This window comes from Diabrotica undecimpunctata, chromosome 6, assembly GCF_040954645.1.
Source record: "Diabrotica undecimpunctata isolate CICGRU chromosome 6, icDiaUnde3, whole genome shotgun sequence".
Lineage (NCBI taxonomy): Eukaryota > Metazoa > Arthropoda > Insecta > Coleoptera > Chrysomelidae > Diabrotica > Diabrotica undecimpunctata.
In genome coordinates, this window is record NC_092808.1 from 147,360,381 (window position 1) to 147,648,738 (window position 288,358).

At 33.4% G+C, this 288,358-nt stretch overlaps 2 protein-coding genes and 1 long non-coding RNA gene across 3 annotated transcripts; all 3 read left to right on the forward strand.

Moving 5' to 3' along the window:
* Positions 1-19,749: 19,749 nt before the first annotated feature.
* On the forward strand, positions 19,750-22,461 carry LOC140442895 (uncharacterized). The gene is made up of 2 exons (XR_011951170.1): positions 19,750-19,876; positions 22,249-22,461. It is a non-coding gene; the product is annotated as an uncharacterized lncRNA (long non-coding RNA).
* Positions 22,462-33,386: 10,925 nt separating this feature from the next.
* flz (transmembrane serine protease filzig) lies at positions 33,387-196,379 on the forward strand. The gene is made up of 5 exons (XM_072535710.1): positions 33,387-33,673; positions 143,057-145,054; positions 152,696-153,067; positions 174,279-174,514; positions 182,845-196,379. The coding sequence occupies exons 1-5, from the start codon at positions 33,586-33,588 to the stop codon at positions 183,013-183,015; spliced, it is 2,865 nt and encodes a 954-aa protein (XP_072391811.1). The 5' UTR covers positions 33,387-33,585; the 3' UTR covers positions 183,016-196,379.
* A 9,965-nt stretch (positions 196,380-206,344) lies between these two features.
* On the forward strand, positions 206,345-283,813 carry spab (space blanket). The gene is made up of 5 exons (XM_072535711.1): positions 206,345-206,498; positions 227,177-227,324; positions 261,257-261,389; positions 267,825-268,066; positions 282,160-283,813. The coding sequence occupies exons 2-5, from the start codon at positions 227,184-227,186 to the stop codon at positions 282,292-282,294; spliced, it is 651 nt and encodes a 216-aa protein (XP_072391812.1). The 5' UTR covers positions 206,345-206,498; positions 227,177-227,183; the 3' UTR covers positions 282,295-283,813.
* Positions 283,814-288,358: the final 4,545 nt, after the last annotated feature.

Below are 288,358 nucleotides of genomic sequence, written 5' to 3' on the forward strand. Positions count from 1 at the left end.
TATTTGTACTCAAAGTCATCACTTTTTTTTAACTGAAATGTCCTCGATAGTCTTTTTAATAGAAATCACTTTTCAATAATAACTTTTATGTACTTAAATGGATTGAAATGTTCCTGTTTATATCTTGAAAAAGACAAACCGTTATCTGTTGCATTTCTTCTGAAGCTGAACTTATATAGCAAACGCCTACAAGTTATACAAGTAAGACATAACCATGATGGAAAAAATATTGTGGTCAGGCAGTACGCCAAGTAAAAAAGCATTAAATAAGTGCCAAAAAACTCGAAATAATGAAGATTGTAAATAATTTAAAAAACTGAAAGATACAGCAAAAGACGTTTATTTCTTTCTTTATTTTACTTCTTTAATAATGAAAATCTCTATATACCTAAATAAGGCGAAAACATCAAGTTCGTTCGGAAAAATATTCCCATGAGATTTTTTTGTACCACATAAAAAATCGAATTAGATGTTTTACTGGTCGTTATTGAGTATCCTCATACAAGTATCAAAAACGTTTTAAGAGAGCAAAACAGTACTTATGGATCTGTTTAAAAAATTTTCTAGAGATACCACATCCAGCGATATCCAGAATTGACTGCGAATAATTTTAAATGGACGCAACAACAAATAATTGTACAAAGAAATTTTTCGACTTTGTTTTTTTTTTGAAGATAAAGAAACGCTTCAGAAAAACATATGTGTCAGTCGGCATATTTTTTACGATGACAACAAATCTGTAACGATAAGACTTCCAAAGAGAATTGAAGTACTATTGTAAAAATAATACCTCAATCAACCATGGGAGCTTATCGTCTATACCTTGCCTAGCTCAGTATCTCAAGGGTGAGTTCGTCTTGTCTTAAACTAGGGATTGAACCTGAGTTCTCAGTTGATAGCAAATAAGACAAATTTTAACCAAACATATTTATTTAAATGAATAAAAAACAATAATTAACCCTGCCAAAGCTTAACAGTTAATAAGTGTTACATATTGCTTCGATGGGCTGCTTGTGTGTTCTAGCTGTTGGGTCCTCCAATTAGAATTTGTGGCTTCTGGAGAGCTGCAGTCACACGTGTCTGTATGTCCTGACCAATTGTTGAAATCCAAATATGCCAATAAAACCAATAAAATTTTGATATGTCCAATAAATCCAATAAACCAATTAAATGTCCAGTAAACTGTCCAGTAAACCAATAAATTGTCCAGTAAACCAATAAAGTTTTGATACGTCCAATAAACTAAAAGATAAGGAACAACTTGCATTAGAAACACATCAAAAAGAAAGGTTTAACTTCCTTGCCATCTTACAAAATTACACTTAAACAAATAGCGTATGGCAAGGATAAAATGAAATATGAATGTTACTACGTAGTTAAATTCTGTTAAAGAGTCCTAATGCATATATCAGAAAAAAATGTGCTTTCGAAAGAAAGTAAGGTTACAAATATTGGAAATGTGGTCAGAATTATAGAATAAATATCGCAATGAAAGTACTTACCCCAAGAGAATTTGTAGACCATAAAAATGAGTCTTATAATAATTTTTGCCTTCTTTTATAAATTTCAAAAAGAGGCAAAAAATAATCCCACTACAGAAAAGTTGTTTTGACAGAAAGTGGGAGACTGAATGAAATTAGCACAGATGTCATAGAATGTTGCTATAGATATCATAAAACTAGCTTGTCAGTCAACACGGAACAGAATAGTCTGCCGAACAAAAGTGAGGGGGCGAATATTTATTCTATGGGACAGAAAGAGAGAGAAAATAAAGACAGAGGAAGAAAAGAAAAAACATAGGGCGCCAACTACTTTTATAAATAAAAAATAGTAAAAATTAAACTGAAGATAAAGAAATTAATAAATTAATAAACAAATTAAAATGAAATAATTATTTAAATATAAATTAATAGAGATGTGACGTTTATAACGTTACAAATCCGTACCAGATAATTACGAAAAGTCAAGCCAGGTGATCTTTAAACGTTTGGGGTGGTATCTTCGGTAATTATGCAAGAGGCCCCTTTCTTCTTTGAGCAAACAGTAAAAGGAGGGGTTTACTTAGTGTTTTTAGTAAAACACTGAACTATTTTACTCACAAACATGCCACTTAACGTCCGTCAAGAATTATGATATTTACATGGGGGAGCTCCTTCTCATCATTATCAAAACACACTTATCCAAGGCGAATTTATTGAGCAGTTTCATAACAGATTGATAGAAAGAGATGGACCAATTCATTGGCCAGCTAGATCACCAAAATTAAGTAAAATCGACTTCTTTTTCTGGGTCTATATTAAAGATCTGTTAAAGATAAAAAAGTGTTTCGCTAAAAAACATTTTCAAATAAGTGTTATGGGAGACCCTGTATACTTTTCGCTAATTTTAAAATGTGAATCTAAAAGAAAAACCCCAATTTTTGTATACTAACGTATATCTTGTATATCTTTTTATATCTTTTTTATTTTACTTTCTTAATAATAAAAAACTCTAGATGTTTCCACTTGCTAGTTTTAGGAGAACTTTTGAAAGATATTAAGAACCTTAAATAAGATAAAATTTGATTTTATTCTAGTAGCTTTATTTACCGAAACTTAATTTTGTTGTTTTATCTTCATTGCATTACACTCTCGAAATTGAATATTAAACCTGGTGCTTATCGCTGACAACTTTAATTTTTCCATAAATGCATTCTCATCGACGTTCTATTTATTATACTCTCAGTTATACCCTCGAGCGTCAGTGTTCTTTGAACGTATTGCCGCTTTTATAGAAGCTGCGCCTTTTATTGGCTATGTAAAAGGTGGAGTTTTTGTCCTTTTTGGACTATTACTAAAGAGGAATTTAAATTGGCGTGGGCGTGCTTTAGCGTTAAATCAAATATAAAACGATCGTATTATCCTGATTCTCGAAAGTAAAATTATCTGACTGGTTTTTATTTACATATTTATACTTATAAATCGAAAAATGTTAACCTATTAAGGGTTTTTTCTTTGCGAATACTACAATATCTAATTTACTCAAAGCACAACGGAACTTTTGTTTTTTTTTTCTTCTTTATAGAGAGAGGGTCTGGAGTCTTCAAAAGACTTCTCTCTGACCTTAGTGCAGGATTCGTTCTTCGTACTCCCGGCGATAGTTCCCGACGTACTTTAAAATGCCCTCTCGTCGCCGAGTCTACTCCGAACGCCTATCTGCTAAACCAGACCCTCCTCTGTAATCCAGCGATCCGGAAGTGACATGGCCGCTGTAAGGCCGGCATCATATTCGCAGGTCCATATTCGCAGCCTTTCAGATCACCTCCCTCACGTGCTCTCCCTATTTTCCATTCTAGTGCAATGTTACTCCTAGGCACTTTACTTGTTTCTTGGGTGTTAGACATGCTCCCGCACATTGTAATTCAACACTTTGCCTGTTCCTTTTTCCCTTTAGAATGATGGCTTCGGTTTTCTCTGTCGCAAGTTTCAGTCCGTGCTGCGTCATCAATTTTTTTAAGACGCGGCCTGCGTTCCGAACCAGGTATTTGAGATCTGGCTCATCCTGGGCCACTACCAGTATATGCGAAGGGGGTTGTACCCTCTCCGTATTCACAGTGCATAACCCCGTCATATGCCAGGTTCCATAGCGTCGGACCCATGACAGATCCCTGAGGGACCCCGATCGTCACGTCCACGATCGTGCCCTTTTCCACAATAATTCTTCTCTCGGACAGATACTCCGCTACCACATGCATCAGGTAACCAGGACATTCCCTCTCCTCCATTGCCTTCATTATCTCATTCCACTGCAGAGTATTGAATGCATTCTTCACATCAAACAACAGCAGGGCCGTCCAGCGATGGCCGTCCCCTCTGTTGCGCAATGCGTCGAGTACACTTATGATTGCATCAATCATGCTTTTCCCTTTACGAAAACTAAATTGCCTCCGAGATAAACCACCTGACCTCTCAATCATGTCATCTATGCGTACTCGCAGCATCCTTTCATACAGCTAACTGATGCATGGGAGAAGACAGATGGGACGATACTTTTCCCTAGCCTTGGGGAGCAGTATTAACCTCGATGTCTCCCAAGGCTCAGGAAAGGTTTGTGCTTCCAGCAGTGCATTCATGTGCTCCAGAAGCTCCGCCCGTCCTAGACCCTTCACCGCCTCAGGTGGTATCTGAAACACAACGAAACTAGATCAGTCAAGTGCACCTCCCAGCTCTATACACAAACAGGGATATTTTAAAGTTGAAACTTTCACCGAAGGTAACCCCAGAAGTAATAATTCTGATATGCCTGACCCTACAATAAATATTAAAAAATCAAAAAAGAAGCAAAGTTGATAAAAACAGTTGCTATCATCAAGTCCTCGTAGACACTTTGGCTCAGGACCAGCAATTTCATGTGGAGTCGTACGTTGCCATGTTATCAAATTCACTGGTAACTTTAACATCCTAATATTTAAGACTAAATAATGTTAGCTAAATTGTAACCTATAACTTTTAACGGGTTTTTACCCAGATATTTAGTGGCTCAAACCAGGTACTCCTAGACACTGATGATGGAATATGGATTCCGGAAACGTTTTGTCTTTATGACATAGCCCGATTGGGTTTTTTAATTTATATACCTTTTATAAAGGATTTTAACAATTTTTTAAATTTCTCTAGCGTTTCTATTTCTTTCTCAACGTTGATGTTTATTTCATTTTTCTTTTCAGCGTTCTTCAGTTGTGAGATGTCTATTTTTCGTGACATTTTTTTTCTTTTAATTTTAACAAACCTTTGTAGTATAAAATTTATTACAACTGAATTGTGATCGCTATGAATGTCAGCTCCAGGATATGTTTTAGTAGATTTTATGTACTTCTTAAAGTTGTTATCGAATAAAATGAAGTGTATAGCCTTCTAGAATGTTGTTTGAAGAAGGTGTTGGCTACTAATAGGTTGTTCTCTACGCAGAATTGTACCAGTCTATCTCCCCTATTCTTTCTGGTACCGAGACTGTGTACTCCTATGTTGTCTCCTTCGTCACCACGACCAATTTTGGCGTTAAACTCACCCATAATCATCGTTATCTCGCCTTTTTTTGTCAGTCGCATTATTTTGTCTATATTGTTATAAAAGTTTTCAATCTCTTCCTCTAATTTTTCACTTGTTGGAGCATAGACCTAAATAACATTTTGGTTTCTATAGCTGGTTCTTGATTTTAACATTGCTATTCTATTATTTAGAGGGATGAAATCTATTACTGACTGCGCAATTTTATCCGCTACTAATATAGCCGTTTCATATTGATGTTCTGTTGTTGTTTTGTCCTGACCCAGGCCATCTTACTTCACTTAGTTTTCTAGTTTCTCAGACATAAATAAGATGTGCACGTTCCAGGTGGTAATGCGTACTATCTTGTCATATATTTAGATTCTTTGTCCAATTCGTTGGACTTCAAAAGTAGTTGACCATTTCCTAGCTACACTTCAACTTTTACGTCAATAGGAATGTTCACAAATTTTTAAATATTGTTAAATTCAATTAAATTCAATAGATTATAAAATATATAAAAATATAGTAAACATGAAATTGTTTAAAAATATATTTTTTAAGATAAATCAATTCTTAATTTTAATTTTGATGGAGGTGATAATGAAGCCAAATAAGTGGTGTTTGCTACAAAGAGAAGGAAAAACTAGAAAAGGCAGTTATTATGCAAGTTAGAAAAAATAATTAATGTAAATATCTGTACGTCAGAAGGAATCAACACTATGTTCATTTTTAAAACTTTACAGGTGAGCAGTTTTAAACTTTTTTTCACCAAAAAGTATTATTGCTGCAGCTATTTATTGAGATATCGAAACAATATTCTAATACAACATTCTGTTTATTGTTATTTACATAATACATTTGTTATAATTAAAAACAAATTTGTTCCTGTGTTTTTAAACCCTTTTAAAGGACATGGTGTTGTATCCATCTAATAAAGTTATTGTACTGTAAGAATTAGTATGGGGTATTCAATAACAACTACAATCCTATTTGACTTTTACTGACAAAATTTATTTAACCATACAATTTACCTTTACAAATACAAATATGTATGTAAAAATGGCATTTTAGGTACAAACCACTCAGCCATCCTCAAGTAAGTCTCCTTCTGGATAGTCACTATTAGTATTACTAGTAGGTATGCTTTAAGTTTTGATAAAAATCATGGCAAAATGTAGGAATATTTGACAGTAATGCCAATAGATCGTTATACTTTTGTTGTGATATAAGTATTGGACTTTGTGATACCAGTTGCAAATCTTTTGGCAATGTAAGGTGTCGCCTTCGAAACCTAACAAGGTCAATCTCCTGGTTTTCGTCATGAAAATTACTTTCTAAAAACATAGTTATAATGCTGTTTTGTTTAACTTGCAGTTAAACACAGTTTGACAGAAGAACTTGTTGTTTGTTAATGTCTCTTTTCTATTAATCAAAGGCGCATTTTAAGATGTTTTGACATCATACAAAGACCTTAAATTTTAAAATTCTTCTAGTTCCATAGTATGTACGGTATATTTCATTGAGGTTTGTCTGACTAACTGCTGCCAGGCTCAGGGCGTGTAAATAGAAATATTAAGTTTTTTCTCTTTCGCTCTATCAGCGCATTGACACGTCCTCCATGTGGGTATTACTCTTTAGTAGAAACTTCTGGATGATAATTTTTACTTTTTTAAACAAGTATTAATGCTAACATTTTTATTCTAGCCGTAACATTTGTAAGACCGTAGTATGATTTCTTCTATGTTACTGTCAGGAATGACGGTATCTGCCCATTTTAGTAATGCAGATCTTATTTCATTTCCACTACGAATAGTTTATCAGAACTTTTCTCTATATCAGACTGATCTTCGTTATCACAACTCAAGGCATCTCTAATAATATGCTCTTCATTTAAAACATCATTGATTGGTGTATTATTTGATTCTGAAATTAAACAAGGCGTATAATATTGGTTGTAAAAGATTTAATAATATTGCTTATTATAGTCTAAGGTTGGTATCAAATCACTACATTATCCTTTTGAGGTTATGTTTTTTTAATAATTTAAAAATAATGAGCAAAAAGGTAGTTTACCTGTAAATGCAGTAGAAGAATTCGCAGAACTTTTTAGTAGGTACTTCAAGAATCTTTCTCCTACGAGAATTATGGTTCATTGTTCTTATTATTAGTAACAAACCACTGTAAACACACCATAAATAGCAAAAGTATTATTATTAGATCACTAACAGTCTACCTCTCATCATAGAGATATGCGCGGCGGTAATTTACATGCGTAGAGGGACAAAACATTCCACCAAGTCCACATGGTGTTTTATCCCTCTAAGTAAAAATGGACTTAGTGTTCTTTTAAAGGTCACTTTCTTTATCAGCAAATGGTTTAGGACCTAGTGCTCTATTTCTTTAAATAAAGTTATAAAAGTTAATTATTAGCCTGTAAAATTGTCAAAATTGAAAAAATGGACATAGTGTTGTAAAGTATCCCTCCGAGATACAGATATAACAACCTGTGGTTTGACAATTTTATGTGAATATGGTGTTAAATTGTTTGGAACTGTAATAAAAATCTTCTCAGAATTGTTTTTAGATGTATTTAGACACCCAGGAACAAAACACCACTTAATTGGCTTCATTATCAGTGATTAAATACTTAAAGAACTGGTCACACTTCGTAAATACGTATACAAAACAAGTTCTCGATACGACTGCTGACGTCAGACACCGTAGCCTCGCTGCGAGGAGCCGTTTTTCTAGCCTCCATCAGAATTGAAATTAAGAATTGATTTATCTTAAGAAATATATATTTTTAAACAATTTTATGTTTGCTATGTTTTTATATATGTTATAACCTATTGAATTTAACAATATTTAAAAATTAGTGAACATCCCTATTCATTCGATCTGAAAAAATTGGTCGCCAAATGCGTGAGTGGCTATAGGTACTATTTAGCATCATGCGAATATGTAAATATATATATTTACCACTTCGCATAAAACTAAACCTTAGGTACTCTTAAAATACACGATAATAAAAATCAGCCGGTCTTGCATGTACCTAATACTCCATTTTTAATAACCTTAAACTACACAGTTGTCATGGCACAACTGTTTATTATTCGGTAAAAATATTATTCCATGCTAATAACAGCTTAAATCTTTTCGTTAATTTTGGTGCACCTTTTTTCCTGTTTATCTTCGTAACCAATTAAAGAATTAAGTGATACAACCACTAAGTTTCTTTCTGATATACATCCATATAAATACTCACGTTACAACTTGTTAAACAGTTTCTTGACATCTTGCAAATCAATAGAAAGTAAAATAAATATTTCCTTACATTGTAATAACGCCCATCGGTAGAATTAAGCGAGAAAATGTCGGGAATATTTCTAAGATCGTTGATTTTACTCACGTTCTAGAAAGAGAGTTGCCCATTAAGCCGTAGTAAAAATATTAAAGATAAAGTGCACTTTCTCACTTAATCGGGGTAAAAAACGGTTGTCAAAAAATAGACAACAAAGGTCAATTTCTCTACTTTCACTCCGCGCAACTCAACTTAACTCCGACAATACGTTTGTGTAATTGAAGCAGATGGCATGCCACAGATACACAAAGAGATATTTAATGTATCTGTTAAGTGCATCCAGCTATAGATTGTTTCTCCGATATCTTACCAAAAATATATACAATCAAACATTTAACATGTTATTCTACCGGTGTTGGCTAAGAAATTATAATATAAATATGAAAATATTTTTCTACGGAATTGTTTCTATTTGGTAAATAAAAAAAATATATATATATATATATATATATTTAGGGATTCTACAGTATTCACTGCCTTCCCTCGCTCAACCGTTTCCGTCTCTCTCTGTTGTTCCATTCTCCATCGTTTAGTCCTCTCTTACTCATGGCGTCGTCTACTTCGTTCCTCCAGGATTTTCGGGGTCGTCCTCTTTTCCTCCTTCCTATGGGGCTCCATTCGGTTATTCTCTTTATCCATCTGCTGTCGCTAGTTCTTCTTACATGTCCATACCACTTTAATCTTTTTTGTTCTATATATGTTATTATGTCTGTTTCTATTGATGTTCTTTGCTTTATTTCGTCATTACTTCTCCTATCCATTCTTGTTACTCTGCAGCATCTTCGCAGTCATTCCATCTCTGTTGCTACTATCTTACTGCTTGTTTTCTTGTTTATGATCCAATTTTCAGCCCCGTATGTCATAATACTTCGCACTAATGTTTTATAAATCTGTGTTTTCATCTTCATATTTAGGTGCTTATCCCATTAATATGATTCTTGTTCGAATTTTATTGAACACTTTATTTTCTTTATACGGAGTTTTCGTGTATGGGATTTCAAATGACTCTAATTATATATCTTAATTATGATAATTTTAATTTCTTTTAACTTTGTGGATTTTTCTTCCCAACATTTAGTCCAATTACATATCAGCTTTTGTTTAAAGTACGGATTGAGATCTTCTGCTAATGGTTTTATTATCGGTCTGATATTTGGGGAATTTGCTATTTCTCTAGCATTTTTATCAGCTAGTTCGTTTCCTTTAATGCCTATATGTGATGGTACCCACACGAAGACTAATGTTTTGTTTTCCAGCTGCTGCATCTTGTTTTTAGTCAATTTAGCAATCGGGTTGCAAGTGTACATTTTTGATAGTATATGAAGGAAATTGATTGAGTCAGTAATAATAAGAAATTTATCTATATTTATCTTTATTTTTAAGGAACAAGTGATGAACAAGATTTTGGTTCTGAGGAATTAGTAATATCTGGTGTATCTTCTGGGCTATGTGTTGCAATTTCCGATAAATTTCGTTTGGAGGTCGTAGGTTTAGTTATCGGAGTTGTTTGAACTTCAAAAGAAGCGGGTACGTCGGGATTGGGCTCATTAAATGTAGGAGTAATTGGTGTTTCTTCACATGTCATTTCAGGGTTAGTAGTATTTGATATAGACTCACTTAAATTATTGCTGTCTAAGAAATGGTTTAGAGAGGAACTTTGTTGTTGTGATCTAGTATATGAAGAAGTTGAAGTTTGGAGTTGGAGGCCGGCACATTGATATGCAAAATGACCTGGTTGATTGCACTTACAGCATAATGAATCTGTTGTAAGAAATATGCGATATTTTAAGTCATCATGATTAATTTTTAATGTATCGGGAATTTGGAAACTATCTTCTGGAGGAGATATGTACACCTGCCTTCGAAAACCAAGTTTTACCATTTAATAACCATGGAAATGGACCAACAAGGCCTACAAGCTATGTGCTGTATACAGAATTTGTGCGATTTATGGAATATGACAAATGTGGTCCCATATAAGTCAAAAACGTTATTTACAACTTTGGGATAATACTTATTGATAAAAACAGGTTTTTCAACAACAGAAAAATCAAATAATGTAAAACAACCAATAAAAACAGTTATTTAAGTTCTATGTAATTCATTAAAACAAACTATACACAGAAAAGGTTCCTGGTCACAACTTTTGCAAAAGGTGTGACCTTTTTAGTTTTGTTCATAGCGTACTGACGGCCGTGTTGCTCACGATTTTATTTGTAGCAGTTCTTGCAGATCTTCCTTCGTTGATGTTTACTTCCGTCTGCCTTCTGTTCAAGCTGATGGTGATTATTTGACACTTTTCGTGGTACTGTGGTGGTTTCATTATAAGTAACTAGATGTTTCACTATTTGTTTTTTAAAATCTGTCACCGACATGTTATTATTTGTTAAAAGCTTATATATTGAAAAAGAATTTATAACTGATGTAGTTATAATACATAATAATTCAAACCCCACTTTTTTAAACTATTTTACGATTTTCTAAGGGGGTTGAAATACGCTACCATTTGGTCAGATAAGTCTACTGCCGCTTTGCTTTTATTGCAATCTATTACCACCTTGGGTTTCAGTTTAGTTTGCTCAAGATACAAGATACTTCGACCATTTCATTGCCGTGTTTATAAAAAGCATGTAAATATTTCTTTTGTCTTTACACTAGTAGTGGTCACTCCATCATTATTTTCCATAAAAGCAATCTGCCCTTTATTAAATTTTGCAGCTGCTACTTCTTGGGGTAAATATTTTTGATTTTTTCGGTTCTTATCAGGTGTGTATAGACGGACAACATTTTTTTTCTAGAGTTAAACTTGTATACCAATTGACGGTTATCAGCGTTTTTACGTGATGTACTAAATCCTCCATAAGATACAGTACAATGCTTTCTGGAGTGACGTTAGAACTATTCTCTTTCTCTGCATATACTTTGAAATTGTAAGTATATCCAGATCCAAAACTTACTTGAAAAATTTTTACACCGTATTTGTGTCTTTTTGTCTTGACTATTTAACCCAAGCGTCCCCTAAAGGGTAATAGGGTTTTATCGATGCAGACATATTCTTCCGGCACGTATAAAGACTTAAAATTTGCAGTCAAAATGTGGCTTATACAGTTTATCACTTGTATCTGCCAATAAATTGTCATTAAAGTGAAACATCCTTAACAGCATCTCGAATCGATTTCTAGACATTACATTCTTTGCAAAATTATTATGGAACAGGTTATCGTTACTCCAATAGTCTGCGATTTTCGGCATTTTCACTAAACCCATCCAGGCAACCAGTCCTAAAAATTTTCTAATTTCAATATTTGCAGCATCAAGAAAGTCTCCAGGCGTACCATTTGCCAACATTGCAGTCACTTCATCATTTACTCCTGGCGGAATAGAAAAAGGTGCTATTAGCTTATAATTACCTACTACTGGACCCCAATTTGGTTCTATATTCGGTACTGGATCTTGACAACGTTGTAGATCTAAGTTCAGTTCTGGATCGAGTATTGAATTTAATTTCGGTCCTGGAACGATACTACCTTAAAGATTAGGATTAGGTTGTTCTGACGATATGACGAGTAGGTTGTGAATCTAATTTTTTTTCTCTGTAAAAACTTTCGTACATTTTCCACCGTTTCTTCTGAATCTGACGAATCTGATTTTTCCTCTGAACTACACAGGTACTCACTATCAGGAGTTTCGAATGGTTCATCATCGTCATCGGAAAGTTCTCCATAATTCACGCGCTGTCAAAGGTTTAGAACGTTAAAACATCTAAAATTACACAATATATTGTAAAAATATTGTATTTTAAACATTATTTAATACTTACAGCAATTTATTCTTTCAATTTATTAAAATGAAAAACAATAAACAAGAACAATACACAATGCGCATTCGTTTATTTATGTTATTATACCGTATTTACTAGTATACTGTATTTACTAAATGGGATCACATTAGTTGACACTATGTACTATCCATTATGGCGACGGGCAGGACCATAATATTATAATTATAAAATTATAATATTAAAGCCATGCTAAAGTCACTTTAAACTAATATAAAAAATCACACAAAAAAGTTTAAAATATTTATAAAATGAAATTTTTTATTCACCAATATTTGAAATTAACACTTTGACAGAAAGTACTATCCAATATGGCGGAAGTGAAACCATCTACTTCACCTTATGTAATATTCCCTCTCTTACAGATATCTGGGCGAACAGAAGCATTAATACGGTTCACTGGGTCGCGTTGTCCCTATGGGACCAACACATTTGTTATATGGTGGCTCATAGGCGCACTTAAAAAAAAGAATGGTTGGCTCACGGAGGCATTGATTTAGAAAATATAGTCGGCAGCGAACGTGTTAATTAAGATAAGTGAACTGAACTGAAATGTAAGTTGAACTTGACATGCTATAATTGGGGTCCAAATTGATAATACCCGATGAAATATTTGATTTTATATCTGGATTTTTTTTATCTTATAATTTTATTCTCATATTTTTCAAAACGCTGTTACTTTTAAGCACTTTATAAAGTAGTTTTAATCTTTTTAGACGTATTATGACATGAAAACATTTGAAGACGCACATGCACAATTATCAATTGTAAGAACCCCCTCGTACACAGCAGCTAATTTCGCCATCGCACGAGTTATTATGAGTATTACTGAAAGTAATCAAAAATATGACATACATACCATGCCAAAGTAATTTGTTGATCGTTCCCCTTTATCAACACTGATCGCAGATGGCTCACAAAGAACAACTTCTGAATATTAATTATGTTTATAAAATCTTTTATTGCCGTTACAGAAACCTATTTTGGAAGATATAAATTTTTGACGCGATGCGTTTCCTTTTTGGTGAATTAAGAATAAAACAACTTAGCCGATTGGTGCTTGAAACAAGATGAGTTTGTTATTGAACGTAATTCTTAACATAAACACGTTTGCATTTGCACCCCACAGTCACTTTTACAAAAATTCACGTAAACGTAATGAGTTTTGAGTGCTGTAATGGGTAGAATACTTTTAAAATTGAATTTAATGCAAATAAAAAAAATGGACAAAAATCCAAAAAATTTATTTAAAAAGATAGGTGAGAAAAAAGTCTGCAGCTGCACCCCGCACCGGCTTACGAGGGTTAAAGTAAGCGATTTACATAAAAATCCCAAGAGTAACTTTTGTCTTAAAACAACCGAAAATATTTAAGAAAAAAGTGGTTTCGAAGAGAAAAATGCAATTTTTTATAATTTGTTTAAATTTTTATAAATATATTGCCAGGGAACATTTTCGATAAACTTTTTAAAATGGCATATTGGCATCATAATCATCATCATCATCATCATCATCAATGGCGCTACAACTCTTCGTGAGTCTTTGCCGCGTTTTCTATTGCCTTCCATGTTTGTCGGTCATGTGCCAGTAATTCCCATTGTCGCACTCCCATTTTCTCTAGATCTTCTTTGACTTTATCTTTCCACCTTTTTCTAGGCCGCCCTAGAGACCTTCTTCCCTCTGGTCTTTCCCAGAACACATTGTTTATAAGGCGATTGTCGTTACTGCGTATCACATGCCCTGCCCATCTGAGTCTATTGGCCTTTATATATTTGACTAGATTTTCTTTTCCGAATAGAGACTCTAGCTCGTTATTGTATCTGCCCCTCCATTCGTTTGTCACGCTGTCTCTGCAAGGGCCATATAACATTCGAAGAATTTTACTTTCCCACACCAGCAATTTATTTATTTCTCTTTTTGTTAGCGTCCATGTTTTGCTTCCAAAAGCGGCTGCTGGTCGTATTATGGTATTATATATCCGGATTTTTGTATCTCGCGAAAGAAGTTTTCTGCCATTATTCTCGTTTCAACTTCTCGCTCTAATTTGTTGTCATTTGTGATTGTTGCTCCTAGATATTTAAATTCTTTAACCACTTCGAAGTTGTGATCATTTATAGTAATATTTTGCCTTATTCGCCGTCGTTCTTGTTTTGAGACGACCATGTATTTTGTTTTGTCTTCATTTATTTTTAGACCGATGTTTAATGCAGCTTCTTCAAAACTCGAGAAAATCTCTTTAATTTCTAATGTTGATTGTGCTACTGCGTCTACGTCATCGGCAAAGGCGAGTATGATTTTTGCTCCCCGAGCAGTTATGTCTTATGTATTTTTCCCCCTATTCTAACTTGTGCAAAAGAGTTACTTACACACATTTGTGTTACCGCAGCTAGTTTCTTGGGTACGCCGAGCTCGATCATTGCCTTCCATAATGTTGCACGATTAATTGAATCATAAGCCTGTTTGAAGTCTATAAAAATCTGATGCACGTCGTGATTATATTCCCAATACTTTTCAAGCATTTGTCTTATTGTAAATATTTAATCAATAGTCGAACTGACAGGCCTGAAACCACACTGGTAGTCACCAACTATTTCTTCGACATATGGTACTAATCTTTTTAATAATATCCAAGCCAATATTTTATATGTAGTGTTGATTAGTGAGATTCCTCTGTAATTCATGCATGATTCCTTTTTTCCTTTCTTGTGCATTGGTACAATAATACTACCACACCATTCTTTCGGCAATATTTCTTGTTGCCAGGCTATGTCTATTAATTGATGGATTTTACTTATGAGTTCATGACCACCTGTTTTAATTAGCCTGGCATGAATATTGTCCAGACCAGGGGATTTATCGTTTTTAAGCGTTTTTATGGCATGCGTAATTTCTTCCATGCTTGGTGGGGGTATTTCTAATTCATTGATATTGATACTCATGTTCTCCGTTGTTTCCACCATTTTCATTGTTTTCATGAGGGAAATTTTGGATATTCAGGAGCTTTTCAAAATATTCAGCCCATCTTTCTATTATTTTGTTTTCGGCAAAATAATGTTTTCGGCATAATCATGATACAAAGAAAAGATAGATACAAAGAAAAAAACTGAAAAAATTAATTGTTTAAAAAATTAGATGGTTTATTTAACAATGTTTTTATTTATATAATGCATATTAGTAATATACGCAAAATGTACGTACAAAATAAAAAAAACAGGTGTGGCAGTCCAGTGGGGCTGCCGGTGGAAGTTACACTTCTATACACACATGTTACAAATTTATTTGGGAGTCAATCTGCACAATCATTACATATGTAATTCTATAGGTAAGACATAGCAGAAAGAGAAACAGAATTAATAACAACTTACTAACAATGAAGGATTGAATCAATATTTTGATGAAAATGTATATTTTTATTTTCATATATGTATGAAAGGATTTGAATGCAAAAATTTTTTTACACATACTCTGCAGTAAAATTCATTTTTTATTTTGTTATTAATATAATAATACAATACAAATTAAACTGCAATATTTATAAGTATTTAAAAATGACAATAATATATATAAAAAAAATACACTACAATACAGTGCAACATAATTCCATATAATAATACAATACAAATTAAAATGAAATATCCATAAGTATTTAAAAATGTAATAATACAATAATGTAATAATATTAATAAAAGAGTCCTCTCCGATTGGGAATCGAACCCCGGTCTCCCGCATGACAGGCAGGGATACTGACTACTATACTACCGAGGACACAACACAGAAGTATTTCAAAATTGACAGTTGTGGATCATATAGTGATTTATTGAGATTATTATTTTAAAATACAAAAGACTAATATAATTATGAACATTTAATAAATAATACAAAACGTATTACATAAATAATAATATTAATAAATATTTTATTATATGTATGTTATATGTATATATATATATATATATATATATATATCTTTATATAATATATATATATATATATATATATATATATATATATATAATATTAAATTATATATACAAAAGGAACATTTTTATATTCGAGAGAGGAAGAGAGAGAAAATATATCTTCTGTCTCTCTCTTACTCATTATCTTACATATGTAATGGTTTCACAGATTCACTCCCATACAAATTTTTAACGTGGAGCGCGCGTATAGAAGTATAACTTCAAAAAAAAGGAAACGTCAGAATCAATAAACAAAAACCAGAGATTTTTTTTCAAATTTGTCATATTAAAGCCTTAAGGTATGGTATTTCATATATACATTCAGGGATTCTACAGTATTCACTGCCTTTCCTTACTCACCATTTTGCATCTCTCCCTATTGTCCCATTCTCCATCGTTTAGACCTCTATTACTCATGGTGTCGTCTACTTCGTTCCTCCAGGATCTTCGGGGTCGTCCTCTTTTCCTCCTACCTATGAGGCTCCATTTGGTTATTCTCTGTATCCATCTGCTGTTGCTAGTTCTTCTTACATGTCCATACCACTTTAGTCTTTTTTGTTCTATATATGTTTCTATTGATGTTCTTTGCTTTATTTCGCGATTACTTCTCCTATCCATTATTGTTACTCTGCATCATCTTCGCAGACATTCCATCTCTGTTGCTTATATATTACTGCTGTTTTTCTTGTTTATAATCCAATTTTTAACCCCATATGTCATAATACTTCGCACTAATGTTTTATAAATCTGTGTTTTTGTCTTCATATTTGGGTGTCTATCCCACCATACTGAGTTAAGTTGTCGGATTGCTGTTCTTGTTTGTCCTAATCTTTGCTTAATTTCTTTCTCTGTTGTAGCCTTTTTCGTGATTATAAACCCCAAGTATTTGAATTTATCCTTTCCTTTGATTGTTACGTTGTCATCAATCTGTAGATCTTCTATGTCTTCTTCACTTGTAGATAGGTACCTACTCTGCTTTTACGAGGTTAAAATCTAGGCCAGCTTTGGTATATTCTTCTTGTAGTTTCTTCATCATGTAACTAAGGTCTTCTTGGTCTTGATCTGTGCAATAACTACTTGATCGTCTGCAAAGCCTAACGTATATAGGTATTTAGTTCGTACCAGTACTCCCATGCCTTCGCATTTTCTTTTCCATGTAGTCAAGGCTTTCTCTAAGTATATTTTGAATAGGGTTGGAGATGTGAAACAACACTGCATGAGCCCCTTTGTTGTAGTAAAATCTTGTTCTCATCTTAATGGACACTTTATTTTCTTTATACGGAGCTTTCATGTATGGTATTTCAAATGACGCTAATTATATTAATTTGTTAAAACATTTTTAAAAACATAATTTTCCTGTAGACAAATTGGTAAAAATGATTGTAATTGTAATCTTTGTTCTTCATAAAATTGTCTTTGATATTCTCGATCATTTTATAACGGAATTCTATCTTGTCTTCTGTGTCTTTCGTTGTATCATCAATTTCTTGGACTTTATATCGAACCTTATGTTGAATATTTATTTTACTTTGCTAGATTTTAGTTTTTTTTGCAGTTTTTTTCCGCGTAGTTCCTTTAATTTGGTTCTATACACACGTCAGATTGAATTTCAACACCTGAGTTGGTTTTAACACTGTTGAAACTATTTCGATATCTTCCGTTATCGTTTCTTATGGTAACGTCTTCTCTATTGTCTTTAGGTGATTCCCACGTATACAGGAATCTATTTTTTAGGTGGTAGAATGTGTTTAGCAGGGTCAAGTTGTATTCAGGTGTAAATATACTCATTGTTTCTTCTCGTTGATTTCTCTCTCCCAATCCATGAAAACCAATATGTTTTTTTTGTTACCTATTTTATCGTTGAAATATCATCATTCTGCCTCTACAAACCTATGTAAACCTAGCCTACTCAAGCCTTCTGCTCGCATTGAAATGTATCTTTTATAATGTTGCTTATGTGTTTGTAAAATTCTACAATTTCCTTATCACTGTGACCTACTGTGTACGCAGTTATACGGTGTTTGTGTGTGTTCACTGGTAATATATTTATTTGGTACATTCTATCGTAAGCTGGTATTCAGTTTCTGATTCGTTTTGTTCAATAAACTAAACCTAACCTAATCTTCAAAACAAAGTTGTGATTTATGTAAAGTTGGTTAACTAGCTAAATATATTTAATGATCATTTTTTTTTAAATTATTAAAATCTGTGAAAATGTAATTATCGTCGTTACTTTAATCTCGCAATTAACTTTAAAGAGTACTTGCTGACAGGTTCGGAAAGAATGCTGTTAATAGCTTCTCGAGCCCGGCCCTTCGAGGACAACTAAAATAACTACGTTGAGATTTCGGTAATTGATTGCAGAGTAATTTACTGCTTGGTGGTTCAACTTTTAAGATTCTCTGTTCATTTCGCTTTAAAGAATAATTGTTTTAATTTAGGAAATGTTCTTTTAATTAGAATCAAATATATATAAAATAGTAGCATTATTCTTGGCTTTTAGTCATGTATGTATTTAATATTATATAAATTTTATTTTTGTATGCGTCTGAAACTAACTTATCATATTTATATGCTAAATAAATTTTTTAATATTTTATTTGAACATTTTTTGAAGACAGTACCAATTTTGCCATGTCAGTTAGTATATATGGCCTATAAGGACAAATTCGTTAAACTTCTCCTGCTCGAATCTAATCTGTATCAATAGAGTGTTATGACTTCATTTCAGCATCCCTGCTTCATCAGACATTCGGGCTGACACAAATTCAAACTCGGAAAGTCCAACGAATGTTTCCTAAATCTTGACCACTGCAGTGGTTAGCGTACAGAGATGCCATCTATTTTGTATCAGCGTCAAAGTATCTGACGAAGCTGGGATGCTGAAATGACGTTATAACACTTTATTGTTACCGATTAGAGCACGGGAAATTTAACGAATTTCTCCTCATAGGCCATATATTTGTCTATTCAATTCAACAAAGCAGTAGCAGCTTTTGCTAAAAGATTTAATCGTTTATTTCGTTTAGCCCAGAGGACAAATAACGATACTATTAAATCGTTTTCGTTCATGGACACTAATGTAGAGGGCAACTCTGTACGCTAACCACTGCAGTGGTAGAGATTTAGAGAGACATTCGTTGGACTTTCCGAGTTTGAATTTGTATGAGCCCGAGTGTCTGACGAAGCAGGGATGCTGAGCTGAAACGATGTTATAACATCGTTATAACTCTGTTAATATTGATTCTAGCACGGAAAGTTTAACGAATTTGTCTAGGCTATATATTTGGCAATTCAATTTAACAAAGCAGCGACAGCAGCTTTTGCTAAGAGATTTAATTTTTTGCATGTATATATATATATATATATATATATATATATATATATATATATATATATATATATACAATTCTCTCGCCTCCCACATACAATTAGCCTTTTTATTATTTCTGTTTATATCATAAATATTATGTCCATAATTTTTATCTTAATTAAGAAAATGATTTATGAGTACTCAAAGTACTTATAAATACTTCGTTTAAACGTACTGCTTTATACTAAATATATAAGTTTTAGTTTGTCGTTATATATTAAAAATGAATTTAATATTCTTATTGTTTTCTATGATCGTTGTTAGTGCCGAAATTGGTAATGTACAAAAAACGTATAAAAAACACGAATTGAACGAAGAAGGTAAATTTTCCATTATTTTTAGTTTCATTTTTTCTTTGGCAAATATTTAGCATCACTGTTTTGATAGGAAAACTGATTATTGCAGTAGTGATTAATAATATGTACTCTTATTTTAATGTTACTTAGTCTTTATTATTTAATTTATATACAGTTATTCTTACACTAAAACTAATTTATATTATTACAATTTATTAGAAGTTTATTTCACAACATCGATACGCGTTTTATATTTAAAACTAAATCCAATAAATACATTTAGCGTATTTATATACTGTCCTATATATACGGTCCTGTTTTAAGAAACTTTTATTTGCTGAACTAGAAACAAAGGAACCCTTTCATGACGTCACGCAGATACCTGCTACTCGTATCTAGAGAATACTGGACTGTTTAAGGTTAGAACTACCCTGAAAGTTACAACTAAAATTTTGCAAGACCGAATAAATTACCTTATAAACTGCAGATAAAACAGATTACAGAAAAAGTATTAGAATACAATAGACACGTATTCCTATGTTTAAATGAAGTAAAGAATGTCTTCATCAAGGTGACGTCACCGTCGCCTCCATCAAAATGTAGACTTCACCTTGGCCACCTTCCTGGTCTAGAATCGGCCTAAAATTGTGTACTAGAATACCAAAACGAATCACAGGAAACTTGCTGAGCAACCTAATAAGAAGTAATGGTATCAGAACAAGATGTAATGTACACGGTATAAACGAGCGGACACTAAAGAGAAAAAAGAATGGAACAATGACATCAGTAGAATGGCGGACACCAGAGTCGTTGAAATCTTCTTCTTCTTCTTGCAGTACCATCTCCTATCGGAGGTTGGCTACCATCACAGCAATCTTTACTTTGTTGGCTGCAGCTCTGAACAACTGTATTGAACTGCACCAATACCACTCCCTTAAATTTGGCAACCAGGAAATCCTCCTACGTCCAACATTTCTCTTTCCCGAAAATTTTCCTTGGATTATGAGTCTAAGCAGAGAGTACTTTTCTCCTCTCATTATGTGGACCAGATATTCCAGTTTTTTCGTTTGTATGGTTTTATGACTTCGCATTCCTTCCCCATCTTCAGCAGAACATCTTGATTTGTTACTCTTTCTGTCCATGGTATTTTCCACATTCTCCTGTAACACCACATCTCGAATGCCTCCATGTTTTTGATGTTTATCTTTTTCAGTGTCCAGGCTTCCATGCCGAACAGCAGAACGGAGAAAACATAGCAGCTTAACATTCTCGTTCTTAAGTTTATATTTATGTCCCGGATGCATAGGAACTTTTTTAATTTTGACAAATGATTGTCTCGCCATCTCTATTCGCCACTTGATTTCTCTTGTATGGTCATTAGTGTCAGTGAAGCAAACCCCTAAATATTTGTAGGACGTTGTCGTTGAAATAGCAAAGGCGAAATCATCAAATGCTAGAAGAAGGATCGTAAGGGTGCGCCAGAGATGAAGTGGCAATGAAAAAAATAAAGGAAGAAGAAGATAACCTCGCAGACTTTGTTGCTTTAGAATGTAACTTTTTAGCTTCCCAAACTTATTGTGTTCTATGAAAAAGACAGTCGAGATTTGATTTCACGTACAAAGAGTCTATGTATCTGTTTATACGTATTTCGCTTTAATAAAGCTCATCAGAACAGCTATTCATAGGCGTTCTCAACGTGAAAAATAAATCTTTTCTGTCTTTAAGAAGCAACAATAAAATGGCTTCGAAACGGACGCAATAGCGACATCTGATATTAAATCCGTAAAATAGTTTCGAAACACAATTCAGATTTCTGCCTTAATCTGAGCCTTCTAAAAATTGCAAGGCATAGCAGACGTTGATAAAGATGTTAATAGAGACCTGGGGAATCTAGCGAAATACGTATAAACAGATACATAGACGCTTTGTACGTGAAATCAAATCTCGACTGTCTTTTTCATTTTATTCGGATCTACTATGTATGAGTACAAGAAACCAATTCGCTAAAGATTTCTGCTTAGTTGAGGAGACATGTCGTGGAATGCAAATTTTAGATTCCCCATGTCTCTATTAACATCTTTATCAACGTCTGCTATGCCTTGCAATTTTTAGAAGGCTCAGATTAAGGCAGAAATCTGAATTGTGTTTCGAAACTATTTTACGGATTATTGTGTTCTATTTATATGCTTGGTTTATCCGTTTTCGTACGTTAATTTTTAACGACGAACAAATTGTTGGTCTCACCCTTCAACATTGCTCCTTAATTCAAGTTGTGACCGGCAGTGATAATCAATAGGCTACTTGATGCATTTGTTAAGGAATGTAAGATGTGTTATTAGAATTACGGTGTATTACAAATATAAAGTTTGATTAAAATTGTTTCTTGCTTGTTACAGACTGCTTTAAAAACGTCGAAGAAAAGACTTGCAAAAGTATAAGTATCGTTTGGAAATGGGACGTCTCTCAGAATTATTGTGTACGTGCCGCTTATGGAGGATGTCATCCTACCAATAACAATTTTGACACTTTCCACCAATGTATGGATGTAGCTAAATCAGTTTGTGAATTTATTAATATAAAAATAAAGCTTCGATAATAATGGATTTTAACCCATGGATAATATCATCTGTGAAAAACAAAGATACTTTTACATCTTTCTCCGACTAATTAATTAGATATGCTCAATTAAAGTATATAAAAATTATTTAGGCAAGCGAAAGTGGCGTTCCCAAAGAGTGATTGTCAACTGACCGGAATAGGAACTCAGACATTACTAAAAACCACAGGAAATTATCTACGATTAATTGCGGTGAATTAAATAAAAGAGTGTACAAAAAGTTTACAATTACTTTTAAATACAACGCAAATTGCAATTGAAATCTTTTCATTGCATTTTTTTTGAATTTATTGCTTTCACTGTTCTGATTTTCTGCAATTTCCAAGTTAAAAGAACAATATAGTCTGAAACGGAAGTAAAAGTATAATATGGTGAAACCGAAATACTAAAAGATAATATTTGCAATATTATTTCCACAAAATTCAATACTACTGAAAACATCAAACATTTTTCAATTAAAATAATATGCAGAGAGGACCGAAAGTCTTCTTCTTTAGGTGCCGTTTTCTTAGCGAAGTCTTCCCTATTTTGGGCTTTCCTTATTAAACTTTGAAAGTCTAATCCTGTCCAATCTTTGATGTTGCGCAGCCAGGTCATTTGTAATAATATTGGTAATAAGCTGAAGGAAGTTATACCTGCCGTGTCTAAATATGTGTCCAAGATAAGACGTTTTACGCTTCTTGACAATTTCTGTGAGTTCACGTTCTCTATTCATAAAACTTCTTCATTTCTAACGCGGTCGGTCCATGAAATTTTCAGCATACGACGAAATACCCACATCTCAAAGCTCTTTAAACATCGTAACGAGCTGGCTGTTAACGTCCAAGCTTCCACGCCGTGTAATAGTCACCGAAAGTCTGAAAACATATAATCATCTCTTATAACATAAGCGATAGAGTGCAAGTGTGACTCACAACAATTCCGATTAGTCGCTTTCCTTTTATTGCATCAATCGCGGCTGTTTACGTTAACTCACTAAATGAGATTACGGATATTTAAAGTTTAAATTTTCTACGGTTAGTATGTCGTGCTTTATAGTCGCGTTGTCAGAAGGAAATTAAAAGGAAAATTGGAAAAACCTCTGACAGGAAAAATATTTCTGATGAAAGTTACAAAATTATTTTTTTTTCTTCTCCTTCCTCTTTATAAGCAATTTTGCTTGTTTATTGGAGGATTATTACCTCTATGAAAGGTTGTTACAACATCTTTTGAGCGGTTCACCGATACTTATTTTGCCGATTGGTGACTTATCTCTTGCTATTTTGACGACACGGGTCTCCTCCATTCTGCTTACGTGTTATTCCACTTTTTTTTTTATTTTGTGTCCATTTATTTATACACTGTATGTTACATTTTTTTCTAATGTCTTCACTCTCTTTCGATCTCTCAACGTATTTCCTGTAATTCTTCTCAGTATTCATCTCTGCCGTTTCTAGTAGCTTTTGCGTTGTGCCTGTGTCGGGTCTTGTTTCTGAGGCATATGTCATTATTGATCTTACACTGACTTTGGAAATTCTTGATTTCATCTCAGTGTTAATGTGTCTGTTTCGCCATATAATGTTATTAAGGCATCCTGCCAGTCTATTTGCTTTTTGTACTTGATCTCTCACTTCTTTGTCCAGGTCTCCATAGCTATAGAGTATTTTTATGTATGAGAGAGTAATAAAACAATAAATTATGTATGCAAATCCCTAAACTGTTGATACGGGTGACTCAATGAAAAACAGATATTTGTCAACAAGTTTACAGAAGTATATAGGAAAACAATTTTAAATTGAGTATGACCACCAGGTATAAAGGTTGGAGCAGAATAGAATACAATAGTTGTGAGGGTTACTAATCCCTAAATAAGGTTGCCAGTCTTGGAGTGATGGAGGTTAACAGGTACTAACAGGTATGAATTTGCAAGAAATGTAAGATGTTTATTTTATTGGTTATATATAACCAATAAAAGTTTAATAAGTACCTACCTATTTGCAAAATAAAGTTTAATTCTTTAGATAAAATAAAACGTTTTATTTTATCTGAAATGAGTGCATTCCACGAAGTAAGGGTTTCAACAATCAACCATTTAATTCTTTAATTCCAGGAATCTACGACAGTAATTGACTAGATAATTACCTTCTAAACTTATTCCACAGAAAATGTGATAGTGGGTTTTTCCATTTTATAGGAAGGTCCAAGTGGCGTATTCAAAATTCTTAACAGTTCACTAAAAGTAGGTACTTCAGTTGCAAGGTGCAGTTTATTGTGTATACTAGTGTTATGGAAAATTTGGAAGTGCCGTGTAAACGCCGAAATATTGGTCCTCTAACAGTTAATGAAAAAACATTAATATTTAATTGTTTTAAATCATTTACAGACAAACGTTTATGTGAAAGTGTTGATGAGACTGTTGAGTTAGTTAGCAGTACACTTGGTGTTGGGAAATCTACGATTTACAGAGTTATTAAAGAAGAGAAATGTGGTAGTTTTCAAATGCCACGTAATGCTCCAGGGAAACCAAAATTTCAAATAGAATATCATTTTAAAGAAGGGCTTTGACGGAAAGTGCATGAATTCTTCTTTAGACAAGAATTTTTAACATTGGATAAAGTTCTTGTCTCAGTTCGAGATGATAAGGATTACCCAGAAATGAGTCGAAGTACGTTATGGAAACTTTTAAAAGAAATAGGCTTCCGCTGGAAAAAGAATCCCAGAAAGTCTATATTATTAGAAAGAAGCGATATTGTCATATGGAGAAGACATTTTCTAAGAACCATAAAGGAAATGAGAAACCAAAAAAGAAAAATATTTTATCTTGATGAAACATGGATCAACGAGGGTCATACACCAAATAAATTTTGGCAGGATGAAACTGTTACAAGTCAAAGGCACGGTTTTGTAAATATCTTATCTACTGGTTTAAACCCACCATCAGGAAAGGGACGCAGGCTGATAATAGTACACATTGGCAGTTCAGACGGTTTTGTTGAAGGTGGTTTATTAACTTTTGAATCAACTCGTACCGGTGACTACCATGAAGACATGAACGCTGATGTCTTTCAAGAATGGTTCGAACAAATGATAGATCTTCTTCCTAAGAACTGTGTAATAGTAATGGATAATGCAAGTTATTACTCCAGACTTATAGAAGGACTGCCCACAACCAAGTGGTTAAAAAAAGACTTGCAGAATTGGCTGAGTTCAAAAAATATTACGTACCATCCCGGATCTATAAGAAAGGAACTTTATTCGTTGTGTGCCCTTCATAAAGAAAAATTAAAAAAATACGAAATTGATGAAATTGCCAAAAATCGTGGAATGACAGTACTTAGATTCCCACCATATCATTGTGAATTAAACCCGATTGAACTGGTATGGGCACAGATAAAGAGTGAAGTTTCAAGAAAAAATACCACTTTTAAAATTCATGATGTTAAACAGTTGTTTTTGGAGGCCGTAAATAATGTAAAACCTGAAAACTGGGAAAAGGCAGTAAATCACACTATTAAAGAAGAGGAAAAAATGTGGAAGCTGGACAATATTACTGATAAAATGATCGAGCCAGTTATTATAAATCTTGGTTCTGAAAGTTCATCTTCTGAATCTGATTTGGATTTGTAACAAGTAGCTGTAAGTTTTATATTAATATTTTTATTCATCTATTTAACATACCTTAGACGGTTTTAAAAACTCTTTTTCTCTTTTGTAATTTTTAAAAATTAAAAAAAATGTGAATTTTTTAAAACCTTTTTTAATGTAGGCCAGTCAGTTCTAATATAGTGTGTGATAATAGAGGTCACTTTTGTTTACATACACATAACACTTTATAACACTGAAATAATTCATTTATTTTTTACAATTATTCAAAGTAATTTTTCAATTAATCTTGAGCACGCCCATGGAGTGGTCGGAGCTACCAGTTAAAATTATGCTAATTACTCTCTCGTTTATAAAAATAAACTATAGACAGTGTAATTCCCTGGTAATTTATTTCCATTACTTCTATTCTGTTCAATACTGATGTCATCAATGTCTATTTTACATCTGGTCGGTTCTTTGTTGACTACTATTGTTTTAGTTTTCTGAGATAAGATTGACATATTAAATTCTTTTACTCTTATGTTAAATCTGTGGACCAGTGTTTGCAGACTATCTTCATCTTGGGCTATCAATATTGCGTCGTCTGCGTAACAGAGTATTTTCTTTTCTTTGTTTCCCATTCTGTATCCTTTTTCTTTGTTAGCGCTCTTAATGATTTCATCCATGATCAAATTAAAGAGCATAGTGCTCAATGAATCCCCTTGTCTTATTCCGTGCCTATTTTTATAGGTTTTGTAAGTTGTCCATCTATTCTGACTTCCATTTTGTTGTTTTGTTAAATGTTTTTGATAGTTTTTATAATATTTAGGGGAGCTTCTCTATTATACAGAAGACGGATTACATCTTTGAGTCTTATTCTGTCAAACGTTTTCTTTAGGTAAATCAGACACAAAAATTAGTTGTTCCCTATTCCTCAAGTAAGTTAGGGACCTATTCAAAGAAATGCCTAGAATTCCGTAGAAATTTAGTTATTTTATCAAAATGTCGTGATTTACACAATCAAAATCTTTGGCATAGTCACAAAAAACATAGTATAAAGCAGTATAAAGATTATTGTTTAGTGCTTGATAGACCTCATGTAGTATAGAGAACATATAGTCCGGTAAAATAAGGATGCAACCTCGGAATGAAAGATAATAAGCTGAAAATTTGCATACGTCTTTATTTTGATGGTATAAAACTTACCTCAAAAGTCTCATATAATCACGTGTCAGCGACTTAAGATATTTAAGGTCAAAGGTCACGAAAATGAGTTTTCTGCAAATATCTCGTTTCCCTTACACTTTATGACATTTAAGGTGGTAAGAAACATTGTAGAATGGAAAATTCTCTTAAATTTTTGTCTCAAGTACTTTTATGTACCTTCAACCCTTCTTAAGATAGAGCGCAAAGAGTGGGGGACCGCTTACCTGTGTATACGGTAACGCGAAGTCAGCCAGTAGGATTCAATAAATAATAAGTTATATAGTTAATTATTCACTTAAAATACTATTATTATCATTAAATTTTTATTATTTATTATTTAATAAACTATATTTATAGATATTAATTAAAAAATATATATTTTTTATATAATATTTATTTTATTTACGAACTCCGTTTTGATGAAACAATGAATGTGCCTATCAGCCAAGAACAATTTTTATCGAACACATCTAATAAAAAAATCTTTATAGACATGCTTATCGACAAATTAAATGCTGTTAATATCACTACAAAACAAGCCAGAGATGATCAAGCGGAAAAAATCCTACCTAACCGTTGGGTTTTTGAGGATTCTTTGTTAAGAGTACTAAACTTGGTATATACTGCTTCATGGTCAGAGAGTCCTGCATTAATAATTGTAGAACGTACATCAGGGAGTGAGACATCTGATACAATTTAATCAATTATGGTATATGTTGTTTTAGTAATTCTTGTAAAAGAATTAACGTGCATTGTAAAACCCTACGATTCAAAGATATTGTCGAAGGATAATTGGGTAGCACAAGCAACAGCGTAATTAATATTCAAGTCAACCCATAAAATCTTTCTGCTTTTATTGGACAGGTCATCTAACAAATTTAGCAGGTTCTGAAAAAATAGTTCCGTGGAAGAATCAGTTTGTAGTAGTAGTGAGTTATTAAAGGTTTGACTATATCATGCGTTTTCTTTTCTTCAAGAAACCTGCTGACTCGCTGTACCCCAATTTGGTTTATTGTTACCCATAGCCTGATTCACTGTTCACACGGACAGGGGCACACAGAACCACATGTCGCATTGAACACAATATAGTGTAACCAGAACCAACCATCTGGTTAGATCATGTTTAACTTAAGACAGTAGAAGTTCGTACCTTATAGCATTTGTCATCTAAGTTTCAGACATATATGCTTATTCTTTCCTGAGTTATACCACCCCAAATAAACAGTGGTTCACTGTAACCCAAGCTCCCCTATTTTTAAGTAAAAACATTTTCAATACAAATTGAACGTTTGTGTGAACATCATAAAATTAGCATACAACAAAAATCTTGAAAACCCTAAATTTTCATAATATTTGTCCATCAAAACATACACGCGAACATGTCAAATAGCTCAAAATCACTCCACTTATATAAAGAAACAAAATCTGTACTGTAATTATTCGGTTAACTTAAAGATGTAAAGGTTCGTGTTTGATTTTCTAATTGTCTGGTGCCGTCAAAACGACCGTAAAAACCGTACTACTACAAAAAAGTTTACAAGAATGGTTATGCTATCAAAAATCTTATTAAAAATTAAGTAGTTGCTTACTTAAAAAAAGTACATTGTATATTTCCATACAATTTAACTATGTTACACTATTTTTTTGATATATCGTAACAGGTGTATCAACTCTACGTACTTATCACTGTCAATAAGAGAGATGGAAAGTACCGGTTACTTCGAAGACTTAAATTCTTAGATTATATAAAGAAGTAAGTATTTTTGTGAAGCATTTACCGACCTACAGTTCCAATCCTTAGGATTAAAGGTTCCCTTGCCGCGTTCGCAAATTTTGTAAAATACTGCACTACGTATCTCATATTTCTGTCCACTATAACGATACAAATACAATATCAATTTGTGTCGATCAATTAAAAATGGTTCCATTTAAACCATTGTTAATATTAAAGAATGAGTTTTCTCCTTGAATTCTAATGCACGAGTTTACGTTTTGCTTGTTAGTTTTGTCAAGTTAACTAACTTAGGTGGCATCCCAAATTATACCATTGCATTATATAGTACAGGTCTGAATCCTCAATGTACTGCAAATATTCTTGATAAATTTTCCTGAACGTTTACTTTATTCAGTATTTTGTTTAGGGTCATGTTGACTAGTTTTATTTGTTTTGGGAAATGAAAGCATTTCCTTGCATTCTACGCTAGCTTTGTAGGTCAGTAGATAATATTCGCAGTCCAAAATTATTGTAATAACTATTATGTAATGATGGTGTAAGTGTGAATAATTAATCGATTGTTGATTTATTGATCTTCTTCTTCTTCTAATGGCGCTACAACCCTTTGTGAGTCTTGGACTGCTTAAAAATTTTCTTCCATTCTGCCCTGTCAGATACTTTCCTTCGCCACTGTCTGATGTTCATAGTTTTAAGATCCTTCTCTACGTCGTCTATCCATCTTTTACGAGGCCTTCCTCTTGTTCTGTTTCCTTGGGGCTTCCATCTCTGGACTACTTTTATAGCTCGATTATCTGGCATTCTTTCTAGGTGACCAAGCCAAACTAGTCTTCGTGACTTTACAAATCTAACAATCTGCGCTCTGCAATAGTTCATTCAGCTCGTGGTTCTTTATAATTCTGCACGAAAGTATCTTCCTTAGTATTTTGCGTTCAAATATTCTCAGTTGATTTTCATCAGTGGTTGAGAGGGTCCACGTTTTACATCCATATGTGACCACTGGTCTAATTACTGTTTTATAGATTCTAAGCTTAGACTCACGATTCAGTAACTTACTTTTCATTAAGTCTTTGTATGCATAAAAGCACTTTCTTGAGTGATGTTGTTGTTGTCATTTATTATTGAGCCTAGGTAGGGAAAAGTGGAGGCATATTTGTAGGTATGGTTACCTACCTTCAGATTCTCATGTTGATTCGATTTTGTGCTCTCCATATATTTTGTTTTGCTTTCATTTATATATAGACCAAACGTAGCAGTTTCTCTTTTCAGTTCTATAACTTTTTCGCTTTATATCCTTTTGTTGCGGCTTATTATGGCACTATTTATTGATCTATATTCTTTATTTATGTTGATCTGATATTTTTTAGGTATATCCAAAAGATGATTCCTCTTTAGTTGTGGCATATACTTTTTTTAAATATCGAACAACTTACAGAGTTTATTTATTCTTCAAATAATTCATCATAATTTTTTTATATGTCGTATTAGTGTAGTACCTTATATAGTTTTTATCCTCCATCATTTAAGATTTTTGCCGTGAGGTCATTTCTCCCGGACTTTGATTGTTTCTTTATACTTTTATTATTCTTTATATTTTTTAATTGCTGGGTTCCTTTACATGCTATTTATCAAGTGTGTATACTAATTATCTTGAGGGTTGTAATGTTTCACATCCACCTTTAGTTTTCTGTGAATTCAGTAAATACCCAAAATATTTAGCCCATTTTAATTTAGCCTCTTTTCTTTTGTTAATTCAAATTAAATGTATACCAGAAAAAATTATTGGTATAATTTAAAGAGAATCATTTAAAAGACACCAGACGTGAAGGACGACAGAAAATACATAAAGAAAAGTGGAATTTTTGTCATTTGCTAGACTGCACAGGTTCAATGGACTGATCATATTGGATGACGATACTTGGTCAATAATATAAAATATATAGAAAATATAAAGAAAATATATAGAAAATATATAGAAAATATAAAATATTTAGGAAAGTGAAGTGGCAGCAGAGGCTCAAAACCTTCTTAATGTAAAAACCTGGAGGCGAGTGGTGTAGGATCCCTAATGTTGAATGAAGAAATTATAAAACGCCAAGATAACGTTTAGACTGTGGCACTGACATTGTCAAGTATTTAGTCTCTATTGTAAAGTGTGTTAAGTGTGTTACGATGTTATTACAGCTCCCCTGGTTCGTCATACTCTCGGGCGGATACAAAATTAAAGACAGAAAGGCTAACAACTAATGTCTTCCCCTTATTTCCCATTTCAAGTGGTAAGCGTACAAAGGTGCCATTTATTGTGATGGCCATAAATAAATGAAAATAAATTAACAATACGGTTTTGTGTTGCGCTATACAAAGTGCAAAAGTTCATATATTTTAGCAAAAGAGTGCTATAAACTTGTGTATATTACATATCCTCTAAAGAAACACCATCTTTTTTACTAAAACAAAAGTAATTTTGAGTGTACCATTTCTTCGATTTCCAATATATTCTAATTTGCATATATGTTTTGTTATTGCCTCCATAACACTTATAAAATATATGTTTTGGTTAAGTTAGGTTAGGTTAGGTTAGGTTGGGTTAGCTTAGGTTAAACACACTAACTTTTATTGCATGGACGGGCATGAACGTTCAACAATAATTACTAAGCGTGGTGCTCGAGAACATTTTGATTTAGTGATCGCAAACCCCCATGGATTGCACCAGAGAACTTTTATTTTAAATTTTAAATCCGATTTACTTCCTCGTTACAAAAATTCAAAGTTGTTTTGTGTTATACAAGGTATTTAAAAAGTTATCACCAAATGTCAATGAAAGACGTAACAAGTTGAACTTCATGTATAAGAAAAGAGGTACAAAAACGTCAACCTGTTGTAGTTATATTTTTAAATGATTGTCAAAATCCATTAAAATAATTGATTATGCTTTAAATCTTACACAGGGTAAGTCAAAACACAAATTCATTATTTGCTCAGTATTTTTACAGGCAGCACTTGTCTCTACACTTAATAATAATTTTGGAGATATTTTACAATAGTTGGATATTTAGAACTGCAAAATACCTCAATACTTGAGGAGCAAAATATTAAACTAATGTTTCGTGTCTCTCATGGCATATAAATGTCAAACCTGGACTCCAGCCAAGGTAAACATAAACAAACTAGCCACAACAGAAAGGACAATAGAAAGGGTAATGTTGGGTATACTACTATTAGATGGAAAGAGTGATGGCTGCGTAAGATCAAAATCAAAAGTTAATGTAATCATAACAAAAATTGCCAAACTCACATGAAGCTTTGCAGACTACATTGTCAGACAAAAAGGTAAAAGCTAGAACGACTAACAGTACAACACTGGAGACTTTACATAGGTAGACGAGCAGGAAAAATACTTCAGATGAGATGTGTAGCTAGTACCAAAAAATATAGCCGGAACATATTGCAAGTATGTTGCTTAGGTTAGAGATTGATGGAAGAAATTGGGGGAGGCCTATGTCCAAAAATGGACCATAGAAGGCTAAGAACAAAAAGAGTCATTTCTTTTTACTTTAATATTAACAAACATTTTAAAGCATTACACAAGAAATTTAAAAGTTAAGTAAAGAAATTGTTATTTTCAGTATTGGTGTTCGAAATAAATTCCCACTCAGACCTATTTGTAGTACGATGAGTTTTCCTTTTAGTAAAATGTCAAAATTTTTATTAAATATTATTCAACGTGTTTATGGAATTCGCGTTTTCAATCTTTTTCATGTATCTTACCAAGATAAGGGATAAGATGTTCACAGAAAAAATAGGGATATTTGTAAGGATAATGAGGGAACTAGAAAATTTTTTAATGATTTAATTGTACACACAGGAATCAAAGGAAAGAAGGTACTTATGCTGGTACTCTAGGTTCCCCGTCATGATTTTAACAGTAGTGTAATTTTACGATCACACCAAACAGGGATCATATTACAAGAAATAAATTATCTACCGATATTTGAGAAAAGTACCGTCGTTTTAATATTTACCAATAAATTTGTAGGTTAATCATTAGTAATTAGTAAGATAATTTTAATCAAACAACAAAATCTTTATAATATACACTATAAATTAAAATTTAAAATAACATACAACTCCTAAAACTAGTTATTCAAAATTAAAATTTGAATTTATGGAATGAAACAAATATTTGTGGTTTTTGTTAATTATTTCTAATAATATAACAACCTCAAAACAATATTATTAACTGCAATCGTTAATACACAAAAACCCGGTAAGTGGTTATTTGTAAAGAACTGCGCCCAACTCTCATCGATAGGTACCATCATTCTTAGGCCCGCTACGGTGTCCCAGTGACCCACTTTCCTGGTCCCGATGGTCTACAGACAGCCAAAGCATGTCTTCAGTCTGCATTGGTTCTTCTTTCGTTAGGTCGTACCCGCTGTACCACTCGTACGATCGACGTTGAAGACATCGCTGAAATAGGATTAGTACTACCGCCTGAAGGAGTACTACCGGCGACGAAACGCTTATTTTTTTTTAAATACGGAAATGTGCTCGAAACGGAGCTAATTTTTAGTGTTTGTTGGTAATAGGGATTTAGTTGTTGGAACTTTTAAAATGAAACTTGACGTTGTAGTGAGTTTGTGTCTGTTGGGATACTTTTTTAAGGATGTAGGAAGTGCTCAGGTCAGACAAAATAAAATAGGTATGTTGGTTTTATTACTATTGTTAATTGCCACATAATATGTTATTAAATCTACAATAATCGTTCGGAAAATTATTTATATTTCAGGAAATTATATTAGGTAGTGTTATTATTTACTAGATTTATAAAAAAAAATTAGAGTGTATTTTATGATAATTTAAAAAATATATTATATATAACAGCATTATAGGCCCTAAAAGCCCTCGGCTTCAATAATCTTGATTAGTTTTTCCACTTTTTACTGTCACTTACTTGTACTTTTCAGTCTCTTGTTCCCTTTTCTTCTATGTTGGTTGGTACAGCATCAAACCACTTCCTTCATGGTCTTTCTTTTCTTTTCTTCTCTTGTTCTTCTGCTTGCAGCACTATTAGGACGTTTCTTTCTTTTGTCAGTTGTAAAACATGACCCAACCATTTAACTCACGGTGCTTTGATTTTCTGCTTTATTTTGAGTCTTTTAAAAATTTGCAATAGCTTCTGGTTTGTTCTTATACGCCATTCTCTATTAGCCTTCTTTATCCCACCAAAAACTTTGCTCAAAATTTTCCTCTTTTTTTTCTTTTTCTTGGTTCAATAGCCAAGTTTTACATGCATATATGTTCTCACTATTGCTTCATAAGTTCTAATCTTAGCGGCCCTGGTTACGTTTTTTGCCTTCAACAGTGTGTTTAATAATTCTACTACTTTACTGCCTTTCAACAACCGCTTATCTACTTCTCTTTCTTCGCCTTCTATATTTGTAACTGTTACTCTAGGTTCCCCGTCGTGATTCTTCCCAATCTCTTCTTTTTATTTCTTCCTCCAATCTTTTTACTACATCTTTATTTTAAAACTGCTCTACCTGATATTTTTCCATTGTTTTACTTTTCTTGGTTGTTTGGGAATGTCTTGTATAACTGTGGCTATTGTCAATATATGGTTACTGTCAGCATCTGCTCGCCTGTAGCTTTTATAATCCGTCACTGACCTATTGTGTTTTCTGTCAACAAGAACATGGTCTCTTTGGTTTCCTGTTTTGCCATCAGAAGAGATCCAAGTTATTTTATATATCTTTATGTTATTATTTTATATATCAAATTGTATATTTTTTATCTTAAGGTTATGCTTAATTGAAAATTCGTTACTATCTTTATGTAGAGTTTTACCACCTGTTTTATTTATATGAACGTTCTTCTCTTCCTACTTTCGCATTCATATCTCCCACGAATCTTTTTGAATCATATTTTGGTACTTTTTCAATTAGCTCACCAAGTTGTTTATAAAACCCATTTTTTATTTTTATATCTTTCTCTTCTAAAACCATATAAAGTAATGACTAGAGACAGACTAACAATATATACAAGACAAACCATAGAGGATTACCGGTACGGTTTTGTAAAAGGAAGATCCACGATACATACGCTAAAACAAGTGATAGAGAAAACATACAAGTACGACGGAGAAATACATATACTTTTCCTAGACTTTGAACAGGCGTTTGACAAACTAAACAGAAGAAAAATGATCCAAGACTCACAAGAGAGTAATCCAAATAAAATTATAAAAAGGGTTGAAATGATAGAATGAAGGAGATGCGCTCTCAACGGTACTACAATTTATTCTATAACTAGACAAGATAATAAAAAAGCTGTAAAACGCAGAAACTATAAACAAGAATGCAGTACAAATATTAGGATAGGCGGACGATATATCCATAATAGCAAAAGATAAAAAGGCTTAAAGAAAACCTTCCAAGAAATAGAAATAAAAGCCAAACTTAGAGGACTGGAAATAAATGAAAATAAAACAAAATACATGAACGTAAGCAATAAAAAAAAACACAAATGACAACACTGACAATATATACACACAGTTTCGAAGAGGTTAAAATATTTAAATATTTGAAAAAGAAGAAGAAGAGCAATTGAATGTTTTTGAGAGGAGGATTATCAGAAAAATACTGGGACCAAAGAGGCAAAACGAAGAGGATGCGACACAATGGTTGAATCACGCAATACAAGAATGGATGGTTAAGAGAACATAGAGTAATAAAAGCACAAAGAATTAGATGGTATGGATACATAATGAGAAGAGAGAAGAGCAATCCGTTAAGAGTTATAACGGAATGGATACTACCAGGTAAAAGAACAGGAGGCAGACCTAAACTGAGATGGAGACAACAAGTGGAAGAAGACTTAATAAGTATGACAATTAGAAATATGAAAAGGACAATAAAAGAGAGAGAAGAATGCAGAAAAATAGTGGAAACAGCGAAGCCACACCAGAAAGTAATATATATATATATACAGTCGGAAAAATGAAAGATTACCCACAAACAATTATATCAATCACTTATTTTGTATTTGCTGTCTTTTTCTATAACAAACATTTGTTATTTATAGAAAAAGACAGCAAATACAAAATAAGTGATTGATATGATCATTCATGGGTAATCTTTCATTTTTCCTGCTGTAAATATATATGTTACGAGCAATGTCCGAAATTGGACAATCCTAGCATTGTACGGAAAATCTTGTCCACTTCTAGCATTGTACCCCTTTACTGTACAATCTCCGGAATAGACATAATCGTCGGACTTTGTACAAAAGAATTGCTGTACAATGTTCGAATTTCAATAAGTAGCAATTCGTCAAAGTTTGGGAGAATATGACTACTACTATTATATATAGTATAGTGATGTACCTATCTCTTGAAGCTTTAAAATGTTTCACTCACATTATTACTCTATTGCAGAACAAATTCTTATTATTCAGATTTTAGTTTGACACAGCCTTTTATTACATTGATTCGCAAAAGAAGAACTCTATACATAAATAGAAAATATAAAAATATCAAATAATTAACAAGAAATATTCTATTTTTGATTTGGTATGTCGCTTATCAATAATAAATCGATTCGAATCGATGAACGTTTCGATAATCATTTTTAATTTTGATCATTTCGGACATTGTACAGTTTGGGGGTACAATGCTAGAAGTGGACAATAATTTTCGTACAATGCTAGGACTGTCCAATTTCGGGCTTTGCTCGTAACATATATATATTTATATGCACTGGAACATGGATTTAAAATTTATATCCACGGCATGGCAATTGTTCTTTTTAGGGTGCTTGTCCGTTCCGAACACTGGCGGTCATTCGGGCTGTTGGTTGCTGGGCGGAATATCTGTATTGAGGTCTTATTATACCATGCCCTCAGGTTAGCAAGCCAGGATATTCTTCTTCATCCTGCAGCCCTTGTTCCTTTAATTTCAACTTGCAAAATGCATTGGAGTAGCTCATATCTGCTTTGATTTCTCATTATATGTCCCAAGTACTGCAGCTTACGGCCCTTTACGATATTGCCCAAATCCTCGGTTGTGTTCATCCTCCGTAGTACTTCTTCATTGGTAACTTTGTCTGTCCGTGGTATCTTCAAGATCATTCTGTATAACCCTATCTCAAAAGCCTGAAATTTTATAGAGTTTTCACCTTTAATTTCCACGTTTCTACTCCGTACCGAAGCACTAAGTACAGGCAACATTTCTTCTTCTTCTTCTTCAGCCTTCATTCATCCATTGTTGGACATAGGCCTCCTCCAATTGTTTCCACAATTCCCTATCTTTTGCAATTCTCATCCACTGCTTTCCAGCTACAGCTGTTATATCGTCTATCCATCTCTTTTTGGGTCTTCCCACGCTTCTTTTTGTTTCTCGAGGTCTCCAGAATGTCACTTTATGAGACCATCTGTTGGTGTCTTGTCTTGCTACATGTGCTACCCATTGCCATCTCAATGTCGCTATTTTTTCCATGATGTCGGTTACTTTAGTTCTTCGACGTATTTCAGTGTTAGGAATTTTGTCTCTGAGGCTTATATTTAACATGGCCCTCTCCATGGCCCGTTGAGTTACTCTTAATTGTTCTGCCATTTTTCTTGTTATTGCCATAGTTTCCAATCCATAAGTTGCAACTGGTAGTATGCAACATTTAAGGAGCCTTATTTTTGGCTTTAGGGTGAGGTCATGGCTCTTTAACACAGAGCTTATAGTAAAGAATGCACTTTTTGCCTTTCTAATGCGACATTTAATCTCTTGGGTATTTTCCCATTATAGTTCCCAACTAGTTGTATTATGAGACACGCTCAATTCTCATTTGGTTCACATACAGATTTACTCCAGTTATGTTTTGATTGCTGACGATCATCAGCTTGGTTTTGCCGGTGTTTATATCCAGTCTATATGTTTTATTTGTTTCCGTTATTTTGTTCATTAAGTTTTGCAGCCCTTCTATGGTATTGGAGAACACTATTGTATCATCTGCATATCGCATATACCTTCATCAATATCTTTTAGAGCCTCTTCAAAAATGTGCTCCGAGTACACATTGAATATCAGTGGTGAAATTATGCATCCATGTCTCACTCCCCTTAAGATTTTGACCTGATCTGTATATTCTCCATCTATTCGGAGCACCGCTGATTGATTCCAATACAGGTTAGCTATTATTTTTTAGGTCTCTTCCGTCAATCCCTGATCTCTTCAGCACTGCCATCATTTGTTCATGCCTGACTCTATCGAGCGCCTTCTTGTAGTCAATCAGGCATGCAAAAACATCACAGCTAACATCTCTACATTTCTGAAACAATACCTGCACGTTAAATAAAGCTTTCCTCGTACCAACGGCATTCACAAATCCAAACTGATTGGGCGCAATTTGTTCCTCGCATTTCCGGTAAATTCTTTTGTGGATGACTTTTAAAAACGGCTCAGCAGATGGCTCATTAGGCTTATGGCAATTTGTTTAGGCAGAAATACCTTCGTAAAAAGCATTTCGCAATACTTCCTACTGGAGAACAATGTAAAATAAAAATAAAATAAATAACAAAATAAAGTAAAAATTAAAAAATAAAATAAAAGAGTTTTGTATTCTGTATATAGTCATGTCTTATTTTTTTTCTTGATTTTATCTCCTCTGTATGTGTTTTGTATAAAACTTAAGAGGTCGCTGGTTAAATAATATTAGATAAATAATTATAAAGTAAAAATGTAATATTTTGTTTGTGAATAAATTAGAGACAAGTAGCAAACACAACTGTCAGTAAATTATGAAATTAACTAGTCTTACTCATTATTGGTGTTTGTACAAAGAATATCGACTTACCCTTTGAAATATTGATGGATTCTTAGCCAAGGAGATCTCGTTGGTACGTCGGGACGCCCGCCGACGCGGCTCTATGGCACGAGAGCCGACAAACTTGGTGTGTTTCGTTCGCTGTCTTGGGATGAAGTGTTGAGATTGCAGGTCAGAAAAGAATCTTTTGGCCGTTGGGTGGAAGAGGATACATCAATAAATCACCCTATTGTATTGTGCTTTTGAATGCGATAATTTAAGTTAATTGAGACCGTAATACGAAACCGTACACACGTGTGCATATTTGTGACACAGAATACAAAAGAGAAGTCAAATTCTCCGCACTTATAACATAATACATGAGACAACCAGTTTAGCAATTTTACGAAATAACAGGAAACAATATATTCTACTAAAGTCGTTAGAATACATAGCATTATATTAGATCACATTACAGTACCGTAACAGAAAAATATTAAATGTAAAAATAAGAAAGAAATAGTAAGTACATACTTTCCCAAACAGTATGTTTTCTAAGTCTAATATTATTTTGATGTTAAGTTTTTGAACTTTAAATCTCATTTATCAAATATCTTGGCTAGTATCCATTTTTGTAATGTTTTATTTAATATTATTTTTATTTAAATGATAGTATAAATCTTTTCGTGTAAGTATAAGAAGTAAATATGTGTGTTTCTTTCTTATTGTATTTATGGAAAAAAATGTAATTATACATAAAAAATTTTTCGAATCGTCAATTAGAAAAAACTAATAAAAAATCCTACAGCGAGTTTTAAAATAATTTTCTTTTATTATTAGGTGTACTATCTTACGTAACAAAACTGCGGCAATATGCAGGCGATTTGCGAAAAGGTATTTCAGTATAAATATCATTAACACCCACATCTGGTTAATATTCATCGATTGTATTACTAGGAATTTTAATATTTCCGTAAGTCTTGCATTTTTAAGATTAGGTTTTTATTTTGTAAATGTATTTAAAACAACAAGAAGGGTGGTATTGTTAATTAAACTCGTAAAAAATTAAACTTATATGGTTTAAAATATACAAACAATCAATTGGCACAACGCATAAATTATTATCAACACAACAGAGAAATTACTTTTCTTTCTGGCAAGAATTCTGATCGTCTAAGCAGGAGATGTGCACCTCGCGACTTTAGGTTAAGTTCTACCCTCGCCCGAGTTAGCCACTATTTACAAAGATCGATCGTGAGAAGAGCCTATGGAAATATTTGTGGCATTCGAATCGCATCCCGTTTGAGATGTAATAAAATAAAAACTTTTTAAGTTAATCGTTAAAAGGCTATTTACTCGAACGTTTTAGGCTACATTATTGATTCTCCTACACAGATAGTTAATAAGTAGGTATATCGTATGCAAGTGCTTTTCAGATTGCAATTTTGATAAATATGAATAAGTATGTGGGAAATTTAAAGAAGATAAACTTGTAAAAAATAAGTTACTAAAGCCATATAATAAAGATATTAAGAATAATCAAAAAATATTTAAGAAAACACTAAATACTTTTCCAAACAGCAGCTCCCCTGTCTTCTTCCAATTTCTCCTATTTTTATTAGGCTCTAATTAAAAATATTACTAAACTTTGTATGTGTATCGTATATTAATCATATATTTTGAAAACAGTGATTTTGTTTTACAAGTTTCTCTCTTCTCTATGTTGAGTTAATTGTGTCTTGTTACATATACACGTAATTAACCTATAGTAGCTATTAACATTCTATTATGCTTTTAAAAAGCTTCTTGTAACATCCTTGAATGTAGCTATAATTCGATCTAAATGTAATAAACGTAATTAGCTCTACATATTGTGGTAAGTACGCAATTTATGTTATGAATTGTCTAGTAAGGAAGAAGAACGATCTTGTATGCATAAGTTAGCGAAAACTTGGTCTATAATAAATAAAATAGCCTATTAGGAATAAATAAAGTAAACTAGACAGAGTAGATAACAAAATGTTTTGCATAAATTACTTAGAATTACTGAAAATTTCATCTGAACACAGATTAAACTATATAAAATTGTGAATCAACGTATTTAAATAATTTTCAAATAAAATATATTGCTTCTGGATCTTTAAAACGTCTTTAACATTTTCTCGCATAATTAATTACAGCAAAATATGTATGTAAAATATACTATGTAAATATTAAAGGCTATAGCGGGATAAGATGGTCAAAAGTGCCACCTCACCGATCAGCACCGCGACTTGTGCTTTCAATAAAGCATATAAAATCATACAAATTTTTAGCTTCCCAGAGCCCATAGAACCTATTAAATCTAAAAAAAAGCATTTTTCAACTTTTTTTTTCTGGACGCAATTTTGCTTAAAAAATCTGAAAAAATTCATAAATATATATCTTTTACATACAAAATAGCCTGATTTTTTTCAAATTTTTATATTGAGCTCAAGAAAAATTATTGAAATTTTCAATAATTTCTTAGGTTATGTTAATAATTTTTGGCTAACTTTTAAATAGTAATTTTTTATGTATTTTTTTTTTTCGTTCTTTTAAATGGTCAATGCAGAATTTTCAATTTCTGAGCGGAAAGCATCGAAAAATAAAAAAAAACGTTTTTTACTCATTTATTTGCACATAACCTCACTCAGTTGATAATTCAACATTTTTCCTCCGCATTATCACATTCTTTTGTAAAAGTCCCCATTTAACTCTTTCATAAAGATAAAATTCGAAAATACCACGTTTTTTATCCTTTTCGCACTTCTTTTACCTTACCTCAAAATCAAATAGTTAGATGTATGCTTTTCCATCTATTTTCTTACGGGCTATGAATCATCATTGTTAAAATAATCATTTTTAACTTATAAATTCTCAAATTGCGAAAAAATCGTGTTTTTATAATATTTTCCCACTTTATTGGCTCATAACCTTAAAATCTAGTAGCTAAATGATCGAATTTCCGCGTATTTTTGATCGCACCCTTCAATTTTGTTATACTACTTGTCTTTTTTTTCTTAAATAGTCAAAACTCGAAAAAAACCTATAGCTTTATGATTGACCCTTCCTCAACAATTGTTTTTATCGCTTTTAATCGCATATCACTTTTGGTGCATAAGCCTTAGATGATAATCCATATTGCCTACATATTATAGTCTATTGTCAAATGTTTATCAAAATAAATAAATATTTGTATGAAGTCATGTTTTTATATGCTTTATTGAAAGCACAAGTCTCGCTGCTGATCGGTGAGGGGGGCACTTTTGATCATCTTATCCCGCTATAGCCTTTACCAGTTGGTATATATACTTCATTAACTATTATGCACGTACTCGGAACCGCGGCACATCTGCAGTATAAAAAATCTTCGCTAACATCCCATAGAACTTTTATTTGGACCTGGTACATCCACATGAAAGGAGAGAACAGAAATATGAATAATTACAGACACATTTTAGTAAACAGCATACTCAGAAGATTGTAAGAGTAGAATATTAAGAGACCTAATAGAGTCCGAATAAAGTCAATATGAAGATGAATAACAAGGAGGATTTAAAGTTTGTTGCTCCTCATCGTCATCAAGGTAAGTTTCTGTCAAACAAACAAAAATATCTCTATAACCTTCAAACTTGGAACATGAATCGTAAGAAGTTTGTACCAGGTAAACTGGATAACGCTTTATCAGAAATGTGTAGAATTAGAATTAACATACGGGGTCTTGGCGATATAGAATGGCCAGAATAATGAGATTATTGTTACACAAAAAATGGAACAATGTATTATTCCGGTAGCAACAACTCAAAACGCAGAGAGTTCTTGTCTAGAAACGCTGTCGTACGTCTTCTTAAGATCGATAAATATCAAGCTTTTTTTTCTTTTATAATTACCTCCCTTTTCTTCCCACCGTATCTCTGTATTTCTGTATCAACTGTCTCAAGGCAAACAAGGCACCCATTGTACTCCTTTTAGCATAAATCCAAACTGCTATTCCCTTATTAATTCCAAACTTCGCTCTACAGTTCTCTCAACCCCCACAATTGAATATAAAGAAGATACTGAAGATGAAGATGATAAAGACAAAACAAGATCAACGGCAGGCGAAGAGAATTTAACGTCGACTAGCAAAAATGGAACTATATTGCAAAATGCTCCTTTCCTTTTCCAATACGGAACAGATAGAAAAATTTCAGAATGCTGTCAGTAAACCATAGAAAATAATTTTCAAGCCCATCACCGAAGAAGAATTGGACACTTTTCTGGGATATTTGGATATGTGGACCATGCTCAACAGTAATTTGAAAAAAAGGTATTAACAAACTCTTAAAATGTATACCTTTAGATAAACAGCTATTTTCATATAAAGGGCATACAAAATCTACTCAATACATTCGCCTAAAGCCTGTAAAATATGGTACTAAGATATTTTGAGCATGTGACGAACAAAATGCTTACTTATTACAAGGACAGTTATATACTAGAAAGCCATCAGGTGGCAAATGGCAAGTAAATGTTGATATAAACATGGTTTTGAATTTGGTGAATCGATACAAAGGATCTGGTAGGAACGTAACCTCGGACAATTTTTGCACTACACTGCAATTCAAATTCAAACACTGAATTCTTGGGATATGAGTACAGAGTTGGGGTAGGTGGTATAGTGTAAAAAAACAAGTGGTTCCTACCACTAAATATGCAACATTTAAAAACTCAAAGCGTTTATTCGAGTAATTTTGCATATACAAAAGAGGTTACAATTTTCTCTTATGTTTTCAAAAAGCATAAATCGGTGATATGAAAACTCAAGACTTTAAAAGTATCAAACAGATTTTCTGCGTCTGCGTCTGCATCAAACAGACGAGTTGATATAATGCTTAAGATGTCGAAATATACCACTAAGCGAGAAACCCAATTACATCCTAGATGTGGTAGCTTTGGTCACATATGTAATGTATGGATCATAATCCTAAACTAAAAAAAAGTTACGTGTGGCTAATGTTTCTAAAAGAACTGGAAAATCAACTTACATTGCACGTTTCAGACCCGCGCTACCATTTCAAAAGTATTAGGAAATTACTTTACCAAAATAGCTATAAAAGCGTGTGTTGGACATCAACTGTTGCTACCGACAATACCAAAAGTTCAAAAAGGATCCCCACGTAGTGCATCTCGACAAGCCATCGTACTTATGAGCTATTACCTACACATGCCGCGAGAAGATCATAAACAGCGAAAGAAAAGAAAAAGTTGCAAAATCTGTACAAAGCCGGTGTGTGACGAACATTCAATTGAGAAATTGATGAACATTTAATAACCAGACCAATGGGTAATTGTGCATTAAAATTTTATTATTTACAATAAAAAAATAATAGTTCACATAAATTTGTTTGATTACAATGCAATATATACCTAAGTACACCGACCTGTACCTTTTCAGTAATTCTGGTCACTACAAAATATAATTTTTTATTAAGTTTTTTATTTGGACTCCAAAGTGGAGTCCAAAGTTTAATTGAAAAAGTTAATTGAAAAATTGAAAAAGTTTAAAAATATTTATTCAAATTTTTTGTACACTATTTTGATTTATTTTGAAATCAGTCCCTCGGATTTTTTTAAAAGCAAAATAAGTAGAAAGAAAATAACAATATAAGTGTACCTTCCCAGTAATTTAAAGGTTAATAAATTTAAACAATTCTTTTTAGCAGAAATCATTATCCTTAAAAATATAAGTTAGATGGTATTTGAAGAAAAAAAAAGAAACATTATTTATTATCTGGATATCTTGTGTGTGATGTTCTGATGTTTTTTAATAATTGTATTTATAATTTACTACATCAAAGCCCACCAGAGGAACCACCAACGATTCTTGAAGTTAAAGATGCAGTTAAAATACTAGCCAGAAACAAATCACCTGGAATAGATAATCTCCCAGCTGAACTATATAAAGAAGGTGGTCATGATACCATAATGGCATTACAGCAGCTTATAAAAGAAATATGGATACAGAAATCCCTCCCCAATAATTGGAATGTGAAAATACTTTGCACCATACACAAAAAAGTATCATTGAATGCTATAACCACAGAGGAATTGCACTTTTAAATGCAGTGTATATAATATTTTAAACAGTACCATGTCACCGTATGGCACCATATAAAGAACGGATAGTAGGAAAATACCAGTCTGGTTTCAGAAGTGGTGAATCGACAATTCATCAGAATGCAACCCTGAAACAAATTTTAGAAAAATCACTGGAATACGGCATTGATACTCATCACATATTTATAGACTACAAAGCAGCCTACGACTCTGTGAATAAAAAAGAAATGTTCAAAGCAATGAAAGAGCTAGGAATACCAAATCAGTTGGTAAATTTAACAAAACTAACTCCTGAAACAGTTGAATGTAAAATACGAATTCAGGGGGAACTGTCTGGACCTTTTAAAACAAATAACGGGCTGCGCCAAGGAGACCCTCTCTTTTGTATACTGCCTAATCTGCATCTGGAAAAAGTAATACGTGTGTTACAAATCACAACCGCTGGTTCAATATCTAATAAATCAGTGCAAATCCTGGCCTATGCTGATGATATAAATATTGTTGGAAGAAAGGAAAACGGTGTACGAGAGGCGTATGTAGCATTAAAAGAATCAGCTACCAAAAGCAGTAAACGAATTTGTATACCTGGGAGCGTTCATTAACACTGAAAGTAATACTCTAATCTATCTAATTAACCTTCTTCGGTCCACCTTTGGACATAGGCCTACCCAATCCTTTTCTATTCTTCTCTGTCTGTCGCTGTAGTCATCCACCTAGAGCCCACGTGCTTCTTGATATCATCTGTCCATCTCATTTGGGGCCTTCCTCTGTTTCGTTTATATTCCCACGGTCTCCAACTTATAAGAATTTTGTTCCATCGGTCTTCTTTTTGTCTTATATTGTGTCCGGTAAATCTCCATTTCAATTTTGCTTTATCTCCATTTAAACTTCTTGTCTAACATACCTCACTTTTGTTTTCTCTCTTATCCACTCGTTTCTCTTTTTATCCTTACTGGTCTTATGTGCAACATTTGTCTTTCCATTGCTCTTTGGGTTTTTATGATTTTGTCCATATTTGCTTTTGTAAATGTCCACGTTTGGGAACCATAAGTGAGAACAGGGAGTACGCATTGATTGTATACTTTGGTCTTAAGATGCTGTGGATCTTTTGTTTTCAAGAATGTAGCCTAGTTTGCCAAATGCCGTCCATGCCAGAAAATAATACTACCGCAGATGAACAGCAGAATTTGCATGGCCAACAGATGCTATTTTGGGCTAAATTTTCTTCTTAAATCTGAAATTATATCGAGAAGTACAAAAACAAAACTCTACAAAACAATAATACGCCCAGTCCTAACATATGTACCTAAGTACCATAAGTAATGAAAACATGTTAGGATGTTTCGAAAGAAAAGTATTAAGGCGAATCTATTGAGCAGTTAATGACAATGGAGTGTGAAGAAGACGATTCAACTTCGTAAAACATATTAAGATAAGACATCTGAGGTGGATATGACATGTAATGCGGATAAAGACCCAAGCTTGTTGAGTACTTGCAACCTATTGCCATACAAAAATATCGGTACCAGGAGCAGAGAAAATTTTTTATTTTTATTTTTATTTCTTATTTTCATTCATCATTTTTATTTTTATTTTTTTTATATTTTCGGCTATTTAACACAGTACAGCATACACAAAGTTTCGAATCTGTATATAGATTACATTTTTGCTGTGACAGGGGTGAGAAATCTAAGGTGTAAATCTTAATTTGAACCAGAGATATGTAAGAGAGGGGATATGACATACGGTGAAGTAGATGGGTTCACTTGCATCATATTGTATAGTACTGTCTGTCAAAGTGTTAATTTCAAATAGTGAGGAATGAAAAATTTCATTTTATAAATATTTTAAACTTTTTTGTGTGATTTTTTATATTAGTTCTTTAGCAGTGACTTTAGCATGGCTTTAATATTATAATTATATAATTATATTATTATGGACCTTCCCGTCGACATCAAAAATGTCTCATGAGCTTGTAGTCTATATATATATGTATCACGTTTATACCCTATTAATTAAATATAAAATGATTTATACTCTCGGGTAGATCGTAAATTTCTCGCAGAACAAATTTATTCCTTGAGAATAGCAAGAATGTAATTCTTTTGCCAAAAATCAATTACTTGATGAATTGTGAAAGTTGTATTTCTATTGTTTCTGAAACACATATTGCCTTTTTGCCAAAAAGTCCATTTTTCTTTTTCTTTATAGTTACGGCAATATCTATTAAAAAATCAAATAACTGGTTTCGTTTTCGACCTAATTTATTTGAGATTTCAATAAATTGAACATTGGTTGTGGTAGAAATAATTAATTTAGTTCTTTAGTTCTTCAGTCGCTTCTAGTCTGTCAAAAAGTAACTAACTTCACAAAAAAATAATTACTTAATTTACTAGCACTAGACAATGCGGACTGGGAATAGCGAACCGACTATACTGCAAATATCACCAGAACAACAAGAGCAAGTTGGGTTACAAAATAACCATCGAGCAAAAAGACAAAAGAGGGAATCTAATCGTTATGAACAGGAGACCAAAAAAGTGGTCTCATAGTGGCATATATTAAAATTTTTTCATATCTCTAATGGTTATCTTTCTATTTAGAAGAAAAGGGCAATTTTAGAATATTACAAAAATGCGTTATTCGTCTTTAACTCCATTTTATTTAACTAATCATTCTATGTCGGTAAAACTTCCATAATTTATTAGCAATACATAAATAAAGAAAACTGAATAAGGTTCATTATTAATTTTAGTTAGGGTGGTAATTAGGGGATTGTTTCCGCTCACTTTCTCACTGAAAAAAAAATAGGGACTGACATTCTTTCCATCATAAGTCATTAAATTTTTGTGTTAAAGACTTTGTTTTAAAGATTGGTCTTTTTAAATACTTTAAATTAGTTTCTATAAATTATCATCGAAAAATGAATACTTTTTCCGTCATATGACTTTGAAAATTTAAAATTTTGCATTCGGCGAAGAAGAGCTAACCTATAATAAAATTACTAAAAGGGTCTTTTAGTAATAAATACTCATACGTATTCAAAACGATACAAATTAATAATCCCAAGACAGAGTTAACTAAAAATACAAGTCCGTAATAGGTTATATAGGTTATAAATTCAATAAATTCTATATACTACACATTTATATCCTTACTAATCCCCAATGAAGCTTCCAAACTGAGCAAATTGGTCTTCGTTAACCCTTTCGAGTCTGACGGGACGTATGTATCCCAGTCATGAAATCATCAAGTCTGTTAGACTAAATTTAAACCAATTTTTATCGTAACCGACTTTTTAAGAACTTTATAACAATTTTAAAAGAATAATTTGTGAGGGAGTCAACATTGCGAACCGTTTTCGCATTGTATTTTCCCGTGATGTTGATCTACAGAATGTGTTTATGCAGTTATGTTGATGATTACCTCAGGAAAGGTTGTGCGCTGTTACTGTTGTTGCGAATTTGTTTTTGTGAGTGGAGCTACCTACAAAAAAAGGTGAATAGGTTGTAGAATAGGAGTAGAAAGATATTGACGCAGAACGAGCTAGAGGAGGAGGTAGCCGCCATTTTTGCCAGCGATACAGAATCAGAAGTTGATCCTTTAGACACTAGTGAAGACTGCAATCCATCAGGATGCATAGAAGAAGTAGAACAAGAGCGTCACAAAATAAGTAACGAAAGTGATAAAGAAAGCGGTAGTGACGAAAATGATGAAGAGGGCGAAGGTACGTACCAACCAGGTATTTGGTTTTATAACGATGGAACTTTTTTACCGCGTATTTCGGTTCCATGGCGCCATAGCTTGCAGATGGTAAGATACTAAAGACTTTTTAGCAGTAAGCGATTGCTTTGGAGATAAGCAAGTAGAAGTGAAATGAAAAATGAAAAACGGCTCTAAAATAAATGTGCAATATGCTGAACTTCTCGACATGTACAATAAGAAAATGGGCAGCGTCGACCTGGATCATATTTTGGGCTTGTATGACTTTGATCAGAACTCTCCCAAATGGTGGAAATAGTATTTTTTCACTTTCTGACGATGGCTGTTGTAAATTCTTATGTACTACACAATAATCTAAAAAGGAAAGAAAAAATATCATTTCAACTTTTTCTAATTAGTGTAGCTGAGGGACTTATTTTATTTGGATGAAGCCATGCTGTTGTTAAAAGAAAACGTCTCCACTTGGACGTCCTCCGGCAAAGAAACGAAAAAAATGTTCAACGTGGGAGATCATTTACCTATTGAAGGAAAGACGTCAACTTTTCATTTTCATTAAATACTGATCTTAGTTTTAATCCTTTTGTTATCAAAATATGAGATTTTATTTGTATTTTCGATTTTTCTTTACTAAAATAAAGTCATAATTTGGTGTCTAATGGGTTATTATAGTTCCACATATATGTTCCAAAAAAGTCTGACTGGGACATACGTGTCCCAAACAAAATGCCGGATTTCAAGCATAAAATGAATCTCAATCACTTTTATTTTTGCATAATTATACATTTTAAATAAATTTCATACCGATCCTGAAAAAAAATCTGACTCGAAAGTGTTAAGACTAACTGAACGATCAGCTTTTTATTCATCTACTTTTGTTAGCTTTTTATTACAATTTGATTGATTCTTAGATTCTGAAATCTCATTAGATTTCATTTAAGCGTAGTCTAATAGAATATTATTAGTTTAACAATACTTCTTACCAAGCTTAAAACAAAACCTACCTTTTAATGCAGGAAACTATTGATTTGAATATACAACCAATAAATATTTCATAGCGTGCAATAAATATACAGCTAATCTTTTTACTGTATGTTACATATCATTCCTACAACTAAATGTGAAAGATATTTGAATTAGCATAATACGGAAAATAATCGATATGTTAGATGACATACTTGCTCTACTTTTAACTTTTGACCTGTCGGCGATAGTAGCTATTCATGTTTGCTTTCACATTCTCTATAAGTCTTGTCTACAAGCACCTATTTGCAATTAAAACTTTAATTACAACTTAGATAACTGCAATTAGCTGGCAACGTTGTGTAGAAATAGAGCTTGATATATGCTTTTTTTTCATGCTGAAAGGTAATGTTGTAGAATTATGACAGTTTTTAAGATTGGTCGATATAAATACATATATATATATATATATATATATATATATATATATATATATATATATATATATATATATATATATAGTATATATAACGACCCTAAGAATACACTTCTTTGGCAGGTAACTTTCGGGAAAGCGTCAGGTGAAGGATTGGCTAAAGATGGTATAAGCCGGTTTGTTGTAGAACTTTATTCTAAATGTGAAATTTTCGGTGATAGACTGTCACCTTCATCAGCACCTAAATGGAAAGCTTATTTAGTACAAATGGTGGAAGTTAACATCTAAAACTTACATTGAAAATAGTTAGTTGTAGTGTAGTCCTTGTAGTGAACATTGTCTTAAAATATGTTAAAAAACATTTAAAATTTTTAAATAAAAACATTACAACATAAAAGGGTATTTTTACAATTACAACACAAAAACATCTAAAAAAAAAAAACAATTATGCGATAGTTGTGACCGTGCGATAACGTTAGCGATAACAATAGCGTTTTCAAAAGTCTTTATTAGAGAACTCGTTATTTTTCTTATTACTTCATACAGATGTGTAAATGATTGTTTGATGTAATAAGCTTTGAATGTTTTAATTACTTCCTGATCTATCGGTCCAAGTAAGCTGGTTGTATTAGCTGGTAAAAATTCATCTGTCACACGTAGGTCAAAACTAGCTACAATTAGTTAGTGACACTAGATGTCTCTAGTAGCATACTCTGGTAATTATTTTTTCTATAACTGCCAGAGTAGTCGGTACGTTTTGATTTGGTTCGAGTCTTCTTACAAACTCTCTCCGATGACGGGTAGACCCAGAAACACGTGTTAGGGAGTGGTAAGAGACTCAAATTAAATCCAAACGCAAACATTTTCGTATATTTATCGTCCATACTAGACGCAATGAGTACAAGAATGATGGTAATTTATATAAGTAAACTGTTGATGCATAGTGGAATATAAATATTCCCAGCATCGCTCTTAATGGCTTGATTAAGCGTGAGTATACAATTTACTTTAATTGTTATCGACACATTTAACTTTAACTATTTTTATTATCCTATAATAATCACATACCTATATCTGTCAATTAAAGAAACAAGTATTTATAATGCATTATTTTGTATTCAACTATTCATATCCATTTATTAGTGAAATTAATTAACTACATCTACACAGTGCTGAATACGGCTCTGATTAGAATGAATCATTATATCGAGAATCTAATAACAACACTTGTCTGAGAGTTTTGGCAATACTGATCTTCATAAGCTCAATGCATAGCTCAATGTTATTTTCTTAACTTGAAATCAAGTAAAGTAGGATTTGATTATTTATACTACAACAAGAAATTAACTTAATAAAATAAGATACTTTGTAAGATTGGTAAATACAAAAAAAAATTAAAGAATGAATCGTAAGGATAAAAATATTATAAAATAAAATTTCAGTCTGAAATGAAACAGAATTTTGATATCCAGATTGAAATAATAATACAATGACGGAAATGAAAAACGACCTTACCTTATGCAAAACATAGTTTGTTTGGAAAGACTTTTATTAAACACAGTTAATTTAAAAAAATATTATTCTATTCTAGGTAACCGCGTAATGTCCACAGCAGCGTCATCCTACGCTCTTTTTTCCTTTCGTGCTATTTGAGTAGAATCAAAAGCAAAATAAGTGGGTGTCTTTTCGTGGGAGACCAACATTTAAAAGAAAATTTTGCAGGGATTATTATATCCTTATTTATGATTTGAAAACAATTATAACAAAATGTTTAAAAAAAAGTTCAAAGGATAACCCCACATACAAATGAGCAAAAATCTCGTATTATGTAGTAGAAAGAAAAAAAAATTAAACGTCCTAAATCTCCTAAATGAATATTTTCTTGTGGAATCTCAATACAATTTACTATTTTTACTGGAAATAAGCCAAAATTTTACTTAAAAATATGTTTATTTTAACGCTTCCTTTTCCACTTCGGAAATCATTCTCAAAACACAAAATCTTTTTAAAAGATGCACCCAAATTTGAAATGATTATCTATTATAACCACTGTTGTGTATGTAGTTGTTACATCTTATTGAAACTGTTGTGTATGTAATGGTATATTGATGTATTTTACAAATTAAGAATGGATATAAAATTGCTGACTGTACTTAAAGTAGCAGATCGATTCATTGACATACGTCAAAGTCAAAGTGTCATATCTTAAAAATATAAGCAATACAAAAAGCGGTTTAGTAGATAGACTTAAGTCAGAACACCGAATAACTAGAAATAGCAACAGATGACCGTTTGCAGTCTTTTGCACTTTAATAAATATGTAGCGGTATTGGTCATTGTAGATCGGAGTACGGCCCATTTATGAGCTTTTCTGTCCTAAGACTGGTCCATTGTATTACCCCTATCATACGGACTAGGCCTATAAGGCGCATTAATTACCTCGAGGCCTCATGGAAAACGACAAGTCTCTTTAAGAGTAACTCCCATATTTGGCTCGGTTGCATAAGTGCCGAACTCAGGATTCGCCACCTCTAAGAGGCCAATACCTGGCACGGGCACTTTCATAGGACGTGTGAGGAGTTTTCCTTCTCCTCATTACAGAGACGGCACCGAGGACCATCCACCAGTCCAAGCAGATGAAGGTGGCGGCTAAGTCTACAAAGGCCGGTACGCCTACTGATCACCAGAGAGTATCTTCTACGGTTTATGGTCTAAAAGAAGATGTTGGGCTATAAGACGGGAAGACTACCCCGACCAGTACTGAAGAGTACTCCAATTACAGGTTTGGGTCCCACCGGTAGAGTGGATGATCCCTGTCTTGACAGAGCGTAAGCCCGTTCGTTCCCTTCCATGCCTGTATGTCCCGGTCCCTAGACAAATGTAACTCTATTGGTCTGCGCAACATCAGCAAGTGTACTTAAGAACCAGCTTAGAGCTGACTTTGCACGCTTCCAAAGTCCTTAGCGCTGCTTGACTGTTAGAGCATACATAGATTGTCCTGCCTTAGCAAGCCCTATCTATTATCTCCTAAGCACAGAGCAGGATCGCAAAGATCTCGGCTTAAAAGGCTAATACTTGGGAGCCGAGAGCCTGGCAAAATTCTAATCTGATTCCGCTTCCATGTACTCCAGCACCTACCTTCTTGTCAATTCTGGACCCATGCGTGAACAGGTGAGCCCGCTTCGACGGTTCAGCGCAGGCTCTTGTTCCATCCACTCATCCCGGTTAGGAAATTGAAGCAAGAAAAAATATGAGAACTCAAATTGGGAGGTCATGCTGTCCTATACCATAGAGCTACAATCGAGGACCTACATCCAACTATCCATACAACAAATGAATAGATACAAATAATCTAAAAATATATCTAAAATATCGTTATCATCATTAGCTCGACAACTACTACTAACTCTTCATCTTCTTTTTAAACATATCTCTAAATAACAGAACCCATATTTTTTTAAAGAGTTATTGTTGCTCATTATTGTATATTAATTTTCTATTTATTTTACTAGGTCTAAATTGATTGGCGTTGCAAGTAAACAACCAATAATCTTAAATAAATATTGTTTGTTGTTTAAAACTTGCCTATTGACCTGTTTTTTAAATACCTTAATTTGTTACGCAGTGTGGTTTGCAAATATGTGTTATCACATCATCTCCGCAAAGATTTAGAAAATTAGCCAATAAAATACCGTTGGTTCTGTATAACGTTTACAGTTCTACCTACTTATAATTGAATACAGAATTGAGTGATAATAATTTCTGCTTGTTGTTAATCAGTTTGTATTCAATAATTACAGATATTATACCATATTGTTATCATAAAACAAGAATGAAATATAATTGATGCTCTTTGAAAACTATTTGCAATGAATTTTAAATGAAAAAAATATGAAATGTATCTAAAGGAGTATTAACAGGGAGCAAACTGAACAAATTTATGATTCATGGAACAGTGTGGACCTTAAATAAAGTTTATGAAGAGAATAGTTTTCAAAAAATTAAAAATTTAATTTACCAAGTCTGGATTTTTTATTATTGGCGACAGGAGAGTAAAGAAACATGTTTTTCTGACAAAAAAAGTTTGTTAGTTAAACATTACAAAAATTTCAATATTAAATTCACATTAACCCTTTTGACTCCCTTGTAACAACACGTCCCATCAGAAATTTAAAAAATTCTATTGAGTAATTGTGTACTACTCTGTGTCTAATTCATGGGCAACCCACCATTGGGCTAACCTAAATTTCTCATTGATAAAACGAAGGCGTGTCTGCTTACTATAAAGTATTTGTGATTTCAAACAAAATTACGGCAAAAGGTGAGTTGTTCATGATTGTATTTATAAGTAAACCTCTGTAGAATCACTGAAATTAATCATATTAACAGAAACAAATCAGCTGCCTGCTATTTTGTCGGAGAGCGCCAATTAAAGTCAGACCGAAGTGTTTGTAGAGATCTTCCACAAGCTTCACAAAAGTACAATATCTTTCCGTAGTTACGTTACGTCTAGAGTTTTGAATCGGAGAGAGCAATATTTTTACTATTCCCTGTGGACCCCTAGATGCTGGTGTGCTGCCTTCATATTTTCCTCCATACGCAACAAGTTGAACAATCTGCAAGTAATCGTATAAAAACACCATATTTACCAGGCTTTTCCTTCATGAAAACTTTGAACGGACATGACGAACGTTTTCTGTCAGTTCTGATGGTTTATCGTCAAATCTTAAAATTTTTTGTCACTTCTCAAAAATATGAAATGTATCTGAAAAAATTGAAATGTTTCGACTAATCGGGACAATATACGATGATTTGCCGAATTTTTTAGACCACAAATAGTGATAATCTAGGTAGGTGTCATAATTAGCTTCCTTTAAAATGAAAATACCAAGTTAAAATATCGGTATCATCTGTTTTTGGCATGTTTTACGTTCAGCTTCTTTACTAATATGCCGCACAAGATTTTGCTTTATTTCCCGAGTAAAGAATTTTTTGTAATGACTGCAATATATTTTCTACTCTGCCTTCGTATCCAAGTCCTGGTTGCTCACGAAAAATGTTTGATAGAGCTCGCCGCAAAGGGCATGTTGAGTTGGCTAAGTAGATTCTTTCTGACTTTGATTTACAAGTGGCGTGTCACAGTTTTCATTAATTGTGTCAAAACTGGAACTATCCTCAGTTAAATTTTCAATGTCGTCGTCTTCTGAGTCACTGTTGCCGGAACTCATAACTGATCGAACCTCAAAATCAAACAAGTTTGCCACCACTACTTCTAATTATTTTTGCATTAAATATTTATTTATGACCCTAACACGGCAGAGGCGGTTTAAATACTGCAAAATATAATTTCAACATAACTGTTTACTCGTATTTACGACGTTGTCAGCCGTAATCTACCGAGCAGCCAGATAAATGTCAGCTCCATAATCGACCAAGGGGTGGTTATTTATTGGAAGGGTGGAAATTACATAATATATTGGAGCTATGCAGTAAGTCATATCATGATATTTATATTTGTGGGGATCTAAACATTGATTATCTTGTCATGTCTAATAATAAGTAATCTTTTAATGAGTTTTTAGTTAGTTATAATCTGAGAGTCACATCTGAGGCTCCTACAAGAGTTTTCGTAGATAAAGTAGGTAAAACATCATCTACAAAATTGGATTACATATTGACAAATATCGAACCACATCTTTATAAATCAAATGTGTTCGAGGGTCACTTCAGTGACCATAAAGTATTTTCACTTAGTGTAAATTTGCAAGCCAATAAAGTATCGAAAAAAAATAAAAAACCCATCAGTTACAGGGATATGTCAGATGAAAATATGCGGATGTTTAAAGCAGGGATTTCTTCTACAGTTTTTGATGAAGTTTATTCACAATTGAATGCTGAATATGCCACAAATTCATTTGTTAGCATTTTAGATTACAATCTAAATTTATATTGTCCAATAAAAACACGGTATAAAGCACACAAAACAAATAAGGCTACATGGGTAACAAATGAGGTAAGACACGCTAGTGAAAAACTAAAAAATCTACACTGGATAGCAAAAAATATAGGGAGTCTCGAGTCTCAAGATACCTATAAACAGGCAAAAAAAGAATATAATTCTCTATTAATAAATACTAAAAAAAACTTTCATAGTGACTTAATTAATCAATCTTACAATATACCAAAAACAATTTGGAATTTAGTAAACAGTGAAACTGGTAGGCAAAAGAACAGGTCTGATATTATTCTACATTATGGTAATAAAATTATTACCAAGTCTTGTGATATTGCTAATTCATTTGCCTTATATTTTGCTACAATTACAGAATACAATCTTCAAACTTATTTTGGCACATCGTTACCTTCTTCTTGTACTACCTCAAAAATGTGTAACAAAACATTTTTCTTTTTACCCGTAACTCCAATTGAAATAAAAAATACAATCATTCAACTAAAAAATAAGCCTAGTACTGGTATTGATAACATATCTGTAAAAATAATAAAACTGATAAGTGATCATATATCGATTCCTTTAACCCATTTAGTTAATCTCTCAATAGCAACCAGCCAATTTCCATCCATATTTAAAATGGCAAAAGTTATTCCAATCTTCAAAAAGAATGACCCTCATGATATTTCAAATTATAGACCAGTATCTGTCCTTAGCATAATTTCAAAAGTAATAGAGAAGGTTGTATACAACAGAATGTTAAATTTTATAGAAGAATACAATTTATTAACTCCAACCCAACACGGCTTTAGATCAAAAAAGTCAACACTCATGACTGCATGCAGCTTGTTTGAGCGTATTTATGATGAATTAGATAGTAGAAACCACGTGGCAGGACTATTTTTTGATCTATCACGTGCTTTTGACTGCTTAGACATAACATTTATTCGCAATAAATTATATAACGTTGGTTTTAGAGGGATATTTCTAGAATGGATAATAAATTTCTTAAGTGACAGGAAAAGTGTTGTTAAGATGAAAGAATCAAGCTCAGAACCATACACGACAAATAAAGGAGTACCACAGGGATCCGTGCTGGGACCATTATTATTCCTAATTTTTATTAATGACCTACCAGATCACATAAGGGCACTTATAATATCAATGTTTGCTGATGATACCTCGTTAATAGTCTCTGCACGTACACTAGAGGAATTAAAAATGACAATGAAGACTGTTGTTGACTGCTTTATACGCTGGTGTAATACCAACAGACTAATATTAAACATTGACAAGACGCAAATTATTTATTTTCATTCATACAACTCATCTAAATATGACTATATCTTAACCATCCACGATAGAAACAATATGTTATCTTCCACTCACTCTACAAAGTTTTTGGGTGTATTCATTGATTGTAATCTCAAATGGTCAGAGCAAGTGAATTCAGTGAACATGAAATTGAATAAAGCTTTTTATGCTATATCTAGAATTAAAAACACACTACCCATCTCGGCATTAATGAACGTTTATTATAGCCTTGCTTACAGCCACATGTGCTACAATGTAATTTTGTGGGGGAACTCAGTAGATAGTAACAAAGTGTATATTATCCAAAAAAAAATTATCCGTAAAATTTTTAATTTGGATTATCAACAGTCTTGTAAACCAGTTTTTATTAAACATCAAATTTTAACTTTCTACTGCCTATATATCTATAAATGTTTACTTTATGTCAAAGAGGAAATCAATTCATTTCCAGTAAATTCAGACAATCACTACTACAATACAAGAAGTGCTGAATCTTTACGAGTTCCTAAACACAGAACATCCAAATTTCAAAATTGCTTCAGATATATGGGACTGACCTTATACAATCATTTGCCAAAAACTGTGAAAGAAATACCACTTATCTCTAAATTTAAAAAAAATGTTAAAGATTTACTCTTAAGAAAAGCATATTATTCTATAAATGAATATCTTGAGGACAAACTGCAATAGCTTCATATTTTACTTGTAAAAATGTTATTTTATATATTTTTGTTTTGTCAATTTTTTTTTACACTGTGAATATTGTATTATACACATTAATGTTTTTTATACCAAATTCTGTAGTGACGTATCCTATACATTTATTTTGAATGTCTTAAAGGATCAATAAGGATGACTATGACTATGACTATGACTATCAATATTCCTAATTCAAATTGAAAAGAAAAAAGAAAAAAAAAGTTACTACTTATAAATATTTTGTTGTTATAAAGTTGGAAAATAAATAATATTAATAATATGTATACCTGTCATGACTAAAGCTTTATAATAGAGCACATTTGAAAATTGTATTTATTGTACTTCTTGAACAGATTCCAAATTTATTTTTTCTTCTTCAAGTACTTGATTAAATTTAAAACGGGTTCTTGTGCTTGTAAGGTGAGAGTTTTTCTAGGCATATTCTAAAAAAAGTTCAATAAAATATTTTCGTTTTGTTATTTCTTTCACTTTTGTGGAAACTTAAAACTATTCCTTAACTGTGTGAATGAGGTTAACTTAGTATGTAAATTAATGGCAAAATAAAATATACTTACCATAACATTTTAAACTCCTACATAAAATTAGTTGTGAAATCAACTGATTTGTAATAAAGATAACTTCTAAATGCAAAAACACGACAAAAAAACAGTAAAAAATCCAACAAACTGACCCCACAAGTAAAAAAAAAAACCAGAAACATCATAAATTGTACCTAACCATCCCCAAGCGTCTTTTTTGTCTCTTTTCGATGTACTGAGTCTAGAGCGTTCATGAAAGTAACATGTGTCTTTACTTAATAACAGACGGTAGCCGGTTTGTCTTTAGTGTTATGCATGAAAACAACAAGCATGGCCAACTATCAACCTCAAATCCATTTTGAGGATAGACTCCTTAACTAATAATAAACACCCAAAATACTTAGGTGTTACACTTGACAGAACGCTAAACTTTAAAGAGCATCTTACTAAGACTGCTGCAAAACTCCGAACTCGTAACAACATCCTGCAAAAGCTCTGCGGCACTACATGGGGCTCCTCAGCACCCACACTTAGAGCGACAGCATTAGGACTGATATACCCCGTAGCAGAATACTGTGCACCAGTATGGATAAACAGTCCACATACTCACCGTGTTGATGTCCAACTCAACCAAGCCATGCGAACTATATCGGGCGCAATCAAGGCCACGCCCACTTACTGGTTACCAGCTTTGAGTCATATAGCTCCACCACCCATCCGCCGGGAACATGCCCTTGTCAGAGAATTTATAAAAATCAATACTGATCCTGAGCTCCGCTCACATGTTGGAACTTCCGCCAGAGACATAAATAGGCTCCGTTCAAGACACCCGCTTCTAAAAACAGCGAAAAGGCTAGTAGATCAAAACTTTAATGTAACTGAACGGTGGAGAGAACAATGGGAGAATAACGCTGCACCAGCTAACTGGAACATGCCATGTATTACAAGCAAACCTGAGGGCTTCAACCAACCGAGACGAATTTGGACCACACTCAATAGAATAAGGACGAACTGTGGCAGATGTTCCGACTCAGTTTTTAGATGGGGAAAAAAACAATCACCAAATTGCGACTGCGGCTCCGAAAGGCAAGCAGTAAAACACTTGGTGGAGGAAGATGAATTTGGACCACACTCAATAGAATAAGGACGAACTGTGGCAGATGTTCCGCCTAACTTTTTAGATGGGAAAAAAAAACAAATTGCGACTGCGGCGCCGAAAGGCAAACAATAAAACACATGGTGGAGGAATGCCCGATTAGATCCTATAACGGCAACCCTTCGGATTTCCTGGCTGCTACAAAAGAGTCAATCGAATATATTTATAATCTAGATGTTTGTTTGTAGAATATTATTTTTGTATTTACTGTTGTTTGTAATTTATATAATTTATATAATTTATATATATTTAAATATGTATTTGTTAAAGAACGTTTTTTTAAAAACAATTTTGGATAGTTTTCGCTATCATTTGTAGGGATCAAATGAGTTGCACATTTCATTTAATAAACATCACGACAACTAACCTCAATTAGTGTAAGATGCAAAATAATTCTTTTCTGTATTTTGTACTAATTTTGTTTATTGTAGCACCCTGATGATGCAAATAAAGATTTGCGAAAGCTTGGTTAACTAAAAAAAGAGTACTTCTTTGTCCTATCTTCCGCTGCACACCCAAATATTTGAGTTTTGTATATATATATATATATATATATATATATATATATATATATATATATATATATATATAAATACAGAATACTATATAATATATAATATTGTATAATTAGATTTATTTAATTATTTATATGTAATTATTGGATTGTTAATGTATCAAATACACAATGCACACACGACGCCCGTGCTCGACCATTTTTGGTTTTAACGGGTAGTACCAGATGTTTATTATTTGATGTGTAAATAACATACTTAAATTATTGTTCTTTTTATACAATGTATATGAAAAATTAATAAACATTATTATTATTATTATTATTATATATGAACCTGTGATGTAGCCATACGCTAAATAAATGCATGGAAGACAATGATGCTAGACATCATTGTCTTCCATGCATTTTGGCCTTTTCGGTTTTATTCAAAACTGAAATATTATATGTTTTCCTCTTAGTAGTTTCTATTACGTAACTAAAAAGAGCAAAGTTACTCCTCTTGCGAAATTATTAAATTACCAAATATAAAATATGCAATTAAAAAGAAGTGTCTATGACGTGTAAAACTGATATTTTTCATAATTGCATAGGACGAAACCAGTATTGAGTTACGAAAGAAATAACTTTTTCATTTTTGACGTGAGCTTCACAACAGCGCATCCAAATGCGAGAGGAAATTGTAGCCTTAGTGCTGCCGACGCTCAGGTGTGCACGTTAACCTCTAAGCGGGAAAATCAATATCGTACGTTGTGGAAAGCCCGAATGAAAAACTTGAAAGCGTGTGTGAAATGCTAGTTGCATACAGCTTTTTTGGTCTAGTGGAGAACAATGGGTAGAAAAAGCGAGAAAATACGTGGTAATTTATCCAAAACGTGAATAGATACATTACAGTTTTTATGCTGTACTGAATTAAAACAGATCACAATAGTTTTTAACATAAAACTTAAAAAAAAACACTGTTTGTCCTATTTGTCTGGATAATTGGACCAACCAAAGGCAACGAAAAAAAAATATAATACTAAAAGTATAACCCAAACAAAAAGAGTAAAGGGGCGGCTTTAATTTTATTTAATTTTGTTGCAGAATGTATTAGGTTTATTTCAGTGACACTATATACCAATTTATAATCCCAAGAAGAAATATCTGCTAATTAGGAAAAACTCACTAAAAATCGCCTATTGTAGCCTCTGCTTTTCAACGTTTACTTCAAAAGAATTTTCAGAAATACACTTTCTGAACAAGAAGGAATAATTGTGAACGGTGAAGTCATCAATAATTTAAGATATGCGGATGACACAGTACTCCTAGCATCTACTCAAAAAGATCTGCAAACATTACTTGACAGTGTCGTTGAAAGCTATAAGGAAGCAGGTCTGGATCTGAAAATACGACAAACTAAAATACTCGCAATAAGTAAACAACACAATATAAAACCGTCTATATATGTAAATAGTATCAAACTTAAGAAATTGTAATGCAGAGGGTCACGTTTACATTAGATCCAGAATTAAGCAGACCAAAGCTACTTTTAGAAGTACAGGATGTCTCGTGATAGATTTAAGATTTGAAATTATTCTGGCGCCGGCCGTGCGCTGAGTAGGAGAAAGCTGACGGTGTAGATAGGTTGCGCGAGCATGCGGATTTCAGTTATATAGCATAGCATGATCGTTCTGATTCTTATACCGTGGCGCGTCGACGTTTTTGTGTACATTTCAATATCAGACGTTTAGCCGATGCACCGTCGGCAGCTTTGGTGAACAGCTTCTGTCATAAATCACCAGCTGGTAGACCCAGAACCACGAGAACGCCAGACAATATGGATAGGGTACGGCACGACGCGCTGTAAATCGCCATCCAAGGCGGTCAGTTTGTAAACATGCGCAATAATTGACGCGCGCTAGTGTTCAACGAATATTACGGAAGGACATAAACTTCCACATCTATAAAATTCAGCTTTGTCAGTTTTGAACCGGACGACCATTTAAAATGGAAAACTTTTGCTTAGACAATGATGAACAATTTTTGGAATGAAGGTGGTATCGAAAACATTATTTTTAGTGATGAAGCCCATTTCCATCTTAATTGAGAAGTGAGGTTATTTCCATTAAAGAAGATATTCCGTCTCCTCTACGATCCCCAGACCTGACCCTCTTAGATTTTTTGATTTTTTCTATGGGGTTTTTCTAAAGAGTATCGTCTACACTGATCCAGTATCAGAAACGATCCAGCAACTGAAAGACCGCATTATTAATGCAGCCTGCTAAGAAGAAGAAGGCCAGCATTTAAACGATCAATAAGTCCGCATTTTCAACATATCTAACAAGTGTATTAAAATTGTTCTACAATAATTTGAACGTTTGTTTTATTCCTTTAAAACCTCAAATCCATTATGAGGCACTCAAGGTATTATATAACAGATATCTAAAATTCTTTATGGTGTCTTGGGCTACGTAAAAAGTGATCTAAATCTCCTTGAAGCCTTCGAAATGTGCTGCTAAAGAAGAATTTTAAAAGTCCAACTTGCCAAAGTGATAAATATAATTTATTGATCTAATAAATTTTTTTGTAAACGATTTCCGATATAAATCCCAAAAAATCAATTTTTTTAATTCTAAAATTGTGCTATATTATCAAATATTAATAAATTAACATTATATAAATTTATGAGAGCAAGGTGTGGCTGGTGGAAAGATTGGATGAGCATGGGAGAAAAATTTGGTATTGAGGAGAGATAGCTGAATTTTTGTGGACACTACTAAGAACTGCGGAAAGGAGTAAACAAGCATTATCTACTGGAAATGGAAAAGTTTGGGAACATTCGATGGCTGTTCAAATTAAGATGTGGAAATCTATATTTGAATGATCGACCTGGCAATATTGATGAAAGAAGGTGTTGCTCAATGTGTAACACGAAGAAGAGGGAAGATGTGATACATTTTTTAGGAAAATGTTCGGTGTTAAGACAGATTAGGGTAAAGTGGATGGGTAAAAATGAACTTAGTAGAGTAGAAGTAGTTACTATGATGAGACATGGACGGCTGAGTTGGCAGCCTATTGTAGGGAGGTATGGCCGTATAGGTATGAGTTAGTAAGCCTATTTAATTACCAAATCTATAAGCATGATGTTAGTTCAATAGTGTGAAAATATTAAATGTCTTGTCTATCTTGACTATCTTGTTATCCAGATTTAGCTATAGGGCTTATACTCCCTCCAAGGGGAAACTTCACTTATTCCAGATATGTAAGGTATCAAAAGGATTGAGCTCTGGTGGCACTCTTTCCATGTTATCGAGCCCTAGGTGACTTGGTATGCAGGAGTATCTCCCAAAAATTTTCGTACACATCTGGACGTTGCGAAGAGTACAGCTTTCTGCATAGCCTTGTAGAGATCTTCATTTAGACCCAGCTGTTTTACGTTCTCTAGGATGTTTTTGGGAATAAAATCAGTAGTAGATAGAATAATAGGTACTGTGTGGGCACTTTCCATTATCCATTGTCTCCTGATTTGTATTTCTAGATCTCTGTACTTGGCGATCTTTTCGTTGTATTTAACACTTAAATTATTGGTGTTTTGTATCGCCACATTAATAAGTGTTGTTTACCTATACCACACCAATAAGTTAACCTAGTAAGTTTATTAACTAATATAAGATCCGGTCTACTATGTGCCACTGGTTGGTCTGTGAGCACAGTGCGGCCACACTATAGCTTGTAGTTGTCATTTTCAAGCATTCTGTTAGGGACGTATTGATAATAAGGAAGATGGTCGGTTTGAAGAAGTCCCAGTTTGTCAGCTAATTCTTCGTGGATAATCTTTCCTACTGAGTCATGGCGTTCTTTATAATCAGTACTGACAAATGCCTGGCAGCCACTGGTAAGATGTTGGATGGTTTATTGGGGTTGACATCCATATCGACATTTGTCATTTTGGACTTGATGATCTTTAACAACATATTTCAGGTAATTTAGTTGGAATAACCTGATCCTGAATGACAAGTAGGAAACCCTCAGACTCAAGAAACATCTTTCCTGATACCAACCAATAGTTCGGCGCTGTATTGTCGACATATTCTTGGCTAATCTAATTGAGATGTCGCCCATGCAAAGATTCATTTATCCAGGTGCGCATTTTTTTTGCTTAGTCAGATATTTTATGCGCATTTCTTGTTTCCTCAATTTAAGCGGCGTTGTATCATCTACTGCGCAAATTGCTCGATATAAAGTAGATGTCTCAGTCTGTACCTGAAAATAAGTTCTTAAATTAGCAACTTGTTTATCCAGTTGCTCACCTATGTCCATAAGTCTTCTTCCCCCTTGATACCGCGGTAATGTTCTCAGTGTAATACTCTCGACTGCATTGCGTGGATGGTGTTTTTGCGCCTTTGTGAGAAGTGTTCTTACTTTCCGCTGAAGACCCTCTATATCCGTTTTTGACCACTGTATAATACCAAATGAGTAGCTCAGCGTGGAACACACGTACGTATTTAATGCCTTAAACTAATTTTTACTATTAAGATATGACCGATTTAGTTATCTTACTCTTCGCACGAACGTTCGAACTTCGCTCCGAAGTTAGTTTTTATTTGTTTATGCAGCCATTTTAACCCATTGTCTCGATATTTTGACCATCTTGCATATCGAAATTATTAGTGCTATGCTATTGCTATTATTATTGTTATACAAACAGCTTTTACTCCATCTAAGGGACAAATTCACTCATTTCAAATGCAAGCTATACTTTACTGATATACATTATTATTGCTTAGTCTGGTGCGAAGACTTACTCAGTAGGAAATACATATTTAGTTTATTACTATAACGTTTTTATGAATATTTATTTAATTTATTATTTATTAATTTTAATGACCTTGTTAGATAGAATTAGCCGGAATGTGTGTAATTTTTTGTATATTAGAGAATAATATTTGCCAACCCTTCTGATGGCATGTGCCAAGCAGAACAAATGTCGCTAAAAAAGAATATTGTATTGTATTTTTTTAATGAGAAATAAAAAGGCATTAGTGATTGATTGATTGATAAATTTATTCAAAGGCCCCTAAAAAGAAACGTGTAGTATATTTAAGTGAACAGACCTGCTCAGTTTGCCTGCCTTTTAAATACTGTGTTCTAATAATTAAGAAAATAAAATTTTATTTTCCAAGGTTCGTTATCCTTACGGATCGGGTCGCTAACCTGCAAAATCACGTTTTTTATATCAACTTGGCTGGCGCTTTTGGTTATTTTATATGACATTATTAAATTCGTACCGGGTTGTGTCTATACTCTCTAAATAAATATTATTTTAATGATTCTGTCGCTGTTCCTTCTATACAAATTATACGCCAAATCAGAAAATAACAAAAGATACCTAAAGGAGATTTTTGATGAATTAAGCAACCGATTTATGTATGTCGGCGATTTATTTCTAAACATTAAATTAATTAAGATACTTTGTTACATCAATCAGGAACATCAGACAACTATCACATGGGAGTAGTTTCTATACGATAACTAACTTATTGGTTCACCGATTTAAGAAAATGCCCGATATTCTGGGTTTTTTTGCATAAGTCTATAAAAATGAACCAAATAAACTAAAATATTGAAACTATTTTGAATAGAGAATATGCCAGAAAAACAGATACTCTATCAAAGGAAATAAATATGATACAATTAAACTAAACAAAATTAGATTTAAAAAATATTGATAATTCTATATTTATCTATAAACTTAATTCTTAATCACATTTACTTTTAGAGCGTTAAGTGTTGGTTCGTAAAATATGAAAAAACACGCCTTATCAAAACCTCTATCTTTGACTTTTCGTAAGAGGCGACTAACTGAAGCAGCTAACCGCTGTCTTTACCCAACGTTTCATCTTAACCTTAACCAATTATCGTACCAGTGTCGGAGGTATTGTTTTGGCCGTGTTTACGTAGAGGGGGTCCATTTGAGCGGGGTGTGTGTGCCGTATATGTATATGCCACGAACCCTGCACGCAAACTGCGTAAATGCGCCTCATACTGCGTAAATGCGCCTCATATACTCAAAATTTTTCCCACTCGTCAACCTGTCTTATTTGCGTAGCGAGTAATTCACCGAATGATTGCCGGTATAAGCAATCTCTCACTTACTAACTAACGGTTTCGGGGGGATGAGTTGGTAAGTGGTAGGGCATTCTTTTGTCCTGTGGTTGAAAAATCGACCTTGAAGTCTGATGATTTAGTCAACGGCATAAGGATGGAAAAGCACAAGTATGGCAAACACCCAATTTCAAGTCCACAGCGATACGCCCTAGTCAATCAATTATTATAGCAATGCTCAATACTAAAATTAATTCCAAAGTATGTTCTCCATGCAGAAGTGCAAAAAGAATATCAAGATCTTCACATGGAATGTCAAAACCTTATACAAAGCAGAAAAAATTTATCATACAATATAGCTGATGAAGAGAATGCATATTGAAATCATGGGAATAGTAGAAATAAGATTCTGCGAGATTCTGCAGAACAGAAGTGGAAGATCACAAGGAGGTATACAAGGTATAGGACTCTGGAAAAGTTAATGGATCACATGAATATGGAGTCGGAGTAATCGTATCCCCCAAGGTTTCCAAATACAATACTAATTTCAAACCAATATCAGAGATAGTATTGTTACTACAAGTACAAACAAACCTCATTAATATAAACAGTATCTAAGTTTAAGCTCCCAATACAGACAAAGGAGACGAAACCGAATCATACAAAAAATTCCACAATAAGAAGTTTTCACCATTATGGAAGATTTAATTGCCTAGCTTTAAGCTGGATATAGGACACAGTACATGGCACATGGACTTGGAGTTAAAAGCGGAAGAGACGACCTCCAAGAAAATTCACAGAAGACTCAGAACTATTTAGTTGTCACCAACACATTCCACTACTTAACACTTAGTACACATGAAAATCTCATTAAGGCAGACCCAGAGAATCAAATAGACTACATTTTAGTAAAGAGAAGATAGTATATCAAATATAATGGGTGTGTTTTTAGAGGTATATAACTTTGAAATGGAATAAAACAAAGATAATTTTTTAAATTGACATTAAATTGACCTTATTCAAAAGATAATTCTTTGGCATTATAATTTAAATATGATTTCTGGTATATGACCGCCACGACTGGCTCTGACATAGTCTAATCTAGGGTCTAATTTTCGATGACTTTTTCTAACATTTGTGGCCGTATATCGGCAATAACGCTGCGAATGTTGTTTTCCAAGTGGTCAATCGTTTTAGGCTTATCGGCGTAGATATGCGACTTTACACAGAAAATAGTCTGGCGGTGTTAAATCGCACGATCTTGGAGGCCAATTCATGGGCCCGAAACGTGAAACTATTCGGTTACCAAACGTTCCATTCATAAATCAATTGTGGCAAGAGCTGTGTGATATTTTGCGCCGTCTTGTTGAAACCAGAGCTCCTGCACATTATGGCTCTATAGCGGTTAACATCGACTGTAACTTTTTGGCCAGCATCATTTTTGAAGGAGTATGGACCAATATTTCCAACAGCCCACAAAGCAAACCAAAAGTCAGTTTTTCTGGATGTAGTGACATCTGAACATACACTTGAGGATTATATTTACTCCAAATGCAGCAGTTTTGTTTGTTGACATAGCCATTCAACCAAAAGTGAGGTTCATTGCTGAACAAAATTCGCTTATGAAAATTAGGATCAACGGCCATCTCGTTTTGGGACCATTAACAGAATCTATTCCTTGCCAGGTGATCGTGTAGCTTTAATTCTTGCAGGAGTTGAATTTTGCAAGCACGCAAACCAAGATCTTTCCGCAAAATCTTCCATAAAGTTGATGGATACATATCCAACTGCTGTGCACGATGGCGGATAGACTGATTCGGGTCTTCCTCTATGCTACGCTCTATATCAGCAACAACTTCTTCTGTACACACTGTACGACATCTTTGTGAATGCGTATTATCATTTAGGGTAAACGTGGTGCAAAAACGTTTCATGGTTAATTGAATTAATTGCTCTGATAGACGATTAAGATGACCATATAATAGACGTAGTGCGTCATACGTATTTTGAACAGAAACAGAATTTTAAAATTAAATTTGCACAATTTGGAAGCGTTCTTTAGGCGTCAGTGTATTCATGCTAAAATGTGAAATCAAACTAAACATAAATCTCATGACAGATGTCAAAATAGCCGTCAGTTAAAAAAGTGTTGCCAACTTACATTTTTATACTTTACATACATTTATATATACAGTAAAAGCCAAATAAAGTTGCGTGCACGTCACTAAGGTCGTAATTTTATTGTATGTGTGGCTACATTTCTATAGAAAAGTGTAGGTTACTTTAGTTTGCTAAACAATCATTTCTAGACATAACCCGATCAAAAAAAAAAAATAATGTATATACAATGTATCTTTTTTGGATTTAGACGTCCCTCATTGTAAAATTTTTTGTTAAAATGTTCATGAAGAAACCACCAATTATTGACATAGTATTAGTCACTACCAGGAATATTGTTATGTTACCGCGTCGTTTGTTGAGTTTTCAATCAGTGCTCTGTGACTTTTGTACAGCTAAATAGTCGATGCAAAGAACTTGTGGCTTCATGAGTTAACTATTTTGAAGAAGAACGGAATAATAATGGCCCTTTGTTACTCCTAAACGCTGTGCAAGAAGTAATATGCGAATAAAATATCATTACTTTACTTTACAAAAATTTGTATTATTTTAGCATGTACCTGCTGCTTTAAAAATCAGTTTAAGGAAAGTAAGCAGCAAATGTCAAATGCAGAAAAAAGGTAAACAGTTCGAGTCACCAAAGAAAAAGCGTGGCACTAATAAACGAGTAACAAATAAAACAACTTTAAATACAAGCTCTATTCGTGATACCATTTACAATATGTACCAGAAAAGTAAGTACGAGTATGATTATAACAAATATACATTTAACATAATTTTATTTCTGTATGCTTTTAGAACAGCACGTAACGGTTTAATCATTGTAGTCCCAACTGAAAGATAAAAAATTATTTAATGGTAGTACCACTTCTTTAGAAAGATTGCTCAAAGAACTTGGGTTTAAGTGGATGAAGGATACTCCACGACGAGGACTTATGGAATTACCTAACGTTGTTTGTAAAAGAGTACAATTCTTGAGAACTTATAAAGAAGCGAAGGATGAAGGTACATACCAATTCGTGTTTCTCGATGAAACTTGGATATTTCAAAATGATATCATTGGTCATTCTTGGCAAAATGAAAATATAAAGAGTGTTAAAATCACTAAAAAGCGAAAGGTTTGTTATATTAACATAAGTTGTTATAATAATGTTATATGAACATTTAAATAATATCATTACAGATATATTATACTCCATGCTAGAAATGAAACCAGATTTATAGAGGGTGCTGAAGCAATATTTTGTTCAAAAACTCAACTTTGTGATTATCATAGGAAAATGAACCAGTAAATTTTTTGAAATGATTTGAATATCAGTTGCTGCAAAACTTAGAGAATCCTTCTCTAATTGTACTTGATAATGCACCTATCACAGTATGTTGTTACATAAAACTCCGAATACAGGATGGTCAAAAAGTGCTATTGAGGAGTGGTTTGACAGAAAAAAACATTCCCTATGTTCAAAACAGAACTGTTGCACATCGTTTCTCAGTAAATATACAGATATAATCTTTCATATAAATGTCATTTATTTTAAACATTTTTTAGAAATAAACCACAAACCAAGTATATAGTGGACGATATGGCAGAACGGTATGGACACAAAGTTTTACGTCTTTCTCCTTACCATTGTATATTTAACCCTATTGAATTAATTTGGGACATAGCAAAAAATTATTACAATAGGCACATTGGTAGAGATGGCAACAGCGCTAACAACTGCGTAAACATTTGGTATAAGGCACTTTACATGATTACTCCTGATATGTGGAAAAAAACGAAATATTTACATGGTATGAGAGAAAAAGAATATTTGATCGTCAAGAAATTAGTCCAATAGTAATAAATGTTAATAGTGGAGAGAGTGACACTAATGTGGAATCAGATTTAGAAAATGTTTAGTTCGTTGATGTTGTTTTTTTTAATGTCATGTTTTGTCTTTGAAAATACGTTCAATATTAAAAAATATTCTATTTTATTGCTTGTGGTTTTATTTTGATTATATTTATTGTTTGGTAACTCAGTAATAACCTTACCACTTTTATTGTGGAATTCTTTACTTTGTGAAATCTATTCATGAATGTAATTAACAAAAAACAAATGAAAGAAAAACACTCATTTTCAAATTCTATTTAATATAGTGTGAAATTTGCTACCTTCACCTTTTTTGTTTACTTCAGTTCTTATCTGTTAATTTTCATACTTCATGACCCATCTGACAACGCTGCAAATGTTCAAAATGATGACGTGAACTCAACTTTATTTGGCTTTTACTGTAATTGACATTTTTCCATGTTGAAATGGCCAATTTCGGGGTTGAAATTTAATATCTATTTGTTTCCTAGAATTTTTAACTTGTCAATTGCGTCAAGATTGTTTTTTAGTTAATCAGCTGAATCGTTGTCTGTTTACTTAATCCGAAAGCCGTGTAATTTATCAGAATGGATTCTAGATAACAAAGAATCACTGGGACCGCCTTCAGTTCTTAGTATTAAAGATGAGGTTAAATTAAAAATCCATAGATAAATTATAAAAAAATATTCTTTTGCCGCAACTCATACCTGTGCAAACCGAATGGCTTCATACTTAGTAGAACAGTTCAAAAAGGAATATAAATTTAAAACCCTAAAGGAAATAGCCGTAGAAGCTCGGTTTATTTTGTGTTGTCAGAAAAGCGGAAGGAGTCTCTTTATATGTTGCCAAGGGATCCATGATGCAGATTGAAGTGAGTTGTTATTTTATACATTTAGGAGTTAAACTAAACGAAGCTTGCTTAATGAATAATATAGGTACAATAAGGATTAGCCGGGGAGGTAATAACATTAATTTCCTGCTGCACTGCTGAGGGTGGTTATATGCGACCGGTGCATTTCTAATGAAAATAATAAAAATTTAAAGATAGCGTATTTTTACCATCATAGCCCTCTATGCAGATATCTGCATATATAATTACCTATTTTATGTAGTTTCAACACACTTCATTCCAGAAAAGCTTAATATTAGAAGAACATCCCCTAATTCATCGCTTACTCCAATCCTGATGCTTTAGTTTTTGTAAATCTATTTTTGTAGCAATACTTTTTTTTTCTAGAAGACTTTTAAAAGGTTAGGTTATCTCTTCCGGTATTTACCTAAAACTTTAGAAACTTAAAGGATACAATAACCTTTCTAGACTAGAAAAATTAGAAAAAAAAAGAATTTAAGAAGAAAAAAAAGATTCCTAATTATTAATGGGACTAGAAGACAAGTTTTTTGTAAAACTTACTTAAGTACATTTGGTATTAAAAAATGGACTGTACGCCACTGGCTTTACTTTAAAGAAAATAGTGATAAAATACTCCTGCTTCTAATATTACTTACTCAAAATCTACAGAGACTGCTTCAAATCGGCACACAAAAGATAAAGATTTCGTTAAAAGTTTTTTCAATTCTCTACCAAAGATGCCGTTCCATTATTGCAGACAAACAACAAAAAGGAAGTACTTAGAGCCTATCGTAACCTCACTTTCGCAATTGTACTCGAACTGTTTATCGAAAGCAACAAGAGAATTTGAAAAAAGTCAGTAGATTTACTTTTGAATCAATTTTTAAAAAAGAGAATTTGTCACTGTTTAATCCGATGAAAGATCAGTGCGATTTATGTTGTGCTCATAAAAGTGAAAACATTTCTAAAGCTGAGTATAATATACATATACAAAATAAAGAAAGAGCATCTTCAGGCCACTAAATTAGATCCGATGACCAAAGCCAATGCATTTTATTATAAAAAAAGTTAAATTTACATAACTTTACTACGTATAACCTACACACCCATGACGGTTTGTTACTGGTTCGACGAAACAGCCACAGAATTGGTATCCTCTTCATTTACTTCTTGCATTATACATAATTTGGAAAACGCTTGGCAAGAAAAACAGTTACCAGTTATCCTTTGGTCGGATGGCTGTAACTATCAAAACAGAAATATGTTTTGTCGATAATTCGTAAAGTTCTATTTTATATACTATTTAGTTTGTTTACTATTAATATTGGCTATAAGTACGTGTGCTTGGTTGTATAGTAATTTTCAGCCACTTCTAGTCCGTCAAAAAGTAACTAACTTCTCAAAAAAATAATTACTAAATTCACTAGACAGTTCGGACTGGGAATAGCGAACCGACTATATTAGTAGTTAGGATAAAAAAACAAAAAAAATCGCTCACTGTCTAAACAAAACCATGTCTTCTACAAAACATCGAAAGTCTTATGCTGATTTGTCCAAAAACTTAATAAACCCAAATTAAACTGTATAAAAGGCCCGTCAGGCCTTTTATACCAGCCATCAAGCATAGGCCCCTCAGGCAGATCGTATGCTGATCTACACGCGAATTCCGAGCACCGACGTCATGTGCGGCATACATGGGCTTGGTGGCCGGCCCCTACTCGGATGCTCAGCCGGCGAGGAGAACAAAATTTATTTTGCCAAATCGGCGGCTAAGTGTACGGAGTAAATAGGGAGAAGAGCCGATATGTGTGCTACCCCTACAGTTAGGTGGCTTAACCACAGTCAATAAAAACAGAGGGTGTCCCATTACCCAGGGCACCCAAAGTAATTTTTAGATCATAAGCCTCCTCATGTAAGTCACACGCTGAGGAGGGGTGCAGGAAAAGCCTGAAAATCGGATAGGTACCACTTCAATAGCGAAGTGTGACCGGTTTGATCCTCGGACATGTGGGTCAGACTTTTACAATGGTATACACATGTTCCTTAGGGGCAGGGTTGATCACATGTGTGTGTGTGTGTGTGTGTGTGTGTGTGTGTGTGTGTGTGTGTGTGTGTGTGTATGTGTTGCGTTGCCATGATGTAAATGTGTTTATAACTAAAACATCATTTAAATTTATCAACAGATATGTATTAATTTACAAAGTTAACATTTTTTAAAGAGGTTTCCATTGATGTATACCTGGTAACTTCAATGGTGATAGACTTTTTAGTCTAATATATATATATATATATATATATATATATATATATATACATATATATATATATATATATATATATATATATATATATATATATATATATATATATATATATATATATTATATACCTTTAATAAAGGCTTTTTTAAATAAAAGTTTTTATGATTCATGATATACACACAACAACGCAATTTTAGTCGCAAAAATTCCCCCACGGTCTAAAAGTTTTCCGCCTAAATTTCAGTCGTTGATAAACTGCTAATTATTTACTTAGATTCAAACACACAACGATCTTAATTGAAAACTACGATATACGCTGTTTGGGTTGAGTAAAATAAACATTTTTAAATTTTGTTGAATAATTTCAAGAGATCCTAGAAGTATAAAATTGTTTCTCCAATTTGAAATTTTAAAACGCAATAGTTTTAAGTGAGTATTGAGAACTGTTTAGATTATTAAGATATACAGGGTCGCATAAAAGTTATTGCTTTCTGAATTAAATCAAATCAAAGGAATTTTAAAATGGGAAAATTAAAGTTTATGAACCGTTACAACCTTCATCGGTCTGAGAGAAAAACATATAAATATTTTATTATATTTTAAGATTAATAACTTAAAGTAATTTTTTTAATTTTATTTCAGGTATGCATGGACTTTGGAAAATATTGGCATAAGTATATAAATTTTGCACTGTAACTGTAAGTATGTCCTATAACATATTTTTCGTAATCTAGTTATATAAATTTTGCTATTTCTTTAATTTTTATATCTTTACTAACTGCTTTTACAGCCTAGAAAGAAGAAAAAAGTACAAATTCTGAAAAAATGTCGTCCTTATGTCGTAGTGGCTGTTAGTGTTCAGCCAGCTCCTATAGTTTTATAAAGTTCTATATTGAAAGATCAATGCTTTAATTAAGCTTGAGAAATCGACTAAGAAACGAGGAATTTTGCAGACGAACCGAAGCTGAAAGCAGTATCAAACGTATTACAAGGGAAACATGTATATTGCGAGACATGCAATAATAAAAGATGGCAGGTGGACAAAAAAATTGCTTGAGTTAAGACCACGGGCAGACAAGCAAAGCCAGGGAAGACCTCCAACGCGATGGACCGACGACGTCAAAAGAATTGTGACCAATTTGATAACAGAGATGCAGAACAGATAGGAACAAAAATTTGTACCCGTAAAAATCATTGGTTTGACGATGAATGCAAGAATGCAATAAAAAATAAAGCCTACAGAAAGATGCTTACCAGACATAGAGAAGAGAAGAAAGGAGGATATACAAAAAAACCACTTAAATAAGAAACGTTAATAAATAGAAAACCTCAACAGAGATAAAGAATTCAGAGCATTCTATACGAAAGTTAAAATCAACAAAACTAATTCAAGGCAACCACAAGACAACGCAAAATGGCGACTCATTAACAACAAGGAATAGATGGTGAAATAATTTAACCAGGCACTTAATATACAGGAAGAAGAAAAAAAACTGGAAGACGAAAGAGATGAGGTAAGGGGCATAGACGAGAAGGAAGAGGAACTACCAACGATTCTTGAAGTTCAAGATGCAGTTAAAAAACTAGCCAGAAACAATCATCCGAAATAGAATTATCTCCCAGCTGAACTATATAAAGACAGTGATCATTATATGATAATGGCATTACAGCAGCTTGTAAAAGAAATATGAACACAGAAGTCTCTCCCCAATGATTGGAATATTGGAATACTTTGCACCATACACAACGAGATATCTTTGAATGCTCTAACCACAGGTGAATTACACTTCTGAATGCAGTGTATTAAAAATGTTCTAAAGTACTATGTCACCATATGAAGAATGGATAGTAGGAAAACACCAGGCTAGTTTTAGAGGTGGTAAATCGACAATTCATCGTAGCAACCCTAAAACAAATTTTAAAGCAATGAAGGAGCTAGGAATATTAAATAAGTGGGTATATTTAACAAAACTAACAACCACTGGTTCAATATATAATAAATCACTGCAAATCCTGGCATATGCTGATGATGCCAATATTGTTGGGATAACGGAAAACACTGTACGAGAGGCGTATGTAATGCGGATGGAACAAAATGACCCAGCTAGAAAAACGCTCCTTGATAGACTCATTGGTCAGAGAAAAAGAGGAAGACCCAGCACAAGGTTCCTTGATAACATCGAGGAAGACATGAGAAATATGGGAATACGTGCTTGGCCCAGGAAAGTGATGGATAGGGACGACGAGAGAAATTCTTGGAGAGGATAGGACCCCTCACTTTATACTGCAGGGTTGTAAAGCTAGACTGATGATGATAATGACGCAGAACAGAAATAGATTGAAATATCTAATGCACAAATCAGAGCTGATTTGTAATAATTAAAAAAAAAAGAAAGGGCGATATAAATATAAAACAGGCTGAAAAAGAAAAGTGGCGGGAATCACTTAAGATCCGTCAAGAGTAGAACATTAAAAAGTAGACCATCCCGAACAGAGTTGGGTAATGGCCTAATAGATCAGTTACTGAGGGTTTTTACCTCCGAATTCTTTATAACTGAATCGATTCATTTGAAATTTTGTGTGTTGGTAAATAATTACTCAAGGAACAAAAGTTATATAGTGCCGATGTGCGCTTCCACCCTGGGGGTGTTTGCCACCCCTTTTCGAGGGTGGAAATTTTTTTAATCAAAATAACCACGCTATTCGATAGAAGGACAAATTTCAAACAAAAAATGTAGTAAACATTTTTTCGCTAGATCAATACTTTTTGAGTTATTCGCTGTTGAAAAGTGTCATTTTTCGTTAAAAAAGACATGTTTTTCAAAGGTTTTTTAAGAATAGCTCTGAAACTAAGAGTTTTATTAAAAAAGTGTAACGACTAAAATTAAAGCTCATAAAAAAAAGATTGGCTTTTTCAATATTAACTGAGTTATGGTTGTTCAAAGAAGGTTTGTTTTTGTTTTTGTCTTTCAATACGAGTATTTAACGTTAAATAACGAAAAACGTGTACATTTTTCGACGAAAACTCATATAATATTTTTAAAAGAGCTTGAAAAGACCTCTAAAATGAGTGGTGGTAAAAGTCCTTTGCAGTAACTGTACGTGAGATAGGATCAAAAAAACGATGGGTTTCTCAAATTTTTGTAAAAAAAACGCAATAAAACTAACGTCATGTTCACTAGGATTGAAATAAATTGTTTTCCTTATAGAATTCACTTTATTTTAGTGTTGTTTGTATGATCCAAAAGTTAAGCTACTTTAGAATACCCAGTTTTTGAAAAAAGTATGATTACATTTTTTTTTGTAAATATTAAAAAAAAAATCTTATTTTTATAATAACTTCAAAACTATAAGAGAATGACAGAATACAAAAAAATAGGTTTTTTTTCAACAAAAATTTTCATTTTTTAATTTTTTTTGTAGCTTAAAAAATAGCGGAGATATAGTTGGTTGAAGTTTGCTTTATAGCGCATGAACCACTGGTCTCCGACCCTTTTACCCTTCACCCTTTAAACATGAAGGACTTTAGAATGTTTTAACATTCCTATACTTATAGCCCGTTAAATTACCTGTAAAATCGTTTTTTTATGCATGTTGTACATGCTGTGGTGACAATTGCCAAAATTGTCCTCCAGTAAACGAAGACCAATTGGACCTTGAAAATTATGATTCCGATGATGAATAGATATTCATTTATTTTATACCTCGTTTTATATAAATATTATTTATTTTTAGTTTTTTGGAAAATCAAAAAGTTGTAATATATTATAAACTAATTTTTTTCTATTTATGTCCATGTCTAAGTTAAGGATTTAAGGATTTTATTTTCATCAAAAGGGGTGCTTGTAATGGGTGAAATCGTTAAAAACATTTTTTAATTCATTTTTGACAAAGAGGATGGTTGTAAGGGTTGAAATGTTGAAATTATAATAAAAAGTTATTTTATATGCAAAAAATTAATTTCCGTTAAATAAAATGCACTCAAGAAATGTTTCAAACCGATAAAAATATTTTTTAATTCATTTTTGTCATAAGGGTGGTTGTAAGGGTTGAAAATTTCCAATAAATAAAATATTATTGTATAGCTAGGGTATTAATTTTTATTTGTATTTAAATACATAATTGAAATGTCTCAAGCTGCTACGACTTTTTTTTTTCATATTATTTTTATAAAAAGTATTAGCTTTTAAAGGTTTTTAAAGGGTTTTAAGGGTTGAAAATTGTGAATAATTAGATTTAAGTGCATAAAATAATTAAATCCGTGTTTTTCCCAGTATCTTCAATAAGGGGTAGTTTTCTCCCCTTAAAAACTAAAAGCGCACCTAGAGCGTATACAACTTTTGAAGTGGAGGGTAAGATAAGCTTAATTTGAAATTTTTAAAGAAATCGATGCAGTTATAAAAAATTCGGAGGTATTACCATATTTTAAGCCTCAGTAACTGGAGTATAAGTAGTAGAAGGAAAATTTCAGTAATTCCACATATTCAAAATAAAGTAATAATGTACGCAATTAAGGTAGTTTCGAAATTAGTACAAGTTTCTTAAAACTTGCAGCAAATTAAAAGCATCCCACATGTTTATCTTCTAAAATTTTTACCAATCCAGTAATAACATTTCCATCTATTAGCGATAATGATTTAACAGCCTTGTCTAGGTCAAACCAAAATTGTCTATTGTGGGCATAAAAAACTAATGAGTATAATTTCCCAAGTATAAAAGTAAGAGTTCCCGTTACAGTTTCAAACAATACTGTTAAAATAAAATAATGAACTCGAAGCGTAATTTCGTGGAATTAATATGTAATTTCTCTCCATTACAGTTAATAACAGAAAAGCGTACTTTTTCAATTAACCCGGATCCGAACAAAATTTAACTAGAAGACAACATCTCATAGACAAAATTAATAGAAAGCTTCGTTGAATCAAATGGGTTAACAATGGTCTTATGTATTTAAAAAACCAAATTATTACCAACGATACTTCTTATACTTACTTAACGATGGGAACTAGGCTATCAATGACGAGAAAAATCGTTGTTTCTTTTTAATAGGTCTATTTAATTGCGATATCGATGTAGCAGTTTGTTTAAACATTCAACTTTGCTTTGACTTGAGGTAAATGGACAGGAAGCAATTGATTTTGCTACATCTTTTAAGTTTTTTTACCCACTAATGCCCACTATAAACATAATATTGAACAGAAAGTCTTAACTACTTGCAATGACTGTTGAAGACTAATCGAGAATTGCTTTTTCCTTTTGTACATTATTTATCTTTTACTAATTTGTTCATTTTTCGTATTAAACTTTTAATGTTTTTTGTCATGTAAATTTAAAATAGGTTTTTATACTGTAGTTCTTAATAATTGATAGCACAGCATTCTCAATGTATATTTAAAAAAATTGAAGGAGTTTTGAAGAGTGAACTGTTTAATGAAAATGTTTTCTCATTTATTTGCTACTTCCGGTTATATCGGAAGTTGCTTATAACTACGTTTTTTACGTACTCACTGATTTAGGTCTAGTATTTTCTTTTTATTTTATATCTAATTAAAACAAAATGGTTTAATTTTAAGAGAAGTTTATTTAGGAACGATACAAACAGGGCCGCCGCTAAAGTATTTGCCGCCCGTGTGCAACAATATTTGCCACCCCCCTTCCAACACTTTAGACATACATACTATTATTTAAAGAAATGTGCAGAAGATGCATAATATAACAATAATAATTTGTAAATAGATAAATACTTACTTGAAATTTAGACTAATCTCCATGATCCAACGTCCATATATTATCCTAATGTATATCCTAATATCCCATCCTAATATCCTAATTTAAACGTCCAATATCCTAATTTAATAACCATATGATCCAACATCCAGAATATGTATATCCTAATATCCTAATTTAAACGTCCATTTAATTAAAATAAACCGTGAACAGAAACATAAACACATAAAAAAACTAAAAACGCACTTTTCGGGCTTTCGTCTCGGAAAACTTTTTGACAATATCTTTAATGTCCAATGTCGCACACACTTCATGTTCTATAGATAACATTGCAGAAAGCAGAAACACATCTTACTACAATTGTTATTTGTTCTACGTGCGCCCCAATGTTTTTTCTCCATTTCATATAATTTTTAATGAGCAGAGTCAACTGTTAATCCTTTTTTTAATGTTGTAGATAGTTCAAACAGTTTTTGAGAATATTTTATATGAGCTACACCGGATTTATGCCTTTTTAAAATAATAGCTAAATGTTGCCAGTCACTTACCCCATTAATTCCACTAAGTAATTGTCGGCTGCTTTCATCACAACAAAACAGTTTACAAGGTGCACAAAAAACACTATTTAGTGATAATGAGTAAAGTAACCACGGGCGATGAATTTGGTCTTGATTAGGTAATGTCCGATAATAATAAGTATCTGAAAATTTCCTATTATTTGTATCTCTGAGGAAGTTAATTGTTGTAATTTGCTGAGGAAAATTTTCAACAACAAATTGAACTTCACTTGGATTCATATTTGCAGGCCATTTTCCGGGATCATCTGAAACCAAGTATATGCTGGAGTTTCCTACACTGCAATCCAGATTAACTGGAATATTAATTGTTCTGTCTTGGTTGGTGGTTTCAGGTTCAGGCGTTTCAGCATCAGCACTCGCACTATCGCTATTATTGTCATCAAATCATCCATCTCTATCCGCAGGAATATTCAATTGTTTGGTACTTTTTTCTATGGTTTGGACTTCGCTTGAAGTTGAAGGTCCTAAATTTATATCCGAGTCTTCTATATTTTCATGTATGTTTTTCATCAAAAATGATTCCAGTGCACCGCTAAGTTTTTTTTCTTCTCAGTTTTTGCCTCTTTTATTTTTCTATATTAAAAACCTGAAAGTCGTTTTATTTATTTTTTCGGACATTTTGAAATTATCTCTTAAGAACGAAGCCGGGTGAATTTAACAAAATAAATCCAAAAACACTGCAAATAAGTTGTCCAAATAATGTTTCTCTAAATAATATGTAGCCGTAACGCGTATACGAATAAAATTGGTCTGATTTCGACGTTACTTCGAAAAACAGTACCTACTGTGCAAAAGAAATGGGTACACTACTATATTTTACAAACAAAATCGTTTATCAAAAGCGTGTCTAAATTCATCAAATTCTCAACTAAGACTGAACATAAGACATAATAACCCATCTATAAACATAACCATAGGAACAATATCATAACAGCGTATACGAATAAAATTGCTCTGATTTCGACGTTACTTCGAAAAACAGTACCTACTGTGCAAAAGAAACGGGTACACTACTATATTTTACAAACAATATCGTTTATCAAAATCGTGTCTAAATTCATCGAATTCTCAACTAAGACTGAACATAAGACATAATAACCCATCTATAAACATAACCATAGGAACAATATCATAACAGCGTATACGAATAAAATTGCTCTGATTTCGACGTTACTTCGAAAAACAGTACCTACTGTGCAAAAGAAACGGGTACACTACTATATTTTACAAACAATATCGTTTATCAAAATCGTGTCTAAATTCATCGAATTCTCAACTAAGACTGAACATAAGACATAATAACCCATCTATAAACATAACCATAGGAACAATATTATAACAGAAACTTTACAACCACTTGCCTAAATTCTTGTTAAGTATCTACTTGTGAAATCTCAAATAACTGAAGTCCGAAAGCCGCCAGCCGCTTTGAATTGAAAAGTATTCCTGAAACTGCTTTATGAATGTACCTGCAAAAGGGCGGCAGTTCATACAATAAATAATATTTTCTGACATTTTTTTTAGATTAGGATGAAAAAAAAGAAGTATACATGATAAATGAAACGCATTTAAGTATTATCACGTACAGAATAATTATTATTGTTTGGAATATTAGAGTTAACAGAATTATCTGAATCATTACTATTTAATTATTTTCGTTTTAAAAAAGTATTACCATCAGTGAACTGCTTTTGGCCGCCCCTATTGTTGGCCGCCCGTGTGCGATGCACACTTGGCACACATGGTAGCGGCGGCCCTGGATACAAATAAAAAAACATTGAAATATTAATAATCTAAACATAAACAACATAAAATAGATGACACAGAACAGAATCTTGTAATAATATGTACAAGATAAACCTGTGCATATAATAAACATTACAAATATAGAAACGATAACCCTCTATTGATGTACACATTCCATACACATTTTTATTATTTGATGCTCTCCACAAAAGGCACTCCCACACTTGTAACATTTGGTAGTTGTCATTCGTTTCTTTGCTGTAGAGCATAAACTACAGTAGGTCCGTTTTCCTTTCCCTTGGAGACCTCGGCGGTCTTCAGCAACATGCATTAAATTCAAAAGCATGGAAAGACTCTCTTTGAGACTTCTTGATAAAGTTGGTACTGTTTGGGGTCTTATTTCTTGCCACGGCTTCTTTAATTGTTCATGAAGTTTCAGCATAAAATTTAATCTTGATAATGGCTCCTCTATGTTTTTAGTTGCATTGTGATGGTAGATTACGAAAGCGTTTACTCCTGCAATATTCATCATATTGTAAAATATGCATAGCGGCCACCTTCTAGTCTTCCTATTACAGCAAATGTTCTGAGACATTTGGTCAAACGTATTTACAGCCCCTTTAGTTGAATTATATGTATGGATTATTTTGGGTTTTGTTGTTTCATGATTAATGTTTCCAGAAAATTGCATGGTTGAAAGTAAAAGTACTGTCTTATTTTATAATATGATAATAAAGTCATGTTTTCATCGTACACAAACATACTTGAACCGCACTTCAAAGTTTTGTTATCGAGCAATTCAGGAGATATTTCTCCTTTATTTTTCCGGAGTGTTCCGACCATTGTCAAATTGTAAGAGGAAGATACTAATTTATTCGCAAGAAGGATGCTGGAAAACCAGTTATGCATTGTCACATTACGTCTACTTCCATGTAAAGGTCTCGTTAGGCTTGTGACAAAATGTTCTGCTAAAGGAATGCCGTTGGTTACAGTAGATTTACTTAGATACGGTGTTGCATTTATTACATATTTCATAGCCACATCGCAAATCATAAGTATTTTTATGCCGTATTTACTAGGTTTGTTTGGCATATACGTGCGAAATGGACACCTGGCTCTTTCTACTTTCTTTTTTATATTATTCTCTTGTCAAGAAGTTATCAAATCGTAAAGAATTGATAAAAAAGTTAAACCTTTCTTTACTCATCGTTGCTTTATATCTATGGCCACAATAAGTTCTATCAAACAAAACTTCAGCTGAGAGGTGATTATTTTTTAAAGCCGCAGATAAAAATAAAAAACCTAACAGTGCTTTCAGTTCAGGCAATGTCGTTTCTAAAACAGTAGCTTTTTGTCTGGTACTTCTCTCGTAACTCCGACTACTACTCTCGTAACTAACGGACTACGGCTGGCAACTCGAGTTGCCAGCCGTAGTCCGTTTGAAGAGGTTTACTCTCCGGACACTGGAACTCACTTAAGCATGGGTGTATGTTACCTGAAGTAAAATCTAATTAAAATATTAAACATCATATAATATTATCAACATCATGTACAATCTTTGTTAACACATTTCATTTTAAAGGGTTTTTACCCAAATATTTTGGTGGCTCAGGCATGGTAACCTGTATTTTAACCTGATGATGGAACAGTTGTTCCGAAAACGTTCGTGCTTGTAATGTTGCCCTTTTAAGGGTTTTTATAAAATAAAATATACCCACATACAAAAACTAACCTCTTTTTTTTATAAAAATTTTAGTCCAAAGAATGATCATCTTTGCTGGAATAACATGGGTCATCAGAACAGTCTGAGGAAATCAATATTTCTATAAGATTATTTAAAACTCATCTTTTTACTGCTTCTTATATTACATTAATAACGTCATCTTACCAGTTTTGAGTTTTTTCATTAAGTTCCACACCAATTAACAGCATTTAATCTTCAGTGGTAGCGCGGTAAATGCAGCACTTTTATCCAACGACTTTATTAGTACCAACTTTTTTAAAACTTAAAATTCAATCTGAAATTACTTTTAAAAGTTCCTTTTTTAATATTTGTTAATAGATTGATGAAAGTATTTCTGTTAATTGCGAATGGTAAGTGGCAATGTCTATTAGGATTAGAGCATTTTCTAAACTCGATTCGAAATATTTTTCAAAAAGCATCTGCTTTTGTCTCTTTATGGTAGCCTTTGGTTTATATTGACTGAGAATCCAGTAAACCACCTTTAACAAACCCTTCACAGCATCCAATTTGTGTTAATATTAGTCGAAGACCTTTGGCGGTACGAATTTTTGGTCCTTCTATGAAAGTTTGACGACTGGCTTAAATATTTTGGAACGCCATACTTTACGAAGTGAATATTCTTCACTGAGTCTATTTTGTTAGTAATTACATTTTGACGCCATTTTTTACAACACAGTTATGAAGCATTAACGGCTCAAAGCAATCTACAGTTGCTATGTCATGTTATGAGAAACAAGTTGAGAAATAGTCTATCTTAGTTGGTTTTACAAGAAAAAAAAGTAAGTGATAAAATCTCGTCAAAAGTAAGTTGAACAGAAACTAAATTTTAAACTCTAAAAGCTTTTATTTTAGATAATGAAATTAATGTTTGAAACTAAAGTTTTATATAACCTGGGCTTTGTTAATAGTTATAAAATGCACAGAGGCAAATGCGGTGCTGCTCAGTTTTGATAATATTAATGGGAAAAGTTTGGGATTAGTGGTAGGTAACAAGAAAATGTTAGGTTTGGTTCAGAATAATTATTCTGAATATGATAATGTTTAGAAATTGCATTCAAGTGTGCGTATAAATACACCAAAAATGTATAAGTAACACAAAGTTTGATTTTCATATATATATAAATTTTAATTGGATTTTAAAAAGTGACATGTCGTTATTATGACTAATTAGTCGCTAATGAATTCATTTTAATTTCAATGTAATATGAGTTCTCTATAATAAAGTAATCAAACAACAGTTGAAAATTGGACTAATTTAATGGAAGTTTTTAACATAAAAGTCAATATAAAATATAAAAGTCCAATGGGCTCTTGACCTGATAATCCCTATTTATCGCTCGAACAGCGCATATAAATATTGGCGATTTTCAGGTCAGCAGGGTCAGTCCCTCACGGCCTCTCCGAGAGCTTAGTGCTCTTAGGGCGCTGCTTCCTGCTGTTCCAATTATACTCTGTGGCTGAGATATTATTCAACTACAATCTGATGTTTTATTTCGACCTATATTTTTGTCATGTAAGAAATATCTTGTCTTTTTCAAGACAAGCCTTCAGAAGACCACGACCTGATGCTTTATTTCGACTTGGTGTACCTTTGTCATGTAAGAAATATCTTGTCTTATTCAAGACAAGCCATCAGAAGATAAATATTTACAAGTCCATACCCAGTAAATGGACTTGGGTAGAGGAGCTCTCGATTGCGATATTCGAAGCCCTCTACAGAGCACCCGGAGATAACAGAAGGTGGTTAGACCCTTATTTGTTCACCCGAGGTGACAATTTGCACGGACTATTGTAGAATAATAAAATCACAAAACAAAATAAAAGAAGAATATTGACTCGTTTATTAACTTTTATTGACCTGGCTTTACTCACAGTTGTTATGCATTGCTGCCACTTTGTTCTCTTTTTTCGGCAACCATAATGTTTACCATAGTTGGGTTATTTTTACATTATATTCTTTTTTTAATTGGCTTAGTGTTCACCCACGCTGCCTGCTGTATATCTATGTTTAATTTCTCTGTTTTTTGGCCAAGATCTTCAAATGTTTTGAAGCTAACGTTCAGTTATAGTCTCTTTTCTAAATCCTGTACGAAGCCTATCCAATCCGTCGTTTTGTTGGGCAATGTTAGGTTCTCTTCCTTCATAATTATTCTATCGCTTACTGTCATTATTAATGAGCAGTGATATAATACTATATCTAGTCCCTGTCAAAGATTTTATACAAAAGAACCTAAAAGAGGATGTCAAAATAGAATCTGCAATGAAGCTAAAAAAACAATATATGTCTGGTACAAATGAAAGATTATGGCGAAAAAATTAAGGTAATCAAAGAAAAAAGCAAACTCAGATTTCTTACTGGAAAAAAGATCTTCATTAAAGATGACCTGACCGAAAAGGAAAGACACATGAGGCAGGAAATTGTAATTAAAAGCAAGAAATGAAGAGCTGAAGGTAAAAACGTGAAGATAGGGTACAAAAAACTAAGTGTGAATGGCATAAAATGGGAATGAGCAAGAAATGGTACTTTCTAGACCATTCCTCCCATTCCATTTCTCCAAACGAGAAAATTCTAGAAACATGGACCCAAAAAACGGCATATAGTAGTGGAAAAAGAAAAAGACGGGCCCATTATACCAACGGACCCTAGCGATGAACAGGAATTTGAACATAAACAGCAAAACAAAAAATATGAATACGTACCTAAATATTGTAACATGGAATGTACGAGGAGTATTCGAGGAGAGAACATTAATTAACGTAATAGAAGAACTTAAAAAATATAAAATAGACATCATAGCAATACAAGAAACACATTTGACTGAAAATAACATTGAAAAGATTTGTCCATATACGTTTTGTAAAAGTGGAGAATAATAGGAATTTTGGGTGTGGGTTTTCTGGTATATGAAGATGTGAAGCAGGTAAAACGATTCGTAGTAAAATCTGCCAGAATTTGTGCAATTAGAATTAAAGGAAAAGGGGACATAATAACGCTGATAAATATACACGCTCCAACATAAGAAAATGCAGTAGAAGTGAAAGATGAATTTTATGAAGAATTAGAGTCATTGTCTAAAGAAATACCCAGACAAGATATTAAAATTATTATTGGGGAACACTCATGCAAAGGTGGGAAGATATATATAAAAAAATAACAGGGGGTGAAAGTAAACATATAAATACAAATGATAATGGCCAAAGATTGATTACATTTGCAATTGAAAACAATGCAAATAATGAGGTTGCATTTCAGGAGAAGAAAAATATATAAAGAAACGGGGAAAATTCAGGAATCAAATGAAACTAATCAAATAGACCACATCTTAATACAAGAGAGGTAAAATATATTAAAACTGGATATCAGGGAAGAACGATGAATGTGAAAGTAAGCAAGGAAACCTGATAGTGGACGAAAACTAAATATGTGAAAGGTGGAAAGAATATTTTGAAGAAATGCTTAATGACGGAGTGAATACTGAAGAGAATTGTAATGTTCCTAAACCTCTAAACTAAAACTAAATAGTAATAGAAAAAATACCAAAGACCACAACAGAAGAAATTAAAGAAATAAGAAAAAATATGAAAAATTAAAAAAGCCCCTGGTAGAGCGGCATTGTGGCAGCGAACTTAAAATAGGGAGGAGAAGCTTTTATAAACCAACTTAGTAAGCTAATACTAGAAGTGTGGGATGCCGAAGAGAATGGAATAAGTCGATTATAACTCCCATACACAAAAAGGGATATAGAACTGAATGCGCGAACTATAGAGGAATATCCTTATTAAAAGTAATATATAAAGTGCTGGCCATACTAATTAAAAAACGATTAGAAATATATGTAGGGAAGAATCTAGGAGAATACCAGTTAGGATTTTGGAAAGGAAGATCAACAACCGATCAAATTTTATGCTAAAAAAAATCCTAACTATACAAAAATGATCTATGAATACAACATTTCAGCACAAGTACTTTTCATTGATTATAGAGCCGCCTACGATACAATGGACAGAAACAAATTACTAGAAATGCTAAAAGAATTCCAAGTGCCAGAAAAAATAGTAAGAATGGTAAAAATAACAATTAGACAAAAGTGTTCGCCAGGAAGACCCAAGACCGAAAAATTGTAAGGGGTAGTGGGATAAATAGGTCTGGCACTATTTTATACAAGGAGCAACAATGCTCAGCATACGCTGATGATTTGGTTCTCATTGCAAGAAATGGACAAGAACTGGCAAAAATAGCAAAAAGACTAATTCAGGAAAGTTCTAAAATGGGACTGAAAGTTAATATTAATAAATCGAAGTACATGGAAATCTCGAACAAAAAAGTAATAAACGCCAGGGGATCCTTTAAATTGTAGGTGGAGGATGGATCAGTTGTAGAATTCGAGAACGTGGATGAATATATGTACTTAGGTACTCTTATTGATCAGACATGTTATTAAGAAACTGAAATCAACCTGAGACTGACCAAGAGCAACATGTGTGTTGGAGCCATGAGCAAAATATTTAAGGCCAAAGATATATCTCGTAATACAAAAATAAGAGTATACAAAACTCTAATTATCTGAGGGCAAAGAAAAGAGAGGAAGACCAAGAAAGAAGTGGAGAGATGTAGTAATGGAAGATTTCAGAGGGATGGGAATCAGAGATTGAAAGCTGATAGCTAAGAACAAAAAACGATGGAAATTATCCCTGCTTAAAAGACCTGTTAATGCTGTATATACATACATCTAGTCTCTGTTTTATTTTAATATAACTGATTTTTGCGACTTTTTTTTAAGATGGATATTTTGTGAGATTTAAAAATAAAACAATTGTAGTGAAATCCAATTTTATTCATTATTTAAGCAAATAATACAATATTTTACGCTTTTAAATATAAAATACTCTTCTTAAAGTGTTTCTGTAATGTTTCTATTATCTAAATATTTCGTAGAACTACTCGCCACTGTATTTAAAACCAGCTATATATTCTACTGATTACCACTTTTTTTATTACGAACATTTTTTGTAATATCTGTATTCATGTTAATAATTTTTTATCCTGTTTTGATTTATTTCTATAATTCGTATTTCTTTTAGTTGAATCTTCTATACCTAATTTATTCAAACTACAAAGTTGTGAATTTCTCATAAGCACAATATTTCAAGTAATTTACTTGTTTCTGCGAATTCAAAATGAGTTATACTTCAACTTACACTTACTCTTAGTAATTTGCTTTAGCTCAAAGCACATCAAATGCATGCAGACGAGTATGTTTGTATAACTCCAATTGCAAACAGCTACCTCCCAGTATTAAAGGGTACAAAGGCGGAACAACCACGCGATTACTTAAAGAGAACAAATGGATGAAATCTCGGGGGAATTTGCGAAATCATGCCAAAGTATTTATCAAAGAAATTACGTTCATTAAGTTGATGCGTTTCGGCTTCATTTGTTTACTGATTACATCAAAAAAAAGTTTTGCCTTAATTGAAACTCCCTGAACCATAATAATAATTAATTGCCATTCGGCTATAGGTTTATCTTAATAAAATAACCATTGCATCGATTTGATTAGAAAATTATGGAGGGGGTTGGCAGGTTTTTTTCATAAAAATATACAGTGCTTTAGTAAAAAAAGTGTATGGCTTTTCGGAAGCTCCAAATTTTCTGATAAGGATTGTGTGCAAGAAAATTACAGCAATATGACTTTTAATTAGCATATATTCCAAGTTATGCTGTATCCTGCCGAGTCCTGGACTCTTTAGGAAAGTCAGGACTCATGTATATGCTTCGGAAGATGAAGATGTAAGTGAGTATAAAAGATAGTTCGAAAAATGTTATACTTTACACTCAAGCTGATTTAGATGATCTTGTTTGAGATTTTAATCTTTCAAAAGATTCAGACGAACTGCTCGCTTCAAGACTAAAATCGAGAAATTTGATATTAGCAGAGACAAAAATATAAATTTAAGGGAAAGAAAAGTTTTTTACAAAAGAAGACTATTTAGTGTACGGACATGGTATTAAAGACCTCATAAAATTTTTCCAAAAAGATTTAAGCAATGCAAATGATTGGTGGCTTCTGATACATACTTTAAGAGAAGATACTTAAAGCAGTTTTGCTTTATAATAGTAATGCAGCTGTTCATATTGGCCACTTCACGATAGTTTAGTTTTTTTCGAAGCTTCGAAGTAGTTGCTTTTAGAACAAATTCAGTACGGTTCACACAAATGGCTGATTTGTGGAGAAATATTAAATCCTTTGGTCGGGAATATCAAATACCCTTGTTTTCTTTGTCTTTGGGAGAGTTAATCGGATAAAGAAAAGTAAACAAAAAGATAATAGTGGGTAATTGGTTCAAACGACGGTCTACATGAAAGTCTTGTTGACTTAAATAAAGTACTTATACCACCTCTTCATGTAAAATAAGGTGTAATAAAACAATTCACAAAAGCTCTTGTTAAAGACGGTACGTTTTACGAACATCTTCGATTTGAATTTCCGATTTTATCTGCAGCTAAAGTTAAAGGTGTTTTTAAGGAAAATATGACAATTACAGAAAAGGAACCATGCGTTAGTTTTAAACAAGTTATCCACAATTCTTTTAAAAACTAGAATGAGCTTGAAATTACATTTTTGTTTTCTCATTTAAATTATTTCGAAGAAAATGAAAAAGATGGAAGAGCGATTTCACCAAGACTTTTCTCGCAAAAAATTCGTCATTTTCAAGGTCGTTTGGATAAATGAATTATGCTTTATCAGGTACTAATGGTCACTTAAGAGAAATGACGTTTTAGTTGAACATAGACGTAAGACACTCAAACGATCGTTTGAGTTCAAGCGAGATAGACTTTATAAAAAACAAAGTATACCTAAATGTATACCTATTTTTATTATTTGCCCATACCCATTTGAAAAACATAGACTTATAGTTGAAGGTAATATGCGTAGGTATTATTTTAGGATAAAAAAATTACCGGGTCTATATAACTTCAAAATGGCTTCTTCTTCTTCAAGTGCCATCTCCGCGGCGGAGGCCGGCAATCATCATAGCTATTCGGACTTTTCTCTCAGGTTGCGCAGCCATGACATTCTACGCCTCCCTGTGCTTCTCCTTCCTTGGATCTTTCTCTGCATAATCAGTTGGAGCAAGGTGTATTTCTCTCCACGTGTAATATGTCCGAGATATTCCAATTTTCTTGTTTTAATTATATTCTATTTCTTTATTCATCCTTCTCAGAACCTCTTTGTTTGTGACGTGTTCTGTCCACGATATTTTCAGAATTCTTCTATACACCCACAGCTCGAATGATTCCAGTTTTCTCATTGATGTCGCATTCAAGGTCCAAGATTCCGTTCCATAAAATAAAGTCGAAAAATTATAGCATTTGTGGAGTTAATCATTGTTCCCAGATATGCATATTTGTCCACTATTTTTGCAATTTTAGGTTAGGATATTCCAGAAACCAGAGCTAATGTGGCAATTTGAAGCTTAGATTCGTATTAGGTGCACCAAAAACCTTTGGAAAAGTATATTTCGTTTTCTGAATGGTGGGCTTATCGGCTTGTGTATTAAAGGCAGAAATATTAAGATGTACTGGCCATGTCAAGAAAAAAGAACTCTAGTATCTCTGAGTTAGGAAGGGAATTCGAAAGAAAAACGACCAAGCGCTAAGCAGATCAAGTATACAGTGATATTGCTGCAGATTTGTAGGCTCTAAATATTGAACAGACTGAGAACTTATAATGCACCGTTTCAAGGGAAGACATCTTGTTAAGTCAGCGAAGATTTACCTCAGGTTGTAGTGTTAGAGAGAAGAAAAAATAAGTACTTTTCAGATGTTTGTACAAGCTTTCTTTTGTGTTTTTATATATGTTGCTTTCAGGAGCATAATATACTATCCTATTAAAGAGCTTATTCTCTAGTTTAATTTCTATGCAAACTGTCGTTTCTGAGGTGTTGAAATTATATAATTTTCTATTTACTAATAGGGCAAAGCAAACATGGCAGTAGCAAAATATAAATTGGAAGCGTGGAAGCGCTAAATCAACGATCAACTTGATACCATGGAAGGAAAAGTCAAGATTTATAAAATAGCCAAACATAGATTAAAGAAAGAAGAAGATTTTAATTAGATTAGATATCCGAAATGAAAGTAATAAAATACTAATTCACGAAATGGATGTCAAAAATAGATGAAAAAAGTACTTTGGGGAGATGGAAACAGTAACACCAATGGTGACCAAAATAACAAACGAAGAAGTGATTCAAACAATTCAAAAAATAAAGAAAGTAAAAGCAGTTTGACCAGATGATACCCCTGGGGAAGTATGGAAAGCTTTAGGGGAGACAGGGACAAATTAGTTCTTCTTCTACGGCACTACAGCCCAAATTGAGCCTAAGCCTCCTTTATTTTTTGCCTCCACTCTTGCTTGTCTGTGGCTGATCTTCTCCAAGCACGGACTACTAAAAGGGCTTGTGCGTCTCTGTTTACTGTGTCTTCCCAGCGCTTTCTTGGCTTTCCAACCGGTCTCTTTCTGATAGTGGTGCTTCCTTATAAAGTTGATAAAGCTCGTTGTTGTATCGACTTCTGAAGATTCCGTTTTCCCTCACAGGTCCTAGTATTCTTCTCAGTACTTTTCTTTCGAATGCATTGAGTTGGTTTTGGATGTTTCTTTCATGACCCATTCTTCACTGCCATAACATGCTATTGATCTAATTAAGGTTTTATAGATTCTCATCTTTGTATTTCAGTGGACTTTTTAGACCAAAATATATGGGAGAAGGCAAAATAAGCTCTGTTTGCTTGCGTTATTATCTTGCGTATTTCTCCATATTCTGATCCGTCGGCATATATTTCTACTCCCAGGTATGTAAACTTTCCATGTATAATGTTTTGTGGGACTATATTTCTTCTTGTCTCTATCGTTATTTTTGTTTTTTGTGTGTTAATTTTCCGACCTAGCATTTTTGTTTGCGTTTTTAACTTTGCGTATGTTTCCTGTGCTCCTGTTGATGTTCTACCCATAAAATTAATATTATCGGCATAAGCGGCCAAAGAAACCGTTCGGTTGGTCAGTAGGTTTCCTTGTCCAGTTTGCATTTGCCTAACCGCATACTACAGTGCCAGATTAACCCATACTCCAGTGCCAGTTAAAGTTAGGGCCAGCACATCTCCCTGCTTTAATCCCTGCGAATTGGTTAACAATTATATTTAATAGAATGATGGAAGTTGGACAAATGCCAGACGAATGGGGAAGCAGTGTATTAGTACCTGTCTACAAAAACAAGGTAGATGTACAAACAATCTACAAACTACAGAGCCATTAAACTAGTAAGTCGCACCATGAAAATATAGGAGAGAGTAAGTGATATACGGATACATGAAGATACCGAAATATCCGATAATCAATTTGGCTTTATGCAAAGCAGATCAACAACAGATGCAAATTTCATTATGACAGTTAATGGAAAAATACAGGAATAAAGAAACAAACGCTTATATGACATTCATCTATCTTGAGAAAGCATATGATAGAGTTCTTCGGGACACTCAATAAGAAAGAAATCCCTGCTGAATCTGCAAATATTGTGAAAGACATCAATGAAGAAGTAACAACTAGTATTAGGAAAGGTGTGAGAGGGACTGATAAATTTCATGTGAAAGTAGGATTGCACCAAGGTTTGGTGCTTAGTCCTTATTTATTTTTATTAGTTCTGGATCAAATAACAATGAAAATACAGGATAATAGTCCGTGGTCCTTAATGTATACTGATGATGGAACAGTGGAGACAAGCTCTTAAGGCAAAAGGTTTTAAACTTAGTATGACAAAAACAGGGTATTTGTAATGTTTATTTAAAGATGGAGTTAGTACAGATAGAATGATATATTTAGATGTAGAACGATTATGAAAAGTAATAGTTTTAAGTACCTAGGATTGGTGTTACAGAGTAATGGAATAATAGATGAAGATACATGCAGTAGAATTAGGGTTGTATGGATGAAGTGAAAGGAAGCGAGTGTTGTGTCATGTGACAGAAAAATTCCAATGAAGTTGAAGGGAAAATTCTATATAACAGCAATAGGACCAGCTATGATGTACAGAACTGAATGTTGGGTATATTAGGAATAAACATATTAGGGGAAGTCTAGGGGTGGCAACAATTATTGCCAAGATGAGAGAGTATAGGTTAAGATGGTTTGGTCGTCATCATCATCAGCCGTTTTGAGTCCACTGCTGGACATATGCCTCCCGTAAATAATTCCAATGCATTCTATCTTGAGCACCCTGAATCCAGTTATGCTGAATGCACTTGATGTCATCTGACCACCTTGTTGGAGGACGTCCTCGATTACGATAAGCATCGTGTCTAGGTCTCCATTCCTAGATCCCGCCTAGTTCGATTTCAATGTTGTAATCCTTGATGGTTTGGTCATGTTCAGTGTAAAGACGTTATTTACTCGATACGAAGAATTGCTAATCTGCGGGTTTCTGGAAGTACTAGGAGAGGAATGCCAAAAAAGATCTGGGGGCAGACGCTTAGGCAGGACATGTTGGTAAAGGGTAATAATATTGATATGAACCAAGATAGAAACTTATGGAGAAATGTAATTAGGGAAACCTATCCCACATCGGGATAAAGGCAAAGAGAATTATGACTGATAGGGCAAATTCTTATTTGACTGTGGTTTTTGGGGCCAGAATAATGTAGACCATCAAATAATTATCTAACGACATTTGACAAAACAACAAACTCCTTTTTTAAATTAAATTTATTTTAACATCTTTTTTTTTTAAATATGTTACCAAAATCGTAAATAAATAAAACAACAAGCGAAAAGATCCAATATGTACTCAACCCACAATCAATATTTGGTCATTAGAGAGAAATTTTTTAACGGTTATCCAGATTAACATTCATACATGATTCATAACTGGTCTATGTTAAAAGCTAGACCGCTCGACCGAAAAACGATCTTTACCATGTTTAGTCAGTATGGAAAAGTTGACACACATATTTCGATGCATTTACGATTTGCTTTCATGCATTTTAATGCAGTTGTTGTGGGCGAATTTTCGACTGATTTATTTGTGAAATATTCCGTGTATTTTTATTTCTACTTCGATAATTTATGCATATATACATAAATGTGTGGACAACAAGTCTGAATAAAACCAAATTCTATAAAACAAAATAAATACATTTTTGTTTAGTTGATAATTTGTTTTTTATGTTTAATGAAAAATGTTATTTAGTTTACATAATTTTATTCTAGGTAATATAAAAACTATTCCATTATCTGCAATAAACAAAATAATCATAGTGGACTCATTTGTCCAATTGGTCCCTGTAAGACTTATGCTGTGATATCAAATGACCTTGTGCAACCGTTTGTAGTTTTGATGTACCTTCTAGCGGTATCATGTGTTTTTTTTAAATAGCCATTATTTTAGAACTCCAAAGCCAAATACCTTTTGGGTTGGAGTCAAAAGCCCGTTTATAAGCTACAAATGCAGCGTATACTTTGCGTTCTTTCAGTCTGAGTTGCAGTCGTACAACAGAAGTGAAGGTGAATACATTCAATGCAACCACTTGATCCCCTGAATCCTAAATGACACTCGTTCTTCTTCTTAAAATTCCATCTCCTATCGGAGGTTGGATATCATAACGGCTATGGTCACTTTGTTGGCTGCTGCTCTGAAAAGTTGTAGTGAACTACAGTTAAACCATTCTCTAAGGTTCTTCAGCCAGGAGATGCGTCTTCTTCCTATGCTTCTTCTTCCTTGGATCCTTCCTTGCATAATAATTCTCAGCAGCTCATATTTTTCTCCTCTGGTTATGTGACCCAAATATTCTAGTTTTCTTCTTTTTATGCTGTTCATAATTTCTAACTCCTTATTTAGACGTCGTAGTACCTCAGCATTGGTAATCCTTTGAACCCACTGAATTTTTAATACTCTTCTATAACGACACATTTCGAACGCTACTATTTTTCTTTTGTGTTGTTTCTTCAATGCCCAAGCTTCCATTCCATATAGTAAGATAGAAAATATGTAACATCTTAGAGCCCTCAATCTGAGATGCAACTGAAGGTCTCTGTTGGTAAGCATTGTCTTCATTTTCACAAATGCTTGCCTTGCAGTTTCAATTCGGACTTTGATTTCTCTGCTTTGGTCATTTTTGTCATCAACCCAGGTTCCCAGATATTTATATGTCTCTACTTTTTCTATTTGGGTTTGCTCTATCATTAATCTTTCATTTCCATGTTGCGTTTTTGAGACAATCATAAATTTAGTTTTTCTCTTATTTATTTTTAGTCCGTATCTAATGCAATAATCGTTAATTCTATTTACCAATTCTTGTAGCGATTCCAGGGTGTCTGCCATTATAACGATGTCATCAGCGAATCTTATATTATTTACTATTCTTCCGTTTACAGAGATTCCATCACCCAGATCCGCTATCGCTTCCTGGAACATGGCTTCACTGTACACGTTAAACAGTAATGGTGACAGAACACAGCCCTGTCTAACTCCTCTCTTTATATCTATATTTTCGGACTTTTGTTTTTCTATCTTTATATTGGCCTTTTGATTCCAATACAGATTGATAATGATTCGTAAGTCTCGTCTGTCTATATGTTTGTTTCTCAGTACTTCTATTAGTTTTTCATGTCGGACCCTGTCGAATGCCTTCTCGAAGTCGATGAAACAGGAATAAATATCTAGGTTCATATCAAAGCATCTTTGAGAGAGGACATTAAAAGCAAACAATGCCTCTCTCGTTCCCAGTCCCTTGCGGAACCCGAACCCCTATATATGGATGAGTATCATCCATATCATCTTCTAGTTTTCTATATATTCTTCCATGAATCACCTTTAGAAATATTTTGAGGGTATGGCTTATTAGTGATATTGTCCTAGAGTCTGAACAATCTTTGGCATATACTGTTTTTGGTATTGCTACAAAGGTGGACACCAACCATTCCTATGGGATTTTTCCAGTTTTATATACTTCAATAAATAGGTCCAGAAGTACAGGTAGAGTGTCATCGTCTAGACATTTCAGTAGTTTCGCAGGTATTTCGTCTGGACCTACAGTTTTTCCGTTTTTTGCGTTTCGTATTGCTTGTTCGATTTTCTCTATTATGATCTCTGGCCCCGTTTCGCTGTCGATTTCTTCCGGTTCTTGTCGATTATCCTCAAACAGATCTGTTATGTATGTCTTCCATTTTTTTTAATTTCTCTTTAATTTCTATAATGATTTTTCCATTTGCGTCTTTCAGAAGGGCATCTTTCTTTTTTCTCAGTGTATTTGTCATTTCCTTTATTTTCTTATGCATGTTAAAGCTATCATACTGTTTAGCATATGCCTCTATTTCACTGCATTGATTAGCAAGCCAGGTGGATTTGGCCTCTTTTATTTTCTTTCCTATCAATCTCTGTAGTTCCTTGTATTTTGCTTTACTCCTGCCTTTATGTTTCCTTCTTTCCTCCATTAGATCTAAGATTTCTGAAGTCATCCATCTCTGTTTTTTTCTTATTTTTGTCTGCAGTAGCTTTTCTCCTGCTTTTATTAAAGTTTCCTGTACCATGTTCCATTTGTCATTAATATCTGTTGTTTTTATCACGTCTTGTTTGATTTTCTTTAAGTTATCATTTATTTCTTGTTTTAAGCTCTGACAGTATAGGTTCTTCTTTTATCTTTGAGACATCAAACCGTGGTATATTTGTTTGTTTTTGGATCTTCTTCAATTTTATCTGCATCACGCCTACTAATGGATTATGGTCTGAGTTTATGTCAGCTCCGGGGTATGTTCTCAGAGACTTTATAGCGTTTTTATATCTAGATTTTATTAAAATGTAATCTATCTGGTTTCGAACAATGTCTTCTGAATCCGCAGGTGATTTCCAAGTATGAAGTCTTCTTTTAGGTAATTTAAAATTTGTATTCATTATTACCATCTCCTCGCTTTGGCAGAATTCGACAAGTCTGTCCCCTCTTTCATTTCTTTCTCCCAAGCCAAATTACCCCACACATCCGTCCACTTTTCCTTTTCCAACCTTGGCGTTGACATCTCCCATCACCAACAATATATCATCTTTTTTTGTGGATCTTATGATTTCGTTCAATTGCGTGTAGAACCTCTCTATCTCGGTCTCATCTTTGTCGGCAGTAGGTGCATATATTTGTACAATGTTTATCTTTTTAGAGAATGTCTGCAATTGAATCATCATCAATCTCTCTGAGTAGGGAGTAAAACCAACTACTGATTTATTTGTCGCTTTGTCTACAAGAATGGCAACTCCATATCGATGTCTTGGATCATTGTTACCAACGTAATACATCATGCCGTTGTTTGTGGTTAGTTTTCCTGAATCGGGCCATTGAACATCGCTGATACCGAATATATTTATCTTAAGGCGATCCATTTCAGCTATTAGATTGTCCAGCTTACCTGGTTGATATAACCTCTTCACGTTCCATGTGGCTAGTCTTAGGGTTCGTCCTTTTTCTATTTTCTCTAAACCAATGCTTTTCTTGGTTTCCTTCTGATTGAAATGACACTTGGGAAGAACATTATTTTTTTAACCCAATGTCTGAGTCTATTTAACAAAATATTTAAATATTTTTTATTTAACACAATTAAATAACACAATACCTCTATAGTTTGCTGGACCATCTTCTTTTTTAAATATTATGGTAAAAATGACTTCATTCCAATTATACGAGGTAATGGTCCTTTAGCATATTCTATTAAATATGCCCGGTAAGTATAGTATCCAAGTATTTGGAAGATTTTTAAAAAATTCATAAGAAATTTGGTGAGTTGCAGCGATTTACGATTGGGACAGTTATTTAAAACTCTAGTATTTCGTCAGTGGTTATAATAGCGTCAAAAATGGAAATATGACATGGTAGATATATTCGAATAAAATTGTTCCCATACGTCTACATCAAGAAAATAATATTGTGATTTTTCCGAATTTTTTTATTCCTGGCCAAAATGTTTTTGAATTTCTGCTGTTTGCAACTTAAGAATATAAATTATGAAATATGTTTTTTCATTTTAATTACTAGTCTATAGGTTTTTTGATAATTGAAAAATTTGTTTTGTAGGGGTCGCAGAAGTTATTTACTTTAGCAATTTTAAGACTTTGTTTCATATTATTTTTAGCTGATGTATACTGCCTGATACATGACAAAAAAGATTTTTCTTTACAAAGTTCTAATTGCGAAACGGTTTCTTTATTTGCCGATATCAATGTGGCGATTTCAATTGTGGCTTATTTCTATAATAATAGAGTTTTTAATATGTTAAGATTTGTCATGCACTTGGTTTTGAGATCTTTTAATGGCATTTCCAAGCAAGTTTACTGTCAAATGTGAATCCTAAAATACGTAGACTCTTTACTGCTGGTAGGCAAGTACCATTTATGGTAATTTTACGATTTATAGTACTGGCTGTCCTGCGAGAAAACTTAATGATTTTTATCTTCTTAACAGAAAGGTTAAATCCGCTTACTGAAGTCCATTCAGTCCATTCATCCTATTTGGTCAGTAGCATTCTGAAGCAGTTTGCAAGTGGCAACAGTGTCTTGGACTCCGCAGAAAATTATTAAATCAGCTGTATAGAGTGCAAACTTGACTGGAATCTAATTTTTTACATATATTGTTTAAAACAAGTATAAAGAGTGTAAGACTTAATACCGACAATTGGGGAACGCCATCAGTTTGTTTGAAAATCCTAGAGATTTTTGCCATTTTCTCTTACGTTAAGGGTTCTATTTGTTAGAAATTAATTAATATATGAAGATATATTTCCAGATATACTGTACTCCTCGAGTTTAGCTATAATAAGAGGCCTATACAGGATACCTAATGCTTTTTCGATATCAAACGAAACAGCTATTATGTCTTGTTTGCACTAGAAGGCGTTGATGATTGATATTTGGAGGACTGCTACATTGTCTGCTGTACTTCGATGTGATCTAAAACCTGGTTGTGCCAAATTTATTATTTTATATTTTTCTAGGTACCACAGGAGTCTTTTATTGATCATTTTGTCCATAAGTTTGCACATGCACATATGCATGTGAATACTGGGTACTGGGTGAGTACTAAATTTGGATTTAAACTAGAGTATTTTCTGTAGTTTCATTGTCCAAGGTGAAAGCTTTACATAATGACTTTAACTCTTTTTTTTTATTTAAAAAATGTATAATATAAAGTATACATTACCAAATTATAATAAAACACAATTTGCAAGAGAGCTCATCTCCTGTGCAGAATGCAAAAAAATGTCCGCAGTAAATACTTGCAAATGGGCTAAATTATGTACAAGTATTAATTAAGTGCAAGAAAATGAGATGTTTATGACTTATGAGAATTAAGTTTTTGGTGACACGAATCATTGACTGGTCTATCAAAGAGAGAAATTCAACAGACACTGACAGTAACATAGTGGAGACCGCGAAGAAAATTTGCATGGTCTAAAACGTTGAGGCCATCCGTCGTGCTCTGAGGGTCACCTGCCGTTAAAAACTTTCCCGCTTTCATCCTAACAGATGAAGTCACGTACTAGGTCAAGGAATTGTCACGTCCGAGATTAGCCCAGCCGGAAAGGGAAGTTCGATTTCGGTTCGCGACAGCGTCATCGGAGTCGAGTGCCAATGCCAAGCCGGTCTTGTCTCTGCTACCGCCGGTGCCCCGCCATCGCAGCGATGCTATGCCGATGCGGTGAGGTCGCTTCTTTCCTGCAAGCGAATGCAGCAGCAGGTCAGAGAATGCCGCGTATCGAATCGAACAAATAACAACTCGAAGCAACAATAGGAAAGTCGAAACAACCAGATTAAGTAAAGAATTTATATAAGAATCACGGGTTACGATAAACAATTTGGAAAGATAGTTTTAAATTATAGTCTAAAAATTCATAAATTGAATATTCTGAATTAGTTTTTAAAACACATTTTAAAATAAATAAACTATTTTATTTTCCTATTCGTTGCAACAACAGTTCAAAAAGGGCAATAAAAAATCATCCTATTGAATAAAATGAGTTGCTTACACTTTTCTGGTTAATTCCTTCATTTTCCTCTTGCTAACAAGTGAATATTCGATTGGTTAATGCAGATATGTTACATATAAGTATAAAAGTTATACTATTTACTCGAGAAACAAGGCATTTTTACTGGGCGAGATTTTTCAACTGAAACATCTGGGGGAAGTCCCTCATTTCAGTCTTGGTCTACCATTTTATTACGTAACGTTAAATGGGTATACTCGTTTCAATCACTCGAAAGTATGTCCAGCTATCGTGTTTACTACTGAACTGAACTGTACACTGAACCTTTAAAAATCATACGAACAAGCTGTATTTTGCCAAGAATATTAATTTTGGGGCCCCAAAACAGATGCAAAAAATTTTACCACTTTTACCCTCGGGGTTTCTCCTAAAATCCCCCTCGTAGAGGTGGGAAACGGAAAAAAATCGATTTACCAAGAATCTATGCCATAGAAAAAATATTTCAAATGAAAAATGGAGCTAAATATAAATAAACTAAAATAAACAAAAATGTTTACAGAATTTTGTCTGTAGAATAAACCGTTCTCTCAGAAACAAAGCTTAGACCGATCGGCAATTTTTAATGTCCAAGCGCGAAATTAATGTTTAATAAAATTTGTATCAGCTCGACGGTAAAAATTCGATATCTTTTAATTCAAGTGTCCTGTTGACAGAAATCAAATCAATCATTTTGGTCAGACGGAGGTAGTCACTTTCAGAGTCGGCAAATGGCTTGTCGACACTATACTTTGATAATCGTTTTTTATGGGAAGGCCCTGCCACTGTATCTAAACAGACGTCGTCTTGATTCTCATCTTTTATATCTGGAACAAAATTCATGATATAGTTTTTAACTTTCGTCACTATAATCTATCCAATACAAAATATTCATAATCCAACTACTTACTACTTCTTGCCATCCGAACTATTCGCCTTCCTCAGTTGTTCATTTTATTTTTATATTTCGAACACTACATGCCGGTTTAACAATGACGTATCTTTTTCTTTGTGCCGTCTTCCGATAGGAGGTTGGATATCATCATCACTATCTTTACTTTATCTACTACTGCTCTGAAGAGTTCTATAGAACTGCATTTAAACCAGCCCTTAAATTCTTCAACCATAACACTCTTCTTCTTGAAGTGGGAGTAAGTCTCTAAGTTCTAAGGTCTTTGTATAGGACAAATATTGTATCTTTGGTAAAATTTACAAATTTTAAACACAATTGCTGATATCGTTTGTCAAATACGCTGATTTTGAAAGTTTATTGAAACCTTTTGCTTATTTGTTTAATTCGTCTCGGGTTGGTACTCTTTTTAAATTATTCCTTAACTTGATATACAACATTCTACCTATCCATTTTACACAGAACTCTCACATTTTGCCATTTAAAATACTTAACATCCTTAGTCACATTCTTAAGTGTTCTTATTCATAATCTGTGCCTCCATCTATGTTTTATTGGTGATCCTTTTGTTCGTCTTAATTTTTATCGGTGATTTTCTCCTCCGTCCAGGTTTTAACCCGAAGTCCTGATTCTCTGCTAATTTGCAACTACTGACTAATACCTCGTGATTTTTGTCTAATAGTACCAGACTGCCCGATCTCAAAGTCAAGACCAATAAAAAGATGATCAGTAATTATTACAGTGAAAGATATGCCCTCAGAAACTCAGAGAATATTCCAACATTCTGCCCATAACTTGATGAAGTCATCACACTGAACCAGCAGAGTGGAGAATCCAGCAAACTACCCCAACTTAACTTTCTGACGTGATTCTAGCTAAGCCAGTCATCGAATCATAGGTGACTCTGTGGCCAGCGTTATAAACATGTAGTGGAACATCAATATATGTGAACCTTTAACAAAATCAGAGAAGAACATAATAGAAAATAAAGAGAAGAGGAAAAGTTGGATGAATGACAATATACTTCTACTGGAAGAAAGAAGAAAATCAAAGACTAACAAAAGAATCTACAAAAATATTTAGAGACAAATAAGAACCAAAATACGAATGTCCAAAGAAAATTGGTTAAAAACACAGTGTGAAGAGATAGAGTTGTTGAACCCAGATGTGTTTGACGTACAATAAATTGTACACAATAAACATGATTTGACTTAAACATATGTGCGAATTTTTCCTCTTGCTAACAGCTTAAATACTTTCATTAAGTCTTAATCAACCATAAGGTCCAAGGAATTGCTCGTTTTGTGATGTCTGATGATAATTTTGTGATAAAGTTTATAAGTTGTATAATAATGGCTGAAGAAGGAGTACGATGTGCTAAGTAACTAAACATTTGTTAAATGTATGCAGAATTTTTTTTTTTTGTATTTTGGGAGTAAAAAACACATATATGTTTCTATTTAGATTAAAAAATTAGTTAAATCGTTATTTTGTAATTAGTGTTAGGATATTTGATTTTAATGCACAAAATGTTGTATGCCAGGCAAATACCATACTACTTCCTTTTAAAAGCTTTTCATTGGAGGATGTTAGAGAATAATGACAATTTATCAGCAAATGTAGACACTCTTACTTTGGTGCCTTTAGTGAATACATGTGGTCTCCTAACAGACGAAGACTCTGGTGTTGAAAGTATAAGGTCGATGAATAATTTACGTGACGAAAAATATATACAGATTATGGAGTCGCAACTAGCGTTTTTTTAGAATATTCTGTTGAGCAAAGAGAACTATTGCCAAATAAAAAGTTTAATCTTGTTTTTGAGTACTGTTTTACCTCTATTCTCCTTATGGAAAAATTGACGGAGAGATTTTTAGCCACTGACACGATTACAGAATATGGTTTAGAAGAAGTACAATGACAATATTCGAAAATTATGGGAAAAGAAAACAGAGGATATATAACTACAGAAATATTTATAGTACAATGACATGACAATAATTTAGTAACGCTTTGTTTAAACTCTGTAGAACTGCAACCAATTCTTCTTATAAAGCGGCTCCCAGAATAAGAAAATAATCCAGATATAAAACAAAATAGACAATTTGCCTTTAAAATACTGATATAACTTTATCATTTCAGGTAGACCAAGCCCATCTCGTACATGTCATAATCATCATCATCAGCCTCTCTTAATCCACTGCTGGACATAGGCCTCCCCTGTTTGTCTCCAAAGTGTTCTATCTTGTGCTTGCTGTATCCAGTCTTTTGTTGTCTTTCGTAAGTCGTCTTGCCATCGTGTTGGTGGTCTTCCTCTGCTACGTTTATCAGCTCTTGGTCTCCATTCAACTAGTTTGCGAGTCCATCTTCCGTCCTTCATTCTGGCAACGTGTCCAGCCCATTTCCATTTTAAGTTACAGCTTCTTTCAATGACGTCTATGACTTTGGTCTTAGCTCGTAGATCTTCGTTTCTAATCCTGTCTCGTAGAGTGGCCCCTATCATTGATCGCTCCATTCTTCTCTGCGCTACTTTTAGTTTTTGTGCGTTTTCTTTGTGAGCGATAATGTTTCTGCAGCATATGCATATTCGACAATGCATATTCTGAACTCATAAAGCTATTTAACACCGACAGTACTCAACAACTAACAAAAATATTCAATGTATACTAGCACTGTTGCTATGTAACATATGCTCTGAGGAAATCTTTCAAGAAGCAGTAGAGGGTGTTGAAGCCGGATTTCGAATTAACGGAGAATGTATCAATACCATCAGATCCGCGGATAACACGGTGGTATTCGCTGACAGTTATGAAGCCCTCCAGAAGTGACTGAATAACATCACAGAAGTGAGTCAGAGATATGGACTCTCACTGAACATTAAAAACACATAATGTATGATGAACTCTAAGAAGGAACAGCAAATTGAACGAATCAATATGAATGGTGAATCAATAGAAAGAGTAAAAACATAAACCTCCTTGGTACTAACGTCAATCAAAATTGGGACCATTTTCTAGAAATCAAATGGGGCAAGATCTGCATTTTGGAAAATAGCTAAGCTATTCAAATGCCATGCCAAAATCAGTTTACTACGATGTTCTATCTTTCCTATACTATGTGAAGCCGCTAAGAACTTCCAACTTTTCTTAACGGCTTTTTTTTTCTTTGCCAACATTAATATCACCAACTGATATTTCCAACTTTTTTATTAAAAACTAAAACAAATTTACAATGCTATGTATTCCGCCATTCTAACCTCTCTTCTTGCTGCTACAACCTTCCTCCCCTTGTACATTGCTCATACGGGTGAGTCCATTCGTCTTACAGGTTGCAACTACACATTGTTGCCAGACTGACCTCCTAAACCTTTGGTTATACAAAATTAAAAATCCCAAACACTATGGACTAATAAAATTGAGGCTTTTGAAATGTGGCTTTATGTCGAATACTGAAGATATCCTATACCAGCACGTTTTATTAAGAATGCAACAAGGAAAAGAGTTATTAAACATAATAGATACAGCCAAAACAGCAAAATGGGTTGCTGTATTAATTCTAGGACCAGGAAGGCCAAAATCTTCGTATGTGGTTCAACAAATCTTTTCAGAGCAGCAGTTTGAAAAATATAGATTGCTATGATGATAAACAGATAGGCACTACAAGAAGAAGAAGTGGATCATCACTGATATTTCTTTTCAGGTTCATTATTTTTATAAATATAAACAATCCACTTATTGTAACTGATGCATTTAAGATTACAAATAACGTTACAAAAAAAAGGAAATCTTTGTTTTCTACAAATTATGTATTTTTATGATGAGCAAAAAAAACATAATTTACATAAATCCAGACAAAAAAATCCGTCGCAAAAACACTGGTTTAATTTATTATTCATTTTCACATTTACTTGAACATTAAAGAGACGAATCTAGTTGATATACTTTCCTTGGATTCATTATGTAGAGCACAACATTATTATTCATTGTTGTTTCACGTAACAGTTTCAATGAAAGTAAGACAATGTCATGACGGACACATTTCAGATTTAAATAAAGTCGTATCAACACAGCGGTTCCCAAAGTGTGGGTCGCGACCCTGTGGAGGTCACAATAAATAATTGTGAGAAAAAATGTAATCCAATAGAAAGACATAATTTAATCTAATATAAAACATTTTTTTATTGTAATTAATTTGAATATATGACCAATAAAGAGCACCACGTAAGAATTTAATAGAATAATCATAATAAATAATAAACAATCAAAATTAACATAAATATAGGAGTAAATGAGTTTAGAACAAATAAAAAATATATAAACTTATTGGATTAAATAGATTATATGTGGAACAGCGAATATAAATTTGTTCTTCTTCTTCTTCTTCGCGCGACTAGGATTACTCCTGTTTGTCTGCCTCTTATTCTGTTTCAGTCGTTGTTGACTGTCCACTTTCCACCTTTTTGGCGGCCTTTCAACGGGTCTTCTGCTATACGGCTTGTTGTTTTTACAGATCTTCCCTAATCTATCTGGTCCCATTCGATTTACATGTTCGTTCCAGTTTTTTTTTTGTCCTTGTCTCCGCTGCATATGTTAGGATTGGTCTTACTGTTGTCTTGTATACTTTCATTTTGCTTTCCGTGGTCAGATATTTGTTTCTCCATATGGTTTCTCGGAGGCAACCACTTACTCTTGCCGCTTTTGATGCTTACCTTGTGGTCTCTGTTATTATATCCCTGTCACTAGTAATCTCTACTCCTAGGTAATTGAATTTCATTACTTGTTCTACAATTTTGCCGTCTATTTCTAGTTTGCATCTACGCGGCTCTTTACTGATCACTATACGTTTAGTTTTTTCTACTGATATTCTCATATTAAGGTTGTTGCTGTGATACTGAAGGTGTGGAGCTGCCTTTATAGGTTATCTTCGTTATTAGCAATTAGTACTGCATCATCGGCATAGCACAGTATTATGATTTTATGCGCCCCCATGTGGTATCCGTGTCGTTTTCTTACTTCGTGAATGATTTGATTCATCACCATATTAAATAGCAATGGGCTGAGCGAGTCTCCTTGGCGGATTCCTTCCTTTTAGTTATATGCATTCTGTTTCCCTTGTTGGCATTATAACTCTGGTCTTGTTGTTCTTGTTAATTTCATTAATTGTCCTTATTATCTGATGGTCTATTTGTTCAGCTTGTAATAAATTTAAGATGTCATTTCGCTTCACCCTGTCAAAAGCACTTTTTAAATCTACAAAGCACATGTATGCTGGTTTTCCATGTTCAATAGACTATAATTTTTCTGATAATAAAAATTGCGTCTATTGTGCTGCGGTTCCTCCGGAAGCCTTGTTGTTCATCTGCCATGTTCGCTTTTTCCTCGATTTTATCTTTTATGGCTGCCGTTAATAATTTTAATGTACTATTCATCAGACTAATGCCTCTATAATTTTCAGGATTTCTCGAGTCTCCCTTTTTAAGTATCGGTAGCAGGAGACTTTCCTTCCATTCCGCTGGTACTACTCCGGTATTTATTATATCGACGAATAATTTTTGGAGCCATTTGCGCAGTGTTGTTCTTCCATATTTTAGCAGTTCATTGTTTATTTTATCAGGACCAGGTGCTTTTCTGTTTTTTAATTTTTTTATTCGTTCTTGTAGCTTTTCTTCTGATATTAGTACACTATCGTGAGTTTCGTTAATGATTATTTCTCTGTTCTCTTCTTCTCCTTCTCTATATAATTTCGTAAAATGCTCAGGCCATTGTTCCTCCGTAATATTATCTATGCGTACAAATTCATTCATTTTTGTTTTTTGTCTCCTTATCATCTTCCACACCTTTTTCTGGGATCCATAGAGGTCCTATTCCATATCTTTGGTAAATTTCTCCCAGTGTTCTTTTTTGATGTTATCTATTTCTTGGATAAATTTGTTTATACTGGTTTTTCTTATGCAATTTAAAAAGATTCAAAATTAGTCTAGAGAAATAATATATTCCTATGACTTTTACCCGGTCAGCATCTGACAGGTTTTTTTTGTGGATTATGGACCTGGATAACTAGAACCTCTGTATTTCCAGCAGTGGGTTCGGTAGACTTTTTAAATAGATTTAAGGCCAAAAATGCAGATTTTAAGAACTTTCATCTACCAGTCAAAAGTAAAGGATTCTGAACTGATATTGAGGTACTTATTTAATAAAACACGTTTAAAGATTTAAAATCGCGAGTTACAAATATTTATTTACTCATTTGTTGCTTAGAAAACTATATAAAACGTAAACAAAATCAGTTTTGGGTTTTACTGCTGAAATATTAAGATCGTCATAGATTCTTTGGTTGGTTGCGAAGCACGGTGCATCAAAAATTGCTCTTAAGATTTTTGAATGGCATCTTTTCGTTATAGCAATAGTGGTTACCACTGCAGCCTCACAGCACTATGTTGTGTGTCGATATTGGTTTGATAACTGTTTTGTAAACTAAAATTTTATGATTTATTGACAGCTTAGAGTTTTTTTTTTTTCAATTAAGCAATTAACTTCTTTTTGTCTTAGTTCTATTTGTTTTCTTTTTTTGTTGATGTGTTCCTTCCAATGCAGGGTTTGGTCCAGGTGTAACCCAAGGTATTTGGCTGTTTTAGTCCTGGGTATTTCCTTATTGTTGATATATATATATATATATATATATATATATATATATATATATATATATATATATATATATATATATATATATATATAGATGTGTTTTTCGTTATAAACTTATCTGCGTTGACTTGCTTTCATTTATGTTTATTTTCCGTAGTTCCAGCCAGTTTTCAAGCTCATACAAATAGTCTTGAAGTTGTTGAGTAGCTATGTTGATATGTTCATGACTTGTGGGTGCTACTGTGTCATCTGGAAATATGCCAGTTGTTACGGTATTTGAAGTTAGTAGATCAGACGTACATAATAAATATATTAGAGGTCCCAGGACGCTGTCTTGCGGAATTCCCGCCTTAATGGGATGCATTTTGGATATTTTTCAATTTACTTTTTTTCAGAACTGTTGGCTTTCCGTATATGATGTACCTACGTATTCGAAAGAATAGTGGTAACATTTATTTAATTTTATTAAGAAGTCCTTTATGCCAAATCTTATCAAAAGTATCTAGTGATACCATTGGGCACTATTCTCCTAGTAACTTGAAAATTGTTAATAACAGTCTGATAGGTCGATAGGAAGAGACTTCACTAGGATCCTTTTCTGGTTTTGGGATTAAAAGTATTTCTGCAATTTTTAGATTGTTTGGCCGATAATATTAGACCTTAATATTACCTTAAATAATATATATGTAAGGATTACTATACCCTTTTTCGGCAATTCTTTCAAAATTCTTTTTTTAATTTTTTTTTGGCGTTCGTGGTCTAATTGGCTTTACTGACGGTTATTCTAAATTTACATAATTAAGAATTCTTCGTCATTGTTGTGTGGTTAGAATACTGGAACTAAATGATCAGCAAATAATTCTGATTTCTCTTTTTCGCTTCTTGCCCATTGGTTCTGTGTCTGCGGTTTTTTGTACTGCTGGTGATATTGTTTTAAATGAAACGACTGATATGTTTTTGTGCACTTCTTCTTCTTCTTCAGCCTTAAATAATCCAACTTTGGGCATAGGCCTCCCCCAAATCAATCCAGTGTCTTCTATTTTGCGCCACTTGCTTCCAGTTGTGTCCTACGATCTTCTTAATGTCATCAGCTCATCTCATTTGTGGTCTTCCTCTGCTTCTCTTGTTTTGTACACACCTAATCCTGGATAACTTGGCATATAATGAACTTTGAAGTTTTTATTTGTATATCTAAGGCAGTAAAAATATTCCTTTTCTGGGTATGGGTCTAAGTAGAAATAAATGAGTTGATTCTATTATTATTAAGTATATTAAGCATAAAAATGATAAATTGCGCATACCAAAATCCATCAAATAACCAAAATTACCTGTCCTACCAAAAAGTTTGGGAATCACTGAAACAGAAGACAAGAACATGTATCTAAAAGTAATTATACAAACTTAACATATGAAAAGTTGTCTAATTATGTTTCTAATGGGTAAGTACCAGTAGAAAGTATGTGACATTTACAATTTGGAGAATTTAGGTAAAATATGTAAATGTTTAAATCGACTAGAACTACTTTTTTGGTTAATTCAGACGTATAATTTAACAATGACGATAAACGATGTCTTTTTCTCCGTTTGTTCGTAAATTATTCCTAAACAATAATAATGCTATACAAACTACGTGTTTTATTGTGGTTGGTAGTTTATGATCGACAATAGGACTCTTACTATATGGGCATAAAAAATGTTTTGATTTTAATCTTCAATTGGTTTATAACTTTAGTCAAAATATCGATTGCCCTTTATCAGGGGTATGATGACACAATACTGTCGGACTTCAACTACATACATTTATTATTAATTTCACAATATATAGGTTTACTTAAAATACACATTAATAAGCAATAGTCACAGACCGACATGATTTTTCGGTGTTTTGAGTTTGACATGTGTCCTTAGCTAATACGGATCCGCTGATTCTGAATGTGAATTAGGTTTAAGCTCATCACGTCCAAATTTTTCACAAAATTGAAAAAATCTTGTGAGATATTATACACTAGCGCAAACAAGTACCTTATTGATACTTCGTAAATTGCAATAAAATTTATTTCTTTAAAATACTTATATTTCAAAAGAAAATATTTAAATACATTGTGTTAATTTCATTTGTAGATCATAAATAGAGTTAGTTAGCGTCACTTGTTTGTAACATCGAGTGGTATTTTGTTTTATGAGTGTTTATTACGCCATAATGTCATCAAGAAGGTGTAAGAACAGTCCTAATATATTTTGTTACGTGCGTGGTCAGGCGAAACCTTGGGCTCCACACAAAGTGTGCTTTCAGTGTGTCGAACTACTGAGAAAATGGACAAAAGGTACACGCAACTCTTTACATTTAGCATTCCTATGGTACGAAGACGACTACTACTTTTGCTTCTGCGATATAAATGGTTTCAATTTAAAAAATAAACACAAAATTCAATGTCCTGATTTACCTTCTGCTAAAAGATCTATATCTCATAGACCAGGAATATCTATTCCTCAACCTTTTCTTCACACCATCCAACGACAACCATCAGATAAAAGTTTAGACGAAAAAACCGATGAAGACGAATTCAATTTCAAACGGAAAAGTTTATCCAAGCTGAACTAAATGACTTAGAATCTATTGGCTCCAGGTACCACATTTTCGTGGTACAGGCATCGTGAAAAAGAGCTAGCGAAATATTTTTCTCAAGAGGGCTCACTGGTGTATTGTCATAATATTCCTGAAGTAGTCATGAAACTGGGAGCTGACAATACAGCTTCCATATCATGGCTGATATTTATTGATTATTTTAATATAAGTCTGACTGGTGTCTTGTTGTACAATGGTAATACTTCCTCAGTGCCTCAGTGCCAGTTACCCCCTCTGTGCAGTTCAAAGGAACATATAAGAATCTTAAGCTGTTGCTAAATAAAATAAAGTATAGCAAATTTTGTTGGCAACTCTGTGGAAATCTCAAAATAATATCCATGCTTCTGAGTCAGCAGTCTAGATTCACAAAGCATCACATGTTTTTTGTGCGGGTGGGACAGTCGAGCATGAAATTTACATTACGTTAAGAAAGAGTGGCCACTCAGAGAAAAACTTGTACAGGGACAAAAAAATGTGCAAAATGATACAGTACTTGACCAAAAATTAGTTCTTTTGCCTCTTCTTCATATAAAGTTAGCATTGATGAAGCAGTTTGTCAAAGCTTTAAATAAACAGGGTGACTGTTTTAAATATCTATGCTACAAATTGCTTGCACTTTCTGAAGCTAAACTTAAAGAAAAAATTTTTGTAGACCCTCAAATTCAAACCATTAAATCGGACAGATTGTTCCAGAATATAATAACGAAGGATGAATCTGAAGCATGGAGTTCTTTCGTAGAGGTCATAAACGGTTTCCTTGGAAACAACAAGTCACCCAACTATAAAGAAATTGTAGCCAACATGGTCGAAAATTATAAAAAAACTTGGATGCAATATGAGCGACAAACTTCATTTTCTGGATTCCCACGTTGACTATTTTCCCGAAAATCTTGGAGCTGTCAGAGAGGAGCAGGGAGAGAGCAGGTTCCATCAAGATATAAAGGAGATGGAGAGACGCTACCAAGGAAGATGGGATATAAGAATGATGGCTGATTGCTGCTAGACCTTGAAGAGAGACTCAATAAAAAAAATAAATTAAAAGATCACAAAACGTAGTTTTTATGGAAAAAGAGAACGGTTTTATTAAAAAAACCAAATATTTTCTAACATAGGTTATACTGAATATCTATTTTAAAAAACAACTCGTTTTTTCAGTGTAATTTTGTTTAAATAAAGTTCAATAAATATTTTCTCATTATTTTTGGCAGTTTCTATGAAAAATTTCAAACACATTTTTCTTGAAAACCTGACGTGCTGGAAAAAAACTAAGTACATATTCGTGATCAGTACATCCCATTTACTATAGGACACCCATTAAACCTAAAATACTTTTTCATGAAAAAAAAATGTGTAATGTTTTACAAAATTTAAATAATATATTTTTAGTTTCAAAATTTGATTAAGTAATCTTTAATAATACAGAAAGGCTTTGTTCATTATTTCGAAATATACCATACGAAATTTAAATGATTCAAATTTGATTATATGCAAGTTTGTGATAATACACAAACTGGCATAGTATACATTTATTCAATATAGAGTATTCTTCTTGGACAGTACAGATCTGTTGGATGAAGGCGTGGCAGATGAATAATATTTATTAGCCTTGTTCTGTAATACCGTTAAAGGATGAAGCTGTTTTTAATTATTATTACCCCATATAATGGTAAAATAAGACAGATGTGAGTTTATTAGAGAATAATACATCATTTTACAATAACGGAAACTTAAAAGTTTAGCAATTCTTCCTAGCATGCATGCTGCTGGAGTTTTTTTATTATATGTCTATCTATAACAATCCAATATACGTCATCATCTCCTTTTTACTAAATTTAAATGTTCCCTAAAGTTCAACTACATTTCCTTATGTGCATCTACATATAAAATTATTATATAACTACAGTCATTCATATTAAGTGAAAGTTTGTGATACTTAAGCCACTCATCTATTTCTCTTCAGTTCTCTTCTACATCAATTTTATAATCAGGAAAAGTGTTGATCCCAATATAGACCTTTGAACCAAACGTAAGCCATACCGGTTATTCCATATTGTTTAAGCACTAAAATAAGTATGCGATGGTCAACTGCATCGAAAGCTTTTTGCAAATCAAATGATACACACAACTTAACCCTTTGTCTAATTTGTTGTATACGTCTGTAATTGGGTTAGTAGCAACAGAAACTGTTTGAATAATATCCAAAACCATATTACCTGTTAAACCTGTAGCTGGATGAATCAAAGAATTGTACAATTTGTTTATTTACACATGATTTTAAAATCTTTGACACGGCTGTTAAAAGAGGTGTTAGCCCATGACTTACAGGTCGCTTTGAGTCCCCTCCTTTATACAATGGTATCACTTTAGCCATTTTCGTAAAGTTTGGGATTCATTCAGTGATCAAAGAGAGGGTAACTAATTTAGTTATATTCGGTAGCAGCTTCTCGGAAATTCACTAATAATATTTACATTAAAGAAATCGCAGGCTTATGATTTTCCTTTTTTTAGTTTTCTTGTGACATTTCTAATATGATTTTCCGAAACATTTTGTTATTTGAATATGTATTATCCTGGCTCTATATTTACTGAAGGTGATGAAGATGGTACGTTATTTGCTAAAGATTTTCTTATATTTATGCAAAGTATTGATTGCTCAGAATTGTATTGATTGATTGTCAGCGCTATTGAATGTTGAATTATGATATTTTAACTCATGTCTTTTTTGTATGGTTTGACTTGTGGATACTATGATTTAATGTTAACCTTATTTTTCTGCTGATGTTTTGTGCCTCTGATAATTTAATATTGTTCTGAAGCTATTTTCTTAGGGCATGTTAAAGTAATTACTATTTAAATGGGAATAAGCCTCAATTAAAGGTAAAAATACGTTTATTGACGTTTCAATTTCCACTTCGGAAGTGGAAATTAAAATGTCAATAAACGTACTTTAACCTTTAATTGTATCTTGTTCCCATTTAAATAGTAATTACTTTTGATAATTTATTTGAGAAACTCTCGTTTTGAAACAAGGTTATGTAATGTAATATTAAACTAAGGTGCCCTGTTTTATCAAAAACGGTTTTTGATTGTTTTTATTTTAATTTATTTAAGTAAATTCTTATAAAAATTTAAAAGGAAAATTCCTAGTGGTTGGCTCTAACCATAATTAAAAAAAAACTAACAAGGAAAGAAAAACTTATTTTTAGTAAAATCCTATAAATATTTTTTTATTAAAATTTTTAAAAATTATCCCAAATCTATTTTCAGAACGTTTTTGATCCTATCAGATCATCATCAGTGATAATACATAAAGAGGTCAGATGACCCTTAAAATACACAATTTAAGTAACTAACATTATAATTCTTAAGACACTAGGTCGATGATAAAAAACTATATTTTTTAAGGCAGCGTATAATTTTCCAGCTCGAAAAAGGCGCCCTTACGCCCTGAGATGTAAAAACCAGCTAGAGTTGGTTTAGTTTTCTTTAGTTTCCATTTTTAATTTGGGTTCCATAAATCTCCAGAAATAATCTGGCAGTTTTCTTGTAGTACACTCTAGTTTTCCAACTTGAGAGAATTAAATTTATTACTTGAGAAAACCATTGATTTTACAATCTTCTGAAAACATTTTTGAAATTTGATTATTTTATTTCGTTTCAGTGATACAATTTCAATTTCTCACTTTTTGCAAATTGACTACATTTGACTGTATTTTCTTTCATTACGCCGAATTTCCTAGCAAAACTGTCGTGGTACTAATTTCTCATGCAAATACTACAAATCACAGCACAGCATAATAACTGATATTTTCTAATTGAAACAATATTTTTCTGTAGAATACATTTTGCAATGTTAACTTTAACTTATCCTCTCCAACACTCATTCGGTACATATTTATTAACAGCACATAGTAAACAATATTAAATTACAAACGCGAATACGAATGCAATGTAAATGTTTATTTCACTAAATAAATAACATTAATTAAAACAATCACGAGCTTCTCGCCAGTTAATACATGAACATTTTCGCTTATAATTAACTGGAGTCTACGAAAGTTCGCTCGTCTGCATTTGTCAGTTATATAATATTATATAATGCATTATTCTACTGTAAACAAAGCCTATTAAAGTCATATACAGTTTGATTTAATGCGTTTTCAAACTAACGTGTTGAGATAAATGCAGTTAATTAGATTTTAACAAGTTTGCTAATTATCTGTCATGAAACATACGGCTTTTGTTTCATTCCTGTGCAAATATACGACGATTTGATACATGAAAATGCGTTACGCGAAAACTGTTACGGTATATTACAAACTGACGAAAGAATTGAAGTAAAATTCTTTTATCCACTATAATTTTCATACAAATAAAGCAAAATTGTTGTCTACAGTCTACACTGGTCCTTAAAACCTGATTTAATTAAACTCAGATCGCTGTCCTATTAAAATATAATTACTTAAGATCAATTTTTTATACTTAGTTCTTCTAAAATCGTTCAAGCAACTTCTTCTTCTTAACATGCCATACACCAAAGTGCGTAGGCGACTATCTCATTACTAGAATTCTGTTCTTGGCGGCGTGACACAGCTCGCCTGTATTGTGTATTCCTGTCCATTCTTTAATATTTCTTAACCAGGATAATTGTTTGCGGCCGGCTCCTCTCCTACCTTCGATCTTCCCTTGTAGGATTAACTGTGGTATTTCATATTTTCCTCCTCACAATATGTGCCCAAGGTAACCAATCTTGCGTTTTTTAATTAATTTAAAGAGTTCTCTTTCCACGCCGGCTCTCTTAAGGACGTCATCGTTTCGAACTCTATCCACCCAAGGTATGCGCATCATTCTTCTTAATGACCACATTTCAAATGCTTCAAGTTTGTTGATAGATGTTTTTTTCAAAGTCCACGTTTCCATGCCATAAAGCAAGATGGACCATACGTAGCACTTGACCATTCTGTAGCGTATTTCGAAATGTAGGTTTTGATTACATAGGAGCGGTCTGAATTTCACAAAAGCTTGTCTTGCCATTTGTATTCGGGTTTTTATCTCTTGTTGTGGATCCAATTGGTCATTGATTGTGGTGCCAAGGTATTTAAAAGTTTTCACGCGTTTTATGCGATCGTCACCTATGCATATTATCGGGTTTTCTGGAGGGTTTCTGCTAATGACCATATATTTCGTTTTCAAAATGTTGATTTTGAGGCCATATTTTTTGCCTATGCTATTTACCCTATCAAGTAATAACTGCTGATCTTCGAATTTATCAGTTAAAATCACTGTGTCGTCCGCATAGCGTAGGTTGCTAATTGGTATGCCGTTCACCTTAATACCTAATTCCGTGTCTTCTAATGCTTCCGCAAATATATTTTCAACATATAAATTAAAAAGCATCGGAGAGAGTATGCAGCCTTGGCGGACACCTTTCCGGATTTCAAATTCATCCGTATATTGGTCTTGATCAATCCTCACCTTTGCCATTTGGTTCCAGTATAGATTCTGAATAATTCTGATCTCCTTCTGGTCAATGTTGGCCCTATGTAGTAGTTCCATCATGATATCATGTTTAACATTGTCAAATGCCTTCTCGTAGTCGATGAAGGTGAGGTAGACATCTTTTCGTTGATCTAAACAGTTTTGTATTAAAGTGTTCAAACATAAAATTGCCTCTCTTGTTCCTAGTCCTCCCTTAAAACCGAATTGTGTTGACCCGCTAAGTTCTTCTAGTATCTTGTACATTCTTGAGTGTAATATCCTAAGGAAGAGTTTCAGCAAGTGACTCATTAAACTGATTAAGCGGTGTTTGCTGTTTGTAATGTAAGCTGTTTTTGGGATCATCACAAAGGATGACTGCAGCCATTCTCGCGGAATGTAACCAGTATCATAAATTCTATTGAACAGCTTTACCAAGATTTCGATATTCTCCTCGTCTAGTAGTTTTATTGCTTCTATATTAATTTCATCTGGACCTGTTGCTTTATGCATCTTTGTGGTTCTAACTGCATATTCTATTTCACTTTGCATTATTGATGGCCCTGATAAGTTTTCGGAAGGAAGTTTGCGCGTTGGTTGTGTTGGTCTTTCGTCATTAAAAAGTCTTTCTGCGTATTCTTTCCACGCCATTGCTATCTTCTCTTCTGACTCTATGTATTCGTTTCTGTCGTTGCGTATTCTTGTTCTGTGGTGGCTTTGGTGTATATTCGATATTTCTTTGATCTTCTTATATAGTCCAAAACTATCTCCTTTTTCCTGCAATTGTTCTATTTCGTTGCACCTTTCCACCATCCAACGTTCTTTTGCTTTCTTAATTTTCTGGCGAATTTCTTTGTGTATCTGTTTGTATTTGTCTTGATTACGTTCTTGTTTATGTTGCCTTCGCTTTTCCATTAGATCCATAATTTCGTCCGTCATCCTTTCGTTATGCTTTCTCTTCCTGATCTGTGTTTTAACTTCCCTGTTTACTGCCTGTTCAAGCAACTAGATAACATGATTTCCGTGCTAATATTTCGCCGTTTATAAAATTTCCTGTTCTAATAATTTAAAAATATTTAGCAAAATATGTAGTTCACTAAGATAATGGAGGGTTCTTGGTCAACAGTTAGAAAATAAAAGAAATGATATCAGCTACTTCATCCTTCATCCTAGTAAAGCAGACAACCTGATTATACTTGGTGATTTAAATATAAATTTTAAAATTGAATCTGACCCTTTTTTGATATTCAAAATCTATTAACATTTTTGGTCTGAAAGTAACTATAGCTGATTATACTAGAATCATATCCCAGTCCAGTAGTTGCATCGACAACATTATGACAAAATTTTCTGAGTGGGCGTATTTGAACCTTGTTTTTCTGACCATCGAGCTCAATTTTTATTTATTGACTCTGAGCATTAAGTTGTTGACACTTATCAAACATTTCAACGGTTTATTACTTCTTCTGGTTTACAAGTTGCGCTAGTTAGTACAAATATGGCCTTTTTCTATGATATTAATAATGATCCTGATTTTTTGACAGTCTTTCTTACCGAAACTTAGAACAATTTAATATTAAAGTATTTTCCACTAAAAAAAAATACAACAAACTGCTGAAAAAACACCCGTGTAATGGTTTAATAACGAATTAAGGTCTTGCAGATCTAATCTTTCTCTTATTAAACACATTGCAGATGCCACCAAGGATCCCGATTTGCCCAAACTATATAAACAAGAAAAATTTAAATATAACTGGCAATTACAAATTGCTAGAAACTCAGCTGACTGTAATTTTATTACTAATTCCAATAATAAACCTAGAGACTCCTCGAAAATAGTAAATTTCGAAAAAAACAACAAAACATCCAGTTCGGTACAACCTGATCTACCTCCAGACGATATAAATCATTTTTTTAGTACAATTGCAGAGAATCTAATTACATCTCTTCCTACTATTAATGTAAATGTCCTCTTCAATTATAGAAATTATCCTTGTCCGAGCAAGTCCTTACTTTTTCGCACCATTGTGGAAGAAGAGGTTTCTCAAATAATAAAGTATCTTAGTCATTCTAATTGTAGGGACTTTCACAAAATTAATAGCAAAATTTTAAAAGAAACTTACCAAATAATGTTAACACCTTTCACTATCTTAATAATTTAATTCTATCAACTAAAGTATTTCCAGAAGTACTAAAATACTTAAAAGTACTACCAATCTACAAAAAAGGTGATTCCTCAAAAACTGACAATTACAGACCCATAAGCACTATTTCTACTTTTGTGAAAGTTATTAAAAAGGTTATCAAACAACAATTTTATTCCTATTTTGAGTCAAATAATTACTTTAGGAACTCACAATATGGATTCAGAAGTGCTCGTTCTACTACAAACGCGGAATTTAATGTTGTGAGCGAGGTGATTGGGGGGCTTATCGGTTGGGCTTATAAATTGATAGGGATATGAATTTTCCTTTGCGACTTGTCGAAGGCTTTTGATTGCGTTTCACACAACATTGTGCTTCACAAATTAAATTGCTCTTAACCTTATAACTTCTTATCTATGTGGCAGACACCAGGTGGTAGTGTCTAAAGCTCATCTTTCCTATTTTCTATCCATAAAACATGGAGTCCCCAAGGTTCGGTCTTAGGACCTCTTTTGTTTAATATTTATGTCAATGATTTGCCTAAATTCATATCTCCGTACAAAACCATAAAATTTGCAGACGATATGAATGTCTCATGAGGAAGGTTCTACTAAATCTAGCTCATGGTTTGCTGCAAATAAACTAAAAGTTAACTTTTACTGACAGAGTTACAAATGAGGAGATCCTCAGAAGAATGAATAAGAACCGAGAGGTACTAACAACCATAAAATCTCGAAAGTTACAATTCTTCGGACATATGCGAAATAAATCTAGATATGCTCTCCTTTAAACCATCCTACAAGGAAAAATATTTGGAAAACGAGGTCCAGGAAGAAGAAGAACATATTGGTTAAATAACCTCAGAATCTGGTTCAATACAACATCTGTGTAGCTTTCCCGCGCTGCTGCAGATAAGATAAACATGACTGCCAACATTTGTAATGGATAGGCACATCAAGAAGAATAACACTGTGCCATCAAAAAGGCATTACTGGGATATAAAAGACGATCTTAGTAATAAACTTGTGACCGAGATTTGATGAAATTCAAAAATATATTCATTTTGCCAATAACACACTGACAAATGAATTAGACAAGAATGTGGACAATACGCCCACTTATGGACAAACTGAAGAAAATGTGTTTGGATAATCTGGTATTTAAATATTAATGATGGCTACCTGATCAATTTTGATTTATATCAAGGGAACAATCCTTGTGGAAATAAATCTTATGAATCTCTTTTTGGAAAATATTCTGCTCCTTTAGTACATTTTTTGGAAGATTTACCGGAAAATAAAAGGCATGGCATGGCACGGACGATAAAAGAATGGCATAACGCAACGACAGTTGCGTTATGCCATTCATTTTGACAATTTGTTTACTAATTATAGTTTGTTTGCTTATCTGAAGTACCTAGGATATTCTGCAATTGGAACAATTCGTGATAATCGGTTGGGTAATGCCCAACGGTTGGGTAATGGATAATGGGAAGAAGAGTTATGCAAATCAAATTAATGAAAGAATGCGAATAATAGAACAAAATGATGATATCGAAGAGATGGTCAATGATATTAAAGGAACGATTCTGACAGTAAACAGGGAAGTTAAAACACAGATCAGGAAGAGAAAGCATAACGAATGGATGACGGACGAAATTATGCATCTAATGGAAAAGCGAAGGCAGCATAAACAACAACGTAATCAAGACAAATACAAACAGATACACAAAGAAATTCGCCAGAAAATTAAGAAAGCAAAAGAACGTTGGATGGTGGAAAGGTGCAACGAAATAGAACAATTGCAGGAAAAAGGAGATAGTTTTGGACTACATAAGAAGATCAAAGAAATATCGAATATACACAAAAGCCACCACAGAACAAGAATACGCAACGACAGAAACGAATACATAGAGTCAGAAGAAGAGATAGCAATAGCGTGGAAAGAATACGCAGAAAGACTTTTTAATGACGAAAGACCAACACAACCAACGCGCAAACTTCCTTCCGAAAACTTATCAGGGCCATCAATAATGCGAAGTGAAATAGAATATGCAGTTAGAACCACAAAGATGCATAAAGCAACAGGTCCAGATGAAATTAATATAGAAGCAATAAAACTACTAGACGAGGAGAATATCGAAATCTTGGTAAAGCTGTTCAATACAATTTATGATACTGGTTACATTCCGCGAGAATGGCTGCAGTCATCCTTTGTGATGATCCCAAAAACAGCTAATGCCACAAAATGCAATGAACACCGCTTAATCAGTTTATTGAGTCACTTGCTGAAACTCTTCCTTAGGATATTACACTCAAGAATGTACAAGATACTAGAAGAACTTAGCGGGTCAACACAATTCGGTTTTAAGGGAGGACTAGGAACAAGAGAGGCAATTTTATGTTTGAACACTTTAATAAAAAACTGTTTAGATCAACGAAAATATGTCTACCTCACCTTCATCGACTACGAGAAGGCATTTGACAATGTTAAACATGATATCATGATGGAACTACTACATAGGGCCAACATTGATCAGAAGGAGATCAGAATTATTCAGAATCTATACTGGAACCAAATGGCAAAGGTGAGGATTGATCAAGACCAATATACGGATGAATTTGAAATCCGGAAAGGTGTCCGCCAAGGCTGCATACTCTCTCCGATGCTTTTTAATTTATATGTTGAAAATATATTTGCGGAAGCATTAGAAGACACGGAATTAGGAATTAAGGTGAACGGCATACCAATTAGCAACCTACGCTATGCGGATGACACAGTGATTATAACTGATAAATTAGAAGATCAGCAGTTATTACTTGATGGGGTGAATAGCATAGGTAAAAAATATGGCCTCAAAATCAACATTTTGAAAACGAAATATATGGTCATTAGCAGAAACCCTCCAAAAAAACCGCTAATATGCATAGGCGACGATCGCATAAAACGCGTGAAAACTTTTAAATACCTTGGCACCACAATCAATGACCAATCGGATCCACAACAAGGGATAAAAACCCGAATACAAATGGCAAGACAAGCTTTTGTGAAATTCAGACCGCTCCTATGTAATCAAAACCTAAATTTCGAAATACGCTACAGAATAGTCAAGTGCTACATAAGGTCCATCTTGCTTTATGGCATGGAAACGTGGACTTTGAAAAAAACATCTATCAACAAACTTGAAGCATTTGAAATGTGGTCATTAAGAAGAATGATGCGCATACCTTCGGTGGATAGAGTTCGAAACGATGACGTCCTTAAGAGAGCCGGCGTGGAAAGAGAACTCTTTAAATTAATTAAAAAACGCAAGATTGGTTACCTTGGGCACATATTGAGAGGAGCAAAATATGAAATACCACAGTTAATCCTACAAGGGAAGATCGAAGGTAGGAGAGGAGCCGGCCGCAAACAATTATCCTGGTTAAGAAATATTAAAGAATGGACAGGAATACACAATACAGGCGAGCTGTGTCACGCCGCCAAGAACAGAATTCTAGTAATGAGATAGTCGCCTACGCACTTTGGTGTATGGCATGTTAAGAAGAAGAAGGTTAGGTAATACGTGTCCACTGACAAATAAAGCATCATTTTCTAAAAAATCCAAGGGTACCTCAGAACATATAATACATAAAGACGACGGAATACTATAAGTTCGATGGATGGATAATTTAGTAGTGACTGTTGCTTTAACTTCTTCAGGTGTTTTACCAACTTCGTTAGTAAAGAGATAACCTATGCAGTAACATCGTCACGTTACGATAAACCGTCCAAATTGTATATCTAAGCACAATGAAAATATGGGCGGAACTGATCTTCAGGATCAATGTGTGGCCAACTACAGAATAGGTGTTAGGGGAAAGAAGTAGTACTGACCCACATTTACTTGGATCAAAGATATCGCACTAAACAATGCCTGGATTACCTACAGAAAAAAAATTATTTGTACTATATTCGGGAGGACATAATCCATACAATGTGTTTTTATAAGTTCCCAGTGATACAATATCTTATTTTTTTCTAATTAAAATTTGACAAAAAATCATATGTTTCCTTCTAACTTTAGGTCAAAGAGACTTGTAATAAAAATTGCAGAAAAATTTATAAAAGAAAAGTTAATCTGGGCGTTAATGGGTTAATTAATGACATTTTTTATTATATTGCTTATAAGTTTACAATACTTTGCACTTTTCAACTGGGAACTAAAATATAGTCTACTTAATTAACGTTTTTGATGCATAGATAAACATTTTTAACACTAGTACAATGATATGCTGGTTATTATTAATTACCTTATCTTATTGCGCTCAAAATTCACACATATAATATATCTCTAACATATCTCTGAACCAATTCACATGTTCGACTTAAAAATCATATCCACACACTTCATCATAAATATACACACAGCCCAACATGAGAAAAATACACTTACCTACATCTTTCTCGCATTTTGTCATGAACTTCCGCATGGCAGATGTACCGTTCGAAATGAAATGTAGAAAAATACCATCGGAAACATACAAAACATTCTTCGGCTCGATAAAGCTTTTTCCTCGCAAATATTTTGTAAAAAGTATCGCACCGACATAGGAGATGGAATGTACTTCCGTTCGTATTTATTGCATTTTGCAATAAGAAAATTATTGAAGAGGTTCGCAGGCTAGATTAGATATAAGCGAAATCGGATTATTGAAGGAAATGTTTTCCTTTAGGAAACAAGCTTAAATAGAATTTACTTAGTTTTAAATATAAATCTGTAGATAAGACATAGTACATTACGTTTACAAAACTCGTGGAAAATTTACATTTATTTTCTGCAATATCCTGCCACAATAATAAAAATCAACAAAACTGTCATCGAAATGGAATATTACTGTTATAATGTAATAATATACAAAGTTTTCTCGAAATACCTCATCAAATGGATTAACCGATTCGAAAAATTTATGGGTAAAGAAATCTCTTATTATTCTGAGACCTAATGTCCAATTAAATGGACATTTACGTATTATATATTTTTTTAGCAAGAACTAAATTTAAAGCGCCTAGTCCCACGGTCCATCATAATGTACATACTAGTGAACCTGTGAACAGTGCGCCATATTGCTGAGAGCACATTTTAACTTTATTAACGTGTTAATCGCAACTGACAAACATGGAGGGCAAATGTAGAAAAACAACTGATGGTCTAACTTTATTAGGTAGCTAATTTTAGTTAGAAGTAGCTAATTTTATGAGGTTTTTTTATTTTACAAAATAGTCGCATCAACCTCTGAGGTTATTAGCGCCATAATATACATATACATAAGATAATTTATTTACAAATGTTAGATTTTGTTGAATACATTGATATCTTTAAGGAATTTTATGATCAATCCAGGATATTCTAAACATGCGGCGGTATACCCACATTTCAAAAGCGTTTAGTTTATTTTTATCCTCTTTCTTTAAGGTCCACGTTTCGGATGCATATGTCGCTATTGGAAAAATGAGCGCCCTTACCAGCCTTAGTTTTGTGTGTATTGTTATACTAGAATTTTTCCAAATTGCTACCAGTTTCATCGTAGCTGTTCTAGCAATAGTCAACCTTCTACGGATCTCTCTGTCACACCCTCCGTCATTTGTTATTAGAGACCCCAGGTATATGAAATATTTACTACTTCAAAGCTCTCAATTTCTTTAACGTGTTGAAGATTATTCCGAGCTCTGTCTACTATCATGATCTTTGTCTTACTTCTATTTAACTGTAGTACATATGTTTTGCTTTCTTCCTCCAGACGTCTCAATATGTCTTCCATTTCTTTTTGATTTGCCGCTATTATTAACGTGTCATCTGCACAGTTCAAGTTATTGATTTTTTGACCTAATACTGATATTCCGCCCTTTCATCCGTCCGTTTCGCTTAATGTGTTTGCTGTAGATATTAAACAGAGTTGGAGATTATGCAGCGCCAGGAGATTTTCTAATTTTTCAACTTTTTGATTGCCTATTCTACCTCTGACTTTAGAATGTTTGGTTCTCTCTCTGCAGTGAACTCATCGTGATTTGCATTCTGGGGGTCAACTGCATATAGACTTTGACAATATTTTCTCCATACCTCTGCAATCCCTTTCTCGTCATTTATGATATGTTGGTTTTGATCCATTATTGTTTGTGTGATTGGTTTAAATTCCCTGGATAGATATCGGACTTTGTTATATAGCCCATGGGACTCATACCGGTTTGCATGTCTCTCTAGTTCTTCGCATTCTTCATTTATATGTTTATTTTTATCATCCCTACATGCTCTTTTAATTTCTCTATTTAACCTTGCTAATTCTTTTTTATTGCTGTCGTTTTGATATATGAGAGATTTGATTCTCCTTCGCTCTTCGAGAAGTTGCAGCGTTCTGTCTGTCATCCAGTGATTTCTTTTGATGATCTTTTTTTCGGTTCTGATTCTTTCTACAGAGGTTTCTATGGCATTTCTGAAATATTTCCACATTTCTCATGGGTTGTCTTGTATGTTCAACAATACTAGTTTCCTTTAATGTATCTCTAAATGTTTTCGGATTTGAAATCTCCAGCCTGTTTTGATTTTGGTGCGGCATTGTTCTTTTTAGGTTCATCTTGAAGCAAGCCCATAACAATTTATGCTCGGATCCACATTCAGCACACATGCTTAACACTTAGTGCGATATTACAGTTTTCACATAAAGTGGGATTAGTGTGACCAATTATGTGTCCTTGGGTAAGTCGGGTACGTCCTAGACGAAGTCGAGTAACAATGACTTAGTGAGTTCTGTTGAGAATTCGAGACTTCCACGGTTTTACAAACGTTTTTACTTCGCCAAGTTTTGAAGTTGAACTGCCCCACTGGTTTTACCACAGATTTTCGACTTTCACTTTAATAAATGATTTTAAATCGTTTAGAACTACATCTCTCACTTCACTCGCGGTTTCACTGTTCCTAGCTTGTTGGGCTCTACGATCCGCTTCTTCATTTCCTTGAAGGCCAATGTATAAAAGAACCAATAGGAGTTGTACAGTATAGTTATTGTTTTGAATGGTAGCTAGTTCTTTTTTGATTAGGAGAGCAATTGGATGCTTCGTGTACAGTTGGTTAATGGTATTGATGTAACTGAGGGAATCGATAATTATAAGAGCATTGGATATATTACTGGAGTTAATATAAACGAGAGCTTGATAGATGGCGTATAGCTCGCCGGTATGTATACAGCTTAAGGATGATAGTTTATACTCAAGTGTATTATTTGAAGTAACGACAGCTGCCCCAACTCCAGTACATGTTTTAGAAGCGTCTGTGTATATATGATAGGATTTAGAATATTTTGTTAGTTTGTTGATGAAAGTATTTTTTATTAAGGAGTGTGGAGTATCGTTCTTTCTGAAGATATTTAAGAATGTATCGGATTGAGGCATGCGTAATGTCCAAGGAGGAGGAATTTTTATGAAGTTTGAATAGGTATTTGGTATCGGAATTTGTAAAGTTCTAAGGGTTTGTCTAACTCTTTCATAGAATGGCGGTTTCATGTTCCCATTTTCAGTATATAGGTTTTTAGAACGATCAGTAAATATGTTACTTCTAGATGGATTGTTTGGATTAGAATTAGCAGCAAATGCGTATGTAAGAGATAAGTGCTTCCTTCTATATTTAACTTATGGCTCTATTTTATTAGGTTATTACCCTGTAACGATAAGACTACCAAAGAGAATTGAAGTAATATTGTAAAAATAATACCTCAATCAACCATGGGAGCTTATCGTCTATACCTTGCCTAGCTCAGTAGCTCAGGGGTGAGTTCGTCTTTTCTTAAACTAGAGATTGAACCTGAGTTCTTAGTTGATAGCAAATAAGACAAATTTTAACCAAACATATTTATTAAAAAGAATAAAAAAACAATAATTAACCCTACCAAAGCTTAACAGTTAATAAGTGCTACTTATTGCTTCGATGGTTGCTTGTGTGTTTTAGCTGTTAGGTCCTCCAATTAAAAGTTGTGGTTTCTGGAGAGCTGCAGTCACATGTGGTTGTATTTCCTGATTAGGTGGTTAAATCCAAAAAAGTCAATAAATTTGTCAATATTGTTAAGTCCAATAAAGCCAATAAAACCAATAAGTCATGTCGATATGCCAATAAACTAAAATAAAAGGAACAGCTTGCATTAGAGACACATCAAAAAGAAAGGTTTAACTTCCTTGCCATCTTACAAAATTACAATTGAACAAATAGCGTATGGCAAGGATAAAATCAAATATAATTGTTACTACTTACTTAAATTCTGGTAAAGAGTCCTAATGCATATATCAGAAGAAAAATGTGATTTCGAAAGAAAGTAAGGTTACAAATATTGGAAATGCGGTCAGAATTATAGAATAAATATCACAATGAAAGTACTTATCCCAAGAGAATTTGTAGATCATAAAATGAGTATTATAATAATTTTTGTCTTCTTTTATAAATTTCAAAAAGAGGCAAAAAATAATCCCACCACCTTAGAAAAGTTGTTATGACAGAAAGTGGGAAACTAAATGAAGTTAGAACAGATGTCATAGGATGTTGCTATAGATATCATGAAACTAGCTTGTCTGTCAACACGGAACAGAATAGTCTGCCGGACAAAAAGAGAGAGGACGAATATTTATTCTACGCGACAGAAAGAGAGAAAAAATAAAGACAGGGGAAGAAAAGAAAAACAGAGGGCGCCAACTACTTTTTAAATAAAAAATAGTAAACATTAAACTGAAGATAAAGAAATTAATAAATTAATAAAGAAATTAAAATGAAATAATTATTTAAATATAAATTAATAGAGATGTGACGTTTATAATGTTACAACCCTAAATGTTGCTTCGTCCAATAACATACGATATTATAAATATATTTATGTGATGTAGTTGTCTTAGCAAACCATTTTGAGTTTTTATTATATTAAACAGGTATGTCTATTTTTATGGACATCGGAACCTTAGACATACATAAAATATTATGTATTATTAAGCTTAAAACATCATTAAATTAATTTAAAACTACAATTGTAGCTTTAATTTCCAAATAAAACAGTAGAAAATTTAGAATCGAAATACATGGAAAAAATATGGGTGTTTTTGTCCCTCAGCATGTAGACTTTATTGGAACTGTCGATATAGTGCACGAGAGGCAGAATTGGAAAGTTGAAAGCTACGTCGTTATGTATTTTGATGATTCAGATTTTGAGAATATTTTTAATTGTACAAATATAAAATTTTTGCAAGAAAAAAACATTGAACGTTACTCTAACTAAAGTAAAAAACTTTTTTGAAATATCTATTCTAATGTCCTGTCTAAAGTATCCACAAATTAAAATGTTTTGGGCTAAGACTAACAAAAGTCAACAGCATTACACAACCCATGACACGTGATAGATATTTTCAAATCAGAAGCAATTTAAAAGTAGTTATTGACACTGATGTGCCTCAAAATCAAAGAAACGCTGACAAATTATTTAAGATTTGGCCTTTAGTTGAAAGACTACGAAGAGGTTGCTTAACACTTCCAAGATACAGTGAGGTTGTTGTAGAGGAACAAATGATCCCTTTTACGGGTGTGTGTAAAATGAAACAATTTGTTCGACGTAAACTTAATCCAGAAGTATTAAAAAATTTTGTCTACGCCACTCCCAAAGGATTATTATTAGACTTCGATATTTATCACGGGAAAAACACATTTCTGCAGAATAATGATGATGTTAAGAAGTTAGGTGTTGGTCCATCCGCAGTTTTTAAGTTATCTAAAACATTATTAAAAGGAACACATGTATTCATTGATAGATATTTCACCACTTTAAGTTTACTTGAGTACATGTTAAACAAAAATATTTTTTTAATTGGTAAAATAATGAGATTCGGAATACCCAAATGTATTCATGTAACATCGGATAAGTAGATCAGTACGATCAGTTATTATCAAATGGGAGCTAGAAGTAAGAAATGGACAGTCAAAACCATTTTCCGCTTATTTGACCTTGCGATTGCCAATTTTTGAAGTCTATACAGAGATGACCATAAGCAACTTGGTGATGCTAATAAAACCATTATGAAGTTCCTGGAGTTTAAAATAGCTGTTTCTGATTTGCCCCTTAAAAGTAACATTTCTGAAAATTCTGATTTTGGGAACATTTCAACACTGGTAACTAGAAACAGTTGCAAACCTAGAACATTACTTTAAACGTCTACTAAGAGAAACATACAACATATTCCTGCAATGGCATCCGAGTTAAAAAATTCTGTTAGATGTAAGCTTTCAGGTTGTAAGGGTAAAACAAAAGTTTATTGTGAGATGTGACATATTTTTATGTTTAACGGGAAATCACAATTCCTTTAAACAATTTCATTTATAATAATTTGGTATTAATGCGATCCTGATGTTCTTTTGAATGGACATGTTTTTTTTTCACATTTAGCAAAAAAATAAAAATTTAAAAAAATGTTCTTATACATCTTTAAATGTGTTCTTATACTAAAAATCATCCGAATTCTATTATTTATCAAAAAAAACCAAAAAGATTAGGTCACGTCTCAGGAGAGAAATCAATCCTAGAAATGCCCTGGATACGAAATAATAATCGAAAATTACAAAACATTTCCGAAAAAACACTAAAGGCAGCATTGACACGAGTATTTAATGCAATTTTAATCCACAATAACTTCCCTAACCAACGGAAAGTTGCGAAAATTCTCATGATACTAAAACCTGGAAAATCTGCCAATAAGTTGACACCCTAAAGGCCTGTTAATCTTCTAACAACGATCTTTTAAGTATTTGCAAAGCTTCTCATGGAACGCAACATTAATTTGGTTTCCGCAGCAGATATGGAATCATAGAACAAGTTCATCGCCCTGACAAGGGCTCAAGCAAATAATTTCAACTAAGTATTTGCTACTATTGCATGCTATTGTTACCAAAATCACAATATTTTCACTACTACGATGACCTTGGCATTAAAATTGCCTTAAACGATATTAATATCCTCTTTCGTTTTACATTTTATGGGTTCTTGTTGACTATTCTAGTACATATTTTAGCTTTTCTGTGCTTAGTACACAAATCTGGATAATAATAATATTTTCTTCGTTTATTGTTACCCTCACACCATTAAAATTATTTAAATTAATATTTTTTTTGAGTACTACAAGATTCTGTTGATAGTTTTTATTGCTCCAGGGTTGGACCATCGTATGTTTATCGTACCAACCTAGTATTTGTATATTGTATTTGTATATTACAAGCAGTTCGCTAGCTTGATATGATTGTTTCATTTGGTTTTGTTTTCTTTATTGATCATTCTATAGATTCTTATCACATCCTCAAAAGTTAACTTCTGCCGTGGACCAAGAGTCATTGTTATTGTTGTAAGCCGATTTTTTTTGAAAAAAAGAACTGAGGTAGTACTCTCTTGCCTTCTTCATGTTTGTCAGGATTTTCTCCATTAGCCGGAGTGTTAGAGCCAAGCGTCAAAAGCTTGCCTTTCTCTCATTCTCTTAACATTGCCCAGAAGATACCATGTGGGAATCAGACTTACTAGCAAACGCACCGTTCAACATTAATCCCAATTTCATGGTCACGTATTTCCTTGTAAGACGTATAACCACAGAAGTCTGTTTCTATTCCTTTACTATGTTCCTATTATTTTTAAAGATTTATTCAAATCAAGAAACGGGGTGTAATTTTTTTGAGTTAAATCAATGTTATATTGTGCGTGCAAAGATGCCATTTTTCAATTATTCAATTATTAAAAGATATTTATGATTCGTGGGATATTCTTTTCATTGTGTTATTAGATATTCCCTACATTTCATAAGATATCGTATTGGTACAAATAGAATTTAATCAGAGATAAGTAGTTGATAAATTTGTTTACCCACCACCAAAGTACTAATAATAGACAGTCACTTTTAACATAATGTATTTTTTAAGTAATGAGATCTAATACACGTGTTTCTCACTTATCCATCATAATAACGACCAGAAAAAAAACCAAAAACAACAAAGTGTAAAGGTGCAGTGAACTGTATCGCCTAGACTAAATAAAACATCACGTTTATGCTGGTAATGCACCGTTTAACGAAATTACTTTCCTTTTCGATGCAGCTCTTGACAACCATCATTTACGTTGTTATACAACTAGGTATATAGTTCTTCCGCGACTTACTGTTTCTACTTACCTATGTTCCAAGGGCGTACCGTACCGATCACAATAATAACAAAACTGTTTTTATTAAAAGAAGAAAAATTTATTTTTTAATTTTATGGATTAAATGGACAGAAATATTGTGTAATATTTACAGCTTGGAGAACATGAAAAATGTATAAACACTATGCATATATCTAACTAGTGATTAAACAATTTTCTGTGTTATGACAGAGAAAAACAGTTATGATAGAGAAAGATCTACTTCAGGAATAGCAAAGCTTCCATCGCGAGCCCATAGTTTGTCCCTAAATACCTTTCTCCCCGAGGAACCATGTCACACATTATAAAATTCTCATCTACACTTTCTTTTCCTTCCCATTCTACCCAACAAGGATATGAAAAAAAACAAGATGTAACAAATCTGTAAGTTAAGGTGGAAGCTATCTTACTAAAAACTGAATGGTTTCACGTTACGTGGTCGCTAACGATGCTCTTGAGACACTGGACGCATTAAATATCAGCCTTGTTCCTCTATAAGGGGCTCTACAGGAACCGACCAACGGTCCTCACCTACTCGTGGGAATAAATATGAATACTCACCAACATGCAAGGCAAGCATTCTTCTTCTGCTAGTGCCTATCCTCTACGGATGTTGGCTACCACAATGGCCCATCGTATTTTATTAGCAGCTGTTCGAAATAGGTCTGTGGTGGTCATATCTGTCCACTGTCTCAAATTCTTAAGCCAGGATATTCGGCGGCGTCCTGGTCCTCTATTTCCTTCTATTTTCCCTAAAATGGCAAGCATGGTAATGCCAAAATATCACAGCATCGCATATATAATGCTCGGTCACTCTCCACCGAGGTAAGATTCGAAGAAATGAAGAAAGAACTATCAAAAGTGAATTGGAATATTGTGGATATCAGTGAAGTTAAAAAAAAAGGGAGAGAGTCTTATCACACTCCCATCAGGCCATTTATGGTATTACAAAGGAGAAGAGGAATCGATAGTCGAAAGTCAGAAATGATAGAGACAAAAAACTGTTAACTTTTCTTTTGGGAAACAATCTCTATCCAATGAGCAGCTTCTTTAAAAAGAAAAAACACAGAAGATGAAAACATAAGGAACGAAATCAATTATTTCTTAAAAAACAAAAAGAACTTATACAGTTTATTACAAGTACAAGGTTATTAAGAATGAAAATCACGATATCGATCAAGAAAGACAAATCTTCTTCTTCTTCTCCTTCTTCTTCATAAGCAATTCTGTTTGTTCATTGGCGGATTAATACCTCTATGGAAGGTTGTCACTCCATCTTTTGCACGGTCGTCCGATACTTCTTGTGCCGATTGGTGACTTATCTCTTGCTATTTTGACGGCAGGGGTCTCCTCCGTTATCTGGTTATTCCATTCTTTTTTTCTATTTATGTGACCATTCATTTATACACTGTACGTTAGATTTTCTTCTAATGTCTTCACTGTTTTTTCGATCTCTCAGCGTATTTCCTGTAATTCTTCTCAGTACTCTCATCTCTGCCGTTTCCAGTAGCCTTTGCGTTGTGGCTGTGTCGGGTCTTGTTTCTGAGGCATAAGTTATTATTGGTCTTACACTAGCTTTATAAATTTTTGACTTCACCTTAGTGCTAATGTATATGTTTCGCAATATAGTGTTATTACCAGTATTTGCTCTTTCTACTTGATCTCTCTATTCTTTGTTCAGGTCTCCATAGCTGGGCAGTGTAATTCCCTGAGAAAAAAAGAAAGATTAACATGATAAATAAGAAACAACCAAAAAAATGGACAAAACCAACTAATATTCAGGAGTTCGAAAAATATACTGATAATTTATTTAAAGGCACAACAACAACAAACATCAATATATCGAAAAAACAAATAGTCAATACAATGCAACAGGCTCAAACTAAATATTCTCCAACGAACAAAAAGGATGAAAAACTAAGTCAACCCACAAAAGCCCATAAAGAACCAAGGCGGCAGATGAATGAAGATAATATTATAAGCAAAGAAGCGCTAAATAAAATAAGACGATCACAAATGCGATCAGAAAAGACATAAGAAACTACCAAATAGAAACAATTAAACAAGCAATAGAGCAAAATAAGGACATGAAAGTTTTGAGAAGGGGCATGCAAAAGGGAAAAATAGAAATTAACAAACTAAGAAACAAAGCTCGAGAAGAAACTACGAACAGAGATGAAATATGAACAATAGTCGAAGAGTTCTACACAGAGCTATACAGACCAAGAGGAAAGAATATCAATAAGCAACCTTCAATTACAGAAAAACTACTGGGGTCTTAAACCAAGAATCAGATTTAATGCCCGATGTAAGAAAATCGAAAATTAAAGAGGCCCTGAAGAAATAAATCGAACCCAGGCGAAGACGGAATAGTGTCATAAACACTAAAAATTGGAGGAGATATAACAATTGAAAAAATTAAACTAGGTTTATTTCAATATCTGTCTTAACAACGCCAGTATTTCAACAGACTGTAACAACGCTACTATGATTCCATTATATAAAGTAGGAGACAAAGTAAATTTAGAAAATTTTAGACCAATTAGTTGTTACTTACGCAAATAGAAGTTAAAAAAATGGAAAGAAAATTAGAGACATATCAACTAAGAGAACGGGCAGTATTCCGAAGAAGTTATGGAACTAATTACCATCTACAAAGCATAAAAACTCGAATAGAGAAAGTAGTAGAATACAATAAACCTCTAATGCTAATATTGATCGATTTTAAAAAAGCTTTTACCACAGTTAAGTTAAGCAAAATACTACAAGGGCTTAAAGAATGCAGGCTTCTTATGGATACAAAAAATCATTATAAAATATATACCTGCAGGCTATATATAACAACCACTGTCAAATTAGATAGTAATAGTAATCGCGTAAAACTAGAGCGGAGGTTAGACAAGGAGACCCAATGTCTTACAATTTGCCAAATAACCTGACAGCACTCCTCAACAAAAGTTTAGTTCCGAACAATTTATTAGGTTACTTAAAATGTATAAATATGTTACACAAAATTTAACTTAATTAATTGTTACAAATGTTCAATTGTTCACAAATTGTAATTAATTGTTACAATGATTGATTGTTACAAATGTTAAATTTAATATTATTACAAATGTTACAAGAATGTCGCTAATAACCTTTGGGTGGATGCGACTTTGTTTCTTTAAATAAAAAAAATCTAAATGGCGAAGTTTTGTTTGTATTATATATAAGAACTAAAATTACTATATCTATATATTCCTTGTGTACTCGGTTTAGAAGATCCATTTAAATAATAAAATGGCTTTGATGCAATTCAAAATAATTACGCGCAATAAAATAGTTTTTTATCGATGATACATTATCATCATTAGTGATTAACACTCTTTGGTATTTATTTGAATTAGATCTTCCGCTTAACAAATAAGTGAGGATAACTGTTTCAAATTAACTTGATTGAGGTGAAAATGGCGAACACATATCCCGTTTCTTATTTTTGTACAGTGGCGTGGATGTCAATTTTAATAATAAATCACATTATTAGATATGGAAATACATTCTTTTACCGATATTTGACAACACGTGATAGATTTTTTTATCAGAATGACCAGAAAATAAATAAAAAAGACATATATGAAGATCCTAGTCAAACAATGTGTTCAACCACTTTTCAACTCTTTCATAAAGAAATCAGGATATATTGTTTACTTATTTGCAGATTTTGCATAAATGTAGAAAATAACTACACCAAGGAAAATAGTATTTTTTATTATTTTATTATTATGTTTAAAATCTTAAAGATGTTGCCTGTGTTAATTCATTTCAAATAGGTAAAAAGAAATAAGAATAAGACTTATTCACATTCTATTTATTCTAGCACCAACGACCGGTTTCGCATACTATAATTTGCTATGCATCTTCAGGTCAACGGTACATGGTAAACTAAATCCTGAAATTATAATAACCCGTATTAGGATGCTCTCTGGTAAAGAATATACAGCACTTATGCCAATATTATATGTGTGTTATAATTAAATATGATTTTAAAATTAATTGAATAAAACAAAATAAAACTTAAGTTAAAAAACTATCTAGTTAAATTGAAATTAAATAAATAAATATTACTTACATGCCAATACAAGGATTAATCCTTGTATATTAAATTTTCCATCACTTTCATGACAGAGTTTTGAAGGTTCTTCTGTAATCTTTTGATTTGTTGATCCTTATATATATCGTGGCCATCACGATCAGCTCGCACCCATCTACAGCATTATTATTAAATTGGTTTCTTCATCCTCTAGATCTAGTATTTTTTCGTAAGTAAGGCTATTTTTAATTTCTGATTCGTTTATAGTGGTTGTATACCTGTTGCGTTTGTTATGTTCTGTATTGTAAAAGGGCTTTCTTCTTTTCTTCACATTTTGTCTTCACTTCCTCTCTAACCCATGGTGTTTTCTTTTTTGATATGTTAGTGTTCGTTACTTTACTCTCTCCAAGTGATTTTGCTGATGCGTTAATTATATTATTTTTAAGTATGTCCTCGATGTTATCGTTTTCTAATATTTCAATCCCAGCTATCTTCTCTGATATTATTTTCCTGTATAAGTATTCCGTGGATTCCGTATTTGGTCCTTCGACTTTAATTTTTGTTTGTGTTGGCGCTGCTCTCTTGGGTGTGAAGTATTTCATGATGAATCTTATTTTACATAATACTACGCTATGGTCGCTACCTACATACCTACATCTGCTGATTAACTCAGCATCTTACGTCGATTATTCTCGATGCCCGGATAAAATGTGGAGGGTCATTGTCAAGGTTAGCAACCTACCATTCGTAACAACAAATACTGCCCAAAGAAACAATGTACAGTCTCTACATCAATCATATCAGCAAATTTACCTATAAATGAAATTTGAGCAGCTCTGGGTCAGGGATAAATTTTCTCTATTGACTCCCACCTTTTGTCTTTAAAAACGATGTTCGTATGTCTCAGATGAATGTATTGTTCTATTAGAGGGTGTATCAGTTCCTTCTTATTATCATAGGCTCTTACTTACAGTACAGTGTAGAGACCTAGAAAAGATGCCTGTAGAGATAGAGAGCATTCTTCAACAACATATCTAAATGATGATAAACTATTTGAATCGTAATAAAACTTAAAACTTAAGGAAAGTGTGCTTACCCATGCCCTTATGTATATAGCCTGACTGTAGAATATTCTTACTACTATACACAAAATTCTTTAGATTCAAGGACAATAACGGTGTATAATAAAGTGATTCATAATATGCGAATACAATTATTCTCTTACGTTTTCATCTGACTTAATGATAATTATTTACATTCCAGATTTCATTTTAATCGTAAATGTTGTTGTTTGTTTGGGTTTATATGATTGCGGACACTAAATCCATTCGCCATAATCGTAAATGATTCACTCATTTAAATTCCGTAGTATTTAATTATATTGGTGAAAGTTGGCATATTTGGTGTGATGAAAAAGTGATGACGCTTTATTATTCAAATTTTGGTACAAATTATACCCCATATGATTATTATTTTACTTTGTACTATTGCTCTTTTACTTCTACCAATGGTTAGATATATTTTTTAAATTAAGTACCATTTTACTTTTATAATTTTACATTCATAGACTGCATAAACGTGGCTTTTTATCGGGAATCTAAAAGTGAACAGCAGGAGCTAAGGACACTTTATACATATGTTGCACAGTATATTCTTAATAGCTCTCTATGAAAATAATAAAAATTATAATTATAAATAGTTATTATAGTAATAATGAACACCTGGTTTAAGCTACACCCAAGGAAACTGTACACCTGGAAATCTCCACAGGATTCTGTGGGAAGAATTGTAAGAAATCAGATTAATGACATGCTAGTAAATAAGAGGTATAGGAACAGTTGTCCATCTGTCAAAACACATCCGGGAGAAGACATTATTTCTGATCATGTACCAGTTGTAGGTAATTTCTAAGTCAGAATGTAGAAGGTGACAAGTAAGTCGATGAAGCAGAAGCAGAAGTATGATGTTAGAAAACTGAAAGATCCCAATGTTCGACTGAAGGTGAGTGAAAACCTCAATGCAAAGGTGCTAAAATGCAGAAATACAGGAACTATAGAGGAAAGTCTGACCATTATACAAGAAACAGTAAGAGAAATAAAAGAACAACACCTGAAGAAAGATACAGAGAAAAGGGAATCGTGGATGACCAATGAAATATTTGAACTTATGGATCAGAAACAAAAAACCCAAAGAAAATTTCCAAGAATATAAGATAATAAATACTATCGTCTGAACAAAAATAAGAGAAGCCAAAGAAAAACAAAAAACAGAACAATGTCAAGAAATAGAGGAGTATCAGAGAGTCGATATGATAATTTCAATGTTCATCGAAAGGTGAAGGAAATAGCTGGAAAGTTCTGAAAACGCAACAGTGGAAAAATAACAGATGATGAAATCAATCTTGCCATAACCAAAGCAAATAAAAAGAAAGTATGGGAAGAATACTTGGAGAAACTTTTCCATGACCTTAGAACAATACAAGAACCCACCATTGAAGAAAATTCAGGTCCCGAAATCCTTCCAGAAGAAATAACGGCAGTCGTGAGACAAATGAAGGATGGAAAGGCACCGTTACTTGATCAAATTTCTGCAGAACTGTTAAAGCTATTAGATGCAGAACAAATAAAAATAATAACTGAAATATTTAATAAAATATACAAGGCAGGAAAAATACCAGTAGAGTGGCTCAAATCGGAGTTCCGATTTCATTGCCCAAAAAAAACAGGAGCAAAAGTTTTTGAAGATTATAGGACCATAAGCCTAATAAGCCATCTGCTGAAGCTATTTTTAAAAGTCATCCACAAAAGAATTTACCGGAAATGCGAGGAACAAATTGCGCCCAATCAGTTTGGGTTTATGAAGGCCGTTAGTACGAGGGAAGCTTGATTTATTGTGCAGGTATTGTTTTAGAAATGTAGAGATGTCAGCTGTAATGTTTTTGCATGCCTGATTGACTACAAAAAGACTTTCGATAGAGTCAGGCATGAACAAATGATGGAAGTACTGAAGAGGACAGGGATTGACGAAAAAGACTTAAAAATAATAGCTAACCTGTATTGGAATCAATAAGCGGTGGTCCGAGTAGATGGAGAATATACAGATCAGGTTAAAATCTTAAGGGGAGTGAGGCAGGTGTGCATAATTTCACCACTGATATTCAATATGTACTCAGAGGACATTTTTGAAGAGGCTCTAAAAGATATTGATGAAGGCATCTCAATAAATGGAGTAATTTATTTAAATCGCTCTAAATGAGACAAATATCAGTCAGTTTATAAAACATTTACGATGCTGATGGCAAATGTGGAATACAATATTATTTGAAAAACAATATTGAGAAAGTTCAAAAGAGAAACAGAAAAATATTTAATTAATTTTTTAATTGAAAGCCAACACACCGGTAAAAATAAACATCAGGAATTGAATTCATACAGAAAATTCGATAATTCCCCCAGTTCCATTTATCCGCGCTAATCAGGAAAAGGGTTAAAGTCAATTACACACCAGTCCAATGATTAAAACAAAAATTCCATTACCGGAGTACACGATGTTCGCTTTTAATAACGTTCTTCCTGTCATTTTTTAAAGATTTTCTTGATCAAAAATGTTTTAATATTTTTTAAAATTGATAAAAAATCTTTCAGATGGGAAAAATATGTTTTGACTGTATATTACTTTGTATCATTTTAAATTTAAGGAAATGATAATTTGACTGGGGAAGACTAGAAAAGAATAAAGAGCTTATATTCATACTGCGTTTTTTTACGCGTAGGGATCTATGAAGTGAGTAACACCGAGATGCAGCCTCCGTTTCTTTCGGTACTCTCATCAATCAGACGACTAGATTTTCACAATGAATTAAACGCGATTTGTTTGTTAAACCCACTTGAATATTATCATCCAAGTTTTATTCTAATGTAAAAGGGCCGCTAAACTAATTTTTTTAAGTCAAAAACAATAGAAAAGCCAAATAGTGTCGCTAAATACCAGTCTCCGGTATTTAGCCACGTTCAATATACAGTATAGCCAAAAATAAACAGTACTAAACTTATTATTAGTAATTATTTTATGGTTTTCAAAAATACATATTATTGACACTTTATAACATGTTCTAAATGAGCTCCTCCTCTCTCAAGACAGACTTCATACCGATATTCCAGATTTCTCGTAATGTTATGTTATAAAGGTTGTCTCAAGCCCGCGAAGAAGGTTCTAACGGCATCCTTTAACTCATTGATGGTTTGTGGTGCCCGTTTAAAACCGGCAGTTTTAGCCATGCCTCAAATGTATGCGTCTGAAGATGTTAATTCTGGAGAATGTGCAGAATAGGGAAGTCAGTAAATCGTGAAATGAATTTGTTTGGAAAATGTCCCTGACGAAATTGACGAACTGCGACAGCAGTATGGCAAGTTGACCCAACTTGCTGGAAAAATTGGTCTCGAAATGCCAAATTACGTGCACGATAAAATTAACGTAAATCATGGATAAAGTGTGTTAAAATTTGTATCTACCTCTGTTGATTAAGTGTGACTTGCCTACTATTTTCTTCGATAAAGTATAAACCAATGATTCCGTGTCCCGAAAGTGCACACCAGACACTCACTTTTGCGCTATTTAAAGGAACTTCTTCAACTCCATCTGGTCTGGCAAAGCCCAGAAATCGATTTGTGCGACGATTTACAGGGCCTGACAAATGAAAATGTGCTTCGTCGGAAAACCATACCTTTTTCAAAAATTCAGGATTTTCATACTATAATGTAAGAATTCTGGCACAATATTCCACTCTACAGTGATAATTCCTGGAATGTAATTGTTGTACCTGAATCACATACGAAAATGCACCCAGCTCCTTCAGGATTCTTTGAAAGGAAGTTCGTTTTAAGTCAAGATGCAACGCTGTTCTTGTTTGGATGGCTTTCGGATTTTCCAAGATTCACTCAAAAACACGTTCATGTTTATCGTTGTTGTTAAATGTCCTGGAACGCCCTGAGTTTCCCTTTCGTTGGCACAATACATTACCCGTATTTCTAAACTTTTCCACAACCTTCAAAATTACACCAAACCTAATATGGTCCAAAAATGAAAAAAATCCGTTTTACTTTCCCACATTTTCTGTTTGCGTGTATTTGGTCTTGACAAATCGTCAAGGGAAACAACAAACGTAGTCCTGAGATATTTAAGAATTTAAATATCTATTGCAGGGAAAAAACTAACATAGTCAACATAAAACATGAGAATAACCTACACAGTCCATAAAATCCGTTATTACTCTCACGCAGGTCATCGCTGGTGTGTTTATTAGGTGTTGTTTCGACACGTTTATTCGAGCTTGTTCGTAAGAAAGTGTAAAAACATCTTTAAGAAACACTGGAAAGGCGCAGATCGATAGAAGGGGAAAGCCTAGCAATAAACCTTGACATACCTGAGACCGTATGTCTCAGGACTTGCAACTTCATGTAGAGTCATATGTCGCCATGTTACCAATCCAACGGTAACTTTACCATCTTAATTGTAAATTAGACATAATGTAAACTAAATTTCATTTAGTAATTTTTAAAGGGTTTTTACCCACATATTTAATGGCTACATCCATGTATTAACTAGACACTGATGATGGAATACTTATTCCGAAAACGTTTTGTCAATTTAACATAGCCCAACTGGGTTTTTTATATACCTTTTTATAAAGGATTTTATTCAAAAAAAGTTTCTTAACGAATAACTAAGAAATTACAATACGTCTAGGTACAAGCAACAAAGTATTTTGTATTTTTATATATATTTGAGTATCACATGCAGCAACTTAAACTTATTCGTAAACTAGTTCGTAAGGTTTTATTATGCAATTTGCTGTTTAGTTAAATTTTGCAATGGATTGTTTTAGTTTGTGATATTGACGATTTACGTAATTTTAGTAAATTTTAATTGTTATTGTTATTTTTTGACTTTTTGTAAGCTTTGTCCATTATATTGTACAATTTTCAGTGACAATAAAGCATAATTCTGCTCTATACTATAATATTTTTAATATATTAATATAATAAATAATAAGATAATATTAAAATACTTAAAAAAAATAACAACACTATTTTACTTATTAAAGAAAACAGATCACTATTTTCGCATTACTTACTCTTCATAAACCTTTACAGTAATTTATGTAAAAGGCTCATCTTCTTTGCTCTATTTGCTTGACAAAAATACCCTCGCAATTTTTCCGTTCACAGCGCGTTGCGTAATTATCGTTGTTTAGCAAGTCATTCATAACCATAATATGTGATAGTATAATAGAGATGCTCATCTATCTACTAAAATGAACATATAGATTAATGGTTAACAAAAGATAAAGTGGAGTGCATAATGAAATGTCAGAAACCATAAACAATTTTATATGAATACATGTTTGCTGAAAGGTTGAGTCGTATCGATACAGACGTTGGCGTTGTTACAATCTGCGAGTACAGGGTGTTCTATTTACATAGTCAACCCGTAATACAGGGTGTTTTTGTGGAAAAGTAACATACTTCAACTGTGAAAACTTGGGCGATCTCATACCTATGGGTCCTATTTTATCAAAAAATGGAAAATGATATTCTTAATTTAATTAAGAATAATCCAAAAGTAAGTACCTAACGAATTAGTCATACTTTGCAAATGCTTGCCTGTCTGGCAAAGAATAATCTCCATCCTTACCATATGCAGGAAATACAAAGATTGATACCTTGAGATGAAATACTCTCTAGTATTTGAGAATTGCTTTTAGTAGATCATCAGAATTCTAAGGATTATAAACAGATGTTTATTCACGAATAAAACAAAATTCACGAGAGATGGGGTACACAATCCTAGGAACTGACACATTTGGGTCGAGCCCAAAGTCACTTGCAGCATAAATTTTCTGTATGGTGTGGCATATTTGATAACAAATTAATAAGACCATATATTTTACCTCCCCCTCCTAACCGGTGAAGTGTATTTTGATTTTTTTTTTAAATTTTTACCAGTAAAGGAAATGGTCTGAATATGAGCCCTGCATATAATGTGGGCCCCCAAAAATTCTCTTGTACCATTGGTGCTATCCAGTATCGGGACTCGTAACTCTCATATACGACTTTGTCACGATCTGGACTTAATTTCATTTTGTACCCTCTTTTGTTCGGTCAGGTGTAGCAGATCTTCGTTTCTGATGGTTTTAGGCCAGAATATACGAACAATTCTTCGTAGACATTTGTTAACAAAGACCTGCAGTTTGTCTGTGAGGGTGTTTGTCACTTTCCAGGTTTCACATCCGTAGAGTAGAACAGACATGACATTTGATCGGAATATTCGGATCTTTGTCCTTGTAGTATACTCGCCAGATCTCCAAACAGGGTTGAGCGTGCTGAAAGCTTGTTGGGCTTTTCGTATCCTCATACGAGTATCGTCTTCTGTACCTCCGTTTTCCGTTATGACACTTCCAAGATACGTAAAGTTTTCCACATTTTCAATCTGCATATTGTCGATAGTAAATAGCGTGTTGGTTTTACTAATATTGATTTTCAAACCTATTTTATTGGCTTCAGTGGAAAGTGTTTCCAATTGGTAAGCCAGATCTTGGAACCTTTGACCTAATAGGCAGATATCGTCCGCGTATTCTAGATCGCTTAGGCGTGTGGTTAACGTCCATTGTATCCCTGTTGTGTCGGAGTCTAGTTTGGAGAGAACATAGTCTATAGCTATGTTAAAAAGAAACGGAGAAAGCACGCATAACTGTCTAACTCCAGTAAGTACGTCGAATTCGTCACTGTTGATTCCATTGTGTGTCACGCTGCATTTCGCATCAGTATATAGTGACTTTATAATAGAAATTATTTTTTGCGGGATGTTTCTTAGCTCTAAAATTTTCCATACAGCAGCGCGAGACAAGCTATCAAAGGCACGTTCAAAATCTGTTCTATTCAACCGATTGTTCCATTATTACCCTCACAGTATTAATGTGGTCTATGCAGGAGGATTCTGGTCTAAAGCCTGCTTGATTAGCTCGAAACTCAACCTTGTTTGTTATTCTTTTCAGTATGATGGTCGTGAAAATTTTATTTATGACAGTAAGCAAGGTTATTCCTCTCCAATTTTTGCACAGTGTGAGGTTACCTTTTTATGGAAGCTTGATAATGTTACCTTTTTTCCAGCCCGCTGGAATGTGGTTTATTTCCCACACCTCTCGGATTATGGGGAGCAAAAGTTCAGCAGTTAGATGCGGATCAGCTTTAAGTATTTCAGCAGCAATGTTATCGATTCCCGGTGACTTGTTGTTTCTCAGAGATTTGATAGCTGCTATTATCTCCGTTTTGGAAGAGGCCTCGCAAGAAATATGCAAGTCTATATTCTGCGGGTTTTCGACAATTTCGTCTGCGAGAAACTTGGGTAGTATCTGCCATTTTAGCTCCTTATGGAAAGTGCATGAAAAAAACTGAAAAAAAATTGGACAAACAATTTTATTCCATAAGCGGGTTCCACACTGTATATTTACAGAATGATTTTTCAAGACAAAAGGTAAAATATACGGTATGAACAAAATGATATAAACGTCGTAATAAATAAGTAGATATATACCTTTTAAATAAACAATACTAACATAAGTATTGAAATAAGTATTGAAAGCAGAATTTATTAGATTTAGTTTAATATGTTTTTTACATTATCCAAATATATCGTGTAAATATTTGATAGAAGTAAATTTTCATTTACACTTTCTACTGGAATTTAATATAAATATTTAATATAAATAATATTTCTTGTTTCAGGTGCAAGAAAGTTGTTTGGAGGTTACCGAATCACACCTAGATATTGCAAGCCGAGCCGTCCACCAGCAGAACCTTTGGGAGGTCCAAATATATGTATGTTTAACCACGAATGTAGACAAAAGAATGGCCTAGTAGTTGGTGCGTGCATGGACGGTTTTCTCTTTGGAGCTTGCTGTCAACTTCCGCCGGGAGTTTCTGTGGGAGAATTTGTGGAAGAAGAAGGTGTTTCTCCATATATAGTAGAAAATGGTATTTCTACTAGAAGACCCATTACGACCCCTTTAGATATAACTTCACTTGGAGTTTCACAAATAGCCGAATCTTTACTCCACCCGGGAGTGCTTCCCACTGCTATGGATAATGAAGTGGTTCAAGTCAGTAATAATCAGCACTTCTCTACTGCTGGTGTGACACATCCAGAAGCCCCAGATACTTTGTTAGTTAATCACTTAGAGAACGAAATTGACCCTGATTACTTTAGGCCTACCAGCCAACCTATCGACGAAAAAAGAACAACTCTTAAAAATGACGACTATCAAAATACTCCTATCATAGCTATATCGATATCGAATGCACCTTTAGAGTACACCACTATTTCTGGTTTTAGCAAACCAATCTTTAGACCAAAACCAATCAAGCCTAATGATAATAATTACGTTAGAATTCCTACTATCAATCACAATGCTCCAAAACCAAACAAAACACAAGAGTATGATTCCATTGTAAACATATTACAAGTTATCAATGGTAATACTACACGAAGGCCGACTCTGGCTACGCGAAGACCACCAAGCGAAGTTGTAATTACTTCTAGGAAACCACCTTCTACTTCCTATGTTTTTAGTACCACCCTCCCACCAAGACGTACACAACCCACCAAAAAGAAATCTACTACAAAATCTACTAATATGCCTAACTCTTCTTTCTTTACTTCCACCAAAACAACATATGCCTATTCACCTACTGCATTCGTTACATCCATTAAACCTCCTTCTACATCATATGTGTACAGCTCTACTCCATCAAGACGGCCTCCGCCATCAACTATGACTTCACACATCGTTGGTCCAACCTTTAGTGTTAGCTCAAGACCAGTTTCAAGTACATTCTCAACACCAGCTCCTACAATAATAGTTTTAGGACCAGTAACCGATGAAATTAGCTCAGAATTTACTAATCCAAGTACATACCAGCAGCAACAGTACCCTGTTACTTTACAACGACCTACTGCATTGCCACAACGAAAACCACCTACTGGTAAACCAGTTCACCACGTCACTATAAATCAGCATGTCACGCAAAATATTTATAGTACAACGGAAAGACCCCTGCTTAATTCCTTCGGTTCTAGTGAAAGACCCTCTCCAACTATTTTGATTACTCCAAAACCTAGTTCGTCCTTCAGGCCACAAGATTATTCAGACACTATTGAAGTGGGAACTATACCTTCAGCGCCAGATGATGATAATATTAATTTCCCACCTGTAAGAAACCCCAACCTAAATATGTCCAACATTCACCCATTGAGCGAAAACGATATCACGACACCGGTATTTATAGAGGATGAAGCACTAAACGCCAATGTAGAATCATTCGTAAATAAAATAATAGAAGGCTTACAAGAACCTTTCCACGGACTAAAAGATGTTGTTTATAACCGACGAAATTCTACGATCTTATCAGTAGGCACTACTACAAAAAGTACCACAAAAAAACCTTTGAAGCAAGGAAATGTCACTAAAAAACCAGTAATTACGACGCTAAGACCAGCAGCTACTACTTTAAGACCAGTAAATACAAGACTCACAACTTCGTCGAGACCTGGAACTACTACAAAGAGGACTGGTAATAGAAAAACTACACCAATAGTTACAACTAAAAAACCAATCACCACTATTAAGAAAACTAAACCAACCAAGAAGCCTTTAACAACCACTCCAACGTTTATTGAACATTCTACGGACAACGTAGTCATTGATAGTGAAGATTACAGAACACGTGAGTACCTATTTACTATTTTTTTTTATTTTATTACATTTTTAGGGTACATAAATTGACATTTTTTATCTTAACTTAAATTTGAATGTCGTTGTTCGAGAAAGGGTTGCCACAGGTGGGTGAGGGTTGCGTGGATTGAGGTTAGAAGAATGTTTAAAAAGGAAATGTGAGAAGTACATCTCCGTTTATAAGCTGCACTGCAGGGAGAATGAAGTTCTACATTGAACTGTTACTGTTGGAGACTTTATAGAATGTGGTATTTGATGAGTTTCTTTTAGAGAGTTGAAGTACTACTTAGGAGTTCATTATCTTCTAATTTTAGGAGCTTAGAGTAATTTGTTTAGTACGATGAGAATGGATCTCTATTATGATAAATCGAGTAAGTTTTTGTCCTTGGTGGTGGAAGGGCGTTCGTAGAAGCTCTTTTGCTCAGATATTTGTGCCGTTTATGGTTCTCAGGAAGTATTTTTTGCCAAGAGACTGGATTCAGTTTTGGATTATGCGGATATTAGTTAATTTGTAGATTCATGCTGATGGATGATCAAATCTTTTTTTTTTATGGAATTTCTCAGGATTTTACTTTAGGTATTCATATTGGTGTTATTGGCGTTTAATAAGCATTGCGTGGAGGTGCGCCATATATTTAGGGTTTTTTATCTGTTTCCCAACTGAGGGCCTTAGAAAATCCAATCTCTTCGTAAAGGGCACTGATGATCTGAATTTAAGTCTTTCTCTGGATCTTGATCTGTATCTTGGTCTTGTTTATTAACTTCATGATAGTTTTTTAACGATTTGGAGTATCTGAACAATATTACCTGTTCTAAATTTAAAAAAAATGTTTTTTATGCGCCTGTTATGAACGCCATCTGGCTCAGAAGCTATTCAACTTTCTGATGGTTTCTTCGTCTACTGGGGCAATTCATCATCATAAGTGGCTCGAAAATCGGTTGTGGATATTGGCCTGCTCACAAGAAAGGCGATACTCCTGTCGATACCTGGCAACATTCCTCCATCTTCAGATTCTTAGAATCTGTAGGTCTTCTTCCACATCATCAATCTATCTCCTTCGTGGTCGTCCTCTACTTCTTGTGTTTTCTGGTTGAAAATGTTAATATCTTCATGTATTCGTGATCTGACATCCTAGTCAGTCTATGTGTTCAACTGATCTAAGTCTCTGCACTTTTACGAATTTCACAATATGTGGATCGGTGTATAATTGATATAGTTCAAAGTTGTATCTTCGACACCATAGCCCATTTTCCATACCAAGAAGTCTTTCGTCATTTTGAGATAAGGTCCACGTGTCAGCCCCATATATCAAAACCGGTCTTATTAAAGTCTTGTATATATTGAGCTTTACTGTACGCTTTATATTTTTATTTTTTAAATGTTTCTGGAGAGAAATATAAATGAAAAGAAAACAAATATACCAACAAACATACATTTGGGAAATGTACCGATAGAAAGGGTTGATAAATACAAATACCTAGGAACCTGGATTTCAGACAATAATGATCAAACAACCGAAATAAGAGCCAGAATAGAAATAGCAAGAAATGCGTTTGTAAAAATGAAAACAATTCTCTGCAACAATAACCTTAGATTAGAACTGAGAGTAAGAGCCCTGAGATGCTACGTGTTTTCGATACTGCAATATGGACTTGAAAGCTGGACATTAAAGCAAGAGCACATAAATAAGTTACAGTCCTTTGAAATGTGTTGTCACAGGAGGATGCTTAGAATAGCATGTACACAGAAAAAAACTAATACGGAAGTATTGCGAGAAATGGGCAAAGAATGCGAAATAATAAACACAACAAAAATAAGTAAGTTACAATATCTAGGACACGTAATGAGGGGACAGCGATATGAACTGCTAAGGCTGATAATACAGGGAAAGATAAGGGGAGGAAGGAGTATATGAAGAAGGAGAGTGTCATGGTTGAAGAATTTAAGGGACTGGTTTAAATGCAGTTCTATAGAACTATTCAGAGCAGCAGTAGATAGAGTAAACATAGTGATGATGATATCCAACCTCCGATCGGGAGACGGCACTTAAAGAAGAAGAAGGAGACCGTGAATAGTTCTGTTTGCTATTGCTATGCGTCTTTTTATTTCGTCCCTTGTCGTGTTTTTTTGCGTTTACTAGCGATCCAAGATATGTGAATTCTTTAACTTGCTCAAAGGTATGGTTGTTAATCTAAATTCTCTGTTGGATATTTCGGGGGTTTTTAGAAACTAACATATATTTGGTTTTTTCCTCGTTTACCACAAGTCCTAATTCACTTGCCGCGTCCTCAAGCCTTGTAAACCACTACACTATCTCTCTCATACTTCTACCCACTATAACTATGTATATCGTCAGCGAATGCGAGAATTTTCGTCGATCTATTAAAAATAGTTCCATTCATTCCAATATTTAACTGTCTCATTGCCTTTTTCAAGGCAATATTTAAGAGAAGACACGCCAGCGAATTTCCCTGTCCTAAACCATTAATAATGGTGGAAGAACGTACAGTTTCCTCCTTCAATTCTAACGCATGCGCTTACGTTTTGCATTTTGGTTGGGTCAACTTAACTAACTTAGGTGGGATTCCAAAGTCTATCATTGGATTATATAATGCAGTTCTTTTCACATTCTCATAGGGTACTTTGAAGTCGACGAAGAGATGGTGTGTATCTATGTTATATCGTGGTGACTTTTGTAAAATCTGCCTATGTGCTTGAATTTGATTTATAGTTGACTTTCCAGCGGTAAATTCGCATTGATATTGATCAACAATATTCTTTGTAAAATGTTTAAAACTTTCAAACAATAATTTGCCAAAGATTTTATACGCAGATGCTAACAGAGTAATGCCTCTATAGTTCTTACACTCCAGTTGATCACCCTTTTTATGCAAAGGACATATTATTTACTTTTGGTACCAATTCATTCTGTCATATAAGTACTATTAGTTTATGGATTACTGCAAAACGTAGATTACCACGTACAGATTTTATCGACTCCTGGGGCTTTATTGTCTTTCAGTTTTAGGATGGCATTTGACACTTCTTCTCTTGTTGGGTCTTCACTGTGTAGTTGACGTTGTAGATTTTGTTGATTGTCTATGTTGTAACCCCCTTCAATATCGTTTATATTTAGAAGTTCGCTAAAATGTTGTGCCCATCTGTTAAGAACTGAGTTTTTTTCATGTAGAATTTCACCGTTGATGTCGTTACAAGTTTTTGATCGTGGTTTAAATTCTCGACAACTATTATTTAATGATTTGTAGTATTTCCTCGTTTCATTGTTACCGAATAAACTTTGTATCTCATTGAGAGTGTTATGTTCGTATTTCCTTTTCTTTTGTCGATGGATACGTTTTTCCTCTCTTCTAAGACGTCTATACTCTTCTTTTTTTTCTCCATGTATAACCTGCGTCGATGGTTTTTTGCCTATCCTGAGGCAATTATCAGGTAATAATTCACACCTATGTAGTAGATATGGTAATAGAGTTTATCTTTTTATGTCTGTTTGGTATTAGTTTTAAATCGCTGATCAAAATATAGGCTTTCTGGTGTTTAAGAAGTGGGCTAGAGAGAGCGTCTTTGTCGACCTTTTTTGAATATTGCTTAAGATATTATTTACTAGTAAATGTAAGTGAGTTTTCTGCTTGCTTATTTAGCGAGAATATATTGTTAAAGAAACGCATTCACAATTCAGATAATAAAGTATGATTGAGTATGACTAGGTCTTTTCTATGTGTTTAATTACTTTTGTTATCCTTAAATGCAACAGGTACCGAGGTATGCAAAACGCTTCAGTCATATTTGATTTTTAGAGTATTTTATGGATCTAATGTTTATAAAATCTAATGTTTGTAAAAGTTTAAAAGAAATTATCACCAAATCTCTTTTTGTTTGCCTAAATCCGTTTTTATTTCCACCATGGTGGTTATTTTTCACCATGATTCTCTTTTTGGGTTTCCAAATTTCTGTCGCCTTTTTAATTTTTTTGTTAAGTGCTTTGAAGTTGTACTCTTTTTGTAATTGTTCTACTACACTGCAGTCTCCTGTAGCCATACTTTCTTTGCTATTTCAACTTTTTGTCAATATTTCTGTTTAGCTTCTTTTCCATTATGTTTATTTTTTTATTTCTGTTTCAAAGTTTTTCTTTTTAAAAGAAAAGACAGTTAAGATTTGATATTACGTATAGTACCTCTGTATATTCGCTGATACGTATTTTATCCTAGCAGGATTCATCAGAGCGCCTGGTAGGATGAAATGCGTGTTTTCTTTTATTTTGGTTTACTCTTTATGAGTACAATAAACCAGTTTACTAAAGAATTTTGCTTAGATAAGGAAATATGTTGTGGGATGCAACTTTTAGATTCCCGTTTTTAGATGTCTTTCTTACATTTTTACTACAATTAATGTTGGTGTACAATAATTGTACATCCATATCTCCCACTCAGCTGACGGTTTTTATAATCTTTATATTATTCCTAGTCTTTTTAATTTCTATAAATAAGAAAATCTAAAACAAGTACAACAGAAATGTCTAAGGAATATTTTTTCCTCGTGTACACAACATTCTGATAATAAATATTTTTAAAAACTGTTCCTGTTAAAATTCCTGATTCGGCGTAATATATTTTCACTTTGTCAAAATTTAAAAAGATAATTTAATTTGAATTCTTAATAATATAATAAAAAATGTATACCATGCAAATTTAAACAAATTTTTGAATAATAATCTGTATGTTCTCTAGCAACATTAATTACAGCTTGACACCCTCTTGACATACTTACAATAAGTGAATTATTAATTTCCTTGTGAGATAATAAATTCTGAGTTGTACAAGAAGGATGAGGACTTTGAAGAGTATGAGTAATATGCAGATGAGGAGCAATCTGTCTTTCGAACATATCCCAAATATACTGGATGGTATAAAGATCTGTATCATGTTATGCAGTAAATCGGTTCCGGTATAGTAGCAATGGAAAATAAAAGGAAAAGAGTTTTTAATATTATATTGATCAAGTTTCATTGAAATTGCCTTGTACAAAGACGGAAACATTTGATTGTGGAAAATATTCAATTTTAGACTATAACTTCTGTACACGATCTTCCACTACGAAAAACCTGTTGTTCATATGCAAAACTTATTCTCTGATTTATTAGTACGTAATTGTAAAATTTTAGTTGTACCTAAGTTTTAGCTTAGTATTTAACAAGTTTATATCTCTGTAGTTTTCTGGCTGTTTTTTATCTCCTTTTTGACTAGTAGAATTAGTTCGCTTGTTCTCCATTCTTCTGGTATTTTATTGTGTTTTAATATTTTATTAAATAATGTTATTAAATTGTTCTGTCACTGCTGCTTCACAATATTTTAGTAATTCGTTTTAAAATAAATCCCATCTTTACCTGCTGCTTTTCTGTTCTTCAGGTTCTCACGTATTTTCAGAACTTCCTGTACATTTATATTAAGTTCTTCATTTGTGGTAATTTCTGGTGTTTCCGGTTCTAGTGTCGTTTGTTCTTCCTCTGCATAGAGCTTTTTTAGGTTCTCAATCCACGTATCCTTTTCTAGGTGTTTTGGTTCTATTGGTTCCTTTACCTCGGTTCTTTGACTTCTTATGAAGCGCCGTATTTCCTTTTGCAGACCGTAAAAATCATATTCCATTTCTTTCGAAAACCGTTCCCAGTAATCATTTCTTATTTTTCTTACAAGTGCATGTGTTTCGTTTCTAATTGTCTTTGTCTTGTATTTCAGGTAAGCTTTTTTCTTTTCTTTACATTTTTCTTTCACTTCTTTACAAAACCATGAAGTTCTTCGCCTTGGTAACGATTTATTTTTATTTATAATTCTTTCACCAAAAACTTCCTTGGCCGATTTTATCAAAAGCCGAGGCTAAAATATTACAAATTTCTGTGTCTGATTGACCTAAAGAAAGCGTTTGGTAGAGTAAGTCTTAAATATGTAATCCATCTTCTATATAATAGAGAAGTTCCTCTAAATATTATAAAAACTATCGAAAACATCTACCAAAACAACAAAATGGAAGTAGGAATAGATGGACAACTTACAGAACCTATAGAAATGGGCAGCGAAATAAGACAGAGGGTTAACAAAGGAGAAGGATACAGAATAGGAAACAAAAAATACTTTGTTACGCAGACGCAATATTGATATCCCAAGATGAAGACAGTCTGCAAAGACTGGTCCACAGATTTAACATAAGAGCAAAAGAATTTAATATGACAATCGTACCTTAGAAAACTAAAACAATAGTAGTCAGCAAAGAATCAACTAGATGTAAAATACAAATTGATGGCATTAGTATTGAACAAATAATGGAAATAAAATGCCTGGGAATTACACTGTCTAGCTATGGAGACCTGGAAAAAAAAGTGAGAGATCAAGTACAAAAAGCAAATAGACTGGTAGGATGCCATAATAACACTATATAGCGAAACAGCCACATTAACACTGAGATATAGTCAAGAATTTATAAAGCCATTGTAAGACCAATAATGATATATGCCTCAGAAATAAGACCCGACGCAGCTATAACGCAAAAGCTACTGGAAACAACAGAGATGAGAGTACTGAGAAGAATTACAAGGAATACGCTGAAAGATCGAAAGTGGACACAAAGTAGAAAAAAAGAATGGAATAACCACATAAGCAGAATGGAGGAGAACCGTGTCGTCAAAATAGTAAGAGATAAGTCATTAATCAAAAAAAGAAGTATCGGACTTACTTAATAGTAAGAGATAAGTCATTAATCAAAAAAAGAAGTATCGGACGACCGTGCAAAAGATGGAGATGGATTAATCTGCCAATAAACAAGCAGACTTGCTTATAAAGAGGAAGAAGAAGAAGAAGAAGACTATAACTTGAAGACCTAGTCCACAAGCTTCCTCTTGTGGACTAGGTCCACTGCGAACTCCTACTTTTTATAAACTATATAAAAACAAAACCTAGTTTCATTTTTAAGTAATACAGAACTATCCTTTTGTAAACCCTTCTTCCCTTGTCATTTTTTATCGTTGAAAAACTCTTATAAAATTACTCGTCACATTTATCCAAAAGAATTTGGAAAATTTGAAAAAAAAAGTAGTAGTTGGAGTTGAAAATGTTGAAAAATCTTACCAAAACGTCTACTCTTTGGTGGAATGGGGTATTGAGCATATTATGAGCTGAATGCAGTATCATGCATCAGAAAGCAATATTATGCAGAATCGTTCTCATAACGTATCTTTTGCTCCGGAATTTAATCCAATGTGAAAGAAATCATACCAGCTATGTTGTGAATTAGGACTGAACAGTAGTAGTGGACTCTTCTGAACATTTTACTGGATGATTTTTTTTTCTTTGGTCAGGCATGTTACCTTCATCTACGTTTTAGCAGCGTGTACAAAGTAGTTTGATCTTGTAGACTGTTTTATAATCGTGTATAAAACATACAACGATTGAAACTGCATAGAATGTTATTTTTTGAATAAAAGTTGTCAGTTTCTTATTAAAAAAGAGAGGTGTGTAAGTATTCTTTATATATTTTATCTGTTTAGCAGACCTATAATGTAATGGTAGAACCAGAATGTTGTTTTCTCATACTGAACCAGATTTTTATCGAACTTCCACTTTTCAGAATGTGGTATCCGTCCATTAGTCCGGGCAGCCAAAATCGTTGGAGGAAAAGGAGCGCAGTTCGGAGAATTTCCTTGGCAAGTATTGGTTAGAGAATCCACCTGGTTGGGACTATTTACCAAAAATAAGTGCGGAGGCGTACTAATTAGTCACAAGTATGTCATGACTGCTGCCCATTGCCAGCCAGGATTCTTGGCATCGCTCGTAGCGGTTTTCGGAGAGTTCGATATATCTGGAGATTTGGAGAAGAAGAGGCCCATTAGCAGAAATGTCAAGAGGGTGATAGTACACAGACAATATGATGCACAGACGTTTGAAAATGACTTGGCCTTACTGGAACTCGAACAACCGGTGCAATTTGACCAGCACATACGTAAGTAGAATAATATAATTCTTTTATATATCCGGCAAAGATTCTAAGCTTTTTATAATCAAACACAAACGCATTTAAGAAAAACCAATAAGAAAATATTATTAAACTAATTTAAACGTCACTAATATTGCAATTCGATTTAAAAATATTTTGTTGCTTGGGAGGTGTTGACCAAAATATAAAAACAATATTTTTTTTCACTTTTTAACAACTGTTTGAAAAAAAAAAGAAGTATTAACTCAAATATTTTATATTAAGTATTCATTTTTCACATAATATGATCTGGTTTAATTATTATGTTGTAACTATTTAAGATATACTTTTATATTTTTAACTTTCTCTCTATAAAATTGGCGTTGTCACATATTTTCAAGTTCAAGTACACTTGAGGTTAATTGTCTTTTGGAGGCACAAACATTTTAAAATATCAAATTTCTTGAACTAATTATTATCTAAATTATTGTCTTTAAAAGTGCTATATAAATATTTCATTTTCTTCTTCTTAGAGTGCCATATCCCTACGGAACGTCGGCGACTACCATGCTTATAATATTTTTATACTGATCTCGGTCTTGCGCTACGTGTAGCAATCGGTCCGCTGTCAAACCTGTCCACTGCCGCAAATTCCTCAACCAAGAGAGTTTCTTCCGTCCTATCCATTTCTTTCCTTCGATTTTACCGTTGAGAATTAGCCGAAGGAACTCATATCTTGGTCCTCTGATTATATGTCCAAGATATTCTAGTTTACTCCTCTTAATAATATTTAATAGAGTTCGTTGATGTCCCATTCTTCGAAGAACTTCTTCGTTTCTGGTTCTGCTAGTCCATGGAATTTTTAGTATCCTTCGATACAACCACATCTCAAACGCCTCAATTTTATTCATGATATCGGCGTTTAAAGTCCAAGTTTCACATCCATACAAAAGTACAGACCACACGTAACATCTTGTAAACTTTTCACGGATTTCCAAATTTAATGAGTTATTCTATAATAAAGGCTTGAATTTTTGAAATGAATTTTTTGCCTGTTCAATTCTACATCGAATTTCGAAGGATGGATCCAGATTTTGGGTAATCCAACATCCAAAGTATTTGAATCTCTGAACTCTCTGCAGCGGTTGTTGGTTTAATATCAGTTGGGTTGCGCCGATATCCACTTTACTGGTCACCATGTATTTAGTTTTATCGATATTTATCGACAGTCCCCAATTTGTGCATTCCATATCAACTCTATTGATTAGCTCCTGCAGATCGTAGATGTTTTCAGCTAGAATCGTCGGCGTACCGTATATTGTTAATTATTTCTCCTCCTATGATAATTCCTTTTAGATCTTTTAAAGCTTCCCTAAATAGATTCTCAGAATACACGTTAAAGAGGGTGAGAGACAGTACACATTTGACAAATAAGTTTGATGTCTTTCTCATCTAGTTGGATGCTCTGCAAGGCGGTAATTAGTCTGGTATGCTGAACGCGATCAAAAGCCTTTTTAAAATCAATCAAGCACATATATACGGGTTTTCTTACCTCCCAACATCGTTGAAGGAGTGTTTGCATAGAAAATAGTGCTTCTCTAGTTCCAAGGCATCTCCGGAACCCGAACTGCTCTTGACTAATTATTTCTTCGCACTTGTTAATTCGATTTAGAAGAATATGCAATAGTATTTTAACACCATGGCTCATTAAACTAATGAGTCTACAATCGCTACATTTCTTAACGTTTGGTTTCTTAGGTAGAGGAATAAAGATCAATTTTAACCAGTCAGATGGAATTTCACTGGTATCATATATTTGATTGAAAAGTACAGTGAGTTCTTTTATATTGTCATTTCAGAGTAATTTTAGCCATTCGCTGTATATTTGTTCTGGTCCACTGGCTTTGTTCTTTTTGGCTTGGTGTATGGCTTTTTCCACTTCAGCTTTTAAGATTGATGGTCCTGTATTTTCACTTAAGTTAGGTAGTGATCCTCGATCATCCTAAAATAATGCTTTAATGTAGTTTTCCCATTCCTCCATTACTTCGTCTTCTAGGGATAGTGCACGACCTTCATTATTCGTTAATGTTATGGGTGTATTTCTTTTGTGTACTGTAACTTCTTTTATTTTCTTATGTGTGTTAAATTCGTCATGTTTTCGTTGCAATTCTTCTAGTTCCTTACATTTTGCTCGCATCCATAACTCTTTGGCTTCCCTGATTTTTCTTCAAATCAGATTATGCTTTCGTTTATACTCTGAGTTATTTCTATTTTTAAGCTGTCTTCTTTCGTCCATCATTTCGATTATTTCATCTTTCATCCACGCTTGCTTTTTATAATGGGTGACAGTTCCACTTTGCGTTGCTGTATCGATGATACCAGTCTTTATGTTATCCCATCTTTCTTCGACTGTTGGTACATTGTATACTTGTGTGATGTTGTCTCGAATTTTTTCGTTCATTGTCTGCTGAAAGTGATGTTTAAATTCTTCTTCTTTTAGTTTTTGTCTATCGCATTTCTTTGTAATGGAAGGATTTTTGATTGTCTTTAATTTTAAAAGGCTCTTCAGACAGTAAATAACATGGATTCAACAAGAGAGCTCTAAAGCACGAAGCTCTTTCACCTAGTTTGGTGTTCAGTGTTAGATGGGAGAGCAAAGTAAAATGCTTAAATGTTTCATACAAAATGAGAGGACACCACTGGAGAAACCTTAAAATATTATCGTCTCTTAATCTTATAGTTGCAGATAAACTGAGTAAAGGTATAATTGGCAAATACGAACTTGGTAAAAACAACGTGGGAGCTCGAAACCGGATTTAAATTGTAAAGACGACTACGGCAAGAAATAAGGACAAGAAAAAAATACCCAAAACCCAGACGGGAGTTACTACATGGAACATTAGATCGCTTAACATAAAAGAACAAGAAATAATCCAAGTGCTGAATGAGATATTTGTTACCTATTTGCTAACAGTGAAGATAATTAACCACCAACACCAGCGAAAAAATAAATATTACACAGGAAGGAGAGGTAAAGAAACCATTAAAGAAATTACAAAATAGAAAATCACCAGCAGATGACAAAATTTAGAACGAACTCCTACAGCATGGAGGACCAGATCTAACCAAACAATTATTAAAACGAATCCAAAAAATAATAGAACAAAACAGAATACCACAAGAATAGAGATTAAGCATCCTCTCTTCAAAAAAAAAACACCAAAAATAACTACCAAAGTGACTACCAAAATAAAATACCAAATAAGATTAATGAAATTATAATACTAGCAGAATAACAACAAGGTTTTAGGTCAAGAAGATCATGCAGCGACGCTATATTTATATTGAGACAAGAGAGATGCAGAGAAATTATTAAAATACAACAAACTGGCATATTTGTGTTTCGTGGACCTTAAGAAGGCATTTGACAGGGTCAAATTGAAGCACGTTATTACCCATTTATTGTACGCAAGAGGAGTAATCAAACCAAAATGTCTACCAGAACAATACAATAAAAGTAAAAGTAGTAGAAGAACTAATTGGCCCAATTGAAACTGGGAATGGGGTAAGACCTTCTTGAGTTCTCTGTTGTCCGTGATCATGGATGAAATAAAAAAAAAAAGTAAGAGGATACCAAATAGGGAACAAACAACATAAAATAATCTGCTATGCAGACGACACAATACTACTCTCTCAATCGACGTAATGAAGATGATTTACAACGTATGCTGCACCAATTTAATATAACCACCAACAAATTTAACATGTTAATTTCTCCAAAAAGGACAAAATGTATGGTTATAAAAGTATATTCGTTTACCAAATTCTCATCTATAAACATGATATTCGCCGTCTCATTCGTTAAGAGGCTATTAAATATAATTTATTACCTTAAGCCAAACAGATTTTCATGTTACAGATCCAAACTTGCCAGCATTTTAAATTCAAATTGTATGGTGTTGATTTTTAAGTTATTATATTGTGTTATATTTATGTTATAGTTATTGTTAAATTATTCATAATAACATATCATTCATATGATACAAATCAGTAAGACCCTGTTTGGCTCTCACGTGCTTCTATTGACAATTGGGAATTTGTAAAATGAATAGGGTTTTAACAGTAAATTTACTATGATGTAAATTGGTGCTAGGGGGTCACATAATATAACAAGCGATGAAGTGTAAATATCTAGGCATCACATTATCTAACTAAGGACCGCTCGAAAGCTAGCAGGGCCGATGGAACGACAAACTACTAGAGACACATTGAAAAATAGGCAGTCATGTCTACACAAAAAGAAAAAGAAGATTATTCTAAACGAAGACGTTTGAAAATATCCAAGGCATTTATTAAATCTCTATTGTTCCGTAAATATTTTACACAAAAAACTGTGTCCCATATAGCTGTCGTTTCTATTGCTTTGTTTACATAGTGCGATATTCACACCTATACATTTTCTAGTTTATTACAGTAAAAAAGAAAGATTCGTCTTCGCTGGCACTGCAAACAGCTGTGACAAACAACTCAATAAATTTTAAGATGTCATGAAACAAGACTACTTTAAATAAATACCTGCACTTCCTGTTTGTTTAGTCATAAACAAGCGAATAAATGTATAATCGATAAACAGATAATCATAGAAAGTTGAACTCAATAGCCAATAACGATCACGGCATCATAGCTGAATCATCTGGATTCGCAAAAGTTTACAGTCTTTAAATTGTGACCTACAATCTCTACTTTCACTCGACAAATTCAAGTTTGATTCGGATTCGCATCAATAGTTGTGGCTATCAATGGTGTATAAATGACTTGAGGTATTTAGTGTACGTTTCTGCTGTATTAGGTTGAAGTTCATTGGCGTGTCAAGGCCATTTTTGTTCTACAAGGTGGTGACAAATTTGAGAAAAAAAAAACAGTAAAGTAATGAAATTTTGTTTTAAGACGTAATTTATGATTTAAATCTTGCGATAAGAAAAGTGGTACTGAAACTATTTTATATAAATACTATATTTAAAATGATAAACAACAATTTTAATTATGCCTAATATTTAAAGTTTCAACATCCACTCCTAAAATCATTATCTTCTTCTTCTTCTTCCTCTTTATAAGCAATTCTGCTTGTTCATTAGTGGATTAATACCTCTATGGAAGGTTGCCACTCCATCTTTGCATCCTATTTGCTTTTTGTACTTGATCTCTCACTTCTTTGTCCAGGTACCCATAGCTGGACAGTGTAATTCCCAGGTTTTTATTTCCATTACTTGTTCAATACTAATGCCATTAATTTCTATTTTACATCTGGTTGGTTCTTTGCTGATTACTATTGTTTTAGTTTTCTGAGATGAGATTGTCATATTAATGCTAATATATAATTATTCTTTTGCTCTTATGTTAAATCTGTGGACCAGTCTTTGCAGACTACATATCTTCATCTTGGGCTATCAATACAGCGTTGTCTGCATAACAGAGTATTTTTATTTCTTTATTTCCCATTCTGTATCCTCTTTTTTTGTTAATGCTTTGATGGTTTCATCCATGATTAAATTAAAGAGCATGGGGCTCAATGAATCCCCTTGTCTTATTTCGCTGTCTATTTCTATAGGTTCTGTAAGTTTTCCGTCTATTCTGACTTCCATTTTGTTGTTTAGTAGAGGTTTTCGATAGTTTTTATAATGTTTAGGGGAACTCCTCTCATCATCATCCAGCCTCAAGAGTCCACTGCTGAACATAGGCCTCTTCCTCATGTTTCCAACCCCGTCTATCTTGCGCCGCTCTTATCCAGTTTTTATTGAGTCTTCTTAAATCGTCAGTCCATCTTGTAGGTGGTCGACCGACGCTTCTCTTGTCTTCCCTTGGCCTCCATTCCAATAACCTCTTTGTCCATCGCTCATCTGTCATTCTGGCTATGTATCCTTCGGTTCTTCTCCTAATGTCTTCGTTGGTTATTCTGTCTCGCAGAGTTATTCCTAACATTTACTGCTCCATTCTTCTCTGCGTGACTCTTAGTTTGGTAGCTGCTGCTTTTGTTAAGGTAAGTGTTTCTGCTCCGTACGTCAAGACTGGGAGGACGCACTGATCAAATACCTTTCTCTTTAGGCATGTGGGCAGCTCACTTTTAAAAGTTTCTCTCAGTTTTCCAAATGCTGCCCACCCAAGGCCGATTCTTCTCTTCAGTTCATGAGTCTGGTTATCCCTGCCAATCATAATTTCATGTCCCAGGTATTTATATCTATCTACGAGTTCTATTTCTTTCCCACCAATACTGATGTTCTGGTTGGGTACCAAACTTCTCTACTATACAGAAGATGGATTACATCTTTGAGTATAATCTGACTCCAAGATGTAATGCACATTTTTCTGATAGCCACAATTTCTTTAGTTTAAGTTTCATGTCTGCTAAAACAAGGTTGTGATCACTTGCTATATCTGCCCCTGGGTAAGCTAGAGTCGATACTATGGCGTTAAAGAAACTTTGGCGCTATGGTGTTACATTAGAATAGCAACAAAATGAATTAATAAACCTAATATCCAATATATTGACGTTTATTTTAAAATATCCTAATTAGTAATCCCAGGTTTTAAAATTTTTAAAATGCTGAATTACATATTATATTTAATATTTAATTTTCAAATAAAATAAATACTGTAATATCTGTAAAAAACTTCATAGTCATCCTTTAAGAAAATCTAAAAGAACATTACCGTCATTTAAACTAAACCATGACAGCTTTCCCATTTCCACCCTACGTGCTTTGAAATATGATTTGTATTAACCTCTACACAGCTCATAACGTTAGTCCGTAAAATATATTTTCCTACACCACATACAGTATAAAAAGGAAAAGGAGTCTATATATTGCGCCCATATCGTGTTTTAAAAGCTTTCTCTACAAAAACTTTCAGGTATTTGTAGGGATTTGTGGACATAAAATATATATAGAAAATGGGGATGAGGTCTTATTTTATTACAGGGATTTGAATACATCGAAATCTTTTACAACATAAATATATATATATATATAGATCTAGCGGTTAATGTGGGCCCCGTACTAAAACGGTATTATACTAACTCCAGGAGAATATACACCGTGTATATTATTATCTGGGTAGCGCTTTATGTAGACTCCGACCATCACGTAGGATTAAATGAACTCCGTAATAGGGTAAAACACTTTTGGGATCCGTATGTATTCTTCCCCGTACACAACTAAACTCCTCCGATGTTGCCAATAATTTGATTAGTCGTAGATTTTTAAATTTTACAGCAGGTACGTTTTGGAACTTGAAATTTATTTAAATATCAATCAATTTAGTCATCCCGAAATTTCACAAATACTTGGTTAATGTAGTTAAATATTTTATGGTGGTAATTTATATTACTTGCTTTAATTATTTTTAAACTTAAGTTAGTGTCTGTTATAAGCTTGGAAAAGGCAATTTTTATGTATTAGTATTTTTTTAATGCATTGACACTGAAAAATTTATTATATAAATGTACGTTCCGATGTTTCGATTGCTACGTTTTATGATGTACAATATTTGTTTCATAAAGTAGTAAAATTTAAATTATAATAATTTGTAAATCAATCTTAAAATTATAATTTTTTACTGTCTAATTTCAATATTTCAATTTTTAAATGTAGGGAATTCAATATCTTACTATAATACTTTAGTATGTAACTTGTAACAGATACTAAAATAATAAGGAGGCATAACACCTAATTTCGCTTTTAACTATAAATGTATCGTATTAACGTAACGTAGCAATCAGTAGTGAGTCATTACTCAGATAAAATATTTCGGTGACTTTATGGTAATTTGATTATAGCCAACATATCTATTACAATTATTACATATAATATGTTCGGTTGTTTTAAAAAATACTTTGTCGCTTGTATATTTTGTATCTTTCGTGATCAGGCATACGAGTATTTTATTTTTAATTTAGAAGTAAATGTATATATAATATTCTTTTTTCTGTCACTTATTTTAAATATGGTTCACTTATATTCTTCTTGCTTATTTATTTTTATTCGTAATACTTATAACGTACGTAATAACGTACCCGTTGTTGCAAAAAGCAACAACGGGTACGAAAGATATCAGGTATCAGGGGTGGTATTTGTCAATCTAAATGCCGCCTACGACACATTAAATTAGAGGACATTTCTCCAAAAACTGTATGAAAAACTGTAAACATCGTTTTATGCGCGTATATCTACAGCACAGAAGATTTTTCGTATCATTCAATGGTAATATGGAGAACGCAGACAAACGGTCTCGCTTGGGGTAGCGTAATGGCACCTACACTGTATTACATTTACACAAATGATCAACAGATACCAGTAGATACTAGGATTTTCATGTAGACCATACATTGCACAACCAAAAACTTTTGTTGCTGGAGTGGAGAAAAATCTAATAGATGCCTTAAATATAATAAAAATGAACTACGATTTAATTTTAAGCCAAACCCCGAAAATCTTAGAAACGCTCCTTCAATTTTCCCAACACAGGCGCTTTCACAAAACTGAACATCCAATAGTGTGATGAAATCCTTGAACTCTGAATTTCCTATAAATACCTTGTAGATAGTTTATATCGCACGTTGTCAATCACAGAATCTTGTTTAAAACTAAAAGGCAAACTAAGGACCAGAAATAGTATGCTCCACAAGCTTGTCAGCTAAAAATGGGGCGCATATCCTTTCACCCTTAAAACGTATATGCTTGCACTTTTCTTCTTGCTTAACTGTCTTTTTCCTTTTATTCCGATATACTCTGTACGAGTACTAGAAACCAATTCGTTAAGGATTTTTGCTTAGTTGAGGAGATATGTTGTGGAATGCAATTTTTAGATTCCCCATGTCTCTAATAACAGTTTTATCAACGTCTGTTTTTCCTTGCAATTCTTAGAATGCACAGATTAAAGCAAAATACTGAATTTGGTTTCAAAAATTAGTTTACGTTTTTTAACCAAGTTTGACATCTTGGCGTCTATGCATGTGTCCGATCTACCTTAAGCGATTTATTTTCCTAAACAATATATTTATAAGAGCTTTCTTTATTTAGTATGTGTTCTTATTCTATACGGATTTGTAGCAATATGATAATATTTAGAGTTCTTCCTTATTTGTTTTAGTCATTGTCCATGATTCGCATTCATGTATTAAAATAGGTCTTAAGTGAATTATTCTCTGTATTGAATTGCTTTCTTCTGTTGATTCGCTTGTATTTGGTTTTTATTTTGTTGATTTTAAGTAAAACATTTTTCGTGCTCTCTTCACTTTGTTGAAGATGTCGTTTGCGGAGAGAGAGTCTTATAAGATCAATATCATTAGCAGATACTAGGACTGCTTTGTACCTTGAGCCATTAATGAATTGCATTTTAAATAGACGTTATTTCTATTTTAGTAAGCTGTTCATTAAATTTTTAAATATTTGAATCGAGAATCTGTATTTTATTCAACTGTTTTATAACACAGAGTTTCTTGGAGCCTATCTTTATCTCTGTTTTTTTTTTTTTTGTTTAGCGTATCATTATTTTTTTTCCTATGCCGTCCCCATTAACGGAGGTCGGCGACCACATTTCTAAAAGTATCTCTGTCTTTTGCAACGTGGAATAATTCGTCTACAGTCATCTTTGTCCAGTTACGAATATTTCGCAGCAATGACTTCCTCTTTCTACCTATTCCCTTTTTGCCATAGACTCTACCCTGGATGATGGTCTACAGAAGACTTTATATTCCTTAGTATGTGTTCCAGGTATGCAGTCCTGCGTACTTTTATTGTTCTCAACAATTTTGTGTCTCGACCCATCCTTCTCAACACTTCCTCATTGGTGACCCTGGCAGTCCATGGAATTCTCAACATTCTCCGGTATATCTAAAATTCAAAGGCTTGAAGCTTCCTAACTATTTGCGCTCTTACCGTCCATATTTCTACTCCGTACAATAGTTGAGACCAGACGTAACATTCAACAAACCTCAGTCTCAGCGCAGTATTAAGATTTTTGTCACAGAACAATTGCTTGAATTTTAAGAACGCTGCCCTTGCCATTTCTATTCGTACCCTGATTTCTTAGTCTGAATCTAATTCTTTGTTGATGTAAGCTCCCAGATATTTATATTTTTACTCCCGCATCATTATTAAAAGAATTTTGCTGAATATCGATCTAGGGAATCCGGTGGTATGTACATGATGTTTCCATAACCAACGTTCGAAAATTTGTCTTACTGTAAAGTCATGAGGATTTTACTAGGAAATATAGTGCTGTTTAATAATAATAAATTTCAAGCAACAATTCCTATATGCACTAACTTGGTACTGATATCTCTGCTCCCCGATACCAGGTAGCAGTCCCGAAAACATTATAACTGCTACACTCATGCTTCCAATTATCCAACGATTAGCCAGTCCAGGACTATACGCCTTATTATGGTACTGATATTGCTGCTGTCCCTCATAAGTAAATATAATATGCAAGAAAGGTTTTGGAAATTTAATAAGATTTTGTATGTTAGAATATTATTTCTCCGAGAAAGTGAAAAATATCTATTTGCTATCCGGATTTAATTCATAGATTAAATATTAGAATGCTACAAAATAATGCTATTAGCAACAAAAAACGGTCTGATAGTAAGTAATGAGAAAACTAAATAAATTTCTTTAACATACAAGAGAGAGGACGTAGAGTAGGGCATAACGTAACAATAAACCCATATAATTTTGAAAGAATGCAGCGTTTTAGGTATCGTAGATAACGCTGTCACATAAGAAATAAAATGGAATATTCAGGTAGCTAACTGATGTAAATATAACCCACATAACACTTTTAAACCCAGAAGTCTAATACAAATCCCTAAAATCAGGATACATAAAACAGTGATTAAACCAGTGCTATTGACTTAAATGTGACGAGAACGCTGACAAAACAATGTAAGTAAAACTTAGGTATTAATTAGATCAGGATTACTAGAAAAGCCATCAGAATTATTTTCCAACTTACAAAGGTCCGAATACTAACCAATACCGAACCGGAACTAATGCCAAGGTCTAACAGATATATAAAGATAGCAACGTCATACAAGAGACTAAATCTCAACGCCAAAGTTACGCTGGCTACATCCAAAGGCTTTCTAATAACTGCATTGCCAAGTTAAACTGGGAGAATGCCCCGAGAGAAAAAATGCCCTTAGGATGTCCACGAATCAACAGGGGAGGTAACATATGGTCAGATTTAGGAATAATGGAACTACCTACCGACCCATCATATTTATTAACACATGCCTGTACAACCAACTGCTATCCAACCTACAATCAATACTTATCTGTTGGCAACTATCAAATCCATTAAATGTAGTCAAACGAAGTAGGCTTAAAAAAGTTATCTTAGGAAAGGCACTAAAGAAATATTGATACATATTTTTAAAATGTTATTTACGTGGCTAAGTTTTCAATAGGAATGAGGAGACAAAAAGCAGAAAAGCCAATAGAACCTTGTTGCGTTCTGACTATACTATGACGATAACCTTTACAATATAAACAATACTTGAGGCAACTGTTTGTCTCAATTTTGTCATTCAGAATAATTATGTCTGTATTTTTTAATTTGCTAATTTCCATAGATTCTAATTTCCATAGAATCTAAATATATCTTAAGGCCTTTATTTTAAATATACTTTTTTAGTAATGAAAATACGTAGATAGAACCTGGAATATACATTTAACCTTTAATCTCTGGGATAAATCCATCTCCTAAACAATGGCGCCGATATATTTAGTTAAAATTCTGTGCACTTATTTTAACCGTTTATGTCCTTATCATTCATATATGAGTTGTGACCGATATTACAAACTCATTTACTTTTCACAAAGAGACTCCATATTAACTATACTTATTACTATACAAATCTGATTCGAAATATCGTCAAAAAGTAACAATGTGTAAAATTATTTTTAATGAAAAGTTAATTAGCCATTTCATATGGGGTTCAAAAGAAAAGCGTTTACGAAAATTTGAGTACAAATAAGACCACCGTAATCAGTTGTACCCTGGGTAATGAATAATTAATTAATCGGCTAATCAGAATCACCCGGTCAATATGATTTTTGTCAATTCGGTCCTTTTTAGGACCAACTATTCTAATTATGTCTATAAATATTAAGGACATATCTACAGATAAAGACACTCTACTTTACTTAAGCTTATCAGACATATGCGCTTAACACAAATGTGACGTATTTCTACTGCAGGAAGCAAATAGAGGGCTAAACCTAGGGTATTTGGTATTAAGCTGATCGCTGAAAATAACGAAATAAACATAATAAATGCCGGCAAAGAAAAACATAAAATGAGAGAGGACAAACAAGTCAGCTGAGGAAACCTTTCAACGATGTTGAGTTTGGATCCACTATCCACGTATATTATGAACAATACTACGGCTCCTGACTGAGGATCTAAGCACAAAACTAATTATAAAATTTGGACAAAAATAAAACAACAATGGCTAATATACAAAGTGTGTAGACAAGCAAAGCAAAGACAAAGTTGTGGCCTTGCTTAAACCTGACAAAAACCCCAACGACCACAAAAGCTATCGGCCAATATATCTATTTATTTTTTCAGCTATACAAAATACTTCTGCATATGATCCTTAATATAAACCGATATTAGAAGAAAAACTTCAATTTAAAAATAAAAGTGGCTATATATGACAGGATAGATCATGTTCGTTACACATACTAAATCTTGCCCAACACAGCGAAGACGCATATGAAAAATATCAGACATGAGGAGTGGTATTTGTTAATCTAAATTCTGCTTACGACACCTTAAATTAAAGCACATTTCTCCAAAATCTATGTGATATCCCCTTAGGTAATAAACTCACTTGTATTATCCGCGTATGCCTACACAACAGAAAATTTTCCGTATCACTCAATGATAAGAATAGAAGATGAAGATGGAGAACGTAGTAGAACGGTCTCCTTTGGGGTACCGTAATGGCACCTACACTGTATAATATTTACACAACCCATACCAGTAAATACTAGGACTTTTATTTTGTAGATGATACATCTATTGTTGCACAACCAAAAAAATTTTGTTGCTGAAGTGGAGAAAAATCTAAATATCATATCTTAAACACAATAAAAATAGATTATAAATTAATTTTAAGCCAAACCCTGGAAAAAGTCAGGCGGGCTCCTTCAAAGTCCCTAACAGAGACGCTTTTACAAATTTGAACATATACCTGAACCAATAGTGTCATGAAATCCTTAAACACACTTTGTAATTCACAGAACTTTGTTTAAAACTAAATGGAAAACTAGAACCAGAAAAATAATATTCTTCGCGAACTTGTCAGCTAAAAATGGGAAGCACATCCTTTCACTCTTAAAACGTAGACGCTTGAACTCTATGCTTCTGCTGCCGAATATACCTTGCTTGTATGGGTGATATCAATACATACTTAACACGTAGATTTAGCTATAAATTAGTCAGCCAAATTCAGCGGATATTAAGACTCACATCCATACATAAGCTCTACAATATCGTAGTTATCAATCCACATAATATCCGAAGATAAGTAGCTAGAGAACAAAAGAAACAATGTCTAGATTCGTAACATCCACTCCACGAATAACAACCCATTTTATGACTAGAATCGAGGAAAAACTAGCTAGACCAACACATCTGCAAGACATACAAAAAAAAATAAGCTGCTTCTCGCCATCTCAACCCTCGAAAGGAACTTCCTTATGGTAGTTATCTTCCTTAAATCTGCAATGAGGACTCTTGCCTTCAAACACCGGTTAACCTGTGTGAATCTGGGGTGATACAAGATTCATTACACTTTCTTATTTGACTTTGCCATTCCAATAGCTCTGTTTTGAAGGGACAAGGTTTATTTATTTGAACTAAACATGTAAAGTACAGTCAGTAAGCTATTACTTATATTGATCATTGCAAATTTGACACTAACTACACTTATATTGACTACATATTACCCCTAAATAGGAGATAAAACATTCAGTATGTAATATGGGTGTAAGTATGTAATATGGGTGAAGTGGTATAATTGTTGTTAGATAAATTAAGCATTCTTCTATTTTTTGTGCACTACTATCCATTTTTACAAAAAAATATTTATTTTAGCACTTCAATATTTATTTTGAGATAACTTTCTATCCAGAATTATCTGTAGTACACAGATAAAACAAGAAATAAAATAATAAAAAATCTGTATAAAAAATATCATAAAACAATGGATAAAATAAAAGAAGTTCTTATCTATCGAATTCTTAAATAAAACGTATGAAGACATACTCACGTTAACAAAATACATTAGGAAATTTCCGCATGTGAAAAAAATCCAATTTGGTAACAAAATCCTTTTGTATCTATAAAGCTATTTTTAGAAAAGCACGTACCTACCAAAAACAGGTAGTTAATAGTATTCATATCTGTTACACATTGTAATGCGTTTGAATGATAACAAAAATAAGGAGTCCATATAAACCGTTCAGACTATACGCGAGAAGTATACAGCTTAATGGCAGAGTTGCCAAACTATCAGAGCTTACTTAAACCGATATACCTATGGTTCCAGTATACAATGAAAAAGATCTGAACGACCCCTATAAGATATACACGTGAACTAAGCAATATACATTCATGATACAGGGGTACTTAAGGGCTCCACAAAATTTTTAAAAATTATGAAACTATACATGTTGACGAATCGACAGAGCCAATATTATGGAATGGTCAAGTGAGCTCCGTATATCGGTGTCGACTTGACCACGGAGCTCACTTAAACCTGAATTTTAACATGGGCAGAGTCCACTTTATGCCGTAGATATATATATATATATATATATATATATATATATATATATATATATATATATATATATATATATATATATAGAAAAGAAATTTAATCTTTGCAGATTAGTTAAATAGTAAACTCTTAAATATTGGGGAAATCTGCAAGAAATACTCTAATGTGTATCAATTGTTTCGCCGAACGTTTTCGCCAAAGAGAATTAATTTGGCTTCTTCAGGGCTGAAAGAGAATAAATTATAATTAGCTACCATATATTATCTATTAAAACATTATTGATCTTACCGTAACTTAGAATTGTAGAGTTAGAATATTAAAAAACTTTGCTAGTAACATAGTGGTGTTTTTTGTTACTATGTGCAAAAAAAAAAAAAGTTTTTTATAAGGATTGAAATGTATGGTAGCTTCGAACTTGACACGTAAAGGCTTACCCAAGGTTAATCGAAAAACCCAATGTAACTACATTTAAAAGGAGAAATGTAGTTACTCCTTTTAAATGAAGTTACATTGGGTTTTTCGATTAACCTTGGGTAAGCCTTTACGTGTCAAGTTCGAAGCTACCATACATTTCAATCCTTATAAAAAACTTTTTTTTTGCACATAGTAACAAAAAACACCACTATGTTACTAGCAAAGTTTTTTAATATTCTAACTCTACAATTCTAAGTTACGGTAAGATCAATAATGTTTTAATAGATAATATATGGTAGCTAATTATAATTTATTCTCTTTCAGCCCTGAAGAAGCCAAATTAATTCTCTTTGGCGAAAACATTCGGCGAAACAATTGATACACATTAGAGTATTTCTTGCAGATTTCCCCAATATTTAAGAGTTTACTATATATATATATATATATATATATATATATATATATATATATATATATATATATATATATATATATATATATATATATATATATATATATATATATATTATATTATATTATATATAATATATATATATATATATATATATTATTTTCGAACGTATTGTGTTAAAATGAATTTATAGTATCAGCAATCGGTCTATAGGAAATAAAACTCTATTTGTTCATGTCTCAATATTTCGTCACGATTTTGTGACTTCTTCAGGAGAAAACTGTAAATTTGTTAGAATAATAGGTAAACAAAGTGAATATTTTAATACTTACAACTATAAGACTAAAAAATTTTAAATTTTGTTAACATATCTAGGGAAATGACATTTTTGTTTGATTTTAATTTATTTAGGAGTTATGGTAACCGCAATAGGAGTTATAAATAAACAATTATTATGACAGTATTATCCGTATTATAAGGTGGAAAGATGGAATTAATAGTAGAGAATTGAGAAAGAATCAGGAACATGGTAAATTGATCTACAAAATCAAATTGATGGTACATAGTCAGTTATTGTAATACTGATATTTAGAAATGGAAAAAAATTGTGGGTAGAGTTACTAGAAGATTACTGAGTTTGTTTTTAAAGGTTAAGATCTATCATATCATATATTGTTTAGTATGTTGCAGTACATATTACTTAAATGGTTGGTGTCTGTCTTATAATTAATAGATTCAGGAGTTTCATGTGTGCCATTTCAAGGAAAAGTCGATTTTTATAATTATCAACTTATTCCAAGATGTTTACATTATTAAAGTTAAAGTTATGTCCTGTCTTTAACTGGTGGTCCACTAAGGCACCAGAGTTTTTTCGTATGTTACAGTCACTTTTCTGTTGAGTTACACGTTGTTTAAGCCACTGTTAACTTTGACCAATATAACAACTTTGACATTTACTGCCATTTTTTCTGTAAATTATATTACTCATTAGTGAATTTGGAGTTTTAACTTTATGTAATATCAGAAAGGAACAAAATGTCTGTCGAGTGGACAAACAAAAATGAAATTAAAACCAATAGGAATACAAAGGAATAAAACTAATAGAACTAGAACAAATGTGTTTACCAAAGCAAGAATCAAATTGCAGGGAGTAACGCCGGAAGAATTTGACACCATTAATGGGGTGAAACAGGATGAATCAATGTCTTCCACACTCTTTAATCTCGTTTTAGAATACGCGAGGAGAAAATCAAAATTGAACCAAAAGAATATAATACTGAATGAAATTCAAATAATTGCATATGCACATGATATAAGACTAGTAGCAGAAAAAAAGAGGACCTAATAAGAGCCATAAATTAAGCCTATTAAGCCTAATAAGTGAGGCTAGTGATTCATGGAGATAAAATTAGGCATGAGATTGGACAGGGAGGCGGAAAGGGCTTCTCTAATAACCAGAAATCACCAACTGGAAGAAGTAACCAACTGTAACTACCTAGGAGTGGCAATAGGACATGGAGAAGTAAAGAGAATAATCTAGAGAAAAAAAATACATAACTTTCTAGATTCAATAAATATTAGTCAACAGACAAAAATCAGATCATACAATACACTGATCAGATCACTAATTACATAAGCAATGAAAAAGACGACATTGCACAAAAAAGAACGAAAACGATTTGAAAATATTGAAAAGAAAAATAATGAGATCAATCCTTGGACAAAACATAGCTAATGAAGAAGAAAATAAGAAGTAGTAGATTAAACAGAGAAATAGAACAAGAAATGGAAGGCAATGCAAGGAATATATAAAAACAAGGCAACTAGAATGAGTGGGACACATAATGAGAAGAACACCAAAAGAAGTGATCAAAAGAATTACAAGATAAATATTGCATTCAATATGGATCCCATTGGGACCAAGAAATAGATAAAGACCCAGAAAGAGATGGTGGGACCAGATAGAAGAGGACATAAACACAATGAACGTAACAGAGTGGAAGACAAAATGTAGAAATAGAAAAGAAAGGAAACAAATAAACACCGTTGCAAAAACACAGCTCCAAAGATTAATACATATCTGCAATAAAACAGCCAAGAAATACAATATGATAATATCAGCAAAAAAACAAATGTATGACAATATCTTAATACCCACTACGATGTAAAATCAAAATTGATGGGAAAATAATAAAGCAGGAAGCAAGGTTTGGATATCTGGGAATAGATATAACTAGTTATGGAGATGTTGAAGAAAAAGCACGTCAACAAAGCATAAAAGCAAGTAAAGCTACGGGATCTCTTAATGACATAATATGGAAGAACAAACACACCTAAGACAAAACACAGGTCGCCGTGTATAATAACATACACGGCGGAGACAAGACCTGACACATCTAAAACAAGACGACTACTAGAAACAACTGAGGTGAAAATACTCCGACGAATATCAGGGAAAAGTCTGTTGAATCGGGAGAGAAGCGAAAACATAAGAAGAGCATGCAATATAGAAGACATAAATGGATGGGTGACAAAACGGAAACAGGAGTGGAACGAACACATTAGTAGAATGGCAGAGGATAGGATAGTACGAATAGCATGAGATAAGTCACCAAATGGATGAAGAAGTATTGGTAGATCAAGAAAAAGATGGTGCGATAATTTAAACAATTTAGGAAGCTAATATTGAAGAAGAAACAGGCTTTAAAACCTACATACAAGAATGAAGAAGAAGAATAAGAAACAAAAACATAGTAATTTATAAGAAATATAGTAAAAAGGAGTAATCCCCCTCAAAAAAGGATTGATATATGCCTCTGGCATTGCCACGTTCCGCCAGGATTGAACGGTTGTGATGATGTTAATGATATGTCATAGGAGCACGATCAGTCCTTGTATTATAATGTTTTTACCAGTGAGATGGAAAACATTCTTGGTCTTGGAGTATGTATTTAGCTATCCATGACCCGACGAGATCAAGACGAGATCGAAATGCCGTCATAGTACAATAGTGTACCTAAAAAACCAGAATATAATAATATACAGGGTGGTCCGTAAGTAATTGTACAAACAGAAACCGTAGATTCTGAACTTTAAAAAATTACGATTTAAGCCAAATTGCTTTAGTAAAATGTTGCGTTTGTAAATATTTTTGGACAAAAATTTACAGTTGGATGCTTTTGAGAAGGATAAATTATAATTTTATACTTACTTTAATTTACCTAATAGAGGGCGCCACATATGCCACATGTGTGGCATAAATCTGCGCTTAACTTATTTGCTCTTTAAGTTAGCTTTATTTGTGTTAAAAAATATTAAACATACATTACTTTTACAAAAAAAAGGTATACTTGTTAGTAACCTGAAAATTCAACCGTTTTCGAGATAAATGCATTTTATAAGTCAGCTGCATAATAATTCTTAGTTTGATATTTGTGCGGTAAAGTACTGAATACCTGTAGATCAGCATAATTCATAGTTTATTCTTATTAAGACAACTCAACGATGATAATGTAACATCACAAAATGCTTTATTATGGGTGCTAAATGTTTTATTGGAGAAAAGATATTTCATCTTCTTCTTTAGGTGTCGTCTCCGTATTCAGACGTTGGCCGTCATCATGTTTACAATTTCCCTTTGCGATCGCTACTTAAGTTTCTATAATGGCGTTGTATTACTTTTTCTCTATTGTAAAATGTTAAAAACCCAAAATATGTAGTTTATGCAAGATGGTACACCACCACATTCTAGAGAGAAGGCAGTTAGAACATGCTTAAATACAACTTTTCTGAACGTTGGATTGGTCGTGGTAGTCATATTCCTTGGCAATGTGGTGAGATATTGATATAATTATTTAATTCATAAAAAATCCGAAAAGAATACTTATTATAGTTTATTCGTCTTCCGGGTTTGGACCGTGTCATTTGTGAGTGACCCAAAAGTGGGTTCATCTCAGTGAGATGAACCCACTTTTGAGTCACTCACAAATGACACGGTCCAAACCGGAAAGACGAATAAACTATAATTCTGACTCTGGCCGTGGAAGCCTACGATTTCAGAATACTTATTGTTCATTACGTAAATTGTTTACCCATTTTTATTAGGACAAAAGGACAAATAGAAACTAGAGCACAGGTATTGAATAACACATACGTCTGCTGTTTCATAATACTTTTGTTACAAATCTAATCTGAAACACTCAGCATTTTTACAAAAGCATCATCGTTGTCCTAATAACCGATATTGTTATAAATGTAACAATAAACACACAGGCAATTTAATTCAGCATAATATTAGTTCGTTAGTAAATCATAATAGTCCATTTGTTCGAGATGTAATTATAGTTACTCGTAAGCTGTAACCTAATCATATAAATAAGTAATGTCATCGATAGGTTATTCCGTGTGTGTATAAGTAACCAATGAATGAGATACATCACAGTTTAATAAATTAATTAACTTCTGCGACAAATAAGATGTAGTTCCATAATATATCATAAGATTTGGATATGTATCCAAAATAATACGTTTATCCATTATACATTATAGCCACCACCTAGCTCCGAATTTAATCCGCTTGATTTTGGTGTATGGGGCGCATTAAAACAACGTGTCTATAAGAATCCCATAAACATTCACAACCAACTATGGGAAGAAATAAATACTGCAGCAGTTCCTTTAGAACCAATGATGATATTTAATATGAGACCATCTTTTATGGAATATATTGACAAATGAATTAAAGAAAATGGTGGACATATCGAACATTTACTTTGACAAAAAATGTTATGTTATTTAGTTTACCTATTTCTTAATTTGGTTTGTAAACAAAATGTTTTGATTATGACTTTAATTTAATATAAAACGTAAAATGTTTGATGTAAAATCCTATTATTCTGTTATTTTGTCAAATCCTATTATTAATTATCCTGCTGATATATTTATTTTATTTAATATTTGGTTAACTATTAACTTTAGTTAAAGGTATTTTATACCAAAATTCAGAAGTATTAATGATTTTGTATATTTTTTCTTCGTTGCCTGAAGTAATTGCCTTAGATCAGAATTATGCAGCTGATTTTTAAAATGTGATTATCTCGAAAACTGTTGAGTTTTACAGTTATTAACAAGTATACCTTTTTTTTGTTAAAATATTGTATCTTTAATATTTGTTATTCCAAATACAGGTAACTTAAAGAGCAAAAAATTAAGTGCAAATTTATGCCACATATATGGCATAAATGGCGCCCTCTATCAGTTACATCAAAGTGTGCATCAAATTATAATTTCTCATATCTAAAAGTACCCAGCTATAAATTTTTATGAATAAATGTTTACAAACATGAAAGTTATAGCGAAAAATATAATTTTAAATTTGCACTTTAACACCCTGTATCTTTCTTAATATCAACATTTTATTAAAGCAATTTGGCTTAAATCGTAATATTTTAAAGTGTAGAATCTACTGTTTCTTTTTGTACAATTACTTACAGACCACCCTGTATAATACAAATATTGCTAACTGTGCTATGTGCGAATTTATTTTTGCTTTTTTTTAGTTCCGATATGTCTTCCCAGAGACAACGAAGATTTCGTAGGACGCATGGCTACAGTTACAGGCTGGGGCCGTCTTAAATATGGAGGTGGAGTACCATCTGTGCTCCAAGAAGTTCAAGTTCCTATTATGGAGAATCCTGTATGTCAAGAGATGTTCAGGACAGCAGGACATTCGAAGGTTATACTTGATTCGTTCCTGTGTGCAGGGTATGCAAATGGACAGAAAGATTCTTGCGAGGTTAGTAAAATGATTATCGCTTCTTAGAGAAGATCAGGTAAGTAAAGCTAGAGATACATTGATAAATTAGGTATATCTTTAGGTTTTCGTCTAAAAATAATTTTGAATAGTTTATATACAAAGTGGACCACGGAAGATTCAGGTTTTTTCTAATGTCAAAAAATCGTTTGGAACCGTCACTTTTTACTTCTAGGGATCTATTTTATAAGATATCATTCCTCTTTTTCAACTTCCCAAGCAGGGGTGGCTTTCATCCCTAAAAACTTAAATAGAACTAGAAGTATCGTGTGGTCTGTCATTTTACAGGTTATTTATTTTCTTTTAAATAAAACATTGTATTTTTATTTTTAATGTTCTTGAAGAAAAGGCCACAGAAATTAAGGCGAGAATAGAACGAGCTAGAGCAGCATTTAGCAATATGAAAAAGCTCCTCATAAGCAGGGATTTGTCTCTGCCCCTAAAACTACGTAAGTACGACAGTAAGCGAGGGCCAGGCAGGAGAAGGCACTCGTGGCGCCAAAATCTGAGGAAGTGGTTCGGGCTCACATCGGTCGAACTATTCAGAAGCGCCGCAAACAAGATCAGAATTGCCATGTTAATAGCCAACGTTCGCAACGGACAGGGCACTTGAAGAAGAAGAAGAATGTTCTTGAGAAATTATTTCTTAATATGTGGAATCCAAAAAAAATGATAAAAAATTATAACATCTGGAACTGCTGCAAAAACTACAACTGAAAATACTAGGTAAATATCTGGTTAATCAGTAAAACCTCTTTTAAAATGTATTTAAATGTTATCTCACAGATACAACAGAATGCGTAGGAGCCCCTTTCTGTTGAAAAAATAAGTTTTTTTCACGATGTCTTGCTCTATTCAATAAACAACAAAATTTTGATTTCAAATTGTCTCATTGTCCACAACATGATTTCTATATGTATTTTGGACCGTAACATAAAAATATTTTACTTAAAACAATATTAACAATTTCTTTTCTTTATGCTTTCGAGTACGCTGAACACGATTGCGGTATTAGTTTTTTAAATAACGCACTAACTTATTTGAATTTACCGGCAATGCAAATTGGATTAAGTATGTATTTGATTAAATTTGAAATTTTGTAACAATTGTATACAATTCCTTGTTATTCAATATGGTGATGAATCAAATAATTCACGAAGTAAGAAAACGACACGGATACCACATGGGAGCACATAAAATGACTATACTATGCTATGCCGATGATGCAGTACTAATTGCTGATAACGAAGATAACCTACAAAGGCAGCTCCACACCTTCAATATCACAGCAAACAAACTTAATATGAGAATATCAGTAGAAAAAACTAAATATATAGTGATCATTAAAGAGCCGCGTAGATGCAAACTAGAAATAGATGGCAAAATTGTAGAACAAGTAATGAAATTCAATTACCTAGGAGTAGAAATCACTAGTGACAGGGATATAAGAACAGAGGCCACAGGGCAAGCATTAAAAGCGGCAAGAGTAAGTGGTTGCCTCCGAGAAACCATATGGAGAAACAAATATCTGACCATGGAAAGCAAAATGAAAGTATACAAGACAACAGTAAGACCAATCCTAACATATGCAGCGGAGACAAGAACCGATACAAGAAAGACGAAACAACACATCAACAATATCGAAATGAAATTATTAAGATCAATAGCGGGCATATCATTAGGAGACAGACAAACCAACAGAAGTATATGCGAACAATGCAAAATTCAAAATATTAACAGGTGGATAAAAACAAGAAAAAAAAACTGGAACGAACATGTAAACCGAATGGGACCAGATAGATTAGCGATAACGATAACGATAGATTATCTGTAAAAACAACAAGCCGTATAGCAGAAGACGCGTTGGAAAGCCGCCAAAAAGGTGGAAAGATAATGTACAGTCAACAACGACTGAAACAGAATAAGAGGCAGCCAAACAGGAGTAATCCTAGTCGCGCGAAGAAGAAGAAGAAGAAGATTCCTACAATCAAAAATAATGAGACAAGTTGAAATACAATAACGGTGTGCTTTCGCAGAAAGTATAAAAATAAAAAATTCCACATCCTTATTTGATAAAAAAATATAACGAGAACATGGGATGCACTGAGAAGATGGATCAAAATGACTCATATTCTGGAACAAGCATAAGATCTAAGAAAAATGGTACTGGGCACTCTTCATATGAAAATTGGACGTATCTGTACAGAATGCTTGGCTTCTGTATAGAAAAATGAGGGAAACTATTGAAGGCCAACGTGAATTAGATTTGTTGGAATTTTGTCGAAATATAGCAAATGCGTTGCCAAAAGTATGTTTTGAATGTTATAAAATTACGCTATTCACTAATTCACCTCTAAAAAAAAACCTAAAAATAATGACCAAACTACAGTCTCTTGATAATACTTTCGTTGTATTCAGAATTTCCTTCAATCATTCCCGTTACCGGATTCGAAAAACATTCTTTGAACTCCCTATGGGACTGAAATAGATTCGGCATTAAAAAATGCATAAGGGAGCACAATTCCATGAGATTGTTCTGCAAAGGTGTACCGATCAACAGCAGACGCTGTTGAGTTTGAAAATTTAATAACAGCTGCCATCGTTGCGACTTGAAATTCTTGATGTTTTGGGCCTCGTCCAGTATCAGATATTTCCACTTTTTCCTCCTAAAACTCTGGTGGTCTTGAATGACTAGCTTGTACGAAGTAATGCATATGTGAAAAGCATAGAGTGAAATAGTACATTGACACTAAAAAATACAACTAAAATGTATTACCTATATTGGCACTGACCACCCCTATTCTCGATTAGACAACGATTTTTATAAATAAGATTTTAGATTAGCCATGAGCTCTTCATTACCTGTATTTCATAAAATAATTTGAGCAAAAAAAGTGTGAAATTATGACCAAAAACCCAGAGTATGGTAAAGATCTGTAGATGATAAAACATTAACTACTACCATTTCTGGATGATTTAATTACATAGGAGGTTATAAGATATGTAACCAAGCTCTACAGGAAACTAACCCACACCAATAAATATTTAAATTATCACTCAAACCACAACATAAATATCAAAAAGGAAATAATCAAATTATTATATAATAGAGGTTAAAATACTTTATCCAACGAAAATACATTTCAGGAAGAAAATACCTCCTAACAAATATCTTTTCAAAAAAAAATGATTGTCCATTCTCACTGATAAATAACCAATTTCACAAGATTTAAGAAAGAAAACAACAAATCACTAAAAACGATCTGAAAATGCTCACAAGAAGGGATTTGAAGATAACAACAATACCATGTTCAGAAAAATTAATAAGGGTAGGAAATATAAATAACATTAAAACAACCAACACACTGAGACCTATTATTTCCAAAATCAAACCGCAGGAGAGATCAAAAATTGCAAAAACTGCATTTATGAAATACCATGTGAATGCAACAATATTTATCTGGAAAAAATCTCGAGGCCACTAAGTGTCAGAATATATGAGCACAAACCGTAATATCAAAAAAGAAACTTTGTACCGAGTACAATGGACAAATGTCAACAATGTTAAGTAAACTAATTGTATAAGAGCAAAAGTGTTTTATATTTTTTTTCTTTCTTTTAATATTTATATCTTAAATTTACTTGCTATTCTGGTCGCATTTTTTACCAGTTGTTAAGTTTTGTATCAGCTATACTTTTTTATTCTCCACATATTAATAATTAATTTCTCGAAAACTGGTCATCCAAACCAAAAATACAAGATTTCGATCAAAAATTAAATAATCAAACTTTAAAATGACATATCACACGATACACATTTATATTTAACACTTTAGGGATGAAGGCCACTCCCGTTTTGTGGGTTGAAATTTGGTAGTGATTATAAATATACAAAATAATTCCCTCTAAAAATAAAAATTGGCCTCTCCGAGATCTTGTGTGTATAGTCAGTAAAATCTAAAATCTAATTTTGTGATGAATGGTTTTAAAGATTTACAAAAAGTAATGGTGGAAAGACATAAATTTTAATTATTTAATACATATTTACATTTATCCTGCTTTCACACAACTGTCTAGGAAAACTTAAAGATCATTTCCCTAAGTTTAGCTAACTGTTTGGATATATCTATGGTGGTTAATCAATAAGGATATTGCTAGGCAATAATTTACATTTCTACCACAAATAAAACCCTTATTTTATTTACTTTACGGCGCTACAGCTAAGGTATGCCCGGGCTTCATTATGTATCTGTCATTAACCGGATCGATGTTGAACTACTGTTTGGTATCTTTTGACTTCCAGCTTCATAAAATGTTCAGCTAAAAGAAAAATAAGGTCTTACTTGATGTATTCTGATTTTTGAAGATCCTCGTTAAAGCTTTTTAACCGATCGTATCATAATATTCCTCTATCATACATCATGATCACTTTATCATACATGAGGTATATATCTATCTAACTAGCCTTCTTTGGTCCATCTTTGGACATAGGTCTCCCCAATCCTTTTCCATTCTTCTTTGTCTGTCGCTATAGTCATCCACCTAGAGCCCACGTGCTTCTTGATATCATCTGCCCATCTCATTTGGGCCTTCCTCTGCTTCGTTTATATTCCCACGGTCTCCAACTTATAAGAATTTTGTTCCATCGGTCTTCTTTTTGTTTATATTGTGTCCTGCAAATCTCCATTTCAATTTTGCAACTTCTTATCTAACATCCCTCACTTTTGTTTTCTCTCTTATCCACTCGTTTCTCTATTTATCCATTAATCTTATGTGCAACATTTGTCTTTCAATTGCTCTTTATGTTTTTATGATTTTGTCCATGTTTGCTTTTGCAAATGTCCACGTTTGGGAACCATAAGCCAGAACAAGGAGTACACATTGATTGTATACTTTGGTCTTAAGATGCTGTGGATATCTTTTGTTTTTAAGAATGTAGCTTAGTTTGCCAAATGCCGCCCATGCCAGTCTAACTCGTCTTTTTATCTCTGCTGTTTGGTTTTCTTTGTTAAGTTTAATAATTTGACCCAGATATATATAATCCTGAACTTGTTCTATTTTATCTTGTCCGATCCTCATTGTGATGTCTTCATCTGTATTTGTTATGATTTTGGTCTTGTTGTAATTCATATTAAGGCCTATCTTTTCAGCTTCTACGTGCAGTTCTTTCATCATTTTAAATAATTTTTCTTTTTTATCGGTTATCAATGCGATGTCATCAGCGTACCTTAGATGGTTCAAGCGTTGTCCACAAATTTTTATACATTTTTCTTCCCATTCTAATCTTTTAAAAATATCTTCCAGAGCTTGATTGAAAAGTTTCGGTGATATTGTGTAACCCTGTCTGACGCCTCTATTTATTTGTATTGATTTTGTTCCTGCATATACTTTAATTGTTTTTTTGGCTTCCTTATATATATTGCCTATTAGTTCCGTATATCTGTGGTCAATTCTGCTGTTAAAGAACTTTTCACTGACCAATGTTCGACACTGTCGAAAGCCTTTTCGAAATCTATGAACGCTATATATAGAGGAATGTGGTATTCATTTGCTCTTTCTATAAGTATTTTCGTACTTAGTAAATGGTCACTTGTGCTGAATCCCTTTCTAAAACCAGCTTGTTCTTTCGACAGCTATCCGTCGAATTTTGTTGTCAATCTATTTTGTCGTCAATACATGAGGTAATATATTTAAAATCAAATTTATTATCACGCTTTCGGAATACCTGGATACTGTATATAAAACTGGGGCAATGTTTGAACCCATGTACCTCCAAAAATCTATTTTATGTGGCTTTTTTATTTGTCTTTTATAAAATCCGGTTATCTTTGGACCCATATTATCAGCAGCTCTTTTAGTGGCAGTAAAACCTTTATTTAGGGCGGATAAGATCCTGAACTAATCTCTATAATGTGCTACTTGGGTTATCCCAAACTGGTCTTAGACTCTTTTGCAGTGTAAAATTGAAATATGTGTCACAAAAGATTCCTTCCTGTCTCAGTCCAATTTTAAGTAGGAATGGTTTCGATATCCGGTTACCTACTCCCGCAACACTTTTGGTATCTCCTTATTAAATTATTTGATACACTAAGTTAGATCTGCGTATTTAAAATTTTTTACATCATATTCATACCACTTCTCTTTTGTTCCACAGACAAGATCTTACCGATCGTGGATGTTTTACATTTAAAACCATATTGATCGTCTTCCGAGACTGATTCAGCGATATGATTAAATAAAATTCCTTTGCAAACATACAGAGTATCATTTTTCATGCATACATATTCATATTCATATTTTAGATCATCTGGTATTTCTCATCTAAACTGGTTGGTTGGATTTCCTCTGTTCTGTAATAAAATAAAGGATGGCTCAAATGGAATCCCTATATTATTTCCTTTCAGAATAATAACAGAGTCATTTTTGGTAATGGCTCATTTCTTAGTATATTAAAAGTACAATATTGCTTTTGCCTGATCATTGTTTAAGCAGGAAAAGAACTGATCAATATTAAATTGTAAAGTAAACCAAAGACCTGATACCACATAGCTAAAAGTGCGTACAAAAGTTAGATATTTGGTTCAAAACAGATTCAGTATTAGAAATAACCAACTATATATAAGTCCAATGAAATATCACTAGCATTACCCTTTATAGATTTTGAAAAGTCTTTCGATTCTATATATCACAAGGCAGTAATAGAAGCTTCTACTAAGACAAAATACAAACATTAGTAAATTGAAAATTTACTAATGTTTGTATTTTGAGAACGATTTCCGAAGTGGAAATTGAAACGTTAATAAACGTGCTTTAACCTTTAATTGTGGCTTATTCCCATTTAAATAGTAATTACTTTAATATGCCACAAGAAAATAGCTTCAGAACAAAGAGAAAACCGAGGTCACACAGAATTAAATCTGTAAAATGGCATTAGGCAGGACATTTAGCGCGAAAAACTGACCATAGATGGTCCACTAGAATTACACTGTGGTTTCCAAGAGGCGTGAAGAGACCAAAAACACGTCCAAGTTTAAGATGGGACTATGCATGGACGTATTATGACATAAGGAAACAAGCCGGTACAATATGGCGCAGAAAAGCGAATATTAAAGCCTTAAAGGAAGCTACAGACACACATGCAAGCTTGTCCAGCACGCTTGTTCAATCAAACACGCTTGAGTGTCTGTAGGGAACTGTGGTGCAAGCTTTGTGATTGTACAAGCGGCTTGAGGATTGAAAGGATCCTAATTATGCATGCTTGAATTAAGCGCGCTTTTCAAGCGCGCAAGATTTTCAAGCTTAAACAAGTTGGCATCCGTTGTGTTGTGTTGTGAGGCAGCATTTGAGTAATTTTCGTCATAACTAGTGATCGCAAAAAGGTTAACCATGAATCATTGGAAGAGTTTATTCAAGAATACCAAAATCATCCTTTGGTACGTTAAATCCAAAGATGTTCATAACAAAGAAAAGAGGGATGCAGCATACAAAAATCTATTAGAAAAATCTAGGTTAATTGAAGTTAATGCCGAAAGGGATGCAGTTGTTAAAAAAATAAACTCCTTCCGGACTAATTATAGAAGAGAAAAGAAAAAAGTTGAAGATGAAGGACTCACTAATAGTTGAATACTTCAGGTCTTCATAACTCCTACCAGTCACAAGAAATCTTTCATGTGGTGGTATGGCTTTTCTCATGATCGTATCCTACTTTTGAATCAAAGGTGATACAAGAAACAAAAAGTTTAAATACGTCTGTTCATCCATTCTAAGATAATTGTGCCAGTCACGCGAATATATTTTCAATTCACTTAGTAAGCTAATGTGAGAATAAGTTTTTCTTTTTATCAACCATTGTTTACACTACATCGCACGCTTTTTTATTCGGAATTTTTTTTTCACAAGCACAAAAGCGGCCAAAGCGAGCATATCGTCGTCCGAGCTCGACATATTTTATTAAAATTCCTATTTTTTTATCAAGCATGCTTGTGTGGTGCCAAAGGCAAATTGTGCATACTTGTACAAAATGTTTGAACAAGTATGCTGGACAAATTTGCAGTTGTGTTTGTAGCCGCCGTTAGACAATTATGGGCAGAAATAAAGAACGACTATATAAGGAAGCCTGCATCATAATCGGTAGGATACGCTGGGAATGATGATGATAATATAATTCCTAATCTTTCTTTTAAATATCTTTTAAAATGTTTTTGATTGCCTTTCTTTTTAGGTTTTGTTTACAGAGCTGTATTTAGTCTACAATAATAAAGGATATGTCCTCCGATGTTGTTTCGTGACATTGTAATTTTGTTTTATTTTAGGGTGATTCTGGTGGACCTTTAGTACTCCAACGACCGGACGGAAGATACCAACTAGCCGGCACAGTTTCTCACGGAATCAAATGCGCAGCGCCCTACTTGCCAGGAGTGTATATGAGAACACAATTCTTCAAACCTTGGATAACGTCTATAACAGGTGTTACAGCGCCGTAGGTTAGAACAAAGTGATTTTAGGAAAAAAATTGTACATCTCGTTAATGTAATGTTGATGAAACTTTTTGACCATTGCTTTGGTGATTAAAGTCCTGATTTATTTTTGTACAGGGTGTAGCATATAAAACACCACAGTTTTTATAATCAAAACGTTTTTAGATCACAACGGATTATAAATTAAAGTAATTTTCGACGGAGCCACAAACACTACAAGAGTTAAGTCTATTCTTGCCAAAAAATTATACGAAAAAGATATAAGGCAAAAATGTTCCAAGAAAGAGATATAAAAATAAAGTTGGTCAAATAATTGGAAGAAAAAAAAATGTTGCAAAAATCTAGCTTATCAGTAATTGAAGTTATTTTGACATGTTGCACTCTGACATACATTTTTGGTAGCTAGTCATAACAATATTTAAAAGTATTTTTGTATAATTATGGACTTTTGTCATTTCATTTGTCCGCTATGAAAGTAATCAAGTAGGTACAGAACTTGTATTAATTATTTCACTGACTGGCACAAAATTAGCGTCCAAAACATTTTCTTAATTTTTATGTTAGTTGATAAAATATTACTTTTAATTTACTTAATGATTTTTATACATTTTTTATGCAAAACAACCAATCTTCACCCTGGCAAAATTGCCGTAAATCGTAATTTTTTACCGTGAATATACATATTTGTAAAACCTGGAGCCACAAAATTCGTTACCCATGAACTTTGATCGCTCAAAATTAGTTTTTTGTTGCTAGTTTTTTGGTTGTTATTAAAATACACTTGTTATTAAAGAAAAATATTTGGAGATTGGCTACTTTGCAACTAACAAGTGGATATTGGCTATTTTGAAATGAACAGACCAGGAGAGTGGTTATTTTGTAGCACAAAAACAAATGTTTAATAACAGTATATAATACATTAAAATAATTATTAATACCAAAATTCTATATTCTTAAGACTTCTTCGTCGTTGTCATTATCGAGTGGTTTGCAATAAAAGTCGTCTTCTTCAGGGACGCTTGGAACATTTTCGTAATGTAGGACGTTTTTGAAATAAGCCAGCTTCGGATCATTTTACCATTCTTCGCCGTCGTCACTTTCCATTAGCTTATATCCTTCAATTTCTCTTTGCTAATGTTGGCCAAGTTTCCGACTCCTATTTCATTTGAATTTATGTTAATGGTTGATCTTTTTTTTTTAAATACTTCTAAACAAACCGATGCTTGAGTTGTAGCTTTCGTCCCCTTTAACCGATACGACGTTATTTTGTTTTCTTGATCTTGCCAAACAAATCCTTTTTATTTTCGATATCTGAAAGTGCCAACTCAGTGCTGCAGTGCCTGCAGTGCTTTGAATGTAGACAGTGCTTCGGTTTTTTCATCGTAGAACTTGAAATCAAGCAAAGTTGTACTTTCAGATATTATTTTAAAATAGTTCTTAGGTGTCGAAATAACTTGCATTTTTTTAAGTTTTTTCTCGATTGTCCCAAACACCCTTCCCGACGGCAAGAATGAATGGGATACACTATTTTAATATAGTGTAGATGTTAAAGAACATAGATATATTTGAGATGTACTGCTGGAGACGAATGCTGAGAATACCATGGGTGGCCCGAAGAACAAATGAATCCATACTGGACCAGCTAAACATAAAGAAAAGACTAAGAACACAAATATCAGAACAAATAATAAGCTATTTTGGACATGTGCTTCGAAGAAATGGTCTTGAAAACTTACCATCCAGGGAAAAGTAGAAGGCAAAAGAAATAGAGGTAGATCTCCCACACGATACACGGACCATATTGTTGCTACCATTGGCGCTCCATTGTCAGAATGTGCTATAATGTCAGAAGATAGAAAAACGTGGAGGAACATTGGGAAATTTAGCTAATAGCTTCATGATATTACGATACCTGCATCAGGTTAACGACTAAGAAGAAGAAGAAGATTTTAATATATTTTATGTTTTTTGGAGCTTGTATTAGCCAAGGACTTGCCATGGATAAAATTATTTGGTTCTTATTCTGGCCTCCACATCCGTCACACATTAATCTTACGACACTTATATCTTTTAAATCGGTATTAGACAGTCTGGGATACATTGAGGAAGCCACTTGATTAGAGCCCTTGCCGTACTTATCCTCTGACTATACATAGCTAAAATAATTTTCTGTCGTTAATGGGGCGTTAGAATGTCCCACTACGATTGTCAAGTTATGTACATATAGCCGTCTGCTGTAGTATGATGCTTGATCCGGGACTTTAGGCAGCGGAAGGTTTTTTTGCAAGTCGAAGAATAAAGTCAATAATGCAGGCATAGATTCCTTCAATAATGCAAAAAAGAAATTCGAAAATATCATTTTTTACCTGTGTCTCTGGTTTGGCTTGAGCATTATAAATTTTCCAAAGTTTATTAATACTCAAATCACCTGATGCATACTGCATACAGTAATGCGACTCCATGCATTTTATACTTTTAATAAATTCGATCACGCTCCTCAGTTTCTCTTTATATAAATGCGTTTTTTTGTCTCCTCCCCTTTTCTCGTATGGAAGATTACTTTCTCCTCTAAAATTGTTCATTATAGTTCGGAGTCGGCCCCTTGTGATCTTCAAGGCATGAGTAAAACTCTTTTGGCAAATGGGTAACTTGCCATGTGGACCTTTTATGAAACACTTGCATGTAGTCGTCTTATTACGATTGACTCCAGTTTTTGGGCGACGTCTACAAATAATTTAAATTCACATTCTATTTTAGATATCTAGTAATTATATGTAAATCATTTTTTGAATATAAAAAACAATAAAAATTATACACGTTCCCTGCTTTTTAACAAAACTGCAAAGCATGTTGCACTTGCGACAGATGACATTTTTTTCTTCTATATAGATCTAAAAATATACTAACCTTAGCCGTTTTCTCCCATTTCTCGCCCGTTTTTCTGGCTGCGCGACTCTTTTTCTACCCTTTGTAGACGTTAATACTTCTGGTGTTATCTCCATTTATTATTAAATTGCAAAAACTTTAGAGAATAATGTTCCTTTTCTTAGCTTTGACACTAGTATGACCGCCATCTTAAAAATCATCGACCACCTGATACAATCTAGCGCCCTGATTGATGCAGAGGGATATTGCTTGTTTTGAAACCTACACGACCTTGGATAATGGTAGTTTTGGAACAACAACCAATGTTCTCCATTTAATTTCAATGGGAGTTTGGTAGTTATGTTACGAAATTTATGCATTAGCTGAATGCGTCTTTTTACAAGGAATCCAGTGGCGTATTCAGGTCAGATTGTCCAAAAATTGAAGATTGTATATTTTGCAAGTAGAGGTCTCAAATATAATGAATATGCATACAGATAAAACAAATTAAGATATCGTTATTTAATAAATTATGCAAAAATATGATATAAATAAATAAAAATTGGAATCGGTTAGTACAATTAAACCTAGAGCTAAGATTAATACTATTACAGGAATTAACCTCACCAGTCTTCCAGGTTGAACCACGTTGATTATCATTGCGCCGAGCTTTCTCAGGGCTTCCGAGGTCTCAGTCTCCCGAGTCCCCAGACACTACTACACTAATCACTTATCAAAGCATTACTGGTGCTGGGACTGCTGGGAGTAGAGGACAGGTCATTCATACCATCGATGGTGACGTGGCTTGGGTGGAGGTTATCGTGGGGGCCAGCGTGGGGATTGGGGCGAACATTTCATACAGTAGGATTTTGGTTGACGGGTGTAGCGGATGGTATTTTCTTTATGAGAGGTTTCCAAGTCGAAGGTAACCGTATGCCGTCATCTCTTTTATTAAGACAATTTGGCCTTTTTTCAATTTCTATGGCTTGTCGGATAATTTTTGGTTTATAGAAGCGGATGGGGGCTATGGTTCTGGAGTTTTAAAAATCAATTTTGTGACCTGTATGAAGATGGTGTTGACCTAGAGCTAAAATTGAGTCGGAATTGCGAACAGAAATGGAATGTTCATAAATCCTATTTTGGATTCTACAATTTGTTTGGCCTATATAGGTTCGGGGGCAGTCTGCACAAGGAATTTGTTAAATTTCGTGTTGTTTATTTGGAATTTTGTCTTTGATTAATCGGTCAGGAGACGAAAGTTTTTGTTGGGGGGTAAATATTGTCTTTATTCCTCTTAATTTTAGAATTTTGTCGATTTTGTCAGTGACACCTTTGATGTAAGGAAGAAAGCTTTCGTATGATGGGGCCTGAGTTTTTGGGTTGAGATTGAGTTGGATATTGACGTCTGTAGATGCTCCTATTGATGTGATTTTCACGGTAACCGTTTTGTATGAGGGCTTGCTTTAAACTAAAGAGTTCAACGGGTCTACTTGCATCATTGCAAAGGCGTATTGATCTGGAGACAAGCGTATTAATAACTGAATTAATTTGTGAAGGGGGATGATGAGAGTTTGTATGCAAGTAACGATTGGTATGGGTAGGTTTTCGATAAATAGGGTGATGAAAACCTTGGAATCGGTTTTTGCTTTATGATAACCTCGAGAAACGGTAGGGATGAATCAGTTTCTACCTCCATTGTGAACTGGAATCTGAATCTGAAAAAATACCAAAGCATCCCTGCCATGGGGTCAAATGACGAATGTGTCATCAACATATCTTAGCCAACATGTAGGTTTGAGCATTAATGTGGATAGTGTTCGGGTCTGGAGTTTTTTAATACTATTCACATTTTTAACAATTAATTTTATTATATTTCTTAAATTCTGTAAACAAGAAGAATAATTATAACAAATATATCGGCATATTGAAAAGAAATTATTTAAATGTTTGAATATCTTTAGATTACCATGGGTCCCAAAAAAGTTTCATTAACATTACGGTTGGTTTCAATAACAAAAGAAATTGTTTATTGCCATCAAATTTTAACACACCAGCGTAGTTCGCTTAAAAACAGTTTTAGTTTACTCGATTTAAATCTATCTGTAGATATCTTAGACGTACAAACTTTTTTATTGGAGTACTAAATAAATAGGAAAAATTTTCATTGTTACAATGAAAATCTGGTCGTTATCATTGTTGCTACAGTCCTATTTACTTATAGAATCGCATATTTAAACAACATGTATTAAAGGGATGAAAACAATATTAAAATATAAATATACATTTGATATTGATGTTTAGACAGGGTATCCAATTTATTACATCGAGTCTTATTGCGAAATATTCTTCGATGGTCATGGAAAACTTTCGAGAATGGAGAACTTACTAAAGATAGTTTGTTGTATGGGTTTTCTCTCATGACCTTGTAATAATCGGAAGAAAGTATTTTATCCAACATTGACAAGTTTCAATATGTAAGCGATTATGTGCGAATTGTGATTAGATTATATTATATGTATATGGTGATATACATTTGAATTGATCAAGATGGAATACGAAATAAATATGCAGTTTTGGCTTAATCTTTCGCCGATTCTTTTAACAGCTGTTTATCTTAAAATCTTGATTTTATTTTGTTGATTGTGTTGATATATTGTGTTGATATGTGAATTAACTCCAATTTAAAATGAATGAATACATTTATTTTGATGTTTTGATTCTCAAACCACTCTTTTGTAATTATCTATTTTAAGAACGATACATGAAGTGAAAATGAAAACGTCAAAAGATAAAAGTAATAAAAGTGAAATTGAAATGTAAAAGAGTTCCAATGTTATACATAGTTTTTCATGTACCATTTTATTGTTAAGATGTAAACAGCATCCTCTATTTTAGCTATCATCAGGAAAAGTCTTCATTTATAAACTATTCTTTCTTAACTTAGTTGAAAAGGAACCAATAATTTTCTTCTTTTACTTGTTTTATCATCTAGATTCACGCTCAAAAAATTTTGAGCAAAAAAAATTGTGCTGCGATATTCTTTAATATAGCACAAGTCTTTGATAAGCCTGACCTTTTGTATAAAATGTTATATCTTAACTATTTACTATCCTTAAATTTCAGCTCAAAGTTCGTTGTTTTCTGGTTAAACACAAAATCAAAATCTAAAGTTTTACAACGCAGCGTTCTAGAATCAATGCTTTACCTATTATACAGTATAGATTTAACTATACAATAAAAAATAGACTAGGACAAACAAGAGACTGTATACGAAAATTGAACCCGGTACTATGGGATAAGAACATCAGCATGAAAACAAAGAAAAAAATATGTAATACCATGACAAGAAGTATCCTCACTTATGGGTGTGAAAATTGGACAATAAATAAGAAAACCAAAAACAAAATAAGAGCAACAGAGATGGAATTCCTAAGGAGAAGCTGCAGAGTAACAAGAAGAGATAGAATAAATAACATGGAGATTAAGAGGAGAATGGGAATGAACTCCGACATAATAGACTACATCGAACAGAAGAGGTTAACCTGGTACGGACATGTCAGAAGAGCAGACCAAAATCGGTGGATAAATAGAATAACAGAGTGGAGCCCGATAGGAAGAAAAAAGAGAGGCAGATCCCGAAGATCTTTCAGAGATGAAGTGGACGAAGCAATGAGTAGAAGAAACCTACAGGAAGGAGACTGGCTAAACAGGAAAAATTGAAGAAAACGGTTGAGTGAAGGAATACAGTGAAAACTGTGGAAATCCTTGTATATATATATATATATATATATATATATATATATATATATATATATATATATATATATATATATATATATATAGATTTAACTGTGAGTGATACGGGACTATCAGCAAAATTTGCAATCAAAACTATCATCCTACTATCCCATAAGACTAAAAATACCGCTTTAAAAATATCGCTTCAGGATAATATGCATAAAATAAAATAGAAGCAGTGGCGCATTAAAGCTAAATAACCAAATCCATTCAAGTGATTCACGAAGCGAAAACAAAATCGTCCATGTATTACAATCAACAAAATTGAACTGCCGAATCAAAATACAGTAAAATACCTATAAATATATCTCAACATGTCTCAGTTGGAGAAATCACATATTTCCTAAATGAAAGCAACGGCCCATAAACTCTACTTTACTGGCTAATTAGGCTTAAATCCAAGTTAATGTGAAGAACAAACAGTTCGCCTACAAAATGATATTGACTTATATGAAATTATGGGATTCAGTTGTTCATGGTTTGTTCCTGGCTTTATTATTGGATAATACCTCCATATAAACTCCGTTAAATCAAACATAAAATACTATTATGTAAAATACACTAAACTTTTAATAGTCGTGTCACCTTTTTTAATGTCAACGCTTTTTAAATGCATGTATGTATTTCCAGATAGCAGTTGAGGTCTGCATGGCAGCTGCAGTTTTTATTTAATGATGATGATGATAATGATGAATTGTTATTAAACGAATTAGTTAAATTCCAAAATGCATATACGATTTATAAAGTTCAAAAGAGACACTGGATATTGGTGAAATATCAAATATACAGTTATTGACTTACCTCAACGAAGATTTAACGATGTAAATGAATTTACGGTCTCCTTAAACAGATGAGAGATTTGCATAAAACAGATTCTCACTTCTGCATTAAATTATTGACAATGACAGAAGTCACGAATTGCCAACTGACAAATAATTTGTTGATACTTTTGAATAGAGTATGGACATTTTATATATGTCTATAGCATAAAATAGAATAAAGTCTAGAATCAAAATAAGTGGAATAAGAATTAAAAATAGACTAAATAGGGTTTTAATTGAGAGAAGAGTTGAGCGTCAACTATTTTTAGAATAAAAATGGTAAAAAAAAATAGAGAGTTAACAAATGAACAAAATCAAAAGAAGAATTGTTTTAAAAAAAATAACAAACCTGTGACGTTTATATCGCTACAGATTCACAAAGCAAAAATAGAAAGTCTAAGAAATATAAGTAGAAAGGAAGCTCCTTAGCTGAGAAACATGAAGCTCATAACTTGTTTGCGTATAGCAGAAGCACAAGTCGTAAAACAATGAAACTTGTCTCAAATACGGATTTAGATGAGGCTGTATAGTTTACTTAAAAAAGATTCCAGGGAGAACCGATTTCTGATCTGATTCTGTGTGAAAAAGCGGTTCAATCCAACGAAAAACCCGAAAGGCTTTCAAATTTTCAAGCAAGCACAGGCTGGTTAAAATAATTTATGTTAATACATTCATGAGCTTCAAATACGAGGATAAAAACTGTGCTGATTCATTAACCGCAGATTTATTCTAAATTAAATTAAGGGAGTTACTGAAGGAAGAAAATTATGCCCACCACAACATTTACAATGCAGACGAAACTGGTTTCAATGGGAAAGCTTTGCAATTGGATATAAACTAAACAATGATCATATCACTGCCTTAGCTTGTGCTAATACGACTGGCAGCCACTGATTGTCCATGCTTGTCATTGGTAAAAGCAAGAAACCACGTTGTTTTAAAAACATTAATATGCCCATAGTTTACACTTCGAAAAATAATGCTTGGATGGATAGTACAATTTTCATGATATGGTTTGTAGAAACTTTAATATCTTCCGTTACGGCTCATCAATTAAAAAGTGGCAAAAGAGAGAAACCATTATTGCTTCTTGATAACGCCCCAACTTATCGATGTAACGCTACCTAGCCGCTCCTAAACGGGTAGACTTGTTTCGGACTGCACTTTTATATCTAATTCTTATTTGTCGTTAAAGATATAAATATGTCTTTTATTCACCTGTGGATAAATATGTGTGGCTATATAAATACAGTTCGATTATCCCAAATAACCGTTTTTCTGAACACCCATGTCCTTCAATTAGTTCGGATAATTGACGCTCTACTGTAAGTTTCTTTATAAGTATAAAAGCACAGCTCAATCATAGATTTTAAGTTCCTTAGCTTCTCATTCTACTTGTACTATTTTAAATTTTAATTATCTTGAACTTTGGGAACGGATTTTTGAAAAGCTTAACTAATTATTCACTTGGTTTTGGTCCCATTGTGTTATTAAATAGGTTGGTTTTAGGACGAGATTTCTTTTGGGTCCTTAGCTAAATAAACTTTGAACACTGAGTTAACATTAAAATGTATTTTAATTTACTATTTTACTCTATTATTTAACAATTAACTTTTGTTTATGATCACGACTAGAAAACGTAATCACGAATACTTGGTACTGACCCACGCTAATGTTGTCAAGCAATACTTAAAGTAATGACAATACTTCTACCTATGTACTGTATTTATACCTATAAATATCCAAATACCTGGACTCCTCAACGTCAGCTTAATGTTTATATTTATGTACAGCGGCCATTGTCGACGGCCAACCCAGATCAATGGATATTAAATATTTATCTTTATATTAAATATGAATTATTTATATTATATTTTAAGACTATTTTTGGGGTTATTTATTAAAGTTGAATTACTTTAATCATCATCATCATAATCATGCAACCTCTTCTGTCCACTGCTGGACATAGGTCTCTCCCATTTTTCGCCACTGCACAGAACCGTGAAGAGTGGCGAATTACTTTAATAAATAGTATTAATCAAACATCTTATTCTAAAAGTTACTAGTCTTTGTTAAAATCGCAAGTTTGTCTGTATTTAAATCGTTGACCAGCTTAATCTAAACTTCATTCAAATATACTTTATGGAATTGTGCCTCCAATAACTTAAAGGCACTGACAGCTATTTGTGCAAAAGTTACTGTTCTAGTTAAACTTCGACTTCCAAAGTTTATTTCTTGACCACAATTCGTCTAATAGAATACAAATTGTAGGTTAGTTTACCAGTTATGTGCTAACTGCAGGCTTTTAATTAAATATATATTTGTACTTATCTTAAAGTCTGACAGTTTAGCTATTTTACTATGGTTAATATAAGTTTCAAATTACATCGATGACATTAATTTCATTATCGTTTATTGGGTCTAGAATTTTTGTGAGAATTTTTCTGTTCAATATGAAAACTGTTGTTACGTTTGTTTAGAAGTAACTATGTCTAAACCTATAGCTAAAAAATATAAATATTACTTTCTAAATAATGATTTTTGTTTTTCGTGTCAGACGATTACTTTTAAGGCTTTTGTTGCAAGCAATATTTATTTTATCTTCTTCTTCTTATTCTTTCACTTTATAAGCAATTCTACTAGTTCATTGGCGGGTTCTTCTTATTATGTAATGTTGTCAGTCTAACTCTTGCGCTGTCATCCGTAACTTCTTTTACCGACTGCTGATTTATCTCTTATTATTTTGACCACAAAGGTTTCCCCAATTCTGCTATGAAGGTATTCCATTCTTTTTGTCTGTTTAGTGTCCAGTCTCCCAATATCTCCGCTTTTCTGGAGACTCTGTAGCTGGGAAAAATTTATTAAGAAACAAGAATACATGAAATACATTAGAAAAAACATTAGAAAAATACAATTAGTACTATTAGAAAAATGTTCAATGAGCACAGCACTACACAGCACTACCGACAGCTTCCAGCGACTAGTGATGGTGACATCATCTCCTTCTCCTGCAGTTGCCATCCTCAGTCGATGTACCAACTCCTTTGGCGGGTTCATCTTCTTCTTAGTCATCCGATTCCCATCTGCTATATACTGCGGTGTTTCGTAGTCGAGTGTACCTGGACCTACGAGGTGACTCAGACCACATCTTTGTCGGGAGGCAGTGACTGGGCCTACTCCGTGGGCTTCCGTAGCTTCTGGGGCTTCCGACTTCGAAGAATCCTGGCTCGTCTAAGGTATTCGGTACATTGAAGGCATCAGGTCTGCAAAAGGTCTCGATGGCAGAATGTTAGAATTAGCACTCTAACATCCGATAGTTCTCCACACTGTCTTATTGAATCCAGCATAAGGTGGATTCATCAGTGTGTCTTTAGTGTAACTGGGTGTGGGATCGTGGATTGTTGGGCGCCATGTCGTCTCGCCGTGGCATCTACGGTTTTGATAGCACATACGCACGCTTTCTCGAAATTTTCCATTACTATTTTACATAAATATGGCTGAATTTTGTTTATGCAGCGTTGAATTTTCTTCTTCAATGCACGGGTAGTTGTAGGCTTATTGGGATATACATTTGACTTTAAATAACCCCATAAAAACCAATCTAATGGTGTTAAGTCACACGATCAAGGGGGCTAATTTTGATCACCAAACCGAGAAATTAAACGTCCAGGACATGTCTCATGCAGTAATTCAATTGTTTCATGGACTGTATGTCATGTGGCACCATCTTGTCTACATCAGTATCATCTAATTTAGAAAGCAAGAACTCTCTTATCATGTTACGATATCAAGCACCAGTAACAGTCACTGTTTGACCAGCTTCATTTTCAAAGAAGTATGGTCCAATGATGCGTCCAGCCCAAAATCCTCACCAAACAGGAACATGTTGTGGATGAATATTTTTTCGACAGTCACGTGTGAGTTATAAGAACCCCAAATGCGGCAATTTTGACGATTAACAAAGCCATCAAGGTGAAAATGAGCTTCATCTCTTGGGATGATTTTGCTCGAAAAATCAGCATATACTTGTTGATGTTCAATAATCCATTCAAAGAACTCTCTTCGCTTTATAGTCATTAAGCTTCAGTTCTTGTGCCAATTGAACTTTGTAAGCATGAAGATGCAGATCTTTAGTGAGTAAACGCTATAGGGAGCTTCCTGAAATTTGTAATTCTTGTTCACAACGTCGAATTGATATTCCTGGACTTTCACTAACACTCTCACACACTGCTTCTATATCGACAATTGAGTGGCTTGTTTTTGGAAGACTAGTGTGTTTAGCACCACTAATTAATCCAGTCTCTCTAAATTTTTAAATTACTCTCTTCATAGTTACCGAAGCTTGATGACCGAATAAAAGCTTGATGTTAACGATCCATTTTTACTAACCCTGATGTGTCAGCTGTCAAACTGTTTTTTTTTTATTGGTAACGCTTTACTGCACAAATAACGGCAAATTCAAATCATTTTCGAATTTTGGGACACCTTTTATATTATGTGGTCTAAATTGTCTGAATGTCAATATGAAAAAGTCAAATAAAATTAAATTACAAGTAGAATTTTTTTACCAAGTAACACAAACAAAATTCGTTTAATTTGTTAATGATTGGTATTTTTAGAATGATTTCCGAAGTTGAGATGTTATCTTGGTCATTATTTCTAAATTTTTTGGTACCGCTTGTGGAGTATGAGTGTTATAACATAGCAGTCTGCTGTTTCTTTTGTAGCTTAGGTACACAATGTTTTACTCAAGGTACTCATTTTTTTAGGCTAAGTTGACTCGGATCCTCCAGATTTGTTAAAAATTGTCTAACGTATGTTTTCGCTAATGTTAGATATGAAATCCAGACCTTCTGCGTTATAGACATTCTAGCATTTCAGCAAGTCACTTTCAGTATCAGAATGTTGCTCTGAATATTTGCCAAATATTCTGCTCTTACGCCAAATGTTATTTCAGAATCGTTATCAGCGAGACCGGTAATAATGGGCCTGTTTGGGGGCGCCAAAATGAGCTTTTTTGTGCTAGTACCTATTATACAAAATAGTGGAATAGAAAAATTAATTTTTTCAATGTGTTTTCAATTGCAGTCATAAAACAACTTTGTATTTATCTCAAATGCTTTTATTTTCTTCAAATTTTTTTGAAGTTGTTTAAAGGTTTTGTGTCAGCAGTTAGAAGCGTAAAAGAATGATTTGTAGTAAAAGTAAACATTTTACATAAAATTTAGCTTATCAGGAGCTTTGTCAGTTTATAATTTACTACTCTATGTGTTAAGTAATACAGAAGAATTTGTCAGTTTACTGTACAGTTAAAAGAACATTATCTAATGTGGCATTCAATTAACACAAAACAATTGCCAAAAGATTAAATAAATATAGTTTTGCAGGCAAGCACCTTATACCGTAGTACTGGGACTTTTTTTCGTATACATTTGAGGGAAGTATACAGGTGGAAACTTTTTAAATTCTTTGGTGTACATCACTTAGACTGTAATAGGGTCGCTAACTATTAAGCTTGCTCTTGAATGATATTGCGTGCAGATTTGGACGCTGCATATGTTAAATCACAGAAAAATGCGACGACTGTGTCACTTTATACTTTAAGTGGGACTTTCACGGACTCCACAATGAAAGTTATAGGGAAAATAAAACTATTCGACAACATAAATAATTTTAAAGTAGCTAATCTCTATTCTTTTCATAAATTCTATAACAATATTCGTAAAATTGTAGTCAAAATCTATAAAGTATTTTTATATTGAGTAAACTAAAACAGTTTTTCCAAATTTTTTGTTTCTATTTGTTGTTATTGTGTCTGTTTGTAATTATGTATGTATGTAATATTTATTGCAAATGTTTGTAGAAATAAATTATATTTTATTGTTACATCTTTGGCCTTTCCTTTCGTATTTGGTTGACTGAAACGATTATTTGACCATAGTTTAAACATTCCACGCTCTGGCAATAATTAGAACCATAAAACAAATAGGAAAACCCAAACTACTAGTTCATATAAACATATTGATACCTGCATTGCTGGAAAACACCAAACTCTAGTCCTTCATTAGCAGTAAAACAAAGGGGGAAATAACAAAAATTCAGCAAAAACATAAAATATTATGGACTATAAAGTAAGAGATCGTCATGAAACGTGGACATAATTTCTAGAACATGAAATTCCATGGTTTAATACTGAAATTGGAATAACCTATAAACAAATATAAACTATTAGTATTTTGCTAAACCTGAAAATAAACAAAAATTATTATACAGTGTGGAAACCACTTATGGAATAAAATTGTTTGTGTCCTTATTTTAGTAAATAATAAAAAACGTTGAGATACCTTAACTTTTAAATTTAAATGTACAGGGTGATCCACGCAAGTCTGGCATAGTCCATAATCTGTATTGTAAATGAAACACCCTGTATATTTTTATGTTTTATAAGCTCCTTAAGAACCTGATCTCAACGAACTATATCATGTAGGCTCTATTATGAATAATACAAGGTGACATTTTGAAATTAAGTATAATTTTTTTCAAGACAATTAATTCATAGAATACCCGAGGTACTTGATTGGATTACATTAAAATAAATGCTCAAAAATGTTCTCCACCTTGTTGTTGGCAATAACACAGTCTCCTATAAAACTCGTTGCGAACTTTGTTTAAAGTTTGAGGTGAAATATTCCGTATTTCTGTAGTTATCCTTTCTTTGAGGTCTTCAATGCTAGTTGGTTGTGTTACATATACTTTGTTCCTGAGATAACCCCACAGAAAAAAATCCAAAGGCGTAAGATCTGGCGACCTAGCTGGCCTCTCAATGGTACCCTTTCATCCAATTCATTTATTGAAGAAGATTTAATTCAAGTAATTTCTCACCATTAAAGCATAATGTGGTATTGCGCCATCCTGCTGGAACCAGGCAGTTTCATGCGGTAGGGTCGGATCTATTGGATTGGGATATAAGTTAGCCAACTGAGGAAGAACATCGTCTCAGCATGCTTAAATATTTTTCCGTTGTCAAATTACCATCTACCAACATAGGACCAGTAATATGATCTCCTATAATACCTGCCCAAACATTCTACTGTTGAGGATACTGAGTGTATGTCTCACACATCCAATGAGGATTCTCCGCTGACCAATATCTACAGTTTTGTCGGTTTACCTCTCCGTTCAATGTAAATGTTGATTCATTAGAAAAAAGAATTGTGCCAAGAGCTATTTCATTTGTGTTAATTGTGTCCATCATTCTTTCGCAAAAATCCATTATACGGTCTGGATCGTCTTCTGTTAGCTCCTGCTCAAAAGTCAATTTATATGGTTGAATTTTTTCTTCATGGAGATAACTTAGGAGAGTTATGTGACTCACATTATTTTGACGTGCAATTTGACGTGAACTTGAGGTTGGATTCTCTGCGACACTTAACAAAATATCCACTTTCACCTCATCTTCAGTGAAGTTCGGTTTTCTTTTTAATGGTTTCACATGTCCAAGTTCTCTGAATTGTGCATAAATTTTAGACACAGTACCTTGTGCAATATTAGGCAACTGAGGATACCTCTGATTAAATAAGTTTGCTACTTCAACTTGATTTCTACAATTCTCTCCGTTACCGATCATCATTAAAATTTCAATTCGGTGGGTCTCAGTTAAACATTTTATTTTTATTTCTGCAAGAAGTTAGATTTTAATAAGGAATTTATTATTTTAATGTAAAATGTCAACACACCAACAACTGATTGATAACAATCCGCATTATTTACCGATTTAGTTTAATGAGCAGACTATCTAGACAGTTTTTACCTATTCATGACAAAAAGTGTTAACACGGTTACTAAACAGAAATTTTCTCCAATATACTGACACTTAGAGCAAAAGTGTATTGTCTGTATTAAGCCAATTTAAAATAATACCATAAGACGTGATAAATTATTCATTTCAAAATTTCACATTGTATTATTCATTATAGACCCTACATGATATAATTCGTTGAAATCAGGCTGTTAAGAATCTTTTAAAAACATAAAAATATACAGGGTGTTTCATTAAAAATAAGGATTATGGACTATGCTACACTTGCGTGGATCACCCTGTACATTTAAAATTTTTAAAAGCGTACATTTAAATTTAAAAGTTAACGTGTCCCAGAGTTTTTTATTATTTTTTTATAATAAGGACACAAACAATTTTATTCCATAAGTGGTTTTCACACTGTATATATTTCAGACTTTACAGACAAACGTTGACTTTCAGACAACGTTTACCACAGATTACCAAAACAATAAAAAAAGTGAAAACTTTTAAAAGTGTTGTATTTTTAACACATTAAAACATAAATCAAATATAGAGACGTGCCTAAATAAAGAAGAATAAAAAACGTGTATGATCTTTCATCTTCAGTATCACACTACAACTAATTAAAATTAATGTAATAATAACACTAATTTACTAATGTATAACACTAATGGATTTGAAATAACTTTCCAATCCCCGAATTGTACAGGTTCATCATCTTCCTTCTCGTCTGTAGTTGAATAATCACGTTCTGAACTTATCCATCCATCATCCATCATCCAGAACCTTCGTAATCGAAATCTAGGTCGGATTCAGAATCGCTGCTCTGAGACATTATCAACACCTACTTCTCTGACAACACAAACTCAACTGGTAAGGTAAGTAGTAAACAGCAGCACAGTAACCTCACTTCCCACACAATCCCAGCAGTCAAACATCCAAACAACCAATCAAATTAACTAAATCTAATCTCCTTCTAGACATCACCCACTTTTAGGCGTGGTTTCTTCACTTTTAGATTCGAATAAGGTAATTAGGACGGAACAAAAATACCTTAAATATGATGCAGGCGGTGGCATCGCCGTTTATGGCGAACCAAAACTCATGATGCACCCGTGTGCATCACCGTACTGAGCGGACAGTCAAGCATGATGCACGAGGGGTGCATCACCGTACCAAAGGTGATGCAAATTGTCCACTGCCTTCCTGAAAATTTTCCACTGCAATTGTCTTCAACATTTTTTTTCTACTTTCTTGACGTGGTTCACATAATTATGAAACTGCTCTTTAGATACGCATTGATAAGCTTCTTTATCAACCGTTCTACGGTTTTTTTTTTAATTGACGTTGTTTGAAGTCAAATACCTTTTCACTTGACTTCATACCATTTTAATCGGGTTCAGCTCGCAATTGTGAGGCAACTGACTAAAAATCTTAATGCCATATGTTTCCGCAATTGTTCCAATTTTGTATTTGTCATACTCGTCTCTAAATGCGGCAGCACTATCGAGTAATTCACGTTTTAGGTAATCTTCCTCGAAGAAAATGTTCTTTTCGATTAGCCAATCCTTGATTTGCCTTTTGTTTCACAATTTTTTCGGAAAATCAAATTTGCGGGAGTGTTATGACGCATTATCCAAAACGACCACGTTTTCTTTGTCTTTCGGCAAGTTTAGAATTACCGTCTTCTCAAACCATTCTTTAGACAGATCCCCGTTCATTTCGTTGTGGTAATCAGCGGTTCCCTTCTTGGCCAAGAAAGTTAATTAGATCCATGTCATAAAAGTAGTTCCGCTTCCAGCATGAAGAAGAATAAACCCAGGACCTCTTTGGATTGGAGCTTTCAGTCTCGTGGATTCTTGATAGTTGTGTCTCTCCATTCAATATTGGCTGAAGTACAGACGTTTGTACAAGACTCATCGGTATAAACAAGGTTTATATTTATCCTCCTTCCTAAAGGCTTTTATCTGTCTTAGGTACTTATGTCTCCAGGATATATCATTTTTTCCCTCATTATGTAATATCGACCTCTTTTACCATATTTAAAACCCATGTCATTTAGTAGCCTACAAAATGTGGTTTTTGAAAAAACTGGTAGGTCTTTATCATCCTTTACACTGTTCATTATGCTGTTGACGATTGGTGGTATGTTTTCCAAAAAAAAATCTTGGACAATTTTTCTTATTCGCTTATTCGAGATTTCACTCCCTCATCATAAATATGCTCACTTGAATTGGACTGGAAACTTTTTTCTTTCTTTTTTGTACCGGTTTCACTGCTTGTGAAAATAGAAATAGAAATAAGCTTTTATAGTTTTTGCCAACAAGTTTTTGGTCTAATGGCCAGAACCCAAATCGACAAAAAGACATGTTTGCTTTGCAATAGGGATTAAAACGGATTCGCTTCTTCTAATGACCTTATAATGATTGTTATTTCTCAAAGAATGTGTTTACATTGGAAGCTATTGGAAATTCATAAATATAGATAAGCTATCGACAATGAATTTTGGTCGGACCAAGCGCCAGATATTCAAAATATAAGTGTACTTATACAAGTATACTTGTACCAAGTTGTTTGCCAAGGTTAAATTACTTTTATATCAAATAACCATTGTAAAGATGGCGGAAGTGATTGTGGAAGGTGTTCTAATGGTTGCTGATATGTTGATACATGAGCATGAAATCCAGAAAAAAGAAAAAATGCCTCATTTCTAGCATCCTTATTTTGCTTCCTTAGCTTCGTATGACTCCATGAATCTAACACCTTTTCTTTCAGACCATTTTCTTTTTGTGTCTACTTCTCGTTTTAGATTTTTAGATACCGACTCCGTTTTAATTTTACAATACCACACTACTTGGATCCAAGGATGTTGGCCAGCTTCCTACTTGGATGGAACCTATTGATACAAGTGCACTTGGATCGTGTTAACCCGCCTTTATCCTTCTGATTTTCTGGTTAAAATAAGAAATTGTGCAACACAATAGTGTTATGTACGATTTGATACATGTTTGTAAGAGCTAAAATATTCTCGTGTATTGTATTACAGAGTTTGATATTATTTTCTTTTTATTAATAATATAATACCAAGATATTTAAAAAAACAAAACATCGTTCAGTACCTCTTTTTTTCGTTTCCTTTTTTGCAGCCAGCTATTTACCAAAATGATTGATTAGCTGCCTTCATAAAATGTAGCAATTATTACGGTAAAAAACGAAGGAAAAACATACACATTTCATGTTTCATTAAACTCTTCTTAGGATGTAGGTTCATAGCTCTTATAACTTACAGCACGCTGACCTTTTGCTACTCTACGTTAACACTTTTCCTAGTCTTGTATTATTTTTAGTTTACATTATATAATTATCTTTCGAAATATTGACTAAAAGGTCTTCAACCTGTTAGATTACAGGAGTATGTACGCTCATGTAAGCATATTTTTCTAATCAATCCCATTACTTTCGTCTGAATTACTTTTATTTATAAATAGCGTCTATATTATGAATAAAAAACGGTTATTGGGTAAATATATCGGGAATATCTGCGTAATTGCAGGCAAAAAGGTCAACACACTTGACCGTCGGATTTTCCACGCTTATTTTACTTTGTAGCATCTCAACATATTTTTTTTTCATTGATGTCATCACAGGTAATCACTATTTTCTCAACTGGTTTGTCATTGTTGACGTACTTTTTATTTAGAACGGTTTATTACTTCTTTTTAAAGAAAATTTTTATCGAAAAAACACCCAGGGCCCTACTGGGAACTAAAAATTTGGCTGAAAGCATTTCTAAATGTACTTTTAAGTGCCCAATTCCAAATAAAAATCCAGCCGAATGCAGATTTTACCATCTCATTCTGCTATAACCTTTTAAAGGAAACTGCAAAACTTCCTAAACTCCTCAAGAAATAACAAAATGGAAAATATAGTTTGCATACATAAATGATTTTCAATTAATAAACCGCAATAATGGAACTAAAATGACAAACAAAAGTCCACGAGAAGACAAAAGAAATATTCACATTGCAATCTCTTTTATTAAAGCATCTAATTGTTTAGCAATGTCCCGGAGTCCCTTTGTGCTTTTCAATTATTTCCAGATAATTACGTAGACAAAAATGATGTGACTTTCCTACAAAACACGGAAGAAAAACATCTATCTCAGAAAAGTTATATAACAGACAGTCAAGGCAAAATAACAATTTAGGTTTAATAAATACTTTTTGTCGACTGCTCGGGTAAAAATGTAATATAAGGTATCATAATGGAGTGGATTATGGAGGTTTTTAAGGGTAGCGCCCTTTAATCAACCTGTGTTTTTCCACAATAAAAAAGTTTTCTAGTTGTCTACAGATGCGGACCAGTTTTAATTTGATTACACAACGAAAATTCCTAAGATTTCATACAACATAAAATTTTTAAGAATTATTCGATAAACTTAAACATATAATCAATTGAACTAAAATCAATTTTGTTTCCAGTAAATAAAGAAATTTGCATTCGGGATTTACATTCCCAATCCATTCATCTTTATATAATTCTTGAAATACCTCAATTTTGTAGTGTTAACATAAATTCTTATGTACCTAATACACGAAATACTGATGATGTGAATACCTAGGAGAAGGGTGAACAAAGTGGCCATGCTAAGGAATATTTTTTTTTTATCTTAAAGAAAATAAATAAGAAGTATACTATATATTAACATACGATGTCCTATATACTTAGCTACATAAGGCAATTTTAATTTTCAGTTTATCTCTGTAAATTTTTTAGATACATATTTTTACCCTAACCCTACCAAATGGCCTCTTTGCCTGCGGAGTGGAACAAACTGGCCATGAGGTGGCCACTTTGCCCGATGTAAAATACAAAATTTAAACTGAATTTGTATACTAAATGAAAGTGTATTTTCAAAATAAAATATTATTGCCATCGTAGAAAAAGAAAGTTTCACACTGAGTTTATTTACAAACGTCACAAATAAAGTCATTGCCTTCTTCGCACCCAGCACAAGCTTCATGTGCTCATCTTAAACAGCCCGAACACTTTATCCATCCTTCATTTTCTCTTAACTTGGAATATAAATCCCCGCAGAAAAGGCAATCAGTATCACTCACGTCACTGTTTGAATCATTAAATATAGCACGCTGGGGCTGATTTTGATTTCGTTTTCTGCTTTCCTTTAAATTTTTCTTTGCTTCCTTCATTCCTCTTGTTACTCTGCTTTCCGTTTTTTCAGTTCCATCTTTATTTTCTTAAGCCTTTCCTTTTCTTCTTTTTTTGCTTTTGCGGCTACTAGTTCCATCTTGAAAGGGCTTAAAGTCAAAACAGCAGCTGTTCCTTTATTTCGCTTATTTTCTCGTTTGATAATATTTGTCAATATCCTGTGGGCTTACAGCAAAAGTATAGTTCCGCTTGCCCTTGGAATTGCTGATTCAATCACATGAAGTACTGAAATAAGGCAAAGGAGTGGGCTGGAATGCTGAAGTACTTGGCTTTGGCGAGTCTTTAGAGATTAGAACGAATATAGAGTTTGGATCTCCAGATCCTACAGTGACATTTTGTCTGTGGTCATTGAAAAACATAGAAACTAACGCGTTGGAGGCAGAGGTTGCTGGTCGGAAATCTATCTCTCCAGAAGGCGGATTCTCTTTACTTGCAAGTGATGTCTCTTGACTGCCAAATCTTTTCCTGGCACCAAAGCCGAAGTTTCCGCTTGGTATTCAACACCGAGTTCTTGATTTTTAGCTTCTTGAAGAGAGATAGAATCTTGCACGATAATTTCTGTGGTTATGGCTGCAGCAAAATCCGCGTCAGTAAACATCTGTCTGTTTATAGGAACTATACCACATTTTCCAAACCCCTTTACTACAATTACCTACCTTTACCGCAATAGTTGAAGTAGCTGCAAATAGAAATACCTCTCCAAGAATTTTAGATACCTGATACTGTGTCACTAATCTACAAGGATTATTGTCGATTAATTACATAAAAAGTATTGAAGGGCCCCATGAAAGAAACATCGAGTGGCTGCAGCTTATGACTACAGTGGGAGGGAATGCAAACTACAGTTGTGTGATTTTCTCTAGCCCTTTCAATGAAATCTAGACTTTTTATATGGGTGAAATGACCATCAAGTATGAGCAAAACTGGGTCGTCTTCGGATGACTTCAAAAACTTCAGGAAATGGTCAAACCATTGTGTGCAAATCTTAGTTTGTATTCACCCTAAAGGATGACAAACAAAAGCTGTTCCAGGTGGAGCGCTGTTTTGAAGTTCCATTTTCATTGGCTGTCTAGGAAAGATGATAAAAGGAGGAATAAAAACTCCCCCAGCTGACATAGAAATTACAAAGGTGCTGAGAACACCTTTCTCTGCAGATATAAGAGATCTGACTTGCCATCGCCCTTTTAGAGCAAAAACCTTTGAAGACTTTAACTGGACAGTCATAAGTCTAGTTTCATCAACATTGTAAAGCCTATGAGGAGAATACAAGTGATGTTTTTGAACATCCTCCAAAATGTCAAAAAACTTCCATTCGTTTAGTTAAATGCTTGCGCCTTGGCTGCTGAAGTCGCCTCAGGTTTTCTTAACACAAGCTCAGGATTGCGCTTTCTGAACTCAGTTACCCAATCTTTTCCTGCTAATTTCGTTTCTTTATTGAAACCATTGAAACCATTATTCCGTTCAGTTAGTTAGTAAGCAAGGCTGCGCAAATCAGCTACAGTAATTCCAAAAAACGTACCTCCATCTCCTAGAGATAATTTACCAACGGCTGTTCTTGTTCTTCGTTGAAAACAGCTCGAAAATGGCCCTAATACTTTTCTATTGTCACTGGCGTCTTGATTTTTATTCCGTAAGACATTCCGTCTTTCATCACGGCATCGATTGCTCTTTGCGTCGCTGCGTGTGACACCATATTTTGACACCACCGCTACACCCGAAAAAAAAAACGTTTTTAGTATTACATTTACATGTTAAATAGCATTAATATAAGAAAGTAACACGGCGTTTTCACCTAAAATAGAGCTACAATAATCGTATACAGTAATGTTAATTTATTATATTATATATATATATATATATATATATATATATATATATATATATATATATATATAGTACAATAAGTGATCTTGGAATATAATTACTAGTCTACATTACTTGCTAAAATAGATTTGTTGCAGGTGAAACCCCTAAACCAGTCTTTAATCCGTAAGAATTCAAATAAAACAGACGCTATTATGCTGTTTAAAATGCTCAATAGTTTTGTAAACAACATACAATACTTTTACTTTATGTCGGGCATAGAGGCCACAGACGTGGCTACTTTGCCCTCTTCGCCGCCATTATATAAATGCCACACTACCGGCTAAACGCATCACTTCACCACTGATGTGTAGTAGTGTCTGGGGGCTCGGAAGACTGAGACCTCGGAAACCCTGATTACATATAAAAATTTAGCATAATTGTGTTAACAATTTTTATATAAACAAATTATTAGTCCCTATTCCGGGGAGACACGTGGGGCATCACAACAAGGATAAGGAAAAAGATTATATTGGAGAAAAAAATATGAAATTGCAAAATAATGATTGTTACACCAATCATCTCGGAACTAAATTGCAATAAACCAAATAAAACCTTTTAAGTTTTGGATTTGATTTTTTTCATTTGAGGTTAAATCGTAGCAATGATATGTGTAACATATATGTTAAAAATATTTTGGTATATCCTTTTCAGATGTCGGAAAAGCCTTGAAAGTTCGAAAGGCTTACCATGTAAAAAAGTTAAAGGAAAAAGAAGCCGTTCCAACCATCATCAAATTATTTAATGAGGCATCAACTTAACGCGATAATAAGATAAGTAGAATAGCTCGCTTTGTAAGAAAATACATCATGATCCCGTTTACTCTCAATATATCAAGACCAAACACGTTTCCCTATCCTACGCGCTTGGAAGCTCAAAGAAAAACAGATTAAGCACCCGAAGGACGCCCACACGAAATATTATTCCAACACGATCCTTGCCGCTTTCGGCCGATCCTGGACGACGTAGTAGCATAAAACAAACGGTCGGGTTATGGATCGCAGAGCAACTGCAGCGCCGAGCAAAACTGGGGTATTATCTGTATAGTGCAAGTGGGGTTTTTGAAGAGTTTTGAGTTGATTTTGTGAATTTTTTTGTGGACTTTTTCTAAGGTCAGTATCAATGATTTTATTATTGGCGATAATTAGAATTTAGAATCAGAATTATTCTTGATTTGATCAAATTCGCTCACTCGAATGTCTATTTTTATACGTGATAAAAATAGCTATGAATGGATTCGTTCATAATTCAAGTTGATATAAAAACAAACGTTTTTTTTTCTAATTGGATGAGACTTTACAAATAAATATGTTAAATGACTAGAAGACTATGAATAAAATATATAAAACGTATATTTTGTCTAATATAAAAATATAGTTAGATAAAATTGGTTTGGTCAATAAAATCAATTTGATTTTTTTTTACATTACGAGAAGCCTTTAACAAGGAATAAACAGAAAAATTAATTACAAAAATTAATATCTTTTTCTTGCCTGCTTCTGATTAACCCGTTATAGTCCAGCGTCCTATTTATAGATCACTGAAAATTTTATTTTTTTTTTTTTTCAACCCTTAAAATTTATTTAAATTTAGAGAATAATATCAATAGATATATTAAGCTGTAGTTAACTGAATTATAATTTTTGCTATATTATATTTCCAATATAAATTCAATAAAAAAATATAAACGTCGGACAAACGTGCTGATTTTGTTTAGATTTACAATTATTAATAAAAGTTTCATATCGGCGCTTTTTTCTCGTTTACTGGATTATCTTTGTTGATTAATATTTATTGTAAACTATATTCATAAATAAGTCTCAGAAATAAGAATTAAATCGTCATTATAAGTTTTATCTTACTGATCCATAAATAAGACACTAGTATTTAGCGTTATCAAAATGTTCAGTATTTCACTATTCAGTTGAATCTGAATCCATGCACAAGTTATTGCATTTTTTTTAAATTTCACATTAGTTTATTGCGATCTGCATACAGTTGAAGACCTGAAAAGCCAATAGATCTAAGTGCCAAAAGTAAAATTATTGGGAAAAGTAAAAAAACTGTACAGTTTTCAACAGAATACAATTTTATTTACAAAAAATGGTTTTAATCAAACAAGCTAATGTAAATAGATGGTTTTGTAACTTTTGTACAGTTTGACAAAAACGAAACAGAGAAAACGCATGTTAACCATATACTTTTTCACACAGTCCATTGATAGGTTTCACTTCTAAGAGATCTAAGTCCATTGGTACGTTTTACTTTCTAAAGACCTAAGTGCCACCACAGAGTATTTCATAGTAGAAATCTCTGTTTTCTTCAGCAATGAAACCTAACATGCTTCCTTTTTTGTTTTCTGCTAGTGGAACCTTTGTTGGTAGAGTAGTAAGCTCCATGGAAGCTATGTATTTAATAGAAATATTTTTCTTGAGAACGTAGCATTTTTTGTCAAACCCATACATTTCGCTGAAGTTTTTCGTGGTAAGTACGTAGCCAGGTTCGTTTTTATAAATCTTGAAATATGACACTTTGGTTATCATTAAATCTTTAGTGTTGATAGAAATTGCAGATGATTCGTCAAAGTTAAAAAATCTATCCATGCTTAGCACTCGGAATGGTCTTGATGGTCTGGCTGATCTAATTACGTTTTCCACATCTTTAACATTTGAATTTTTGCTACCTTAGATTTCTTTTCTATAACTGCGAAGTCCCGGTCTGCTGCAGAAAAGCTGTGACCGGGTACCTAGAACTTATGCTCTACAGACTCAAATATACTATGTAAATGTACAAGAAAACCAACATACGGTTTTTGACTTGACCACCGGACTTGTTACTCCATACAAAAAGTTTTTTTTTGCAAGCCGGCAACACACCTGCATTTAAGGCTTGCAATATACAGGAAGCCAGCTGACTCCCTCTCTCCTTGATTGGCCCTCATGCCAATGTTTTATTTGCTATAAAATATTATTTTATCAAATTAAAATAATATACGACGACAATTTTGATCTTCTTCTCATTGCGCCGTCTCCTTTCGAAGGTTGGCGATCCAAATGGCAATTGTAGTTTTGGAAACTGCTGCGCGGAAGATCTCTGCGGATGAGCGGTCGAACCTCAGGTCTTTCAGCTACGAGTTCTGGCGTCTTCCTACTGATCTTTTGCCCTGTACTTTTCGACGAATGCGACGAAGTACCTCAACATTAGTAACTCTTTGTATCCATGGAATCCTCAACATTCGTTTGTATATATACATCTCAAAGGCATCTATTCTTTTTTCTATTTCAGAGTCCATTGTCCAACTTTCACAGCCATACAGTAAGACAGAAAAACGTAACATCTCATCATTCGGATTCTAAGCTGTAGACTAAGGTCTGATCTTGTAAAAAATGATTTCATGCTCATGAATGTTTCCATTGCTTGTTCGATTCTTGATTGGATTTCTTTTTTTGGATTACACTGACTATTGATATTTGTTCCCAAATATTTTATGGAATTTACAATTTTGATAGAACTTTTTATTTCGATTAAAATGAAAGGAGCATAAAATATTCAAACATTTTCTTTCAAACTTTTTTTCATTTTTCCAATATTTCGTCGGCGTATTAAAAACAGTATTAAAACTCTTCAGTCAAATCAAAACTTTTTTCAATTAACCTCTTAGATATATCTCTACATAAAAAAAGATTAAGCAATTTCACTTTCATAAAATATGTTTTTTGCTGGAGCAAAATAAAGTTTGTCTCGCAAATTGCTTCTCTGGATCCAGAGGCTACTAATAATTTAAATAAAACTGGTTGCAAAAGAAGTCCTTAAATGGTTATTACCTCTGAGACAAAGCGAAATTCCTAAATTGTCCTTGACAAATGGCCTAAAGAAAGTAGAGACAAAAATTTACGACATAAAAAGACCAAAGCCTGTTTGCACGAAGAAAAACAAAAAGGGCTGGTAATATTCTTTAGAAATTTATATACTGAAACATTGTATGCGTGTTGCCATCTCATAATAGTCTTTATAAGGTATTATTTATTGCCTTATGGGATTACTAAACTAGGGGATATCGGATAAAATGTTTTATTGTGACATATAGGATGAAATATTTTAAAATTTTTGTAAATTCATTTGTTATTCTGAATTATTGTGCAACATCTGAGTTTTCCAAATGAAATAGTTAAGAGAAAAACTGGTAATACGGAGGCAGTTAAAAAAATTACAACGCTGAAATGGAACTGGGCAGGACATGTTGCCAGAGTTATAAATGGTAGATAAACTAATAAAATTTTAGAATGGAGACCTAGACACGATGTTTATTGTAATCGAGAACGTCCTCCAACAAGGTGGTCAGGCGACATCAAGCCCATTCATCACAACTGTATTCAGGGATTCATTGTGGCTTATTCCCAATATAAATAGTTAATTGCATTAAGATGCCAAACTTTTGTTCCAATGTTTACGAATTTACTTAGATTACGAGTTTCTTTTCTTTTTCTTTTAAATACATATTTCAATATTTCCCGAATAATTCCAGTATTTAGTAATTTTTTGTGTAAGCTATCAACTACTGGTGCTATTTTTTTAGAGAAAACACGTTTTTCCAATATCAACTTGACAATTTTTACCAGCAATTCTTTTTTTAGTTAAGAGACTTAAACCTTGTTAATTTTCGAGATTTTCTGCTTCATTTTTTGCAAATTTTACAATTTTATAACTTACAACTTGAGCTTGATGATTTTGAACTTTATAAGATACAATACTCTTGGCAAGCGTACCCCACTTACGGTCTGTGATAGACAGAGAAGGTATTCGCAAATAGGAATTCCATGGAACTTTAAATGCGAGTCCAGTTTTGAGCAGGAATAAGGCATAGCATGAAACAAATTTAAAACTTGTGGATTATTTATCTTAAATTATGGTTATTGAACTATTTTATTACACAAATTTGAATTATATTTACCTGATAATCTCTAATTACATTTTAACCATTCTTCTTCTGGTAGTGCCTATCCTCTATGGATGTTGGCTACCACAATGGCCCATCGTATTTTATTAGCAGCTGTTCGAAATAGGTCCGTGGTCATACCTGTCCACTGTCTCAAATTCTTAATCCAAGATATTCGGCGGCGTCCTGGTCCTCTATTTCCTTCTATTTTCCCTTCTAATATCAATAGTAGGATTCTGTATTTATTTTCATTTCTCACTATATGTTCGAAGTATGCTAACTTTCTTTCTTTAATGGATTGCAAGACTTCTGGTTCTTTTTGTAAACGTTGCATTACTGCGTCGTTAGTTATACGATGTACATATAATATTCTGAGCATGCGAAGATAGCATAAGACTGCAATCGTCTTCAAGACGCATCAGTGAGTGTTCGTGCCTCTGCTCCATACATAAGAACAAAAAACACATAACAATTAAGGATTTTGAGTTGAAGATGTAAGTTCAAGGTTAAATTGCAGACAACTTTCTTTATCTGTTGGAAGGCACTCCTTGCTTTTTCGATCCTACATTTAATCTCGTCTGAGTGATCCCAGCTGTCTGTTATGTTGCATCCTAGGTATGATATTTTTTCTGTTCTATCTAATACCTCATTGTCTGCCATAAACTTTGCATCTGTATCTTGGTTTTTGCTTATGATCATAATTTTCGTCTTCTTATTAATAAGTTTCATTTCATATTTTCTACCGATGTTAACTACTTGATCTATCAGTCTTTGTAATCCTTCAGCACTATCTGCAACAAGAACAGTGTAGTCTACATATCTTAGATTATTTATTACTTCACCGTTAACAATCACGCCATCAGTCGCTTCTCCCAAAGCTTCTCGAAATAGATGTTCAGAGTACACATTAAACAGCAAAGGCGAGAATATGCAACCTTGTCGTACTCCTCTTTGTATTGGGACTTCATCGAATAATTGATTGTCTACTCGAATCTTGGCTACTTGTTTCCTATAGAGATTGGCTATCATTCTTATATCCTTGTCATCGATGTTTGCGATTCGCAAAGTTTCAATAAGCCTCTCATGCTGTACTTTGTCAAATGCCTTTTCGAAGTCAATGAAACAGCAAAGACATCTGTATTAACATATCTTGCTCGTTGTATGCTAAAAAGTGCTTCTCTTCTGCGAAGACAGTTGCGAAATCCAAATTGTACATCAGCAATACCCTCCTCCAATTTCTTGTATATGCGGGCATGGATGATGTTTAATAATATTTTGAGTGCGTGGTTCATGAGGCTAATGATTCGGTGTTCTTCACATTTCTTAGTATTGGCTTTTTTTTTGGCAGTAGTATAAATATGAAACCATTATATGGAACCATGTGGTATTTAACCATTATCGTTTGGAAAAATCTAATCAAATTATTATAAAATTGACGACTTGAGCGCACGTTTATTAAAAAATTAATATTTTTTAGAAATGTTATCATTATATAAATTAATCGATAAATAACTGTAATTTTACTAACTAGCACTTATATTTCTGTCCATTTAATAAACCAAATAAATTTCGGAAAAAAATTATTAAATATTCCGAATAACAGTTTTTTTATCCCTACCAAGTAAATAAAAAATATCTTTTCGTATTTACCTAACAAAAGAACATATAGGCAAAATTTACTAAAGAATATGCTTTTTCTTATAACTTATTTTTGTGTAACATGTAAAAATATTCGTAGTAGTATACAGGGTGTTTTAAAAAGGTATGTCATCAATTAAATCCGGGGATAAAAATAAATTGATTGAATCCAACTTACTTCAGTACAAAAGTGTACATAAAAAAAGTTACAGCCCTTTGAAGTTACAAAGTAAAAATTGTTTTTTTTGCGTTATCTCCTAAACTACTTGAATTTTGTAATAAAAATGGACACGTTACTTTCTTGTTCTGAAAGCATTTTTCATACAAAAGAAACAACCAAGAAAAATTTTAAGGGGGGTGTGCAGCCCTAAATCCCCCCAAACTTTTGAGTACGTTTAAATCAAACAAATTTTGTGGCATCATTAGTTTAACACATAATTTTTAAAACTTTTTTGCCTCCTATCACTTTTTTCAAAAAACAGTTTTTATTGAGTTACGGCCCTTTTAATTAACAATTAATAAGTACAAAAAATGTGTATAACCTCTATAAATGTGATATTACAATAAATGTTTAAAATGACCCCCATTTTCTTTAATACACATTCGGTATCGTTTTAATAAGGAACTGCGCTGAAAAATTATATTTTTCTGACGAAATTGACTTGCAGCTTCAATTATTCCAACACTCAATTCTTGTTCGTCCTCTATTGTTACAGAATACACTTTCTCTGTTATAAACCCCCAAAAGCAAAAGTCCATAAGGTTACGACCTAGACTTCTGGGTGGTCAAGAAATAGGTGCGTCACGACCCCTTCCAATCCACCGTCCAGGATACTGCCTGCAAAGGTATTTCCGGACTTCATTACTATAATGCGGTGGAGCACCATCTTGTAGAAACCACATATTTTACCTTATTGCAATATTCACTTCTTCCCAATACTCTTGTAATTCGTTTGCCAAGAACTGCAAATAAATATCACCATTTCAATTGTTGGGAAGAAATACTGGGCCTACTAGATTGTTATTCACAATTCCTGCCCAAACATTAACTTTAAAAGTTCTTTGGTGATGACTAGTTTTTTTGGCGTGAGGATTTTCGTCGGCTCAAATGTGCTCGTTATAATGGTTTGTTATTCCATTTTTACTGAAGGTAGCCTCATCGGTAAACAAAATATTTCTAATAAAATTAATATTTCAAATGTTTTCCATTAACAACCAATCGCAAAATCCAATCCTTTTAGAATAATCTTTAATCAATAACTCTTGAACCGTTGCTAAGTGATAGGGTTTAAGCAGCTGATCCTTCAAACGCCTCCAAAGCCTTACGTGAGGAACATTTAGTTGAGCAGCTATTACCCTTGTACTTTTTCCAGGGACGACAATGATTTCTAAAATGTCTTCATCAGTTGCATCCATTATTGGACGACCACTATTGCCAGCAACTTGCGGTTAGAATGTACCCGTTTCCCGTAAACGACGATCAATGATCAGAAATAATCGTCTATCGGGTGTATTTCGATTGGGGTATTTCGATTGGGTTGAAGTAACCAGCTTACTTCAACCGATGGATCAGGGAGTCATTAAAACATTCTAAATACCAGACTATCATTTGCATACCTATATAAAGTTATAAGAGAAAACAACGAACTCTCTTTTAATTACTTTTGAAAACAATTCAACGTTTTGTATGGAGTGAAAATCGTTGGACAATCTTGAAATGAAATTTCACAAAAAACGTTAAATAAAGTCAGGAAAAAACTTTTTTTTATATAACTGATACTAAGGTGGAATTTGACGCCAAAGGCTGATGAAATTAATAACGCGATGAAACACGATATCATCTTGCAAATAAATTTGCGAAAAATACCCATAATTTTAATTAAACAGGAATACCATGACATCTACAGTGGTATAGGCAAGATAAAAGTACTAGGAAAAGATTTTCCACTACTTGATACTAAGAAACTTAGTGAATACTATAAGGATATCGAATAAATTAGTGAACTAAAGAGAATTGAAATTCGCTACCGGACACAAGAAGAAATTGAACACCTTGGAAAAAAGGGAAAAGGTTGCGTGTTTTTGTCTACAAAAAGATTGTGTTGGTACTGAAAGAACTACCACTTCATCATGTGTTAACCAAAGAAAAGACCCAATATGTTGACAAACTTTTGAAAAAAATATTTGAAGCGGACTGGTGTACTTCTAATCCACGTCTTAGTTGGTACAAGAGTTTGATTTGTGATGGACCCACTACAGCACCTGCTGGTGAGGAGCAGGAGGAGGAAATGTGTGACTGGTTCTTTACTTTGTTGCTTTATTAGTGTTTTAACATGTAAATCTGCTTATGTGCACAATATTTTACATACGAAACGACTTATTTCCACTGAGTTCGTGCAAAAAGTCGTATTGCCAAAACGAAATCAATTTTTTAAACTGTTTTTTAGCTACTCTAACTGAAATGAGTATTTTAATCGCATGTTTGGAACCAATACTATTGCATAACATCGGTTAAAACTCATTACCTTTTTCAGAGCAAAGTTTTTCGCCCCCCCCCCCCCCCTGAAAAATTACTTATTTTCGTTTTAAATCCTGAATTTCAGTGATTATTCACACCACTATGCTTTATTGAATCAAAGCTCTGAAATTAAAATCCTTCTTCAAGCGTAATATATTTAACAGTGAAATACCACCAAAGCCCTGCAACGGTAATTAAATTTCCATTTTCATATTAAACTTCGCAGTTCTTTTTTAGCGCGAAAAATCGGATTGCACGAACTAACTAAATGAATATTAATAAGCTCTGGAAAACAACGGGCAATTTTATGTAAAATTACCCTAGGATTGGCTGATAAGAAAAAAATAATGTGTTAATATAAGTTTTAAAGTACACTTATAAGATATTTAAATTATACGGGGTATTTTTAAGTTTATTAGGGCAAAAAACAACTTGGTTTTTACTGAAAGATTTAAACACGGGTAGCAGCTTTTAAATAATAATCGATACCGCGCACTTTAAAATAAAAAAACTGTTGATGATATCTCGCTATAGCCATACAGGATGACCCAATTAAAACAATCTAGCTGAAAGATCCACAATGAAAAGGGTTTTTCTAGAAATGCCAAGGCACTTAAATTTTGGTTTTAAGACCAATAAATGAAATGGAAAAATAATAAAAAACAAAATTGAAAAAGAGATGACAGATGTTGAAAAACAGAATGGCTTTCGTGCAGGCAGATCCTGTATGGACAGTATATTCTCTCTAAAGCAAGTTATCGAGAAAAGATTAGCCCACAACCTTTCAACTCATATAGTCTTTATAGATCTGACAAAGGCATACGATAGTGTACCACTTTCAATGCTTTGGGTAGCAATAGAAAAACAAGGAATAAGCAAAAAAAATATACAAGCAGTACAACAGCTCTACAAAAATATGACGGCAAACATTAAAACTGGAAATAGATTAACTAGAGAAATTCCTATTAGTAAGGGCCTAAAGCAAGGCTGCTGCATAGCACCTATACTCTTCAAAATATATCTAAATGAGGCACTCTCAGTGTGGAGAAGAAAGTGCTGCAATATGGGCATCCCAATCGGAGATGATAGATTGTACACGATACACTTCGCTGACGACCAAGCCATTCTAGCTGAAGACGAGAGTGATGTAGGCTACATGCTTAGAAAACTGGAAGATGAGTATACCAAATGGGGCCTCACAATTAATATACAAAAAACTGAGTACTTAGTTGTAGGAGAAAAACCAGAAAGCCTACAAATCGAAATGGGAACTATAAAACCAAAAGACATTTTTAAATACTTGGGAGTCCAAATAACATCAAAAGCAGAAAGTAGCGAAGAAATACACTCCAGGATTGGCCGAGGACATCGGACTATTATGGAATAAAAAAATAACAAAAGAAAATAAAAGAAGAATTTATAAAACAATAATAGAAAGTATTGGGCTGTACGGCGCCGAACTCTGGGAAATAAACCAAAGAAACAAATCAAAAATTAAGGCCATGGAAATGAACTACTGGATACGATGTTGCCAGCTCACTAGACTTGATAGGGTGAGAAATGAAGATATTCGGAGAGAAATGGAAATCGATCTAGACATAATAGACACAATCGAAGCCAAAAGACTTAACTGGTATGGACACCTTCAGAGAATGCCTGAAAATAGATGGCCAAAAAAAATAGAAGAATGGACTCCGCCAACTAGAAGAAAACGAGGTAGACCAAGACGATCCTGGAGAGACGATGTCGACGATGCAATGACCGCCAGAGATTTAACAACTGAAGATTGCTTCGAAAGAAAGCATTGTTCTTTTTAGATGAACTGATGATGCTTTCTGAGCAGAAAGCGAAACGTCTTCAATAAATAGATGAAGTAGCCACCTTCTTTGTCTTTTATTTCTCCACTTTGACCGAAAAACCCACCACTCTTCGAGTGTACCTTAGTTTATATATATATATATATATATATATATATATATATATATATATGTAAATTAATAATAAATAATGTAATGGCAAATTTCCTATAGACACCTTGACTGGTTGCATTAACTTTCCTCAAAGTTTTTGTCAGGTAACTCGATCAAAAGATGAACATATTCAAAAGGTGTTTTCAGATGTTGATCAAAATTACAGAAACCATGATTGGTTTAGCGAACGGGCTATATTGGCAGCAAACGGGCTAAAACATAGATGTAAATGAATTAAATTTTAAAATTCAAGAACCAATTACAGGCGAAAATTACAGGCGAATTGAGGATATATAAATCAGTTGATTCGCCTACTAACCAAGACGATGTCGTCAACTATCCCCCTGAATTTTTAAACTCGCTGGATTTACCAGGATTGCCACCTCACAATCTTCAATTAAAGGTTGGATCGGTAGTTTTAATTTTGAGAAATATCAACCAACCGCGTCTTTGCAACGGCACACGGTTAGCGATAAAAAAATTATTGCATGAAGCTATAACTATACTGAAAGAAAAGTATAAAGGAGAAGACGTTTTAATACCACGCATCCCAATGATTCTGACTGATGTACTACTTGAATTTAAACGACTACAGTTTCCAGTGCGGCTTGCTTTTGCTGTGACCATAAATAAGTCCCAGGGGCAATCATTAAGCGTTTGTGGTATTAATCTAGAAAAGCCATGTTTCTCGCATGGTCAATTGTATGTTACCTGTTCTCGTGTTGGAAAACCATTAGATTTGTTTGTATATTCACCAGGTAATCAAATAAAAAACATTGTATATCATAAAGCACTACAATAAAAATAAAACAGATTTTTGTTAATAATTATGATTCACTTGATTTACAGTAAAGCGATTAAAAAAAAAAACTTATATAGATACGTTTTATTTCGTTATTCTTTATACATCGGTTATTAACACTATGTTACCACTATGAAACCGAAGTGTGCTGTTTCCATCTAAATAATGCCCAAGCCAACAAAAAACTGTCCGTTCACTTTGAAGACAGACTACTAACTCATAACTCAACACCAAAATATCTTGGAGTGACTCTTGACAGAACTTTAAGTTTTAAAGAACACCTACAAAGAACGGCAGCAAAACTGAAAACGCGAAATAATATAATCCAAAAGCTATGTGGTACCACATGGGGGTCCTCAGCCTCCGTACTCAGATCATCTGCTATCGGACTTGTATACTCGACAGCTGAATATGCTTCCCCAGTATGGCTCAATAGCAAACACACGAAGATTATTGACACCCAATTAAACCAGACAATGCGAATGATTTCAGGTACAATTAGACCAACACCCAACTATTGGCTTCCCATCCTGAGTCACATTCCACCGCCTAAACTACGAAGAAGTCACTCCCTTCTCAGAGAATATCGAAAAATCCAGTCTAACCATCAACTACCCATCCACCATAATAGGCGTGATATCGAAATGAACAGACTGCGATCCAGATATCCTGTCATGTTAAGGGCCACCTCCTTACATCAGGAACATTTCGACCTCACCAACGCTTGGAGAAGACAATGGGAGCGCGACTCACCACAGGAAGCACAGCAAATGGCCTGTATCGAACAGAAACCGCCAGGCTTTGAACTGACCCGGAGTACATGGACAACGCTAAACAGAATAAGAACAAGAAGCGGTAGATGTGCTGACAGCTTACATAAATGGGGAAAAGCCCTTACTCCGGAGTGTGATTGTGGTGCGCAACGACAGACCGTCCGTCACATTGTTGAAGAATGCCCCGAAGGCGGTTCCCTGGAGTTTTTGACGAGTTCCTGAATGCGACCGAAAATGTTTTAGACTATATTAATGCATTAGATGTTCGTTTGTAATACTCCATGTAATGTTTTATATTGCTTTTTAAATATGTGTTCTTATTGTATGCCATACGATAAATAAATAAATAAATAAAATAAAAAATAAATAACACTATGTTAATAATAATAATAATAAATAATTAATTATCTCTAAGTTTTGTCATTGAAGCACCCACTTTATAAATTATTTGTCACCTTTAGGTTCCCACTATCCCTTTAGATTATTTTTCAATCAGGTTGTTCCCCTCTTAGTTTGAAGCCTTTTGGCATATATCCCAGGTCGGGGTTTTAAGTGGGTCCAAAAGGGTGGCCAAAGTTCGTGGAAGCGAAGATACTTAGGTCACCCGAGCTGACCCTCACACACCGCCCTATCATCATGGTGACGGTTCTGTTCACGAGAATTAAAGAAATAAACTGGCATTCAAAATCTATTTGACAGAACGAAGTCTGTCGGGTTCGCTAGTAATTAATAAAATAAAGTTATATGCAGCACTTGAGTAATGCAATCCGCAAAACTTTATTTTGCATTTTCAAAAAATAGTACTCTGAGCACATAGAACAATTGTGTTCTAAGATATCGAATGTTTATTGTCAAAAATTGTTCCAATTTTTCTACCTTATAACGAGTATTCTTCAATTTGGTTTAAGTATTCTTTTACGGTTTTATTATGGAGACAACCCTGATGAAATTCCTGATAATGATTTTTTTTTCAATAGGACCGTGCTTTACAAAATTGGACTTTTTCTTATGGTGGCATTAAAAAAAATTAGTTATAAAATTAAATCTCCCTCTTTAGAGGAGCTTTGACATCGAATGGTTATAGCATATAGCGAAAAGATCCTTGAATTTTCAGTAATATTTTAAGCAAATATTTAATAATTGCCTATACATATTGCAATTTAATAATTTTACTTGTTTGCCAATTTTGTAGGAAGAAACTTATTAATGAATACTTGTTTGACAATATTTCTTATTTTGTATTAAGATTTGTGTTTTAAAAAGAAAATTAACCTGGCAATACTGCTACAAAACACAGAACAGCTGTAAGGATTAACTCATGCTAAAAGGAAATAATTATCCAAAGGAAACAGAAAAATTAAAAATCGAAAACAGGAAACTAAAAAGAATATGCCAACAAAACTTCATTTGTCGATATTTTGTTCGAACTGTATGTATTCGCTGACTTCTTCTTCTTTAAATTCCATCTTCTATCAAAGGTTGGAAATCATCATGGCTATGTGGACCTGTTGACTGCTGCTTTAAATAGTTTTGCACTACTGCATTCAAACCCTTCTCTCAAGTTCTTAAGCCACGATATTCTTCGTCTTCTCACATTTCGCTTTCCTTGAAATTTGCCTTGCATAATAAGCTGCAATAATGACTATCTTTGCCCTCTCATAACTTGGCCTAAGTACTCAAGTTTTCTTCTTTTAATAGTCAATATTATTTCAGCTTCATTTCCTATTCTTCTAGTAACTTTGAGTCCATCATATTCGTAGGAATCTTCTGTAACAACAAAATTCAAAGACGGCCAACTTATTTGGATGCACTTGTTTTAATGTCCATGCTTCCAAGCCACTCAAAGGAAAGTAGTGAATACGTAACACCGAAGCATTCTTAGGCATATACCTAACCTTATAACCCAACAACAAAGAAACTTTTTAAGTTTAACGAATGATGAACGGACTATTTCAATACGTGTCTTAATTTCTTTGGTTTGGTTCACATTTGATGGTATCCATGTTCCTAAGTATTTGTAGTTATTCACACTCTCAATTACAGTATCCTCAACATCGAAAGAGCATCCTCAGCTGATGATGTAGAACTATAAGAAGACAAATATGTTCATAAATAATAAAGTACTTAAAATGGACGCTCAAAAGTTCTTATTTTATTAGTTAGGTCAGTTAACCAGTGAATTTAGATATTATATAATTCCCTTTATCCAAGTTAAAAACTATTGTGTTTTTAATTATCTTTTTGAGATCATTCCAAAATAATGTTTTCTGTATTTATCCTAAATTTTTTTCGAACGATGTACCCACCATGCCTTTCTGAATCGTTTTTGCTTTGAACCCTTATAATTTAATCAAAGGGATAGGCTCTGCTGGGCAAAGCTCCTCATTTTAATTTTATTAATGTTTCTTTTGTCTTGCCATTTTCAAAGAAACCTCTAATTCGAAATGTAAATAATTGATTACAAAATAATTATAATGAAAGACGAAATGTTAATTGAAGTTTCGAAATGAAAAACACGCGACGCTATGGTGAGTTTCCCGCCCGTTCAATAAACTTTGTTTTTCATCATTAATTCATATTTTTAATTATATTTAGTACGTTAGAGATGATGTATGAGATAATGTGAAATGATGTATTATTTTTTCTCACTTGATTGATTATACGTAACAATACCAAAATGATGTGGTCAAAGAACTATCATCTATCACAGATGCAATTATATTAGTAGATATATTAATATCTTTTTCTTCTTCTTAGCCTTCTGTCATCCATGTTTGGACATAGGCCTCTCCCAAATCCTTCCATCGGTCTCTATCCTGAGCAACATATTTCCAATTTGTTCCGGCTATTCTTTTAATGTCATCAACCCATCTCATCTGTGGTCTTTCTCTTTGTCGTTTACTTTCGTAAGGTCTCCAATGTTGTATTGTAGTATTCCAACGTTGGTCTTTTTGTCTAACAGTGTATCCCGCGAAGCTCTATTTAAGTTTGGCAATTTTTGTTGCTATGTCCTCGACTTTTGTTTTGGATCTTACCCAGTCGTTTCTCTTTTTATCTGACAGTCGTATACCTAACATTGCTCTTTCTATTGTTTTTTTTTTGTTGTGGTTAGTTTATTCGTGTTTGCCTTGGTTAGGGTCCAGGTTTAAAATCCATATGTCATGGTAGGAAGGATGCATTGGTTGAACACTTTGCTCCTCAAGTATTGGAGTATTTTGCGGTTCTTAAGTATCCAACTAAGTTTTCCAAAGCCTGCCCATACTAGTCTTGCTCTTCTAGTAATTTCCGCACTTTGGTTTTCTTTGTCAAGACTCCTCAGGGTGTGGCCTAGGTAGATATATTCCTGGATCTGTTCTATCTCACTGCCATTTATAGTTATACGTCTGGGGTCATCTGTGTTTGTCATTATTTTTGTTTTTTTCATATTCATTTTTAGGCTGGCGTATTGGGAGCTGGCTGCTAGTTCCCCCATCATAATTTGCAGTTCCTCGAATGTGCTCGCTATAAGCACTATGTCGTCGGCGAATCTGAGGTGGTTTAACTTGTTGTCATTAACGTTAATGCCATAGGTTGACCAATTTGTATTTTTGAAGACGTCTTCTAGAGCTAGGTTGAAAAGCTTTCTCGATATAACGCCTCCTTGTCTCACTCCTCTCTTAATATGGATGGGATTTGTATTTTCGTCTAGTTGTACTATCATAGTTGCATTTTCATATATATTATGTATTAGTTGCCTATATCTCGAATCTATTCTACAATTATTAATAGCTTGTTTTAGAGATCTTAATATATATATATATATATATATATATATATATATATATATATATATATATATATATATATATATAATATATATATATATATAAATATATATATATATATATATATATATATGATAAATAATAAAAAATAAAGGATAAATAATGCCCCCATTAACGGAAACAAAAAGAATCGAAGTATTTAACACGTTCGCTGCCCATCAAAAACACATGGCTGGTACCACGTAATGTAAAAACTCAATACTGCCTATTCTTACGCTGAGGAATGGTAAACTGCCCATTTTTTGTAATAATACCCATGCCATTTTTGCTTTAAAACGTATGACGCATACGGTACGCCGTGGGCACTGTCTATGGGTTTCTAGACACCGACAGTTTCTATGTCCACTGAAGCACCCCTGTCGTCAGGATTGAAATATTAACAAAATCGTTCCAACTATGTTTATTATACGTAAAAATGACAGGTATTATATTTTAAAAATCATTAAAAAAAGGTTAATTACAAGTGACCAAAAAAAATATTCGTTTATAACCCAATGCAAAAAACGTCCAAGGTTAAAACCTAAACTGAAGTAACTTTTATCTGGTCTGTTCTTCTCTACGGAGTCGAAACATGGACTTTAAAAATAAAGAGCCTGAATAGAATCGAGGCATTTGAAATGTGGGTGTACCGTAGAATTTTAAAAATTCCTTGGACAGCACGAAAAACAAATGAAGAAGTACTAGCTAGACTCAATTTAGAAAAAGAACTATTGAGAACAGTCAAAAGAAGAAAAACCAGTTATTTAGGGCATTTGTTGCGCAACGAGAAATACTACATCCCTCAGTTGATAATAAAAGGCAAAATAGAAGGAAAGCGAGGAATTGGAAGAAAAAAATTGTCCTGGTTACGTAATATCAGAAACTGGACAGGACTTGGATTTGAGGAACTCTTAAGAACAGCTGAAGATAGACAAACGTTTGCCACCATAACCGCTAACCTCCATTGATGGAGACGGCACTTGAAGAAGAAGAAGAAGTAACGAAAGGAAAACAGAGATCGTTATCACTATAGACTATTGTGGTATGCCCCAAAACAAGGTTCTAAAAATAGCCGTGGTGAATTTTGTCATGCTATTAGCATGCTAAGTAGAAATATAAAGGACTTCTCTTTTGTCTTTCCACTTTCCTACACATACACCTCCCCTATAAAGTTGAATCTATTCTCATGTTTTTAGTTTCGCCTAATCTAGTTCGACCAGCGTTTCTTTTTGTCCCGATCTGAGAGTTCCCGTACAGTAGGTACTTCTTTCTAGCATCAAAAATAATCCATACACAAGCTATGACCTTTATCAGGGTAGTTGCTCATGAGGTGAAGTACAAAATTGGCAGCGTGTCCTTTTCCTTCGATGTCATCACATACTCCATAAATCTGAGCCTTGATTACTCTTTGATTGCTTTGTGTTAGAAAGTAAAATTTCACGACCTAATTATGTTTTTTATATTAACAAAACACAAGCGGATTTTATATTAACATCATAGATTCGTCAATATACAGGTTTTTCATAGGGTTATAAATATCTGTAAAGGTACTTTACAGGTATCATGGAGGAGAAAGTGCGAAGGAATGGGCATACCAGTAAGAGACGAATACCTATACACCTTAAGTTTTGCCGACGATCAAGTAGTCATCGCACAAGATCAGCTTTATGCTCAGAAAACTAGAAGAAGAATATGAAAACAAAGGAATGGAAATAAACTTAGAGAAAACCGAATACCTAACAACAGAAAACAAGGATATGAGAAACCTAGAGATAGACGAGGGAAGACAAATAAATGGAACAGATAAATTCAAGTATTTAGGAACCATAATATCGAACCAGGGAACAACAGAAGAAGATATAAACAACAGACTGAGACAAACAAGAAACTGTATAAGACAACTAAACTCAGTGTTGTGGGATAAGAACATTACGATAAAGACAAAAAAGAGAATATATAATACCCTGACAAGAAGTATCCTGACATACGGGTCCGAAAACTGGACAATAAACAAGAGAAATAGAGGTAGAATAAGAGCAGTAGAAATGGAGTTCCTGAGGAGAAGCTGTAGACTTACAAAAAGAGACAGAATTGAAAACGCAGAGACTAAGCGAAGAATGGGAGTGCAATCAGACATAATCGACTATATAGAGGAGAAGAGACTATCCTGGTACGGCCACGTCAGAAGAGCGGACAGAGGACGCTGGATAAACAAAATCACAGAATGGAGCCCGATTGGAAGAAGAAAGAGAGGAAGACCCCGAAGGTCATTCAGAGATGAAATCGACGAGGCTATGGAGAAAAGAACCCTGCGAGATGGAGACTGGAATGACAGGGAAAATTGGAGAAAACGGTTGAGTGAAGGAAGACAGTGAAAACTGTGGAAATCCTTAGTAGTAGTAGTAGTAGTATAAATATCTGACATTTTGTTATTGAAAAAGTCTAATATGGTCGAACTTTATACAATCTGTCGATAGGGGCAGCCTCACCTACTTGAAGGTTTTGATCAAAATGGAGACACCGTAAAATGATCATTAATCTTTTTCTAGCTATAAACTTTCTTATCTGGGTAATTGATGTATACTTATAAAAAAAGTGTTACATAAAGACGCTGATATTTCTCGCCTATCAATATATTTCTAGGGATTTAACCTTAGATGAGGCCTTGGATTTGGATCATTCATCCGAGCAGCAACTCGTTAGTAACTAGAAGGAATCGTTGGTAACTAGAAGATAACAGTAGTCTATCGGTTTGTCTTTAGGGGTACGGCTACGTTTAATTTAATAACTGGATCCTTTGAATATAAGGTGGATTCACCTCCCTTTACATAGTTATCTGCAGTACTTGCTGTTCTTTAGGAACAACAGGTTCCATTTCTAGTTCAGGGGTGTCTTCTGCAAATTCTTTGGCCAAATTTTCAGCACTACTCTACTAACTACCGGAATCTTTAAATGTTTCATTATTTGACTCTAAACACAATACTAATGCAAGCAAGTTTTTAGAATTTAGAATTCTTGGCCTCTTTGAATTAAATGGTTCCGGACTTAAATTATGCGTCATTTCGATACTAGTACAACTTTTAAACCAGAACTGCAGACTTAATTTTAAAGTTATAGACATATGCAACGTGCCTCTATCGTAAACAGATCTTAACTGAGGTGCAAAAGCTCCATGATGGTTCTTTTAGTAACGAAATACCACCGCTGACACTCACGCGTCGTCGGCACCCTTGATAAAACCCGCGTGGTGATATACTTTCGGCGTGGGCGTTGAACGAATTAATAGAATACGCCCTTAACACAATTAGCTGTTAGTAAAATTAAGAAGAAATTTAGAGAAACTGGACACGTGAAAAAGGTTGCAAATGCTGGTCATCCACCAATAAATAATAATGTAAACCTTGATGTAAGGCAGTGAATCCTCAAATTAATTCAAGGTAAATTGTAGCTAGTACAAACATTTCTGTAAAAAGATCTGTTTTATGTGTACTAAATAAGAGCAAATAAAAATTAATCACATAGATTTGCACTAAATTTATGGAAATAAAGAATGAAAAGTTTATCTCTTATTGTTTTGAATAAGAGACTCACTGAATCGTGGGTCTAAGCTTAGAATCTACAAAACAGTAATCACACCAGTGGTCACTCTCAGCCACTGATGAAAATCAACTGAGAATATTTGAGCGCAAAATACTAAGGAAGATATTTGGACCAACCCAATGCAGCGATGGTTCGTGGAGAATTAAAATGAACCACGAGTTGGATGAACTAATGCAGAGCGCAGATATCGTTAGATTTATTGTAGCGCCATTAGAAGAAGAAGAAGATTGTTTTGAATGAAAAAAAAATCGGTTGCCTGTAAAGTCGGTTTTACGGGCGAAGATTTTACGTGACAACGTCTTTTTCTCGGTAGAATATTTATTGATATGAATATTATTAAATTGCACAATAGGAACAAGGAATTGCCGCTATAAACTCAGTTTCTCAAATTTTGTGTCAATCTAACAATTAATCAATCAATCATAGTTTACGATAATGAAATATTAGTGTACAATTATTTACCTTTATTGTTGTAGTTGTTGTAAATGACGAATCTACTCACGAATTGAAGACAAATCTCACGATCTCACGATTAAGGTCTTACATCTTACGATTTTTAAATTTTTTTTAAATTTCAAATGTTTCTAATAAAATGCATGGGAGGAAATCAGCTTTTTTTAAATTGTCACCTTGAAATATCCATAAATTGACTGTATTTTTTATCAAAGTGGGCTACTCCAATTAACTCAATTAATATACACAAAATAATATAAACAAAGCTTAAAAGGTTCTTTATGCTTTGAAAGTGGTTTATAAACAACTGAATTGTAATGTATATTTTACCGCCTTTAATAAATATGAAGTATAGACTAAATTTTGTGTAAAGAACAAACATTCAACAGACCTAATAGTAAAAACATATTGATTTAAGTGTGAATTTGAGATAATGTGCTGACAAAATGTTAAATCCTAAGAAAACAAAATTATGTTTTTATGTATATTCATTATACTTAATACTCTTGGGTAAAATACCTCATATCATATATGTCTTTAGACACAGTTAATAATTTTCATTGAAGTTTAAACTATAAAGAATGTTTACAATCATTGCTCAATATTAAATGGATAAATCCATAGCAATATTATAAAAGAATATAGGTCCCTAGGTAATTTCCTAAAATTATATCTGATACTGGTGGTTCCCCCTAAAATAGGACACTGTAAGCACTCCACATTTTCACTACAGACACAGCTGACGATACTTTCAACGATTTTCAACTTTAGCGATTCAACGCGCCTAATTCTCTAGTGCCGCGCGCAGCGGACCGATCATGTTTGAGTGGGAGAGAGACGCAAGGCATTCGCCGGTCCGGCGGGCCTCTCTCTCGTTCGGTGACTCACTGTAACAGACGTGAGCGGGCGTTACACTTTTTCTTAAATGACTCCGAGCCACAACCTAATTTAAGACGTTGTCACGTCAAAAAATGGTTAACTTTATTTTTTATAAATATCCTAGGTAATTTACCAAGAGAATTTAAACAAGCAAAAATATCTGGGTTCTTAAGCCGAGCAAATAAAAAATATATTTAAAATATTGCTCCTCCTTTACTAAATTTAGCACTTTTATATCACTTTAGTCATAAAAATTATATTCTTTTTTTTATAAGTCGATAAACAAAACATTCCATTGAAATGTTATAATTTGATTTATGTCTCCCATTAACACCCAATAAAATTGGTTTTTCATTATTTTTTAATTAATTTTTATATGTAAAAAGTTCATAAATTTAAATTTATTTCATTGTTGCAGAGGAAACATGAAAAGTATATTGATATTTTCGATTCTGTGTCTTGTCGGCCAAAAAGTCAATGCTTGGGGAGGACTGTTCAACAGATTTTCTCCAGAAATGCTGGCTAACATGGGCTACGGAGGACATGGAGGAGGTGGGGGATTAATGGTAAGTAATTAACGATACTGTTTTCAAATTATTTGTTATATTAGGAGAGTTATATTTGGTTTGGTCCACTGCCTTGCCAAAAATTTATTCACAATGAAAAGGAGCAGCAGTGATTAAGAGTACTATATGAAACAACTTTTAGTTGATCGAATATGCAAGTTATTTAACATACATAATACTCTAACACATATATTATTATGATAAGCAAATTTATAGATTTTGAATTGTACTACAATGGTTGAAATTTTCTTCTTCTTCTCGTACCACTACAACCCGGGGTGGGTTTTGGCTGACTGTACATCTTGCTTCCATCTTGAACGGTCGTCCATAATACTTGGGTCAGTGGGTAGCCCCATTGTTCTTAGATCTGACCATATATTGTCTCTCCATCACATTCGTAGACGTCCTAAGGGCTTTCTTCCTATGGGAGCTTCCTCCCATATTAACTTGGCAAGGCGTTTATTAGGGAGTCTATGGACATGGACGTTGGGATTTAACCTCTTGAAATATACCGCTCGCTCTATACATCTACTTGACCCCATCATTTGTTCTCATTCAGTATTGGTTGCTATTAATGTTGTGATGATGCCCAAAGATTCTTCTGAGGTCTCAAAATATCTAAGTTTTCTTTCAGTTTCTTTGGTCAGGGTCCACATCTCACACCCATACATGAGCACCGGTCTAATCACCGTTTTATATATTCTTATCTTTGATGTTCGTGTTAGGCTTTTAGATTTAATAGTATTGTGGAGGCTGTACATACATATGTTTGTTGCCTGAATTCTTCCTTTAATCTCTTCCACGATATCGTTATCTGCAGTGATTGTTGCTCCGAGATATTTAAAACTCTCCACTTTTTCAAAGTTATATGGGTCTATTGTCACATTTGTCCCTTTTGTCTGTTGATGCACATGTACATTGTACATTGGTGACTGTGTTTCCCACAATGTCAATGTCATCTGCGTATGCTAGTAGTAATTTTGGTGTATTTACTGTCAGTAATTCTGTTTTAAGTTGTGCTGCTCTTAATACTTTCTCCAGGATGATATTAAAGAGGAGAGGTGGCAGCGCATCTCCTTGTTTCAGGCCACTGCTTATTTCGAAAGATTCTGAGAGTTTGTTACCTATCCGTACTCTGGATCTACAGATATTCACATATAACTTAACAATCTGGATAAGTTTTTTTGGAACTGAAAGTTCTGCCATTGCATTTCAAATCTGATCCCTTTTAATGCTGTCGTACGCTTGCCGGAAATCTATGAAGAGATTATGGATAGTTCTATTGAATTCTTATCCCTTTTTCAAGTAGCTGTCTTAGAGTAAAGATCTGATCTATGGTCGATCTATATTTTCTGAAGCCGGCTTGGTATTCCCCATGAAATTTTCTACAAACGGTGTCAGCCTACTTAATAGGATATTCGATAAGATTTTATGTCGTATTAAGTAGGGAGATGCCTCTATAATTAGAGCACTTGATTTTGTCTCCCTTTTTATGGATGGGGATTATTACACTTTCGTGCCATTTTGTTGGTATTTTCTCTTCGTTCCATACTTAAGAAATTCAGTCAGTATATTGTCAGAGCCTATTTTGTTCTTCAATTTGTTAATTGCTTGCAATGTTTCATCTATTTTGGGGTCCTCTACCGGTAGGTCTACCCCAACATATATATTTTCTCCATATTTTTCCTCTTGATGTATGTTTAGTAAAGTTTTAAAATATGCTTGCCATGTTTGGAACAGTTCTTTTTCATTTATTAATAATTCATCATTTTTTCTGAGTACAGATTCGCATCTAGGTCTGAAGCCTTTATTTTCGTTTGACACTGATTTGTAAAATGCTCGACTATTTGACTGTTGCCTATTCCTTTTCATTTCTTCATATTTCTGTTGTTCGTACTTTCTTTTTTTTTTTCTCTAGTTAATTTTCTTGTTTCTCGGCGTGAAGTTGCATAGTTTTCTTTACTTTCTGCTGTTCCTTGTTGAAGCATTATGTTTCGCTTTATCTGTCTGTTCTGTAGTTTTTCTTGGCATTCTCTATCAAACCATTTCCTTGTTCTCTTCCTGCTTTTTCCTATTATTAGTTCTGCTGACTTCGTAATTGATTTTTCCATTCGTTGCCACAGCCGTTCGACATCATTGCTCTGGTCTACTGTATTTAGATGCTGTTTAATTTCTTGTTTGTAATTTTCTCGGATTTCCTCATTTTGCATTTTCTCGATGTTCCACTGTGATGAATGGTTGAAATAGCTTACCTTAACTCAATCTTACTCAGGCTCTGTTTTTGTGGTTCAGTATCTCTGCTGTTAAGAAGACCATAAGGAATAATAAAACCCATAAATATCCAAAATAAATTTAATCAATATATTGTATAAATAAAAAAAATCAATAGAAAATGTCATATGCAAAATTCCTCAATGTAACATCAACAACAAAAATTCATATACCTGCTATAAAATGGATAAAATTTTCTAATAGTTTCAACATTATGACATATAAATTATGAAAAAATCAAACCGTACAAATTCCCCTTAATATCCTAGCATGTTTGACAAATTGTAGGAACATGCTTGCTTCTTTCCCAGGTCATTGTCATATCTATACAGATTTATCCAAAACTATTGATGGTGTGGGATCAGCAATTATAACTCAGAACATTCAATTACAGTTTAAAGTATCTTCCAGTTGCAGTATTTACTCTGGAGAACTATACTTAGTTCTGCAAGCCCTCATTTATATATGTACCAAAAAAATCCAAATTGTGATATAATTACCTCTCTCTCTCAGTGCATTACATACGATAGAACAGATATATACAAGTAATCCCATAGGTACTTTAATGAAAGAACAATTATATTTGCTAACCAATACGAAGCAGAAAGTACGCTTTATATGAGTTCCATCACACATTGGACTTCAAGGAAACGAACAAGCAGATTTTCATACCAGGGAAGCTATACACAGTGCCTCTTCAGTGTTAGTGAACTTAGTGTCTGTTTCCGAGTACAAATCGTTCCTAAAAGAAAAAGTGACAACAAAAACGAATGGACTCTTTCACAATCAAGTCTACACATCGTAAAGCCCTCAACCGAATCTTGGTGCGAGATAAATTTAAATCGCCAGCTATTTGTTAAGCTAACCCTAAACTTAAGTTTACGTATAGGTACTAGCAGACTAACTCATAGCTACCTAATCTCCAAATCAAATCGCCCTTTTTGTGACTTACATATATAACTATGACATTAATATAACACATATCTTAAAAGAGTGTCCTAAATATATTAGTGAAAGACAAAAACACTCACTACCTAACAAAAAGCAGTCTTAGGAGCACATTGTAAATTTACAGATATGTTTAATTCTTCTTCTTGATGTGCCTATCCGTTACGAATGTTGGCGATCATCATGGCAATCTTTATCTTATCTGCAGCAGCGTGGAAAAGCTGCACATATGTTGTATTGAACCAGATTCGGACGTTCTTTAACCAAGTTGTTCTTCTTCTTCCTGGACCTCGTTTTCCAAATATTTTTCCTTGCAGGATGGCTTGAAGGAGAGCATATCTGGATTCATTTCGCATAATATGTCCGAAGAATTCTAACTTTCGAGATTGGATAGTGGTCAGTACCTCTCGGTTCTTATTCATTCTTCTGAGAACCTCCTCATTTGTGACTCGGTCAGTCCATGGGATCTTAAGTATTCTCCAATATAGCCACATCTCAAATGCTTCCAGTTTTCTGCACATATCTGCATTCAAGGTCCACAATTTAATACCATAAAAAAGGACAGAGAAGACGTAGCATCGCAGCATTTTTACTTTTGTATCAAGAGAGAGGTTGTGACACTTGAAGAAGGCCCCCATCCGATTGAAGGTGGATCTAGCTTTTCCGATGCGTGCTCTAATCTCCTGGTTGTTGGTCCATTCTTCATTTATTATGATGCCGAGGTAGTTGTAGTACGTCACTCTTTCTACAGGGGATTGGTTGACGTAGAGTTGACCTTCTGTTATCCTTTTCTTGCTAATTATCATAAGCTTTGTCTTCTTAACGTTTATATCGAGTCCATATTGTTGACTGTAATACGTAATTTTCTTCATAAGAACTTAGTAGGTCTTCTAAGTTGTCCTCAAATACTATAGTGTCATATGTTTAATTACTCGAAAGATATTACTGGTTTAAACAAACTGTAACTATTAGTGTTTTGTAAACCCTTATTACAAATTGTAAAATATGACATACTTACCTAATTGTGAACCTAACAATTAATTAAAAATATTGTTTAGATTTAAGTATCTATTTATAAACTATAATAACTCAAAATGGTTGATGCTGTTATCAATAAAATAAAACATCTAAATGTTATATAAGTCTCATGGGTAAAGTGTCTACTAACGCCTTCCTCAAGAGAGAAATATACATAGAAGTTTTAGCACTTTTAAAACAAAATATGTTTACCAAAATAAAAAAAAAACACAAATTGAACTCACTCGCGCGAGAGAGATCCATTAGCTCCATGTGAATAAGTTATTAGATAATATTATGAGTGCTTTCCCTGGAATACATAGTTTTACCGTTATACTCTCGCTACAAACCTAGTGAAAACTAATTTCACAGTTAGCAAACGTATATTTTTGTCCCCAGTAAAATGGAAATTGTGTTCAGGAAATTAGTTATGCGAGTATTTTGTTCTTGTTTTCGTTCTATGAATGTTTGTATAATATTTTTCACTTTAATGTCGTGTGCATGATTAAATTTCTGCTGCATATTATTCTGTATATAAAAGTTTATTTTTAGAATAGTATCATATTTTTCAATTTTAATATTTTTTTGCAGTTTGGTAGTTTTATTTTTGTCATTAAATTCTAAAAATTTTTATTATATGTTTATCTTAAACGAGGACGTTCTCCAACAAGGTGGTCAGACGACATCGGATGCATTGGAATTATTTACAGGAAGCCCATGTTGAGTTGACGCAAAATAGCTAATGATAGTGATGATCACGATCATTTGAAAATTATTGCGTTTGTTTTTAAAAGTCTTTGTTGTATCCTTCTTGTTCAAGTTCCGCTCCTATCGGAGATTGGAAATCATTCTGGCAATCATAATTTTGATAAATTGCGTTAGGCTTTCACGGCCATCGTCTAACTTATTAAACTGTTTATTCGGGCTGTTGGGCCGTTGTCTTCTGTTGAGATTTGTTCTCGACGTTTCGCCAACACTAGGGGTTGGCATCTTCTGGAGATGTTGATGCTTCGCTTGTAAGCAGAAACTGACGACGCGTTGTACTACGGAGGCAATATTTATAATTCCCACTCGCCTCCCCTCCACTGGTTTCGGCTTGAGGGGGCGTGTCGTTGTTTATAGTAGCTTTTCTATCTCCGTGTTTGGCGGGAAGGGCGTTTGTGGATTTTAATACTGGTATCCATGTTTTGTTGATTTTTAGTCCTTCTTCTATCCTATTGAAATTGTTTGGGTGCTTGTATATTTCTACCGCTTCCCGATATAACCGTGGGTAGTACTGTGAAGTTTTGTCCAGCATCTGTGTTTCTTCAAATAGTATTCGATGTTCTCCGCTTCCCAAAGCGTGTTCGGCAACGGCAGATTTGTCGATATGTCCTAAACGACAATGACTTTTATGTTCATTTATCCTGGTGTTGGTGTGTCTTTTTGTGGTTCCCACATATACCATTCCACATGTGCATGGTATTCGGTATACTCCGGCCGTTGCTAATGGGTCGCGTTTGTCTTTTACCGATCTTAAACAATCCTTGATCTTCTTTGTAGGTCTGAAGATGGTCTTTATGTTGGCTTTCTTGAGTATTCGCCCAATTCTGTCCGTTACCCCCGATATATAGGGCAAGAACGCTTTCCCTTTACATTCTGTTTCTTCGTCCCTTCTTCTAGATACGTTGTTCATCGCCTTGTGTATGTCTCTTCTGGTGTACCCATTAGAGGTGAGCGCTTTTTCAATATAAAGAAGTTCACTTTGGAGATGTTGTGGTTCACAAACACAAAAACAAGGTATCATCAAAACTTTGGCAGAGAGAGCGAAGAGAATTTGTGAACCACAACATCTCCAAAGTGAACTTCTTTATATTGAAAAAGCGCTCACCTCTAATGGGTACACCAGAAGAGAAATACACAAGGCGATGAACAACGTATCTAGAAGAAGGGACGAAGAAACAGAATGTAAAGGGAAAGCGTTCTTGCCCTATATATCGGGGGTAACGGACAGAATTGGGCGAATACTCAAGAAAGCCAACATAAAGACCATCTTCAGACCTACAAAGAAGATCAAGGATTGTTTAAGATCGGTAAAAGACAAACGCGACCCATTAGCAACGGCCGGAGTATACCGAATACCATGCACATGTGGAATGGTATATGTGGGAACCACAAAAAGACACACCAACACCAGGATAAATGAACATAAAAGCCATTGTCGTTTAGGACATATCGACAAATCTGCCGTTGCCGAACACGCTTTGGGAAGCGGAGAACATCGAATACTATTTGAAGAAACACAGATGCTGGACAAAACTTCACAGTACTACCCACGGTTATATCGGGAAGCGGTGGAAATATACAAGCACCCAAACAATTTCAATAGGATAGAAGAAGGACTAAAAATCAACAAAACATGGATACCAGTATTAAAATCCACAAACGCCCTTCCCGCCAAACACGGAGATAGAAAAGCTACTATAAACAACGACACGCCCCCTCAAGCCGAAACCAGTGGAGGGGAGGCGAGTGGGAATTATAAATATTGCCTCCGTAGTACAACGCGTCGTCAGTTTCTGCTTACAAGCGAAGCATCAACATCTCCAGAAGATGCCAACCCCTAGTGTTGGCGAAACGTCGAGAACAAATCTCAACAGAAGACAACGGCCCAACAGCCCGAATAAACAGTTTAAGTTAATCATAATTTTGTTGGTTACGCGCCTAAATAGTTCAATTGAACTGCATCCAAACCATTCACGGAGATTACGTAGCCACGAGATTTTACGTCTTCCTACGCTTCTTCTGCCTTTGATTTTACCCTGCATTATATTCCTTAGTAGTTCGTATTTTCCACCTGTCATGATGTGCCATGAAGTATTCCAATTTCCTGATTTTTATGGAATTTAAAACTTCGTACTGTTTCCTAGTTGTTCAAGGACTTGTTCGTTAGTTTTGCGATCTATCCATGATATTTTCAAAATACGTCGGTAACACCACATTTCGAATGCTTCTAGATTTTTAATGTTAGATTTTTTAAGTGTCCAAGCTTCAACCCTATACAAAAGGGTAGAGAAAATATAACATCGAAGCATTCTTATTCGGAGCGATCTATTGATATCGCGATTACAAAAAAGTTTTCTCATTCTATTAAAAGTTGACCGTGCAATTTCAATGCGGCATTTTATTTCTTTTGTCTGATCAGTATCTTCTGTGATCCATCCTCCAAGGTATTTGTACCAAGATATTTGTTCTATTTCTGTACTTTTGTAAATACCATGAACTTGGTTTTCTTCAAATTTATTTTTAGTCCATAATCGTTGCAATATATATTTAGTTGTTTAGCAAGGTGTTGCAATTCTTTTAGTATTCCTGCTAGAAGGACGGTGTCGTCAGCATATCTTATGTTATTAAGTGGCTCACCGTTTATTATAAGGCCATCACTGACCTCGGCAAGCGCTAATTCTGAGATGGCTTCAATGTATAAATTGAATAACAAGGGTGATAAAATACACCCTTGGCGGACCCCACGGCGAATCTGGATATGCTCGGCAGTTCATTTTCAACTTTCACTTTTGCTGTTTGGTTCCAATACAGGTTACATATGATTGTAATGTCTCTACTGTCTATTTTTTTATTTAATAAAATTTCTTTAAACCGATTGCCTTCTCAAAATCAATGAAACAGGCATATACTTCCTGATTTATATCTAAGCATCTCTGCGAAGGAACACTTACTGCTAACAGTGCATCTCGTGTTCCCAGTCCTTTCCGAAATCACATTTGTGTATTACTTATGCCTTCATCTAATTTCTTATGTATTCTATTGTGAATTACTTTTAAAAACAATTTCAAGACATGTCTCATTAACGCTAAGGTGCGATATTAATTAAGTATTCACAATTTTGAGTAATTCGATAGAAACTTCATCAGTCCCGGGAGATTTACCACCTTTAGCTTGTTTCATTGCATATTCAATTTCTTCTCGTATAATGTCAGGCCTACTATCATCCTTAAATTCTTTTGGTGCTTCTGTTCACTCTTTGTCTTCAAAAAGTTGTGCTATATATTGTGTCCATCTCTGCATTTTTTGGTTTATATCTGTTATAAGTGCACCACTTTCATCTCTTAGTTGCCTAGTTTGAAGTGTTTTTCTCATTTCTGTTAATTCTCTAATTCCTTTATGCATGTTAAAAAAGTCATATTTTTTCTCGATTTCTTCTAGTTCTTGGCACTGCGCATGTAACATTCTCTTCTTAGCTTCTTTTATTCTCTTTTTATTTAATCGATGAGTTTCATTATATTTAATTGGATTTTTTGTTTTGAATGATTTTCTTTCGTTCATTAATAGTAGTATTTCTTCAGTCATCCAGTCTTTATGTTTTCTTTTCTTTGGTTTTAAGTTTTCATTTGCTGTTTTAATTATTGCTACTTTTATATTTTCCCATTTCTGATCATTGTTATAGCTACTTTTATTCAGTTCTTGGGCATTACGTAGATTTTCAGTAAGAGTTTTTACAGTTTGTTCCTTTGTTTGTGGTTCCCTTAATCTCTTAATATCAATTCTACTTTGTGTGGGTTTTTTAACCAGTTTTAATTTGGTTCGTAATGTGACTACTATGGGGTTATGGTCTAAACCGATGTCTGCTCCAGGGTAAGTTTTGGCAGACAATGTACAATTACGAAATCTTTGTCTAATGAGGAAAAAGTCTATTTGATTTCGGATTATTCTATTCGTTGTATCACCGGGAGATTTCCATGTATACAATCTTCTTTTTGGTAGCTTAAAAAGTGTATTAGCTATTACAAATTCTTCCTTCTGGCAAAATTGTATCAAACGGTCACCACGTTCATTTCTATTTCCTAGACCATATTCCCCCATATATCCGTCCACTCTTCCCTGGCCAATTTTGGCATTGAAGTCGCCCATTACTGTTATACTGTGATGTTTCTTCATTGATTTTAAGACTTGTTCCAAATCATGGTAAAATTGTTCGATATCGTCATCATCTTTATCTGCTGTAGGAGCATAAACTTGAATATAATTTACTATACCTTGTTTAGACTGAAGTTGTAATAATAAGATCCTATCAGAATAAGAAGTAAAACTTCTCACAGAGTAATTGACCTTTTTTGCAATTAAGATAGTAACACCATAGCGATGATTGACCTCGTTGTTACCTGAATAATACATGGTTCCATTATTTGTAATTTGTTTGCCTGAACCTGGCCACTGTACGTCACTTATACCTAAAACATCAATTTGGAGGTTTTTCATATCAATTTGTCATATCCATGTTATTGTTTTTCCATGTAAAACGTTCCATGTTTAGGTTTTGTTTTTATTTTTAGAAGTAAACAAAATTGTTCACAAGTTCTATTATTTTTTCGTTAACAACAATTTTTATCTTGTGACACACACTCTATTGATATTCGTTGATATTGAACTTGATGGTGGTACCTACTTATTTTCCTATAAACCTGAAAATTTTTCCTGGACAATTCTTTCCATATTTTTATGATAGATATAAATCGAAAAAAGTACATATATCCTGAAAATATGGTAGGCTTTTTTAATAAACAATCTCATTTAGCCTTATTTATCTAAATTTCCTAATTGCTCTACAGCATAAAACCGTTTTTAAAATAATTCCATTTGCAATTGTTACTTTACCCAACAAATACTGTTAATTGAAGATTACGAGTTTCAATTAATTTTATCGCCTTTTGCAACAATTAAGGTTTTGCTGAAAGACGTCTGAATGTCGCTAGATATTAAGATAATTACTCAAGTATTATTCCTATTTCAATTTTAATTTGTTTAGTTAAATTATATGCCTATTAATATTGTCAATAATTAAATGGCCAATCTGTCTACTGAAACTCGAATAAGCAATAACAGTACTGAAGTTAAATTAAAAATTAAAATATCTATGGAAATATTTAAAAAAAATTCCTATTCAAATTCATACAAAACACCGAGCCCACTGCAAAACTATTGTATAAGCCTGATGGAAGGTGTAATAAATAAAAGAAGTACCATATTGTGTAATTGTATAAGCAACAAGTATATTAACTTCAAATGCCAGTAACCTAACCTAACAACCTTCTCTAATCCAATAATCTGTCCCTGTCATCGCCTGTCATGCCATCTTGTTACCAACATAAATAATATGATTGTCACTTAACTGGGTATCATACAGCTATTTCGAAATATTTAGTGATTACCCTTGCTAAATTGAGTGTACTAACATCTGAATATTTCAACCATTTTACTACAACCGTTTTATATTTATGTAAATATAGAAATTTAAACACTATGTCTTCAAAATCGGTTATGTCACTTCTTTCCAAAGAAAAATTTTAAACGAAAAGTTTTACTAACCAATTACATTCATCTAGAAATCTTTCACGGGGAAACAATAGCCAAGAATACGAACTTTTCTTGAATTATAATGTAAAATGTTGAAGGATGATTTAAAATTCTCGCTGCAACTAGAGAGGTTGAGTTTATAAGGAATTCTGCATTTTGAATTTAAAAGGAAGTGAAGGTGTACAAAAGATGTTGAAAGTCTAAAAGATTGAAAGGGCTTTAACGTGAAGGAAAATTTACTTTTGAATAAGTGAGATATACTTGAATGAATAGACATTTTCATGCTTTCAATGTGAAACATTGGCGTAAATAGGTTTTGAAATTGGTAAATATATTCAAAAAAAAAGAGGCATTAACAACATTGATAATAGATTCAATAACCACTAAATAATAGAAAAAAATGAGAGAATTTATTTGTTGGGAAAGCTCGAGTTTTGTATTATATTTTTTACCGATCACCACATTCGCAGAAAATTTTATAGGATTAACAAAATTTTCAAAAGAATTAAAAATTAAATTTTTAAAATAACAAACTTCTTGCATGAAAGGGCCGGTCTTTTCACCTCCAGATAAATATTGTCCTATCTGACAGATAGTTATCTGAAGGATAGACATTTATTTATAAAATAAAATGTACCCGTCTTTTCACGTCAAATTATGTTGCGATTACTTATTTGTAAGATAAATGTAAAATTTATTTTGGAACACACCAATATTTAATTAATTGTCAAAGAAATCACAATAATGTTTTAATATCTCTTTTGATTATATAATTTGTGGTGGCAGGAATAAATTAAATTATGTAAAGAAAAATTTAATAACGAATAAAAAATTAATACATGTTTAATGATCCTTCTCAGGTTTTTCCATAACACTAAAATATTATATAAGATTAGCCCAAACATCTTCAACTTCAAAAAGTTTAGTAATGAAGATAGCATCTTAGCAATTCATCTTCAAAATTGTCCTAATTTTGATATTTCGCTAGGTTATACTCGTAGAATGTTGCTGTAGATTAGAATGGTTGAATCTTTTCAAACTTTCAGCCACTTCCACTGGATGAAATAGTACCTAAACCTTCTCTTCCATACATAAAAAGTTATATTACATATCTGGTTATAGTATGAAATTCATTATAGAAATTGGATTGTTTAGTGGACTTCTTACAAATGGCTTTACTTTATAATCAGAATCTCCTTGTAAGAACCCATTTCTATTATCTCCATTTAAACTTCTTATCAAGGATACAGAATTATTTATTTAATATAGAACATTTATTGAAAGTTTTGAATTTTGTATACGTACTCTAAATCTTGTTTATACAGTGTGTAAAAGCCAAATGGAATAAATTCATTATTTAGGTTACTGTACATATTTATAAAAAATCCCGAAACACGTCAAATTTAAATTATAACTTGACATTCTTTAACGTGAAAATGCAACCCCTACCTTCAACCCCCTTAGAATGACAGGTACAACCCCCAATTTTTAAAATAGGAAGTATAGGCTTGTAATATATAGTTTGAAAGGTGTTTTCATTCTCCATTCAAAAATGTTGTCGCTTTCAAGTTTATTAAGATTAATTAAAATAAAATAAATTAAAATCATGTGGTTACCGAAATTCGCTACAATACAATCAAAAACTAAAATGTAATGCAAAACGTAATAAAATGTAGAACACGACAAAGAACTATGAATATTAATGAAGTAGATGTTCAAAATGTTTACCGCGAACGTCTTGGCAACATCCTTATCTCAAATAAAACTGTCTTCTAACATTATTTAACATAACAGGTGTGATCGACCTAATCGCAAGCGTTATTCGTTCTTTTAAGTCATTTAAATCAGAAGGTTTAGTTTTGTACACATGGCTCTTCACATATCCCCATAAAAAGAAATCTAATAATGTAAGATCAGGTGATCGCGCTGGCCATTCAATCGATCCTCGCCTCCCTATCCACCGATTGGGAAATATTGTATCGAGGTACTGCCGGACATTAAGTTGGTAATGTGGTGGTGCTCCATCCTGCTGAAACCATATCGTATTCGCTGGAACTTGAGTGTTTCCTGGATCAGGATATAAATTTGCCAACGTTAGAATGACATCATTTTGAAGTAGTGCCAAATAATTGTTGCCATTCAAGTTGCCCTCAATGAAAAAGGGACCAATGATATTGTTTCCTACAATCTCTGCCCAAACATTAACATTTTGAGGGTATTGAGTGTGTTCTTCTCTCATTCAGTGAGGATTTTCCGTGGCCCAGTAGCGGCAATTTTGCCGATTAGCATGACCGTTAAGTGAAAAAGTACACTCATCAGAAAACATAACGTCTTCTAATTGGATAATATTGTTATCCAACATGTCCATCATTTGCTCACAAAAAAAAGTTCTCCTATCAAAATCGTCTTCCATGAGCTCCTGAGTAGGTATCATCTTATAGAGATGCAATTTATTTTCTTTTAATATGTTTACTATCGATGTATGGCTAGCATTGAATGTAGTGGATGCCTGTCTACTCGATGTATGTGGATTTTCCTGAAACTCAAGCAACACATCTAATTTGAGTTCATCACTCAGTGCATTGGCAGCTGCTTTTTTTATCTGCCTTACATGACCAAACTCGCGAAACTGCTTCTCTATTTTACTTATTGTTCCTTGAGATATAGGCGGTAAATTAGGAAATTTCTCATGAAATCGGCGAGTTACTTCCTGTTGTGTTCGGGTGTTATCTCCGTAACCAATCATTTGTAAAACTGTTATTTTATGCATTTCCGTTAATCTAACCATTTTTCAGAATTAAATTGAACTAACTTTTTACTTAAATTAAAATACTGACAACTTAAATAAAACAATTTACTAATGCGTGTTAAAATAACGTTTCCACGGAAATTCTTTAAAGTTTTTTAATGGTTACCATCTAAAAACCACATTGCTATGGTTTTTTATCACTTTCTCATTATCAAGACCTAAACGGGAAATAAGTTTTGAGTATATTTTAGCGAATTTCGGTAACCACATGATTTTAATTTATTTTATCTTAATTAATCTTAATAACCTTGAAAGCGACAACATTTTTGAATGGAGAATGAAAAGACCTTTCAAACGATATATCACAAGCCTATACTTCCTATTTTAAAAATTGGGGGTTGTACCTGTCATTCTAAGGGGGTTGAAGGTAGGGGTTGCATTTTCACGTTAAAGAATGTCAAGTTATAATTTAAATTTGACGTGTTTCGGGATTTTTTATAAATATGTACAGTAACCTAAATAATGAATTTATTCCATTTGGCTTTTACACACTGTATATAATTAAATTTATTGTATAAAATTATTGAAACAATCTGACAACCTAGGTACTATGTGCATATTTTTTTTGAATCCGATACTACTATTATTGAATCAATAGCACCAATATCTCTTGAAAAAGGTTACTTAATCCATTTTTTATTATCAACATTATGAAAATATTGAATCCCTAAACTAAGTAAATCAAAATATGTATAAAATTAGTTGTATAATCATTTATTAACAACTATTTACAATATTTTCTCAGAATATAGATCACTGTCTGTTTACTTAATCTTAACCTTTAAAAAAGTCTTTATCATTACAAAAATTAAAATATTTAATTCTGCATCAAATAATATATTCTCGCACTAAGTTTATGAACATTAAACATCATACTGATCATACTCTCCGATTTCATTAAACCTGTTAATATACATGTCTCTAACCTACACTAAACAACAATATTTAGGTTATATTTTTGATTTTGAAGCGTTCACTGTTATACACATCGACTGATCTAACTTTAAAGCTCTAATTCAAAAATATTGTTCTTGAAAAACTTGAGCTGATTTTGTGAAGAAAAGTTCAATTACAAAGTTTCTTTGCAGAGATGAGATTTACCTTTACTGTTGGCAAAGAAAAATAAATCCGAAGGAAGCGACTCGAATTTATGAGTTCGATAGGGCTTTATTATCTCGTAGATGTGGATTTAACGGTTGAAAGGAGGTAACTCCAATTTAACAATGTCTCGGTGGAATAAAGGGCTATCTAAAATTGAAACATTTGAAACTTTTTGATAAAATAGTAACAGGAAAGTTTTTTAAATGAAGCTTTAGTAAATATGAAATCAATAATTTTCTAATAAAGTTCTATTATGCTATTTTGTTCTTTCTATTTTCCTGATGAAATTAAAGAATCATAAAAATACTTCTCCAATAGTAGTAATCACAAGATGGTAAAGCCATACTAGAGGTATTTGTTTTTTTAATGTCTACAATACGTCTATAATACAAGCTTGAAAATATCTGTAACTGGCAACAAGGCACAAGGTACAAATAATTCAATTTTGATGAAGAAAAAGAGGGGCCGAAGGTTAAACAAGGTTGGAGAATGGGTAATATCTTTGTTTTAAACCTTGGATGTTTCAAATGGTTGTGAATTTTTATTTAATAAAAATTTTATTAAAAAATAATTAACTGTATACAGGGTGAATCATGATGAACTTTACATACTTCTACCATATGTAGAGTCCCTCAGGGAGCATATCATGTGGCCACTAAAAAATGTCAACTCCTCTTCTTTATTAATTAACAGGGTGATTTGTGTAATTGACCATTTATTTCATTTTACTGTAGTGTTTATACGGCTCATTTGATTTTTTTTAACTTTTGCATGATACAGTACACTACTATCAAGCATTCGACTGGTATTAGCTAAACTAAAAAATTCCAGGACCGGCTTTGGAAAAATTAATTTAGGGATTCGTATTAAATATTACACCCTGTATAAATTTTTTTTAAAATGCAATACGTGATTTTCAAACTACATAAATAGCCAATGAAAACGACATATGCGACAATGTTGTCGCACTTTTATTAAATTTTTAGTGAACGATCAAATCTTACCAAAAATAGAACAACCATAATGAAGTATCAAATTATAAGGTATTAATTTAAACAAATGTTATAAATTTCAAACATTTTAATTAAAATGAGTTCCTACAACATAATCTAATACGTAGAAAATTAACATCTTTACTGTCACTTTGTATTATCTCTACGATAGAATCAATTGTTTTTCAATTTTAAATTTTTACTCATAGATCGTATTGGGGCATTATTTTCGATAAATAATAAATTAAATTGATTAAAAAGTCAAACCTCTAGTATGTGTTAGTTTTTGTTGATTGTAAATGATTAAAATTTTATGTCAAATAATAATACATTGCATCAACTGTACTAAATAAAAATAAATCTAAAAAAGTTTAAAATGAAGGTTGGCGTTGACCGTTTGACGTTTGACTTGATATTTTATACCCATTGTCATTATTGTCATTATCAATTGTTATTTATGTGTACAAGAATACATATTTCTTCTGTCATATCTACGTTAAGTACATTGTGTTAGTTTTGGTAGAGCTTTTGTTACTTTCGTTCAAAATGCCACATCAGTTTTTGACCACAGAATATGCAGACATAATATTTGTTTATGGATTCTGTAATGGGAATGGTAGGGCTGCTAGTAGAGAATATCGCAGGAGATTTCCTAATCGTCGAACTTCCAGTCATCCAACATTTGGGTCAGATTTTAATGATGTGCGAGAAAATGGCACTTTTCCTAGTGGAACAACAGAGCGACATGTAGATGAAGCGCAGGAAGATGACATTATGGACGCCGTTACTATGAACCCTACAATAAGCACTAGACAAGTAAGTCGAGAACTCAATGTTACTCAATCAAAAGTAAGTAGAGTCTTACAAAAAAATAATCTATACCCATATCACATTCAAATGGTTCAGCGACTACATGCTGGAGATGAGATCGATAGGTTGGAATTTTGTAGATGGATTAACAATAATCGACCAACGCTATACAGGACACTATTTACAGATAAAGCCGAATTTACCAGAGACGGGATAAATAATTCACGAAATTCACATGTGTGGGCAGAAGAAAATCCCCATGCTATTCGAGAACGTCGTTCTCAGTTAAGGTTTTCGGTTAACGTGTGGATTGGTGTCATAAATAACCAATTAGTAGGTCCTCACTTTTTTGATGGTCCTTTAACAGGGCAGGTCTATTTGAAATTTCTACAAAATATTTTGCCGAATTTGCTTGCCAACGCGAACGTTGCTATCCGAGGGATGTATTTTCAGCATGATGGGGCACCACCACACTTTTTACTGGCAGTGAGACAACATCTCAATAATGTTTATGCCAGGTGGATAGGACGTGCAGGTCCTATTTCGTGGCCTTCAAGATCCCCTGATTTCAATCCCGTTGATTGCCATATTTGGGGACGATTGAAGCAACTAGTTTACGCAGTGAATATTAATAACCGACAACAATTAATTGATAGAATTATACATTGTTGTAATACTATTAGAAACGATCCCCAGAGTATCCGTAATTTAATACGTCAATTAACAATTCGGCAACAAAAATGTGTACAGGCTGCAGGGTTCCATTTCGAAAATCTATTTTGAATTATTTTTATTTTGTTACCATTATTGTATCTTTTCCAGTTCTAATTTATGGGTTTATCATAACTATGTACATATTTTTAGTTTTTTTTTTAAATTGTTCTTCGTTACAGTGACTCAGTTTATCATTTCAATTAAAATGTTTGAAATTTATAACATTTGTTTAAATTAATTACCTTATAATTTGATACCAATCAACAAAAACTAACACATACTAGAGGTTTGACTTTTTAATCAATTTAATTTATTATTTATCGAAAATAATGCCCCAATACGATCTATGAGTAAAAATTTAAAATTGAAAAACAATTGATTCTATCGTAGAGATAATACAAAGTGACAGTAAAGATGTTAATTTTCTACGTATTAGATTATGTTGTAGGAACTCATTTTAATTAAAATGTTTGAAATTTATAACATTTGTTTAAATTAATACCTTATAATTTGATACTTCATTATGGTTGTTCTATTTTTGGTAAGATTTGATCGTTCACTAAAAATTTAATAAAAGTGCGACAACATTGTCGCATATGTCGTATGTCGTTTTCATTGGCTATTTATGTAGTTTTAAAATCACTTATTGCATTTTAAAAAAAATATATACAGGGTGTAATATTTAATACGAATCCCTAAATTAATTTTTCCAAAGCCAATCCTGGGATTTTTTAGTTTAGCTAATACCAGTCGAATGCTTGATAGTAGTGTACTGTATCATGCAAAAATTAAAAAAATCTAATGAGCCGTATAAACACTACAGTAAAATGAAATAAATGGTCAATTACACAAATCACCCTGTTAATTAATAAAGAAGAGGAGTTGACATTTTTTAGTGGCCACATGATATGCTCCCTGATGGACTCTACATATGGTAGAAGTATGTAAAGTTCCTCATGACTCACCCTGTATATTAAAAGATATCAAAATATTATTAGGATAGAATTGTAATTTAAATCAATTCTAGAAAAGTTTTAATTCCTTTGTCTTCAAGATGTTCTTGTATTGTTACTTTGATTTATTGCAAATAAATGTTACAATATTTAGCTTTCCTTTAAATAAGTATACAGCATGTAAATGGTAACAGGCGTAAAACAAGTAGCAAAGTTTATAACGTTTTATCTTCTAAACGACAAATAACGATATGCCAGAAACACATTTACCAAGAGTTTGAAAGAAATTAATCTACAGCTTCGAGCTTGCCATCCAAAGCACACTTGGATAAATTGGATGAAAAAACTTTACCTTCTGCAAGGAATACAACAGAAGGAAACTCGGTATAAAATATTTAGAGCAAAAAACTGAAATTTATGATTTTTCCTGAACGGTTTTTTACAGTTACGAAGCGGAGAAGGGAGCGTGGAAACGAATTTATAAAAGCACTCCTCAAAATTATTTAATAACGTTTAAATGAAAGCATACAGTTATACGTACAATTTTAAAATAACAAGTCCTTTTATTTGAAATATGTTTTAACTAAAACGTAATAAATGAAATATTTATATAAAAAAAGAAATATTTATTTAACAATCACGTTCCTTCTCATAATAACATACCGCTGCCCCAGTGGAATAATGACGCAACCACAAAAGTGTAACTTTTCAGGATAGCCAAAAATATAAAATTAAATAAATATAAAAATATAAAATATTACACACCGACATCTACATCCCCCTTTACACCCTAGGACGACAAATTCAGAATCTTCGGGTAATACTCCTGTGGCTTTTCTTCCGTATATTCGAAGTGTCACTGATAGGATTGGCAAAATTCTTCGCAAAGAAGGTATCAGGACTACTTTTCGACCACCCAAGAAAATCTCACAATATCTACCCTCTCCTAAGGACCCATTACCGCCCCTATCTTCCTGTGGTGTCTATTCTATTCCTTGTTCATGTGGACAAGTGTATATTGGCGAAACTGGTCGTTCCGTCAAAACTCGGATTCAAGAGCATCAAAGATGCATTCGATCAGGTCTTTTCTCCGATTCTGCAGTTGCAGAACACTGCCAAGAAACCGGTCATTCCATATTGTTCGAAAAAACCCATATTATTTCTAAGAGCCCCTTCTTTTATTCCAGGAAAATCCGCGAATCTCTAGAGATCCGAAAAAATCCACATAATATCAATCGAGAGGAAGGATACTACTTGTCTCCCATCTGGAATCTCAATCTAGAGCCGCCGTCCGGTCCCGCTACCACGATGCAGCCACATGATTGGCCAGCGCGCGCTTCTTGACGTTCGCGCCACGGAGTGTGCCGATACGTCCCGACACGACAGGTCACCGCGACTATAAATAGAGCGGTAGCGGAGTAATCGTTTCACTCCCCGCCTCTCGACGCGTTAGTGTTCTGAGCTGTTGGACGTGAATCCCTGTCCTGGCATTTGGTTTTCACCTCTGGCTGCGTTAAGTAGTTGAGTTACTGTGACCAAATGCCCATCTTGGTAGTTAGTATTCGCCTCTGGTTGCGTTGAGTAACTGAGTTACCGTTGCTAACTACCCATCTTCCTGTCTTTTGTTTTCTTTTTCTCTTTTTTTTTTGTTCTCCTGAAGAAGCTACATACAATTGTAGCGAAACGTCGAGATGAACCCACTTTTGGGTCACACAAATGAGACGGTCCAAACCCGGAAGACGAATAAACTATAATTCTGACTCTGGCCGTGGAAGCCTACGATTTCAAATATAAAATTATTTATTTTAATAACTAATGCAATGAAGCACAATGAAGTTACTGGATTAATATTGCAGTTATACTTAGCCACCGTGATATACTGTAACTCTACTACACACTCGAAATGAATTCATTTTTCATCCCTAAATTAGATCCCCAATTGCAATTACGTCATTATTGCCACAAAATAACTGAGGCAACAATGACGTAATTGCAATTGGGGATGAAATTTAGGGATGAAAAATTAAGAATTTAGTTTTAGAAAGAATTAATTCAACGTATTGCTCGGAAATGTATATAGGCCCTGATTTGTTTGCCCTCTTCACTCCTTTTTCTATTATGCTGTGGACTGAATCACCTTCATTTTAGCTGTGATTTTGACAGTTATCTGACGAATAGGGTAACCAAGTTTGGACCCAATGACGACATATACCCATTTTCGATAAATTTGCTGTAAAGGAGATTCAGTCCACAGCATAATAAAAAAAGGAGTGAAGAGGGCAACCAAATCAGGGCCTATATACATTCCCGAGCAATACTTTGAATTAATTCTTTTTAAAACTAAATTCTTAATTTTACGTCAATGTTCCATCGGGGCAGCGATACGTTCTTTTATAAAAATTAAAACACAATACACTAAAAATAACATTAAAAACAAAGAGTGGAGAAAACAGAATCGATTCATTGTTTATCTTTAAATGATTTGAAAATTTCGCATTATAACATAATGTAATGTTTATTTTAAATTATGTAAACTCTTTTAACACTAACATTAAAACACGACAAAATTATAACATTAATTTATTTATTGTACAAATATATTTATTAGCCTAACTCTAAAGGGCCGGCGTGACAATAATATGCGCACTATGAGTACTTATTTTGACTACAAATAGATTCAAATTAATCAGGATCAGATACACCATATATTACTTCTAAATTTCTGCAAAAACTTTTAAGTTTGTTTACTTATATATTAACGTCTGTATAAAAAATTGTTAAATACTTTAAAAAAATTCACCTAGTGAACCGCCCATGGCAAGGCGGGCGCTCATTTGTACAATGACAATTCAAACCAGCAAAAATTTGTGTCGCAGCCGCAGCCCGAGCGCCCATCCTTTCATAAGAGTTTCATTAACTATTAAAATCAAGTTTTTAAAGTTAAATAAGCCCATAATACTTATAGGGAAATAATAGAACAAAGTTTGAACTTGAGTTTATATCCTTGATAATTTCAAAATGATCTCATGAGAATATTTTTTCCGAGCGACCCGAGTTTTTCGCCTTGTCTATTAAGAAACAAAACAAGATTGATATCTATTATAAAAACATATTACCGAATGATTACTGGAAAAACAACATCAAAAAAGGAAATGCTATAATTGTATTCCTTTATCACCATGACGTAGGACTGTAAGAAAACACGTAGAAAACAAATCAGATTTTCTAAACTCATAATAAATGCGACATAAACTCACCTACACAAAAGGAAATATTTAGAAGTTCATACATTACTGGGTGATTAATGAAGTTGATTATAACCTAGAAACGATTACCGCAAACATTTTCTTTAATTATTAATTATTAGACATAATGGAAACATTTCCATTAATTTCCAGTTTTCTAGAAGTATGTATTACGAAAACATTAATTTCCATTTAAACTACAGGATAATAGAACATTTTTTTATTTAAATGAACGTGCCTGTGACATCTATGGTCATTTACACGAGTTACAATTTACGGTTTACATGGTAATATGATATAAATTACAAAATAATATAGTTTAACATTTTACATAAAAAAAAAATCAAAACATTTAACATTATTAATATTTTTATTCAAAAAAAAAACAGGAATTTAGTTTCCTTGTGGATATTTATATTTCCTGTAACAGTTGATTTTTGTCGAGCAACTTGATCACCTTGTTGATTTAATCTGTGTTCTTGAGGAACCTATTTGAAGATAGTACTGATACCAAGCTGTTGACGTATTTTGGCATAAGAAGGACATTCGATAAGTATATGTCTGATTCGGAGAGTTGTATTACAGTGCTGACATTTTGGTTGTGGAGATAATCTTATCAGATAGCCATGTGTTAAACGAATCCAGTTACCAGCTGAAGTCCGTTTGAAGAGGTTTACTCTCCGGACACTGGAACTCACTTAAAGCATGGGTGTATGTTACCTGAAGGAAAATTTAATTAAAATATTAAGCATCAAATAATATTAACAACATCATGTACAATCTTTGGTAACATTATATATTTTAAAGGGTTTTTACCCTAATATTTTGGTGGTTCAGGCATGGTAACCTGTATTTTTTAACCTGATGATGGAACTGTTGTTCCGAAAACGTTCGTGTTTTTGATGTAGCCCTTTTAAGGGTTTTTATAAAATATACCCATTTACAAAGATTAACCTCCTTTTTTTCTTTTTTTTTGAATCCTTTATAGAATATCCGTATCATTGTCATATTTTTCTGTGATAATGTAATAAAATGATATACTGGATTAAAGGGATTGGAAGATATTAAAGCAGCATAGGAGAGAAGAAGGTTTTCTCGCCTAAGCCATAGAGGAGGTTCATTAGCTTCACAGTAAAGACTTTCTGCCGGACTAAAATGGAATGCTCCAAAACATGGGCGGATAGCCGCGTTGTGTACTGTATTTAGTGGATTAAATGTTGATTTAATTACAGACATATAGATGAAATATCCATAATTAAGCTTGGAACGGATTATTGATATGTAAACTTTCAGTAACGTAGTTTTTTCCGTGCCCCAATGATAATGTGAGAGTGTTCTAATTATATTCAACATTTTAAGGCAAACTCCTTTGATTTCCTATATGTGTTGTTTCCAGGTTAATCTTGAATCAACTATCAGCCCTAATATTTTGCAAATTTTCAGCAACTGGTAATTTGAAGTTGTTGATAGCGATTTCAGTATTAAAAGAATTAATTTGTCTCTTAAATTTAATAATTTCTTATTTAGAGTCGGAGAAGGTAAGCCCTAGAGAAGCTACTTTGTTTTTTAGGTCACTTACTGCTAATTAAAGAATTTTACTATTAGTTGCGTTGGATTTGTCATGACAGTACATTATTAGGTCATCGGCATACAATATGCATTTTATTGGTGAAGCAATATTTTGACTTAACTTGCTAATCGCAAGTATGAATAGGAATGTGCTTAAAACTGAACCTTGAGAAACTTCATCATTTTAAATCCGTGGAGAAGGAAGGAAGCTATTAACAGTAACCCTGAACGTTCTAGATGTTAGCAAGTTTTTCATAAATGTGTATATGTTGCCAGTGAAGTTACACTGGGAAAGTTTATCAAGGATTGCGTTTCTAGAGATGGTATCAAATGTGCCTTCTATTTGAAAGATAGTTTCTATCAAATCTTGTTTGCTGTTAATTGCGTTAAAGATATGGGTTTGAAGTAGTACCAGTTTGTCTCTTGTGGCAGCCAGATTGCTCCTTTGGAACAATCTTGTGTTATTCAAAATACCATAAAAGACATTTGTTGATCATTTGTTTCCATTATCTTACGTAAAGTGGTTGTGAGGGAGAGGATACAGGCATATACCATATGTACCAGCCATTCCAGATTGTAGAAAAATAGTTGGCTCATTTGGCTTGAGTATTGGTATAACAATAGACTTGCTTCATTGAGATGGAAATTTATGGGAACTCCAGATTAGATTGTATAAAGTTAGAAGTTTATTTAGACCATAAATACACAAGTGTTTTAGGAATGCATAAGTAATTTATTCAGTTCCAGTTGCGGTGTTTTTATTATTAGCTAAGGCAGATATTAGCTCGTGGATAGTGAAAAGAGAATTAAGGGATATACTATATTCAGATGGTATCAGATTATTTCTGTGTGAATATAATTCATCATAAGACAAAATAATATGATTAGTTAGACATTTGAAATTAAACGAATAATTTTATTATTAATATTGTGACTTTGAATATGTCGTTCTTTGCCAAAGCTGATTGGAATTTTTGTTAATGGATAATAGATGATACGAAATCCTGCCAAGATATATTTTTTCTTTTATTTACTACGTGTTTGGCTTTGGCTTTTTTTAATTTTCAAGGCTTCTGTGTTTTTGGTACTTATTTAACGCTTTTTTGGATAGAAAAATCACCTTTGGATAGAAAAAGAACCAAGGAACTGCTTTATGATTTGGAGAGAATGTTGTTTTGCCAATGTAAATCTCAGCAGCTGAGAGAATGATGTCTGATATTGACGTTAACAAGTAGTCTACATCATTGGTTATTAGATGATCATAAACGAGCAAGAGAGTGTCAACAGCTTTTGAGCACTCCAGTAAGTTAGCTTTATTTATGCGCCAATAGCTTTTGGCAGAAACAGTTCCACTACAATTGTTAGAAATTATTATAGGATAATGATTACTGTCAAGGAGATCATCAGCTGTTTGCCAGGTTAAAAAGGGTGTAGAATAAGAGTCACTTAAACTAAGAACTATAACAGAGAAAAATCCAGAGGAAATAATAAACTGAGTATTAGATCCTGTGTTAAGAAGAAGAAGCTTTGGTAAACGAGACAGTCCGCATAAAAGTGAACGGAAGTTTAGTTAACAACATTAGGTATGCCGACGATACAGTCATAATAGCTTGAAGACTAACAAGAACAACAATATATACGAAATATTAACGGTAGGCGGCCAGTACATTGAGAGAGTAAAAAGATATACTTACTTGGGAACCATAATCACAAAAAATAACGATTATACTGCAGAAATAAGAGTCAGAATTGAAAAAGCACGTGCCAACTTCGTGAAAATGAAAAAGATTTTATGCAGCAAAGATATGACATTGGCCTTTAGAATAAGGCTTATTAAATGCTACGTACACAGTGTACTCTACTACGGAGCTGAATCATGGACATTAAACCGGAATACAATAAATCGACTTAACGCGTTTGAAATGTGAACATTTAGAAGATTGTTAAGGATTCCATGGGTAGATAGAGTCACGAATACAGAAGTGTTAAGGAGAAAAGGCAGAGAGAGGGAAATGGTAAATACAATAAAAGAAATGAAATTGCAATATCTCGGATATGTGATGAGAGGCGAAAGATACAACATCTTGAGACTCATAATTCAACGAAAAGTAGAGGGCAGGAGAAGCGTAGGAAGAAGACGCGTTTCCTGTTTGAAGAACCTGAGAGAGTGGTTTGGTTGCAGCTCAAAGCAATTGTTCAGAGCAGCTGCCTCGAAGGTCAGAATAGCCATGATGATTGCCAACCTCCGTCGCGGAGATGGCACTTAAAAGAGAAGACGTTAAGAAGACATGAGTTTGTACAATTAGTGATATTTTCAATTACTTTTCCGCACCCAAATGACGAATATTTATTGTATCCAAATATGAGCTATACATGCATTATATTTTCATTTATACCAAAAACATGCAAAAAAGCTTCCTAGCTGCATATAATATGCAAAATATGCTCTTTGTTATAATAATATAAGTCTGTTGAATATAATTTTTTTTTGAACTTACCTACTGCGTCACTATTTATAGTTTAATCCGTTATAAAATATTATCTGATGAAATATAATTGTAATATGTATAACAGTCTAAATTAGAGTTATATTATAAATTAAATTCCCCAGTTTGAGTAATTTTCTTATTGCTCTAATTAATATTTTAATATTAAATGAACCTTTAATACCATTCCCTTTTGTAACTGCTTACAATTGAATCCATTAGTGTATCTAAAATTAGACCTAGACATAATAAACATAATAAATATCTATATTGCCTTCCTCCTTTAATATAATACTTTCCAACTTTTATAAGGCAATTCCAACTTCGGAGTTTTTTGTAAGACTTGACCTTCACACAGCTTTCTGTATCGAAAAATCGTTCAGCTTTATCGGAAACACTTCGAACGTTGTAATACTATTGTGAACCTTCCCCAAATCGAATTCCACCAAACTACAATGGAAAATGTAGGCAGCCACGCTAAAACATCGTTTTGTTTGGAAAGTGTGACGTGTTTATCCACGGTGGGATTTTATTTCCACGGCGATAAGTACAATAAGAGGAAGAACACCCTGCTGATATGCTTTTTTCGATAGCCTACATAAACATTGGTTGAGTGGTTAGTCGTACGGTAGGTAGAAGTGAAATATATAAAAGGGAAGAGTGGATACCGTGTTTTTATTGCTTAGAGTCAACAGAATGAAATGTTTGATTAATACCAACACTGCTCGGGTAACATATTGACAAGTGACTTGGCAAAATAGAAAATTATGAAAATATTTTTGTTTGGGGATATTTGTTTTCTTTGTAAATAATATTGTACACGATGTTTTTCAATTTTATTTTGTATAAATACTTTTTTAAACTACAACCGGAAAAATATTAATGGAAATAGCGTTGGCAACATTACAATAATGGATATTGATCAAGATCCTTTAAGTAGAATTTAAATTAGACTCTTATTTATGTGCTCAGTTTAATTCTGTGAAAATCGGGAAAATAAATCTGATCCTTTGGAGCAGGAAAAACACGGGGGATTGTTCTTAAAAAGGCTTTGGTTCATAAAGAGCTGTAGCGCCAGTGATTATGATAAGTTACATGAGTTCTTTTATCCTATTCAGTACTGCTTCTACTACGAGTTCTCTAACTAATTTTCTATTATCTAATAAATATTCTTTTATTAGTTTTAATATTGAATTTCTTTCCTCAAAATTCGAACACAAACTCATCCGCAGATATCGAATTAAAATTTGGATTTAAAGTTTGTTCGTATTCAGAGAACTTTTCCGCCAGGATTGGGGAACTTACATATAATTTAAAATAAGATTCAGATGGATTTAAAATCGTGCAAATAGCTTTACTATTTTTTACCTTAGTAAGGCATTCAGTAATTTTTATTTAACGACCATACCCATTTTTTATATTTTCATCATTTAAAATGATCACCTGGTCGGTTCGTGGAGGCACTACTGTACACTTCTACTAGTAGACAATGAAAATAATTATAAAATTTGAAAATGCTGTAACTTAAATTTAATTTATTTTTAGTATTAAAAATTATTAATAAGGAAATTTTTCTCTTCCAGTAATTTTCCTGCCTTGCCGCAAATGCTTTTGAATATGTGAAAAATTGAATTTTTAAAATATTTTTTACCGACTTCAGGAGATACAAATAATTTTGTGCTCTTAATGTCTATTAGTACTTTTAGATTATGCTCAGGAAATGCAATGTATGTCAATTTACTTTAGTTCTTTGTCAGATTTAAAAGTCCAACTTATGTGACTAACGATTTCCCGGGGCTTCGTTCTCTAAAAAATTATTTTCGTTAGTTAATTCAAGAATTTCCTCGGTATCGCCAATATCATGCAGCTCTTCAGCTTTTACAGTTTAAGGTTGACTTGAAAAATTATTATTAAAGTGAAAATCTGCAATCATGTCGAAATATTCCTATTCGAACAAAAATTTACTTTAATAGGAGATTTTGAGCCTGACTCTGAGTCTGATGAATCAAAATGAACAAGAATTTTAGGCTCTCTATATGACATAAGCACTTACCAGAGACTAACTGATTACTCCATGTAAGCTGGTTTGCTCCGAAGGTTCGGCTAGGCAGGTATATTCGATATTCACTTAATCACAAGGCTACTCAATCCACCCAAGGAAATATAACACTTACAAATAAAGGTCAATAAATTGTTTGAACCCGAATTTATATTCGTTATATCCGTTTGATCAAGCTACTGACTGCGCCACTCAAATTTGGAAATGTCGACAAATCTTTTTTTTAAGATTCATTAGAACTTAAATAACTAGTTACAATAAAATCAGAATCTAGACTGGACAACAAAATAATGGTTTTACTCAGGGTAACGTCCTGTTTCCCATCCTATTTAATATATACTCGAGCAAATAAAGTGGTTTCTTAGACACGTAACACAACAAATGAGATTGAAGTGCCAAATAGGACATAGAACATATACTGGCCCAATTCCTACAACGTCGATGATTTATGGCTTAATAGGCAAAAAACATTGGACAACTTTGAAAATCAAGACACGAGAAAGAAAAATGGGTTCTCGTTCTATATAACACGCAGATTATTGTTATTAGTTATAGCTAAATCAATAATCGTTGTTGTTTGTTAGTATATTAACTGATATAAGATCTGCTACTGGTTGGTCTGTGAGCATTTAATCGGTTAAAAAGTTTCAAATTATAATTCCTAATAAATATTTAAATTATTGTTAATCCCGCTGCCTATCTGCCAAATACGGAAGCATCTAAATTACCTTATCAAGGATCCAACTGCAGTCCATAGTAGTTCCGATTTTGGCCTCACAAAATCCAAGCGCTGGTGGCTTCCCAATGATTGCCATTTTTCTTTATCTTTCTGAACGTCCAGCATGTGGGACTCATTTTTTTGAGTAGTCTCTTGACGAGGTAAGCCGAAAAATCTTAAATATTTAAATATTTATTTTAGACCGTCAGCGGAAACCGTAACTGTTGCCATAACTATATTTGTGGGGCCGACTTTGCTTTAATTATGGATTTTTGGTACGATTTGTTTCGAAGCCATGTTGTTTAAGTAGTCGCCATAACATGAAACTTTCAGCAACTGATCGGCTTACTGTTAAAATGGTTCATCATCTTGACATAGAACGTTTATTCTTTTGCAATATGATGCAATTTTCCTACATTTTTTTAGTAAATTTGTCTTCTTTACAAAATATTAAAGGTTTGCTTTGTTAATAGCTTTGTTTTAACTTTTTCATTTTATTTATCTGTCTGAGCTCGTTTCTTTACGAGGGTAAGTTAAGGATGGCGCCCATAAATTCATTTTAATTTTAAAGATAATATAAACAGATTATATATAAATTTTGAAAGAAGAAAAATAGAAGAAGAGTGATGGACCGAGAATATTAAAGTATGTAATGCTATACAGGGTGCTCTTAGAAAGTGAACCTTTCGAATTTTTTTGATAAATCAATATATTCCCGTTGTGGTAAATAGTGTACCTACAAGCATACTACCGATATCTCAGTAGAGCTTGTAGATGTCATTCCCAAACATACTGTCAGGGACATACGGATAATAAGAGAGATGGCTGATAATCTCCAGTAAGAGAGATGCTGCAAATGCCTGAAAATCTCCGGTAAGATGTATATTTTGTTGAGTTTCACATAAATATTGGGATTTGTTGTTTTGCATATGAGGATCTGACATCTTATCTAATATTGAATACCAAGTAGGAAATCCTCTGTTTATTATAATCTTTCGTCGTATTGACCAATACTTCTATGCAGTATTGCTGAGATAGACATAGCCAATTTTATTGGGAAGCCGAAAATGAAGTTTTTTGTTGTTTTAGACACATTTTTCTTTTTTCTTAAAATCATACATGCCAGAATTTACAAGAAATGCGAAGAAAATGTCGGTGAAATGCAATTCGGATTCCGCAATTCTATGGGTACACGTGAAGCACTTTTCACCTTACAAGTCCTACTTCAGAGATGCCGCGATGTCAGTTGTGATGTCTATATTTGTTTTATTGACTACGCCAAGGCATTTGACCGTTGTCAGCACCAGAAGATGGTCAATGCACTACAAAGAGTAGGATTGGGTGAGAAGGACATTCGGATCATCATGAATTTATACTGGAACCAGCGTGCTCAAGTCAAGGTCGAAGACCAACTGACCGACCAAGTGAAGATCATGCGAGGAGTAAGGCAAGGATGTGTGCTATCGCCGACTCTTTTCAATATATACTCTGAGGAGATTTTTAATGAAGCCCTCACAAACCTAGACATGGGAATCCGAGTGAACGGTGAATACATCAATAATATCCGCTACGCCGATGACACTGTGTTACTAGCAACCAGCCTAAACGATCTGCAGGCCTTACTAGACCGAGTGCGAACTGTGAGCGTATCATACGGACTGAACCTTAATATTAAGAAAACTAAATTCATGGTTGTCAGCCGTACAAATTTAGATCCCGGGGCACTAATGGCAGGTAGCGAAGAGATCCAGAGAGTCGACAGATTCACTTACCTCGGAACTACCCTCAACGTACAATGGGACTGCGCTCAAGAGATTAGATCCAGAATTGAAATGGCACGGTCTACATTTATTAAGTTGAGATCCTTGCTGTGCTGCAGTGATTTCAGTTTGGGAACCAAGATGCGGATAGTGAGGTGCTACGTTCTTCCACTGTTACTATATGGAGTTGAAGCCTGGACACTGACGCAAGCCACTGAAAAACGAATCGAAGCCTTCGAGATGTGGATATACAGAAGGATACTAAAAATATCTTATGTGGACCATGTCACCAACGTTGAGGTCCTACAGCGCATGACAAAAGAAAAAGAAGTGCTTAATTCAATTAAACAACGTAAGCTTGAGTACCTCGGCCACGTGATGCGGAACGAAGAAAAATATCGAATTCTTCAACTTGTTATGCAGGGTAAAGTATTTGGCAGAAGAGGACCGGGACGCCGTCGTATCTCGTGGTTGAAAAATCTCCGACAATGGTTTGGGATGACCTCAGCGGAGCTGTTTCGCAGAGCAGTCAACAAAACCATGATAGCCTTGATGATCGCCAACATCCGGACCGGATAAGGCACTGAAGAAGAAGAAGACACTGTTGTTTTAAGCACTAGATATTAAGGTAGATGCTATTGTTGTTAATAAGTCTACAATTTGTCGGAGGTTAGAAGTTCATTTTTATCAATATTAATCATAATCTCAATATTATAAATATACAAGTACTAAATTCTATGCCTATTTGACACTATTACTTTTGAGTTTATTTGTTTCTACAATAGTTGGCAATATTTGTTGGCATCATCTTGCAAAAACTGCTGATATAATATTCACAATAAGGAAAAATTCATTTATGACTTGATTTTACAATCGCTTATGCCTGTCGTATATACATAAACTCTTAATATTTGTGAAGTTTTAAACGACCCAATAAAAACTTTTTTATTTATTCACCTTGTTCTCACCGACTTACGCCCACGATATAGAGCAATTTCACGGAATGGTTTTTACATTTGTTTTTATCGAATAACTTTGAGTTATGTGCTATAACTAACAAGCCAGCGAAAATTGCCATTTGTAACTTCCAAAGGTAATCAAGAATAATGGACTATTATGTGAGATAAAAATTGGAACATGTGTTTGTGATGGAGTTGTGTAAATTTATCTTCAAATAAATTTGATGTGCCATTAAGCTTGATATTTGACGGTTTATACGTTTTTTGTTCTTTGTAATTTAATGCAACAAGTTTCTTCTTATTTAGCTTTAGTTTTAATGTCATATATTTAATTTATATACAGTTAATATCGATATATCAATAATAATATTATGCCAGCTCAGAGGTGGTAGTATTGGTGCTTCAAACCATTTTCTTCTCCTGAGTCAGCTGAAGCCACACTAAAAAAAATTATGTGAAGAAAAATTTCATACATATTTAGGGATTCTACAGTATTCACTGCCTTTCCTCGCTCAACAGTTTCCATCTCTCTCTGCTGTCCCATTCTCCATCGTTTAGGCCTCTCTTACTCGTGGCGTTGTCTACTTCGTTCCTCCAGGATCTTCGGGGTCGTCCTCTTTTCCTCCTTTCTATGGGGCTCCATTCAGTTATTCCCTTTTTTCCATTTATCATTTATCCTTTTCTTTGATTGTTACGTTGTCGTCAATCTGTAGATCTTCTCTATGTCTTCTTCACTTGTAGATAGGTACTCTATTTTCGCGAGGTTATTATCTAGGCCAGCCTTGGTATATACTCCCATGCCTTCGCATTTTCTTTTCCATATAGTCAAGGCTTTCTCTAAGTATATTTTGAATGGAGTTGGAGATGTGGAACAATCCTGCAGGAGCCCTTTTGTTGTGGTGAAGTCTTCTATGATTCTTGTTCTTATTTTAGTAAAGACTTAATTTTTTATGCAGATCTCTTATATCTCCTATGAGTTCCGTCTGTATTTCTAATTTGTACATTGCCTTCCATAGTTCTGACCTTGCTACAGAGTCATACGCCTTTCTCAGGTCCATAAATGCCAAATGTATATCTCTATTTTTTGCTTTTTTTCCAACAGTTGTTCCAGTGTGTATAGGTGGTCTATGCATGATCTTCCTGCCGTGAAGCTTGCCTGATCCTCCCCGATTTTGCCCTTTATCGCTTGCTTTATCTTTTCTCGCAGTATTTTCCCATATAATCTTCCTATTAATGATATTACGCTTATTCCTCTTTAGTTTTTGCATAACTTTCTGTCTCCTTTCTTAAATATAGATGTCATATATGCCTTGGTCCATTCCTTCGGGAGCTTCTCTCCATTTGTGGCTTTCTGAAATATCCATTTTATGATTTGGTGTAATTTTTTTGAGCCGCACTTTATAAGCTCAGGTGAGATGCCTCCAGGTCCTGGTGCTTTCTTATTTTTGATTGCTTTTATGGCCTTTCTCATTTCCCTATCTGTTATTTCTATTTTTTGTTGTGATGATCTGTTTAAAAGAAATCTTTAAGAGAACAAAATATCTAGAGGTTAAAACAGTACCACAAAAGAAGAAGTCAAACAAGAACTTAAATCAGAAAGACCAGTGAGACCACGACATAAAGAAAGACCAGACATTAGATACCTGGACAGCTTAGAAGATAACATAAAACATCTATGGGAGTTAAAGGAGGAAAACAAGTTGGTCGAGAGAGGAAAGATGGATGATTTATTGTAAGAAGTATGTGCCTTATAAGGAGCTGTAACGTCATTGATGATGATTTGACACAGCAACAAATGTTTCACCACAATGTTTGCTACAGTAAATAACTAGTCTAGTTAAAAAATTCGTCAGGTTCTTTTCGTCGACAAAGTCATCAGGTCATTTAAAATAAATATAAAGATTTACATTCACTATAGATTAATAGGAACTTAGTTATCGTCAAGACATGTATTTTAATAAAAACTAACATTTGTATATCGAGGGGTGTAAAATTAAAGTCGGCAATCTCCTATTTCCATAATTTTGGGAAACCGCGAAAAACTGTAGAAACTAACAAAATTAAATTAAAACAACAAAACTGATGAAGAATGATATAAAATTTGGTTTGTGATCGAATGTCCAGAAAGAGAAGTTTAAGACATTATTTCTTTTCCTTTTTTTTAACATTTTAGTTTGGAGATTGCCGTTTTTGTTTGCAATGCTTGGAGATTGACGGATATGAAAATGATCTATAAAGATATTGTCGGGTTTGAAACGAATAAAACATCATTGTGTCGATTACTTAGTGAAAAAAAAATATATTTTGATATTGAACAATTATATAATATGTAAACAATTTATATACATATCACTTAAACAAAAATATCCGGAACTTCGGGTATATATTCGCAGGTTTCGACAGACTCTAACTCTGGAGCAGGATTCTCCAAGTAGTTTTTGTTTGCTTCTTGTTCATATCGTTGAAAAAGCTCTTTGTAGTAATTAAGCTGATCGAGTTGTGTCCAGTCTAAACCAAAATGTTTGGTCAAAAGATTTCGCTTAAAGTTTCAGTTTTAAATTATGTGAGCATCGGGGATATGTTTTTCTGGATTGATCATGCGAATCTGTTTGCCTTTTCGTGTGATATTTACAAAAGATCCGAAATCGTTTATGTAATAAAGTTCACATCGAATTAATACAGTTCCTGTCCTACATCGTTTTAAAATGTACCTTTTACATTCCTTAAACTGAAAACCCCATGCTCCTACTGGTTTAAAAACCCTTTATAAAAGGTATAAAATTTAAAAAACCCAATCGGCTATATCACAAAACGTTTTTGGAATCCATATTCCATCATCAGTGTCTAGGTATACATGTATTGAGCCACTAAATATGTAGGTAAAAACCCGTTAACAATTCTTTGTTTAAATTTAGTTTACATTATATGGTATTAAATATTATGATGTTAAAGTTACCAGTGGATTTGGTAACATGGCGACGTATGACTCCACGTGAAGTTGCTGGTCCTGAGACGATGTGTCTACGAGGACTTGATGAAAGCAACACAAATTATACGTTTATACACTTTTGCCAAAATGTAGAATTTTTTAAAAGTCTTCTAAATCATATTATACATGTGATGAATATTCTTTTAATTTGCGTAAATTGATGTCACACTTTTTGTTTCAGAGAAACGACGGGGATGAGAATGCCCTGGAGGAACCCCTTGGCGAAAGCGGTGACGATGATCCGTGCTATATGAAAGCCTGTTCAGCCAACGAATATTGTTGTCCTAATCAAATTTGTGTCGACGTTGATGGAAGTAAGTTGTTTTGTTTCTTTTTTGCAAAATAAATGAATTCAACTGCATTCAAAGACAAAAGTGTTTTTTCAAATTCTTCTTCTTCAAGTTTCATATTATATCGAAGGTTGGAAAATATCATGAATCATCATGGATAAAAATCGTTTTCAAATTAGAAGATATTTGATTGAACATGTAAGACGTGCATAATATTTATATTATAATAATATTGTTATAATCATTCATCATCATCATTTAACCCTGATCTATCCACTGCTGGATATAGGTATCCCTCAGTATTTTCCATGTATTTCTGTTTTGTGCTGTTTGCATCAAATTTTTGTCGATCCGTTTTATGTCATCAGACCATCTTGTTGGTGGACGACCTCTACTTCGATGTGCTTCTTGTCTCGGTCTCCACTGTATTATTCGCTGTGTCCATCTGTTATCCGACATTCTAGCTATGTGCCCCGCCCAGTTCCACTTAAGGGTCATAATTATTTCTATGGCACCTGTCACTCCTGTTCTCCGTCTTATTTCCTTGTTCGTGATCCGATCGCTACGAGAAATGCCTAACATCGATCGTTCCATCGCTCTTTGAGTAACACAAATTTTATTTCTTATTTTCTTGGTTAGTGTTAATGTCTCTGCACCATATGTAAGTACTGGCAACACGCACTGATTAAAGACTTTTCTTTTAAGACACATAGGCAGTTCTGATTTAAGAACATAGCTTAGCTTGCCGAATGCCACCCAAGTGAGTCATATGCGGCGGCTTAGTTCGCACGTTTGATTATCTCTTCCTATGCGTATCTCATGCCCTAAGTACTTATATGAGGTGGTTTCTTCAATATGCATGCCATTTACTGAAATATTTTCGCTTAACACAAGATTTGTCATGATTTGTGTTTTTGTGTGGTTGATTTTTAATCCTACTTGTAGGGAGGCTAGGTATAGTTTCTCTAGTTGCGATACTGCATCATCGATTCTGTCAGCAAAAAGGACAATATCGTCAGCAAACCTCAAATGACTAAGCATTTCTCCATTGACATTAATTCCTTTTTCACTCAGATTTGCATTCTTAAACATATGCTCTAATAATGTTGTAAACAATTTTGGCGAAATTGTGTCTCCCTGTCCATTGTTATAATATTAACATTATATCACTAGAAAAGGAAAAGCATATCAAAATATTGGAGTAAAAGAGTAATTATTAAGTTGTTAAGAAAAGGATATCTTCTTCTTCCAAAGGTGCCTATACTGCCTATCCTCTTATAGTGTCAGCCAATTTTCTGTTCTTTATGGTGTTAGTAATCTATCTTTTATTTTTTCAACTCTCGAGAATATAAGGGGGATCCAGAGAGGGTACCATGTGAACCGCCAAGAGAATGTAAAAAAAAAACATTTTCTTCTTTGTCTCCTCCATTCTGCTTATGTAGTTATTCTATTCTTTTTTTCTATGTTGTGTCCATTCATTTATGCACTGCACGTTACATTTTCTTCTGACTTCACATTTTTTTCGATCTCTCAGCGTATTTTCTGCAATTTTCTACCTCAGAAACAAGGGTCTTGTTTCTGAGGCATATGTCATTATTTTTCTTACGCTTACTTTAGAAATGTTCTCTCAGTGTTAATGTGTCTGTTTCGCCATATAGTGTTATTAAGTCATCCTGCCAGTTTATTTGCTTCTTGTACTTGATCTCTCTTTTCTTTGTCCAGGTCTCCATAGCTAGACAGTGTAATTCCCAGATATTTTATTTCCATGACTTGTTCAATACTGATGCCATCGATCTCTATTTTATATTTGGTTGGTTCTATGTTGACTACTATTGTTTTAGTTTTCTGAAATGTGACGGTCATATTAAATTCTTTTGCTCTTACGTTAAATCTGTGGACCAGTATTTGCAGACGATCTTCATCTTGGGCTATCAATATTGCGTCGTCTGCGTAACAGAGTATTTTTTTTTCTTTGTTTCCCATTCTGTATCCGCTTCGTTTGTTATCGCTTTTGATGATTCCATCGATGATCAAATTGAAAAGCATGGGGCTTAATGAATCCACTTATTCCGCTAATATTTAAAGGAACTTCTCTATTATACAGAAGATGGATTACATCTTTGAGTCTAACTCTGTCAAACGCTTTTGTTAGGTCAATCAGACACAGAAATGCTTGTCTATTATACTCTAGTGATTTCTCAGTAATTTGCTTTATAACGAATATTGCATCTGTACATAATCTTCCACTACGAAAACCCTGTTGTTCATCTGCTAAACTTATCCTCTGATTTAGTAGTACTTATAAAATGATAGTTTTAGCGTAGTATTTAACAAGTTTATAATACATCTGTAGTTTTCTGGCTTTTTTTATCTCCTTTTTTGAATAGTAGAATTATTTTGCTGGTTTTCCATTCTTCCGGTGTTTTATTGTATTTTATAATTTTCTCTGCTCCACAATATTTCAGTAATTCGTTTGGTACCCCGTCTTTACCTGTTGCTTTTCAGTTCTTTAGGTTTTTAAGTATTTTCCGAACTTCCTGTACATTTATATGTATGCCTCTTGTGTTTTGGTTAACATATATTTTAGGAAGCTTTTTTCTTTTCTTTACATTTTTCCTTCACTTCTGCACAAAACCATGGAGATCTTCGCCTTGGAAACGATTTATTTTTATTTTTATTTCTTTCATCAAAATTTTCCTTGGCCAAAGCTAAGATATTAGACTTAATGTTTGCCCTTTATTAGAGGCAATTAAATTGCCATTTATTAGACTTAATTTTGTAAAAAAACATAAATTTAAATATTTGTGGTCCAAATTTTTAGTTTCAAACACATATCCCGCTTGCCACTAGAAAAATTTTTTTAGTTTTAAGGATAATAGAGGTTGTGCCGAACGAGGTAAAGTGTAAGGTAAATCAAACTATGCGTGTATAACACAACTGCGTTCTGTTGGAAAAAGCAACAGACTGAGCATCTGCCGTCCCCCTTCCATCCTACCATCTGTGATGATAACCTTCTGCTTCTGGACGAAAAAGCTGGACCTAGTAATTACTGGAATTTCAGGGAATTGTTAAGGTTTAAAATAGCATTAGGAGATGAGACTCTTAAACACCACCTAGTCACAGCATCTTCCCGAGCAATATACATTAGTACCACCAGTCAAAATCAATTGATAACATATCGTGAAGAAATAATTGAACAAATAATGAATCAGGTTCAAAGTGCAAATTATTACTCAATAATAAAATTATTGTGTAATAGTACTACTAGTAATAAGTACTAAATTGGTGTTAATCAAGAAAGAGGAGAAGAACAACGTCTGATAGAAGAAGCCTTGGAAAAAATAGTATTTAACTTGTTGAAAGAACTGTACGTGGATATGAAGAATTGTGTAGGAATTGGTACTGACAAATATAGCGTATTGAGCTCTAAAGAAGTCTGCCAGGTAACAGAAATAAAAAGCTCGCAACAAATGCATGTTAGATTTTTTGATATGTCAGCCAAGAGAAATGAAGTTTTAAAACTGAAACATGGACAAAATTTAACAAGTTTATGCAAAACAAGACGGGATAAGCGCAATGGAAGCGTAATCCAGTTCAGATCTGGCATTTTATATATAATTGAAGTACTAACATTTATCTCAACAAGGAAGGATCTCAAGATATCTACACTTGCATCAATTTTGCCTAATTCTTTATGCACATCTGAGTTTCTAATGTCACTGATGCCACTGATTGACATACTTAATTACCATTGCCACTTAGCCGATTTCTACAAACAAAATCTAAAAAAATCATAAAGATTTAACTACGAAGAAAGTTTTAGTAAGAACTGTACCGAACTTAAAGAATTAGCAGACGAATTAGACGTTGAAGTGAAGTTACTTAGATTTTAGGGTAGGCAGACAAAGAGAGCCAATCATCCAAGTGGCCCAGAAGAGTATTACAGACAATCAATTCACATTTTATTATTTTTTAGTCAGTGTGGCTATAGTAGAGAGGACCTTCTCTACGTTAAGAAGAGTGAATACTTGGCTGAGGGCAAGGATGAGGAAAAGCCGACTCATGGGTCTTTACCTTCTTCATGTTTACCGAGACATTGAAGTAGACAATGAAAAAGTAACAGAACAATTTGCACATCAGCGTGCCAGACGACTTGAATTTGTTGTATAAGGTTTAGTGTACAAGAATAATTTTGGTACTAGACAAATATAGAAACTTGGCCACAATTATTTGCACATCAGCGTGCCAGACGACTTGAATTTGTTGTATGAGGTTTAGTGTACAAGAATAATTTTTGTACTAGATAAATATAGTAACTTGGCCAAAATTATTTGCCTTTTATTTATGCTATTCTAATTTCATAAACAAAACTACATCTGTTTCTTTGCACTTGTTGGACTTCATGGAGATTTAGGTTAAAATTGATAGATATACATATATAATATATGAGACTCTTAACATACGTCGGTAGCACCACATTTCGAATGCATCTTACCATTCCATTTTATGTTTAAAACAAACTCAAAAATAAATAACACAGTAAAACCATATTTCTGAATATCTCTATAAGCTAAGGAATAAAATATAGGTCAATGTAAACATGGGAATACGAGGAGCTATAATATTAACGACCAGACTAACAAGTACGTCGTACACAATCAAGTATGGGTAATTACCTGTTATAACATAGCTACTCTTTCCCAAAGGATTTCAAACAGTGTCAGAGTCAATCTGGTAAAGCTGTAAACTACCCTTGGGAGAATAATATTCATGTATTATGCATGTAAGTTTAGTGTTTCGTATTATCACTGGAAAGGCAATGTAAATAAAAATAAAATGGTTTACTTCGATGTTAATTTTTATCTATTTTTATTGTGCTTAGACATAAAGGTTTCGAATTTTACGTGATCCTACTTTAAATGAGATTCAAAAATCTGAATTTGGTTCGGACAATTAGAAATTTTCGGATTTTGTTTCGTGAGATTTAAAAGTTAATTTTTTTAAACCAAAAAGTTCTTTAAGCGACACCTCAAGAAGAAGCTTTAAACATTCAATAATTTCGAAAGAAGGCTCCATAAGTTCCGTTAATACAGCTAATAAAAAGTATGTAAAAGAAATAGAATAAGACTTACTCACAATCTATTTATTCTACCACCCACGACCGGTTTCGCATACTATAATTTGCTATGCATCTTCAGGTCTTAAAGTACATGGTAAGCTAAATGATGCCGGTACAAGAATTATTATTTAGTGATTTAGAAAACACAGTTCTTTTGCCTATTTCAAATGGATTCACACAGACAACATATTCAGGATTCTAATAAAAAATCTTTAACTTATACTGTACAATGATAATAGGAGACTTCAACGCTAAGATCGGACAACGAGTTGATAAAACCGAAAACTATATAGGACCATTCGGTTCTGGAGTTAGAAATGAGAGAGGAGAAACCTTGGTTAACTTTCTACAAAAACACAAATCCACAAATACTATGCAATGAACACATTCTATAAGAAAAAATCTCAAAGAAAGTGGACATAGCTATCCCCAGATGAAAAAACTCTGAACGAAATAGATTACATACTGTGTAACAAAACAGACATCATACAGGACGTAGCAGTAATAAATACGGCGTCAGTAAGTAACGATCACCGAATGGTTAGAGCCAAATTAGAGATAAAACATAATAAAAATAGAAATAAATTTGGAAAAACTTGGAATATAGACACAGATAAACTAAAATCTAATTCAGAACAATATAAAAGCAAGTTAAAACCCGCGAAAGTATTAAATCTAGATAAACTGAGCTTAAATGAAATTAATGAAGTCATAACAAAAGAACTATTAAATGCAAGCTCAGAAGTGGCAACCGCTAACAGCAAACGAAAATCCAAAATAATTGTATAATCACAAAACATGCTGAAACAAAGAAAAGATCTTCTTAGTCTCCCTTTTATACATTATTGATTGGCATGAATTCGATTATGAAAGATTAAAATTTTTTATTTTTTCCAAAACCACATCCAAATACATGTATTTCCTCTTCTTCTGATCAGAAAACCAGGAATATTTCCTTCTACAGGCTGCCTGATCCCATCCAACGCATGTCCTATATACCCGTTAAGTCCATATTATATTTTTGGAACTAGCTTATGGCATGTGAGACAACTCCAAATGTGCTTAAAACAGTGTCCTTATTCCATAACTTGGGTCTGACCTAATCTTGGTTCTAGTAATAAGTTATTTTTTTTATTTGCTTCATTTTTCTGTCCATTCTGCTTTCGGTTCTATGAATACTTTTATTTCAGTTTCTTGGGCCTTATAAACCTTACATCTACATTTCGTACTATAATCAGTTAAAATGATGCTGCATTTCTATAAATAAAAAGTTCTTATTCTTTCTGGATTAGAAACCTTTGTGGAAAAAAAATGTATTAATAGTATAAATTTTGTTTTAGTTCACGGCACTTGCCTGTACTTTTTCGGTCGTCGAGTCGGAGAACTATGCAGACGAGATAATGACTGCGAATCAGGTCTGGTGTGTGCGGAGGCTCAAGCTGGCGTATCTACAAGAGTGTGCAGGCCACCACTTCGGCAGGACAAGCAATATTCAGAACCATGCAACATGTCGAGCGAATGTGATATTTCCAGAGGACTTTGTTGCCAGTTGCAGAGACGTCATAGGCAAGCACCGAGACGGGTAAATATACCAGAATATTTTTATTAAATATTTTCTTATTATTTTTATTATTTATTACTAACTATTTCAATACAACGTGTAGCTTGTTCGTAAAGATTTTCGTAACAAAGTCAAGGTAATAAATAAACACAAAACATTCCTTTCGACAGATTATTTACTGCTTTTATATCTACATTTTCATCTTTTGTTGTAAACACGAAACAATTAAACATAATGAAACCGAAATAGCAACCTCTTGTACAGCTTAAATGTTATAAATGAATACTCTCTTAGGGTTTTACTTGTTGACAGAAACATATTCTTGTCCATAATACAGTGCCTGTATCGCTAAATGGCCATTATCGCTCGTTATGCTTTTTGTTCCTTAATGTATTTAAGGGCATATTATGACTTTAATAGGGTAGTGAAGTACAAAATATTTAGTGTGAAGAACAATATTAAAGGGGAATAATTGTTTAAAATATTGATTTTTAACAGGCCTAGACCTTAATATCCTGTTGGAAGGCGTTGAAAATATTGAGAATAGCAAGGAGATTAGTAGAACCAGTTAAAAGGACTAACCAAAATAAACAATAAAATTTTCTTAGAAGAATGCTACTAAACAATCTGAAACAGGGCGATCCATTCTCTAAGGATTTGTTCTATATAGTTTTAGATGAGATCATGAGAGGAACTGGAGTTAGAAGTAACAAATAAGCAGTAAACTATTTCTTATGCATATTACGTGGAATTAGAGGAAAGGTAAAGGAAAGACTTGAAGGATAATTAAACGACGATTGCTAATTTAAAAAAAAAAGGCAAAATTATATCGTTAACTTGCAAATGAAAACAAAACAAAGCATATAAATAAGAGAACAGACGTATTGAAGAAGACAAATTTGCAGAATTTATTTATTTATTTATGTAATTATTTAATACACGGGATAACCCCATTAATAATTTAAATTACAATATACAGTATTACAGTTAGAATTTAAAAACCAATATCAAAAAGTTTAAAAATCGAGACTAAAATCGTACATACTAAAAAAACAAACTAAATATAACAAGAAAAAAATTCAACACTTTAATAGCTTGTTCTGTGGAAAGGAATATTGAAAACATTGTGGTAACGTAGAGCTTGATGAGGAATCTTACAGTTAATCTGGCTTAACAGGTTTGAAAAATCAATAAATCCATGTAGGTATAATCTTATACAGTGTGGCGCACCGAAAACGAAACAGAGGCATTTACTGGCAGATGATTCCTTTTTTGAAAAAACGCTCGGACCCGTCGATTTTGTTTTTGAGGGGGACACAAAATTGGCATAAAATCACTTTAACATTTGCAGCCCCTTAAGCGGGGGTGGCATCATCCCTAAAATCTTAAATAAAAAGGGGGATCGAATGATCCATTATTTGAAAGGTCTTTCAACTCCCTTTATAATGATGTAAAATTCATGTATTCAATTCAGTAGTTTTGGAGATTTATTGATTTAAAGTTTAAAGTAGACTTTAATAGGTACATCAAATTAGTTTGTACTTCTTTCAGAAGAAATTTGAGTAAAAGCATTTTCTTGATAAGTAAATGTTTTTATTTACTACGCCCATGGTTTATTAATAATAAAAATAGCAATTGAAGTGTCCTTTGTGACAAAAAAAGTTGTTTCTTGAAGAAAGATAAGTAGAGAATGCCACGTACTTATTTTAAATAGGAAATAGTACATTAGTTTGCGATTGATTTGACCAATCTTTGTTGTTAAAATATCATTTATTGCTTTATACATAAATTAACCATGGTATATTCCACGGCAGAAAGGGTTGAAATTATTGAAATATTTTTCGGAAATAATCAGTGCGCTAATAGAACAGCACAAATTTTTAATGAGCGACATGAGAACAATAATGTGCACCGAAAATATGTTCTAGAACTTGTAGCTAAATTTCGGGAAACTGGATCAGTCGCCAATAAAAAACGTAATATTGAAAATCCTATAAGGAACGAAGCAACAGAAGTGGGGGTTTTAGGGCAAGTTAATGTAGATCCTACATTAAGTACCCGCAAATTGCAAACTTCGTGTGGTGTTAGTCGACGTACTATCCAATGGATTCTAAAGGCCCATAATTTTCATCCGTATAAAATTCACCTTGTACAAGAACTTAATGAAGACGATTTTGATAAGCGATTAGAATTTTGTGAAGTTATGAGTGAACGAATTACAAACGATAAACAATTTTTATTTAACATTTGCTTTTCCGACGAATGTTCCTTTTTTTTAAATGGCGAAGTAAATCGTCATAATTGTCGATATTGGTCGGACTCTAATCCCAGAATTTACCATGAGGTACACACACAGCAGCCACAAAAATTAAATGTTTGGGCTGGTATTTTTGGCGATCATTTGGTTGGTCCTTTTTTCTTACCTGGAAATTTGACTGGTGAAATGTATTTGGAATTACTGCAAAATGCCATAGATCCTGCGCTAACAGATATAATTGAAAATCAGAACGATGGTCGATACGTTGAGAATATGTTGATGTTCCAACAGGATGGTGCCCCACCACATTACGCATTAAGAGTTCGGCATTATTTAGATCAGACCTTTCCAGGTCAATGGATTGGTAGAAGAGGTGCCGTTGAATGGCCCCCAAGATCGCCAGATTTATCACCTTTGGATTTCTTTTTGTGGGGTTACTTAAAAAGCAAAATCTATGCTACTCAGCCAACATCCTTAGAAGATTTACGACAAAGAATTGTGAATAAGTGCCATCAAATTACTCCTCAAATATTGCAAAATGTCCGGCAACGATTTCAGCAAAATCTTTATTATTGCATGGAAAGTAATGGTGGTCATTTTCAACATTTACTCGGCTGACAGGTCAGTTCATTCTTTATTTTTTAACAACTTTGCTGCTATGTATTGATCTCCTCTTACGATGATGTATTTAAACTTTAAATCAATAAATCTCCAAAACTACTCAATTGAAATACATGAATTTTACATCATTGTAAAGAGAGTTGAAAGACCTTTTAAATGATGGATCATTCGACCCCCCTTTCTATTTAAGATTTTAGGGATGGTGCCACCCCCGCTTAGGGGGCTGCAAATGTTAATGTGATTTTATGCCAATTTTGTTTCCCCCTCGATAACAAAATCGACGAGTCCGAGCGTTTTTTTTTTAAGGAATCATCTGCCAGTAAATGCATCTGTTTCGTTTTCGGTGCGCCACCCTGTATATAAATATAGTTTCTGACATATCACTAGGGTTCTTGAGCGAGAGTAAAGATAATTGTTGTTTGATGCGGGAATAATCATGATTTTCAATAGTAATGTAAACATGGTAAGCACAATATCTCAAAAATTTATGCTGGACTCTTTCTATGCTATCAATATTGTTCTGAAAATTGGGTGACCAAATAACTGAACAGAATTCCAAAATAATTCTAACCAAGCAACAATACACTAATCTTGTTGAATTATTAGACAAATACTTGCAATTCCTAGTAAGGAAACCAAGAAGTTTAGATGCCTTTATTGAAATAAAGTTTATGTTGTTACAGAAAGTAAGCCCATCGAAAATAACACCCAAATTCCGAATAGAAGAAATATAATTCAGTGGCTGATTACTAATAGTATAGCTTGTTTTAATTCTATTGACTTTACGAGAAAAACTTATAAAACACCATTTTTTTACATTTAAGTGGAGTTTATTCTGATTGTACCAATTTTGTAGTTGATCTAAGTCATCTTGCAATAAGGCTTTTTTAAGCTGTGTATAACTTTCCAAAATTTCAAGTCATCTGCCAACATTAGACATCCACTATTTGGGAAACAGGAAGTGATGTTATTGACGAAGATATTAAATAAAAGTGGAGAAGTGTGGCCTCGTTGAAGAACTCCAGATGTTACTGAGATACTGTCAGACAGATGACAAATTATCTTGACTTTTTTTATTTCTCCCAGACGTAGAGTTTTTAATCCATTCAACAAACCTGACGTGAAAGCCTACATTAAATAATTTTCTCAAAAGTATTTGATGATCTACACCATCAAATGCTTTGGAAAAATCTGTATATATTGTATCTATCTGTTTACGGTTTTCCATTTAAGATAATATATCAGATTGATAGCAAACCAGTTTGTTTCAGTGAATTTTTTGCTATGAAAACCATGTTGTGATTGAGATATTAAATCTTTACATACCCAAGAAAGTTGCTTTGCTATAAGACAGTCGAAGAGCTTAGGGATTGCAGATTGTATACAAACGCTATCCCAAAGATCTATTAAACAGGAAGGAAAAGACAGTTAAGATTTTATTTTACGTACATGGAGCTTGCGCATCCGTTTATACGTATTTCGGCCCAATAGGCCTCATCAGAACGGCTTTCGCAAACGCTCTGAACGTGAAATAAATCTTTTCTGTCTTAGGAAACAACTCTAACATGGCTTCGTATAGACGCAATGTAGTGACATCTGATAATAAAATCGTAGACTAATTTTCGAAACCAAATTCAAGAATTCCGCTTTAATCTGTGCTTTCTAAAAATTGCAAGGCAAAACAGACGTTGATAAAGATGTTAAGAGAGACATGGGGAATCTAATAATTGCACTCCACAACATATCTCCTCAACTAAGCAAAATTCTTAACGAATTGGTTTCTAGTACTCGTACAGAGTATATCGAAATAAAAAGGAAAAAATAGTTAAAATTTTATTTCACGTACAGGGAGCTTGCGCATCCGTTTATATGTATTTCGGTCCAATAGGCCTCATCAGAACGGCTTTCGCAAACGCTCTGAACGTGAAATAAATCTTTTCTGTCTTAGGAAGCAAGTCTAACATGGCTTCGTATAGACGCAACGTAGCGACATCTGATAATAAAATCGTAGACTAATTTTCTAAACTAAATTCAAGAATTCCGCTTTAATCTGTGCCTTCTAAAAATTGCAAGGTAAAACAGACGTTGATAAAGATGTTAAGAGAGACATGGGGAATCTAAAAATTGCATTCCACAACATATCTCCTCAACTAAGCAAAATTCTTAGCGAATTGGTTTCTAGTACTCGTGCAGAGTATATCGAAATAAAAAGGAAAAGACAGTTAAGATTTAATTTCACGTACAGGGAGCTTGCGCATCCGTTTATACGTATTTTGGCCCAATAGGCCTCATCTGAACGGCCTCATCTATTAAACAATATAACAAACGGCATTACAAGAGTACAGACACACGTTTTTAATAAAAAATTAGGCACTCCATCTGGGTCAGCAGTAAACTTATTGGGCAGCTCATTTATGCCATTACAAATGTTACTAATAGTAATCTTAGAAGAACAAATATTTATACTAACGTTGCTATTTACTGGATGGATAGGTACGTAAAGGTTGTTGTTATTTGGTGAATATACAGTTTGGAAGAAAATCATAAATAAATTAGCTATATCTTGATCGTTTGTTGCAGATTGAACTTAATTTATTAAATAAGGAGGATTATATAAATTATGAGCTAGGTAGGTTATGACTAGATCGCTTATCATTGATATACTTCCAAAATGATTTTGGATAATTTTCTTAGGCCAGTATATATACCTTTGATATAGTTGCTGAAGCAAATTTCAGACTGTTGTTTACATTCAGCTCTTAGGTGAGAAAATCTAAGATAGTCATCATCAGAACGATCCAGTCAGTCTTTTAAGATCAGCAGAGAACGACTTGAAAAAAGTTGAAGTTATAAATTTCTTCAATGGCAAAAAGTAAGCAATTCCGATAGAAAGAACTTCATAGAATAATTTTGTAGCAACATCAATATCATTAACGATACATACCTGCCAGTCTATGGAAGCAAAGAAGTTGTTAAGCGCTATGTAATCACCATTCCGAAAATCATAAAACAACTCATCATAAACCAACTTATTTCTATTTGTTTCTTTCACATCGAGGTTCAAGCAACATTCATAATCCACATGATTGATGCTAGGATCTACAAGGGGATCACTTGCTTTTAAGATATTTAGCTCCCTAACGGCCATGTACAGAGAATGCCAGATGACAGGATTCCGAAACAGATTTTGACGTGGACACCACAACGAAGAAGAAAAAGAGGAAGGCCAAGAAGAAACTGGAGAGAGGAAATTGAAAAAGAACTAGAGGAAAGAGAAATCCCTCCAGGCCTATAGTTAAATAGAGAAGGATGGCGGTTAGGAGTCGGAAGGCGTCGGAGATCCCTGTAAACCGATAGTAGTAGTAGTAGTAGCTCCCTAACATTAGAAAAAACTAAATCCAAAGATAGGTACATTACGATTATTGGGAATATTATTATGTTGATACAATTCTAAAAATCCAAAGGCTTGAGCAATATTCACAGCTGAATTAACTGCATGACAATGCACCATTACACCAAACTCATCATTCTCCCATACCTGATGAGTTGGGAAGATTGTTATCACCAAAAACATAGATATACTATGCTTAGTATTGCAGAACAACATGTTCCACAGTTTGACAATGCCAGTTGTATACTTCGCGAGGTGATTGTGGAGGTATGTAAACACCACCGACTACAAAATTGACTTCATTAAGTTGACATAAGATGCTTAACCAAATCTTCACGAATACTAATAGTTTGTAAATTCTGCTTATTTCGTCGGATCTGATAGATTTTCATCGCCAGCAGATTTTCTTTCATCTGATTCCTTTTGAACTGCCTTGTAAGCGTCTTGTTCTATACTGAAGCGCACTAAACGTTGCCCGAACAGAACATTCATTATGATAAAATAATTTTATTATTTGCAAATTTTGTTGTACGCTATAAACATCCATTATGATTTAGTGAAAAGTAGAAAAAGCTTATATGACCATTTATAAGTTAATTCCAACTTTATGTGTGTCAAAAAGAGTCATTTATTGTAATCGTGTAAATAACATGGTAATTTTTGTACATAAACAAAAAAATAAACGATTTTATGAGTGCTTGTGTAAGCATTGTATTCTAAAAAAGAGAAAATCACCGAATTAATAATAAACACCACGTTACAACACTTTTACAGCGCTAAAGAAAGAAAAGTTCTTTTGAGTATCGTGTTTATTGTGTGCCAAAGTGCCCCATAAAAGGTAACATTAACATTTGTGTAATTTATAGATCTAAGAAAAAAGCCGATGGGTAGAAAAAGGACAACTTTTATTATTTAAAGTGTGTTTTGAGAGAAGTAAAAGATCAGAAAGGACTACGCTAAACAAATATTTAATTCCGAAAGTTTTTTTAGGACCTTTTCTTCGGGAACATTGTAACGAAAATAAAAACGTACTAATCTAGTCTGTTTAATAATCCTTGATTTTTTTTAAACAATTTTGTACTTATAAAATTGCCACGCTTTTGGAAGTGTATTTGGTATAGTGTCTTTAACGCGTTGGATGTTATGGAACTGACATTCTTCCAGGTATGTTCACTGTTATAAGTTTCACACCTCAAAAGTGTCATTCGCTCTTTTTATGCACTCAATAATCGACTTGTGGTCCTTGTGTGACCAAAATTAAGTGGAATAGCTGTCATTTCTAGATTTCTCGAGGTAGGCAGAATTTTTTTTGATAAATCAAGAATATAATATATGACGACGAGCCTATAACACAGGATAATTCATATACTTATAAAATATCTTTGACAGTATTGGACATTCATGCTATAAGGTGTTCGGTACTCCTTTATCAAGCGTATGCGACTATGTGTTAAACATATTGGACAACTTTTTCAACATTTATAAACATAGTTATCCTTCCATCCTTACCAATAATATTTAAGACTACGATGAGCTGCTTAATTCCTTCTTCTATGTCAGTGTCGTGATCCTGTATATATTCTAAATCTCCTTCCAAACTAGCATTGTCATCGTCAGGTTTAACTTCTGGCTCAGAATCAGAAAGAAATTCCGCATGAAGCTTTTTAAGATATGCTTGTTGCTTTTCAAAACTCATATGTAAAAAATCTGTATAAAAATAGGTTTATATTAATTAAATATACAGAAAACATAATCAGTAGATCGCTCTCAATTATAAATTACGTAAATATTTTTTATTTACCCCAGAAATAAAATATTTTAAAATTGAATCTTACCTGAAAATTCGGTACAACTTGTTTAACAGCAGAACTAAATGCACTAGACAACTCTCACAACTGTACTGAATAGAGTAGAGGTGCTCAGACTTGTAGTGGCTGCGATCTACCACAAAATATTTAGAAGACAAACGATCGACTACCGACTACTCTAAAATATTGTAAATGTTTATAAATACAAAATATAATTAAGGCATCTAATCAACCATCTAGTATTAATAGTTGGAAACTAATAAGTTTTTTTAAATCACTAAATTCCTTTCGATGTTAATACATGGCACTTGCTTATCATCCACAAGCTTTTCGTAAGACTGTACTTATTAACTGAAGAGCTATTTGTTTTAAACTTGTATATTTCTTTTCGGATATAAAAGACCAAAATTTGGTATAAGATGCTCTAGCATTGAGATAGAATATATCTGAAATTATCTGTAATCTTGAAAATGAAGGGAAGTCATCGTTGGCTCGACACAATCCACAAAATCCATTTGTGTTGCCAGTCATAGAAAGTGCTCCATCTGTTGTAATGCACATAAGTTTGTAACTCAGTAGCTCATATTGCTTTACAAAATTTAGAAAGTCCATGTAAATATTTTCTTCAAGTTTTTCCTTTTAGAGATAGTACGGTTAATAATTTTTCTTTAGCGGGCATATCAAGAAATACCATCCACATGAAAATACATAATTGGCAGTATCAGTTATATCGATGGACTCAATAAACTAAAAAGAAAACTATGTAGATTCCATAATATTACTTTTCAGTTGGGATTCTAAATCTTTGGTCATTATCTCGATTCGTCTGGTTACAGTTGGACGGGATAACTCATCAAAAAGTCATCAAATAATACACTAGGCGCTGAGGCAAACGCACTTATCCTTAAATATAACATACAAAAGTTCTTTATTCCAATCACTATTCTACATATCGCAACTTCTACATATCGCAACTTAATAGACATAATGCTCAAGCAAACAAGCAATTTAATTAAACCCAGCCTGTGAGAAATGTTCACCCCTTAGAATTACGTTCGGGTGTAACAATTCATTGGAGCGAGTTGTGTTAACTCGAGTAAAAAACAGGAGCGCTCCAATGCTCAGACCATCCCTTTCCCCTATATAGCACTCTGATGCACGATAGGGGCACAACTATCAGCCAAATGCTCTTAATGTGGAGGTCCTGAGTAATAGAACCCCAATATGGTTTCCTAACCGAATGCAAAACTCAGGACAGCGCATTGTCGCTATAATCTTGTTATCTTAAAGTGGCTTATCCGCGAACTAAAATTGCTTACTTGGGTCTCAAGTCTCCGCTCTGAGCCAGGCTCAGTTCGGCGACTTGGTGCTAAAGGGATTGGGCCCTACGTGCTCAGGTTTTGGGGTTTTTGTAAATTTTTTTTTGTTGGCTTGCGCCGATTTTTGTTAGTATTTTTTAATTTTTTTGGTGGCCGAGGCCCGTTTTTTGTGTTTTTTATAATTTTTTTTGTAGGTGGCCCTGAAACAAAAAATCAAAATTAGTGTAAAATCTGTACTATAATACTAAAAAATATATAAAATATAGAACAATATGACAATATAGAGTTTATCCTCTTTAAGGCAACCGGGTCCACTTTGTGTTTGGCGATAGACCATGAGTGTTTTTGAGCTACGAACTGTCTTCTTTGTGCATTGTTGTTATTTTTGAAGTATATTCTCTCTAGTGTTTTGTTTTCTCTCTGGTATTATTGTTTTAGTCTACTATTTGTTGTTTGGATCTTTTGTGCTTCCATCTATGGAAAGCTTCATATCTCATTATCTCTCGTAGTATGTGACTGGGGTCGTTCTCTATTTCCGCGAACTTTATCCTGGCTTTTTCTTTCATCGTGTCAGTCACTCTAGACATAATGCTCCGTCCCGTCGCCTCAGCATATTATATATCAAACAGATATTCGAGCAGAATCGGTAACATTCGCCGAACGTCGCGAAGTCGCATTGCCTCAGAAGTCTGAAATGTTTCAACCAGAGCCTGAGCCTGATTAATTTTGATTTTTTTTTCAATCGACTTTAGAAGCTATAGCGATCGACCGATTGATTGCGATCTACCATTTGGGCAACACGAAATCAGCACGACAAATAATTCGACAAGCGGACTCATAGTCCGCACGTTCTGAAAGGTTAATAATGTAGTTATGAATATAGCTTATCGATTAAGTAAATATTATATTGCAACACAATAAGTTATTAAATTCAAATAACTTTAAATAGCATACTTTTTTATTTTTGATGTTTTCATTTGTTTATACAATTATAGGTCTTCCAATGGCGTACGAAAAATATCATAAGAAGTTACGACAAAGCTACTTGTATTAAATAAATATGTACCTATTTATAATTATGTTAATTTTAATATGATTATTGTTGACATTTGGGTTATTATATATATTAATATAATATACATGGTGTTTGGTAACGAATGGCCATAACTTAATCTTAGATTCCGGAGATTAAAATAGGCCGATTTAAACTAACTTACTTTAGTACGAAAGTTGATAATAACCAAAATAAAGGGGGTCAAAGTTAAACTTTTATTTTTAAATATTTCGTGATAGGCATGGGATAACAACACGAAATTTGGTAAGCTGGAGTTTTTTGGGACGAGAAATCAAAATTCGCCACTAAAAATGATGAAGGACGCCACATACATCTTTCAGTGCTCGTTTAATACGTTCAATTTTTTTTATCTCCCACTCGACATACTTTTACAATCAAAACTTTTATTCTCTTAATATTTTTACTTAGAAAAGATATACTACATCGCTGTACAACCCATTACTTTTTATTATTGTTTTATAAATTTGAATTAATTACAATAAACAATAATTTTAGTTTAGAAGGTAATAGATACACCTCCCTAAAACCGCGATAGTCGGTGAAAGTCGGCTACTCAGGTATTCAGTTGTTTTGCTATCGAAGTAAACAGTGGTGTGATGACGATGAGTAGAATACTATTTTGCTGACGTCACGTTGCCCAGCAACCGTCGATTCTATTCGTCGTTGCTACGCAACGTGACGTCAGCAAAATAGTATTCTACTCATTGTGGCCCCACCGCAGGACATGACTCACATATCGATTAGATTATCTAAGCAGTGAACACTTATTTTACTGTTGTGAGTATTATGGAAAGTGAAAGCAGTAAAAGTAAACGACGTCCAAATTTTTCGATGGGAGAAAAAACTATTATATTCAATGTGTATTGTGGACTCCGTGAAAGGAATAAAAGTATGTCGGTCAACGATGTAGTTACCCTGTGTAGTGATTTGACTAAAGTTTCGACGAGAAGTGTATACAGAATTGTAAACAATTTTAAACAAAGTGAAGGCAAATTGAATGATGGACCTGTTGAAACCATTGAAACCAGAGGTAGAAAACTCATTCAGCTTGAAGATCATACCAAATATGCTATTCGGAGGAAATTCAATGCTTTCTTTTTTCGGAACGAAATTCCAACCTTAAAGAAAGTTGAAGTTGAAATAAATTCCGATAATTCAATACCCAAAATATCACGACGTGTTTTATTGCGAACATTAGAACAAATGAACATTAATATATAAAAAGAAGCCGGAATAGTGTTCTTTTAGAAAAAGATAAAATTGTTTTGTGGCGGAGAAATTACTTACAAAAAATCCGAGAGTATCGTCGTGAAGGACGAAAAGTATACTATTTAGATGAAACTTGGCTAAATCAAGGTCATACTGTCTCAAAGGTATGGCAAAATTTGGAAATTAAAAGTCGTCGACAAGCCTTCATTGAAGAGCTTTCATTAGGATTAAAAACACCAGTGGCTAAAGGACGGAGGCTCATAATAACACATAGGAGCGATTCGGGTTTTTTGGACAACGGCTTGTTACTATTCGAATCCAAGAAAACCAACGATTACCATGAGGAAATGGACGCTCAAAGATTCTAAGGTTGGTTTTCAAATACTCTACCAAGCCTTGAAGCAAATTCTGTCGTTGTTATGGACAATGCGTCATACCACAGTCGACGGTTGGAGCCATCACCAACGACTGCCTGGCGAAAAGGTGAAATAATCAACTGGCTCTCTCAAAAAAATATACCATACAATGACAACATGTTGAAAGTACAATTATAAAACCTCGCGAGGATACATATACCCGTTTTCAAGAAATATGCAGTCGATGAAATGGCTCGTGCAAACAACATAATTGTACATCGCCTCCCTCCTTATCATTGTTAGCTGAACCCTATCGAGCTTATATGGGCTCAAATAAAAAACCAAGTGGCAAGGGAAAACTTGAGTTTTAAAATGGAGGAGGTGAAGTGCTTGTTAGCTACTGCCATACAAAAGTCACACCTGAGTCTTGGAAAAATTGTATAAGACACACTATAAAAGAAGAAGATAGAATGTGGGACTTAGACACAAGAATGGACATTTCGGTTGAACCATTAATTATCAATGTAAATAATAGTGATCGCGATAGCTCTTCATCAGCCGACGAGTCGTCTTCATACGATGATTAATATTTTAACTTCCTGTGGAGATCGAACCATTTTATTAAGATTACTTTCGTATGTAAGTAAGTTTGTTTTGTTAACCTAGTTTTCAAACTAAAATACATTTTGTACCAATATACTTTGCTTTTAAAAAAAATGAATACTTCTTATATATAGTAGGTATATTCGATTCGATTTATTTTATTTAATTATAATATATATGTGTGAGTGTTTATATGTTCACTAAAAGTAAAAGTTCACTTCATGTAATCGGCAAGTTCAGAATTGGATTTTCATAATTATGTAAATTAGTATATTTAAAATATAAGTTATTCTAATGAAAAGAAACCTTTCATTGAAATAACAGCTAACATTGAAATAACAGGTAAATCTCTCTACCTGCCTTTTTGATAATTAATTTTTGTAACAAACAAAAAATGTCATTAAAAAAAATTATAGTTTGTCATTAAATGTCATAGAAAGTTTCTTTGTCTCGTATGTTTTGTACAAAATTATGGAATTTGAAAGTAAGTGTTTTTTGTGATAAGAATAAGTATACACTTCAAAGTTAAATATAAGACTCATATCATATTATATTAAGATTAATTTTTAAAAGTCACTGCAACAGTGTGAACGATACGCTACTGAATGCTAAGCTAGCAAGTCAATGAGCAATTTATCTCTCTCTATATTATGACTACGTTGATCTACTATTCCTTTCTACCGGTCCTAGAATGCGATGTTGTCATGTATGACTTTTACAAAGAATATTATCGTACTTTAGATGTTTTCAATATATAAGTATTGTATATAAATATAATATTATACATAAATATTGATGTTACTAAACACATTTTATTATTTACCTTAACAAATAAAAACGATCATTAATATGATAATTTTGCTGCATGTCAATGATTAAATGATAAATTGCTAGAATATCTATCATTACAAACTGGCAACGATGTTGTTGGTTTATCGTATTCACAGCTCGGAGAATTTACCGCCTACAAATTTGATTCTCAAGTATAGATTATAATTTTTGGTTTGTTAGATTTCAGTAGGAACACAAGACTTATTAATAAAAAATCTGCAAAACATAAAATTTATAGTTCATCTCTAAATGTCTACAAAACGAAACATGCTAGGTTAGGTAACCTAAATAATATAAAATAATATAAAACCTAATAGCAAAAAAGGTTGTTATATTTTCTTTGTTGTTTAAAGTGTGTTTCATTTAAAAAAATGGGAAAATTTTGTATTTGAAAATAGTGATCAAACTGTATATTGTATGGCTCAATTTCAAAGATATTAAATTATTTAAAAATAACACTACACAAAATATCTTTGACATATCATTTACATTTAAAAGCTCGATAAAGACAAGCTCTTTGTCGAGCTTGTCTTATTCTACAATTTTCCTTGCTATCTACCAAGAAAATAAATATATAAGTAATTTATTAAGTAAATTAACATTATATTTACGAAATAAATAACAAAAGTATTCCGTTGTTTCAGGTTTGCTCCTATTTCAAGGATCCACTTGTCTGCGTCGGTCCAGTAGCTGCGGATCAAGTGAAAAACACCATCGAACACACAGCTGGAGAGAAGAGGTTAACATCTCTGGGTAGCTTTAAGAGACCCATGCACTAAACTAATTTCAAATTGTTGTAAAACAAACACACTCAGTAACGTACTGTTCCAATTGAGAAAAGTAGATTTTCTTCCTAACTGGAAACATGCGTTTTGTGTTTCTAGATTGGATTGAGTTGGATTCTTTCTGAGACATACATATCCTGCTCATTGGTTATATCTTTATGCTACATAACTCTCTTAAAACGTAACATGAATGCTAAAACGTAGGTAGAATAAAGAAGAGACGCTGTCAATGACAGAATAAAAATTTGTCATTGACAGTACTTCGTAGATAAAACAATCTCTTGCGGCAGATCAGTTATTAGTTCAGGTCATCGCCTACTTAGTGCAATTCTTAACCAAATGCATTCGTGATGCAATGTTTGCATTTAACAATAGAATCTTAATACTTCTAAGTAAGATCTGGCTAGATATGTATGTCTCTCTCTTTCTCAATAAATGTGTACGTGTCTAATATATAACAAGTTACTTGGTACGAATTACTGATATCATTACATCTTTTCTCAATTTCCTTGGTTGAGTTTGAGCCCTCCGAAGTAATTCGTATCACGTCCACTAATTGTAAGAGAGTTGGGCACAACATGAGTACTTGGAAAAAGCTAATTAATTGAAAAAGTCAAACTTTTAAACTATTTGTATCTATCGTCAACAATAACAGAGATTATTTGGACAAATACAATTGATAAAACTCTGGAAAATCATAGCAACTTTAATGATGACTTACAAGAACGAAAAGTTCTGGTAAAGGATCATTTTTTAAGTTAACTTTTTATAATAATTGGACTTTTTCCTCAACTTCTGCCAGGCTCTCGATAATCTTAGAAATAATGGGTTGTTTTATGTATACTTGTTTATTGGCTGAGGTATTTAATATCTAGATTAAGATTCCAATCAAATTTTTTGGCCTAGGTGAACTGTAGTTTTATAGAAAAATACCAAACGCATTTAGTTGCGTTTGTAAATGTCTACTACCTAATTGTATAGAACGCACAGGTTATATTTTACAGATTTCTCGACTTTTTGACTTCTATCTGTGATGATTTGACGTGAGAGGCGTCCAAAGTCTCTTTTGAAATTTGTAAATGTTGTTAGGTGCTTTGAGTTCGAAAGTTAGCTGTCTTTTCGAAGCATTAATTTGTCAAAAACATACTTATAGTATAAACCAATAAGCGCTTACCTCAGGAATATTTGTCTTGTAGAGGTAAAATGAAGAGTTATATTTTTCTTGTTCGCCAGAGATAAAAGATTTTGTTTAAAGTTGTGAGAATATCGCTAAATATTATATTTTTGATACATTAATAAATATACAGATTGGGCAAGCTAGTTTTTGAATAACATATTGACATTTATTTATTGGATTCACTGTGTTCAGAAGAGCCTTTGGCAATTTAGATTAGGGTGCAAGTATATTAAAGATTATAAGAGATTGATACATATCATACTATACATATCATATTAACTATATCGATGTTATTCTACATTATAAAATTAATATTTAATAAATGTCTACCAGCAATCATGAGCATTATTTTTCCTCTCGACAAAGTCCACCAGAGTCAACTATAAATAATCTAAATTGTGCATGCATAGCATCATTTTAACTATAGATACTGAAGGTAATGAACCTACCTGTATCAACAAAAAAGGTTAGGACGTTTTTGACATAACTATAAATACTCAACAAATTAGTAAAAAAATTGTTGACGCATGTGGTGAAAGAGCCATCAAGCTCGGATCACCGACACATTTACTTTACCTGACATATAAATAAACCGGCCTTAATTTGCTACAAGGATCCAAAATTAACAAATTAGGAAGCATACCGAACTGATTTGGAAGCTTAGATAGAAAATCCAGTTAGTAATATCATAACACATACTGAAAGACAAAAAGATACCCCAAAACCTTCGAACCAAAGTGTTTGATTCTTGTATCCTTCCCGTTCTCACTTACGGAGCTCAAAGCTGGACATTCACAAAAAAGAACATGGACAAGATTCGAAAAACCCAGCGAGCCATGGAACGACAGATGCTTGGTATCTCACTAATAGATCGGCAAACGAACGAAGCAATCCGGAACAAAACAAAAATAAAGGACGCCGCGAAACAAGCAGCTAAATTAAAATGGAAATGGGCTGGACACAACGAACGTCTCGAAGATGGTAGATGGAACAAAGAAGTCGGAAACTGGCGACCGTACGATGCGAAGAGACCAAGAGGAAGACCTCAAATGCGCTGGAGCGACGATATCAAAAGAGTCGCAGGACCAATGTGGAAACGCCTAGCACACAACAGGGATGAATGGCGAGAAATGGAAGAGGCCTTTATTCGACAATTCGGATAGAAAAAGGGCTATAAAAAAAATATATCATAACATGTTTAGATCTTGAAGAGGCGAATAATCGAATCAGGAAAACAATTCTCGCACCATACTAAACTGCCCAATCAAAACTAAGACAAACCAACAGACAAATGCCTTAGTGGAACAGAAAACTGCAAAAACCAAGAAAATAAGTAAGGGGGCTATCGAGTAAAGCCAAATAATTGGGTAACTGGAGAACATACAGGAAAACTCTTACTAAATACAATACAAAGAGATAAGAGCGAAAAAGGAATCTTGGTGAAGGTACTACCAGAGTATTTAAGATAAACCTAGATCTACCAGAGTATTTGAGATATATACTTATTTCCAAGAAACCGGAATAGGAACCAGGACTACTGAAAAGACCTGATGGCAACTTTGTCGAATCTAAAATGTAAACGCTAGAGCTTTTACAACAGAACCACTTCTAAGATTCAACAATTATTGATGAGCAGGCTAAAAATACAGAACAACCTAAACGTCACAAGAAAGAATACTGAGAATTTTCTGCAATAAACATCAAACTGGAAAATGCAAAATGGGCTATAAACCACTTTGCTCCATTTAAGTCTTCAGGGGGAATAGAATATTTCCTGCCCTATTAAAACATCTTATTGCTTATCCTAATAACGATCTTTAGGACTAGCATAGCACTAGGTGATATACCAAAGACCAAAAACCCTAAGGGTGGTAACAAAATAGGACAACAAGACAACGGTCTAATTAAATTGTGCAGGCCTATTAGTCTTAAATAATTTTTGTTGAAGACAACAAAACAAGACAACAAGAGCCATTAAGAGATCATCCCCTCAATGGCAACCAACATGCAGATCAAGATACAGAATCAACAGAAACAGCAGTGGACGAAGTAGTTCAGAAAATCAGTAACCTCATTAATAATGGAGATATGGAAGATGTTTTTAATAATGCACAGCCAAATTCTCTTTATATTGCAGCAGCATCAAAAGTGGATATTCGCTACCGTATGCAACTATAAGTAATACTGAAAATAGGCTTATTCTAACAAACCTGTAAGGCCAAAACGGCTAAGAAGTGACCATAGTGGAAAGCTCTGTCCCCTGCTGTGGTCACTTCTAGTGGATGACTTGATCTCGCTCCTTAAGGCACAGGGGGTAGCAATGCAGGCCTATGCGAGTGATCTAGTAATTATGGTAAGAGGAAAATATGGTAATCCATATTTTTCTAAATAGTGTTTGTTCACGCCTCTATCTAATTCAAGTTTATTTTATACATTTTTACAACCCGGCAACATAGTAGCGTAGGAAGATATATTAGGCCATATGTGAAGATAAGACGAGTCCCTTAAGGCACCCCAAAGACGACAGACAGCACTCAAGTACGAGACGGGATCGGTGAAACAGCATTCAGAGCGAGCGGACATAATACTTATTAGCGTTCATATTATATGTATTGTGTAATTCAAAATAAAGTCAGTTTTGTTTTCGCACGGAGTTTGATTATTCACCAGCGGCACAAGCGAAGTGCATATCAAGCAAATCCATGGTCTATTCGAGCCGAATCATCAAATTTTTGTGTTGAAACAGTGTAAATTCACCGAATTCCGAACTCATATTTGTGTCATCAAATTAGCGGGCGAAATAGTGCATTCATAGTGGCCCGAGCGCGTTATAGACTATCGAACGTTGTTCTTAAGACAGTTACGTAATTGGACAACTGTGGGTTTAAAATCTGTGAAGACCTATTATACGACTTGAGGCCGATCCTTGGCGCCAGGAGGCTAGAGCTGTTACAATAAACATACAAATATTTTGGTGAGCATATCCATTTCACATTTCCTTTTATTTATAAGTCTTTGTACCTTTATTCTGCACATGTGATAATTCTGAGAACGTTAGGGTCGAATATCAAGCGATTTATAATCTGTTTCTGTTTACTGTTTAATTCATTATAAAATTATGGAGAGTTTAAAGCGAAAAAGGGGCGGTTTTAAATGCAAACTCACAATATTTTCGAAATTTATATTAGCGTTAAATGATAAAATAACTAAGGGTGAAACGATTTCAGATTTAGAAGTATTACAGGCTATTGAAATGGTAAATAATATAGAACATTTACAGGGCGAATTCGATGAGGTTCAGGGGCAAATAGAAAATACGGTTCAATTTGAATTATTAGAGGATGAATATACGGAGCCCGAAGAATTCTATAACAAATATTATTCACAATTAGCGGTAGCGCGAAAAATCATTCGCGATAATCAACAAGTAGCTTGTATAGAAAGCGATAAAGCAAGTGAGCGCTCTAAGAATTCATATACAGGGCATTGTATTGAACTTAAACCTATCGAGTTACCAAAATTTGATGGTAATTATAATAATTGGTTAGATTTTGCAGATCTTTTTAAATCTTTAGTTAACAGAAATGAGTACTTAGACAATATAAGGCGTTTTCATTATTTACGAAGTTCATTACAGGGCGGTGCGGCGCAGGTCATACGAACATTAGAGTTTACCGCCGAAAACTATGCAGTTGCGTGGAAATTAATTAGGGAAAGGTACGATAATAAGAGATTATTAATTTCCAATCATATTAATGCCTTATTTAATATAGAGCCAATACATAAAGAGTCATCTAATAAATTGCGGCAATTAGTTGACATTTTTTCGAAGCATTTATACGCGTTAAAGCAGCTAGGGCTACCTACTGATTCGTGGGACATACTCCTTATTCATATTATTTCTTGTAAGTTCGATACATCGACTTTACGCGCATGGGAGAATAGCAAAACACATAATGAAATTCTTAGTTTTGATGATTTTAAAACGTTTTTAAAATCAAGGGCGGACCTCTTAGAATCTCTTGAGGTAAATCAAGCTGAAAAACAAAATACACGGAATATTTCTCAGGCGGGCGCATATTCACGGAATACGAAATATTCACATAACAGTCGAGGTCTATATTCATCACAGGGAACTTTAAATAAATCGGATAATACACAGTGTTGCCCTATTTGCAAAAGGGAACACAACATTTATCAATGCGGCGAATTTTCAAAACTTTCATCTAGGGACAGGTTTGATAAAGTAAGACAGGTCAATCTTTGCACGAATTGTCTTAAACCTGGACATTTCTATAAGCGGTGTAGACAATCAACATGCAAGAAATGTGCGTCAAAACACCATACTTTATTGCATCCAGATAGGTCAAGCGAACAGAACGCAGCTTTAGTTCATCAACCGGTAGAAAACGCGAGCGATATACGAGCTGCAGATAATATACAAGGTAGCTTAAACACTACCAATTTGTCAGTTTCGGCAGTTAGCGCTGCAGATCAAACTATACTGTCCACAGTATTAGTTAATATTTTTGACGGCCAAGGTAAGGCATACATAGTGCGAGCTTTGTTAGATTGCGGTTCACAAAGCTCATTCATAACCGAAAATTTATGCGATAAACTTAGATTAAAAACGACAAGCGCGAACATATCAGTCATGGGCATAAATAATATTGCATCTCCCGTTCGATTCAAATGCGAAATAAATATACAGTCGCGTAGCGATATAACTTTTCATACAACTTTAAATTGTTTCGTAATACCAGAAATTACGGGGTGCGTGCCGGCATCTGAAATAAACATTAGCGATTTGCAGATACCTAAACATTTAAAATTAGCGGATAATTATTTTCATAAACCACAAAAGGTCGAATTGTTGATAGG

Bases quoted from the DNA above. Each gene is read 5' to 3' on its own strand.
- flz (XM_072535710.1), top strand. From the start codon at position 33,586: ATGAAACTTGACGTTGTAGTGAGTTTGTGTCTGTTGGGATACTTTTTT. The intron at 145,055-152,695 runs GTGAGTACCTAT...TCCACTTTTCAG, and splicing joins TAGTGAAGATTACAGAACAC to AATGTGGTATCCGTCCATTA. The intron at 153,068-174,278 runs GTAAGTAGAATA...GCTTTTTTTTAG, and splicing joins GCAATTTGACCAGCACATAC to TTCCGATATGTCTTCCCAGA.
- spab (XM_072535711.1), top strand. From the start codon at position 227,184: ATGAAAAGTATATTGATATTTTCGATTCTGTGTCTTGTCGGCCAAAAA. The intron at 227,325-261,256 runs GTAAGTAATTAA...TTTTTGTTTCAG, and splicing joins GAGGAGGTGGGGGATTAATG to AGAAACGACGGGGATGAGAA. The intron at 261,390-267,824 runs GTAAGTTGTTTT...ATTTTGTTTTAG, and splicing joins TTGTGTCGACGTTGATGGAA to TTCACGGCACTTGCCTGTAC.